The sequence below is a fragment of the Harpia harpyja genome, chromosome 10, assembly GCF_026419915.1.
Source record: "Harpia harpyja isolate bHarHar1 chromosome 10, bHarHar1 primary haplotype, whole genome shotgun sequence".
NCBI lineage: Eukaryota > Metazoa > Chordata > Aves > Accipitriformes > Accipitridae > Harpia > Harpia harpyja.
In genome coordinates, this window is record NC_068949.1 from 23,439,415 (window position 1) to 23,699,802 (window position 260,388).

At 45.3% G+C, this 260,388-nt stretch overlaps 6 protein-coding genes across 57 annotated transcripts; 4 read left to right on the forward strand and 2 right to left on the reverse strand.

Annotated features, from left to right (window-relative positions):
- The first annotated feature begins 12,709 nt into the window (after positions 1-12,709).
- SORBS1 (sorbin and SH3 domain containing 1) lies at positions 12,710-94,216 on the forward strand. 42 transcript variants are annotated; one of them, XM_052798295.1, is made up of 37 exons: positions 12,710-12,864; positions 21,652-21,707; positions 22,946-23,011; positions 25,168-25,263; positions 28,276-28,395; positions 29,946-29,972; positions 30,149-30,264; positions 32,667-33,476; positions 34,021-34,392; positions 37,288-37,435; positions 42,511-42,540; positions 46,307-46,482; positions 47,272-47,335; positions 48,398-48,472; positions 48,808-48,870; positions 52,907-52,954; positions 53,069-53,198; positions 55,212-55,326; positions 58,535-58,618; positions 62,649-62,663; positions 63,167-63,232; positions 63,803-63,904; positions 65,251-65,300; positions 68,242-68,417; positions 70,017-71,537; positions 72,266-72,351; positions 73,937-74,104; positions 75,508-75,554; positions 77,255-77,369; positions 77,477-77,602; positions 78,987-79,181; positions 81,106-81,834; positions 83,166-83,282; positions 89,140-89,199; positions 89,832-90,022; positions 91,326-91,438; positions 92,064-94,216. In XM_052798295.1, the coding sequence occupies exons 1-37, from the start codon at positions 12,833-12,835 to the stop codon at positions 92,129-92,131; spliced, it is 6,573 nt and encodes a 2,190-aa protein (XP_052654255.1). In that variant the 5' UTR covers positions 12,710-12,832; the 3' UTR covers positions 92,132-94,216. The 42 variants fall into 42 exon arrangements, with proteins under 42 accessions (XP_052654255.1, XP_052654260.1, XP_052654256.1 ...); XM_052798300.1 differs by lacking the exon at positions 34,021-34,392; XM_052798296.1 differs by lacking the exon at positions 29,946-29,972.
- A 2,176-nt stretch (positions 94,217-96,392) lies between these two features.
- Positions 96,393-141,201, forward strand: PDLIM1 (PDZ and LIM domain 1). Its single transcript, XM_052799254.1, has 7 exons — positions 96,393-96,556; positions 108,192-108,343; positions 118,380-118,464; positions 128,948-129,138; positions 135,694-135,848; positions 138,885-139,002; positions 140,678-141,201. Exons 1-7 carry the CDS (start codon positions 96,461-96,463, stop codon positions 140,862-140,864), a joined length of 984 nt encoding a protein of 327 aa, XP_052655214.1. The 5' UTR covers positions 96,393-96,460; the 3' UTR covers positions 140,865-141,201.
- A 5,551-nt stretch (positions 141,202-146,752) lies between these two features.
- On the reverse strand, positions 146,753-217,899 carry HELLS (helicase, lymphoid specific). 8 transcript variants are annotated; one of them, XM_052798587.1, is made up of 24 exons: positions 217,771-217,899; positions 212,994-213,247; positions 212,109-212,235; positions 198,427-198,521; positions 168,823-168,945; positions 167,406-167,465; positions 166,880-166,916; positions 166,723-166,787; positions 166,179-166,220; positions 165,131-165,355; positions 163,482-163,664; positions 163,079-163,222; positions 162,295-162,491; positions 161,492-161,588; positions 160,362-160,523; positions 159,709-159,851; positions 157,968-158,106; positions 156,453-156,536; positions 156,240-156,359; positions 154,349-154,465; positions 153,295-153,454; positions 149,979-150,075; positions 149,688-149,764; positions 146,753-148,056 (listed from the first exon to the last, which is right to left on the reverse strand). In XM_052798587.1, the coding sequence occupies exons 5-24, from the start codon at positions 168,910-168,912 to the stop codon at positions 147,959-147,961; spliced, it is 2,337 nt and encodes a 778-aa protein (XP_052654547.1). In that variant the 5' UTR covers positions 168,913-168,945; positions 198,427-198,521; positions 212,109-212,235; positions 212,994-213,247; positions 217,771-217,899; the 3' UTR covers positions 146,753-147,958. The 8 variants fall into 8 exon arrangements, with proteins under 8 accessions (XP_052654547.1, XP_052654546.1, XP_052654548.1 ...); XM_052798586.1 differs by lacking the exon at positions 217,771-217,899 and adding an exon at positions 214,277-214,454; XM_052798588.1 differs by lacking the exon at positions 212,994-213,247.
- LOC128146801 (uncharacterized) lies at positions 195,644-228,265 on the forward strand. 4 transcript variants are annotated; one of them, XM_052798592.1, is made up of 9 exons: positions 195,644-195,981; positions 206,010-206,863; positions 214,007-214,168; positions 216,739-216,925; positions 217,913-218,061; positions 219,301-219,327; positions 220,839-220,957; positions 225,474-225,593; positions 226,092-228,265. In XM_052798592.1, exons 1-8 carry the CDS (start codon positions 195,933-195,935, stop codon positions 225,568-225,570), a joined length of 1,644 nt encoding a protein of 547 aa, XP_052654552.1. In that variant the 5' UTR covers positions 195,644-195,932; the 3' UTR covers positions 225,571-225,593; positions 226,092-228,265. The 4 variants fall into 4 exon arrangements, with proteins under 4 accessions (XP_052654552.1, XP_052654553.1, XP_052654556.1 ...); XM_052798593.1 differs by having other exon boundaries at positions 195,645-195,981; positions 206,013-206,863; XM_052798596.1 differs by lacking the exon at positions 195,644-195,981 and adding an exon at positions 196,118-196,259 and having other exon boundaries at positions 206,013-206,863.
- A 3,116-nt stretch (positions 228,266-231,381) lies between these two features.
- Positions 231,382-237,028, reverse strand: LOC128147185 (zona pellucida sperm-binding protein 4-like). The gene is made up of 12 exons (XM_052799567.1): positions 236,830-237,028; positions 236,356-236,477; positions 236,175-236,277; positions 235,462-235,617; positions 234,898-235,085; positions 234,618-234,715; positions 234,150-234,280; positions 233,754-233,943; positions 233,533-233,680; positions 232,089-232,167; positions 231,637-231,753; positions 231,382-231,506 (listed from the first exon to the last, which is right to left on the reverse strand). Exons 1-12 carry the CDS (start codon positions 237,026-237,028, stop codon positions 231,382-231,384), a joined length of 1,656 nt encoding a protein of 551 aa, XP_052655527.1.
- Positions 237,029-241,778: 4,750 nt separating this feature from the next.
- On the forward strand, positions 241,779-248,055 carry LOC128147453 (cytochrome P450 2C9-like). Its single transcript, XM_052800020.1, has 9 exons — positions 241,779-241,963; positions 242,305-242,467; positions 242,959-243,108; positions 243,412-243,572; positions 243,966-244,142; positions 244,667-244,808; positions 245,237-245,424; positions 246,625-246,766; positions 247,458-248,055. Exons 1-9 carry the CDS (start codon positions 241,784-241,786, stop codon positions 247,637-247,639), a joined length of 1,485 nt encoding a protein of 494 aa, XP_052655980.1. The 5' UTR covers positions 241,779-241,783; the 3' UTR covers positions 247,640-248,055.
- The last annotated feature ends 12,333 nt before the right edge of the window (positions 248,056-260,388 follow it).

Sequence of the window (260,388 nt, forward strand, 5' to 3'; positions counted from 1 at the left end):
AGCCAGTCAAAAGCTCCAGTTCGTGAAAGAGGGTCAAGCTCCAAGTGCTATTTTTGTGGTGAATCATGGATGCATTAGATAAAACATAGTAGTCCCAGCAAGGTTTAAATTAACATTTACCACCATCAGATGTGTTCCTTGTTTATTACCTGCATTTGTGACATCCTTTTCTGGTTTTCTTTATGCTGATGCCAGTGTTTTGTGCCTCAGTCTAGGTCAGAAACACATGGAGGTAGTGGGATTTTGGAATGGGAGTGAGGGTTAGGTTTTAGGATAAGGACCAAAGTTTAGCAGTTGGCCTTGAATAGGCTACAGATCCAGATTTAGCACTGGTGCTTGCCTGCATAGCAACAGTGAGCTGGATTCATTGCATCATCTGTAAGAGGCCATTGGGTTAGGTTTGAGTGGGTGTTGGGATATGTGACTTGACTTGTGTAGGTCTAGAGCAGACAGGAGCTGTTGGACTGGGATCAGGGTTTGGGGGGAATTATGGAGTTGATGACATAAGGTCAGATCCCCAGGGGGGCTACTAGGCTAGATTTAGGGTAGCTGCAGGCATGACAGCTACAAATACTGATGAAGCTGACTTTTTTTTTTTTTCTTTGGAGGAGATGGTGTGGGCTCTTTTGTACAATTTAGTCTAAGATTAAGTCCTGGGTTGAAAGAGACTTGACAGTTCTGAGGTAAGCTTTGATATTCTTACTTGCCTAAGGCAAAAGCCCTCAGCCTTTGAGAACTCTGCATTGAAGCAGAAGTCTTAGACACGATAAAGGCTGAGGCTCACATGTCAAGCTCTTGAGACCATTTTTTCACCGTAGAATGACTCTGATATGGAGCCTGTTTGTGATCAGGAAGGCAAAGGTCAAAGCAGCAGTTGCATCCCAGAAATGGCAAATACAACTCTTCTGGGCTACTTCTTTGTTTCTAAAAAGGCTGAAAGAATCAGGGGAGCAGTCTCTCCTGCCTCTCCCCTTCCTCCCTTTCCTCTGCACGGATGCTCTAGTGGTCTCAAATTTCAGCTCCGTATGATCATCTCAACTCCCTTCCTATATAACACTGTACCTGATGTTTGTCTCCATGCCAGAGTCACATCTGTACTGACATCATGATTCTCAAGGACTGCTTGTATCTCTCTCTTGTTTGGTGATACAGAGCCCTTCCAGTAAGGCTGTATCAGTCTCTTGCATCCTGAACATGCAGAGGCTCTTGTCGGCCTGACTGCGCTCTGTCTTTTATGAACTAGTCCTCTCTAAGGAATAAAAGTCCAGGCTGTTGGAGAGGAAGCTGGAGAAGCTTTTGGGATGTATCAAGCCAAGTTTTATGTCATTTTCCTCCTGCTGCCTTACAAGTAAAGTCACATGGACCCAGCTGTTGCACTGGCACAATTACTTGCTGTCTTCTAGAGATGGGCCATTTTACACCACGCCTGAATATCATCCTGTGCGTTGGCTGCAAAAGGGAGGGGAGCTCCCTCCCCTCAGTTTGGCTGCTTTAGAGGGAAGGGAATGCAGTAATTGGTCCTCCCCCAGCCAGAAAGATGCAGTCAGGCATTGATCTGGAGAAAGAGCATCTCCATGAAACCTTGATTCTCAGAAACATGCCTGGGAGTCTCAGTGCTTGCTTTGTGCTTGCGCTGTGGCTGACCTATGTCATCAACCAAGTGATGACATCTCATTTCCTCCTTCTCTTATCCCTGATGACTGCTCAGTCCTACTGGCTGTCAAGTGACATCAAGGCATGGCACATCTGTGCTTCAGGGAGTGCGTGGCATTGAGTACCAGTGCCTGAATAGCCCATATAGGAGTTCAAAGGAGAATGGCTTGCTCTTTAGCCCCCATTCCAGGTTAGGTAGAGCTCTAAATGGCTCTTTTTACATTACCTTTTTATATGAGAGAAAATATTTGCTTTTCTGTAGTCTGATGACTCTTCCTTTAGTTGGAGGCTCATGGAGAATGTAGGGAAGTGCTTGTATACTATGCTATTTTGCATTTGTTGTTTTTTAAGATCTAATTAAGGCATTGTGTTGTTTTTTAATGTGACCTGCAATGCATGCTGCAGATCAACTATACCCTTCAGACCTTTAGTCCAGGCATGTGGCACTTAGCGGAGACAAAACAGTTCCAGGCCTGACAAGCTGGACCAAAGGCATGGGGGGGGGGAATATCTAGCCAGTGCACCAGGAAACAAAGTCAGTCTATGGAAACACAGTGGGGAAATCTTGACTATATCTTTTGCTGTCATAGGTGGGGGAGACAAAGTGTGGAAAACGCTACCAAGTAGGTCCAAGGTTCTGTAATTGTTTCTCCTGCAAAGGAGAAGAACCACCCTTAGTGCGTGCAGAGAACTGTTGCAGAGGTTGCTAAAGAGTTACTGTTATCATGAATGGCCAGGTTTCCCAGGGCCTGCTGGTCAATAGCTGCTGCCTTATTCAGTTCCCGAATTCATTGCTTCAAGTGAATGCTGAAAATTACTCAGAAAGGCTGCTGTAAGGTGCAATGAGTCCTCCTTTTGCTACTTTCCCTGGGGACAGAGCAGGATGTCTTCTAGAGGAAGGTGTTGCCCAGAATGTCATTTTGGCTCTAGCCAGCTGGTCATGCCAGCTCCACACCAGCTCTGCCCATCTTAGACTATAAAAGAGGTTTAAATGGTGCAGCACTATGCCAGAAACCAGAGCAGTAACGGTGGGAGTGAGTTTATAGAAAGCAGGAAGATGGAGTTTTCATTTTTTCTGTTGAACTTCTGGGAACAGATGGAGAGTCGATGAGGCAGAGATGCTGGAAAGGACAGTGTATTTCAGATGTCTTCCTTAATGTCTTCCCAATCTGCTCATAGATTCATAGCTCCTGCCTGTTCAGTACAGGGCAGTTAGTATAGGATGTGAAAACTTCAATGCCCCTGGGCCTCTGGAGGTGGATGTTCCCCAAGGCCTGCTGAGCTGTGTTTTTTGGCCTAGGAAACTTCTGACAGAAAGGGTCGTGAGAGCAGCTCATGGCCTGATAGGCAATGTCTTTGTTTACTTCATTCCAGGTCACCACAGTGAAGGATCTGGACTTTCTGGATAAAGACAATGACCCAGGAGCATCTTGACTGAGTCCCGTACTGACGCTAATAGGCCAGTCCTGCCTCTCTAAATGGCCAATGTTTTGGTTTTTTAGTTGTTTTGTTTTGTTTTTAATCTGGTTAGAAGCCAAGAAGAATCTAATCAGAGCCCAGCAGTGCACTGAGCAGCAGTCATTATCATTACTTAGTCATCCACTTGCTGTTTCTTTGCTCTGACAAGAAATGTTGGTGTGGTGGGAGGGGATGGGGGAAAGATCACCTTTTGTCTTCATCTCCTTGAAGAGGTTCAAGCATGTTTCCTCTCAATATACCTATAGCTAAGTGTTGCCCTTGGAGGACAGATTTAAAGTCAGGCCTTCAAAACTCTGTGGCAGCCACAGTTTGAGGGAGAGGAATCGATGAGAAGGGAGAACTTCAACCCTCATTAACTCCCAAAGGGAGGACTTTCAGCTGTGAACTGTGAGATATGATTACTCTCTCATTAGCTTTCATACTTACAAATGTAACTGGTTAATAATTCCAGCCAGCTGGCCAAGTTAGAGGCAAATCTAAATTTCTCCTGAGCCTGGTGTGTTGGGCTGAATCTCCACTTATTAATGACACACACAGCAAGCACCTTGGGCAGAACTGCTGGGACTTCATTTCCATGAATGCCCAGGCTTGTCTACTGGAAAACATGTTGCTTCTTTTGGCTCTGTAGTTCTGTTCCTGGAGAACAGAGGATCAGCTGTGGGTAGCCTGATTTGATATTCACTTGTCTTTAGCAATTAGGGTGCAGAGAAAAGCAATGCAGGAAAATACTGAGATGGAGAGAGAGCACAGTTTGAATTTTCTTTGCTGCTTCTGCTAGTTCCCTTCTTTACTGCACTCCTACTTCTCCTTTTTTACCCTTGTCAACCTACCAAATCACTGTCACTGGAAGAGGCAGTAAGCTCAGGTGCTGGCCCAGAGCTTATGCTAAATATCTGAGTATTTTGAGTCTGAAGAAAAATGAGAGAATTTTACAAAAATCAGCTCCCTTGTGTATCACATAGGAGATGATTTTGTCCTGACCGTACCTTAAGGTTAATTTAAGCTCTACAGTAAAAAGGTTAAGAGCACTGGTAAACAGCTAGCACCATTACAAAAGCTTTTAATATTGATTGGGTTGTATTCTGTTACCTTCACAGCCAGCAGTGCCTTTCATTGAATGAGGTGCTGGCTGGATCAGTAGGGATGGCTCTGGCCTAAACTAAACTTGTTATACAAAGTACCATTGATGGTCTTCTGTAGTGGAGGAACAGAGCCTGGGTTCTCCTGCTACACACAATCCAGTGATCACTGAGCATAATCTTTGTGTCCCATGGCCCAGTTTGGCACATATGCCACAAATCACAGCATGCAAGTTTTGCTTCCATTTTGCCTGAGTGTAAGTGGCAGTACAGGGTACAAAGGGCTGGAGATGCTTATGTGCAGGTGAGGATGCATGTTTTGTTGATTGCATGCTGTAACTGCCAGTAATTTTCTTAGGACTTGGGTAAGCATAGCTGAGCCCTAAGTTTTTCCCCTGCAGTGTTGTATTTAGCAGGTCCTGAATTCCACAAAATTGCTTGGACCAGGGTCAGCAATTGTTCAAGGTAGATGGGCAAGGTTATACTTTCTTTTATGCATGAGAGTTTAAATAGGTCAGCAGATCAGTGACAACTGGGAGCAGCTGCTACTTGGGTGACTGCTAAACAGCTGATCACTCCCAGCTTGTGTTGGTGAGGCAGTGCTTTCCAGCTCCTGCTGAGGTCTCCAGTCAGTAGAAGACAGCAGTGGGAGCTATGCCTCTCACAGAATTCTCCCTTAAGATGCTGTAGATCTCAAATCCTGGTAAACTGTGATCCTATCAGGTACTACTTTTTTCTGGTTTAAATGAGGGATCACCAGCCTACAGCATATCTCTTATCTCTAACAGCCAGACAGGACAGTTCTTCAGTCTCCAGCAAGGAAGCCAAATTATGCATTTGCTTTTCCTAGCCATTTGAGAAAATTTTCTAGCAGTTTGTCTTGTAGCCTGTGCTGTTCTCTGTGTACGCTTAGCAGGTTACGTGCTTTCACTGGATTAATACACACATTGTTGTTACAAGGGCCTCTTGCTAGCCCTTAACTTCTTCTGCCCTGCAGACTTGCTCCTACTGGCAGATTAAGTTCCTATCTAGAGCTCTTAAATGGCCTGTATACATCTTTACAAGTAGTCTTGCTCAGTCTCTGGTGACAGTCTGAACTCCTTCATGCCATACAGATTCAGCTGTACGTGCTTCCTGAGTCCTTATGCAGTTGCACTAAGCTGCCTGGCAGGTTGTAGGGGCTGCTGGCAGCAGTATTTCATTCTGTGGTGACACTGGTTCCTGTAGCTTTCAGCTGGGGAGGACTGAGCTGCAGAGTTCAGGCTCAGGTCTGAGGCATCCAAGGGGATCCAGGTGTTGGGAGTTTTGGGGCAAGCTAGGGCTCATCTCTGATAACAGGGAGGGTGCTGTAAAACTATCCTAACCAGAACCTGGGCAGCTGTTTTGTAACAAAGCAGAAGCTCAGCCCAGCAGGGTGAGGATGCTGGATGAATGAGTTTGTATTCATTCACAGTACTGGGTGGAACTCTAGCAGGAGCGTGTTATTTTGGCTGAGTTTTGTTTTGCAATTCAAACCCAGAACTCAGAGGGAACTCAGCTAAAAGCTCAAGCATGATATAGGTTTGCTTGCCTTCCTCCTCCATCTGCAGAATCAAGTAAGCTCAATCGCTTTTGCTTAGCATCTCCTAGATCTATGAAAAGTACCTCCTTTTCTAAACTGCATGTCACAGCACCTCTTCGACCTCTTCTTGTGGCTGGAAAGTCTAGCCCCATGGCATATTGGGGTGGCATAAAAGAACTAGTATGGCTGTGTGACATATATCAAAACACAAAAACCATACGGATTGTGCAGCAAACTTCACAGAGTAGCTTGTAACTGGAACAACCTACTCCCTCCAGTGAAAGAATTTTTTTATGACTTTGGTAGCAAAACAGACATGATGAGAGTAGGCTTGTCCAGTGGCTACTAGAACAGTGGTCCAGAATATCCTAGGACTGGCGTGTGCCTCTGTTATGCCAAAGACTTCCTTTGTTGTGCAAATTGTTTTGTCCCTTTTGCTATTTCCTTCAGCTGTTATGGTGATGTTGTCTTTCGTGAAGACGTGGGTATTATGGGAGAAAAATACACCAGTGATTGTGCAGAAGCAGTTGCCAGGAAAATTGCAATGCATAGTACACTATTACTGTGGGTTGATGGTAAACCAGCAACACTTCATAAAGCTATTTATCCTGCACTCAGGGTTGACTTTGGAAGCAACCAAGCTATGTGGCAGTGCAGCTGTGCAAAGCTTGCTGCCTAGCTCTTCCTTCACCTAAGCGGAATAGAAAATTCTGTGAAAATTCAGTTTACCATCCAAGTGGTTGTTTGTAGCAGAAACTCCTCCCTCCTTGCCAAGCTGTTTGAAGGTTGTCTAAGCTGGTTCCTGTGCAAAGACTAGAAGTGTTTCAGACCCAATCCTTGACCTGAACTTTCCTATCTAAGTTTGGACCTGAGCCAGCCCGCAGATCCTTCCCTACTTTGCCTTTCCCTAGGTGCCATTCTTTCATTCACTAGCTGTTATTTTTTACAGTATGGTTTCTACTCTCTCAACGTTTTAATCATGGTCATTTTTATTACCTGAAGACAAACTATCGGAGGCTTATTTATAAACACCTGCTACACTGCAGGCAGGGCTTCCAACTGACACACTCTCATATGGTCCAGGTTCCACAACAGAGTTGAAGGATATCAAGGAGGTTATCTCTGGGTGGTGAGGGAGGTCTCCTGTTGCGTCCTGTTGTATCAACAAGTATGTTTCAAGTAATTGGAGCTGGTGGTGACTGCACCGCTTACTTTGGACAATGTTGTTGGCTTTCCTGGTTTGTTTTTGAGAACAACATGGAGGGGGTTGTGTTTGGTTTTTTGGTTTTTGGTGGTTTGGTTTTTTGTTGGTTTTTTTTTTTTTTTTTCAGAGAGGACAGTAGGTTATGACCATTCAAAACATACTGCTTTCCATCATCCTTTCTTCTGACTGTTGATATGTCTGAAATAACCCTCTTCCTCTTCCACCCAAACCAAATACACGTGACTTTTAAAGTACCTGGAGTCTAAACCTAGATCCAGACCTGAATTTTGTAAATAGCCTCTGATATCTCCTGGGGTAAATGAAACCAAAACCTCAGGTACAAGCTCCCCAGCATTTGTCTTTTGGGACATGGTAGTAAATGTGGGCTCAGGGGACCCTTTGTTTACTCTAGAACTACCAGTGGCATGTTAACACTGAGGTATGGGATTGGGCTTAAATGAAGTAAGATAGAGCATCATTTTCGAACCTCTTCTGGCCCCTTAGCCAATATACCAAGTCAGAACTGTGCCTATATTGGCTAACAATGAAATGATTCATTTGGTGGGAGGTAAGTATTGGGATGCTAAAAGGTGTATTGGGAAGGAAAAGGGAAAGCTTGTGTTGCTGACAGAACCTCAGTCAGCATTTCACAGTGCATCAGTATGGGTTTGTGTGTGTAGGTATTTGGAGACCTTTGTTCTGTCTTTCACTAACATTTTACTGAAAGAATCTAAAGTTAGAGTAAGTGTTGACCCACACAGTGACCTTTGCTCTATGCCCTTCTGCAATCAGCAACTCTTGCCATCTCTGTTGCTTTCTAGGTCTTATTTGAATGCCGAGATGCTCGCCTTGCAGTAATTTTCAGTACCTTTTTTCAATCTGTGAATTTGGCAGCAGATCAATGCCTGTACATGCATATTTTAGGAATCAAAATCCAGAGACAGGCTGCAGACGGACACTCTAGAGTGTCAGTCACAGAAGCCAGCAGTGCTTGGTGCAGTCGTTGCTGTGGTCTGGTGACAAGGGACAGTACCAAGAGACTTGAGGGTCTCCTTCAGATTATTTCCACTATTAAGCTACCACTTGGTCTTGCATGAACCAACCTCCAAGGTCTGATTTCAGGAAGTCTTGGTCCTAGTTGTTTGTTCTGTAGACATTCACTATGGAAGGAAGAGTGAACTGACAAATGGTTATGGGACTGGTGCTACAGCCAGGGGTTTGGCTACTTAGACTGTGGGACTCGCTTTGAGAAACCTAGTCTACTGGGGGCTGACGGGGTCCATCTGTCAGAGAAGGGGAAGAGCATCTTTGGTCATAGGCTTGCCAAACTGGTGAAGAGGGCTTTAAACAAGTTGCCAAGGGAGGGGAACCTTAATCCATCCCACTCCTACCAGGTTGATGCCAGTGCCAGCAACGGATACCCAGAGCCTGGAGAAGAATCACAGGTCAGCAGGAGAGTACCTGAAGAAGAGCAGCACAAAGGAATTCCAGCCACTCCAGGCAGTAAGTCAGCTTCATCAGGGGCCCAACTTAAATGCCTCCATGCAAATGCACATACTGTGGGGAATAAACAAGAGGAGTTAGAGGTGTGTGCATGCTTGCAGGGCTATGATCTTATTGGCATCATGGAGATGTGGTGGGAAGGCTTCTATGACTGGAGTGTTGGGAGGATACAGGCTCTTTAGGAAGGGCAGGCAGGGAAGATGAGGAGGGGGTGTCACCCTCTGTCGTGGTTTAACCCCAGCCAGCAGCTAAGCACCATGCAGCTGCTCACTCCCCTCCCCCCCCAGTGGGATGGGGGAGAAAATCAGGAAAAGAAGTAAAACTCGTGGGTTGAGATACGAATGGTTTAATAGAACAGAAAAGAAGAAACTAATAACGATAATGATAATAAAATGACAACAGCAATAATGAAAGGATTGGAATGTACAAATGATGCGCAGTGCAATTGCTCACCACCCGCCAATCGACACCCAGCTAGTCCCTGAGTGTCGATCCCCCACCCCCACTCCCCCCAGTTTATACACTAGATGGGACGTCCCATGGTATGGAATACCCCGTTGGCCAGTTTGGGTCAGGTGCCCTGGCTGTGTCCTGTGCCAACTTCTTGTGCCCCTCCAGCTTTCTCACTGGCTGGGCATGAGAAGCTGAAAAATCCTTGACTTTAGACTAAACACTACTTAGGAACAACTGGAAACATCAGTGTTATCAACATTCTTTGCATACTGAACTCAAAACATAGCACTGTACCCGCTACTAGGAAGACAGTTAACTCTATCCCAGCTGAAACCAGGACACCCTCTTATGTCAGTGACCAGCTGGAGTGCATGGAGCTCCACCTGGGGATGGATGAGGAGCTGACTGACAGCCTGTGGGTCAGGATTAAAGCAAGGGCAGGGACAGGTGACATTATAGTTGGGGTCTGCTACAGGCCACCTGACCAGGAAGGCTGAGCAGATGAGGCCCTCTATAGACAGATAGGAGCAGCCTCACAAGCCCCTGTCCTCATGGAGGACTGCAACCACCTCGATACCTGTTGGAGGGGCAACACAGCAGGGCATAAGCAATCCAGGAGGTTCCTGGAATGTGTTGATGATAACTTCCTTCTCCAAGTGATAGAGGAGCCAATGAGGAGCGGTGCTATGCTGGACCCTGTTCTCACCAGCAAGAAGGGGCTGGTGGGTAATGTGAAGCTCAAGGGCAGCCTTGGCTGCAGTGACCATGAAATGGTGGAGTTCAAGATCCTTAGGGCAGCGACGAGGGCACACAGCAAGCTTGCTACCCTGGACTTCAGGAGAGCAGACTTTGGCCTCTTCAAGGATCTGCTTGGTATGGTACCAGGGGATACAGCTGTGGAGGGAAGAGGGGTCCAAGAAAGTTGGTTAATATTCAAGGATCACCTCCTCCAAGCTCAGGAGTGATGCATTCCAACAAAGAGGAAGCCAGGCAAAAATGCCAGGACTCCTACGTAGATGAAGTTGCTCCTGAACAAACTCAAAACACAAAAAGGAAGCCTACAGAGGGTGGAAGCAAGGACAGGTAGCCTGGGAGGAATACAGAGAAATTGTCTGAGCAGCCAGGGATCAGGTTAGGAAAGCTAAAGCCCTGCTAGAATTAAATCTGGCCAGGGATGTCGAGGGCAACAAGAAAAGCTTCTGTAGGTACATCGGTGATAAAAGGAAGACTAGGGAAAATGTGGGCCCTCTCTGGAAGGAAATGGGAGACCTGGTTACCTGGGACATGGAGAAGGCTGAGGTACTCCATGACTTTTCTGCCGCAGTCTTCACCGCCAAGCGCTCCAGCCACACTGCCCGAGTCGCAGAAGGCAAAGGCAGGGACTGGGAGAATGAAGAACTGCCCATTGTAGGAGATCATCAGGTTTGAGACCACCTAAGGAACCTGAAGATGCACAAGTCCATGGGACCTGATGAGATGCACCCGTGGGTCCTGAGGGAACTGGCAAATGAAGTTGCTAAGGCACTATCTGTCATATTTGAGAAGTCGTAGCAATCCGGGGAGGTTCCCACTGACTGGAAGAGGGGAACAACCCCCATTTTTAAAAAGGGAAAAAAGGAAGACCTGGGGAACTACAGGCCAGTCAGTCTCACCTCTGTGCCAGGCAAGATGATGGAGCGGATCCTCCTGGAAACGATGCTAAGGCACATGGAAAACAAGGAGGTAATTGGTGCCAGCCAACATGGCTTCACTAAGGGCAAATTGTGCCTGACAGATTTGGTGGCCTTTTACGATGGGCTTACAGCGTTGGTGGTTAAGGGAAGAGCAACTGACTTCATCTACCTGGACTTGTGCAAAGCATTTGACACTGTCCTGCATGACATCCTTATCTCTAAATTGGAGAGACATGGATTTGACAGATGGACCACTCAGATAAGGAATTGGCTGGATGGTTGCACTCAAAGAGTTGCAGTCAATGGCTCAGTGTCCAAGTGGAGACCAGTGACAAGTGGTGTTCCTCAGGGGTTGGTATTGGGACTGGTGCTGTTTAACATCTTTGTCGGTGACATGGACAGGGGGATTGAGTGCACCCTCAGCAAGTTTGCTGACAACACCAAGCTGCGTGGTGTGGTCAACATGCTGGAGGGGAGGGATGCCATCCAGAGGGACCTTGACAGGCTTGAGAGGTGGGCCCATGGGAACCTCAAGAAGTTCAACAAGGCCAAGTGCAGGGTCCTGCACATGGGTTGGGGCAATCCCAAGCACAAATAGAGCCTGGGTGATGGGTGGATTGAGAGCAGCTGTGCTGACAAGGACTTGGTAGTATTAGTGGATGACAAACTGAATATGAGCCAGCAATGTATGCTTGCAGCCCAGAAAGGCAGTCGCATCTTGGGCTGCGTCAAAAGAAGTGTGGCTAGCAGGTCAAGGGAGGTGCTTCTCCCCCTCTACTCTGCTCTCGTTGGGCCCCACCTGGAGTACTGTGTGTTCAGCTCTGGGGTCCCCAACATAAGAAGGATGGACATGGACCTGTTGGTGCGCACCCAGAGGAGGGCCACGAAGATAATCGGGGGCTGGAGCACCTCCCCTATGAGGACAGGCTGAGAGAGTTGGGGTTGTTCAGCCTGGAGAAGAGAAGGCTCTAAGGAGACCATATAGCGGCCTTCCAGTACTTAAAGGTGGCCTATAGGAAAGATGGGGAGGGACTCTTTATCAGGGAGTGTAGTGATAGGATGAGGGGTAATGGTTTTAAACTGAAAGAGGGTAGATTTAGATTAGACATTAGGAAAAAATTCTTTATTGTGAGGGTGGTGAGACACTAGAACAGGTTGCCCAGAGAAGTTGTGGATGCCCCATCCCTGGAAGTGTTTAAGGCGAGGTTGGATGGGGCTTTGAGCAACCTGGTCTAGTGGAAGGTGTCCCTGCCCATGGCAGGGGGTTGGAACTAGATGATCTTTAAGGTCCCTTCCAACCCAAACCATTCTGTGATCCTGTGCTGCTACTCACCTTCCTAACCAACAGGCTGCCCAGGCCTGGGGATGTGAGTGTACCCCCTCACTCTCCTAAAAGCTGGCACCATCTCCACTCCAGTGTGAGTCTTAGGCTGTCTAAAGGGGAGCCAGGCTGCACTGTGTTGGGGACACTCCACTTTAGGGACACCCTAGTACAGCTTGTGGCTTAGAAAGCTCCTTTGATGCCTGTTATGATGCCCATGGAGTGGGCATATAATTTGTAATAGCCATGCAAGCAGTTAGTTTCCCTTTGTGTCATGTCAGGTATTTATGCTACAAATCTCAGCTGCCAAGTGCAGAAACATTAGCTGCCTGTTCAGCTCCTACCCATTGAAATAGGATCTGCCATGTCCAGTGCTGATGAAAATATTCATTCCTTGACAAGCAGATGCTGCCTGGTTAAAAAAAAAAAAAACAAAAAAACAAAACAAAAAACAACCAACAAAAAAGGTGCTTTTTCAAGTACTTTCCCCATACTTTAATGTTTCTTCAAGGTCTGCCTGTCACTTCCCTTCTGAAGTGCATCCCATACCCGTGCTACCATGGAGTGTCACCTCCAAACTTTCTCTCTTTCCTTTCCCCAGCTCCAGAGTTGCAGGAGTCGTCAGTGTCTTTCGTGATGACAGTGGCAGGGGAGTGACAGACAGGCTGGGTGGGGGTGGCTGATGGTGAGCAAGCCTAGTGACAGCATGGGGTGACTAAGAACCAACTGGCTAATTAAAGCACAGCAGTAGGAGGAGCAAAGTATTTAAGGGTGCCAGAGAGAGACAGGGAGATGCCTCCATAAATTTCTTGTTACACCTCAGCAGCCAAGTGACTGGGCAGCACAGTGAAAGGTTTCCTTAACTCTTTCGTGCCTTTTATGGAGTGAAATCAAGGGACTCAGAAAATGGCACCATTAGCTGAAAAGTCTGAATCAAGGTAAGGACACTGGTATGTTTTTTTTAGTCACAGTTAGTCAAAGCTAGTCCTCCTAGAGCTGATGTGGGGTGAACTCCCAGGACTTTACATGGCACTGGCCTATGCACTGAGTGAGTAGGTCTGTTGGGGCAGTACACACTGATTTTTCAGATTGCTTCTTTCATTTGGATAGGTATTTCCAGTTGCTGCTTGAAAAGAGGGGAGGTATCAAGGTATTGATTACATGGGTTTGTGTTCTCATTAAGGGAAATGTGCAGATCCTTGCCTCCTTACCCTAGTGACTGGATCTTTCTCCTACCTATTTTTATGGGAAGGAAGGATTGAAAGCAGTTCCTGAATGCTGATTCTGAGGCAGTTGCTAAAATGAAAATGATGAGAACGGATGTGGAGTTTTCAGCAATATGTGAATTTGGTCACCTGAGGGTGGAGGAGTCAGAGGGAAGTGAAGATGAAGACTGGCTTCTGGAATGTAACTTTCTGCTACTTCTGGAGACACTTTGGATGTCAAACTGTTGCTTAACCCAGCAGTTTGGTTTTCTCAGAATGTTCTCAGTACTGAGTAGAGGAGCAGTCGCTGTGTTCATTCCAGGGTGTAGGTGACTTTATAGGCAGCGCAGTCCAATGAGGCTAGCAAGCTAGCACTCCAGCCTGAATTCCCTGGCAGGCGTGGGTTTGGCGTCTGGCCTTGGATGTGTGACAGTAACGAGCCTTCTAAGTTCTGCTGGGACCTTTTTGTGCCTGATATTCAGGTAGATGAATCAGTTCCCTGGCAATTTTTCTAGTGTAGCAATCCCTCCAGGTTGGCAAAGGCCAAGGAAAATGACCCTGTCTAATTTCAACTTGCATCCCTAGGCTTGTCAAAGGTGTGTTGGAAGTGTTGTATGCCTGGCTCCCCATATGTGTTGGCTAGACTTAGCTTTATGTGGTTCCCTGGAGGTTATTGCAGTTGTGTGGAAATGAGACCAAGTCTCAAAGTGGTTTTGCTTATTCTGAAACTATAAAAAGCAAACTGCAAGACTGATACATGCACCTTGTTACACTGTGCCAGCTCAGCTGATTTCAGATGTTGCATAGAATAAAGGCCTGAATCTTCCATCTCTGTGTAAAATAAGAATCACCTATATACCTTGAAAAGTGTTAGCTGTTGCTTAGTGAGTGTTTGTGCAGAGCTTCAAAACAGCTAGTGCTAGCAGAGGTCATAAAAATTGTTTGGTGTGGTTGCCACAGTGAGCACTCATTAATGCCTATGCAATTCCTCTGCCTTACACAACTAGGAATCTCAGGATGTGTCTGGGATGGTATGACGTGGTCTGTAGCATTAAAGTATCTGGTTTATATGTCAGAGGTGCATCAGAATCTTCTCTCTACCCTCATTTTTGTGAAATGTTTGTAATCTGGATTTGAACTTTGTGACACTAGTCAATCTCTAATTAGTATTTCTGCTTAATGCAACTTCCTCCTATTTACTACTTCACTGTTTGAGAGTGTGTGACAGAGGTGAAGACAGCCTTTGTAGTCTTTTGTTATACAAAATCATACAAGAGAAGCTGCTGGATGTTGTTTAGATGATCTAATTGATTGTATTTATAGAATGCCATTCACTCTAGTAAATGCAATGTAGTGTTTGTGTCCCTCAATCCTGCAGTCAGCTGAATGCATCCATTGTTATACATAATTAGGGCTTCTGGAATTTGGGTCTGTTTATTTACAGCAATTGTTCTCCAGAGGCACAAGTGGCCCCATATCAGAGGTTTACAGAGAGTTAAGTGCAGTACGCAGGGCACCCCAGCTGCCCAGCTCTTACAAGTAGTCTTACAACAGCTTGAACTCAATTAATCTCCTATTTCTTCCAGCTGAAGTATAAAACCACCATCCTCTTGGATAGGTGCAGTTGTTGCAGATGGTCTGAAAGATTTCCGTTTTTTCGAAAAGGTAAATCTGGTGTCATTGAATTAATTATCCCTTAACTGTAAATAAATCCCAATTTTAGTAGATGCGTGCTCCCTGCCCAAATTCCTGTACGAGTCTCAGTTGAGTTACGTGTCCTAAATGGTCTCGGGTTGTGGTATGCTGTTAAATCATTTACAGCTTTCCCTCTGGAGCTGGCAGCCTCAGAGCTGTGCCCAGTGAGCTCCCTTGTATAGGATGTACATCAGTTTGTTTGTGAAGTGCTTCTGTCTATGAGGTGTTAGCATACATATCACAGATAAATCTGAGCAGAGATCTCAGCTTCTGCTGCTCTCAAATGCTGTGCCTTGTGTCTCGTGCTAAGATGAATATGAGATTTTATTTTAAATGTCCTATAAATTTTTATTTTTCTTTCCAAAGTTTTAAGATGTTCATGTGAACTGCTTGGGTGTATGGGTATGGCACAAAGGCATTTGTTTCTTTAGCAGAAATGAATGATACATGGGCCACAGCTACTGTCACCATCATCTCAGCCATCAAATACAAGAAACAGAGGACAGTCATGTCAGACGCAGGAGGAAGTCAAAGCCCAGTTACAGTGTATTTAAAATCTATTGTCACGAGAAGAAATGCTTTTGACTGTATGGCTACTGCCATGAGCAGTTAACTTATCCAGAGGGAACCAGTGATGCACTGCATGCCAAGTTACTCTTCTGTCTGCTCTGTGCCAAACAACCCTCTGGTTGGCTGTTTTCTAAGCCATGTGTCTGTAGCGGAGCAGGAGGTTGATGGCTCAGGGAGGAACCCACCTTTCATCCCCACAACCCTGCAGGTATAAGTCATTGTCACTTAATGAAGGTTCAGTGGCTGATGTGAAATTATTGCAGTCTATTTCTTTGCAGGGAGGTCCCTGTAGACATCAAATCATTATTTGTACTAGCACTGACTGTAGAATTGGTTTTAGTAGACAGGCCAGAATTAGAACGGACAAAAAAGCTGATTTACCTTTTAAACCTTGCTTTTCAGCTGTTGGGTGTGTCAGCTGTAGGCTTTGCTCTCTGGTTCTGTGACATTAAGCAGAGTTTAGACTTTGGACTGCCAGTCTTTTACAATCTTCCGCTCTTTGCCAGAATTTAATGAGATGGGTGACAACATGCAGACCAATTGCTTTGGAAATGCTTGTTTACAGGCTAGCAAAATGAAGACCCAGAGGTGCAATCGCTTTCTAAAAATGCATGAATGGGGGTGAGCGCAAGGGGGAAGAGCTGCTTAAACAGAAAAATTGTGTTGGTGCAAAACAATTTAGCTGTAGCTCTTCATGAATTAAATTTAGGTTGCAAATCAGAAACAGCTTTCAAGCCATAAGAGGAATGAGTTCTGGAGCAGGCTTCCAGCAGTGGAGGCAGGAAACCTTACCAGTTTTAAGCTGGAACGTGAAATGTCCTTGCACAGGATTGTATGACACAGTTGCCTGCAATAGCATGGGAGTAGGCCTGATGACCCAGGAGATCCTTTTCTGCCCCCTGCTCTAAAAGTGGTGACCTTGAACTGAGTTAACTCAGGTTGCAGCTAAACTTTGTTTACTCTGAAGTTGATGACTGGAAGATGACTTGGTTCAAAAGCATCTCTGAGTTCTTAAAGCCACATCTCCTAATTTACATTTCCTATTTGACTTTTATTATTAAGAGGGTCACAATCCTCTTAAATTGCACAAAAACTGGCACACATGCCCCAGATAACTTAATTTTGCCCATTAGGAAGGAAACAAACGTGCACCATTAAAAAAAAAAAAAAAAAAAAAAAAGCAGTGATACTGCATATGAAATGTGCTATGTTCATTTATTCTAACAGCTGTAAGTTCAATTATTTATAAGAACACCTTATCCAAGCTTGTGTTCTATGCTGCCATTTGTTTCATTTAGTGAGCTTTCACTGCTCCCTCTCTGCTGTCTTAACACTCGCTGAAGAGCATGAGGAGGCTGTTGTCTTGTGCAGAATTGGTATGATTCTTCTGTGTGCGCTGCTTGGTTATTCATAGTCTTTTCATGACATTTATTCTTAGGAGCATAATGTCTTCTGAAGGAATGACAGGATGTTCTTTAACCCTTAAAATAAAAATGATGGGCAACATTTTTCTCAGTATTTCAGGATAAGAGAATAATGATAACTTGGAGAGAGAGCTGATTGCCTGGGTTAACCTGGAGCCGCTTCCTGTATTCTACTTATTTTTTTTCTTGCCACACTTTGTAATACAAGGTGCGAAGTACGGAGGAGATGTTCTTTCCATCAAGTTCCTTTGAGCAGAGGAACCACCTGGCAGGAGGCACAGGCTACAGCGCAGCTCTTTGCCCACTTCCCAGATTTGGGACTCCACGTTGCTGGCATGGCATGGCTGGTTGAGCAGAGCATCTGGGTCAGGGACATTGGTGGCAATGTGAGAAAGGGTCTGAGCCAGGGACTAAACAAATGAGTGCTGTCTGTGATGTGTGAGACCTGACCATGACCAGGTGAAAATAAGTTTTGTGATTGCTGATCGTCCATGGAATCTGAAAGCTTACCATTTTTTAAAAGCCTCAACCCCTAGATTATACTAATACAAATAAGAATTTGATTTTTCATTTTAGTCCAGCCAGAAAACACTTAAAGCTCTTGTATATGGAAAGACAACTTTGAAAATGTAATAAATTCAGACCTGAGAAGGTAAAGCAGGACTCCAAATCTCAGGAATATAAAGGACCTGCCCAATAAGTTTTGAATGCTCATCTCATGTTTAGCAATTGTTTTAAAATCCTGTGTGAGTCATCAGAGCTGTCAATAATAACAAGAGAAGAAACGAAAGGAAATTACTTTTCCCCACACGCACATTAGACCACCAAAAATAGCCACTGCCTGTGACTCTTAGCTGAGATACCAGTGACTTAAGAGCCTGTGTCCTTGCTTGGAACTATTAATGAGCTGTTTGTTACCCCCTGCTATTGTAGGGGGAGTACTCAAACGTTTAGAGCATGTGAGATAACCCAGAGACATGCTGTGCAGAAGTAGTTGCCACTTATCTGCATTCCTCCTAAATAGGCTTCTAAATGCACTGCTCTCTTTTCCACACCAAGTAGGGAAGGAGCTGCAGCCTTGGAAGAAATGTACTGGGGGTGAAGGGGAGGAAGGAAGCATTAAACATCCATCTAGAGGTATGGCCAAGCTGGCAAGGAGTTGGTGGATGTTATGTATGGACATTGGCATGTTCAGGGTTACAGCTGCTGGCTTATGCTCTGAGGAATTCATTACCTTTCATTGAATGTCTGCAGCTTTGAAGCTTTTGTTGCTATGTCTGTCACATTTCAGGAAAGGCATGAATTCCAGTCTGGCAAGGAGACACTGGCTAGCTGGCTAGAGCAGGGAGCTGTAAGGAGACACAGGAGGGGTCTGGAGTATTTTTTTATTTTATTTTATTTAAAATATGTTTTGTTTTGCCTGATCTGGCAGTACTGTTTTTTCTGTTTTTAATATTGACACGAGGGATCTTGGTTTTGGTTCCCTTTGAAAGGTTCCCTTCTGAAGTGCTGCTGTGAGTGCTTGCATGTGTGTCTACAGGAATGGCTTGGCCATGTCTACAGGAAGCTCTCGAGGGGAGCTGGGAGCAGCAAATGTTTCCAGATCCATCTGCTCCCACAGACAGCATGTCTGGCCAACGTGTTGGGGACTGCTCTAAGGATGTACCATCCAAACACTCAGCGGCACACTGACTTGCAACATGTACCTTCCCAAGTGTTACAGAGGGCAACACTTTGCTAGACTGGGGCTGTGGAGCCAGATGTGCTGTCTGGCTGGACCATGTATCTGATCCCAAGAGCAGCCTTAGGCCTAAGATAGGCCTAACAGGACTTCAGTGTGTGGTTTGGGTTAAGCATATGGGAGGCAGGTAGAATAACTCTCTAGCCCTGATGCAAAAAGGCACTGAAGCATGTTCTCAACTGCAAAAGTGCACCATAATTTCCTCAATCTAAACAGCAGTTATTTCTAGCGGCATGCAGCAAATCTGTGTGCAGATCCTCAACTAGTCAAAATCAACTTTTAAATGGAGTTTCTGGAGTTACACCAACCCAGGTGCTCAGGATTGGTTATGCTCTCCCCAAGCACACTGAATCCATTCTGTGTATGGGAACCTGCATTAAGTATGTGTTCGTTTCAGTGCTTGAATAATGTTGATTAGTTTCACATTAAGTGAATGCTGAATGCTTGTTATTTTAATTGAATTCCGTAATTGCTAGTAAGTGTGGGGATATGTGGAAAAGTCATTTTTCTAGATGTAGTTCTAATGAGTTTGTACACCTCCTCCATTTAATTTTAGCAAACTTACTTCTTTAATTATCACTTTATTTTTAACCTCAAATCACTTGATGTGAAAATTTGTTCTTCTAAGGCCAAATAATTGTGCTTTTTTTGGTGTGAATTCTTTCCTTAATGTTTTTCGCAATGCAATGAAGGCCAGTGCTTCACACTAAGCAATGTCAAGACTCTTGAATCAAAAAACCATCACTGAAATAGGAGTTCTATGGCAGTTGTGATGTCACTGTTTCTAAAGAGAGATGGGACAGTTTAAAAGGTATAAAGCATGGGGTCACAAGTTTAATTACTTGGATACTGCCGTTGTGGAAGGGGACCTGTGTTGCTCTGGGATTGCAGTAGCAGTGGACCCTGCCTTTGCCAAGGCACATGAGCTAGTATTTCCTCTTTCCTCTCCTGAAAAGGTTATACGCTAGATATTTTTTTTTTTTTTTCCTTCCCCAGCCTTTTTTATCTTGTATACCAGAGGAAAGCATGCAACCTTTTGGGGATGCTTGGAGTGGAAGAAATTTTCTGTTGACTTGCATGAAGCCTATGGAGAGGGCCAGTACTGAGTCAAAACTTCTGGGTACCAGCAACCTCCTCAGCTTCAGAATGGCTTTAATCCTAAAGCTGAATTAAGACTTACTGCAGTACTGCCCCTTCTTGTAGTTTTTCTCCCTGCCCTATGACAGGACTCATATTTATCCAGTGACTTTTACTCGTAACAGTTTTCTGTATGTAGAAGAGCGTGATACTGCTACAAACCTCCTTAGCCTGGATAGCCTATTATTTTAGCCTGTTTCTTTCTGCTTTGCTTGAACTAAGGCATCTTTCTGTAACTGAGATGTATGGAGATCAGAAAGACCATTATTATTAAGTACACTTGTCTAAATTTTCAGGCTGTGTCAACTGTTACTATTTCAGGGTAGTTACTGTTAATATGAAATGGTAGAAACAAAAAGCAGATACTGTACGGGCAGGCACAGTCAGGCAGCAGACCTTTAAGTTGGGCTCAGCTTTTGTTGTTGACTAGTTTTAGACTGCACCCTCCACACTGTGTTTTACTGGGATCAGTTTGGAGTTAGGCTGCATCCTGCTGAGCCTTCACCAACCCATGACGTATATCTTATGTGTGTATTTTAATGAAGAAAATATTTAAATACTTAAGTGTTGGCAGCTGTTGCTAGGGTGGCATGCTGGAGAGCCCAGATATTGGCTGGTTCTACAGACAGATCTGTTAGTATATTTGCTTGTTGAATTTTCTTTTCTTTCCTTTTGAGTATCTGTTGAACGTGCTTATTATATCCTGGCTGGCATGAAACAAATGCTAGTTAAGAATGGGGACACCTGAGGCAAGAGAGCAAATTCAATTCCCTGAAGGCAGTTTCCACCTCTTACAATGTCCCACTGCTGCCTCCAGTTCATGTAACAGGAAAACAAGTATTTCCAACTCTCTTGTTTAGGTTCTTGTTTCTCTGAGCAATTTTTCCCTATACTTCACAGATTAGGGTCTTTGTTTATGCATGATTTCACAGCTTCAGATACCTACTACTATTCATGTCATGGAAGCCATTAATTGGCTGGAGTTACACTTGATCTTGGTCTCTCTAGCACTAACTTTTGGTGGTGGTGGTAAGATTGGAACACAAAATTAAAGGGTTTGTAATTCAACCTAGGACCTTTAGAGAGCTGAGAGATCTTGGCAAACATGGACTTGTTACATAGCAATGTGGCTCTTTGACTATTCAAACAAACATCTGTGGTGTGACATTGAAACCTGTTCGTTTGCTGCAGATACCAAGTCCCCACAGGATTGGGCACTGGGTACGAATAGGCCCCACAGTTGTCCTCCCTAGACTGTCATGACCATGAAAATTGACTTTTTTCTCCTCTGGTCCCCATCTGGTAGTTTTTCTCTTGGGTTGGTAATGTCACTGTCTTTGGTCCCAGGAGGATTAAAGCCTCTAATTTTAAAGTTTCACTTACTGGAGTCTGATCCTGAAAAATACTAGTGGCACTGCAGCAAATGATTGGTGCAGAAGTTAATGTGCGTTTCGACAAGTATCTCTCTTCTGTATTGTAACATCTTTCAAAGGAGAGACCAGACTGGCTTTGATCTGAGCAACAGATCGCCTTGAAATCTGGCAGTGGTCTAAGTTGAGAGTTTTAGTTTAAAGCTTTTAGTCTCCCTGAGATTTCTTTATTTTTTCTTAATGGTGATGCACGTTTTATATATTAGAAGCTAGCCAGATTTGCACTTTGCCATATATAGACTCTTAGGCTTTAATCAGTATCTTGCAATTTAATGTTGAGGATTAGTCTTGAAGTCTGAAAGTAGTACCTATATTGGGTGGAAATGCTCTTTGATTTCTGATAATTATCAGCAAAAAATGTAACTGGTGGTTGACATAAATCCATTTGGGTTTTGAAACTAAATTTTTTGAAGAAACTGTGACTATTACCTTGACTTGTGTAATGGATGTTCAGCATCATGTCCAGTGTTGTCTGGGCAAACATGAAATGTAACGTAACCATTCTGCCTTTCACTTTAAACAGACATAAACAAAATCCAGAAGTGAAAAAGGCAAGTCCCTCCACCACAATGAGCTCTGGTAAGTCTGTGTTGATTTTCACTTGCCCTTGTTGGCATTCCTTTTTATTACTAGAACTATTCCTGTCTGTTTCTGATGCAATTAGTCTGTCTTTTTTTTGACTCTTCTTCTGTCTCCCAGAAAGAGTCAAAGCCCTTGAAAGCTCAGGGTGTCTGACTATTGAGATACAGTGGCACGGCTTCTTAGGAAAAAGTGTCCTGGTTTCGTGTTTGTTCTTTCAACTTGGCCCATAATGCTCAAAAAACAGATAGAAACATCTTAAGCTGGAGTAGGTCAGTTTAGCTTCTTTCACTTTGGAATACAAGAATTCAAAATTATTGATTACCTGAAAAAATTATCTAAAAGAATTTTATATGTTTTAGTAGGGCTGAATGCAAATTTGACATCTGGTTAGGAAAAAATCAGCTGCACAAAGAAAAATGAGGGACCAGGAAATGTGGTCTGGTTGGGAAGAGGAAAGCTTCTCGGCTTGGCTGGGTAGCAGGCTAAATCAGAGTGAAAAACAAAGCAGATGCCATACCTAAGTGCCATATGTAGGACCTGTGGAATAATATTCCAACTTGATTTTAGCACTTTATCAAGTCTCAGCTAGACTATCATGTCCAGTTTTTAGCACCACATTTTGAGAAAAATGTGAACCATTTGGAGAGAGTCCAAAGGAAGGCTAGGAGACTAATCAGGGTCTGAAAAACATGAGCTGGGAATTTGGCTTAAGCATTGATGAGCTTCCAGGTTGTGAAGCACTGGAACAGGTTGCTGGAAGTTTTTAAGAACTCGTTAGGCAAACACTTGTCAGCAGTGACAGAGGCAGATTTGTTTCTGCCATAGATCAGGAAGGAATATGGCTTTAGATGACCCTTGGAGGTCCTTTCTAGCACTATCTTCTGTGCTTCTCTGAATTCACAAGAGCCAGTTTTATTCGTGTCAGCTGAGGACATTGCAGACTTGAAAAATCTCTCTTGAAAAATCTCATCACTGAGCTGGATGCCATATGCATATACAGAGACAGTGCCTGTTTAAAAAATGCTGTGATCCAGGTAGGCAAAGGGAAGGGAGAAACAGGGGTGTCACCCAAGGGAAATTTGTGTCTTCAAGCAACATCTCCCGAGGTAGCAGGAATACTTCCTAGCTCATGAATCAAATAGAGCTGACCCATGGCATCCCCTCATAGTCAGAGGTTAAATTCAATTGCAGAGGTTTTAACCCAGAAGTAATCCGCTGCTTCATTTGTCTTACAGAACACGAAAAAATTGATGCTACAAAAACTGTTGTCAATGGGCTGAGCAGCAATGGACAAGAAAAAGGTGGGTTAAGAGCTTCAGAAACATCTCTTCAGCTCCCCCTGCATGTCAGCTGCGTGATGTGATTGATTTCCCCAGACATTCACTACAGCAGGCATTTCCAAATTTAGTTTGCTTGGCGACTGACACAAGAAAAGTCTTGTGCTGCACCATGCCAGCAGCAGCAGCATTTCTTAGCTCAACAAGTGTTCTTTGTCTCTTAAAGGTGGCAGGCTGGATTTGCCTCTTTGTATATTTTTAGTGCTGTTTTGAGGAAAGCTGTGCACTACTTGTAAGCACCTGTGAATCAATATCTTATTGTGTTTAGACAGCATGGGTTTGTGGGTACCTATGTCTGAATGCTGTTAACTTCAGTGGGAGGTGAAGGTTTGAGCTCAGGATTAAAGGGCAGGAACTAACCATTGAAGTAATTAAAAAAAAAAAAAAAAAAAAATCTGTCACTAGCAATGACGATTTAAAGCCCAAACTTCTCTAAACAAACCAGTCCCCGTGTTAACATCAGCACGTTTGCAGTGTGCTTTATAGAATTCAATTTTGTATAGTGATGGTGTGTGTTTTGGCAGGGTGAAAGTATGTGGTTGTACGAGTTGGTTTTCTGCTGGTTTCATTTCCTTTCTTTTCCTTTGATGCCTTTTTATAGTGGTTAGTATTTTGACTGCATTGTAGATGGATGAATTCAGTCTGTTACAGAGCAGAACAGAATTAGGGTTCTTTCCTAAGCCTCAAGCTATTTGGATTTGGGATCTACTGTATTCGCAGGGTCTCCAGTGCTCAGGGAGAAGCATGGAGAACAGGGTTTGATTTGGGTTCCTCTTTTATTATAAAAAAACAAACCAAAAAAACACCCCCCCCCCCCACAAACTTAGAACAATCACATCAAATTAAAAACTAATGATTTTATGACCTTTGAAAAAATTCTATCAAGCTCTTCCACCATCCTTTTGCTTGAGAGCCCTTTTCTAGGTTGGTGAAATCTGTGCTTTCCAGTTTTGCCAGGGACCAGAAAGATCTGCCACAAGAGGGGATGTACACACCACCCCGATGTCAGTGCTTCCCTCAAGCTGGCCCAGTGCTCAGTATTGGTGTGTAAAGTATTAGAAATATGGTTCCTCTTATTCCTGATTTTGCAGGCCCGAGAGAGATGGCATGGAATGTGAGGAGGCACCTAGTATTTTCCAGTTAATACGTGCAGAAAGCTAATAGGTTTTAAAGGAGAAAATCCTGGCTCTGCAGAAATCAAGAGCACAACTCAAGGTATTCTGGTGGAGCCATGATTTACAAGATGTTTATCTTGGCAGATACCGTTGAGCTTCACCTCTGAGTAGTTTTGCCTTTGCCTTTTTTACCACCCCACACCCTCTCTTTTTAAAAAAAAAAAAAAAAAAAAAAAAAAAAAGAGTTTCACATTAGCTGCAATACAGAGTCAGACAGAAGAAGTACCAGCTAGTTTGGACAGTTTTGTAACAATTGCTAGAATTGCACACAGTGCTACATACGGTTTTCCCCTATGTTACTACATCTAGTATAATTAGTGTGCTAGCTGATGGAGTCCAGTAGAAATCTCTCCAATTTACTGTTTAAATGGATGGATTTTTTTCTGAAATGGGTATTTTGATGCTACCCTCTGGCGTGAGACGATTTTCAAGATTATTTCATGTTTCATTTCCTTCTGTTGCTGAACTTGTAAAATATGTGCCATAAAATCCAGAATTCGTGTAATGTGGCTGGTTTAATGTTCCTCTCTCAACCTTTCAATCCCTTTTTTTCCCACTTTATTTTGTTTTAATGGAGCCATATTAATGTTAACTTAACATTTTTTATTTTTGCATGTGGTCTATCTCAGCTAAATGATTACACTAAAATTTTTTGATGGCTTCTAAAAACTAATGCTTCCAGATTCTTTTTTGCCTGCAGCATAGTGGCAGTCAGCAGTTAGTCAATTCAGTAAGCAGTTCTGTATGCTGCATAAATCAGACACGTCCTGAGTTAGGGCGAACGAAGGGATATTTTTAATGGTTGCATCGCTGCTCTCTGGACTGCTTTTGTATTTGAAATTTCCTGCTATTGTGTCTCCAAGTACATTAGAAAATTTTGTGGCATGCTTCCCAAACTCTGTTCTTCCCTTTTTGGATGTGCCATTTACACTTTTGTGTTTGCAGCTGTTGATGTCCCTTTATGTACACGTTCTATTTCTGCCGTTAAAATAATCCCTGTGAAGAAAGTGAAAAGTTCTCCTCACCTAGTGCTGCCTACAGGTATCTTCTTCCTTCCTTCCCCCGCCATGCATTAGTTGGCCATCATTCTCTCTCTCCCCTCGCCCTGCCTTTCCCCGCTTCACCCACGCGCTTTGGCTAGTTTTCAGCTTCATCCTCTTCTCACTGTTTCCAGAGCTGTAGATTTCATCAGTAGGTAATAAAGTTAGCTCTTGATGGCACAATACACTGTTCTCAATTATGGTGCTCCTCTGCAGACATAATTGTGTCTACTTGAGTCTGGGATCATTGTAAGCTCTTCTACTAATGCTTGATTATGAATAATATTGTTATTACAGCCTCATTTTGAACCAAACCCCTGATGAACCAAAGAATGTTTCCCACGAATCTTTAGTATTTATGAAAGTAAATGGATGTCAGAGATGGTATTTTACAGGTTCAAGCATAGTTTAGCATTGGTGGGATGGTTTTGTTTTTCTGTACATGCACTGACTTTACAGAATCTTTATATGGATAAATAAGGATGTTAGGCTGTCTGTCACCGCCTACCCAAGCACATGTTTTCCCACTAAAAGTACAAGATTATTTTTGTACTTTGCTGGATTTGGACAGTCAGACTAGTCTAGTTGATACTTCTTCTCTCTCCTAATCTGTCACACATGTGTTCTGTTGGACTAGTACAGTGCTAATGTCATGTTTATTACCATCTGCTGGATTTCTGTACTGAGAGATTCAGATTTTTGTTTTCTGTCATTTCACCTAAATTGTGAGGGAATTCAACATTTTAGGTACTTGTCTTCCTCTCCCACATTGAAATAGTCTGATAATATTTTATTTTCAGACCTTTTCAAAACACTTTAATTTTTTTGAATTCAGAACTTTTTTTTTCTGATTCTTATTCTTTTGATTCAGTATACAGGTTTAATATGTTGTATGAAAATAAAAAAAGTGCTTTGATTCCCAAATTTGATTCTCCTGCAATATGATGGAGACATTTATGGCACGTTGAACTCTGTTTCCATTTCTCTCCAGTGCCTGTGAAGGGAATCTAGGTGGAGGAGCATAGGAGAAGAGCTGCCCTGCACTCTTTGCAGATGTCTAAATTGAGCCTGGTAACTCCCAACAGTGTGTCCATGCCTCAGAATTACAGCAGTCTTGAAACTGGAGTCCCAGAGCTTAAACCTTTGTCCTCTGGTTTGAAAGTGGGTCTGTAGAGTCCTCAGGCTGCGTGTTGTGCTGTGTGGATGGGAATGATAGCCATAACTGGACTCCTCGGCAAAAGGAATCCTGACCCTATCTGTATCATGCAAAAATCAGGCAGAAAAATCACCTTATATTTCACCAGGCATGTGGGTGACCTTAAGGCATGATCAGTTGTGTGGTGTGAGTGCAAATGTGGTATATTTAAGGATTAGAGCAGCATTTGATATGTCTGTGTGGATAGTCTTTCCTCTCACAAAGGCTGCCTCAATGCTGCCTAAATTAGCTAAAGGCTGGACTGTAGGAAAGTATCCTCTGATTCCTTACTTATTCCATCCTTTCTCCAGTCCTAAATGTGGATCTGAAGCTATGCTTTTTGTGAAATCCCTAAAGCATTGGAAGCCCACATAAAAGCTTGAACACAAAGTGGTGATTCCAGCACAGAGGTCTTTCAATGTGAGCCAGGTGTTTGACATTCATTGAGTCTTTCCCCTTACTGCTGTTGTCCATCTAGCACTTTTGATGTTTCCCTATATCGCGGCCACCTTGGCTGTGGTTTGTGTGTTTTGCAACCCTAGCCGAGGCATTGTCGTGGTCTGTAGGCACTGTACTGGTGTGGATTTAATGGGCCATTACCTTACTGAAGTCAGCCAGGGAATATTGATCTGCACAAACACAGGTTGTTGTCTGGGCAATAAGCAGCAGCCTTTGCCCCCTCTGTCCAGTCTGAAGGCATAACTTGCATTGTAATAACAGTTCCTAGAGAGGAGCTGCATCCTTCTCTGTTCAGAGATAGCATGATCCTCACCCCATAAAACCAAAAATCATCATGTTGTCATTTGTGTAACACAGCACGTGCTCAGTACCTCCTCAGGCTCCCTGTGTGGTGTCATGGTAGGACTAACACCTCTGATTAGGTAGGTCAAACTGAAGTCTGATGGCAGCTGCAGGGTCAGTAATAGTGCATGAGAAAGGGAGGTGATGTGTTTTCCTGTGGAAGTAGCTTAGATAAGCAAGAGACTCTTTAGGCTTATTGTCTCTATAGGTATCTTAGAGGAAACAACTCTCCGGAAGGATTTTAAAGGTAGAAAGATAGCCTTGAAGTACTGGTTTGTTATTACTTAATAGGATGACAGGAGGAAAAAACCCAAATCCATGGACTGAAATGCGCAAAAGTAAGCCTGCACAGAAGCTGTGCTGAATCGGGCCTCAGCAGCGACGCTGGCATGATCTAGTGTCTGGCTCACAGGGTGATCTAGACAGGTATATGTTAAATCTCCTTCTAGTTTTTGGGAAAGGTGAAACACTGCCACAAAATGGGGGGAGATGGCAAGGAGGTAGCTTGCAGTGCCCTGCCTTTAGATCATATTGAGCATAGTTACAAGATTTTATCCTCCAGTAATCAGAAGACTTTTTTTTTTTCTTTCAGTCCTGCACAAAAGGCATTTTTAAGGCTTCAGCACACAAATTGTGTTGCTTTATACCACTGGGACATCCCTATAGAAGAGCCACAGAAGATGTAATGGTAGAATGTCCTTGCTAGTACAATATCTCCACATAAAGCACAAGGACCTGTGAAATTTGGTTCAAACACTCATCCTTTTTTCCTCCTTTCTTAGCTCTGTTACACTGACTCAGAACTTACTTCTACATTCATCAGTTACCTGAATATGAAACTGCTTTGATTTCTCAATGCTTTAAATCCAGAGCTAATCTTCATCTGCATAAACATTACTAGATTGATTCACCTGGAGGCAGCCATGCTAAAATTACTCCATAGAGCTCTGATGGCTCCTAGTAGCTTTGTATCATCTGTTTCCATGTGTCTCCTCTGTGCATGTGCATTTCCTGTAGAAACGGATCCCACTAAAGTCTGCAGCGGAAAAGGAGCTGTGACCCTCCGGGCATCTCCAGCCTATGAAGAGAATCAGAATATCACTTTGCCATGTCCTCAGGATGGTGAGCAACCTGAAAGTAAGTGGGTGGAATGTTAACTGGAATATGTTACTCACAATAACCTCAAGAGAAGTCAGTCCAGGGTCTTGGGATGACTTTTTTTTTTTTAGCTACAATTTAAAGCCCTAAATCCCATAGCATAGTTGGAAACCTCTTGCAAGAACCAGGTCAGTGGAAGGAGACCGACTCCTGTTCTCTCCTAGTGCAGGTTTCATGACCACTTACTCATTGGCTTAAGTTTGTTTACAGCTCCTTTTTGCTGTCAGGAGCACCAAAACCTCTCAATTTTTAAAATTTTTTTTAATTTTTTTTATTTTCCCTGGCAGGCCCATGTCAACTCCTTTTATTGCAGGCGTGAGGTGGAACAGAAAGAGACTGAGCAGTGCTGCTGCCACCATAGCATTCGCTTGTGTTGTCGAGGGAGCAGGGATAGTGTCCCAGGCAGTGTTGCCACAGAGCTCTACCATCTTTCAATAGCAGACATGTAATTACTTAATTGTAGGAGACAGACAAAGCATAACAAACTTGGCTAGAGTCGTGGGTCTGGCAGAGGGGATGAACTCCCAAAGGCAAGATGCCGTTAAGGGGGAAGGGGGGTCACACTTGCTCTTGAAAGCAAAGCATACATCGTTTCTGACTGTATTGTTGGACAAAGGGCAATTCCATTAATTCCAGCCCCAATGTGCTGCTTTCTGCTCTGTCTTCTCCTCCCATTCTGCTCCACCTGTGACCTACCCTCTTTTCATGCTTGCCATTCTCTGTTTCTTCACTCCTACCCCCCACCATTGCCTCTCTCCCTTCTGTTGATGGCTTCATAAATTTCCAGTGGCTTGAATGGCAGTGAGCCCATTACTATGGAAATCAGCTCATTAATACTTCCTTTGGTTACTCTCTCAATCGCTTTATGAAATGTACTTTGGAGCCGGAAGAGCTTTTTGCATGTAACTTAAACAGCAAAACGGGTAGAGGGGTGGGGAGGAGCACAGTGGGAGGTGGGTAAATAGGTGATGAGACCAATGCACTTAGCTGCAGGGACTGGGTCGTAAAGTAACATCATATTTTATAATTCCCTTCGTGCACACGCGCTTGCTCTGCAAAACCTGATCTGTTTGTTGGCAGTCCTTTATCTCAGTTAATCATACGTAGTGATGTTGATAAGGATAGACATATCTTCATAGCCTGCATCATGGCTGAATATGGGGTCCGTACATTTCCAGTGATTTGTGGTGTCTGGACATCAAGCTGCAGCTTTAGAAAGTAGCTAGCTGGGCTGCCTTTTTGCCTCTGAAATAAGAATGTCAATGAACAATTGTTTCTTCAGTGCTCTGAATGAATTGCCTTGTGTTTACAAAGGTCAGAAACAAGGAGGGCATCATGTTTAGGGCTGGTCTCTATGGTAATTAGGCAGCCCTGTCAGAAAGCATTTTATGTGTGAAATGAAGTAGCTCAACTCTTAATTTCAATTGGTACATGTTTTCTGTAAAAGTAACAGTTTATTTTTTTCCCCTTTCTTTTCCTCTCTGCCTATCCTCCACCTCTTCTGTTCCTCCTTTCCGTGAAATGCTTAGGTCTGGAGCCAGAAAACGCAGAAACAGGTACAAACATTGGCTGCTTATGTTGTTGCTTCTGTTGCTTTCTTGGAAGTATTTCTTGTTGCCTGGAAAAAAAAGAAAGAAAGGAAAAAAAAAAAAGGAAGAAAAAGTCCCTTCCTTTTGCCTGTCCTGTAGCTGGAGGGAATCCTCTGTGATCTGAGTTTTCCTTCCCCTCGTAGATGATTGGAGGTCGTCAGCTAACACTGATGCCAATGGGGATGCCCAACCATCTTCTCTGGCTGCCAAGGGTTATAGGAGTGTGCGTCCGAACCTTTCCTCAGACAGCAAGCCACAGGTAAGCCTTTCTTCTGTGACCCTGAGGGTGATCATCTGGGTTCAAGCACTGGATTCATGGTCAGGAGTCCTGGGTTGAACTCCAAACTTTGCCGCAGACTTGGGTAAGTTGCTGTGCCTCAGCTTTTCCTACCTTTAAAATGGGGGCAACACTGATGTCAGCAGAGTGCTGTGGAGCTTGTGTGTTCAGGCATGCCACAGTGTTTCCTTGGTGGATGAAGGAGGAGGACAATGCTATTCGTTTGCAAGAAAAAAGGTGACATAGTCATCTGCTACTGTTTTGTCTTTTATGTTGGTCTATTTCCTAGAGGTTGCTGCAGGCTGAAAGCAGAGTTACACCCAACATTAAGAATAAGATATTGGGGAAATGCCTTTCAGTTTTAACACTTTAACTGATACAAGCCAACAAGGGAAAGGTTATTTGTACCTGAAGGTAAATTCTTGGAAGTCAGTTGTTAAGAGACGTGTAACTTCATCCTTTTTCTTTTGGGTGGTCAGTCTGCATAGAAGCAGTCTGAAAGCTGATAAGGAAACCCTTCATTAGAAACCACTTTTTTCTGTGAGACAGAGTCCCTTTAAAGCCTTGTCTGCTATCAGGGTGACTGCTCCCGTTGTCAGGGACCTATAGCAATGCCACAGAACAGACACTGTTCCTGAAATTGTAAGTGAAAGCGGAAGAAGGCACAACTCAGATGAAGGCATGGGAAGGAGCGGCACCCTAAAGGAGAGACCCATTTACTGCCTGATACTTACAGCTGTCCTGTAGTCCGTTATTGATCTTCTTGAGGAAGAGAGCGCGCTAATGCACATAGCACTTCTTATAGAATTCAGTAAGGACTGCTGTCCAAACTAAGCTGAAATGGAAGAAAATGGAAAACAGCAATTGCAGGTGGTGAATTAGTATTTCCTGATAATACTACATAGTGGCAAAGTGAGGCTTCATCTAACCTAGCGAAATATTGTGGCTCTCTGAAGTCTCCAGACTGAAACTACTGTCCTTAAGGAATCAAAAGGAACGAGCCTGTTCCAGAAGCACAAGCCCTTCAGAAGGAGCCACTTACCAACCCGCTTCTCCACAACCTTACACATCAGGAAAGGGGTGGAAAGAGGGGCAGCATGAGGACAGTAGATTTCAGGACAGCAGCTGTAATTTTATGAAGCTATTCTAGGTCTACATCCATGTAACAAGAATGGATGCTGGCCACAACCTGTCATATGTGGATGAATTTTAAAGAAGGTATTTTTTCAGATTTGAATGTTGCAAGCTGTTAAGGCATCTTCATTCTCTGGTTTTGACCATTTTAGCACTGGTTTAGTCAGCCTTTGCCCATAAGGGTATGATAACAGGGTGTGTGTAAAACCTCCTTTCGTACTCTCCAGAGGGTTAATTTGCAAGAATGCAGGGAGCTACTGTTCACTAGGTGGGTGTTTTAATTCTCTCCCTTTCAGTGGTTTATAGTTTTCAACTACTGGTAACAAAGCAGTAAATAAAACAAAACCTCTCTATTGCGAAGTTATTTTACTTCAAAACAGTTTGGCTTTCAGAATAAATTCACTGTAATTGGAGTTGCAGTCTGTAGGCAGTTGTGCAGTTAGCAACCTATATGTTGCAAAGTACCAAAAACAGTAAGGCATTTTTTTATTATTTACTAGAAGCAGGATTTCTCTGTTGGTGATCTTGATTCTGGAGACAAATTCTTACGAACTCAGTTCCTCAAGAAACTTTAATTGTTCTCATCTTCCTGAAAGTGTTTTTAGGACTGAAAAATCCTGAAGAGAATTCAAGAGCTAGCTTTCAGAAGGAGGAAATGCTGACTTTTTACTTAGCCAGCTGTGGCAGGCTGTAGTATTCACATGATGTCTGCTTTCATTAGCACTGGTGAAAATTCACAACATTCACTTTTCAGCAGTGCACTTAATGTGCAGAGATGGCCTAGAGCTCTGAATTTGGCATTGAGATTCAAATGTCCCCAGTGCTGGGAAGTATTTAGTTACACAGGCATGAGCCTGGGTTTAGTTAGCTAGGATGTTAAATCTTGACTCAGGCTTTCCCAGGGGCATGGTGGGTGTTGCTGTGCAGGCCTCTCGAAACAATACAGCACTGAGATTTATTTAGTCCAGAGAGAGGGATGTGTAGGCAGGGACTTGAGAGCTGGGTAAAGTTTGCATGCTGCAGTGAGCAGTGCTAAGAGAGAATGTATGAGATGATGTATGTGAGTGTCTTCTGCACTGGCCTTCCAGATACTGTATTTGCTTTTTGTTCTTGCTGTATTAAAACCTGCTTAACCCAAGTCTAATGACTGAATTCGTTCTTTGAATTTATTAATTTTTTTCCTTCCTTTTTACTTTCATTTGGTGCTGCTTCCTCTCTCCTTCTTTTCCTTCTTGACTCTGCCTGGGCAGGCCCTTGCCCCTCCCCGTCCTCTTCTTCCCAAAGAGGCGAGCTTTGCATGGCGTCCTCGCACTGGCACTAAAGTGACCAACCTGTTGCCAGTGCCCATCATGGACTGCGTGTACCTGAATGCACCCAAGCCTTATACGCAACGTGCATCACCAAATGCCAGTGCACGGTGTTATTTCTCATCACCTACCCCCTATGGGGCCATCCCCAGTGGGAAGCAAGGCTTGCCAGCAGGGCATTCTCCCTCTTCAGGCCCCAAAGATGAGGTGCATGCTGGGCAGCCACTCTTGGAAAGTTGCTCCTTGTCAGACGCATCATCCATACAACGCAACCCTGACGGGGCAGATCCCAGTAGTAAGGCTGGAATGAATTCCAGTCATGAGACGAAGGCGGATAAAAAGGTCACCAAACTATATGTAGCTTGTTTATCTAACAGCACTTGCTCAGCCACGTCTGAAAATTCCACTGGCACCGCACATGACCCAGCAGCCAGCACCAGTTTGGGCGCTGAGCTCACTCAGGCACCAGCCACCAACATTGTTTCCTCTGTAACAGATACTGGAAAGTCTCTTCCTGCTCCTCCTCCTCCTCCTCCTGTTCCTCCCAGGCCATACTTTTACATTGTCCTCAGTAAAGACGCAGTTAGTTATGGTGCGGGCCAACCCTCCTGGACTCAGTCGTCACCTCCGCAAGCTGTGAGGGACAGAGTGCTAGAGCCCCAGAGCACAGCTGCCACAGAGGACAGGATGAGAAAAGAGCCTTACCTTACTCAGCAGCGACAGCCACCGTACAAGGCAATGGGACGCAGCATGGTACATGTTTTCTCCATAACCTTGTTTTCTTTCAGCTGTGCGGATGGTTCTTTAATTCATTACAATGTTCCCTTAATGCTTTATTCCCCTCCTACCTAATTTCTGAGCATTCGTTGTGCCACCAGAGTCTCATGGTCTTCTACTTGATAATACTTAACACCCTATGTGCGCCCCCCCAACGTTGATCTGTGTGTTTGTGTGTGTATGGTGTTTGTAGGGGTTGGGCTGGCGAGGATCTTTCTATTTTAGGGAGGTGTAAAAGCAGCAAACTCTGTAATGTGATGGTGAATGCAGAGCTGTTCTGTGGTTTGATTTAGCCTCACTGCACGGAACTGCAGTGGTGAGGGGAAGGAAGATTTTTGTGAAAAACCATGCGTGTTCATAGAGGCCAGGGCTACAAGACTGAAGAAGTAGTCTCCCTAAGGAAAGAAAATCTGCTGGGGCTTCTTATCATTTTGGGTGCATCCTTGCATGACACTATATGGCTGCGTTAGACTCAAGTACCAATCTCCCCCGTTGCATAACAACACCTTGTTTCCTACAGGATGCCACTGCCACCACCACAGCTCAGCCTGGGGTTATAGTAGTCCCACTCCTCCAGGTTAATCCAGACAGACAGCAAGAAGGCAGCTCCAGCACTCCACCACCACCTCTGGTTCCTTTTGGGCAAGGCTCCGTATTCCCTGAGACTGGTTCTTCTGGCTCACCCTTGACTTTTCCGACTCTAGACGATTTCATTCCCCCACATCTCCAGAGGGGTTCCCACCATAACCAAGCACCCTCCGCATCTGGCACATTACCCTCAGTTTACCCGAAACTGCCATTCTTCTCATCACCACCTTCACTTGTCCCTCCAGTCACGGGGGCTTTGCGCAGGGGCTTGAAGCCTGAAATCACTGGAGTCATCTCACATACAGTAAGCTTGCCAAGTACCCTCTTCGCCCTTTTCCTAAATTTGTATTCCCAGATTAAAATTACTTTCTCCTTGCAATACTAAACTTGAGAGAGGAGTGATGACTCACTCCCTGCCAGCAGCATGACAACTGAAACCTTGTTTACGTCCTGTGCTAGTGCATGCGTGTTGCCTGCCTTGTGCAGCTTTGAACTTTCTATTGACTTCTTGCAACAGCATTTGACTGTCTCCCTTTGTGCCCATTCTGCTAGGTGATGCACACCTTAAGAGTCTTCACAGGATTTGCTCAGAATAATGAATTCTGTATAAACAGAATAGCTGCAACTAACTGATCTCTTCAGGCTCTTTTAATAGCATCCTTAATGTGTGTTTGAATAACATTTAAAGCAGCAACAGCAGATCAGTTAAAGGTTAGGGCTGGCTTTCTGTTCCACTTGGAGCCACAAGACCGTATGGTCTCCACACGAATCCCTGCTGAAATCAGTGTAAGATTGCTGCCAGTATCCAATGACCTACAAGCAATAATATCAGTTACTGAGCTGAGAGTCTTCCAAGTGTGTAGGTGCTATGGGATGGATTAGGGGGAGAGTGTCTCTTCAGTTTGGAATTGCTTGTCTTTGAAAATTTTAAAGAATTCAATCTGCAACAGTTTTAACTTGGAATTTACTGTGTTGTTCTTGGAGTAGGTTTTGTTTCTCTCTATGCTTATCACCTGTTTTTAAAAAGTCGCGAGGGACAAGGAGGAAAAGTAGCTCTCAGTTAAAGTTGCAGAGGAGGCAAAAAGTGCCTGACCCTACTTGTACTGGAAGTCTTACAGCCACTGTTTGGTTTTTTTTTTTTTTTCATATGGTTGCTTGTAAGGACAAGAAGGGAAGTTCAGCAAAAACCCCCTCCTCTCATGATGATACTTTCTCTGCCCTCTGACTCTATAGGGATCTAGCAAATAGGCATATGGCAGGGAAAAAAGAAAAAAACAACCAAGGGTGATACTTTCAAAAGTTCTCAGTATTGGCCTTTCTGCTTCTCTTGAAATCAGTGGTTTTTTACTGCAGAGAGTAATGAAAGTTTGAGGGTTTTGTTTTTTAATGGAGCCTCTCTGCAAGCTCCAGAAAAATTCAGCAGGCATCCAAATCATAGAGGAGTAGTGGAAATTATGCTGTACCTGATTTTTCATGAGATGAGAGTTTTGAAACATTTTTGGGCATGCTCACTTCAGGCATGTAGTCACAGTCCTGTTTTCCACAATGATGTAAATGGTCTTCACCCACTTTGGGGACTTAGCTGGGGCTGCTGAACCTACCCTGATCTGACATCCCTCTTCTTTGAGGGTTCTTTATATTTTAGTTATCAAAGTGAAGCTCAAACCCAACTTTCTCATACTTCTCCCTGACTCCCACTCCTTTGCCCAAATTGCATTGTTTGGAATATTATCACAGCCAGCAAAGTGGGGCTGGGTCTCTCTCTTAGGGACATCTGTTTCTGAGGACCATTGATTCTCTTCTGTCCTCATGAAATGTCTATGGCCTGATCAGATGCTGCTTGGAGCAAGATCACCTCTATCCAGCAGAACAGGATTGTTCTTCCCTATTTCCCTTCTAGACTGGAGAGACTGTAGGTGCTTGTTCTGTTGGTGGCCAATTCTCACTATGATTTATCTCTGAGCTCTGATGCCAGGCCTCACTCTGGCCCCTGTTCAGCCCCCTGTCTGATACTGTAAGTTCTTGCCCCTGATGCTGGTGGGTATGAAGGGCACTGAGTTGTACTTGGCCAGAAAAGCCAGGAGTAGGGGTTCTTGTGGAGCAATAAGAATATTGCACAGAAGTGCATGTTCAGGTTTTTTTTAATAGTGATGAAAATCCCCCTGAATGCTCAGCTCCATTTTACAGATCAGCAGCCTGCAGCATTTCAGTCCGACAGTGGAATAGCAGGAGTGCAGAAATCTGGTACGCTGTTCCATACTCTCTTCGGATGCTCATTCCACATTAATGGTAATTGTGTGTCCAAATTCCTTAAGAAGCTTTGAAAAATCTCAGCCTAAACTGGCATACACAGCCTTAGTCATTGTCCCTGCTTTATCTTTTTCCCTTAGTACCAACAAAAGCCTGGTATGCCTGGACTGAGATTTTTCAAAGATTAACTAGTTTTTAAAGTCTCTCTGCTGACACAGCCTGTATTTCTACAAAACAACCGGAGCTGTGGTGATACCAAAGGTGGGTTTGAAACAAGCAAATGATGTAGCTGGATGCTTTAGGAGAACAAGAGCAGCTTGCTATCTGTGCTCCAGCTGCAAAGCCACATTGAGTATCTTCCTTGCTAGAGTCCTACCTTTTACCTGCTATCAGTTTTGGGGTTTTTTTCTATTTCATTATTTTAACCAGGTAGGTGTCACACTGTCTCCTGAGTGATGGTGCTAACCTTATTCCTCGGACCTTTCTTATGAGACCAGCTGCAGTAATAATGTTTCACTCCAGAATTGCATGAGTTTTGCACGTCTGACTTCTTGCTATGAAAGGAATAATTTTAAAATAAATGTTTATGTGTGTATGTACCAGAGGAAAAATGTCTGTGTCTTCGACCCCAACCTGATTTGCTCATTTCTGGCACCCTGTGTTTGCTCCACAGAGTCTGCCAGATGAATTTAGTGCCTCCTTTTGGGGTTGGAGTTGTGAAACCCAACACCAAATAGTTATAGTACTGCCTTAGCAAACTAATTGCATTAACAACGAGCAGGGTACGTACAAGGAGCAGGGTAACACTCATGCTTATGCCTTGTTGACTAAAATTTGCTGTGATTATGCTTCTCATTCAGCTTAAAATGTTGGGGTTTTTTTTTCCCCAGATTTTCCCAGTGTAGCAGCCTTCTGCATGCTGCTAATGATGTGTTGCTCTCCTTTTCAGGACCCAGGTTCTGTGCTAAATGACATGCTCCAGCCTGGCACTGGCACGGACTATCCAACCTCCTTCACTTCAATCAACAAGTCATCTTCTGCCTATCCTTCTACCACAATCGTCAATCCCACTATTGTCCTCTTGCAGCACAATCGAGGTAAGGAGACTTGTATGTAGGTGTTTGTGGCTCAAACTGAGCAACCTGTTACGCTTACAAGGAACTGGAGAATGTGTGTGCCATGGGCAGTTAAGTCCAGACTACTAAGAGCTAACAAAGCTGCCTCCAGAAAGTTGTAGTGACTGGAGCATACAACAGGCAAGTAAGAGGTTAGAGGTGTGGGACAATGCCTACTTTTTCTAATTAAAACCTGTGGATCAGAAGCTACTCTGAGGTTGAGGGAGAGGCTTATAACTGGGCTATGGACATATGAGTAAGTTATTGCAGGGTAACAGCTTATCCCCCATCAGGTGTCCTGTCATAGTGGAAAAGGGTGTATGTTCGCATCTATCTGTCAGTAGATGCAAGGTAGCTTGAGGTGGGTTCTCCCTCACTGGAAAAGGGGATATGTTACTTCTCAGCTACTGCAGCATGAAAGCAGCCATATTTTCAGTTACTACAGGAGAGATTTGACCTCTGGATTCCCAGCGGAATTTACCCAATAGTAAATAATCTGTTTGCCCATAAGTTTGGAGTTGGCAATTTGTTCCTCTATCCATAACTGGATTAACTCAGACTCATACTGCAGTAGTCCTTGAGCTCTGGGTTTGCATATGAACAAAACAACCTTGTTTGAGCACTCCCATGTTTACTAATCTGAGCCTTTGTCTGCCTCACAGCAGCTCCCTCTGAATGGACAGTTGCATCTCTTTACATGTGGCATTAGAGGGAAGCTTTGCTTCTCTTTTTTAGTTCTCCTGATGGCTGGCATTAGCCCAGCCTCCCAGCTCATTGTGCATCACTAAAGACTGTAGCTTATAAAGGGCCATGCAGATGCAGTCCAATTTGCCTTGGTTTCCAGTGGACTTGGGAAACTCCAGGACAAGCAGATTCTAATCTGCAATGCTGTGTCTTACATTTTGCAAAGAAAAAAATAATCAGAAAACATGGGCAAGGCCTGCAGTCCTCATATTGTAGTTACTCTAATTACAGGTGTGCATTGGTGTGCTCCTTTCCAGCCCCTCATGTATTTTTTTTTCAGTGCATTTTTAAAACAGACTTCAGTCTTTGATCCTGAAGGTAGTGTCCTCACTGTAGCGCAGCTGATTATAGGGGTAATGAGTGGGTTATCTCTTCCTTTTTGACAGCATCTGAAGCAGCTTTGCTTGTGTGCTTCTGAATGAGGGTGTCTGGATTCCTCAGCTGCTTCAAGAGGAGAAAATACTGTTTGAGGCAGCCTTTCTTTATCTCAAAGCCTTTTGTTGACTTTCTTGAGGTGGGATACTCTTTTGGTTGGTTTTCGCATTAAACCTGGAGCATTTCAGTGTGTACTACACAAGGATATTTTGTCTCTGTAGATTTTAAGAGCACAAGAGACAAATCTATATAATATGATGATACACACACAGAGGCTCTGAGACAACTGATGTCAAATTGTTCTGTTTATTAATTACCTTCACAGTTAACAATTTGTCCTGTCTGAATGTCTTGCCTCTGACCATTAGCACTCGTGATACTGTATCCTGATAGATTGAAGAGCCTTCTCTCATCACATTTTTGTTGATGTGATATAGATCATGGCCTGATAAGCAACTTAATCAAGTCTGAAGTATCTCGTTCTAATGCATGTTTTTCAGTCTTTAGTCAAACTTGTAATTTGCAAGAATTGTACTGAACTGGTTTGACAAGGCATGTTAGTCACGAATCTGTATTGACTGACGTTGCATGTGTCATACTATTTATTAGTAAAATCCCATATAAGTCATTATGGTGTTTTTTTTTTCTGGCATTATTGCCAACTTGACAGATGTCCCAGCCATCACACTGATGCTTTTCGAAGGTTGTCACAACATTTGCTTTATTCCTTGTCCTGTGGAGTTTCCTTTGTATTCCAAGACATACTGGGGATGAATGTTAATGGTCCAATGAGCTGCTTTCTCCATAACTGCTCTCTTTAGAGCAGAAAACTGCTCTAAAGCTCTTCAGTACAATTTATATGAACATGCTAATTTTTAAGCATCTGACCTCAGTTGTTGCCATTCAGCGTTGTCCTTAGTTACTGTTGAAGTGGAAAGTATTTCGACATCAGACTTCCCCCCCCCCCCAAATGCAGAATGGAAATTGTAATCAGATGTGTCATCTTTTCTGCCCTCTTATTAACAGTTCCCCTGTGCCTATTTCATAAAAGAACAAGATCATTGCTAGGTTTCTGTTTATTCTTCAGGTACCTCAAAACCTATTTTTGAGTCTCTGAGACTTTCTGTTAATTCTTTAGCTTCCGTTGTCATTTTCTTTCACTTCCCAGCATATGTTACCTACTCATAGGTATAAATTTTCTTAGTTTCCTATCTTTTTATGTGTTGAGGGTTTCTTAGAGTTCCTTATGCTTCCATTCCTATCTAGGCTTTATCCCAGCATAGCATTAAGATTTCTTTTTGCTAACTTAGTGTTTTTAAATGGTTCTCAGATCGTTTCCGTCCTGGCTGACGTGATTCATATTTGTTTCATCTTTATGGACCTTATCTGTTCATAACTGGTTTGGTCTCGTGGCCTATAACAAACTGTTACTAGGCTATGATCCACCTTCCCCTGAATGGTTAATTACGTTTTGTGCTGAAATCAATTCCTTCATGTCAAGATGAGGTTTAATATAAATTCCTCTTGAGTGCTATGAAATACCCTCTGAATTAGAAATTTCAAATTTTAATGCTGGCAGTCTGAGATCTTTAGTAGCTTAGTTAGTCTTCCAGATTGGTAATGTGGCTTTCTCCTTCCTCAGTGGATTATTGATTGCTTTTTAAGGAGCTGGTTACCTTATTCTCTGGAGTGACTGTTGTAGCAGACATCACCTACTGTCCTATTTTATGCTTTATCTGCTAGTTCATTGACTGTAATCATGTAAGATGCTTTGATTTGGAGCTGTCAGAGACTTAGAAACAGGTAATGGATTTGAAGCGCAGAAACTACACTATATCCTTTTTTTGTCTGCTTGATCTTACTCAGTAAGTCGTGATGAGAGATCTCAATTTTTTCTACTAGATTTCAGTAATACCAACTGAATAAGATTTATGCTTATAAAAAAGTAATTTCAGATCCTCTTGTTCATTCCTACCACCAAGGTAAGAATTTCTTCCCATCATATCTGCTGGTGTCTTGATTAATTTTCTTTTTGACACCTTTATTTTGCACTAAGCATGTACTCAACTACTTGTTTCCTCTTCCCCTTTTGTTACTGGTTTCAGGTCTTAGTCTCCTCCAGTGCTCCCTCATCTGGGAACTCTGAAGGCATCTGTAATCACTCCTTCACTGTTGCCAGCAGTTCTGTTCCTCTGCTCGACCCTTTCTCTGAGAAGCCTACAAGTTTTTGGCCTTTGCTTACAGTCCCAGAACACGAGATCAAGGGTGAAAGCCTCAGTTAGCTGGTGTGTGCCTGGGGCTGCAAGCTGGCTCTGGTCAGGCAGGAGAGTGAAATAGCGGATACCTCCTGCTCCTTCCACTTCTGTCCATCAGCTGCTCTCTTTTCTACTCAGACACGAAAGTGAAAAGGAAACCTCCTCTTCATGTAAAAAGTACATTTTTTTTTTTCACGAAAAGTCTATTCATCTGTGATATTCTCTCCCCTGTCAAAGAAGGGATAGGAAAGAGCTCTCAAGCATCGACTCTTTAAACCACATGTTTTTGTCAGGAGGCCTTAGTGACTGAACACAATTCTCCTCAGTGAAGGCGATGGCTGAAGCTGAGACCATCCTCACTCACATCTTTTCTCCTTTCTCATAATACAGCAGCCTACTCCTGATGGCCCACTTAGAAGAATGCTGCAGCAGGTGGTTCACCATCTACTTTTCAGGTTCAGATTGCTAACCCTTCCTTTTAGCCATTGCACATAGGGGCTTGTTTCATATGTTGGCAGCTATCACGTGAGCATAATGCACACGAGCAGCTTGCCATCAGTGAAGTGCTGGGGTTAAAGAATAAAGTTAATAGGTATTGGTGAGGGAGCTGCACTTAATGAGGAGAAATATCAGTCTCCCTGGCAGAGATGATCCACTTAGTATAAGTATCTAGTGCAGATGGGTTCTGCTAGCAAACAGTATGCACCTGGAGGATTGTTACCTACTGCAGACTTGCTTGGTAAGTGTCCCACAACATCCCAAAGCGCAGTTATTGCCTGGGCAGGCATTGCATGGCATGGTTTATTATGAATATATAACAGGTGTGATTAATGTATTAAAGTTTTGAAATCTTTGCATTAACAATATGAGCTTTCAAGAATGTTTGTATTTTGTATGTCAGTAAAATAGTTTATTCTTTTCAAATGGCTTTCATGCTTTAAATGAAAGGATTAATTGCTAGGGCATAGAAAGAGCAGAGAACAGAGAGCTAAGAATTCATGGTTTATTCCCAGCCATGACGTGGGCAAGTCATTTGGGCATCCCTTTAGAAAGCAGCTATGAGCATCAGCTCGAGGGTGCTCAAACGCACTGGAAAATACCACAAATGTCCCAGTCTGGGTGCTCAGTAATGAAAGGCCCTAAACCAAGGGGACCATTCTGAGAATGAAAGCCTTAACCAAGCTGTGTCTATGCACAAATCACTGAATCTGTGGCTGGCTAGTATGTGATGAGACTCAGCAAGCACCAACGACTTGATCCTTTCCTATATCCCTTTGAAATGCTACAGCATTATTGTCTCAAAATGTACTTCATGCTAATGGTAACAGTTAGTTGTCAAGTTGTTTGACTCTGTGAGTCTTTACTGTTTTTCAAATTGTCTCCTGTCCAACTTTTTTCATTCTCTGATGTTAAGAAAAAAAAAAAATTAACAAAATGCTCTTTGCAAATGTATCGGTCACTGCATCATGAGATTTATATTATTCCACAAGGCTGCTGTGTGGAGAAGGGACTGTGGGCCGTCACTTTGGCAGGGTATTTGAAAACAGATTCTCTCCAGCAGCTGCTGCCGTTCTGTCTACAGTGTATTTCTTGCCTGTCAGAAATGCAGCACCAGAGCACTTGCTGTTTATGTCTCACCCATTTGTTCTGTATTTCTTGTTTTGTTTTTTTCCTTTACCACAGAACAGCAAAAAAGGCTTAGTAGCCTGGCAGGTATGATGTGAAAGGTCTGCTACCCCCCCAGCTACTGCCTCTGGAGCAAAGCTGCTGCTTTGTTAGCTTGAGGAGTACCTTTAGCAAACACACTTCCCAGGACTGGCAAAGGAATTAGTATAAATATTTGTCCTGGCTTAGTCCAGGTCACTAAATGTTTGATTTCAGTCTTTTCTCCAAATGCTACCTGTGTGGCCACATATTAATATACCGAAACCCTAAATTACTCATCTGTTCCTCCTAAGTCGTAAGATTTACATATATTTGATTGTTCTAACTCACTTTGGGGCTGCCTTTTGAGCCTTTAGGTTTACTCCCTTTGGGCATATTCTCAAGTTTCTCTACACAGCCATTAGAGTTAGTCTTGCTTGGGGCGAGGGGAGAGGAAAGAGAAGGAGAAATCAGTATTCACATGACTCTAAGAGCAGAAGTATTTGTGCCAGATGTCAAGAAATAGATGATAAAATTGTAGCATGCAAGTATGCTCATGTGCTGCCACCCTTCTGTCCCTGGGCAGCTCTCTGCTCTTGCAAAGGGTGTGAGAGTCTCTCCTTGAAAGAAGAGCAAGTTGTTTTCCTGGTCATCTTTCGCTCCCCAAATAGAAGTAGCTCAGTCTGCAGTGGGTGTTCTAGGAACAGTGCACTATGCACCGCTTACCCATATTATTATTCTTTGGTTATGGCCATGGTGGGGTAAATGGAAAGGTGGGAGAAGAGAGTCACAGAGAGTGCCTAAGCACTTTAAATAGCATAGAAACACAGGGAAGCCAATACTGTGTGCTCTTGCTCTGCTGCGTGGGCCTGGGGCTAGCAGAGTGTGTCCAATGAGGACAGCATCTGCCAGTGAGGCTGCTGCTGACCTGGTCGGACTTCATCCACCAGGTTCCTTCTGCTGTGATACCAGCCTGTCCCTCCTCTCTGCTGCCACCCTGCTGAGGTGACAGGCTGCATAACAGCAGGTCCTTCCCTTAGCGTAGGTGTTGTCTCATTGGACACCACTCAGCTGTGAGTTTAATGCTTGCCTGCAAGTCTGGACAGAGGTTTCCTGTTGGGTTTTTTCCCTTTTGCAAGGTGTTTCCCTGCATTATCAGGAACTCCTTTGTTTTCTGAACTAGAGATAGCCACAGAGCAGTTTCTGACAGCCTGAGTGATCCTAGGTCTGGGAGAATGAAGTGTGTTGTGGCACAGCTGGGTCTGTACCTGCTCTCAGTGTACCAAAATGACCATACAAAGCTGCTAGCTGCCACCTCTCCCCCGCTTTTTATGTCCTATTGGTCATAACAGTAAAGCTGTCTTGCTGTGCAACCCCATATGTTGCTTCTGCTCTTGCAAAAGGATGGCTCAGGTGCCATGGAGTGTGCTGACTGGTGCAGTCTGGTTATTTGGGTGATTAGGCACCAGATTTGGCCCTCTGATTTTTAAATACCTCAAAGCCTGGTATATACCTCCATAAACTCTTTTGAAATCATTGGAGCTGCATGGCAAATAAGTCAGTGTGAAGTTTAGCCATTATTCTCCAAGTTGTAGGGTATTGTTGGAAATCTGTGGTGAAAGATGTGGGCTTGAGTTCCTCCCTCTGCAAAGACACCTGTGCAGCAGGTGTCTGTGTTTGCAGCATCAGCTGAGCAGCCAAACTGGAGCAGCAGCTAAGCTGGTCCTCTTGGTTGAGTCTGTGACATAGGAAGGACTTATCTGGCAGGGTGCAGAGGGAGGGCTTGCCCTAATACAACTCATGCTGTCAGACAGGCCTTTCCTGTCTCCAGGGTTGTTAGTCCAGCACCTTCAACCAGTTCTAAGTGCACTCCAAGAAATATTTTTGAAGACTCCTTCAAAATATGTTTAACTGGCTGGTAGATTTCCCCCCTGGCTATGCCATGCTAGATAGCTCCCAAACCTTCATGTTATAGTATTAACATGTGAATTCATGGTTGGGAGATGGCTGGCACAGGCCAGATGGTGGGTTTTATTTTTGCTAAATTATCAAAATAAAAATTTTGCTTAGATCATGGCTGTGGCACTGGGAAATCAGATTGTGATACATTTACCCTGTTGTTTATGTCTATATTGGGTATTTTTAATATTATCGTCATTGTTTCAGATGGGGTCTACCTGGCAAACAGCCAACCACTTTTGTAGTGCAGGGAGCTAGGGAATCAAAGAGAAATAATATATATTTACCAGTCCTGTTAGAGAAGGACTTTGTAACCTTCTCTGGCATTGAATTCTCTAGCCTGCAGAAAATAATGACTTTTCTAGACCAGAAGCTCAGGACTTGTAACATCAGCAGTGACAATGATAAGTAATGGAGGAAAGTGGTGACCTTTCCTAAAATTTGCATCCTGTCCACATTCCCATCTACATCCAAAACCCCACTTCCTTTTGGACTTCAAGGTCATGGAAGAATGGTCTAGTTTCAGTTGCTCTTTCTGTGCTCTGTTCCTAGAGGTATAGTAAGGCGTTTAGTAATAGAAATGGACCAAGTACTTCCTACAAAATGGAGAGCCCTGTACACCAGGGACATGGAAGGACCAAAAGATAGTGCACACACATTCACAGGGAGGGGAAATAGGATGAAAATGCTAAACAAGGATTTAATAGATGCTTTGCCCCATCTTGCACATTTATAAACATTATTTCATTTTTTCTTAAAGAGGAGGAAGACTTAAAGTTTGATGGTAATTTCAAACCAACCACTCAAACACAAATCCTTCACGTACTGAGTTTAGCAGGGCAGAATTGTGTTTGCTCAAGGTACCAACAGACCAATGCTTTGTTATGCACGAGCCTTTCCTCTGCTAATTGCCCCTTTCAGATTTCTGCACATTTAATGGCTTTGGGCAGTATGGTGATGTGCATGTGAATAAACATCTCTCTATCTCTCTCTTTTCAATGCATGCAGTGATGTAAAAGGGATAGGACTTGGCAAAGTCTTGATGAGGCAGACTGTAAAATCACAGATATTTCTACTCCAGAAAATCCACATAGAAAAAGTCCTCGGCAGAGCCTAAGGGTTGCTGTGCTGCAGCTTTCCAGAGCACAGTAGAGCTTCAGAGCAACCTGAGCAACCTTGGTTCCTTGGCCAGTGGTGGTGGTCATTCCTGCTGCTACGTGTGGGTGTCAGTTGGGCAGTGTCAAGGAATTCCAGGTGGAAGTGAGGCATTCTGGAGCAATTAGTTGTTTCCCCCCAGTCTTTATGCAGACTCATGTGCAAGAGGAATCATATGTATGGTTAAACAACAGTGGAATTTGTTGCTTACAAACTCTGGTTAGGGCACAGAGGTGAATTGGAAGCATCATATACTGACTGTAAGGAATGGGTTTGTCTGACAGGTGAGTGCAAGCTGTTAAAAAGTAGTGCCCCACTACCACGTAGGATACTCCATTAGATTGAAATCACTAGCAGAAAAAGATGTCTAGGAGACTGTATCACTGATGCTTTTTGATGAAGAATGAGATTGCAGAGTCACTAATTAGTCAAAAAGACACAAAACCCCATCCCCCAAACAGTCCTCGAAACCAAAATTTTCCGTTGTCTTATGTGACAACTGAAACTGTCATGAGATGTGTGAAGGTAGCTACCTGAGAGGTGCTAGCCTGCTTCAAATATTTTCCTTGTAGATTTCCTTCAGTCCAGATGCTAACCACAGCTAGCAGTGACACAGTCTGTCTCATCAACTACTTGCTAGGATTTTTGCCTTAAGAGAGTGGAATACGGTGATGTGGTGAAATGCTGGGATGAGATAAGAATACCCCATTGTCATTTCCAGATTCAGTGCCAGACAGACTAGTTTCTGATAAAGTTGATTCAGCACCCATACGGGACAAGCCGGTTCAGGAGACAGTGCCAAGTGAGAAGAGGGCAATGGAGGAGAAGAGAAGCATTGTCAAGAGCCCTCAGCACATGGCTGATACCTCCGTCGATGATATTGGCATTCCGCTGAGGGTAAGACAACACTGAGCATGTGGTCAGTGCACAAAACCTGGGCCAGATTCTGCCTACCTTAGGGCTCAGGGAATTCACTAAAGCTCCAGAAACTGCAGAGATTTAAGGGAAGATAGAATTTTAGTTCCAATGTGTTTTATTATGAACACTTCCATTTGCTATCAATGACCTGTTTCAGCCGCCTCGGGGGAAAAAAATTAAAATTCATGTATCTTTTCATCATATTTGAAAATACTGTTTTCTGCTCTTCTGTTTCATTCACAGCTAGCAGCTAAGTGAGAGTTTTGTCTCACTTTAGCCATCTTAAAGGCAGATATCTCTTTTAGACAGCATGTTTGATTTCATTTGGTGTTCAGGGGAAATTATCATGAAACGAATTATTAACCTATTCTTACAACTAGCGTCTGGAGTGACTTGAACATTAAGTGTTTCTAACTGTCTATTGAATACTTAGGAAATTGGTATGTATGACTAAAAATAGGTAAGGTTTCTACTTTTAGATGTCAAATCACATTAACGTGCAAAACCTTTCACACAATCTACAGTTCTACACATATTACAACCTACCCCTGCAAAGCTTGTACGTTATTAGTAACTTGAGTGAAGCCTGTAGCTTTCTTACATAGGAGATTATATATCTGAGTGAAATCACTCATATCTCAAAGTATTAATTCCATATAGCAGAGTGTAAACCCTTTTCGGTATTGCTGGAAGATTCATGAGAACTTTGGAAGGCTGGTAGAATTTATGGCTGTGATTATTATATGTGTGTATTTATTTTTCCAACAGAATACAGACAGATCAAAGGACTGGTACAAGACGATGTTCAAACAGATCCACAAGCTAAATAGAGGTACTGTAACACAGATGGTTTTTATTTACTTTAAACAACCACCTTGATAACATTTTGTTTCATTAATATGAAGAGTTGTACTGCTTGTTATATAGGAGTGGTTTATGTTAACTAGTGTTTGCTGTGCACCGTAGAACTCAAAGTATTTGAAATGTCTGAAGTTAAAGGTAAGAACAGTGAAGTCCAAAGAAAAGTCTGTTTGAGATCAGAAAGCCGTTAATAATTCCATACTTAGAGAATAGATCCCTGAACTCCAGTTTTAGCAGCTAACCCCACCCCATACACACTTTCAAAGGATAGTAGGTTATCACTAAAACTGCTCTGTGTGCAAGAGAAAACTTTACGCTGTAAAGCTTTAGTACCTGTGTAACAAAGCTTGATTTGAAGCTCACTGAAACCAATGGAAAGGTCCAGAATCTAAACTCTGCTTTTTTCAAAACCTCAAATTTTCTCTTTTCAAAACCTAAAATTCTGGTGAGCACTTGCAAACTTTGTAGTGATGCACTCTTAGGGGATCCCCTACTCTGGGGCACGTCTGTGCCTGGCTGCTGATACATTCACGTTCTTTCTTCTGTGTGAGAAATGGCTGCAATAACATTTGCAAACTGAACACTCTGAACAGCCTGATGTGCAGGCAGGTGTGATTCAGAACTGTGCTTACATAATAAAACATAGAGCATGCAAAACTGGAGCTGTATTTGCTGCTGCAGGTGCTGTCATGATGAGCTTTATGCATAGATAGATGCTGTGTTGTATTGGATGGAATGAGTTGAACTGTTTCCTAATCCCAGTGCTCCTAACAGAGGTTCTTCAGCCTGGCCAGAGCCCATGCTTCAGAAGGAAGAGAATTAGTTCAGTCCCCTCGGTTTCCAGGATCTTTTGTAGGGCCCAGACATGCGAGGCAGCAATGAGCAGAGACGCCTCTAGGTTGTGTCGTGCTAGATCATCAGCATGAGAGGGACTGTTCTGCAGTCAACTTGTATGGATTCTTGTCTCGCCCTTCTTCCCCTTTAAATCTGTCCTCTCTGTTCTTTTTTTTGCAAATCATGTTCCTCTCCTTAGACACTCCTGAAGAAAACCCTTATTGCCCTACCTACATATTTCCTGAACTTCCTGAAATCCAGCAAAAAACTGAAGGTACCAGAAGTTTAGTCAGAGTATCTGTTGTCTTGTGCTTTGAGTTAACTGTACTATAGCACCCTAATAGTAACTAGATTCAGGTTCTAGATTTTCATTACCCATGTGTTACACTGGCTGGAAATTCAGTTATGCCCAGTATACCTTCTTGTGTGATGCATAAAATAACTAAATCTTTGCTAATCCATTAATCTTTTTTTAAAGTATGATGCCATTTACTCTAGTATTATTAAAGTAGGCAATAAAATCATATGGTGATAGGAAATTGGGGGATGAAGCAGAACCTCCACTTCACTGTGGATAGTCTCAAAATCCACTGCTTTTCTCTGCTGCAGAAGACAATCCTTATTCTCCTACATACCAGTTTCCTGCGTCTACTCCTAGTCCTATCTCTGAAGGTAATAATAAAGGACTATATGTATTTTTCTGCACAAATGCTACCTTATCCATTTATTTTCTTCCTGGAGTTTTTTCTAGTTGCTGAGCATTATGCTGCCTCATAATGATTTGCTGCACTCTAAGTATTGCCTTGACTGTATGATGCCTTTTTGGCTTTGCAGTGCTCCTCTGGCTTTGTAACTAGTATTTGACTAATGCTACGGACTTGGGGTTTGCTTGGTTTTATGCGCTTATCAGTTGTATTTAGCCATGTGCACGCAGTGATTATTTAACATGCCTAGAATGCTGACTTACATGTAAAGATGTGGTTTAACTGAGATTTCTCCTACCCCCCTTTCAGATCAATACATTCCTTTAATTATTTACTTCTGGTTTTGAATATTAACACAGTATTAGGGCCAGACCCAAAATGCCACTGAAGTCTATTGGTAAAAAGGCTGCTTGTTTCAGTGGGTTTTGGATCAGTCCCTCAATGTAGTCTTTTAAAATAAATATAACCTGGTAACATAGGTTCAGGGCTGGCCTTAGGTGCACATGGCATATCTAGGCAAGGACAGAGTTTGACAGTCTCATCAGCACATCTTGCAACTTGAAATAACACTGTCTTTACCTTATCCTCTCCATGTGCTCAGCAGATTCCTTTAAACTTCATGTACAAACCAGAATCCTTTGCAGTCATGTTTCAGGGATGGTGAAAGAGCATCTATTGCAGTGATAATCACGTAACTGTGTGCATATGCATGAAAACACTTATGTACGAGAAACACCGGAATCTGCTGCACATGCTGGACATACAGACACTTCCTGACTGGGAAGCTGTTGTTGGTGATAAGCCTTGTTGACTTGGTGCTTTGGTGTCACTTCAGATCCTGCAATTTAGGAACTTGCCTACTTAGCCTGTGCCTCAAGCCAACCCTAGTGAGACTATTAATTAACCATTTCATTCAATGTTTATATTAAACGTCTGGTAGGTACTGTGTAAGAAGAAAGCATACAATATGGGTTGTAGCTGAGATGCTCAAAGACGACTAGAAGATGTAAGGTGCATTTCACTGTTAAAATGAATGTGGACTAGTGTCATACAGGTATCTAAGATACTTGCTCATTTCTTGGTGAAACCTGTAGGTGAAGAGTCCTGTCTTGCAAATCATAATGCAGTGTAAATTATTTTCTATTGGCAGAATGGTATGTGGGTATGGATGAGGGAGAAACAGTGTCTCGGTAACTAATTGATAAAGGAGTTTTACAGAGATTCAATTTTCTTGTTCGTAATTAAGTTTGAAAATCCATTTTGCTCTTGTCTGAACTAACATAGTTTGCAAGACCAATGATTATAATGTAGTAAGAGTCTGGTTTCCCATAAATGTCCCCTATGTGCTTAGAAATGTGCATATGAAAGTAATTTGCTGGTTTAGGTAGTTGAAATTTTATTGGACCAAACAACTTGCTTTTTATTCTCAGTATATTGGGAAATGTTTCTCTAATATTTGCTTGGATTCTTTCCTTGATATTGGATGATGTAGATGGGTTGGAGTGCATGTTTCATGTTTAGAAAACATTTTGAAGTTACATACTCAATGGCAAAGTGTTTGTACAGAGATGGTTTGAAGCCTCGATTTCATACAATCAATGTCAGAGTTTTTTGCTTTGGATTGATGCATAGGATCTCCTAGAAACATGAAGATTTGGGCTCCCCTCTAAAATACCTTTAGAGTCTCTAGAAACATAGAGAATATGGGCAACCCATGAAAAAAAACCCTGCAGATTCTCTAGGAACTACAGGGGAACAGCATCTTCTTGCTAAAGGAATCAGATTTTGAAATTACAAACTGGTAATACCCTGCTCCACTAAGGAGGGTCCCACAGATAGAATGCAGCTCTGAGAGCCAGGAGATCTTGTTTTAATGCTCATCTCTAATTTACTCTTTAATTGTTATCAAGTCATTCCAGATTTCTGTGTTTCAGTATTCCTTGCTGTAAAAACGGAAGAAAGGTAGACACCCTTCTTCATAAGATACTCGGAGACAAAACATACTTGTTCTCCTTATTATTGTAGATACTAGAATATTAGCCATTGGAAGAGAACACCTATCTGAAGTGAATTTTTTATTGTATAGTTTTCCTGTCTGAATGATGAGCTATAATGAATATTGCTATTTCTCTTCAAGTAAGTAAATTTTTTCATTGATCACCAGCACTAAATAAGGCTGAGAGGTGAATGGCTGTGAAGATAGTTTTAGACATTTGTTTTGACGTCTGTATTTGTAGGGACCAACAGTTTTGTGATTTACCAAGTATTTTGCTGTCTGAATAAACCCAACTTTTATATAGGAATACCAGTCAATTTTGTCACCAATTCAGTGTAATAACATCAAATAAATAAATATTTGGTTTCTGTCGTTTAGGTTTACAATATGGGAATTTGCCTGAAAATTTATGGGAATCAGCCTGAAAATTGACCTTTGCTATTTTTTAATCTGAAGGCTAGGATAAGCACACCAGAGTCAATAACCATCTGTTTGGAACTTAAACCTTCTAATTCATTCACCAAGAGAACTCAGCAGAGAGGCTAAAAGTTAAGAGTTCTTTGGGTCTTCCTTAAAGGATTGATTAAGGCTTGAGTGCAATTTCAGGTCAGCTGTGTTAGCCAGATTGTTTTTTCCAGCAGATGAGATTGGCTGTAGCAGCTGATTGATGTCCTCCTTGAGAGGAGATCTGGAAATTGTTTCAATCTGTTGATCGGCATCACTAAATTCATGTAACACTTTTTTTGTATGTTCTTTTCTTATCTAGCTTATTCTAGCTTCATCTATTTTGGTTTTGTGTCTTTTTGTCTCTGTCACTTTTAGTGATTTCTTTGCAGAGGTATTAGTAATACCTTTGCTCACAGTTCTCTTTGCAGTCACTTCATTGTACTTTCCTGCATTTTGGCTTGAAAGTCCTGTAGATGTTTCATAGATACATCCCTGCAAGTTTGAACCCTCAGCAGCAGAGAAAGGTGATGGGCCTGTGAGTCCAGTTTCCAGGTCTGATCCCAACTCCCCCTACTACTACCTGCAATTCATTGAGGATTCTTTCCAAAGCCTGTTGAAGATGGTGGAAAGATACTGCTAGGTTTTTGATCAAGTCAGTCTCTCTGGCCGTCACCTGTAGAGTGGGGGGTGGTAATGCTGCCATCCTCGCACCTTCTTTTTGGGCACATCTGCCTTGCGCACTACAATACTGTGTTATCTTTGAATAAGGCAGTATATGGTTTCACAGCCCAAGGCAGCATCTGTGTCCTGGGAACAACATTGCTGTGCTGATGCAGTGTAACACTTTCAGTGTCAGAGAGAGAAGGTTCAGCTTGGGGGCCAGACCACATCACTCAGTTACACTGATGCCATTGCTAGCTCTTTTAGAGCTGCTTGAATATCTCTATTGCATTCTATAGACATGTCTTTCCTATTTAAAGAGTAAGCTCATGAGAACAAGGACAGTCTCTTGGTGTAAGGATACATATGTGTCTTGTGCCAGGAATGTTATCTGTGCTTAAAAGATGATCTGAGTCAGTGAACATACTTCAGTTTGGTGTGCAAGTTAATACAAGGATGTCCCAGCAGTTATCATATGTGATTGGGAGCAGGACTCCTCAGCTCTATTACTGTATCTAGCACCTAATGAGTTATTTTAGGCATATACTACAGCTTTTAGATCCTCTATTTATCTTTCAGCTTTTGATAAAATGGATCTAATAACCCTTACTGTAGAGGAGTTTTGTGACAAAAAGTGATTGTTTTCTGAAGTGCTTTGAGAGCCTGGAGAAAGGTATTAGTGTAAGTAGTACATTAATATTTATATCTAATCTGGGAATTATATTTAAATGCAATTTAAACCTCATTAGGATTTTCTTCTCCAGGATCCTCTCCCTGTGGTAAGTATTGGGCATATCACTCAAATTATGGCCAATATAATAGTAGAAGAAATGAAAAGAGTCTCTGGTGCTTCTTCTTTGGGGCTTTTTCAGCTCACTTGCAAAATGCTTTTGTCTTTCAGATGAAGATTCTGATTCATACTCTCCTCGTTATTCCTATTCTGAGGACAGTGAGTAATTCACATTTCTTGTGTAATCTGTCAAACAGAAAGGGCATGTAAAGCATGTATTTATTTGCCTCCTATCCAGTTCACTAGTATTCCTGTATTTGACTTATCCTACAGGCAGAACCCAGCTTTCAGTTCCCCGCTCCAAGAGTGAGATGGACAATATTGATTCAGAGAAGGTTGTTAAGAGGTCTGCCACTTTGCCACTGCCAAACCGTACTTCATCGCTGAAATCAAGCCCAGAAAGGTGACCTGAACTAAGACATATTTGGATCAGTACTGGAAGAATCTCTGAAAGCTGTGAATGGGAAGGGAACAAAGGTGGAAGCTTTAGGTCCACAACTCCAGTTAAACTTTTTGGGGGAAGTGGACATGTAGTTTTGACTCTGACTCTTCTACTAGGCAGCAGTGAACTCCTTTACTGTCACAGCCCAGTCCCCCATTTTGTCTGTCTTTTTTTTACCAGTCATCACACAGTCTGTTGCATAGTTTCCTGCCTGAGTGAGGAGTGTTTCCCTGGGTGTCATGCCTATACAGTGCCCGCCACAGAGGCACAGTGGAAACTCTTGGCTCAGTGTGACACTCCCAAAGGCACCTCAGAATACAAGCAAGTAGCAATAATTGTGGAGAAGCAAAACCTGGATTTGTGTTGAGCCTTGGTAAAAGTTGTTTTACATTTTCCATTTCTGAGCAGTTCCACCCATATTAATTTTATTTGAAAGTAGGCTTTAGTTAGCAGTGTCACTTCTGATTGTTCAAGATTACTTCTCCTCTGTTTTTTTGCTTTGTTTATTACCATGTATTTTAAACCTCTTTGTAACAGTAATGAATGCGTTTCCCAAATGAAGGGAAAGCAGAATGAGCAATGAATATTTTATGTCCTGCTGAATTCTCCCAGCTCTTGAACTGCTCCTCCCTCCCTCACCAAATTCCACATGCTCTTAATGTTTTTCGCTTGCTGCCTCAAATGAGCAATGCCATAATTTGAGATTTCTAATTCAGTGAGCATCTCAGGCCACCAGATCAGGAGACAAAGTTTGCTGATAGAACATCTCTTCCTTATGCAGGAATTGAAGGCATAGTACATCGGCCCTCTGAGAAGACTCTTGCAAGTGAAAGGGTTACAATAATTAATGCTTCCTGTTATCTAGTGACAGTGTTTCACCAGGGAGAAGTTTCTCTGGGGCTGGAATCTTAAGCAATCAAGTTTATTCTAGACAGCAGAGATCAACCTTGTTGAAATTTGTACGCTGTTTGTAGGCCAGTCGTTTTGGCTGTCATCTTGCCTTACTTTAAAAAAAAATAAAAATAAATTTAAATTGGTTGCCTCTGTCTCTCCTGAGCCAGTGGAGAGAGTTTGGGCAACTCAGTGGGTTGTTCCTATCCTAAACCAGGTCAGTAGGGTAAGTGCAGTGCAAGGAAACCTGGAGCAGCAGTTCTGGTCGGATGCCTCATGTTTGTTTGGTGAATGCTAGGTGAGATGAATCCACATACAACATTGCCCATCAAAGGGAACATATCAAGAGCAAGATCAGAATTAGTTTACCAGTTTAAATGGCCTGATTTCTGGGCTTTTTCAGGGGCATTGGTTATTCTGCATGAGGTGTTTGAATATGTTACTTTTTGGAGGAGCTGGGCATTGTAGGATATGCACTCAGAATGCTTTGTGACTACTGTTATCTGAACTGTCCCAGTGTGGACACTGCACAAAATTATCGTGGTTTGGATAGTCAATGGACTGTTCTTAGCCATCTTTAGATACACCAGTCTGAGATAGTTTGTTCATGTGTCTAGAAAAGACCCCATCTTGGATCCCAGAGTGCCCCCAGAATCCGGAGTAGTAGTAGTCAGGTAATTGGTGATGTGGCTAAAATGAAGGAGTTTAGCAAAAGAGATTTAGTCTGAGTTCTGCTCAAAGCTTGGACATGTTTGTATTTGTGAGCTTAGTTGAAGCCCATCACTAAGCTATTTCCAATCAGGAAAGACATGGAAGTCTGGAAGTTTATTTAAAGTACTTCGAAGAAACCTCCTCTACTCCGATGGTTTCAGCAGCTGAGCTGTATCAACCTCTGCCTGCTATAGATAAACAAATATATGCCTGGAGTCCTATCTGAACTGTTCCTCTTGCAGGCTCCTTTCCTAGATTAAAAAAAGTACCCTGATTAAACCACGATTAACAGGGAAAGGTGCCTGTCAAAAGGAAGTGCTTGTCTCCATGGAAACCACAATGTTTTGGGTTAATTGATCTTTCTTTACTCAGGACTGACTGGGAGCCTCCAGACAAGAAGGTGGACACCAGAAAATACCGAGCAGAGCCCAGGAGCATTTATGACTATCAGCCAGGAAAGTCCTCAGTTCTGAACAATGAAAAAATGGTAATGTTTGTTTTATCCTAGTTTGGCTTTATCCTGTGATTGTAAAATACTCCCCAAGTGCTTGTCAGTTCCATTTGGATAGGATTTCTTATGCTTACATTGCAGTGCTTGTGTGATGTATTTCCTGTATATTTTGTTTTGAAAACTGTTTTGCATAACTTCCTAACACTTTTGTTCTCTGTAAAGTAAGATCCAGGGGGACTGAGAGGCTTCTTTCCTTTTGGACATGTTGTTTTCTGTGTTACGTATGGATCACTAACCCTAGTTTTTAATCCATGTTTGACACTGTGACCTGTTCAGCAGCTGTTTTACCAGCTGTACTTTTTCTAGGGCATAGCATTAGCTGATGCAGGAGGGTTGAAGGCATTATGCAACAAAGCAGGCTGGTTCAGTTTCTATGTTCCTCTGATGCTTTAAACACAGAATGACTAAGTTTTAGACTGCCTGTAATGTGCGTCAGGGGATGCCTCTGAGGTACATTAGGACATGGCCATCTATCCTGGGCTGCTTTCTTCCTCAGCTGGATCTCACCACTTCTGCAGCAGGGGTGGCAGAATGGAATGTGAGCTGGCTCCCCAGCTACACCAGTGTGTAACCTGGATTATTAAGTGAGCTGTTACTAAGTTCAGTTTGAATTAGTAAATAGTGCTGTGAATCGTGACAGCTAGGGGATATACAAAAGTCTCATTCTGCAGGCTTGGCTGAGAACACTTGGCAATGGGCAGGGCAGAGAGGTGGTGCTAACCCTGTCAGCCAGTCCTGCATAAATCACCACAGCTCACTTAAGGTGTCCTTCAGTGTGTGACACTGTAAGTGCTAGAAAATACTGAATGAGGTTACTAGTGAATAGCCAGTTTGGTACATAAAGATATAATTGTTCTATATAGGGATTAATTTGAAGGATTCAACTAGAAGTGCTAATTGCATGTGAGATTCCAAATGTAAACTGGACTTTGTGCCTTAACAGCTCAGGCATTGATCCCTGTGTGGAGTAGGTAAAGGAATGCTCCTGAAAAACCTGCCAAGGATTTTACACAAGAGTGAACAGCAATTTAAATCAATAGAAATGTAAGAATCAAGTCTGATCTGGGACCTAATATTTCTCCTTAGTATTTTGGTGGGTTTTCTCTTTTTCCTTCCAAGTGCAATCAAGGTCCATCACTTTTTGAAGATCCTGCAACCAACTTCTTTTCACACCTGTGTCCCTTCATTGACTTCAACAAAGTCGCTCCTGATAGGAGTGTGATCCTAGTGCCTATTGAAATGGTCGGTGGATGACTCTCTCTTGATCCTACTGGGCTCAGCCCATTAGAGGACTGCCAGTGAGAAGTGGTTTGAACACTGTATGACAACTCCATTCCTGCAGTCCATCCTGGAGCAAGATTTCTGCTCACATAAGTGGCAATTTTGTCTCACTGTAAACAGCCAAGATTAAACCTTGCGGCAAAAGGCCTCCTTCATCTGTGTACCTAAGCCTTTGCAAAAGGTCTGTCATCACCAGTGGCAATGTTTACATGTTCAGACTTCATCAGGTACTTAATTGAGCTCTTGAATCAGAGACTAAAAGACACAAGCAGGACTATCATCAGCATAATTGAGAGAAATTGTGCAGAGCTCATCAAAGACAAGAAGAATGTGATAGCCGTGTTACTTCCAATGTTTGAGCTTTAATTTCAAGCCATAGATCACAGAAGAAAGAAGGTTTTGAAATAGTGACTTCATGGTCTCCATCAGTCTCATTAAATACAACAGTAATGCAGCGGTTAGCAACTAGATCTTTCAAGGAGGTTACAGGAGATTTGTGGATATCTCCTGGTAATCACACCCAGAGCTGTGACTATCAGAATCCCAATCCAAAACCATTTCAGAGCAATGAAGAGCCTCCTGTTGATGTCAGTGGGCACTTTTTTGATGTTAAGGCAGTTATATAACAAGATGAGTACTTATAGTTGGAGTAAACTAAAAAAATGGAGGCACTGCTTCTATTGTGCCTTTAAGAAATAGCCAAATCTTCCTCCAGGCCATCAGAGATCAAACATGATGTAACCACTTATCTTTCAGATTGAAGCATTGCCCCTTTTTCAGCATCAATCCTGTGCACTTGTCCTAGAGCTTTTTTTGTGATGCCTGAGGACTCTGGCAGAGTCTGGGACATCTAGCAAAGCCCAGCGCTGTTGGGAACTCCCCTCTGTCTCAGTAACCGCATCGCAGGACAATTTGCATCAGGACACTTTGGGTTGGCCCTCTGTGCATGTGTGTGGCTCATCACTTGTTGTGATGGAGCACTTGGGATCACACTGGCATATCAGACATAATATATTTATATTTCTAATGCACTGAGATCCATTATGTCTAAGACTAGGTACACTGAAATGCAAGAGTTAGCTAGTTAGGGGAGTGGCACCTCATAACCCTCAGCAATGGACTTTATTCTCTTATCTCACCAGTAGTGTTTTTAAACAGCTACAACTACTACAACGTTTTTTGTTGCATTAAAACAGATTGTATGAACAAAAGGGAATTTCCTTTTCAACTGTACTGTTTTCTGTCCTGTCTGATTTTTCCTTCATTGTAGTTTTGTCTGATTCTCTAGCATTTATTTGTGAAGAAACAAGTAATATTGTCTCTCTGTCCATCCCTTCAGAGACCTCTCAGGGATGCGCTCTCTCTGACTTGTGTCTCCTTTGATTTAGAAAACCACCTTTCACTCTGTTTGCAGTGTATAGAACAGGGTTTCTCACATATTCATGTGCTGTTAAAGATGCAGTATTTGATTCAGGTCTCACTGAATCTCCCTTTTTTAACCAAATGAAGATTAAAAAAAAAACTTAAAGTACATGCAGCTTTGGACTCGATGGAAGTGTCTGATAGTAGGACCAAAGGACTGGTTGACTCCCAGCTCTTCCATTGAGTCTCCCTATGACTCTGGGCAAGCAGCATAATCTCTCTCTGTGGGGGTCTCCTGTAAAATGCAATTCATTCATATTCATGTTGCTCACAATGATGCCATTAGGCTTAACTGATGTTTGTAAAGCAATTCATGGCCTTTGTGAGAGAGGTGCTATAGAAATTCCAAATTACAAGGATAAATATCTACATTTTAGCATGGAAACCATGGGATCTGCATCTCTAACAGTCCCTTTCCGTGTATTCTTTGCATAATGTTGTCCTTCTCTTTCTTCCATTCCCCTATCACCAACTCCTTTAGACTCGGGATATAAGCCCAGAAGAGATAGATTTAAAGAATGAACCTTGGTATAAATTCTTTTCGGAATTGGAGTTTGGGAAACCGGTAAGTTTGATAGTTGCGATGACCAATGAAGTCAACCTACTTTTTTTTTTTTTTTTTTTTTAATGATTGTCACATATCTTTGCTAGGCCCTAAACCTGGAACAGCTGCCTTCCTCATTTAAAAATATGATTGTTCATAATGTCAATCTGGTACTGACGTAAAGCAGCTGTTCTGTGACCACTTTAAGTATTTTGAAGCCGTTTACAAATGTTCCCTGCCTTCCAGCCATAGGTATCAACAAGGCAATATTTTTCACCGTAGTTCAAACTGCATTTTTGTTGTTAATGTTAGAAGTAATGCCCTGTTCTCATTATTGAAAGTCCTTATTCAAAGCCCTCATTCTCCCTCTGCCTAAGAAGATCTAGGATGGCTGATAGGTAGCTTTAAGTCAAGGAGAATCACTCATTTATTCCTGGCCTTGGCTTGTAAACTGTAGGTCAGTAATTTCCAGCTATCCATAAACAGATCATGACCCTGTTTCCTGCTCATTTCCTTATGCATGTAGCTGCCTATTGCCTAAATGGGGTGCATCCGTCTGTGTTGAATAGCCCTTGCCATTCCCTGAAACCAAAGGAGTCTGAGAACAGTGTGCTTTCTTTTCAGATGGAGTTGTGTTGCTGGGGGGGGGGGGGGGGGGGGGCAGGGCAATAAGAAAGCCTTGGTTCCCACTCTGGAAAAAGATGAAGCAAAGCTTAATTATTCAGTAGGACAAAGGACATTTTGATGGAGGGAGCACATCAGTGGTCATGGCTACTGGAAAAAATGTGACTTTAAAGCATTTTATGGCCTGGTTCTTACCGATTAAACACTATTAACTTCATTATTAAATACTGTTTAATAAGCTGCTCTTACTGCACCAGAGGGTCAGTATCAGCCTCTCACATCTATTCAAGTGTAGTGGTTGTTTCTCCTTTCTCCTTGAGTTCAGTTGTCAAATGCCCATGCATACCATTTTTGAGTGCTGCTGAGATTTCCCTGCATGTACAACAAAACAGAAATACATTTTAAGGCTCAGTACTGGCTTCAAAGGCAAATGCATATGGACACCAGAGAGCAGGTTTTCTTTAAATCTAGTCTTTGTTCTTACAGAAGTGACAAAATTCCTCTGCACAGAAGGTAGCTGCCTGAGGTTGGGTGCCTAGTCTGATCACGTCATAGAAATAGTGTGATTTTTGCTGAAAAACGAACATGTACAGTGGCTGGGTAGTCCATTCTGTCACAGAAAACTATGTTTTATAGCTATGGACCTTCCATCCTAAGCTAAAGAAGGAGCTTCAACAGCGTTTGAGATGAGACCCCCTAACTTTTAGGCAGTAGAAGTCAGGTAAATCGCACCTCACTGAGGCTTTTAAATGATGTCAGTATAAGGATTTAACCCTTCACAAGTTGTCATGGTTTAAGATTTCCACAAAGTGAGAAGAAACCTGCTTCTCTTTGCTGCTGTGTAATTAATAGCCATATGCTCTTGCAATGAATGAAGGTTTGTCATCTCTATGACCCTTTGAGTTAGTATAAGTTAATGGAAAACATGTCAGAGAAAGGAGAACATTTATGCCCTTGGGCTGTTCCAGAAGTGAGGGTATATCTGTTCCTAAGAAGCGTGCATTTGTACTTTTAGTCATGCAGCATTGGCCTTAGTTCAGAAGAGGGCATCGTAGGCTACACCAGCAATCCATCTCTTGTTCAGCAGAGTGTCTGTTCTGGTAGCAAGTTCCCCACCTTGCTCGGGGCACTGTTGTTCAGGGCTGCTTTCTTACAGCTTGCCTTGAAATGATATCCCTTGTCAACTTGCTTTAGTTCCAAAGCCATGCAGCCATGCTCCCTGATCAGCTATGCCAACCCCTGAATGTAGTACTCTGTACAGAGTGCTCCAGCATCAGGCACTTGAATGAGGATGCCATCTCAGACTTTTATAGACAGCTACTCTGGAACCTGACAGAAATTCAGCAAAGCTCCCTCTGAGCTTCATTACCACAGCCAAAAGAGTATGCTTTTTGTAGCTGTGCTCACTCTGGTCATGAGAAGACCAGATTTTTGTGACCAGCTAGTGGCTAAGCCTCATGTCTAACCAGAGGGTTTCAACTGATGTTTGCTGGCACCTGGTATTTTCAAAGATCCTCTGTTTCTCCCAGCTTTTTTTCCAGTGCTGGAGATAATGTGTACTTCTACAGACATGATTTCCCCTGGCTTTCTGACTTTATTTGCAGCTATATGACATGGGCAGGAAACACCTTTGGTAAAAGGGAGCACAGGATTCTTGTGAGCCTGTGGGTGTTGTTCTTCTGAGACACCAGAATGGCTAGGATGGGGCTTTCCCCATTTCTGTATCAGAAACAGTGTGGCCAGCAGGAACAGGGAGGTGGTTGTTCCCCTGTACTCGGCACTGGTGAGGCCGCACCTCGAGTCCTGTGTTCAGTTTTGGGCCCCTCGCTACAGGAAAGACATTGAGTTGCTGGAGCGTGTTCAGAGGAGGGCAACCAAGTTGGTGAGGGGCCTGGAGCACAAGTCTTATGAGGAGCGGCTGAGGCAGCTGGGGCTGTTCAGTCCAGAAAAGAGGAGGCTGAGGGGAGACCTTATCGCTCTCTACAACTACCTGAAAGGGGGTTGTAGTGAGGTGGGTGCTGGTCTTTTCTGTCAGGTGGCTGGAGATAGGACAAGAGGAAATGGCCTCAAGTTGAGGCAAGGGAGATTTAGGTTAGATATTAGGAAAAATTTTTTTACTGAGAGGGTTGTCAAACATTGGAATGGGCTGCCTAGGGAAGTGGTTGAGTCACCATCCCTGGAGATATTCAAAAAGCGAGTGGACAGGGTACTTCAGAACATGGTTTAGGGGGCATGGTTAATGGTTGGACTCAATGATCTTGAAGGTCTTTTCCAACCAAAATGATTCTATGATTCTATGATTCCCCATTGAGGAAAGCACATGCGCTTCCTAGGGCTGCTGAAGCGACACTTTGCTGGACCAGCATCCCAGATGCATTTCTGGCCAGCTCTGTGGACAGGTGCATGCCCTGCAGACAGGTAGATCCAGTCTCTGCAGCATGGATGCGAAATCAGTGTGCTGCTGAGACTGAATCTCCCCATGCGCCTTCCTTCTTTCCTCCTGACCTGTGGCTCCACAGCTCCATGGAGCCCATCCACAATACTTGACTTTTGGTCAGTCTAGAGGTTGGTTGTCTTCCGCTGTGATTGCGGGATCACACACATGGGCACTTTCTCCCAGACCTTCCTGAGGCAGCACTGAGTAAGCTCTTTGCTATAAATGGAGAAGCAGGGGACTGGAAAAAAGGGGTGCATGTCCTGCCTTCTCACCTCCTTCCCTCCAGTTCCTCCCTCCAAATCTCAAACCTAAATCTTTGCAACACCATCTACCCCCATGCAGTTGCTGATCTGATGGATAAGAAATAGGTATTTAGTGTTTGCATTCACACAGTGGCTGTCCAAATGTAAGGTGGGGCAGGTTCAAACTACAGATCCAGGCAGTCTAGAAAGGAATTTGGACCAAGACCCAAGTGTTGTAGCTCAGTCTCACCTTTGATAGACTGACACTGGGAGATTCCCTGTCAGTGACTCGGAGGTACTTTAGTAATCTAGTCACAGAAGTCAGTATGGACACAAAGGATGATGCTAAGCTTGCCAGCCAACAGAGGTTATTTTTGTTTGGAAACGGAGCAAATGTATTCTGATTTCACAAAGTAAGAACAAAGTCTCTCTGAGCGTATCAGTGAGAAGTGCGTACCTGGTGAAATGAGGATATTAGCGTGGCATTATTTGGATAGGAGTGTCAGGACAAAGGTCTTTCACTTTTAGTAATCCTCCCTGGTATTTACACGTGCATCCAAACAGGAAAATCCTATTTTGAAATCTGTGCCTTCACCTATAGGATGAATTTTAAATAACTAGTTCCCAAACTTCCATGTCTCCCACTCTCTCCACCAAAACCCCTCACAAACAAACCTCCAAACCAGTGAAATAAAAAATAACAACTCTGCATTCTCATTGCCCCGCAATGCCATCACTGGAAATTCAGCCATTTGTTCACATGGTATGTATTCATAGTCTGGTGGGGGTGGGAAAGATTCTCCCTTTTATTTATCAAAGGCCCTTGTTTTACCCTTTCCTTTTGAAAAGAAGAATGAGCAAAACAAACGCTTTTTATAACTGTGTGGTTTTTTCCCCATTTTGTTCTGTTTTGGTTTTGTGTTAAGAATGCTTTAACTACCAGCTGTGGGCTCCCTCTAGAGAGTCCAAAATCCCTTAGGGCACCTTGCAAAAATAAGAATTTCCTCAAACACTACTGATAACAGCCCCTCCCAGACTGCATGTATGCTCCCTTTTGCCTCCCACGATCTCTTGATATTTGTGCTATAGCAGATTTATCCCTCTATCTCTCTCTCTTTCTCTGTTGTGGTTTTTTTTTAAATTTCTTTTCAGTGTTGATGCAAATCCCCTATTGTATTCCCCCTCTGTTCTAATCCAATTTCCATATTGTCTGTGATGTCTTTCCTTATCTTCATTTCCTCATTTCCTTCCTCTGCTTTCCATCAGCCTCCAAAAAAGATTTGGGATTATACTCCTGGAGATTGCTCTATCCTTACTAGAGAGGATAGAAAGGTAATTGTGTCTCACGTATGTTGTACTACAGCATCTAGCGCGTATGTATGTGTGTATGTGATTTTCTTTTTTTTTTTTTTTTTGTAGTATTGCTTGGGTTTTGTGTGCTTGTGAGTGATCTTTTTAAATTGGGCTTCAGCTAATTAGTCTAACAATTAAGTAGCTAGTAAATTGATTTAATAAACAATTCTTAAAGCATAATGAGACATAATTTAGAGTGGTGGTTTTGCTATCTTGACTTGCAACGATAATTATACTAACAGCATATTGCATATTGTTACAGTATCTTTTTTTTTTTTTTTAGGTGGGTTTTATAACTTTATGGTTTGTAGAATTAGATTCTAGTAGGCCTGTGCATCTCTTAGTTTTAGGCATTTAACATTCAAAATTATTTCCTCTGTAATGATTGAAACATGATTAATTGCTAGTGAATTTCTGTGTATTGTCCATACCATCTTTGTCTTTTTTCAATTAAAAAGGCTCACTTTTTTTTTTTCAAAATTAACATTCTTTTGGTTTCCCCTAACCCTAAGCATTATTTTCCCATTCTTCTTCTCCTTCTTTAACCAGACTGATCTAGAAAAAGACCTCTACCTCTACCAGACTGAGTTAGAGGCAGATTTAGAAAAAATGGAGAAGCTTTATAAAGCGCCACATAAAAAGACACAGAAGGTATTTCCTATTCTTTTCATGCTGCCAATCCCTGTTTCCAAACTCTCTGCTCTAATCTATTCACTGCTGGATGATTATTAAATGAGGTTGGGATAAATAATGGTTCTGACCGTTCTGACTGCATGGCTTGCTGTGTCGCTGTCAGAAATAATAGAACGTGATGCTGAGAATCCGGCTTGAAATCCATTTCAGATCCAGTGATTTCCTCTCACCCCCGTTCCCTTTCAGCTGCCCCCCACCCCTGCCCCCCTTTAGGGTTTTGAGTTCAGTGTCTGCAGAAAAACCCTCTCTATTTTTCACATGAATAGGCAGCAGCAATCAGCTTAAAATTCTTGGTTGGCGTCACGTCATCATCTCGTGCCTTTCAAGCGTGTTGCCATCTACCCTCCCTTCATACAAGCCCTGCTCTCTGCTAGAGCTCACGCGTACCCAAGATTTGGATATTCCCAAGAGATTTTACACAATTTTCCTTATGCTGTACCTTGCCATGGCCTTCTAGGGCAGGTCAGCTGCTGCTGCTGTTTCGAGGGTCTGCAGGACCCGAACCATGAAATGATAGATTAATTTGGTAACACGCCATTTTTTCTATTTTTTTCTATTGTTCATTTTTTTTGAAGCTGCGGCATTTCACCAGGACTTGAAAAAGCTGCTTTTTCAAACCCAAGATTTCCTTTTTCTTCCTACGTAGGAATCCTCAGATAGATGAGGGGACACTAAATAGAGCATTTCTTCTAAAATTGCCTTCAATTTTTTAAATAATGTGCCTAGGAAGTGTTAGATGGATTTAAAGCAAGCGGATAAGAACTGGCTTTTGCTATTGAACCTGTGCAGCTGGCATTGCTTCTCTTAAGTAAGGAAACTGAACTGAAACATTGCTTTTCTTGTTAGTGCTTTGATTTTTTTTTTTTTTTTGAATGCTGAGGAATGTATTGTGCTGCAGAACTGTAATATACCTTTAAAGCAAAGGCGGGCAGTGACTGGTTGGGGAAAAAGCTTGGCGAAATAATTATGAGCATGTGTCTCCTGGTCATGGCCCAGCTGGTTATCTCTTCTTGCTTTTGGCTTTATTCACAATGACTCATTTGCAGACAAAAGAATAGGCGCTGGGAAAAGGCATCGGCTGTGCTAAAAACCTGTCACTGCCCTGAAGGAACTCAGGAAAATTGTCGCTTTTCTGCAAAGACATTGACAGCTTAAATTGTATTTAGACTTAAACCTCAATGTCTCCTAACAGAAAGACATTGCTAATATTCAAGTAATAGATGGAAAAATTACTTAAGCAAGCCTTTTTCTTTCTCCTCACATGTAAGTGTGTATCAATGACTCCTTTGTTTGGACTTTTGCAGAATACAGCAGGTGTTACTCCTCTGGAAACTTCCACAGACCATTCTGCCTAGTAAGTTTTCCAATTGCTTTTTCATGTCTCTTTTACAATCTGAGGGCATGTAGGACAGGGTTTTGGGCATTGGAAATGGGTTGGCATTATTTTTTGATGATGGATATAGACAAATGCGTGTAACATGAGAATTATACACGTGCTTTAAGATGAGTCCAGGTACAATATCTGCTCTTTGATCTTCAATGAATTTTGCAGCAATTACATGAGCGATTGCATTGTCCAGATAAGAATTGCTGATTGTACTAGGCAGTGACTAAAAAAAAAAAACAAAACAGACAGACCTTGAACTCCATCTTGATGAAGTTTGCAAATTGACTGTAACTTCATGCAAGTAGCTTTATTGCGTGGAATAAACAAAGTTTCTTTCTGTTACACATGTATGATAGATTGGCTCCTGTTAAATATTCCCAGTTATGCGCACCAGATTAAAAGGATGCTGTTGATGGAAGGTAATAATTTTCCAGCTTCCAGGAAGGGAACAGTGGTAGCAGTAATGATATTTCTCAAAGATCTAATGTGGCAGTGCTTTGCTAGAGGAGTATGTAATAAAGAGTATACTCTGTCTAAATGCGTTGTACATGGAGCTGGTTTGTTTTAAAAGAAGAACACAAAAAGAAAAAAATATTCAGAGCAAGATGCTGAGCTGTGCTGAGTTACTCAAGCCGTGGAGCCAGCTCCTACTGCGAACCTGCTGCTCCTTGTAATTGGAATGAGTGCTTAATGTTGTCTGTAGGCACAGTGATCCCCTCTGCATGGATGGTTTGTTAGGAAAAGCATGTTCTTCTCCAGACGTCCATTAATATCACACATGTTCACTGCCCCTCTGGGGCTGCCTTAGAGGTCTTCTATACTTCTTTCAACTCAGTTCCCTTCTGTCTGTGTTCATTCTGCTGGGAAGCTCGCACACTGCTGCGCTTTGTTGGTTGCTCCTATGACTGTTTAGTTTTGTTTTGGTAGGGAGAGAGCAACAACAAAAAATGGAAATCTCGGCGATTAGCATAAATAGCTTATATTTGCCAAAGACTGGTAAGGTTTCTGCCCATGTTTGTGCCCTTTCTGATGCCACCCAAAGCATGCAAGAGTGCCAGCATCTGAGCCAGTGGAGGGGAAGCAACCTGGGTAGGCTGGGAATGGGACACAACAGTGAGACCCAGTGGAGTCACACATTCTTCCCTGCCCTGCCTTTAGAGAGCAGAGAGAAAAGATACCTGGAGTTTATTGTCTTTTCCTCCATTCACCTGATTCTGATCTTGCAGACTGCTTTGGCCCTAATACAGTACTGCTTGCTGGCCCTGATAAGGGAGCAACTAGTAAAGGGACTCTGCCAAATGCCTTCCCTCTCTCCTCCAGGTGTATTCCCAAAGTAGGATCATTTTAACCCTTTGGTTTTTAACAACTAGGCTAAAATGGTTTTACCTCCCAGGTGAGGAACCTCAAGGCAGTCATTATTCCCTGCAGCAACTGGCAGGGCTTCCTCGGCAACCTGACAAAGAGAGGCACTGGGATAACCCCCATAAGACATAACAGCTTTGTAGCTATGGGTCTGTTTGAGCATTGCTGAAGTTGAAAAAGTGACAGTATTTCCTTTCTTTTTCATGGTTCTTTTCACAAGTTTTTACTCCAGAAAGTAATTTATGGGACTGCATATGACATGGTTTTCCTTGTCCGGAAACTAAAATCTTCTTTGTGATCCAGACATTGTGTAATTCCACCTCCATAGCCAGTCCTCTGATGTGTTTGAAAGCTTTCTCTTTACCCCATAAGTACAGCATCTATCCAAAATAAACAGATGCATGTACAAATTTATCCACAACAAGCAGGCGTAACCATGAGCATTTCCACACTCACATAACTTTGAATCACTCCTGGACATCACGATGTAAACCAGCTTTCAAAATGTTTCCGTGAATTGGCAAATGCCCCATTTTTTTTATTTTTTCAAACTTTCCAGCAGTCATGCTTTGGCCCCAGAATAGCTTTGTGTGAGACTCCATCTTATTCTGAAGAGCCTGGTTGAGTACAAGAACTGGTATCGCATGAGCTTAGCTTTTAGGAAAACATTGTCTGCCTGATTGCTCAGTAAGTCTTTTGTATGTGGAAAGGCCATTTATACCATGGCATTGTCGGTTATTTTTTTAGAGAGAAAAGAGTGAAATTTAGAAATCAGATGTGGGGGCATGCTTGTGCTTAGATTCATGACTGAGGAAAGGGATTTGTAATAAATGTCCAGTCTTTTAAAAGCCTAAGAAATTAAAATTGTACTTATTTTAACAGCATTTTGTTTATATATCTGCATGGTAGACCTAGAGTCTGGGATTTTTCATTCCCTGTAGTGGAAGCCTGAGGCAAAGCTGAGCAGAACTGTGCACGTCTGGGAATTTCTGGGCATTTAAAACAGTAGTCTCTATAGCCTTGTATTGTTGCTTCTCTGCATGGTCCCTCACTTGATGGGCTTGAGAAATTGCTCTGGGAGTCTTGAACTGTGGTGTTAACTTGGAGGCTGAACTGGTTGAGATGAACTCCTGAGCAGCTGTGCTTTGTAAGCAGGGGACAGGCATGGCTAGTGTTTAAGGAGAGATGGCTGGGAGCTGGAAGATGTTTGTGCTACTTCCAGCTAGCCAATGAATTGCATTGTGTCTGCAAAGAAATGCATCTGCTCTATGACTCTGTTGTCTCATTTGTAAAATAAAGGAGGAGTGCTTTCCTGCTGCCTGTTTTCTGGGGGACTGAGCTGGGAGAGTTCTATCACGTGGAGAATGCTATGGTAGCGCCAAACCTAGAACATTATCGCGGTGTATTCATAACCTCTTCATTCAGCACCAGTTCTTGATACACAGTCTCTTCTGGGTTCACAAGCGTGGTTTTCTCTTATTTTGCATGAAGCTCTCAGCAAACAAGTGACCCGCTGGTGACCCTCCCCCTTTTTTGTGTTTTCCAGCTCCACATATTCACCCAACTACCATGCAGTGAAGAGGGAGTCAGAACCAGCACTGGGGGACCCTGCTGGCTTGGAGAATGAAAGACAGATTTACAAGAGTGTGCTGGAAGGTGGAGATATCCCGTTCCAGGGGCTGAGTGGTCTCAAGCGACCTTCTAGCTCTGCTTCCACAAAAGGTAGGTGGTCAGGGTACTAACCTCTTCTCCATTCTGCAGAGAGTGTCAAAAGCCAGGTGATATGGGGCAAACTGCTGCAGGGTTTAGAGTCCTATTCAAGTCAGTTGAGGTTTCCTCTGTCCTTCCTCTTTGCCATCCCCAGTTTTCCCTCCTTTTTTCTCTCAGACCACACTGGCCAATATTTTTCATGACCCCTTTATCTGATCCAGGTTCCTCTTCCCAACAGGGACCAGCTCCCTCCATCCAGCACCTTAGCCACACCCCACACCCTCATGTTCTTCCTTGAGGCTGCTCAGGCTGGCCTTGCTATCCATCCGCTCCCACCGCCTTGCCATGCTAGAGCCCTTCCCTGCCTTTTCTGCTATTCCTGCTGCGGTATCTCAGCAGGTCGCACCATGTCTGCTGGCCTGGCTACCCTGGTGTAGCTGGCACCATGTGCTCCACAACCTCCTGCCTGCAAGGGGTGTGCAGAGAATGCATGGGACACTGTGAATCAGCAATGCCCTGCAGACTCTGAGACAGCGAGGCAGCAGAGGCCGCTGTATCTCCTCCCCTTTCCTCTCCCTATCATGGACTCTCTAGAAGATTAGGACAAGGAAAAGCCTAACTCCCATCAGGGAGTTGTATTGGGGAATGTATCTCTGAGCCAAGGTCAACCTAAAAATGGCTTGAGATGGGGAGAGGACTGAGGGAGGAATGCGTTCGGTTTCTGAACTGCTCTCCCTAAAAATAGTACATCACACCAAAAAGGTCTCTCTCTGTTTCCATCTTGTAGCTGTTTTTCAACATAATGTCAGGCCTGCAGGGCAGGGAGTCAAACTGGATCTGAACAAGAAAAATCTGTTCAAACAGTTATTGGTCCCCAACCTGCAATTGAACCTGAATGGTTATTTTGACATTTGAGTTTGAACTCAAATTGGAAACAGACCTAAAAACTGCAGTCTCAGCTGAACCCAGACTGGATCTAACTTTTAAAAAAGATAATGTCCTGATCTGACTCCTTGATTTTTAAAGCAAACATGGCCAACCACATTGTCTGGAGGACACTCAGCTTATTCCTAGTATGGGGAATCTCTACGTAGGCAGCTCTTGGGCAAGGCCAGCTGATGTGGCCTACTTGTGCTAGCAGAGTCAGCCACCGATTGTCTTCTCCCTCCCAGGAATAAACTGTTTGGCAAGCACTGTGGTGAGACTATAGTAGGTGTGATTAGAGGCTTGGTATTAAGCCATTTTTGCAATGTTAGTGCCTCTGCATTCTTGCTGACACCCTGATCCTGCCTAGAGTTCAGCTGCCCTTTTCCATGGTGCGGGAGCTTCCCTGGAAGCTGATGATGCTTAGCACTTTTTAGGAGGGTACCTTCAAAGTGCTCCAAATCTGCTTCTGGCCAAGCCTCTCATTCTAGAGATGTTAGCAACACTTCACCTACTCCTGTAAGCACAGCTTGTTGTGCAGTTTCCTCCTGCTTGTCTTTATGTTTTGGAACTTTGTTTCTTTAAAGTGCATTTTATGAAATCCAAGCATGTTCTTTCTCCTTTCTCAATAGCTTTCTAGCATTTAAGCTAACAGGTTGTGTTTATTTTATTCTGCATGCTTACCAGTGGATCGTAAAGGTGGGAATGCTCATATGACTGCACCCTCTTCAGTTAATAGCCGAACCTTTAACGCTAGTCATGCCGGTATGTTAGGTCACGCATGTAAACATAAGAAGCCCTTATCAGCTGCAAAAGCCTGCATTACTGAAATCCTCCCTTCCAAATTCAAACCCAAACTAGCAGCTCCAGCTGCTCTTGTGCAGGACAAGAAGGGTATCTTGCTGTCTCATGAGAAAGCTCAAAGCTGCGAAAACCTTCGTAGCTCCATTGCCTTGTTCGATAATAAAAAAGCTTTCATGGTAGACATAGGGGAAAGCATAGAAAACATGTTGATGAAGTCAAAGCAGGAGTATGCCATCAAATCCGGCAGCACCATGAGCCTGCAGGAGTATGGCACCAACTCTAGGAAAGGCTACCTGTTCCCTGCCTCCAGGAAGAGTGGGATGGAGTTTACAATGCTGTATAAAGACATGCACCAGATCAACCGGTCCAGGATCCATTTGGGCACAGTCTCCTCATGCAGCGTGAGGGATATTGCATCTCAGTTTGAGAATGAAGCAAAGGACAGAATGGAGTACAGCCTTAGTCGAGAGGATTCAGAGCAGATCCCCAAACACACCGTTTCCTCCCGTATCAGTGCCTTTGAGCAGCTGATCCAGAGATCCCGATCAATGCCCTCGCTTGACTTTTCCACTGGACAAAACAAATTCACCGCTTCTCTCCAGTCTAAAGCTTGTCTGAGTTCTGCCTACTCTGCAGAGTTTCTTCTGGATTTGCCAAAAGCACACCAAGAAGAGAAGGATGCTGCCAGCTTGGCAGATAAATCCTCCCACTCCTGCAGCAACGTGGAGGACACGGCTTCAGATGTCAGTGATGCCATCCCTATGGACACACTTTCAGCTTGCACAGATGAGATAGATCTCCTCTCAAATGCATCCAATGACAGCGGCAGCAGCAGCAGCAACCTCAATGGGCCTCAGAAGCATAAAATCAACAGATGCAAAGGCGCATGCCCAGCTTCCTACACCAGGTTTACTACCATCCGAAGGCATGAGCAGCAGCAGGCCTGCAGGAGCCCTGATTCCAAAGGGGATGTCTATGGGGACAGACACATGCTCCCCAGAAATGTCTACCTAATGAGCCCGCTCCCCTTCCGATTGAAAAAGCCCTTCCAAAACAAATCCTGCAGGAGTCCACCCCCAGACTGCCTGGGAAGCCCGGCAGTGCCCAGCCCTGAGAACCCAGACGACCCCATACAGCTGCAGGGGAGCATAGGAGGCAAGAGTCATCACTCCCAGCACCAACTGTGCTCCAGAAGCAGGCCTCTAGCCCCCAGGCGCCTGTCTTCCTTTGACATTGTGGAGAGGCTTAGCTACTTCCCCACCATGGGATCTGGCCGAGATAGCTTCATGGGCCGGGCTGACACTCCTGACTCCTTAAACAATGGGAACCCTGTTCCATATGCCCTCTGTCACAGCCTGGACACAAACAACAACCCGCAAAGTGAACTTGGGACGTACCTAGGAGGTGGCTTTTTGTGTTCTTTACCAGTACCCCTTCATCTGTCGTCTTGCTTCCTTTCTCCTCCCCTTTTCTTCTACAACCCTTGCATTTTTACTCCCCGCCTTTGCATCCCATGACTCTCTCTGTTTTTTCCCCTAGTTTGTCTAACGTCCTTTGCGTGTCTTGCTGAGCATTTTTGTTCAGGACTTGTTAACAGCTGCTCTTCTGAGAAATGATTTCCGCTGCCTTTCTAATCACATCGGGTTCAGTTTGTCTCTCAAGCAGCTCCGGGGATGCAAGAATCTCAACATGAGATATTTCTAGTCCTATATCATTCGCACACATGGGAACATAAACCAAACCCACATGATTTGCTTTAAGGAGCAGTTTCTCAAGGTCTAGTTGTGTGTGTGCGCGCGCGCGCGTGTTAAATTTTTCTCAACAGTAAAATGCTAAATCATACTGTGATGGCAGCAAATCTTTTCTTCACAAAGTCCTTCTATGTCTTTACACTTTCCTGTACTGTTATTTTCTCCCTGTTTTTGGATTTTTGTTCTCAAATACAGCCCAAAAGGGAAAAAAATGAAAATGGATAAATTACTGATATCTGATTGGCAATTTGGTCAACAGCAACTGAAAATCCTTACTGTCATAATGGAAACCAATTGTTTAAAAATACCTATTTTTTTCCTTTCTGGTTATGCTAGATAAATCCATCTGTATTTTAACTTCCTTATGTTGTTTCGAAGTAGATTCAGAATCACCAAGGCATTTTGCACCAGTTGATTACATGGAAACTCCAGAAGAAATTATACGCAGACGGCATGACGATAAAGAGGTAATGCCCTCCTTTATGGCCTAATAACAGTTGTAGCAGCTCCACATACAAGAAATACAGCATTCAGCCTTATATAAGGACAGCTTGTATGTCCATGGCTACGTACATTGGAAGTTAGAGCAACAAGCTGGAACTAGTATGTTTTAATGCTACCTCTGCCACTGATTTAATGTACGATGTGTAGTCCAGTTTAGCTTTTGTTTAAAATGAACCTGATGGTTCTTATCAATTGCACAAAATGATATATGGGGGCTTTGAAGAATGTAAAAAGGTTGGAGATGTATGTGAGATGTGGTACAACACCCCAGTAATCACAGATAAAAATGAAATGGTTATTCTGTGAGTTAAGTTTTTATTGTTCTCCAAGCAAGCCACTTGAGTCAGTATTAATTGAACTGGTGAGAACAGTATTTTTCTTGTGGGGGTCTTCAGGTTTTGAAGAGAGAATGTACGATATTTTAAGCTATCAGAAAGCGTGAAGTTTCCCCCTAGTGCAAATTATAATTCTTTATGGTGTCTCAAGCTGTTGATGACAGAATGTAGCAGTCCTTTTTGGAATGGCTGGGCAACACTGGGACAAACCGAAATAATAGGAAAGCCACGTAGACTTTTCAGCACCAATGTATTCAAGCTGAGTTAAAGACGTTATAAAGTGATTGCTTTCCAGGAAGCTGGAATTAATTTTCACTGCCTGGGGAAAAAAAAAAAAAAAGTTTTTCTTTTTAGTGTTAACTTTCTGAGTTCAAATAATGTTTGTGTGCTTTGAAATATGGTAAAACCTGCTCTTAATTCCTATGTGAAAAATATATTTTTGCTGTCTTCTCCCGTGAAACAGTTAGTAACCCCTCCACTTCCAAAATCCAGCACTAAAACTTGTGTAAGAGCAAAACTCTGAATTCACTAAGACCTGCTGGCTTCAAATGAGTTAGCACAGGGCTGAACTCTTCAGCCTACAGTCAGCCCCAAAAGGTGGAAGAATCCTTCTGCCCAGGTAGTCAAGAATGCACATTTCCATTAGTGTGCCAGAGACTTCAGAAGCCCAAAATAATTCTTTGGGGTTTATTTATTTTATTTTACAAAGTGTATTACATGACCCCAAAGGAAGTATGGGAGAACCTGATACCTGAGGGTGGTTAGGCACTCTCCCAAGCTCCTTGCAAAGCTCAGGGGAGTCTGGTGCCTCAGAACTTAACTGTGGGGCTGATTCGGGTCTCTTGGAAGTCAATGAGAGAAACTCCTTATTGGTTGAAGGGGGTTTGGATCAGCCCTCTGCATTATCAGCAATCTTCTTAGAAGCTCCCAGGACCTGGCCAAAACTTAGAAAAACTCCTCGTTGACTTCCATCAGCTGTGGATCAGATCCTTTGTATGAGCTGGGTTCAGTTATGCCGTAATGGTGATGTACCTTCTGTGCTTGCAGAACAAAAGGGTATTGTGTAGTTAGTAGAAGCAGTATTTTATGTTGAACTGTAAAATCCCAGCTATTTGCTGGGACCTCAGAAATTTTATTTAAGTCACATTTATGGCAGCTTTTGAATGCCTTTAACTAGATGATTTACTGCCCATTTTATGCAATTTTATGGCAGAAACTTTTAGAGGACCAGAGACGACTTAAACGTGAGCAAGAAGAAGCTGATATTGCAGCTAGAAGGCACACAGGGGTTATTCCAACGCACCATCAGTTTATCACTAATGAGCGATTTGGGGACCTCCTAAATGTAGACGATACAGCAAAGAGGAAATCTGGGTCAGAGGTCTGTTTTAGTTACCTCAGTCTGCTGCTTGACCCAAAGCAATATTTGCCTCTCACAGTGTTGTGCTTTAGGCCGACATTAGCTCTTCAGAGAATGTTGTTTGTTTTTTTTCCACCTTCCCCTTTCCCATTCTGGCTTCATTTAGATCTGCTTTGACTCTTGTGCCTGGTAAATTAATTGATATCTCTACCAAGCTGCATACGTTAAAGCATGCCTGCTGAGAATTGCTGGTGCACACCTGTGATGCATGCCTTTAAATATCAGCTACTTTTAGTGAATCAAAGGCATTCTACATCTTTTGCATCATATTGCTACATTGTCTTCTTGTCTGTGCCTTATGCTAAGAAACTTTGTCTTGTTGATCCTGGCCATGTGACTGTCTCATTGTTTCTTTTAGAAGTAGATTGTTTCTTCTCTTGAAAGATGCTTAATGTCCTTTAGAAACAACTGGAAAAAGTCTCGGCATGTTTCACTGCGTATGACCTGGTCGGTCTTTCTGAAAGAGACAAAGGAGGAGGTAGATGGTTTTCCCATGAGCCCAAGGGCTGGATGCTAGTCCAGGTGTCCTGACCAAATGCCTTTTTCTGCCTTAAGGATTACTGCTGGGGCTCTTGACAGCAGCTCTGCTTCCCCAGAGGTGCTGCACTGTGGTGGTGGGTGAGGTGGTCACTGTGTGGATGGAGTACACTTGTCTGCCCTTTATGTAGTTTCAAATGCTCTGATGTTGCATGAATGAGACTACTTCTTATTTTATGCTCTATTACCAAAATGACTTTAAAATTGTCTGAATATTTTGTGGCCATTAGAAAATCAACCAAGTAAATCAAGCTTTAAAGCCTAGGTGTGCTGTCAATGTCCTCTTTGGCTTTATAGCCACTGAAGACTTTTTTTTTTTTTTTTTTTTAGATACATGCTTAATTTATTCGTATTTCCTCCTCACCTTTGTCTCTTTCCTGCCAATTTATACAGAGTACATGGGTCACATTGCAGGATTCAGCAGGGCCAGAAATAATCAATAAGAGCCACATCAAATAAAATTCTACTGTTTTTTTTCCCAGCTGGTAAATTTTGCTTTTACATTCACATCAAGGGCAATTTGCTCCTGGAGCCCCAGTAACAGTAGTTACTGGAGCAGCTTTCATTCAACAGGGTTTGTCACATTTAAAAGTTTACTGCTGTTAAATCCATTTCCTGTAGAGCTCTTACTTGCTGTTATACCAGAAGTTAGCACTTTTTGCCCTGGTGGGAGAGACCCATCCAGCATATTTGGACTGTAGTACCAGTTGCACACAAGATGTAGCCAAATATCTGCATTCAATTTCTTCCCCAGACTAATGTTGGCTGTAGAAGAGGGTTGAAAAACCTAATTATTATTTTAATGTGTTGATTTTTTTGCTCTCTAGATGAGACCTGCTAGAGCCAAGTTTGACTTTAAAGCACAGACGCTAAAGTGAGTACTGCTTGTTACTACTGCCCTGAGTGTTCTTCCTCTGCTTTTTGCCCTAGGATGCACCATTTATGAAGTGTCAGGCAATTGGATTCATGTTTTGGGAGTGTCTTTCCAGCAGCTCAAAGCAAAGGTGTCCATAGTAAGGCAGGGAAAAGTAGTATGAATCCTGCAGGTTGTAGCCTCTAAAGGACCTGTAGGAAAACGTCTTCTTTCTCTGGGCATCTGTATCCCATGTGATTTTTAGGGCAAACCTGCCTACTTTACTGGAACAAGTGTGTGCTGTGCTCTGAGGGTGGGTGGAGCCATGGCTCTCTGGGTGATGTTCTTCCTTGCACCTTGTAAGCAGGGTGGCTGGGTGAGACCTTTCGGCAGCAGCTCTGTCACTGCTCTTGTGCAGAAGACAGAAGTGATTCCCCTGCATGACATTGCTGGTTGTGCTCTGATTTAGGAGCTGGAAGAACTGTGTTAGTAGCTCACTGTGTAAATCTGCCATACAGGTGGTCAGAAGAACATAGATATGCAGAACAGCAGCATCCTTTTCACTGTGCTAAGCATAGCCCAAAGTCAGCAAGGGACTTAGATGCCTAGCTTTAAGCATGTAAATGGGCTCTTGACTGAGGATTTTCCTGATTCAGGACCTATAAGGGTACAGAGTGGTCACTGTTCCCCTGGCATCTGTGGATACAACAGTGGATGTTTCTGGTGGCACTGTTGTAGCTCCGAGCCCTGTTGTGGTCCCTTGGGTGAATCACACAGCACTATTCATTCTTTTTGGGGAACACTGCTGTGAAGAGAAGGCCTGGAAGGCCTTTCCCTCTGCGTGAGCCTGGAGAAGCTCTCATTTTAACATTGCTAGGGAGGGAAGGAAGAAGAAGAGAATTCAGTGAAGGACCTGCTGTTTTTCTTCTCAGATGCTAATGTCCTGGGAATATTTTGTTATATGTTCTATAGGTGATGATTTGTAATGATTTACAGAGCATCTCCCAGCACCTGTAATAAAACTGAGGCAGATGTAAGGTATAACTGTGATGTCCCTTGAGCAGAACGTAGCAGGGTGCCAGACAAAAGTAAAGGAGGGCTTGTGAAAATCATGTTAGGAAAGGCTGGGTTGTTTGTTCTCCTGTGGGGACCCAAGTAGTAGGTTTATGAGCCTAGTACAAGCTGCCCACAGTGGGAGTTCCTCAAGCTGCAGACATTCATAATTTTAGCACTGAAGACTATAGATTGAAATCCCAATCATTAGCCCAGGTGAAGTCAGTGGACCAGAAGTGTAATCATTGCAGGATCAACATTGGCATGTGGGGGGGGTTCATCTAACCAGCAAACTAGCTTCCATTAAAATCATGTGTCTCTTTGGAAGGCACTTGTGACATGACCTGTTTCAAAACAGGAATTGAGCACTGCTCCCCATATCCAACATAGAAGGCAGCCAGTGGCATCTTTTGCTTGAGCTTGATCCCATTGCCGCTGGAGGGTGTGTGGTTAGTAGGGCCCTCATAGACCAGCTTTTTTGACAAGATGCCCAAAGAGCAAGAGAGTCCCTGGACATCATGTTCTTAACATGTAGCTTTCACTTTGGGTGGAGCATGATTTGTATCAACAGGGCTGATGCAGACCTTGGTACCTAGGGATTGCTGGACAGGGAGAGAACATGTCTGTTCTCCAGTGAAGTTCTGATGGAGTGCTTGTGTTGTTAACAGGGAACTTCCTCTGCAGAAAGGAGATATTGTTTACATTTACAAGCAGATTGACCAGAACTGGTATGAAGGTGAACACCATGGCAGAGTTGGCATCTTCCCACGATCATACATAGAGGTAGCTGCTTTCCTTGCAGGTGTTCTCTTTGCCCACTCCCTTTCTGCCAGTGACCAGTTTGTGGGCTTTTTGTATGTGACTCATTTGATTCTGTTTGTGCATTCTAGCTCCTCCCACCAGCTGAGAAAGCTCAGCCCAAAAAGCCATCACCATTGCAAGTATTGGAATATGGAGATGCTATTGCTAAGTTCAACTTCAATGGGGATACCCAAGTGGAAATGTCCTTCAGAAAGGTAGGACTTTTGTTGTGATGATGAATTGAATCCAGACAAATGCTGAAGTTTTTTAACACTAGTAACTTGCAGTTTCCACATGAAAGCTCCAATAAGATGAACTCTGTATTCAGGAAGGATTCCTTCTCATCACCCATGTTTTTACTCCATAGTCATTATGTAGTGCATTGCAGTGAGAGTGTTGCAGGTAGGCTGAATCAAGAAATGCTAATTGCTTCCTTAGGGCTAGCTGAGAAGGTACTTCGAGGACAAGTGCTGGAAGCCTGGCTCTGCAAGGCAAATTTAGATATTTGGTGACATGTCTCTAGTCTGATCCTCTCCAGTGGAGATGCACACAGTCACATGAGAATGGCAATATAGAAAAGAAGGAAACAGGGTTCATGTTCCTTTGTAGTACAAGTCAAATCATTGAGCACAGGCAAGCAAGGCTCAGTGGTATTGAAGTGACTGGCTAGTGACTGCAGAGTGAAGGCATAGGAATGGGTTGTGTAATGGCTGTTCAGAGCAAAGTCACCCATATTTAGATTAAGTAGCAGTGTTTCTCCATCTTAACCAGCTTTCTGTTTTGATGCTCAGATTAGATCTTGTCTTTCGTCTCTCTTAATTATACATGAAGGTGGGGCTTGCAGTTTATATTAAGGATTTGGAAGTCACTTCATTTGTCAGCAAAACAGGAGACAGCACAGAGAGACCTAGTTTAAACTGCAGACCTTTGCATACTCCCTATACACCTCATAGCCCTGAGAGTCTCATGGTCATCCTGAAACTGCTGGTTTCCACTTTTTTAACTAGCTTTAGCAAGTAGGGTCTTGAAAATGTGAGCATAACTGAGTCTGCAGACAGCCCAAGGCAGCACCAGAATATCTATCTACCTGACTGAAGGGGGTTTGTAGTGAGGTGGGTGCTGGTCTTTTCTGTCAGGTGGCTGGAGATAGGACGAGAGGAAATGGCCTCAAGTTGAGGCAAGGGAGACTTAGGTTAGATATTAGGAAAAATTTTTTTACTGAGAGGCTTGTCAGACATTGGAATAGGCTGCCCAGGGAAGTGGTTGAGTCACCATCCCTGGAGGTATTCAAAAAGCAAGTAGATGGGGTACTTCAGGACATGTTTTAGTGGGTATGGTTGATGGTTGGACTCAATGATCTTGAAGGTCTTTTCCAACCTAAATGATTCTATGATTCTATGGTCTGCATTTCCTCCTTCTCTGAACTGAAAAATATTGTTCCCACCCAGAGGTTAGGGTTAGGACCACATAACTGGGAAATAGGGGAGGCTGAGAGCCTCTGATTGTTTTAAGTCAGCTGCAGCAAGATTAAAAATGTAATCTGCTTTGGAATGATGAGATACGTTGAAGTCTGGACTACATTACTGTTCCTTCCCATAGGGTGAAAGGATCACGTTGATTCGACGAGTGGATGAGAATTGGTATGAAGGAAAAATCTCTGGCACCAATCGCCAAGGCATCTTCCCTGTCACTTACGTGGAGGTGCTCAAACGGCCAGTGGTCAAGAATGCTGTTGACTATCCTGACCCACCAATGTCCCTCTCCCCTAACCGCAGCATGACAGCTTCACCACAGGTATTTGGACTAGGTGCAGCCAGTTACAGCACCTTGCAGAACAGAGGGATGTTGCCGTTGCTGTGCAAGAAGCAACAGCTGAAAAAAGCTGTAGCTAAGACTAATGTTTTGTGCAGTAAAAGCTATGTGCTCCCTGCAGTATGCTGCAACTGCAGGAAAAGGTGATGTTTCATTTACCAGAAAGGTTAATGAATGGGTCATTTGGGGATTTGGAGACTCAGCTTTTCATCTCTGATCTGTAGCTTGAATTCAGGCCAGGTTGAAAGGGCTGCAGTTCACAGCCATTTGAATAAATTTCACTGCCAGAGATGGAATGAATTGGTGATCCAGCTCCTCCTGAGTGTGTGTTTACACTTTACAGACCTCCACTGTGATGAGTGAATTTTTTATTATGACTATTAAAAGTGTGTCACAGGCTGTTACAGTCTGTAGCAGTCATTATGTTGATCCCAGTCAGCTTGAATCAAGCTGTATACTTCTAAATGTTCCAGCATACAACCAAGGTTTTGGGAGACAAGGTCAGGAGAGCAGCCTGTATTATTTGAAATTGGTGCTTAAATGAACTCAGGTCTTGAGAGCAGGCCAGTCTGGGATCTTCCATGAATATTAGATTCCCTATAAACCATACTGCAGTTCCAACCAGAAATCAAAATGGCAGCAGGTAATTGTATAGGGATCCCAGAATGTTTGCCATGGAAAACATATCAGGGAGGCAGTGAGTCTCTAAATCCCTTTGTTTTGTTCTCATCCTGCAAATACTCATGCTTTCGAAGGTCAGCATACGTGTTTGGGTCTCGGCCATGAGGTTCTGGTGCATCCCCCCTCTCACCCACAGGACCAAAGCAAGGTCATTCTGAGGTCAAGACTGCAAGGAACAAAAGTGGAGAATTAGGACTGGGAGGAAGGGATATATGATACAGGACGGATGGGAAAAGCTGCCATGGCTCATGCCTGGTGTCTGTCTGGATCTTCCCTAAAAGGAGTGTTTTTATTCTTAGCCACTGTGTAAAGAGGAAAGACTTGTTGCTTGTTTGGGGTTCCCTGTCAAAGTGGACCTCAGCTGAGCATTTCTGTTTGAGCTTGGCAGTCTCTCCATAACCGTGGCCTGTCTGCCACCAGCTCTCTGCAAGCTTGTCCCTTTGATGGAAGGGATCGTATCCACCCCTTTTTGGTTTCCTTTGCTATTGTTTTGATTCCTTCCCTAGTAAATCAATTATCTCCCTTACTTTTTGCCTAACTTGGCAGAGGACTGAGAAACACAGTGATCAGTGCTAATGTAGCTGATCTCATTGATGTCACTGGTGGTAATAGCTAAGGGCAGAACTCAGTTGTGTTCTGCCTTTATAAACATAGGACCTGCTTTAATCACCTAAAGACTAAATAGCCACAGCCAGCATTTTTGATCCCTTTCTCCTCCACAGCTTCAGCAATACAGGTTTCTTCAGGAGCAGGCATTGCTCATGCTAGAGTTGGATAAAGTCAAAATTCATTGCAGCAGTGAATTCTGACTGGGTCCACAGTGTGAGTTGCTGGAGCCCCAGGTATTACTGCCAGGCCAATCAAATGCTGCATGCTGCCATCATGCATGGTGGCTGCAACTGCTCCCACAGGGACTTAGGGCATATGGTATGAAGTCTAAGATCTTCCACAAGACTTTTTGTGTCTGGCATCCTGGTAGAGGCTGGAGAAGGGTATTAGCAGCACAGATACAGACTGGAGTCCGTGATTGGAGTAGCTGTGGACAGCACGTTCTCCAACATGGTGCAGCTGTCTGTGGAAAACTTATGCACCATGCTTGGTCACAGATCTGCTCCTCTCCACACTTGCTCTCTCTCCTTTTACTTTTGCTCGGTCGTTTTGTATTTTCCTTTATTATTTTTTGTTCATTTCTTTCTTTTTCTCTCCTGCTTTTGTCTCCTTCAAGTCTCCCAGCTCTGAGCTGCTCCATACACCAACTCCTCCGCCTTTGCCTTTCGCGCGCCGCGCCTTATCTCCAGAGGTGCAGGCGGTCACATCCGAGTGGATTGCTCTGACCGTGGGAGTGTCTCCTAGCACCACTCCTGCCATAACTCCTCCATTGCCTTCTCCGCCTGAAGCCTCTCTCTCTCACGCTGACTATCTCTCGCCTTCTGCTGCAGCCAGCCCTTCCCCCACGGTCAGCCTCCACCATTCTCATCTCTCTGGCTCCTCGACTCCCAGGTCCATTAAATCCCCCTTGCCCTCTTACTCATCCAGACCTCAGTCCTCCGCTCGCAGTTTCTATCAGGTCACTCCGCAAAGCGAAGAAAAGTTTGTTGGCTCCCTTTCTCCCAGCGTGAGCTACTCTAACTCCCCTCGCTGGGCAGTGGAGAGCCCCGAAAGCGTCCTTGCAGAGCAGCATCACATCACTGGCAGCCAAGCCTGGCTCCAAAAGACTAGAGAGAGCAGCAGCAACCCCGAGCAGGGTGCTCATGCTGTTTCCAAGATCTCTGTTGAGCGCTGCCTGAAACCATCCCAACTAGACATGCGTGTGAGCCCAGAAAAGAGACCTGTGAGTTCCTCTGAGGACAACCAGTTGTGTCAGGAGCTAATGGCTATTGTGCAGGGAGGTAAAACAGAGAAAAGAGGCATGAGGAAAGGTGATCTGGGAAAGTTTCAAAGCGGGGAAAAGAAGGTACTTCTCCTGCATGTGTGTGTGCTGCTCTGAATTGCTGATTTTAACTGGTGTGTTGAGGTTTGTGCTGCTCTGCTGGCCAGGCAGAGCCCATGGCTGCCATGTGTCATTTTGATGATCCTAAGACCTTCTTCCAGGGGTCACCAGTGGCATTCACTGGATAGCAGATCAAAAAGTTGTAGAAAAGGGCTCAGGAGCAGTGTAGTGAAAATTATTTTAGAATAGATAATAAGACAGGACTTCACTCAACTGGTCACGTCTAATGAGATGATTGTCCCAGATAGCGGCTATTACCAGATGTATCAGATGAAAGTATCACACAGGCCTCATGCCCATATACCTCACTGTGTAGAATACAGGCAATTCCTTGCTATTCAGAGATTTTCCAGTGTGCAATGGATCATCTTTGGTTATAAGATTTATTTGTTCCTCCTAAAGCCAAGGACTGAAAAGCCTTGTAAACATCAGCTTGGGTCCCAGAATCACACAAGCTGTCCCCTGTTGATCCTGGAGCCTGTGGTTTAGTGAACCTTAGCCTGGGATGTGCATGACTAAGTCAGGGAGACTTGACTGTTATCTATGGATGGAGTGGAATTTATTACCTTTGCATTTCCAAAATTATGTGAAAGGGTCTAGCCACAAATGAGAATTAGACCTAGTGATGCTTTTCCCCAAGAGTTTTTAGTTATATGTAGCTGTATGTTACAATGAGAGGGAACATGGGGAACCCTGCAGTAGCTTCTGCAATGTATCTTCTGCCCCCAGTCTTGGTATAGGAGATCTGCCTTACTTTGCAGCTCTCAGTTGACTTGGGGTCCATTGCAGGCTACAGCCAGCCCAAGTACATTACAGCACCCCCATGCTACCTTGTATAAGAGTGGAGGTTTGGGGAGCTCAAAATCATAGCCTTATAAATACTGTCTTGGATGCACTGCGATAGCCTCCATGATATACTCCATCTTAGCCAAGGTTAAATAATGAGGAACTAGGGTTTCTAAGATGACACATTTCGCACTGGGAAATCTTATGACAAATTGTTTGATTTCTGCTGGAATCATAACTAGATGTATATTGAAAGCTGTATGAAGACTGTGCTGTTTACCATCTGGATATATTTTTAGTAGCATTTTTTACAGGCATAACCTGCATGTTTAAAACAGAATGAGGTGGTCAGCTCCGACAAACCGACTGGAAACTGCACTTGCCCTTGCATGGAGTTACGTTTGCTGTGTGTGCATCAAATTTACTGGAGAGTAGATGCTCTTATCACTAGCAGTGATTGTGATAAGAGAGTGTGTGCCAATCTGACCAACTTTTCTTTTCTTCAAAAGACTGCAGACTCAAAAGCATTCTCTTCATCTGCTCCTCTCTCTTCCTCTGCCCTCTCTTCCTCTACTGTCACAACACAACCACCTCCCAGACTTACACGCAGAGTCAATAAGCCACAGGTAATCATCTTTGCTGATTACTCTTCCATTACTTAGAGTTGTTTCCATGCCATGCCATTGTTTTGTCAGACGCTTGTTTAGCCATTCATTGATTCCACAGGTGAGATATTTCTCCTGTCATTGAATTCAGAATTTTTATTTTTTTTTTAAATAATTTAAAATTACTTCCAGGCTGTGCAGAAGGGCAGGTATTGGCAAAATCTTCAGCTGGTGCAAATCCACATAGCTCAAGTCTGGGTTTCTGCCAGTTTGTACCAGCTGGGGATCTGATTTTCTGTTCCTCCAAAGGATTAACCCAGGGCTTATTTAGTTCTGACCTTAAGTTCCTGCAGCTTGATTGCGTTATAAGGCAGTATCAGTGGCCTTGTTAGCAGGAATGGTGTAGTGTGAGATACTCCGGTTCAGGTTTTGTTTAACCACCCGAGATCAGGATTCAGGGTTTGAGCGTCTCAGAGCTGGGGATAAGGCATATACAACTTGGTATCCACAATGTCAGGGACCTGTTCCAGCCTTCTCAGGTAGCATTCAGAGGTGCCCAGCTCTGTTGCTGAGAGCTACAAACGTCTTTAAGGAGGGATGCAGTAGGGTCTGTGCAGCATAACCAACTCAGCCTCAGCACTGTGTGGCTGGGATGTGCAGGGTCCGGGAATGAGCAGTGCTCCTAGCTGCTGGTGTCTCGTCAGTCCTTCCAGGCAGCTTCCACAAGATGGCAATATTTGAAACAGAAAGCTCACAGTTGGCAAAAACTGGACTGAGTTTGTAGGGATGGGTATTGGGGAAGCAATCTTCGGCTTGATCAGTGAACCAGGCAGACTGCTCAGGCAGGATGAGCGTGGGAAGTAGTTGCCAATGTTACTTATTTTCTTGATCAGTTTATGAGAGCGAGCTACAGCTTTAACCCTGAAATTTTCCTGTTACCTTTACTCACCTCATTTCCCTCTGATCGTGAGCTTGCACAACTTTTCACTGAACAACCACCTCCTGCTTCCCTTTCAGTTTCCATATCAGAGTCTAATAGGATACATATTCTGCTTTATGTTAAAAATCCATATATGTCTTCTGTGTTGGCCTTTCTCCTGACCTCTGATCTATTGGTCCTGCTGGTGCTTGTACTGGATGTATGTGACTCAAAAGAGCAGGAGTAGAGCCACCTTTAGGGAAAGATGTTTCTCCCGAGCGCTGACTAGCACACAGTTCTATTTTAGGTGTTGCACCTGATTGTAATAGGACCCTGTGGCCTTTCTTTGGAGGCAGAGTCAAGCCAAAATTTATGTTTTATATGCCTTGACAACCAGAGCATTGTCAGTGTCAAGTTAAAACTGGGCGTGACATTATCGGTAGTCTTGACCTCCTTTCTAGCTCTGGGTCTACAGTTGTTTAGGGAGCAGGAGTGGTATTTATATGTGCAAATGACTTCTCATTATCTGCATGACCCGTACAGAGGCCGATGGCTTCAGCAGAACTGCAGGTAATATCCTGGAGGCCTTTTCAAAAAATTTGTCATCTTTTAATTGATTTTAATCAAATGAGACAAGCACTTAGTAGACATGGGAAGTTTGCTGGTTTTTTCCATTATTGCCCATCCCTGCTGTTTGAGGTATTTTACCATTTTGAATTTTAGTTTTCTTTCTCATTATAGAGAACCTCCCCAGTTAAGAAATTCTGACCCAGGGTTTTTGCAGGTTTAAGACCTCTTTGGTGCAGGACTGGTGTAAGGACCGTGTTCTTGCCTGTTCCATTAAGTAACAATATAAAGTGCAACGGCTCTTTTAGCTATTCTGAAGTTATTCCCTTTTGTTTAGTTTCACAGTCCAAACTAAAAAGAAAAAAAGAACGACCCCACAGCATGTGGAAGGTATTTCAAGTATAACTTACAGATAATTTGTTTCAATATTCCAGTAGAACATGATATTAAGCAGTAATGTAATCTAGCAAATTAATTTATCTCAAGGGACCCTTGGGAATTTTCTAGTTTAATACGTGTTTTACTCTGAGGTCCTGTTAGCACAGTGTAACAGTCAGCAGCGGTGCTAGCAAGTGTGTGAGTAGTGCAGCAGCTTTGGCCGCAGGGCCAGACCGCGACTGTGGGCTGGGGAAGGCAGGAGTGGCTGGACGAGGGTCCCTGTATCGCCCGGCAGAGTGAGGGATGTCAGTGGGGGGCTCTCTGCTCCTTTCCACTTCTGCAAAACTACTCAGGCAGAGTGGTGAGTAATTTCACCCAGTTGTGCTGGTAGAGAGGGAGTGAGTATGAGGAGGATGCTCAGAGCCCATGTTCCCCAGCACAGACCAGCTACGCTGACTTAGCATGGTCATTACTTCACACCATCTCCCAAGGTAAGCTGTTATCCCCCCACAGTGGTTTTCTGCTGCCCCACAGGTTCAGCACGATGGCGTTTCTGCCCAGCGTGTTTACGTGTTTATTGTCCAAGCCGGAGCTGCACAGCCTGCGGCAGGTGTTGGTACCTGCTCCCCACGGGAGATGCGTTTTTTCTGCTGTAGACACAGCCTTCAAGTTTCTGATCCAGGGGCCAAGGAGTCTTTCCATTGACTTTGACGGCCTTTAGGTCAGGCCACTCCGCACTGCAGCCTTTTCAATGTCCTTTGTGAGATCTCTTTGGCCAGCTTTCCCCTTGCTTTCACCAGAGCTGGGGCTGGGTGTATGCAGAGGTTTTCCTTTTTTCTTTCGGCTAGGCTGGGGAGTCCTCCCTGCTCGTGGTTCTTCATTCATGTGTGGGAGCATCACTGCTGATGTGTGCCCTTCTCTGAGGGGATACCAATTTGTCTGTCTTGTCTGTCTATTAGTCTGTTCTGCTTAGCTTTCTCTTTGCTTATGTAGTCCTTTAACTCCCACCAGACAGGAATGGAAGAAGACATGTAAACAAGAGCTGCAATGGATAGACACACTGATGACACCTGACTTCGCTAAGAGCAGGGAGAGCACTATTGAGTAGCCCCAGCATCTTGCTTCCCAACAGTTAAAACCTTTTTCTGGTATTCTTACAAACCTGTGGTGCTCTTTAGATCCATCCTCAAACTCTGTATGAGGTGGAAACAGTGGCCAGCTGTGCTTCAGGACTGACTGTACTGTGTATTTGTAGAGTCTGTAGACATGGAGACATAGATACTTTAAGCACCTGCTTAAGTTTATTCACTTAGTCTTAACAAAGCATGTAGTGTGACTGAGAGGGTAGAAGTTAGGTTGTCTCCGTGGGTTGTGAATACTTGTTCACTTTTAGGGCCCTCAGTTTACCTCCAGTAGCAGCAGGGCTGGCTCAGTGTTTTGGGGGAACCTCTGTGTTTTATACTTTGGAGCTGTGCCTCACACTTGGTGATTCCTCAGCCACCTCTGGCACATGGAACCACCACTGTAGGTAGTACCTGGGCTTTCCGAACCCATCTTTGAAGAGCATTTGGACCTATAGCACCCTTTTTTTTTTTTTTTTTCCCTTTATTCTCTTCTCTCCCTGTAAGAATAATGTAGGGGGTTTTTTTGTTTGTTTGTTTTTTAAAAAAGCCATCTAGGCTGTGCTATCAAGGTCACCTGTTTGAAGCAGTGGTGTGGTACATTTACAGCCTACAATTATAGGATCTGATCTGGTCAGTTTTTCATCCTGTTTGGCTAATGCTGCATAGTTGCTGACTTTGGGGTGTTTCATCACTTCACTGTAGGGCTCTGCTGTAGCCCTGGGAGTTAGTGCAGAGACACCCACAGCTTTGGTAGGAGCTGCCTGGATCTCTGGAGCAGAGGCCAGAAGGGATCTGCTTGGTCGTGTGTCTTGTCAGGAACTGGGGGCTGCTGGGAGGACAGGGGGACTGCTTGGCCTCTGCCCCTGCCCAGCTGCCTCATGGAAGTCCCCGTGAGGATCCTGCCAGGAAAGGGAACGTGGCCAAGTTTCTGATGCTGGTAGGCTGCACCTCCTGGTATTACACATACATGTCTGCACTATGGAGCATTCAGAGGTAGTGTCAATTTTTTAGCTTTCAAATAACTAATTTAATTCATAGTTATTGATGCTTTTTGAAGGAAAAGCTGGTCAGGGAGGTCACAAGTAATCAATGAGAGATGGACCATGCGGTCTTAGGAGCTCATGGAGCAATTCCAGCAGTCGATTTATTAGTATGGAGCAGAGAAGCAATTTCGTGAATTAAAAAAAAAAAAAAAAAAATCATTCTTACAGCTGCCTCTCATCTCAGCCTGGAAATTGGTTTTCCCAGCTACTTGACCACCTGAGTTAGCTCTGATCTCATCAGATTTGATACACTACATCCAGTTGGTCTGCACAATATTAATTTTAAATTTCTAATTATTCTATTTGCCTTTCAGGGCTAATGATATACAGGCAGGAATGACTTCCAGAAATCCTGTGATGATTTCAAGCCCCACAGTAAATGCTTTGAATGTGAATTCCACTGCAATTAGCCTATCCAACTTACATTTAATTTTCTCTCTGTAGAAATATACATGGTAACAGAGCATTGTTTCTTAGGGCAGTGATCCCAGATTCCAGCCCCAGACAGTAGAGCTGACTACAAAGGGCTTGCTGTGGGGTTGGGTTGGCCCAGAGTGGGTCACAGTCCTCAAAAGAGACAGTTTGCTTTAATACAATGATAGGCACAGCTCCAGAGGTCCAAGATGTGGTTCAGAGAAGCTTTGAGAATGGGAATTAAACAGGGATGAGCTCATCACCCTGCACTTCTCCAAACTCTTTGAGCATGCTTGGGCTGAAGGTGTCACAAACCTCTTTATCCTCTGCTTCTGCTTTGTCTCGGGGTGCCATGAGAAAGCAAGCCTTTTACTGAAGGGAATTGTTGAAGTGAATAAAGAGGAGGAGGGAAAGCATAAAAATAGACGCCTTTGGAATTTGGGTTGAAAATTGTGTTGAATGATCACAGAGGATGACAATGCTCTGTATCTTATCCAATCCACTTTGCCAAGCAGTCCTGCAGGTAGTACAAATAACCCTACACTAGTTCAGACATCCCATTTGCTCACAGCATGCCCCTTGCTCTCAGTAGGTGTTTGATTATGCAAAAAGCGTGCAAAACCAGGCTCTGGATACCTGTGCGACTTTCTCAGTGACCTTCCCCTTCCCCATAAACCTCCAACCCCAAACACGCTGATTTTCCTTGCTGTGCCCTGGGACACGCGAGTCCCTGTGAAGAGTTGTGACTGAGGAGAGAGGCAGGGCAGAGTCCAGAAACTTCACAGGTGGTGGTGTTTGGACCTGGGTTTTCCAGTCAGGGCCTCCTCTGACCTGAAGCTCTGCCTTGTTGTGGGAATTAACAGAGCAGCTCAGATCCTCGCTTGGTACAAGCTAGAGTGATTTTGATGGGGCTACACAGCAGTGTGCCTTCCGAGGACCTGAGCTGGTCTTTTTTTAAGAAGCAAGTGGGTTACTGTTCTCTCCTGTGTCAAAGTCGTTGAGGACTTTTCTAAAAACAGCAGCAGATTCCTCTCAGCATGCTTTTGGCCTTTCAAGTTTGATGCTCTCAAGTATGTGCTTCTGTCCTTGGTTCCCCCCCCCGCAGGAATGCAGTATGACACTATATACCATTTCTGGTTGTAGCGGTGTCCATAACCCTCCTCTCTGATTCCCTGGTCTGAGCTTCTGTTTCTTTGTCACCTTTCTCTTTGCAGCATTATTCTGTGTGCTGCAGTGCAGTTGCATTACTGTACCCTTAATGTCTCTTGTGTAAATGAAAGACCTTGCTGTCCAAGAAACGTGGTGTTGGGGTGGGGAGGGGAAGAGTTGTTAATTTTCTTTTGTTGTCTGCACTCCATTTAAATTTTTTTAATTCTGCCCAGTGTAACATCTGCTAAAATATCTTCCTTATCATTTGCTTGGTGATCACACAGCCTTCCCACCATTCATTGAGAGCTGGACCAGATCTCACAGAGTCTGAAAAGAGCTATGTGGTAAGGCCACTGTTTAAATCAGATGTGTAGTCCTAGACTGTCTTCAGCCAGACAGTAACACCTCAGTAGAGATAAAATGCCAGCACTATTTTTAGCTGCAAAGTAGGTACATATTTATTGATTTGCATATATTGTTTTGTTTGCAACAGAAAAAGGGAATTTAGCCATTAGAAAAACTGTCATAGCCAATGCGAAGCTGGGCTAATTGTGCTGCCAGTCCCTGGGTATAAGTTAAACGAAGCAAAATGCATGAATGGAGCGGCCCGCCTTGCATTCTTGAACTGACTTCATAGCATTTGTAATGGTGCCACTGCATAACTAATTGCAATCTCTTATGCTGCTGCTGTTTTTAAAAATATATGTATATGTATTTGTTACAAATCTTCAAACTAAATGCCAAATTCTTCTGTATCTTGCCTGTTTTTCCATGCTTACACCTGGATCCCTTCTGCACTTCACTACCTGGATATTTACCTGGACCTACAACTCTCTTTTTTTTTTTTTTTTTTTTTTACTGGACTTTTGTGCTGCATCTGGAATGTCCCATCTCTTCTTGTCTATATTTTTCCCTCCCTCTCCCCTGTTGACTGTCCTTTGGGTATTCTTGGATGTCAATGCTGCCTACTACGCAGGAAGCTGTTTGCAATGAGATCATAAACATTGCAGAAAAGTCTGTTCATTACTGCAGTACTATTTCTCAGCCTCTTGACTCTCACCACAAGGTGACCTCTAATGACCATAAACCATCTCTCATCATTTCTCAGCAACCTCAAGCACAGCAGCAAGGAGCCAGCCCTGACAGAAGTCAAACACCACGAGACATGTAAGTCCTTTTGGCTCCCATCTCTTCCAGGGGCCTTGTCTCTGACTGGTGTTGAAGACGGGGAGGCGTGAAAGCTTCAGCGTTTCAGGAGTTAAATTAGAATTACAGGAAAATGTCAGCCACTTATCATCATGAGTAGTTTAAAACTGGGATCTTTGTGTCTGTATAGCACCTGAAACAATGATCTCATGATCCAGGACTGGGTCTCCTTTGGACCCTTGATTCATGCTGGTTATGGAGACTATCTCAATGTCTTGAAACCGGAGACAAATTAATATCCACTGGCTACACCTCACTCATATGGTGTGGGTCAATGTGTTCACCCCTGTTCTTAGCTTCTCACAGTACAGTGAGCAGTCCCAACACCGATGCCACTTGGTGTGTTGTTGGCCAGTTCCACAGGTGAATTGGTGGCTGAATGATCTGAGAAATGAAGGCTGAGATTTTCAAACCTGTCTGGTGGGTTTAAACCTGGAGCTGCCATTAAGCTTGGTGGGGCCTTTCACTGTTGGTTTTGAGAAGTAGCCCGCACTGCATGCTGGGGACTGAAGTTCCTTGGCAGTTGGCTCCTGAAAGGAGCCTTTGCTTTCCCCCTGCTCCTCCATGCAGAACGGAAAGTCTCACATCAGCTCTGTCTTCAGTCCCCACAGGCAGGGGATCCAAGCCTGCCCAAATTTGCCCAAAGATTGTTTCGATGCCGTAAGGTTCCTTTCTGATAAATACAGAGTGCCTCTGGTGTAAGTGGTATCTCAGGGCAGGATTCAACCTTAGATTTTGTTTGCGCTGTTGCTCCTCAGCTATGATTTATCCAGCAACCTTAGTGTGGTAGAGTAGGCACTCTCTTTTTCCTCCTGCCTTTTCCAAATGGCAGAGTCCTTCACTCTGCCATTTGGTCATTCATGGCCCTGCCTATGTGCCCGGACAAGGGAACAGATGTCTCATTTAGCCCAGCAATGAGTGTATCCAGGTTTTGGCTTGCATTCATTGGGACGTCTGCGCTCGTACACTCTCTAGGTGCTACACGTTAGGAAGACTCCAGTTGTTACAGTCTATGGAGACAACTACATGGCAAAAAGGAGACGGAAGCTCTCCGCATATCCCCTACACTGCAGGCGTGACGCTTTTTACTGCCGTGGCCTTGTGACAACAGCCAATTTAATGCCGTTGGCTTCCACCTCTCAAATGGAAAACACAGGTCCAGACTGCATTGAACAAAATATAATAGGAATTAGAAAGGGGAAGGGACACATCTCCTTCTGAATGGATGTCCAATGGCTAATGTGCAGTATCTTTCTGGTTTTAGAGTTAGCTACCAAGCCCTCTACAGCTATACTCCTCAGAACGATGATGAGCTGGAACTGAGGGACGGTGACATTGTCGATGTCATGGAGAAATGTGACGACGGCTGGTTTGTGGGTGAGTGTGACACTTGCCTTTCCTTTTTTCTCTTCTTAATTTCCTTGTTCCACTCTTCATCTTGATCTTTCTTGCTCACACGGATGGCAGAGCAACAGGGGGAACCAAGGAAAACTGGCTTTCTGTAGCTTTTCCAAAGCTGAGGGAGCCGTGGCAAGTAGGGGACAAAGGGAACACATGGATGGGAGTTGCAGTCCCTGAAAATCCAGCCTCATCTGTAGCTGTATGTTTAGCAAAATCTAGCTAAACTTTTGAAGCTTTACCTTCAAAGAATGCAAGTCTGAACAGTGTTCTCCACCTCAACACTGCAAATCTAGGCTTGTTATCTCTTCTTAAGGGAGATTAGCTCATTTACACCAATAGGAGTTTGGCTGCTAGCCTATAGGCCCAGGAGCTTTCACCAGCATCTTATTAATTGTTAAAAGGGAAGACCAAAGATGATTAGTAGCAGAACTAGTTGTGATGTCATCTATACCAAAAGGCTCTTTGACCAGGACTCCTGTTTAGTTTTAGAAAGCAATGCCTGCAAGCAGAAGAGGCTGCCACCTCTACCTTTTTAAACCCCTAAGCCTTCCTTGCATGGGTCCATCTTACTCTGGCTTCCTTGTGTTTTATTTTGCAACAGGTACGTCCAGGAGAACAAGGCAGTTCGGCACCTTCCCAGGCAACTATGTGAAGCTTCTGTACCTGTAAAATAACAGTGATTCCACTGTGACAGCGATGGGGTTGTTTTCCAGATGGTGTTTTTAAACAGTGAAGAAACAGACAATTTATGAATGTAATAGACAAGAGACAAGACGTGTTAGGAGGATGTGGTTATGTGGTACAGTACTGAGTTGAATGTGTAGCCCTGCTTCCACGGATTCAGGGTGTGATTTGTTTGCTGAAGAAGAGACAGTTTCTGGTTTACAGTGCTGCCTTTGTGTATTCCTCTCCCCTCCCCAGCAAGACTTCTGGTGATAATCTTAATTTGTATGGAGTACTTACCTCTGAGAAGGCTTCAGGGAAGCACACGGTATAGGTTTCGTTTGTGTGTTGAGGTAGGATAGTGCTTTGGGGCAGTGTGCAGTCTGCAGCTGCTCCCTTTCACTGGCGAGGTTCAGGGAGGCCAGGTTTTCTGCCTGGTTTCTGCCTCGCTGAAGACTCACTTTGCTCTGCCTTCCACTTCCATAGAAAATCCTTCCTTCATGTCATGCACCTTAAGACCCAGTAGAGGAAGAGGACAGCTGATACGCTTACACTGCAGAGCTCTGTGTGGAAAAGGAATTTGGGACTGGTGGTTTAATCCAGAGAGGTCAGCGAAAGCATAATGCAAATACACAAAAATCCCAAACCCTTTAACAACATATTACCTATCTCTGCAGGGTTTTTTTTTCTTTTGTGCAGGGGGTGTGTGTGTGTGTGTGAGTGTATTGTGTGCATCAAAACAAACCGAGTCCTCTTTTTTTTAAAGAGAAATCAGCCTGGCTTTGACATTTATCTGCACAAAGAATAGAACCAATAAACAGAACATCCGTGAGAGCAAATCCTGTTTATGAGTCCTACAGCCGTTCACTTTCTCTGCTTCTTCTGCCCTGTTGCTGGCTCTAAAGGATCACACACTGTTTGAAGCATACTCTTTGGGATGAAGACTTTGCTCCTTTCCCAGCATTAAATATTAGTGGCTCTGATAAATCTGAGCAACGTATCAATGTATCACTGAGGGTGCCTTTTTTTTTTTGGTTACAGCGTTCATAGGAGGTCTCAAATAAATACATGCATTTTGGCTGCCTCTTAGTCATACAAAAAAGTCTAATCAATTTGGAAAGCTGTTCCCAGCAGTTATTACCAGTTACATAGATTCGTATTTCCTCGAGGAACAAAAACATGGCTTGCCTGTATGCTTGCCTGTAAATCCACTACGAATACTCTTTTGATAGACATTTTGTTATTAAGAAAAAGCATAAACAAAACCGGTTCTATCAGACTCTGCTTCCTACAGTTACCATACAAATAGCAAAGGGTTAGATTGCTATTTTGTCATAAGCCGTATTTAATAATATAAAATGCCTATTTTTATGCTGATGCTTTTATACAGATTTACTAAGAATAACTTCAACTAACTGTTAGCACGACTTGCAACGTTTTGATAAACTAGCCATGCTCCTGGGTTTGAAATCAAGTAGGCTTGTCTTCCGCCTAGGTTAGCGGAAGAGAAGGCTCAGTGTCTCAGAAGTTTGACTGTAAATATGTATATTTAACTTTGTACAGACAATGTACTTACCTTGTATAGAAAAATAATTTAAACACATTGAGTGAAGGGAGGAAAAAAAAGGCAGTTGTGAAAGGTTGGGATTTTTTTCCACTTTTATTTAAATGATGGAATTCCATGTATGGTCACATAAAGAGTTTTAGCACAAAATATCCATTATGAAAGGGTTTCAGATATGACACAAAGCACCACTGTTTCTTTTCTGCAGGAGGTACCTTTAATCCTTCATGTTATTTATGGGTTTGTTTTTCTGCTTTGGGTTTGCCCTCCAGTTATTTGCAGCAATACTTAGGCCTGTTGCTAAGATTGGATAACACCAAATTAATCTATCCAGCAAAGTAACACGATCATACTGACTGTATATAACATACTCATTTGAAGGTTTATTTTTTGTTCTTGCTCTTGCCATTTTAAGTTACACACACACACAAACACATACACACCACAACTTATTTTTGTGTTGATTTTTTGTTTCTTATTGCAGTGGGTTACTATTTGACAATTAATAAATGGAATTATTGAATTACTATTGTGTTCCTTGTACAAATTATTAAATAAAGTCTATTCCCGCTGTTCTGTAGCAGTGCACTTTTGTAGTAGTGCCCCTCTGTGGCTGTCTCTGGCTGTGTCCATACTGAGCAGTAGCTGTCTGCCATGGGCTTCCCAAGTGTCCTGCACCTCAGGATCCTGCTTGTGACTTGGCCTGAGCTCACCGGTTCTCCCTCCTGAGCCATAGGCAGGCTGTGACTTTTTCTCGAAGAAACCAAGGTGTAGAAGCAGAGAAAAAGCTTGTTTACACCCAGATCTCACTGTAACATGGGGTCAGGGTGCAGCTGCTGTGGCATGCAAGCAGACCTGGGAGCTCAGGAGCACGCCCAAGTCCGCTGGTTTACAAAGGGTCTTTGTGACTCTCTCTCAGATGAAATGACCAAACAGGTTAGGTAGGACAAGAAACCCCAAATGCCAACCTCTGTGGGAAGGGACGTCAGCTGATGTTGGGTTTACATGTGCATTTTTAACCCTGACTTGGGTCAAAAGCTGTAAGACGCTGACTTCTGCCATAGCAGCACTCTGACTCAGCCGAAGTTGGGCAACACATTCAAGCTCTGTGGTGATGCGACTGGATAGCCAGGCAGAGAGACCCATGTGGTGGCTGTATTTGCCATGATTTTAGGAAGTCAAACTATAAACAAGCCTCAAGGCAAAAGCCTCAAGCTGTTTTATAGGTCCTTAGAAAGCACACAGACACAAGCCCATTTTTCTGTTTCACAGATTACCTTACATAAAAGTAAAAAGGCAGCCTGACCTCTGCTTTGCTGCAGTCACTAGTATTGCTAGCCCTTGCTTTACAGTGCTGTGGCCAAGGAGGGCAAAAAGACTCATCAACAGCTACTGAACCTCAATATTTACTGGTGTCACTCTCTGTCCTAGTATGTTTGGTAAGCAACAAGCTAGAGATGCTTTTGTGACTGCAGAAGCTGGGCATGCAGAGTGGGGAAGAGGACCCAGCAGTGTGTCACAGCCCTCCAGAAATGCCTCACACCTGGGGGGAAAGGAGCTCTCGGTGTCAGGTTCTTCACTGCCAGGAGACGTGTAATGATGCAGCGGTAGAACTACTGCTCTCTGATAGAGATGAGATTAATAGTACAGATGCATGTACCCTGGAAGGAAATAACCTACGAAAAGACCAGTTAATGCAGGAAAAAGGAGGAAGCCAAGAAAGGGGATTGCAGAGGCAAAGGGTGTGCCTTGTGATGGGATCGTTCATGGCCATGTCTTGTAGGGCTGGTATCTGAGTGACCCGCCTCATCCCCACTTGCTGACTGCTCCGCGCTCTCCGGCCATGGCCAAATCCCAGCTTCAGCAGCAGCCTTGTGCTGTGGCTCACTGATGAGCTGTATTCATTTACTACATCAGCAGCAACGCTTGCACTCAAGTTGTAAATGGCAGCACTGTTGTTACAACCAACCTCTCCCACCTGTCCACTGTCAGATCCGTGGGGGCTTAACATGCAACTGGAACAACTGTTTTTCCTGAATCACAGCTAAGGAGGTTGGCTGAAAAACCCGTATAGAAAAATTCCTTCTTTTGTTGGTGGTACCACCCCCTAAGGGGCTAGAGATAAACAAAACTGCCTAAAGCAGTGACAAATCAGAGCTAAATTAGGGGAAAGATAGTATTCTTCCCAGGCTCTGCCCTCACTCGTCAGGCCCCAGCTGAGAAACAGCACGCAACACCACTTATTGCCATTGCCTCCATTAGGTTTCAGAGTTAACGTGGGACCAGGCTGGAGCAGGCCGAGTCATATTTGCCTGGGAGATGCCGCACCGGGGCAGTCTCGTGTGGGGTTGCCCGCCACTGTCTTGCTCTGCAGCCGGTCATGCCTTCTGGTCGTGGTCATCTGCCCGGAGCGGGTAGGTAAGTCGGGGCGTGGGACGCTCTGAGTTTCCGAAGACTGAAATTCTCGCCGTCCGGCAGCGGCTCGGCCCCGCGACCCCCGCCCCGCCCCGGGAGGGCTTCCCCCGAGAGCGCCGGCGGGCCGGCTTTCTACTCGAGAAGGCGGCGGTGGCCCGGCCGTGCCCGGAGACCTCTGCCCGCCCCCCCCCGCCCCGGGGCGGGACAGCCACCCGGCGCCGGCGGCGGCACGGCCCGGGAGCCCCGGGGAGGGGCTGGCGGCGACGGGGCGGGCCGGGGGCGGGCCGGGGGCGGGCCGGGCCGGACTGGTGCAGGCGGCGGGGTTGCCGGGCGTCCCGCGAGGTGCAGCCGCGCACATGGGGACACACCGCATCGTGCTGTCGGGCCCCGGGCCCTGGGGCTTCCGCCTGGTGGGCGGCCGGGACTTCGAGCAGCCCCTCACCATCTCCCGGGTAGGGCGCGGCGGCGGCGGCGGCTCGGGGGGGGGGGGCGGGTCCGGCCGGGACGGGGTTGGGGCGGCGGCGGGTCCGGGGAGGCTGGGGCTGGCAGGTGGCTGGTGGTACAAAGGCAGGGTTGGTGACACAGTCGTGGTGGGGGGTTCTTTTCTTTTTCTTCCCTGTTTTTTGTTGTTTGGGGTTTTTTTAATGTTTGTGGAGAAATCCGTGGTGGCCTACGCAGCTCTTTCACCTGGCTTTGACCGGGGTCTTTGCGTCTTACCGACCCTCCCTCCTTAGTTTGTCCGTAGCAAACCCCTTACCGCAGGCAGAGGGAATCCCCTCTGCTCCCGCCAGCCCGTAATTTGGCTTTTGCAGCCCATCCTATGGGTAGCAGTCGCACTCAGGTGATGTTGAATGCTCGCCTGCTTTTGCTTGCCATGTATAGTTAGAAGAAAAGCCTTTGTTCACAGAAGCCACATTAACCTATGTTAAGTGCCTCTGCCTGTTTCTGTTGTAAGTCCTTCTTAACCCCACTTAAAGAAAAATTAGTTAGGAAATGACAGTTAAAGTTTTGCATCCAGTTTTAGTGGTGTAACTTAATTTGCCCTCCTCCGCTCCAGCGTTTGCCTGCAAAACATCGGGGTTCTGCTCAGACTACCTCGCTTCTCTGTCCATGTACCCACCTGCACCCAAGTGTCCCTGCATGCAGGTGCTCGTGCCCCGCTGCTGTCCGCGGCCTGCCCGGCTGCCCCTTGCGGGGAGCTGGGCCCTGCCCCGAGCTGCTTGCTGCAGACCAACAAAAAGCAAGGGCGCACGTGCCCGTCTCTTCCTGCGTGGGGGCAATAAACCCCAAACTCCCTGTCCCTTCGTGGCTTTGTGTGGGGTGTGCTGCTCGGCATCTTGTCGAGGCTGGCCGCTGGCCTCCCCCCGGGGGAGAAGGAATTGCTCAGATTTCCAGCAACCCCTCTGCAAACCAGAGGCATCCGATGAGCTGCTGGCAGCCCTGGGCTCTGGCCTTTTCGACATCTCTGCGCAGCTTTGAAGTCCCCGTGGGCCCCAGGTGAGGAAGGGCCGTGGGAAGTGGGACGTACAAGAACCTGAACTTCTGTGAACTGCACTTAAAGAAGACCAGGATGGTGAAACTTGTCAATTTTTCTAAATATGTCCTGCCCTGTGGTCTCCTGCCAAGGGGTCCTGCTGCCTGAAGGACCCCAGGTGCCAGAAGGGAGGCTGCCATCTCTGGGACCAGCAGAGCTGGCAAGTGCTGGCAAACCCACAGAGGGGGGGAAATTTATTAATTTTCTGTGTAATGTCTTTCAATTACAGTAATAACGCCTCATTCTTCTAAAGCATTTTTTGGACACGAAAGCAGCTTTAGCGTAGGGGAAGTGATATTTACTTCATTGTTGTTGTAATTGTTGCCATTTCCTTCCAGCGAAAGGCTCTCGGGCAGAAGTACGTCTGAAGTCCTACCTCGCTGCTTTTACCTCTTCTCCTTGGTCATGTTTGTCAGTACTTATGGGCACATACCAAGGGATGTAGATCAGCAGAGCAGCAAAAATAACCACCTCATGAGAAATTGTGACCCTGGAAACTAAAATGTAATAAAATAGCCTCTCTGGTGGTGGTGACGTAAATGCTGACAATTGGCAGCTCTTATCACTGCTTTCTCTTGTGGCCCCTCTGACATTTTTAATTTCCCCTCCAAGACTTCAAGCAATTAATCTTTCCTGTGGTTTGCTCCTAAGGCTCCTGGGCTCGTCCCCTTGGCTCAGGAACAAAGCTCTCGGCAAGTCCCCCCTTCACCATGTAAAAAAAGATCTGGTCCCGTTTTGCCCTGTTTTAAAGAGTCTGATCCTTGTGTGATGACTTTATGGGGCTATAACTTCATTTTTCTTCTTGTTTATTGCATTTGGTACCTGTGCTCTGACCAGAGAGCTTTCTGGGCATGATGGAGCCTTCCTCTCCTCACAGGATGGGGCAAGCTCTGTCACTGAGCTCTGGCTGTAGGACCGGCATCTGCCAAGGGTTTTGAAGGCCTTGGTACCACCAAGGTGTGTGATGGGGGGGGGGGGGCCGCTACCTGAGAGGAATGAGAGGGTGGGGAGGCCATAGCTGTGATGAGAGCATCGCACTGGGAGCAGGGGAGGACACAGCCATCTCTCCCCAGCATGGTTATGTGTTTGCTTTGTGCTGCAGCGTGTAGGTTGTAGGTCCGTGGCACAAATGTGCTCATGGGGAGTGCTGTTAGCAGTGGTGCACAGGGCTGGGCTGCCTGCCCCAAGCCAGGCATGCATCCTTGATTGCACCGGGGAGCAGCATCATCCTGCCGCTGCCAGCGTGGCAATTTGGGTGTGCTGTGTGGGGGACAGGTCCCTTCCCATGTGGCCAGTGGAGCTTGGCTCTGCCTCATCCAGGGATGCCTGTCCCATTGATGCACTAATGGGGTCACCATGCTGCTCCAGGTGTGTGCTGTCATGGTAGGATGCCGGGAGAGAGACATCCTTCCAGTCATGGGCCTGAACTGGGTGTCTTGCAGCTCTCTTTGAATGAAGGTGCCTAAATTCAGCCTGCACTGCCTGCCAGGAGCTCAGATTTGGCTTCTGGCAGTGTTGTCCTCATGGTGGGCTCTTGAGCTTGTCTTGGTATTTATGGCCCTCATCACCATTGTACCTCAGATCCTTACTAGTGGCTTTTGGCTTCTTGAGCCCCTCTCTGACACAGGGAGGATTTATCCTGGTCGTGCTGGTGGGAGGCAGCACCATTTGAGTTGCCAAGGCAGCTCATTCCCCAATGGGAGTCATTGGAGTTTGGCACTGCAGTCCCGGGTCCAAGAAGGATGAGGAGCACTGGTGCTGTAAGCATGGGAGCCAGCTCTGGCTGGCTGCAGCTGTATGGCACCAATGGCCAGTTGTGCCTTACGAGAGCAGCAGATGAAAGATTATGGTATTTCCCTAGCTGCTCTTATCTTGTCTTTTCTCGCTGCCCTACCCCCCTTTCCACTTGAACTGTGTGTTCAAAACTCCTTCAGGCTCAAACACATCATGAGCATCTTCTTGTGTGAACGCTTCTGGTTTCTTGGTTATGTTGGACCAGTCGTCCCAGTGAGAGCTGAGCGTGGGGATTTCGCAAGCGCTGCGCGTGAGGCTTTATTGTGGAGCCTCCTGTCTCTTTTAGAGGGTTGCTTCACAGATGTTTCTGGTTTATGTTTCTTTTTAAAACTGTAGGGTTATGGTGGACACTTTATTACAGTCTTTGTTCAGAAAAAAACTTGTGTTGATCCGTGTAATGAACCCTAGACCAAAGCCTGCTGGATTGCCTTACAGGAGTAGGAAAGACCCTTGTCTTTATCGCTCTTTGGATGATACCATGCAGTGAGTCAATGGGGTAGAATTTGAGAAAAGCTCTTTCTGAGCTGTGGATGGACATGCTGCGGGATAATAGTGTCCGTAGAGCTGGCCTGTGCACAGGGTAGTTCCTGGTTAGGTCCCAGTGGGATTGGTGGAGGAAGCAAGCAACATGTTGCATGAGGAGAGATGCCAATGAAGTGGAGCTGGCTATAAAGCAGCACAGTTGATGGGCCCCATCCTTCTCCATCCCTCAGGTAAGGTGAGCCGTTTCCTGTTTGGTTGCATTTGATTTTGATAAACATTGGCGATTTCTGTTTCCAGTTGAATATATAGATGGAACTGTGATAAACCTTGTTCTTGAGATGATTTTTGTGGTTTGTGGTAGTGACATGTTGATCTTGAACATCTGATCCAAAATATGGGCAGAGGGGAGTTTTGCTCTATGTTTTGTCACATCAAAAACCTCCCAGCCCTGTTAAGGAGGGATGTCTGTCAGAGTCTGTGAAACTGGACATTTTGTTATGAAAATGAGCGTTTTCCCAATGAAAAAGCAGTTTCAAGACAGCCCAGTTCTGCAAATATATTGAAAAGATGAAATCTCAACATTATGCTTGTTGCTGATTTCAACCACAGTAACATGAATTCATCCCTGTTTAGTCTGTTTTATCTATTCATAGTATTTTAAAAGCTCAGGATTTATAGTAAGTACAGAATTGGAAGGTAATTGGGTATTTCTTGGGTGTTTGGGTTTTTTGTAAGCATGGCTCTTTGAACCAGCTCTATAAACTTAAAACTTGATTTAGTGATAAAACTGGAGTTGATGATCTGAAATCAAGCATGGGACTGAATCCCATGGTGTGAAAAGACATCAGGTTTGACTTTGATACTGGCTGACATCCTCACCCCACTCTCAGCCGGTCGCCCTGTTAGGAAGCAGCTGAGCAAAGGCATCCCAGAGCCACGAGTGAAAGAAAGCCACAGTGGTACGGGACGCCCTGCTAACGGGCATCTCTTGCAGGGGCTGAGGGGCTCATCAGGATGACCATGTCAGCAGATGGGTCAAGACTGCCCTCCCTCTGGAGCATGCCAGGGCTCAGCTGTGTGGCACAAGTGTCTGCCTCGGGAGGTGGGCTGCAGCCTCTTCCCCAGGTGGAAAGAAAGAAAAATAACCTGCGGCCATGGTCTGAGACGTGGGGAGAGCCAGGGCTGGGCGAGGAGTCCTCCGCACCCAGAAGGGAGCTGGAATGCTTCCCCCTCTGCCAAAGGAAACATGGGGTGCGGTGGTTGTGATAGGATTTAGGGTTGGGCTGGCTTTCCTCCTCGGCCCAGGGAGCCTCAGCTGGTCCCCGCTGCGCACACCTATGGCTGCAGTTCCTCTGCTGCCCAGCCCAGCTTTTGTGCCCATAACTGCAAATACCGGCGTTACTCTTGGCTCTTGTTCTGATGCTGGCTGGGCAGAGGGAGCCAGCTGGGGAAAGCTGCTGGGGTTTATAGGAAGGTGAACGTGGCTTTACGTTTCCTGCACTGATGTTTTCTCTTGCACTGCCGCTCCTGACTGCTGGGCTGGATGGGAGCTGCGGCAGCACCAGCTGTGCTGTGCCGCCCAGGGTGCCTGGCAGAGCTGCTCCCTAACTAGACAGCTGATGAGCACCTGTGGGACACTGGTCATTAGGGTCACCTGCCAAGAGCTTCTGGCCCTCCAGAAGTAGCTGGAGTTGATGTTTAGGGGATGGCATGATGCCGTGTGCCTTTGCTGCTGGAGGGAGTCCTGTCTGGTCTGTCTGAGCGTGTGGGGTATGGAGAGCAGAGGTTCACATCCCTAGTAATGCCCCTACAGACTTTGAAGTCAGCATGAACCCTGGCAGCTTCCTGGGCAGCTGCTGGGGCTGGACAAGCCTGTGCTTCAAAGATACAAATGGCTGCGGAGGAAAGGAAAGGACTCTGCTGATCTCCCTGACTGCTGGGGTTTGGATGAGAAGAAATCATCCTTATATGTAGCAAGTGGAAAGCAGCAGAATTTTTTCGCAGTGAAGACAGAACGCTTTGGGGCACAGGACAGGCTTGATCTTTTCTAGCCCTGTTTCCTGGGTCTGGGGGACAGTTTTATCTTTAGAAAAACATTTAAAAGAATTAGGATACTAATCAAACACCTTCTGCCAGAGTTACATGCAGGAGCACTACCATTGCCTCTCCTAGGAGCCAGAGTTGTACTTTCTGCAGTTCACCTTTTCAGACTAGTTTGCCATGGGTTATGCAGCAGCTTTATATCGCCAAACTTTGGAGTACCCTTTTCTCTGTACCTCTTCTTCGAGTCCAGCATCATTTCCTTTGGCAACCTGACCCACCTTGCTCTTGATGAGTTCTCCAGAGGACCTAAAGAGACAACTCCATGTTGGGAGGGTATGTACCAGCCCTAATCTTATGTGAGACCTTTAAGCCCCAGAACTTAAGTTGACAAAGGTAAATGTTGGACTTCTTGGAAGAGAGTGAGTCCTTTTTGTTCCCTGATCTGCTTGTTCCCAGATGTCAAGTTATGTATGGTTGCAAGCTTCTTGGTACCTTTCACCCTCAAACATCACTTTGTCCATCAAGAGATGTATTTGGCTTGTAAAATGCTTTGGGTTTGAAGGGTGCAACATCAAAATAACAGCATCAAATGGATTGGGGTTTTTTTTCAGTGTGAACAGGGAAATTAAAGGAGGCCTTAACTGCATAAACAATTGATGTTGTTCTGGACAGTGACACAGTATCTTAGATGGTTGCTGATTACTGGACATGTTTTATTTAGAGGATGAGATAAACCATGAGGAAAGCCTCAGCTGATAAGCAGCTCTATGTAATGTCTTTGAGGTCTTGTAAGACGTGGGCATGTCCACCTTCCCCTTCTCTCCCAGTGATGGTGTGGTCTGGGCCAGCACAGAGCAGCCAGTGAGCTTTGGGCTGCAGCAGTGTTGGACTGTAATGGTGCAGAGAAAGGGAGCAGCTTGGGAGGAAAATCTCCCGGAGCCGGTTGTAAGGAACTGGCCTGTTGTTCCCCCTCCCCTAAAGAGAAGGGGTGGGGAGCGTGCTTGCCTGAATTTTCTCATAGCCTCTGATCTCTGCTGACCCAGCTGCGTGCTTTTGCTGGGAGAAACTGTGGCTGCTTAGCATAATACACCAGTGCCGAGGACATTACTCATGGTAAAAGAGCAGTTTGTGTGGGTGGGGAGGATTAAACTGAATGTCAGAGATGTCTAGTTGTTGCTGGTGGCCTTAGAAGTATGTTGCTGCATGTCTGTTCTGTCCAGCAAAGACACAGCTGGGTTTTCCTCTCAAGCTCAGATAGGTACTGTTTATCCAGATCTTTTTCTTGGCTGATGTTAATTTTCTTGTTTCTTATCTCTTCATCACTTCTTGCGATGTGTGTCTAGGTGTGGAGCGATGGGTGGTGCCGGAGGCTGTAGGGTCTGTGAGAAACTGTGGAGGGCTGATGGAGCGAGCAAGTAGTGTGCCTGAATGGATAGGGGGAGAAGGCCAGAAAGAATTGAATGAATTTGAGACCCACCCATCTATCCTGACTCACATGGAGCTGCTTTATGCTGCTTTTCACAGAAATGCTTCCCACCCTTCCTCCTTCTCATTTGCTGTGGGCAGCAGCTTCCCTTAATATACCCACTGCTGCCTCTTGGATCCTTGCCTGCAGAAGGAAAAAAGGCACCATATATCCCTGTCCAGGGACTGCAAAGCTTGTTAAGTAGTGTGTGTGGAGGTAATTGCATCAAATTTAAAATGTGGCTATGTTTGGCTAGCTCTGGGACAGACAGAAGTCTTATAAAGAGGGCCTGGGAGCTGGGTAAGCAGCCAAATATGCCTCATTCCCTCTGCTAAATAGAAGTGTTTTCTTTTCTGTTGTAAATGCACTTGCCCAAAGACTAGCTAAAGACTTGACATGTCATGGCTGAGTCCTTCATTTGTTGCCCAGCCACCGGTGCAAGGGGACGGCAGCAGGCAAACCACCTGGGAGAGAGAAATCTGAACTTTGCAAAGTCCTGGTGGTGTTGGCAAGGTGGAGCCCAAAGTGTGCGTGCAGGGAAGGTGAGGGAGGCAGATAATTTTTCTACCCTCTTCATGATTGCAGAGCTTTATAGATATGTGTGTGCACACACATGCATATGTACATGAAGTTTCACTTTGTAGTATAAGAAAATAATGTATGTTTTTCTTCTCTCCATACCAACCCTGAATCTGTGGGACCTCTTTAAAAAGAGGGGTCTGAGCCTGTAACTGGTCTAAACCGTTATCTACTACACTGAGCTTTGCATGAGTAAAGAGTACACGATCAAGCCCATGTATTATGGGGATTATTTGTTTCTTCCATATGCTGGCAAATGTCTCTGAGCTGGTATCAGGGACCTAGTTTGATGTGTCTGGTTATAAGTACCTAGATTATTTCTGTAGTAGCCCAGATTTCTTAACAGAGATGCCGGCCAAACAGAGCATCACCATAGGCACACTCTGGTGAGCTTTGGGACCTATTTCGGGTATGGTATGAAGCAGTGCTGCTCAGCCTACCTCATCATTGTCTGTTCAACAGTGAAATGACCTAAGGGCAAAGTGTTACACGATTGCCTGGGAGCAATCACCACAAGGTAGGGCATGGCTCTTTTCCAAAGGAAGCCCTTGGGCATGATGTTACAGGGTGTGCAGAACTTTATTAGCCTGACAATAGTGTCCCTGGAGTTGGGGGGCTCCTGGGGCCCTGTGATGCTGCCTATGTCCCCTCTGCCAGAGGCTGCTTGACCCCAGTGGGGGAAGTCCAAGCCAGTCAGGGAGCTCTTTTGAAGGAGAAAAGAGGCTATGCCTTTGCACGAGATGTAACTTGTGCAAAGTTGCGTTTGTAGGTTTTGTTTCTTGCAGTGTCTTTCAGCCCTCTTCACCCTCCCATGCAGAAGTGCAGCTCTATCTGGGGGTCACCAGCCTGTGCAAGGTGTGCAAGGCAGTGCCTGCCATCCCCTTGGTTCCTGCAGATGTCTGCTCCATGCAAAGCTTTAAGACATCTGAGAGGAGAGCAGGAGCAAAGCAGTTTCAGGCAGTGCAACATTTACAAGATGCCTGTGAGCCTGAAAGCTTTTGTGCACTTTTGGTGTCCTTTTGGTTGGGTTGTGTAAGCTGGCTGGCAGCTGTCTGTGCTCTGAGCGCCTCTGCCTGCCCCCCTCCCCAGCCATATGCTGCCCTTGCTGCTCCCCATGGACCAGGGAGGGATGTGATAAAAATAAAAGCAGGAAAAGGTCTTCCCAGTGGCAGCTCTCTGCTCCTCACTTAACAGAAACGCTTTTGCTTTCCTGACTTAACTGGTAGATGAGCAAATCTCAAAAGCAGCGTTGACAGCACTGAGATAAACCCAGACTTTACTGTGAGGGGGGAAGGGAATGTTATTAGAAGCTATTAATCATCCTAAAAGGATGGGGGATGGGTTCCCTGCAGTACCATGCCCTTGTGCAGACATGTTTGCTATGAGCAATCCTGGGAGGGAGTATGAGATGGATGTTGTAGGGGAGCAGTTTGTGGAAGGTTGCATTTCAGGGCAAGTTATTTCCAGAACTGAAGAAACTGGATTTTAAAACATGTTTCCCTCTGGCAAATTCACTTATCTTTTTTATTACTGTGCATCATTGTAGCTTCCCCTTAGGGGAGAGGTTTGTATGGTACCTGAGTGGATGTAATAGCCCTTGTGCTACCAGTGGCTCTTATCTGATGGAGAAGAGCACTCACATTTCAAATTCCTCTGAAGTGGACACAGAAGGGGAACATGACACCACAAGCGCTGACAAAGCATTGAGATGTTACTGTGAATACCACTCACTCATCCCGGTGGCTCTTGGGGTTTCTTCAGGAGGCTTCAGTACTTCAGTGTCCCTGGCTACTCTGGCTCAGCTGCTCCTTGTGGTACAGGATCATTTCTAGCAGCCTGCCACATGTAGTGTAGATTATCAGTCTTTAAATGCAAGCTGTACGGCTGAGCCTCTGGCAGCGTTCCAGCGGCAGTGTTAATCCACTGTTATTCTTGACCCCTTGGCAGTCTTGTCTGATCGAAAATGAATCACGGTAATAGTGTGCTGAACTCGGCGCTCCTCACAGGGCAGAGGAAATAAAGGCACCGAGAAACCAAGAGACTTGGTTAAGGCTTAGTGACCAGGGGCAGACCTGCAACGTATGCCCTGCACGCTCCCTCCGGTGTAACGATGTCTTTAGGGATCTGTCTCATGGTTTCTAAAATGACAGCTCCCATATCTGGTAGGACTATGGGTGACTTTCAGTGCTCAAGATTTCTTTGTGGCTGCTAGGTGACCTTGTCATAAGGTTTACATGAAGGTACGCTCAAGGCAGTGGATCCAGTGAAGCGGCAGCAGGCTGCACTCAGTGGTCTTAGTAGGCCACCAGTCAGCTGCAGGCTGCAGCTTGGGAGGCAATGATCTTCACATTTAAAGCAGATCTTCTATATCCATCTGGTGGCTTGTCTGGTCTTTTCATTAGCACTTCCTCTGTCAGTTTGTAGTCTGCTTGCAGCATTAAAAGTGGTGAGCAGGTAGACAGGCACTATTTGGTTGACCCATCTGAAGGTCTTTGGCTTAATGTTGAGCACCTTGGCCAACCTTGGACATCTGTGATACACATCTGTGTCCTTCCCTTTTCCATGAAATGCTATCCTAGTGGAGGGGTGAAAAAAGAAAAGCATCTTGTGATCTTCCTTCTGATTAGGGAAAATACCATGCTACATCTGTGAGGAGGTGTGCTGAACAGCCTTGTTTTTGGCCCAGGGAAAGCAGTGATTGTAGCTAATGTGTGACACCTCTAGGAGGTGAATGTTTCTCTAGGGGGAATGATTTGCCATCCAATTCTACATTAGGAGGACTCGCTAAATCTTGTGAACAGTGTTTGTTTATGTCTGACAGCTCTGCTCAGTTTGCTCAGCTGCTTTCCAGCATGCTGAAACCTAGCATGAATGTGTAGAATGAATACCAGTTGCAACGGACTCATAAACGAGGTATGTCTTAGCTGCAAGGCATGTTTTAATCTGTACTCATGTCTGGGAGCAGTCCACCCTTCTCATTTCCTCTGCCTATTAAATAATTGATGAAAGCGCACAGTAATCATTATGCTCCTTCTACAAAGTCATTAAACTGCACAAAATCTTATGTAGTGTTTGCAAAGCCACAAACAAATGTGACATTCTTCACCCTCCACTGAGGCAATAATTTTGGCCCAGAGACATCTCGGTTGATAAGAGGATAGGGATCCCTCGTTAGCAGGGAAAAATGAATGAGCCAGTTAGTTGATTTGCTTGAAAATGCCAAGTTTTAGCTGGAACCTTCTTTTTCATGAGGAGTATTGTACTGATGGCGTTGCTGCATAGTGTCTTCTGTCTGTCTGGGATCTCAGTGAGATTACCCTGAGCTCCTTCCCATCAGTCATTTCTCAGGCAGCGCACAGCACCTCTTTAGCAGCGCTGTGGTATATCTGGGAAGCAAAGCACCACACGTGGAGAGGAAAGGGAGATTGTAATATGGCAGAATGCATCAAGGTGAGCTGTGGTCATGCTGGCAGGCTGGGGATGATGCTTCTACTTTTTCAGAAAGTATTGTCAGATTGTGGTTTAAAGATGAAGTTTCTGATGTCTTTCTCCTTTCCAATCTGCTTGTTCGATCAAGCACTGCTTTGGGATTGGTCTTGCTGAAGTCAGTGAGTGTCTGTTGCAGCTGTTCCCGGGCAAAACCAGTTTACTACAACTAAAGAAGCAATCCAAAATCTTGACCCCAAACATTCCTTCCAAGGAAGGAAGCAAATGAGATCGTGATGCAGATGAAGGTGTTTATGATTGGTGTTGACTGTGTTGCAATGACTCTGATACTCTTCTGTCACCTCCATTCTTAGAGGTCTGGACTTCCTGGCTGTCCTTAGCACCTTCTGTTTTGGAGAGCACTTCTCTGTCCAGCGAAGAACAGAGTTGCTTTCTGTGTGTTCTTGCTCTCTAGCACAAAGCCAATTGCCTTGAGTGAAAATACAATTTTTATTATTTACCGGCTGTCCCCTCCCTGAATTTCTATCTGTGGGTCCCAAAATAGAATTCAGCCCCTAACTAATACTGAGGAGCATCTAAGAGACCCAGATAGATTTCTGCTGAGAATTTACTTTCATTAGTTTTCACCTCTTTGCTTCCAGGTACCAGTGAGAGAAGCCCTGAGTGCTCTAACTGTTTTTCAAACGTTGCTGTGGAAACCTCCTCCCTAGAAAGTCCATTCACTCTTTTTGTTTTCCCTTAGGTGACTCCAGGTAGCAAAGCTGCAATAGCCAACTTGTGTATAGGAGACCAGATCATAGCTATTGATGGAGTAAACACAGATAACATGACGCACCTTGAGGCGCAGAACAAAATCAAGGGTTGCACAGATGAATTAACTCTGACGGTCAGCAGGTACGTTGCTGAGTGAGACTGGGGATGGGGAGAGGGAGGGATGTGGGGTGGGCAGTAGCTATGTTTTGGTTTGACAGCAGACCTCTCTGGCTGGTTTGTTTAATTTGACCTCTTAGTGCTTTGGCCAGGCGCTGGATAGCAAGAGGGAACTGCATTTCAGCCTTTAATCCTAATGCTGCTTGCATTTGCTGCACTTTGACCTTATGAAAACAATTTTCCCAGTGAGAAATTGGCTGATAATTTGTGGCAGAGTCTGTCAGCCTATTCTGTGGCTCCTGACAGCAAGAAATCAAAGACAGGTCTCATGAAAACTTCACTCATGGCAGAGGAGGTACAACCAGAGAAGACCTTTCTTCCTGTTGCACTAATTTAGCAGTTAAAATATATGGTTGTGTGTTGTCCAAGCTGTTAATTGCCTAGTTTTTGCCATGCACAGACTCGGAAAGGTTGCACATTTTGGAGCCTCTTGGTCAAACACCACCGACAGTGCTAAACAGTAATGACCCAGGGTGCATCAAGGTACCTGTCAGGCATCAGTCTCTCCAAATCCTGAAAAACTAAAGGAAGGTGACAGCTGAGCCACGGTCTTTGTCACCAGTGTAGAGCACAGGCTAGCTTCAGCCTTCCTACTGTCTTGAGCTGCAGAGCAATGGACAGCTTCATTCCCTTCCCCAGCCGTGCTTTGTTCTTGGGCCATCTTTGTACGGAGAAGAAATGGAGACTGGGAAGGCAGAGGTCTGCTTTGCATTGACCCATTGCTTCTTAAAAGAACTGAAGCCTGTTTTTTTTTCAAGGGTGCTGGGGATTTATCCTTCCTCTTGGTTTGAATTGCAGCCATGGGTACCAGCACTTCTCGAAGTCAGATGGCAGATGCAGTGTGGCATTTCTAGTCTCTGGAGTGAGCTTTTCCTGTGGCTGTCTTCCCACAAAGCAATTGTCCATCAGCTTCATGGCAGATGCAGGGGAAGTGCTTTTAGAAGGAGTGCAAAAGCATGCCTTAAATGACACAGTAGTTCAGTTGTTCAGGGCTTTTCTGTGATAAACAGAAATCTTTTACCATAGCTTGGACAATGCCAGGAGTTCAGCAGGCATTTCCCAGTTCAGGAAGAAGCGATGGGTCTTGGCCAAAAAAAGCCTGACAATTCATTGAGGGAGTTCACAGAGGGAAGAACGGAGCACAGTGCAGGCAGTGTGAATGGGTGGTGAGCATTGCAGCAGCCTGTTAGCCTCAGAGTTTCTCATACTGGCCTCTAACTTGGCAGCCTGTAATCTTCCTGCAAAGGAGTGCTCCTTTTCCTCTCTGAAATACGCGGTTGCTTGACTTAGCAAACCAGTGCCATGTGGTTCTGGCTGGGAGAGAGGAGGGGAGGCAAGGGCTCTTTCAGCCTGCAGGCAAGCTCACTCTTACAGATCATTGAGTCTGTAAAATGTGTTTCCTAATGTTAATTACAAAGTTGTTAACTTTATAGCTACCCCATGCATGTTTCATCGGCCTTGGGTGTGGAAGCTGCCCAGGGAGAGATTTCTAGCTGGATGTGCAGCTGTGTAAAACCATGCAGGGGCTTTGAGTTAGCACAGCCCAACTCTTTTTCAAGACCCCCTTTCAGTGAGGTAGCATGAATGTGTGCTGGACGCTTCTGCTGCTGTAGTGATTGAGGAGTACTGCTGACAAAATGGCCAAGGAGAGTGTCAAGACCACAAGGACATGAAAGCAGTGATCTCACTACTTATCCACTTTAGGATTTGATATTACTACCCAATACTCTATGTAAAATCCATTTTAGATGATTCTAGGGAACTTCACGTCTTTGGTCCTCCTTCTTCTTTGGGAGTAAAGTTCTGCTTAGGGAGGAATTGCTTACTTGTTTGGAGACTTGATAGCCACTAGAGATGTGTTTGTATTGGGGAATACGATATTGCAGGAGGCTTTCTCAGAGAAGAAAGCTCTTTAATGCCAAAAGACAAGTAGTGTGCATCATGTGGTCGTTCCTGGTTGTACTCTATTGAGACTATTTTACCCCTATCACCCAGCTGTCTCCTTCTGGGCCCCTGTAACTGTGTTGTCCCAAATGCAGCTGGACTCAGTGGTCAGAAATGCGATGTAGTCTTGGTTGCTGAGGTTAGAGCTCTTCTTTACTTTGCAGTCTAAGGCCAAGACCTTAAAATGGAAGATCTTGAGAGGAGGACTAGAGGGGTGACAGAGAAGGCATTTTAAAGCAGTTGGAGCCCATACTTCATCTTCCTGTTCAACTTAGGGTAGAGGAAATGGGTGAGGAAAGCAGACTATGGGTCAGTGGTCAGCCCTCCTCTATAAAGAGGGGAAGACCATCACTACAGAGGTGGAGAGGGTGGAAGGCACTTGGGAAAATGAGTGCCACCTGGCCAACTGGTATGGCTTGGGCTTCCTGAACCTTGGCCAAACTCTGACAGTAAGACTTGACCATATAGTGAGGAAGGCTGACAATACAATCAGGTCAGAGCTGGAAGTTTTTTCTCTGTTGAAGTAGCTCTGTAAGTAGTTGGCTGAGTATGACAAGGAAAGCATATCATTTGCACTTCAACACCACCAACTCTTGGGTCTGGTCTCCATGCTCTGCAGTTGTAGCTCATTAGCTGAATCAGTTGTACCAAGTAGCCATGATGGCAAAGACCACTGGTCGGACAGGGCAGCAGCTCCATGGGCTGGAGCATCACACACAGCTGGTGCTGAGAATGTGCCCAGCTGTGCCAGGTTTTCCAGAGTGAGAAGTCTTCCAGTCCTTTTCTGCTCACTATTGTAGAGGTGTCGTGCGAAAGCATAAATCCTTAGTGATTTTTAATTTCATATCTGATGAATTTTAAACGATTGCTCATTTAAATGATTACCTGTGCAAAATGCTTTCTGACCTGCATTCAGGGTGGCAGCAAGGTCGTGCCAGCAGGGATTTTGGACATGGGTCTGAGCTCACATCAGGTGTTTCGGTTCCACCAGCGGGTCAACACTGTCGTGCTAGTGGAGACTTCATTTGTGACTGTGCTGTGAATTCTGAAAGTGCACGTGAGTTCAAAAGGAGACTGGGTGAATTAATGGAAGGCAAAACTATAAAGGATATTATATACCCTGGCAGTATCTCTGCTGCAGAAAGCCCTTAAGCTGCAAGTAGCTGGAGGCTGGGAGAGTGTTGTGCTATGCTTGTTGTCATCTTGTGCTCTTCTGTGGACCGAAACAAAATTTGTATGTGTATGTTCTGCAAATATGCAACCCTCTTCTATTTTAATGGTAGCCAAACGGTTAAGATGTCTTCATGTTTGGCTGTACTAATGGTTATTTAAGAGAAATGTAAATGTAGAGAATTGAAAGCACTTAAACCCTTCTGGTAAAGGAAATGCTGTTTGCACTGTGTACTTGATTGTGAATATCAACAGCATTCCAATGTTTCCTGTTTCAGTATTTTCCTTAATGATGGTAACAGTCCAAAAATACTTCAGATCAGATTGTAAGCAGGAAATCTAGTCTAACACATGTCACCATTAAAAATGGATCAAATTACTAGCTGAAGAAAACATGCCTGGTCTGCTTTTTCACCAAAAGGTGCAAATCTGTTAATTTCCTAGGATTTAAAACCCAGCCACACACTGCTTTCTCTGAATATGCTTTTCTAAGCAGCCCTGCCAGGTGCTTTGCTGTTTGCTGTGTGAACAGAGTTGGAAAGGTCTATTTTCTGCCTTGAATGTGAGTGTTCAACAATGTTGGCGCATACACCAAATTCCTGCTGAACTTAGTGTGTCTAGCAGCTCCCTGCTCTTTTCCGAGCCTGTGTTGTTCATTCATTTTGCTTTTTGTTTCAGGCTAGAGAGGGGTTTTAGAAATGTAGTTCCCAAGAAACCAAGTAAAGGTTCCATTATTGTCTTCAGCGGTGTAAAATCAAGCTCAGCACTGTGGTTTTGTATGGTGCATGCAGAAAGACTGAGCTACATCAGTGTGCTTCAGTCAACTCAAAACCACCCAGTTGCTAAATGGAAAAATTTCATGGACAGATTTTTGAGCCTCTCCCATTTGTAGGAAAAAATGAAGTTTTGGATCTTGAGTCTTTGAGAAGAGCTGCTCCTTTTTTTTTTTTCTTTTGTTTTTTTTTTTTTCTATTAGGGTGCATACATTGTTGCACTGACATTTTGGTGTCTAGCAAAGCCTCCCCTCAGGCTGCACCCCGTCCAAGCACACCTCTGATTTTCCTTTAACGGGGGTAAGCAGCAAGACATGTCCAACAGACTGGAGAAAGCTATCAACTTCCTTTGGAAACTCAGTGTATTTTGGGAAAGATGGTTGCCCTGACAAAGAGCACTCAAAGAAGGGAAGGCTCAGGAGGAACTAATTCTCATGATGACTTTGACACACAGCTCCGTGTAGCTGTAGCTGCAGATCTACAAAAGCAGACAAATGTTCATTGCAGCACAGGTGAAAATTTATTTCTAAAACAAATGGCTCTTTGCCTGTGGCTTTAGTCACCAAATGGGTGGTGGAACTGTGTTCGTATGCAGCTCTGAGCAACTGAAAGATAAAGTGTGTATTTATATGCTTTTTTTTCAACAAAAAAGAAGTGTTCCCACAGTGAGTCTGCCCTTCCCTCTATGTCCAGAGGCAGGTTGGGGGTGGTAATGAGAGAAGAATATTTGTGAAAAGGGTTTGCAAACATGTAGTCTCTTGTTCTGCTCCTACTGTCCTTCAAATTTCAAGCTGCTTTTCTGCAGCTCTGCTGCCAGCATATAATATATTAATGCACCTTTTTTGTTTGCAAAACAGTCTGTTTGCTGAAAGTGATGCCAAGGAATGAAGCTATGTATTTGTTCTTTGAAAAGTGCTAGGATCAGGGAAGTCAGATCTGCTACCAGCGCATTCATTGCGTTGTCAGAAAGGATCATGTGTAGATGCTTATGAAAAAGAGAGAATGTGTGTGATGTTATCTGCATTTTATTCGGTAGGTTCAGTTGCACTCTTGCTTGCTCCATGTGTTCCCAGGTCTCAGCTGTGAGGACTAGTTGCACAAAGCCACAATAGGCTCGAATTTGTGTTCTAGGAAGTCAGTGGAATCCGTTGACTCATTTAGGTTTGCTTCTTGCTTCCCTGCCAAGAAGAGTTTTCCAGCTCTGTCATCTTACTAATAATTCTTTTGGCTCTGGGAAAAGCCTGATGCTCTTCATGCAGCTATATAAGGGCATGCAGATTGCCTGACCCTCCGTGGCAGCTCACAACCTCTCCATGGCTGGTGTGGTGCTCCCAGCACTCCTGGGTGATTGCCCACAGTTTTTACTAATGATTGGCATGTTCAAAGTCATTTTGGCAAGTCAAGCTTGGCATTTGTTGTATTTCTACAGCTTCTTTGGTGAGGCAAAAGTAGTTAACTCTGTAGCTGGCTGGTGGAAGAACAGTGTAAGTCTGAGCAGTCAGGCATGTTTTATCCTTCATAACTGTAATGAAACCGCTTGTGATAAACTTTTGTTGCTTCTTCTGCACAGCTGGAGTTGCCCTTTTGTATTCTATGGTTGCATGAAGAGACACCTGAAATGCCAGGAGCAGAGGGCCATGCGTGAAGAAATTCATCTGGGGCCTTTTGTCTCTAGCAAGTTGTGCCTAGCGTTGCTGTTTGAATTGGCAGTAGGCTGCATGCAGCCGAAGTACAGTTTTGCTTGCCAAAGTGAATATGTCCACTAACGGATGGTTGCTAAAAGTGACTGCTTGTGTTTAAATCCAAAGGCATGTACTTTGCAGCTGTTGTAGCTAAAAGGCTGATTAAAAGACACCTTCCTGGTAGCCTGAAAGCTCTTGTAGTTAGTCTCTAAACATTATTAAAATGCCTGTCTAAAACTCTTGGGGAGGGTTGAAAGAGGAATTCTTTAGATCTTTCCTCATTTTTCAGCTAGCAAACTGTGTTGCACAAGGACCTTCTCTATCTTTATGGGTTTAGTTGCTACTTTGGTTATCTTAGTTGTTTCCATCCTGGTGATTGAAAAGGGAGTGTAAATGTGCCTCACACCTTTACACAAGTTATTTACGCAGTTCCTGGCGCACAGAATTAGAGCCTCGTTTTCCAGCTCTGAATTTTCCCTTGAAGCTATGGCCCAGCTCTGCACGCAAAGCATTGATAGCAAAATCTAGGCTCTTGCAATGTTTATATTATACCATGTTCAAGCCAAGCTTCTTGAAAAATGTTGTATTTTGTAAATAACTCTCCAGATTCTTGCCTTGACTCGCATGCGGTTTCCTTCCTCCCCTTCTTACCAGTTCCTCCCCATCCAAACTAGTATCAGAGAAGTTTCTTGGTTTCTGCCTGGATGAAACGGCATATGCATGGCTCATTCCCTGGCCCTGTCTTCATTGTGTTCTCTCCTGTAGTAAGGAAACAGTGTGGAAATGTAAACTGCAAACATGACGAAGCTTGTCTATCCACGTGCATGCAATTAATTTGACTGGCACTTGTTCCCAGGCTTGTTTGAGTATCATGGGTTTGTCTTCTCTTTCTGCACTATTTGAGCGTTGCGCTCATCTGGAATCTCTTTTGAAAGAATATGCATTAGAAACCATGTTCTAAAATAACTATTCATCAATTTAAGCAGGAGTCTGTGAGATCCTATGGGCATGCTGAAGCCTGCTGGCTTTCCCTGAAGACAGGGTGTGATTCCTCAGCAGGTTGTTGGACATCCAGCCCCACCACTGGTGGGGAGGCAGCCCTGCTAGAGTGGCCACGCTCTGTGGCAGGGGTACTGCCTCATCAGGGGGAGTGTGGAGGCAGTTTTGTGGCTGAGGGGTCCTCCTCTCCAGATCTGAAGAAAATCTTCCAGAAAGCCACTACAGTCCTACTAGTAATAGCCTGCTGTGAACTCAGGGCACTGCACTGAGGCTGGGTTTGAACTGTCTGCTCTGACGCCTGTTCCCTTCTTCGTAGAAATAAGATGTGAACACATATAGATAAGATACAAACATGATGAGTCTAACCAATCCACCCTATCATCTGTGCCTTGTGTCCACACTTCCCAGCCTTTCAGAAAATAAGTCCTGGGCCAGCAGTGGGACATAAGGTGAACTTTTAGGTGCTGTTTTTCTTTCTCCTGCCACACTTGAGTAAAAGTGCAGGCAGTGACACCAGGAGCAGAGCCAGGAAACCCTTGCTGAAAGCTGGGACCATAGCAGTCCCACTGATGACCTGCAGACTGTGGGCTCTGGTGTGGTGGGATGGGGCACTCACCTTGAAAGCCCCACTAGGCAAAGCCAGTGAGAGGAAAGCTGTCTCCTCTTTGCAGCTTTGCTGGGGCCATAAATGGGCTGTTGAGAGTGGCTGAAGGGCTCTGCTGCAGCTGTTGTGAAGACAAAGGCAAGCTTTATCCTCCCAGCCTTAGAGGAACAACCATGCGGGCTATTTAACCTTTCTGTTTGGATAACTTTTAAACTGGATTGAAAGTGAAGCCTGGAGTGACCTTGCTGCTTCCATTTATATCCAGTGACAGATCAGAATGGCAGCAGGCTGGGAAACAAACTTGTGCTTTTTGCCTTGCTAATAAATAAGGGAGGAGAAAACCCACTGGCTGCAGTAGTTGGCCATAGCTGCCTCCCCTATGCTGGAGACAAAGGTGCTGTGTCACCTCAAATGCATTGAGTGAAGGGCAGTGGGAGGAAAGCAAGTGTCCTGGTTCCTGAGGGGAGGTTTCTGTTCTGTATTTGTATATTGGTCTGCTCCAAGCTTAAATTTTCAGCCTGAATAAGGCCTTTTGGTGCTTCTGGAATCTGATAATATTAAGCTGCTACAAAATAAAATGCTACCTCAAAAGTACTTAGATCACTGTGAGTGAGAACTGGCACAGGGATGCCTCATGCTAGAAATCAGCTGAAGTGTTTAATGCTCTCTGATCTGCTCTTTCATCTCCAGCCAATGTCCACTTGCTTACAGCCTGACTTGCAGGGTATTTGATTCCCATATACTTTGCTGTGGCCCCTGTTGTTCCAGAGGAGGTGAAACTTGGTTGCACGTGATCTCCAAACAGTTTCAAGGAATAATGCTTTGCATTGGTCAGTGGGCTGCTCCCCTCTGCAAACACAGTCTTCAAGTGCAAAATACAGCCATCCTATAGATGGCTGTGACTTTGTCAGGCTTGATAGCCATAATCTGGTTAAAATCTCTGGTTCCTCAGGCACCTTAAAGCACTTGTTGCCAGAAGCAAGGAGGGAATGGCTGTTTTATACTCACCTGGGGTATGTTTGCATCCAGTAATGGCAGCTGTTGAGACAAGATAATGATCAGATTGGCATGGATCTGATCCCATGCAGCTGTTACATTCATATTTGTTAGTCTGTGTGTGCCCCAGCGTGCCAGATGCCAGGATTTGGGGGATGTAGGTTGTTGGGTATCAGCACTGCAGTTGAGCCTGCAGGGTGCGATAGTCTGGAGTCAAAGGTTTGCTGTGCCTGAATGCTTGTAAAGGATGATATCTGGTGTGACCTGTGTCTTTGTACTTGCCTGTGAAAGGAGGTACAGCACAGCAGATTTCATTCAGGCTTCTTCCGTGTAAAGTCTAGAGTGCAGTAGATGCAATAGCAGGTCAATAAAACTTCTCCTCTTCCCTGAGTGAGAATGCTGCCTCCTGTCTCCTCCCACTGAGCTACCTTTTGGATGTCAGTATTAAAATACTATTTATGCAGCAAGTGTCTGGGGTATGCATGTACATCACAGTTAAGTTTGGGCTGTTTAAAAAAATGTCCTGACATTGGAGGGCTTTTAGAGGAATAGTGTAGACCAGATTGAATTTATCGTGGGTAGCTCTATACCCTGTTTCTCCATCCTTGTCAGTTTTATAAGCCTTTTCTGTTTAAAGTCTCTTTCCAGTTATCTAGTGAATTCTCAGTAGAAGCATTCCTGGTTTACTAACTAAGTACTTAAATCGTAACTGGCCCTGGACCCACAAATATCTGGGAAGTACATCTATCTGCACTTGCAGATTCTATAAAGGGCTCCTGTCAAAACAGGACATGGTTTTCAAAACTCATCCTAAGAGTTTATCAGCCATCTGGTTGCCACATGATGCAATGTTTAGCATTGAACAGTGGTTTTCATTCAGCAATACTGCAGCTACTCGTTCCCTACTATTAAAAAGTTGGGGGAAAATGGCACTGTTTAGTCCATCTGAGATGCTAACTGCTGTCTGTACTTCTGAGAAAAGTAGGTAGCATATGTTTCCCACAAAGTATCTCAAGCAAATCTAAGCACTCTGCTTCTTCCTCACCACTTGTTTGTCTGTTGTTCTTTGGGACATAGCAAAACTCCAGAATGATGATGGTAAAAGCAGTTGGTTTTGGTCACAGCTCTTGACTTGTGTTTCAGGCTGCTGTGAGTAATAGGGTCAGACCACAGACCAGTAAAGGTTATGTAGACTCTCTCTGACACATTATGTCACCTCACTGCTTAGTCCCATTGCGGACTTGGACCCATTTTCTTTTTTATAATTCCCAAAAGCCTCTGTTTGTGCAGCATGGGTACCACTGTATAAATAAGAAGAAAATTCCTGAGGCCCAAATCAAAAAATATTTTTAGCTTATCCGAGGCAGCCCAACTTCAAGAACGAAATGTTCTCTGTATAGTCAATACAGGCAAGAATAATTCCTCTTTGCGGCTACCTATAAAAGCTGAAACACACTGTAATATGAATTGTCCCACTTAATTAAAGGATCTGCATCTAAGGGATATCTCCAGCTTCTGCTGTTGGGTGACTCCCAACTCTACTGCCTGGGTTGGAGCCTGAGCTGGATGTGTTGCCAGTGGAGTCCCAAAGGATAAGCCAGGATAGTCAATGCTGAGATCCTGTCTTTCTCTAAGGACCTCATACAACATAGCTAATTCATCCAAGTTATGTGCCTAAAATGAGGCTGTCCAGATTCCTCCTGATGTGGATAGTGCTGTATACAAAAGACTGGGGAAATGTTTGGGAAATTGATGAACTTCAAGTCTTTTAATAACAGTAATGATGATCAATGATGAAAACAGATTAACTATTAAAAATTTGTGTGTTGCAGAACGGAGTCAAAAGTCTGGTCACCACTTGTAAATGAGGAGGGAAAGACGCATCCTTATAAGATGAATCTGGCCTCTCAGCCGCAGGTAAGTAATGGAGTATCTGCATGCTCTTGTACCTGTTTACTCCTGTCTGACTTCGGAGCAGTTTCTGGCCTGATCCTCCAAGGAGCTGAGTGTGTGTCACTCCGTTGGTCACATTGGGGATAGTGCTGTGCCCCATAGCTCCTAGAAATTACATGACCCTTGGAAACCTTCAGAGATGGACTCCCTCCATTGTGGTCAGAAGCCTGCTGCTGTGGAGAGCTAGTTGGATACCTTGCCAAGGGTAAGCTGCTTGGATCAGAGGCATTGTCTCCTGCCATCTGTGTTCTCACACCTACCATAGGGCACAGAAGGCACTGTAGAGGTGTGGCTCAATAAATCATTGCTACTGTTGCTAGGCCTGTTGATTTTCATAGATAAGAAAGGTCTTGAGAGAGGAGGAAAATTATTCACTCTTAGTGTTTTCTGTTGGGGTTTTTTTGTTGTTTTGTTTTTTCCTCTTACTACTGGGTTCTTACTAGCAGTCTAGCAGTGAATAAAGTGGAAGAGAAACGCCGGCCTTTTATATTTTTATCTGTGGAGCAGATCTTGCGATCTGTCTAGGAAGTCGGTTTTGTAACCTTTTGGTAGCCTTGCTTCACCAGTCTGCTGCCTCTGTCAAGTAAAGGTAGTTTAACAGTGACCTGTGCAAGGGCATTGCCTGGGCTAGGTTTAGAGGATTTCACTGCATAGATCTACAATAACTGCACTAAAATCAACAGCATTTCTCTGGATTTTCACCAGGGCCGTGATGTGGATTCTGGCCCTAGCACGCATCCCGTGTGAGTCTTTCTAGCAAAATAAGTAGAGATAAAACTAGCTTGCCTCTGCAATTAATTAAGTACTAATATGTCTGTTTGGGTTGGAAAGGACCTGAACCTAAGTAGCACATGTGCAGCAACACTGTGCCCAGACCTTGGCCTGGGATCTGTCCGTGCTCCCTCTAATGCCAAGCTGCCGTGTGTTTCTTGGCTCAAGAGCGTGGTGTGGCATTTTTCAGGTATTCATAACTCAGCCAAGGCACAGTGTGAGGCTGAGCCTTGTGGACTTAGGTTGGGCTGGGGCTGTGCAGTGACACCTGCCTGTGACACTGAGCTGAGATCCGGTCTGTGTCTTCTGCTGCCCAAGCTCTGGAGATTTTCTGCTGCGAACCTTGAGACTTAGGGGCTAGGAGTGGGGCAGAGTCTGCACTGAGGCTTTGCTGCAAGGCTGCAGAGGGCTATTGTTTAATTCAGCAGGAGACCCAATCCTGGAGACCAAGTCCCTAACCCAGCCATTAACCAGAATTTAACTAAATGCCCCAGAATTAAACATAGGGCACTACACCTGCCAGGCAGGAGTTTAACATAGCTCACTAAGCTTAAACTGCAGCAAGAAACCTGCTGCTGCAGCCCCCTGTCACTAGCTGCACCACCACCACACTTTCTCCTCCAGTCCAGCCTGGGTCACTGGATAGACATCCACTGCTGGTCAAGTACTAAACACAGGCTCTTTTAATTAACTGATGCCACCTCTTACTTAAACTCATTTGCTATGGCAGTTTTAACCCTAATCAATGGCTCTCCTTTAGTCAGCTGCCCTCTGGGTGGAGTGTTTGTATGTGAGTCAGCCCTGGACTGTTTCAGGGAGCCTACTGCAACTCGGGAAGAAACATGGGTGAGAGGGACTAACCTTAATTCTAGCCTTTAACTTACAAGTCATGCCCTGCTTTCTAAAATGCAAGTAAAGGGCATCACGAAGGTCAGACTGTGCAGGACTTGGCAATAATCCTGGTGGTGGAGCACATCCCTTCCTAAACCCTAACCTTAGTCCTAATCCTGGTTCTGACTTCGGCCATTATATTGATACCCCGATGCTGTCAGTTCATAAGTGTGGCACAACTGAATTTATTGATACCAATCTGTAACTGACCTCAGCAGGAGAATTTGGTGAGAAACTGACTGCAGAAAGATTCCTGTTACAAACCTTATCTCTGAGCAGTGACCCTTGTCTTAATCTTGGACTGGGAACCAACTGTTGCCTGAAGATTAGGCTTTGACCCTTGTGATGGCTGATACTAGAAGAATTTTATTTCCTGGTGTAGAAGGAACATTCGAGCTCTTGCAGAAGTCTTGCCTTCCTTCTTCCCTTCCTTAAAATGAAGCCAGTTAAGTCATTTGGAGTGGCCTACGTGAGTGGTGCTTGCTGTTTTTCAGAGCATGGGGCTTTCTTTTAAAGGGCTTTGCCTGCTGCATATTCAGGCAGAGGAAATTTAGCAGTGTGAGGGAAGAGGTATGTCTCGTGTTTCCAAACCACAAGGTCCCATTTACCCTTCCTGCTTAACAGTGCCTCAACATCCTAGTCCACTGTGCCAAGGAAAAGTATCATGAACACCATCAAGTTTTAAGGGGTTTTTGTTTAGGGTTTGTTTTTTTTTTTTTTTTTAATACACACCTGTTTCCTTTTTCAGTAGCTGACTGCAGCAAGTGAGGCTTGTGGTGAGGTCGGTGTGCTTGGAGTGTGATGTCAGCAGAGCATGCCGACTCCTACCAGAGCTGTGGCAAGCATTGGCCGAGTCACTCTGGGGCTGTGTCTTTGCAGCATCACCAGAGGTTTTGGCCAGGCCTGCTGCAAATCATCATCAGCAGAGTGCAGAAGATGCTGTGCATACATATATTAGTATTGCAAACCACTATGAATTTTACCACAAAGATGCTGATCTCATTTTTCCAACAGGATTGGTAGAAGTCGTGAGTAGAGCCCAATCTTCGAAGGCAGCGCTGAGCTGTTCAGGTTTTTTTAACTTGCTCGCCAGTGAAAACAATATATTTGCTTTCCTTGGCAGCAGTCTCGTGCAGAACACTTATTAATTCACTTACCAAAGAAAACAGGACATACTGAGTCCAAGTGGTTCATTTAAGTCCTTATCCAGGGTCTTCTGAAGATGTTTCTCACTAGTTTTGTGCACAGCTTTTTGAATGCAGAAATATAATTGTACATGTGAATAGACTTACGTCAGGCTCAAGAAAAAAAAAGCTTTAAAACCTTTGCTGTAGAAATTGGACTGCAATTATTCAAATCAGTTTCTACCTTTCTTAAAATTAGGCAGTTTGATGTTGCCTCTGCTACCTTCAGTATCTTAACTGAAATTTCTCACAACACTTGTCCACCTTCTTTTCCTCTTCCTATTTTATTGGTGCGGTTAAATAACTAGATCTTTGCAAAAGATCTTGCAAGAGAAATTAATTTTCAGTTTGTCTCAAGAACTCTATGACTGGCTGCATATTTTAAGATCACTGCTTACACATTTTTTACCCCATTTGAAATAGACTTTTTGTTTCCTTCTGTAATCCTTTTGGAGGCTGATACTCGGTGAAATGCTGCATCGTCCTGTGGAAGTATTTTCCCTTACTTGGAATGCAAGTTCAAGATATTTGGAAAATAAAAAGGCATTCCACAACCTCCCATGCATTCCCTGAAGTCTTGAATCTCAAGACCGACGTCACTGTCTAAGCTGACTTTTGCCCATGAAAGAGCCACAACCTTATTATTTCATTACCATTATCTTTATCCTTCTAAATTAATTTAAACTGAGGCAAGAGTGATGATAAAATCACATTTCATCAAAAGGTGCAGCAGCTTGTCAGTGGTGATGTCTCAGTGGCTGAGCTAGCTTTGTTTTGGGTGTGACCATGGCAACATCAGGGGAAGGAAATGACAGTCGTCTTAGTGTATTTACTCAATTATTTCACTTGCACTTCTCACCCGCATCCTAAGGGCAATTGCTCAGTGTCATTTTCCCATCAAGAGCTTTTCCTCACCGCAGTGGGAAAGATTAAAATAACATGTCTGCCTCTCCCTTCTGCTTAATAAGAGAGAACGAGTTACTTGGCGACTACGGTAATTTTAATGCTGATGACACTCACCAGAGACCTGCATAACTTTCAGACTTTGCCATGCTCTCTGGTGACCCTGGGCCAGGCATTAAGCTCTGGACCCATGTGCTGGTGTGTGTGGCTGTATTGCCACTTGGTAAAATGAACAATAAAACTCTTTATCCCTCAGACTGTGCCATGTCTTGTCAGACCTGGGCTCTGTGAGAGAAGGTTTGTCTTTTTTTTTTCCCCTCCGTTTGTAGGACACTGGGGTCAGTGGGGCCTAGGTCTCTGTTTGAGGTGACTGAGCTCATGTAGGGAACGAGCTGAGAGACCAGCTTTGAGGGCGGTCAACACCAGGACTGTCTCCAAAAAAGCTTGTCCAGCTCCCTGAAGGCCACATACCCCATTTGCGGTCAGGCACAAGTATTAATGTCACCCCTCAAGAATGTCAATGAAAACTCTTGGTTTGAGACAGATAGATCAGCTCTTCTTAACCACAGAAGATACGGGCTTTCAAATGTGAGGATGTTTTGGGTTCTCTTAAATGAGAAATAACCTCCAGACATGCAGCCCTGGAGGGTGTTTGTGGGATGAGAGAGACAGACAGTCACTTCTGTCTTTCCAAGGCTTCTTGAGAGTGCCTGTCCTGTCCTCATCCTGTCATCCTTGTCCTTGCAGTGTGATGTCATTGTTTCTGTCTTGTGTATTTTATCTCCTTGGTTACGGAGAAGGCAGGGGCTATAGAAACGGGGTGTGTGGTTGGCTTGGCCTTTGATAAGGCCGTGCATGTGTGGGCAATGCATGAAGCAATAGGTATATAAAGTAACAACCTTGCGTTTCAGATGAGGGAACTGTACTGGCATATCGTGACCTGCTGTTTTTGGTTAAAAGGCGTTACTGCATGGATGTGGAATGTGTCGAGGATGTGGGAAGCCAGCCTTGTTGTTTTACCCCCCTGCAATAACAAAACCCCAAACCCTTCCTAATTTCTAATCGGATTTCAAAGCATTGCAAAAGATCTTTCCATAGCTGAAAAACCCCAAACAATAACAGAAGGAGAGGTGAAAGTAAAGGCACTTCTTAATAGTTGTGATTGCAGCTGATGAAACATAGCGTGGGGCAGAGTTTGCCACAAAGACGTCCTCTTCTGAGCTCTTGCTGCACGTTTGGCCCAAGCAGCCTCCCCCCCCCCAGCATGCCGGCTGGGCACGAGCACAGCCTTTGCTCCCCAGGGTGGCTTCGCAAGGGCAAGGATGAGGCCGGGGGGTTTGGCTGCTGGCCTTTGCTCTCCTTCCCCGCCTGCGGGACCAGAGTGCTCTCGTTTGCTGAGGTTTGGTCAGGGGCCAGTTTTCTTAGAGCTGAGTAAACGTTTATACTGAGAAATGTTTAATCTTGTTTCCTCTTGGCATGGCTCTCGAGGTGTGCAATCCAGGATCACCCACCCCAAGCCTTCGGGCTCTGACTTGGGACGCGAAAACATCCCACGTTTCTGGGGCCCAATGGGGCAGCAGGTTTTGCTTGCTCACTCAGATGCTTCAGGGGCCTGTGGGGCCGTGGGGGCTTTCACTTCTCCCTGCAACTGCAGAGCCTGGGTGCTAATTTTTTTTTAATTTGTAATGTGAGGTCAGAGTGAATCCCCTGACTCCGAGAGCTGGAGCTTCAGGAAATAACTGCGCTAGCCACTCTCTAAATCGTGACTCCACCCCTGAAGCTAGTTTTTGGTGGCTTCAAGCATCCCCCGGCTCTGTACTCAACCTGTCTTTCCTCCAGGGGCTGTGGGGAGGTGGCCTGGGAAGGGGCAGGGGAGCGGGGCTGCTGTGGGTGCAGTGGCAGTGGGGCAGTAGCCAGCACTTCTGAGGCCCCAGCCCTGCCAGCTGCCTTCAGGCCACGCTGTGGGGAGAGGAGAACCCCGCTTAAGGGAGAGGCTGCCCGACGCCTCATATTGCGGTTTAGTTTATTTAGTGAGTACAAAAAGCCTCTGGGTTTTTCCTGTTTCTGGTGGTCAGTGCAGCCAGGATGGCCTCGGCCACGTCACCGCATGGCGGATGGGACCCAAGAGCCCACCTTCACCCCAGACTGCCCCCAACCTGCCAGAGGGCACATGGGGCCATGGAGGTGTCCAGGTGGCTTTATGCCCCTGCTTCATGGGATGTGCCCCGGCTGAGCTGGTGGAGGTGGCTCATCCTGGGCTGTCTGTCCATCTGTCTGCCTCGCTGACAGCTAGGAATTTCCCCGGAGTCCCATGCCCCGATTCCCGAGATGAGCGGCTCCCATGGTGGTAGCCATGTCCATCTCTGGTGCGTGGTGAGGAGGAAGCAGCTGCCCATGCTGAGAGCCGCTGGCTGGCCCCGTGCATGGAGGTGACGGCTGATGTAGCAGTGGGGATTTCACAGGCTGGGTGTCAGCATCACTGAGCATAGCCTGGCGTGAGCAGGACGAGAGGGAGGAAGGGGCCATTGTTTTCCCAGATAATTCCCCATGACGCAGCCTGCAGCCAGTGCAGTAGGAAATGTTGATCTGCTTCCTGCCCCGGCGCAGGGACATTTTCCCTGTCCCCGCAGCCTGGCACCACGTCTGGTGGCTCCCTGCCGTGCCGGGAGGGCGGGGGTGGCAGGGGAAGCCCCTTGGCACCCAGCTGGAAGAGCCACGGTGCAGCGCCTGACAGTGTCCCCATCTGCTCCCGAAGGGGGCTGCTGCCTCTAACAGCCAGGACCCAGAAGACTCATCTGGCAGGAGACCTGCGTATTTGACCTGAAGCTGCGGTCCTACAAACCTTGTTTGTCCTTGGGATTGGGAAATAGCTTTTCCTCTGGGATGGAGGAATTTGTACTGGTGTCTGAAGGACTTGGGAGCACATGGGATTGTGCTCCAAAGCCACTTGGAGCTTGTTCATATAGCAGAGGTAGTTTCAGGTAGGGAGGGGGCTGTTGGAGGAATGGCTTCATTTTGAAAGTAAAGCAAGATGAGACCTCTCTGAGTTCAGAAGCAGCACCCTGGCAGAGAAGTTTGTGCAGTTGCTAATCCATTTTAGCTTGGGCTAGCCACTCTGCCAGCCCCTCTGGAGACATATGTCTGCAAAGGAAGGAGGGAAGCAAAGCTGGTATCTGTGCAGACAAAGCGATTTAACTATCACGGGATCAGTTTATAGTGGTAAAATATTGCTCTTGAATATCCTACCTGGAGGCTTGGGAGCTTCCATACCCTGGCTTCAGACCAAAATAACTGCTGCTGGTACCCCTGCTCGCTGCTGACTGCAGCCCACTGCAGACAGGGCTGGCGTTGGGGGACTGAGGCAGCACCATGGCTTGCAGGAAGGGTGAGGCAAGTGGTTCCAGATCTGCCTGCAGATGCCAGCCGAAGATGTCTCTGTAAAGATCTAATATTAGTCACACTCCTCTGTACTACTGACAAGGAAAGAGCGAGTCATGCTCTGACTGGGTAAGAGCATGTCCTTGTGTCTGACCGACCGCTGGTTCTTCCTTTGCAAACAGCCCACTGCTTGCTGCTCTTGCTGTCTGTGCCCCAGCCAGAAGGCTGTTTAATGCTGCTTGCCCCCTTTTCCTTGTGTTGGTCCTGGGAACACCACATCCTTAGAGATGCTGCAAACCCCAGGCATATCAACTGCATAAACCAGGTGCTGCCCCCACACATGTACACAGTATAGCGGTGTTTTTCTACTAACATTTCTCATGTGGCTGCTGGTGGACAGGTTTTGGGGAGTGTCATATTTCTGATTTTTTTTTTCCAGTGTTAAGTCAGAGACTCTCACATAAGCACATGATTCCAGGAGCTGGGGCTTTAACAAAACTGCTGCATAGCACAGGGCCTGTTTGGGAGTTCTGGCAAATCCCTAGGTAAATACATTTGACAGTGAGAACATGTTATCTTTTGATCTTGGGTTCATGAAAGCACTTGTTCTTTGCAAATTCCTTCCACAGCTCGAGCAGAAAGAGCAGCATGGCGTGACAGGAAGTGCTGGAGAATTTGGATTATCCAAATGCCCTTTATAATGTTACTGCTCTTGTAATACTTGTCTGTAGCCTGTCGGGTTATACACCTTCTATGCTGTTCTCCAGATGGGATTTTGCTAATCTAATCTTCAGACACCACCTTCTCCACTGATATCTCTATTTAACCTGTTATAAACTCCCTTATAGTCTGTGGACTTTATCCACATGAGAGCTACTACAGATGACCTGACACTTTTGAAAGCTTCATTTATGGTCTTGGATGTTATTACACACCAGAAAACCTACCTGGTGGCCAAAAGTAGGCCAAAATCTCCTGTGTGGATTCTGGGCCTGAGCACGTGTTGCAGTTCTTCTTGGAGTCAAGGCATTAATGTGATTTCAGTCTCTCCTCCATCTGGCTGTCTATTTTCTCAACACTTGTAGAAACTTAAATATCCTTGAGGCTTCCATCACTGTCAAAGTGACTTGGACTTGGCTAACAGATTCAAAGGTCCTTGGTGAGGGTGGGAACGTGCCCATGTGCATGTGGAGTATGTAATTGAGATGCCTTACTTCCTTAGGAAGCCAGAATTAAAAAAAAAAATACTCTAAATTACTTCCCTTTCTCTAATTATTGGTTAATACTTAAACGTTTCCACAATACAGGTTGTGACATGATTTCAACTTTGAGCCTATTTGACCTAAGAGTATAACCCCTTTAGCCTAAAACTTCTGCCTCTCTCTCTCATTAAATCAACTATTTATGTGCACATCTGAAACCCTCTCCTACTTGTAGCCTCCAAATGGTGGGCTAGCATGTGTATTTAATGCCAATATAAGATCACTGATACTTTTCCCCACGGTGTGATATACAGGCTGAAGTAATATTTTTTTTTTGCTAAAATCCACAGTTTCTGCCATGGGAAAGACTATTTTTATAAGCGCTATTATGTGCTTTGAATGAGATTGCAACAAAGGGAGATTAGCTAATTACTCCAGGGTCTTTCTTCCTTTGGTGTGTGGGAAAGCTTCATGGCTGACGTCCATGCACATCGGCCAGAAAGTCGTGGGAGAGCAGTCCCGCCACCCCACACCTGAACATCTTGAGCTACCCCACTGATTTCAAATGACTTGTAACTCATGAGTGCATTTGGATCCATGCCGTTCTTCTCTGAGAGAACCTATGCTGTGCTTGATGCCATAAATAGCATTTGAGTGCCATGAAGTGAGAGGACTCCCATCTGTCAGTCTGGGAGTGCTAGCCAGCTGCCTAAGGAAATCTGGGGACATAAAAGTGATTTAAAGAAAAATCTGTAGGGGAGTTTAGTCATACTTGCTTCTAGTGAGTGATTATCCTGTAACTATAGCTCTATCAAACACATGCCGTGAGATGTTCAAAGGGCGGTGAAGGCTCACTTCATTGCTGTAGAAGTCAGCGCCTGTATGGAGTGGGAGAGGGAACTGGTTCTGTTAATTAGAGCTGGGAACCATGGGCCCAGCATGTTAAGAAGGGCCCTGTTTCATCCTGTGCCATTGGTCATTAGCCCTGCATTGAAGCCATGCCCAATCTCTACAGCTGGCTGAAACATTTCAAAATGCACGTTTTGGTGCCATCTTTTAGCCCTGAATATTTCAGCCGCCTCTGTGAATGTTAGTCCTTTCTTATGCCTGCTCTAGTGAGGCCCTATTGTACTTTCTCCTTGCTTTGGTCAAGCATCTTCTCTGGGGAGAAATAAGCCCCGGATGTTGTTATCTCTACCCCAAGGCTGCTAATTCCCAGCCTGCTGAACTGATGGGGCTTAGAAATCTCCCCATTTTTGTTAGCGCTGCCTGTGATTCAGAAGAGTCTTACCTCATGTCTTATTTAACCTGGATTTGGCCCCTTTCTTACTAAATTGTAACCAGTGTTTCTAAGCATCCACTAATACCGCTGGAAGCCTCCAGTTTGCAGCAAACCCAGAACATCTGGGTGATATCTCATACTTGTGACACTGAAGAAGTTTCTGGCAGTTAGCTGTCACTGCCTCTGGACAGTCTTTTGTATTAACAATGGTCATCTTCCCGCCTTTATTGTGGGAATTTCTTGTCCAGAAAGTCCAAAGTTGTTCATCAGAGACAGCTGCGAACCCCAGTCTCAGCTGAAGGAGCAGACATGCTCCAGAGCTCTTGTAGTAATGACAAATGCCTTCTTTTTGGGTTGCCGTTATCTAAGGAAAGCCAGACTTTCAGATATCATTGAAGAGTGCTCCTCTTTCTGCTCTTCATCTTCACTTTCCCATAGAAATCAGCCCTGCTTTCAGGAATTGCAAGGAATGCTTAAAATCTGTAGTCTTGCATGAGAAGGTAGGTCCTGTGGCTTACCATAGGCTTGCAGGAGCTCCCAGGTGAGTGGCACCTTGAGCTAATAGCTCTGGCAGTGTTTCTGAGCTCTCGTGTTCCTGGCATGTCAACTCTGAAATGTCCTGAAGGTCAGCCTGAAGCCATCCAGGATGGTGCCAGGGATCCTCGTGATGTGTGGGAGGACGCTCACCTGCTTTGGTGGTCGTGGTCGTGTGCTCCTCAGCTGACACCACACGCAAAGGCCACCTTTGCAGTGGCTACTCGCTCCGGGCTGCCCCGTCACACCCCACCTGCATGCCTGAGCACCTCTGATTTTTGCCTCTGCTCCTTTGCATGCAGGAAATAAGGCACATAGGAAGTGCACACAACCGGAGCGCGGTGCCCTTCACTGCTGCCACAGCTTCTGCCCCCAGAGTGATCACTGCTCAGTACAACAGCCCAGCAGGCCTCTACTCCTCAGAGAACATCCAGACCTTCAACAGTGCTGTGGAGTCAAAGACATCACCTGGGGCCCTGGAGCCTACCAAGCCGTAAGTATCTTCCTTGCCTCCCCTTCGTGCCCAGGCCCCCAGGGGAAGGCTCCAGAAGATGTGAGTTCGCTGTGAGGGTACCAATTTCTTCATCCAGAAAAGCTCTCTTTCAGGACAAGGGAAGGAGCAGAGGCACAAGCATGGATGTCGTTCCTGGGGCGGGGCTCGGAGGAGCGGGGAACATTTCACGAGATGCAGAAATTAAATTAATGCTGTTGTGTTTCTTTGTTTAGCAGAGACCGATGCAGTTTCCACGTGCGTTCAGCATGACATACCAGCCTGCTGGTCTGAACAGGTGCCTGATAGCTTGTTACAAGCACTTTGTAAAGTTAGCGTTTTGTGCTGGCTGTGGGGGCAATGCTGGGCAGGAAGGGTACCAGCTAGCACAGGAAGCACACACGTCCCCGTTCCTGGCTGGCCTGGGATTCCTAGACAGGCTCTGCCAAAGTTTGGATCTCTCTATTTTTTTATTATTGAACTTTGTTTTTCACAGGAGTGTTAAAAGTAGATGAAACATTCATACCTGTGTGAGCAATTTTATATATGGGATTGGAAAGGGTCCCAACCTATAAGGGCCTATTGATTTTTGCGGCTGCATCTGAGCTTCACCAAAGACATTACATTATCCCAGGAGTCCAAAGTTCCTCTTTTTTCATTGGGAGCAATTACCAAGGAGCTATCTGAAATCTTTCTGGATGCGTTGGTCAGGTTGCTTAACTGCCCTAAGTCTCTGCATAGCAGTACCAAACTGCCTGGAAGACTTTGGCCACTTTTACAACAAAAGCTGCAAGACCAGTGCTTTAGGTGATACTCGACTAAGTTCCTGACTTGTGAATGGGCAGACAAAAGTAACGTCAGCCTCTGCTTTTGCAGGGCACAAAGACCTGAGATTGTGGCTTAACACAAGCCTGAAAACTTGCCCCTGACTGAAACAGGCTTCTTGCACTGGCAGCCCTGTCTGCAGCATGGGCCCTTCTAGGCAGAGTTATGGTGCTGCAGCTGGCAGACGAGGTGACAGATGTTTGTTCCTCATTTGTTTCTGGTAGACTGCAGCAGCCTCATTCAGGGGCTGAGCAAAGGCAGAGCAAGGACAAAGGAAATCTGACTTTGCGTTAATGTGATGGGACCATTTGGCAGTCAAATACCACCTCTGGTCTAGTCTGGAGTCCCCTCCAGGTGAGAGCAGTCTCTGGAAGCCAGGTATATTTTGCTGGAAACTTGTGGGTGATCCCTTTTTCTTGCAGGGATCAGCAAAGAGGTGGGTTTCTTCAAATGCTGTGGCTCACTGTGCTCTTCCTAGCACAATGGAAGGTCCATTGCCAGCCCTCCTGCGTGTGGGGTACATGACATCTCTTTCATCTTTCCCTTGCTGAAACACAGCAAATTGCAGAGGAATGCTGGGGCGACTGTGGATGAGACCTTTGATGCTAATACACTTCTGTTTACAGAGTCATCAAAAGCAAATGAATTGCTGCTGGTTTTCAGTGAGAGCCAGGGGCCTCACCCTGCCATTAGAAACCCACTGTGGTCTCCCTAGTGCACAAGCGCAGGATATGTAGGTTCTCCCTTCGCACAGCGTTCCATCTGGCTTTAAATTCCTGCCCGTCTGTTTTGTAGAGTTGTTTGTACATGGCCAACCTTGCTCTGGGTTTACCTGGCATTTATCTGCTTCCCCATCCTGCACCCAGCAGACACACAGCCTATCTGAACCTGGCAGCCTGATCCTGCCACTGCACATGGTGAAGTGACACGGGAACCTGGTCCATGGTCCATCCTTAGAGGGTGTGTGATATAAATGTAGGACTGTTGTACAGACAGAAACAGCAGCAAACATCTCCGCTGGATTTGGTGTCGCAAAACAGGTGGGGAAGGCAGGGAGAAGCCCCCCTGCTGAGCACATCTGTTTTGGGATCGGAGGTGAGATTGCCCCTTGGTAGGGCGCCCAGGCTAGCTTTGGGAAGGGCAGCAGTGAAGGTGGCATTCCTTGGCTGGACAGGGGGACCATGAGTGTGTGCTCAGGTAGCTGGTTCATAGTGAAACCCCCGCTGCCATGTCTTCATTGCTTTTACAACCCTTGCATTTGCTCATCAGTAGAGTGAATGCATTTTAGTTTTTGTGTGGACACACCTGGAGTGCGAGACCATAGCCACAGCATTAGCCAGAACCCTTAATATGAAGTCATGTATTCAGTGGTGTGTCCCTCAGACAGTATTCTGCAACTGCTTGTATTGCTTGGAGTATTTGGTTTAGTCCTTCATTAATTTCTTCCTTCTTTCCTTTCTTCCTCCTCTGCATTTTTCCCTCAATTCCACAATGTAAAACCCAAATGAACCCCCAAACAAACACAACTCAAACTGCCTGGTGTGAACACGTGGGGCTATAGCCACCCATCGCCGATGAGCGCAATGCAGGCTCCCTTCGCCTCTGTCTATAACCCCCTGCAGGCGCAGACCTCCGAGCCACCGCAGCGGAGGCACAGCACCTCCTCCATCCCCAGCCAAGTCCGAGTGGGGCCCGAGCAGCTGAAACGCGTGGCCCAGGTCTGCCCCAACAGCCCCGTGGAAGTGGAAGTGCCAGGACTCAAAGTGCTGCATGTGCAGTTCAATTCTCCCCTGCAGCTCTATTCGCAGAGCAACATCATGGATTCCCTGCAGGGGCAGATCTCTTCTGTTAGCCCCGACTTCCCCAGGTAACCTGCCTGCTGCCTCTGCGGCCAGCTCGGCGCATCCGTTCATCTGCATCTCGATGTCCACGAGTGCCTCGTCCCTGTCTGTGGCTCACAGCGTTGGCCGGTCACAAGAAAACGTCATTTACATTTCACCTTCCTGACATTAGCGCATGACTCTTCACAGGAGCTTTCTCTGCATTGTGTCTATGTCCAACACCGCAGGAAGCACCAAAACATGATTTCAGCCTGTCAGTGTGTCCATTGCCCCCTGCCCACCCATACAGCAGGGCCTCAACAGCAGCTGGTGGCTTTCCTGGAGGAGCCACCGGCAACGGATGGATTTGCTGGAGGCAGGAGAGTGCTTTATCCTGAAAGCTGGTGTTTCTCCTTCACTGAAACGACTGTTGTTGTTTGCAACTGCCGCACCTGTCCTGCTTTTATTTTGCTGGCTGTGGTCTGGGCCATGGGTGTGCGCTGGGCATGTTTCATTTCATTTCAGGCTGAAGCAGGTCCCTATGGGTCTTCATCTTTGGCTGATAACACTCATGAGTTTGGAGCAGCCCGGGCAGGCACCAGGCACATGGAGGTCCCAGTCTGTCCCCCCACCCCTGCCTGCTTGTTTGCACAGGTTGCTGCTCTTAGGGCTGCCTCTGCCCGTAGGAGTGGAGGATGATCAACATGCTCTGAGGTCTGCAGGACCTGTGGAGAGCCTCAGCATCCAAGGCCTGGGTGCTCTTTGGTGTTTGCTTTGTGGCAGTTGGGAACCAGCTGGCCTGTGCCTCTAAATGACAGCCCACAGGGTTTTATAGGGAGGACTTTGGTATTGAGACGGGTGAAGCAGAAAGCACATTTAGCCATCTCGCAGGAGGACTCCAATCTAGGCTGAATTGTTTCAGAAGATGTGAACCTTCAGCAGAGTTATCCCGCTATGTGACCAAGCAGCTTGTAGCTGTGTAACATGTGGTCCAGGGAGGTGGTCAGTCCCATAGCCTCTGTGGGACAGAGCAAAAGGGCACAGCCAGATCCATAGTTCCTCGGCTGCTCACAGTACCCCCCTGGGCTGAGCACCACATGCTTCAAAGTAGAAAAGCTGGCACACTCACCCATGAACCCACATGGCCGAGCTTTGCCATGTGGCAGCAGCCAAGAGATAATAGGAGGCTGTGGATTTACTCCTGCCTTGTTACTCAGTCCAGTTACTTGCTGTAAGTCACTGCTCTGGCTTGTAGTTGATACCACACATGCCAGGAGCGGTCACACTCTGCTGGCTGGCTGTGCTGGTCTGGACAGCTGATAACACTCACAAAGGAGCCCCAAGTATCAGCAATTGTTTCATTGCAAAAGCGAGTGCTCCAAGTACTGGGCCTTCCTGTAGCCCAGCTTTGAGATCCTTGTAAAGTTTACAAAATGTGCTAGCATAAAATAGTAAAATGGCATTAGTAAAGAATAAGCTGTGCTTTTCTGAAGATGCTGTGCAACACTGTGTCTTTATGGTTTTTATTACCATCTTCTTGCCAATTTTCAAAGCTCAGTGATCCAGTGTTATTCAATCAGCATTGCAGGTTGTCCATGGTAGAAGCAGTGAGATCCAGTAACAGTTGCGTGAGTCTGAAATCCAGTAAAGGTTGTTGGGGTTGTCCTCTACAAAGTTTCTGTGTCAGGGAACTCCTGCACATGGAAAAGGACACCACTTGCTGGTGATTGCTGTAGGTAAAGTACCTATGTAACAGGAGGTGCCATAAATCAGCTGACATACAGAGACTCATTATCCTGCAGGCACAATTCATGTGCCTGTGGCCTTGCCCATTCAAAAGATGCATGTGCTCTTTGGTGGTTTTTTTTTTTTCCTTTAAGCAGCATAGCCTTCTGCCCTGACAGGTTGAGGTATTTCACTCTGCTGGTACAAATTCTAGGATTTGGGGTTTTTTTATAGTTTTTCAGAAGTCTTATATATGCAAGTATATCTATATGGTGCATACCTGGGAGAGCTGATCTGTATGTTTTGCACACTGTCACAATGCATGGTTGAAGTGTGATGGCTTTGGTTGACTCTAGTGCTCTTGAAGATGATTTAGTCTTTGCTTTTTGAATGCATGTTAGTGAAACATTCTTAGTATGCAAACTGCAATGAAAGGCTTCTTGCCTAATGTTTTTATGAGTGGATAGAGTGGTGGGAGTATATGAGTTTACATAAGATGAATGTAATGTAGAGTATGGATTCATTTGGGATAGCCTAGGACATTTTCTGTGTAATAGAAGGTACATCATTATTTTATTTTGGGTGACAGGCTTCGGTAAATCAGATGCAGGCTTCAAGGGTTCAACTGCTTGCAAGTCTAATGTGCTTCCCACTCCACTGAAAATTACTAAGGATGGAAACATCTTATGAAATTCTTTTTATGGAAGTAGCATTTTATAACATGTGCGATGATTTTACCTCTGATGCTTGAACAGTTTATTATGTAGAGTAAATCCCAGATGACTCAGTTGCACATTGGCATGGAAAGTATGCAGTTGCCTCCTCAAGAAAAAGATTTCCCTTTGCAATTTAGTCTGAACTTCAGGATGTTTATGTACTTTTCAAGCAATCACAGGGTGCAGGAGTGGTGAAACCTAATAGACCATTTACATTTATAAGGCTGCATTATGTAATTGAGCTTTCAGAGGAGACTTGTCAGTTGTCTCAGTTTTCCAGAGGCACTTGAGCCACAAAATGTAAGGCAGACAGGTACTTCCCGTGTCCTTTAGTCCATCCCCTAGCCCAGCGTTTGGTCAATTTAAACCATTGATTTAAATCATTCCCAGCAGCTATTTGTCCAGACTCTTAAAATCCTTTAGTATGGAGGTTGCTCACCTGTCCATGGCAATCTCCTCTGGTATTTCAGTATCTGTCTGTTGGAAAGCTTTTCCCAAGGGGTATTCTGAATATCCTCCTGCAGTTTTAAGCCTGTAGTTTATCCCGTATCCACTGGATGTGGAGAACATCCTAGCTACTGCCTCCAGCCTCTTTTCTTTTTTTCCCCTAAAGATCCTTCCAGTGGCACAACGACCACGCTTTCAGCCACCCTGCACTGTGAAAGGCTGCCCCTGAAGCACCTTGGGCTCTAGGCTGAGGGTGCAAGTCCCTCGTGACATGAGTGGCAGCAGCAGCACCTCAGGAGACAGCTGAAAGGAGGAGAGCTTAGTCTTAGCAGGCATAAATCTCCTCTGCCCTTGACCTCCTTGTTAACCTTATTTAAATGCTGTAAATGGGCTGTGGCTCAGAGTCTCCACCTATAAAATGGAAATAATAACACTCACTTGAAAACCAAATTAAATTATTGCTAATGGGGATCTTTTAGTTAGATCCTACAGCTGTTACTTTGTGAAGGTGGCCTTTAGGACCGATTCATAGTGTACTTGCAAAGATTTCTTTTTAATGTAATAAATTTAATTTGAGATTCACAGTGGTGTAAGGTAGCAGGCTAAGGTGGTTTATGCATGCAAGGAACATGCATAGATGGCACAGCTACCACGTGCGATTCCCATCCCAGCACATGAATTCTTTATTTTCCTGTTAACAGAGCAGTGATTTCCTGGGCAGAAAGTTTTCATTTCTGGAGTATATAGTAATTGCAAAGCAGGGAGGACACTTGAGGAATGGCTGTGGGCGGTCGGCGAGAATCCGTTTACAGTAGTGTATGCGGATAGCCCAGCGTGCCGATCCCACCCGGGCTGCAGCTGTCTTGTGCGAGCACATCCAGCACTTCCATGTTTTATGGCATCCTGTTGTGCGTTTGTTTTGCACGTTCATTCTTCAGTCATATGATGCATTGTGAAAATTTTGCTAGAGGGACTGGCTTTAGTTTTCAGCTGTTTAACAAGGGTGTTCTCTGTTCCTTCCTCAGTTTAGATCAGCATAACCAGCCCCCAGGCGGCATTGTCATAGACAGAGAATCTGAGGTTTACAAGATGCTCCAGGAGAATCAAGAGTCAAATGAGCCACCCAGACAGTCTGCTTCGTTCCTTGTGTTGCAAGAGATCTTGGAGTCAGAAGAGAAAGGTGAGCACTTACTGCACACCTCATCTGAGTGTGCTCTTCCCTTTTGCCATTCCTTGGGCTGTGTACAGTGTTTAAAGGTAACATCTAAAACTTTATTTTCCTTTCTTAGCTGTTGATTGTTCAAGGTAGTGTGTGTAGGTGGTTTCTACAGAAACCTACAGACCCTTTCGCTAACTTTACTCCTAAATGTTCTCTCATTGATCAGTTTCAGTGTCTATGGGCCCATACTCATTGAGTGCTCAAGAAATAAACCCCTACAACATTTAGTTATCAAGAAGGAAACTAAAAAGTTGCAAAAACCTCTTCTATACTTTCTAAAGTTCCCCTTTAAGATAATATTCAATGATTAAAGACCATCTTGGATTCAAGACTTTGAAAAGTACCACAAGATAGTGCTCTTCAGTGAGTTCTAAAGCTTCTGATCTCCATTCAGCTACACAAGAAAAATGATCCACTTCTGCAGCTGAATGTAAAAATATGGAAGCTAGGTTACAGCAAGCAGTTCATAGCTTTCAACCTCTGAAACTGCTCTGCTTGGCGTTCTTGATCTGACATCTGGACTTGTGCAGTTCAGGGCTATAGACTTTAAGATAAAAAAGCCCGTTAACTTAGGTGGGGGCCAAATTGTACCCTCTTCTCCCCTTAAATAAAATAAAATAAACAAATAAATAGGAAAAGAATTCCAAGAATGACTTCTTTTTCCTTAGGCCAGTTGAGACTGTCTTTTGTGTTACTAGCTTGGCAGTGGTACACTCAATTTCATCCAACAAAAGCCTGGTGCTGAGATATTTGCCACAAAGGGAAACAGATCAGCCAAGTGTGGTAGGTCTGAGGGATCTGTAAGGAAACAGCAAACCAAAGGAGATAAGGAAACAATAGCAAGAAAGAAACCAGGATCTTGGAGTCTTTAATATGTTGCTGAAATACCTACCTGAAAGCATCTTTTAAATATTGAGTGTTTGCAACTTGCCCTCAGGGTTCAGCTCCTGCATGGAAGGGACTGGAGTAGCCAAGACTTCTCAGGCAGCCATGGTCCTCTCCCATGTTTAGTAGCCTTGAAGAAGATAAGAAGCAAAAGCCTTTCTGTTTTATCTTTCTTTGAAGATTTGCAGCATTATTGGGATTCTCTGGCACAAGGTTTGCCTGCCCCATCATGGGCTAGGATAGGCTTTGGCATTACTCCCGTGAGCTGATAATCACCCATGCGAAGTGGGGCTGGGGGGTTACGAAGCCTCAGAGGAATGTGTGTCCCTGAGGAGGCAGTGCCCCTGCCTGCCAGCCGCTCAGCCAGGCTGAAACACTGCTGCTGCTGAGTCAGATCATGTCTGCGGCGATAAATAGCACATCGGTTGGCTGCTTCTCCCAGCCTGTCTTGTGAGTAGTAGCAGGGAGTTATCTCCCCAGCTGGGACAAGTCCCTTGGGGCATCACTGACTGTATGGGCTGCACTGACTTACACCAGCTGAGAGCCTGGCCCCGGACGTGGGGGCTGTGTGTGGGCACTGGTGTGTGGAAGCACCACAGCTGGTCTGTGTTTAGACCTGACCCTGCACTCATAGGTGGAGGGCGTTTCACAGGGCGGAACAAGTTATGTTTCCTGTGGGTATTTGATTAAGTTGATCTTTTAGAGAGCTTTAAAAACGTGCTGTCAATGTTGTTGATATTAGCAAACTGCTGTTTGAGGCAGAGGGAGTGAGCAGAGGTGATAGGGAAAAGCCTGAGATTGTGGTTGCTGCTGCTTCCTTCCCAGCAAGGGTCACTGGCAGTAACTCTGTCACAGGCCAGGTGCTTCCTGCTGTGTTTGCAGGGTACATGGGCTGTAGCCCCCATTAGGGAGCTTGCACCTCTGGACCAGCATCTCTGCATGGAGGTGGGTGCAAACCTCTGAGCTGAAGGCTGCCCCAGAGGCAAAGCAGCGCAGCATCACCTGCCCCATGGGTGAGCAGTGGTGACAGGGAGGTGTGGTGGGCATTTCCCCCCTTTTTCCTTCAGCTGTTCTGTCAGTGACGCTGCCTTGGGCTGTGACATGTCCCTGACCTTGCTGGTCTCCAGGGTGTGCCTTTGGAAGGTTTTTCCTCCCCTTACACCAGGAACAACCATTGCAGTGTGCTCTTGGTTTGACACTAGTCAGAAGGGTTTTATCAGTGTCCGTCCCAGAGGTGCCCATCGACCTCTCTGTTTCTGGTGAGACATCGTGGGAGTCTCTGCAGCCCTCCTTCCCTTGTTGCTTGGTGTTCAACCTCTTGCAGAAGTCATATAGATAAGACAAGACTAGTCACATCAGTGGTGTCATTTTGTAAGAGGCTCCTTTTTCACTGCAGATATTTAAAGGCTTGCCTCGTATCCTTAATCTAGGCATTGTAGGCATCCAGGTCAGCAGATGTCTCCTGCGAAGGACCTGCAGGACATCCCTGCCCCAGAGAGGTTGCACTAGGGAGATACCTGGAGCATGCTCCAGAGCAGCAGGAGAGCGTGAGGTTATCCCCAGTGTCCCAGGGCCCTGCAAGAACAAGGAGTTTGTTAACCAAATTTTCAGGAGTCCTGGGGGAGCCAGCCCCACCATACACCAGTCAGCAGACTGGAAAAGGACTTTGACAGTCCTCCCTAGTCTGCCAGCATACCCACCTTCTCTTTCTGAGCCCAAATCTGGCAATCAGCTTGACCCTGTGTTTGTGATCAAGACACAGCAGGCAGACTCCGGTGCTGCCAAGGCTGGGGCTGGGGCTGAGGCTTCGCTTTGCTTTGTGCATGTGAGACACATCAGCTGAAGTCTGATGGGCTTTTAAGATGAGAAGAGACTCTCCTCTGACTGCCCACAATCTCAGGCCTTCGAATTTCCAGGGCCAGGTTCAGCTGTGTCCCTTTTCTCCCTCCTCCCCACACACCTCTAAATCCCTGCCTGCTTTCTGTGCATGAATCCCTGCCTCAGAGCTGGGGTTAAAGAACATCACTTGTCCCTAGCAGAGCATCTGCTTGGGAGGAATAGCCTAGAGCCACACATCTCACATGCTCTGAAGCACTCTCCTTCCACCCCCAGGAGACCCTACCAAACCATCTGGATTTAGGAGCGTCAAAGCCCCCACCACAAAGGTGGCCTCATCGATTGGGAATGCCCAGAAGCTGCCCATGTGCGAGAAGTGTGGATCTGGCATTGTGTAAGTAAGCCTGTCCCTGGGGTTGCAGGCTGAGCATCCCATGCCTGTGTGAGGGGCTGAGGTGCTGCACCCGAAACACTTGACCTATCCACATCCAGTGCATCCAGGAGCTGGCTCAAGGCACATTTATTCTTACCAGCTTTGATAGCGCTAACTTTGCAGTTCCCCGCAGTGAGGCACGAGTTGGGTTTCCCTCTACAGATCCACATCAATGGAAACCAAAGCAAGTCCCTATGAGACAAATCTCAAGACAGTTGTTGCTGCAGTGTTTTGCTTCCTACCTGAAATCTGTTTACAGCACCCAGAAACAAAATGACCTTTCCATTCAGGGCCTATGTATTTAATGCTTTTCATGTCGTGGCGCTCCCAGCCATGGAGTGGTGACTTGCCTTGGTGGTCAGAGGCAATGTGGACCAGGAGAGCTGCATTCTGCTCCCTGCTGTGCTGTAGGACTGCACACCTCCTCTGTGTCTACGCAGACATTTTTGTTGTCTGTATGTGGGTATGTCCAACTTCCAGCACAGCAGGGGCATGGGTTCAATACAGAGCTGCTGTACCATAACTGTGACAACACGGAGGACCCAACCCGTGTGTTCAATTCGCCATTCAGTTTCTTAACCACAAATTCTTCCCTACAACACCCTTAGCTTAACAGTTGACTCCAGCAGTCGAGTGCTGGTAGACCACCTGCATTGTCATGCAATAATTCACATTTCGCCCATGCTGCCCACCACAAGGTATCAGATTGTTGCTGAGGCCCACTACACTGTGATTGCATGGTCCTGGCATGCCTGGAGCACCAAGGACTGGCAGAGTCATTACAGAGGCAATCTATAGCCTGTAAAATATGAATTGTAGACAAACCCTACAATTATTCTACCAGCTGGGTAGATCTGGGGAGAAAGCACAAGACTATGAATAGCACTAAAAACTAATGAATTATGGAAAATATAGATGGCTGCTGGAATGAAATTGTACTCCTGGCAAATTGTTGTGTTGCTGCTGGTGGTAGTTAACGAGTTGCTATGTAGTTTTCCTCATCATCTGCTGGGTTAAGCTGTGAAGTTTTCCATTAAGAGCTGGCCCACATTTGGCTGGGGCCATTCACTGCAGCTCCTGAGCAGCAGTGTGTGAGATCAGAGCCAGGATCTGGTCTCTGTGCTTCTCCTGTATATACCTGGCATGTCCATCACTAGCAAAAGGGCAGCAGCTGGCTGTGCAGCCTTCATCCCCCTTGGTTGGCGGTGGCAGTCATTTCTGGATTTGTTCTGCAATCTGGTTGGTTTGGAGTCCCCCAGCTGGTCAAGCTGATGCCTGTCATTTGATCCTGGGCATTTGAAGGCTGTTGCGCTGTCTCCAGCCATCAGCTAAAGATGCCATCACAGTGATTCTTGCCACCACAGGTGATAGGACTGTCCCTGTGAAACTTAGGCAGGCCGGTGCTAGGAAACACTTTCCAGAGGAAGGCTCCCATGCTGGCACATGTTGGGCTCTAAAAGTGCTGTTAACATCTGCCTGACTAGCGGTAGGGCCTATACTTCAACTTGTCGGAAGCAGGAGGAGATTGTCCACCTTCAGCACTGGTGTGGGTCTGGGCTGGGTGGGAGGTGGCTGGGAAGGAGGGAGGCGGTGGTGGGCGCCTGGCACTGAGAGGTGCTGGTGGTTCCTTCCCCAGAGGGGTGTTTGTGAAGATCCGGGACAAGCAGCGTCACCCCGAGTGCTACGTGTGCAGTGACTGCGGCACCAACCTCAAGCAGAAAGGACACTTCTTCGTGGAAGACCAAATCTACTGTGAGAAGCATGCCCGGGAGCGGGTGATTCCCCCAGAGGGCTACGAGGTGGTCACAGTCTTCCCAAAGTAAACCGTGCTGCTCACAAAGCCAGTGTGGATGGTTTCTCTGCTGCTTTTCCTTGGAAAGCATCGTCCCTGCCCCCCTGCCAAATCTTGTTTGCAATAAGGAATGCTAGGCATGGCTTTGAATTTCCTTGCCATTATTAATCCTCCATCTGTTCACATGAGATGTCACTACGTTCTTTTTGTCTCCTCTTTCACTGTTTGTTTGGGTTTTTTTAATACACAGAATTTTTTTTTTTCCTCCTTTGTGCTGTCAATCGCACAGGAAGATCAGAGGCCAAAGTCTCTCTGTGTTCCAGTTATTTGCCTTCTGTTTGCATTCAATAAACAGGGTGAATCCACAAGGCAGATGTGTCTGCTTTCTCCTGGTATCCCTCTGCACTGGACCGGGGTTCCTGGGGCAGCAGAAGTGGTGCCCAGTGCATGGCTGTGTTTACCCTGGAGAACAGTGGGAGGGAATTACAAAGTTGAGTCACACTGGTCTCATGCGCTGCCCAGCTGCTGTTAGCAGCTGCCTGCTGGCACCCAGCAAGGGCCAGGTGGGCACAGCCAAGCCACAGACCATAGCTGGCACTGGTGGCCTGTCCCCAGTGCAAGGCAGCCGAGAGCTACCACCTCTGCGTCCAGCATCGCTTCATGATGATGGGACTGGGCACGTCAATGCTTCCTGTTACCGTATCACCCAGGTGCCCTTCTGTTCTCCACGGTCACAAACTGAGCTCTATGGAAAAAAATGTCCACTTGATGTTTGCTGGAAACCAGGGAGTCCTGGAACAAAGAGGGGAAAGTTTGAGTGGCCGTAGTCCCTGTCCCTGTTCCGTCTGGCGCTGTCCATTCTGTGCCAGCTCCCCCCTCCCCCGCCATCGCAGGCTCAGGACTGGGCGCAGGCTGGTGAGGGTGGGTCTTGCCACCACACATCCCCTTGTCCAACCCAGGACAGACCCCATGGCTGTGGTTGTTTCTGTCTGCAGACATGTGAGACAGTCCCCTCTGCAAGGCCCTGTGTGGCTGTCAAGAGGCATCGCTGCCAGCCATGCATGGCTACTGGAGGGTGCCTTGGGGCTGATGGGGGCATGGGGGGGCACATGCCCCATGTGCACTGGATGAGGGCTGATGGTGTCTGAGCAGCAGTGCCACCACCCATGTATAGCAAAGAGACAGTCTGCGGTGAAGTTATTTCTCGGCTCCTACCTCTGAATGAGCTGCTGGCTGTTCTTTCGGTGTAAAAATAAATGGTTTCTAAGACATAGTGTCATCTTTGCTTTAAAAAAAATTGCCAGAGGTTGAAAACAGAAGGGTTTGTAGCTGCATACAGGCCCTCTCTGGCAGGCAGAGGGCCACCTCCAGCCCTGGGGTTAGTGGGTGCATCTGCAACAGCTACGGACAGGGTCATGTGCCTGTACTGGAAAGTCCTGACCGGCTTCAGCAATGCTTTACTGCTGTGCCCTGTATTTCCTCTCCTTCATGATGAATCACATCACAGCACAGCTGCCTTGCAAAAAAAACCCACCCCAAACCAAAGCACAATCCTTATCTGAGGTAAGGCTTATCTGTCACCAAGATTATAAGCCTCCCACCGTCCAGAACTGTACAGCTTTTTGGCAGGTTGGGGAGGCAACTAATTCACCAACCCAGCTAAATTTAGCTCATCCCCTCAGGCTCCTTCTATGGGCAGCAGCAAGCAAGGCAGAATGGCATAGCTCAGCCAGCAAACTCCTCGGCCACCTCATCCCTGGGAAAAGCCTGGCTTCTCCATGCCACCGGCACATGCCTACATACACCTGCACAAACCCCAGATAGTAACAGAAGCAGCTTTATTTTTCAAAGTGAGAGTGGGGGTTATTTTGGCCTGCTGAGGTGACATTGCCCTTCCCTGCTGCTAACGGGGGTTCTTTCCTCTCTGCAGCGCATTTCCCCAGGGAGAGGCTCTCAGTGCAGCACTGGCAGGTGCAGGCAGGCTGGACTGGACAAAAAGCCAGTGCAGCAGAGACCACAGACCTGCCAGGCTGAAGGAGTAAACCTATAGGAACAAATTGCTCTGGCTGCATCTCAGATCAGTGCGCAGGCCCTGCCGTGGCATGGGACTGTGGCTGCTCCCAGCACTGCACACCTTTGCTGCCAACTTCCTCGGCAGGCTGGGGGCTTCTGGCTGCCCGCCACGCATGGCTGTGTTCTTGCCTTGCAGGAGGAAAATTCTGGCCATCGGTGCCTTCTGGTGTGCTGTATCCCAATGCCAGCGCATGGGCTGAGCCCTCCAGCGTGTGCAAAGGTCACTAAATGTTTTCATACTGTACAAATGTCCATCAGCAAAACAGAGCTCGTTCCAGATATAACCTCATAAGCTTGCTCTTGCATCAGGGGGTCAGGATGGAAGAGCCTGAACCATGCCTGGCATTTCCCCTGCCCTCCCCACCCCAGCCCTGGGCTGCAAACGGACAACAAGCCCCGCTTTGTCTAGGGCCGCCTGCTTTATCACCCCAGCCGAGCTCCTGCAGCGAAGGCTGGCAGCGCTGCTGGGAAAACACTGATTGTGCAGGGCTTGACGCAGGAGTCGGGAACTACAAAAGGCTTGTGGGGTAGCTCTGGAGGTGTAGGTTTCTAATGCAGCTACCAGTCTTGATCCAATTTATTACCATGGGAACAGGCTAGCCAAGGCAACTCATGTTCATTACTTGGGGGGGACTTTGATCACTCTCTGCTGTAGCTCGCTGAGAAGAGGAATGTATTTATTTTTTATGATGCAGGACAAAATATTTGGCAACTCCAGTGTTCACTGTAGTCTGACTTTTTCCAAATTCCTCTGGACTTTTAACAGTTGGCATCTGGAATTTGTCAACAATAACAATAGGTTAAATTGGGTCATGCCTGCAACCACGCTGAGCCACCTGCTCCAGAAGTTAACAATAATGTAAGAAATACATAAAAGGTTCATATCTGGAGTGTCAGGCAGTTTATAAATGAGCTAGCGTCCTGCCACAGAGGGGCTCCAGACCTATGTGAGACAGCACAGCACAAAGCACAATCTGTCATTTTTAACACAGATTATTTGGGTTCTGCTTGCGGCCTCTCCCTGCCTCCTGCTGCATCTCCCATTTCTCCTTATGCAGCAGACAGCAGTTGTGCGCTGCTGCTCCCCGTTGGCTTGCAGGAGGCCCCCCTCCACATGGCACAGGGTGCCAAGCTCAGGCGCAGCATGGAAAGCCGCAAGCACAGCATGAGCTGTGGGCCGTGGCGGGCTGGAGAAGAGAGCTTGCTTGGGACGATGTAGCACATCTCTCTTCCAAGCTGAGAACTCAAATCACTTTTCTTTTTTAAAATTGTTTACACAGTTAAAAAGATCCCGCTGCTGGTCCCCAGGATAAAGCAGATGATAGATAGAAAAGGATTAAAAAACAAAACCAAAAAACCCCTAACAGCATAATCAGACCTCTCATTGTCTCCTCCTCACACCCCACACCATCAGCACCACCCTCCACCCAGCAAAACAGCGCTGAGCAGCATGGCGGTTGCTCCAGCTTGTACGTTTAAGTTTCATTCACTAAGGGTAACTCTCTGAGCTCAGATTGTCAAGGTAGGGTCTTAGCAGCTCAAACATCATCTTTGCTAGGCAGGTAAGTAAAAATACCCAAATGATGGTATGTGCAGAGTGCATTTGAGTGCTGGTGAAATGCCATTAAACAGATTCTAATGTATGAGATAAGTTAACCACACATTTTCTTGTCATGACCTGGAAAAACCATCAGCAGCCTCTCCCCACCCAAGAATATGACCTACTCACCAGATTAAAAAAAAAAAAAAAAAAAAAAAAAAGACAAACCTGCTAACAGACACACCGTAGCAACACAAGAGCAAGCTGAGACGCCATCTTTCTGTTCATGTATTTGGTCTCAACAACTCAAACATCCACAGACATCCCCAACAGGAGCAACAAAAGCTGAGTATATCAGGGTGCATTTGTCTTGTATCAGCTGAAATATTTTTTCCCTCTAATGGACAATCAAGGGGAGATTATTTCACTGTGAGAGACTGAAGGAGTTAATGTCTCAAAACATTGTAGTGGGGCAAGTTCTGCTTAACGACTAACTCTGCATAACAAGCAACCATGCCTAGCAAGGAACCCCAGGTGAAAAGAAGCCCATCAGCAAGAGAAGGGGGAGGGCATGCTGGAGGGTGCACAGCTCCCTGTCCTGGTGTGCTGAGCAGGGCAGCTCACCATGGATGGCGAAAGATCACGTCTGCAGGGAAGGGGAAGCTACTCCCCAAACGGCCCCCCCAAGCCCACGGCCCAAAGGCTATCTAATTAGCCTAATGAGTTCGAGTGCCTGCCCGAAGGAGGGGCAAGGATGATAAAAGGGCACAAACTGAAGCCCCATGTGCACAAGCCCCCCGGAACCGGACCCCTCGGCTGACTGAACCAACACTGGACCCAGGACTGGTGAAATCTTTCTCTTCTCTTCCTCTCTGTCTTGTTTCTCTTTTTCCTCTTCTGTAATCCCTACACCTCATCCCTTTAGACATAAACCGTTGACCAAGTCTGGGACTAGGGGCAGATCCAGCCGCCCCTGGGCTCCTCGCTGAGGATTCTAGAAAGCAAGGGGGTCTGCTCTGAACCTCCTGACTCAACGGGAGGGCTCCCCTGATTCCCAGATCAGCAAGGCCTGTAGAATATGTTTGGTGATGTACAGTTAGCACGTTACACAGTTTACTGACATAGTTTCATGCCAATTTTCGTTGTAAGCATACCAGTTTTGGTGGTGAGCATGCCAATTCTTGTTGTGAGCAAATAAAAATTTGAGTTTTGTGAGTTAAAGGATCCCTGGTGGTGTTTCACCTTAATCCTGACCTGGGAATCAGCAAACCTGAGTCATCGTCCTGAGAAATTGGGACATGACATTCACCCAGAACAATTTAAAACTGTTAGCACCAGTCACATCCCCCCCAACCCAGGCATCCTCACTTTGTCATAACTGCATTTACTTGTGGATCTCCCCCCACTGGTACAAAGGAAATCTGCTTTCTTAAACACCAGCAGCCCTCATTGCATGGCCCAGACTTTGCCTGTAGGCATTAAGTACACAAATGCTGGACTGCCCTTTCATAGCTTGGGTGGATAGCAAGTGTGAACATTACTCTTGACTGTAGGAATAAGAAAGGGAAGGTCATGCCAAGAAGGCACTGTGCTTGCTTTGATCAATGCCATTCACAGTACTTTGGGAGCCAAAAAAAAGGGGACAGAGAGATTGGCTCCTCTATAGCAGCAAGCAAAAAATATGCATTGCTTTCGCTTTTTGAAGGTGGGCTAGAAAAGCAGCCACAGCTCTGCAGAGTAAGTCTCTCCAAATAACATCAAGCTCCACACATGGCTAAACAGTGACTACATTTCACTAATGCTACCACTAGCATTAACACTTGTTTATGCGTTTTTAGGAAGGCAGCAATTATTATTAAATCCTAGCTGTGCTAGCTATTGGATAGAAACTCTTGTTCATTTTTGTTTTCCACCATATTGGCCTGCAGTGACATTCAGGTAGCTGTGCAGGTTGAGCAGGGTAAATCAGTCTTAAAAAGTGAGGTAAGCCTGTGTGGAAGCAGTTATGTCAGTTATTATTAAAACTTTTACAATTATTCCATTAGATACTATTGTAGATACATACTATGTTATCTATCATACATAGATACAAACCGTTAAATCTTGTAGTAGGTCTTCACTAGCATAAAACAATGCATAAAGGAGACTAGCAAAGTAGCTCAGCAAATGTAAGTAACAGAGACAGCACATGTTGGACTTAGCCTGAATAATGCAAATAAGTAACTGAACAGTAAACTCGGAAACTTTTGTCTGTAACAATTAGAAACAAGACACAGCTTTCAATAGGTCAAAGGTCAAAGCCAGCCTACTCATTAACTTAACATTTATTTGTTCCCTTACAGAAGTAAGGATAAACATCTCTCACTAATATAAAGTAACTTTCTCTAAATCAGGCTAACAGATGGAGAGTAAGAACAATCAAAGTGACTGGAAACTAGTTTCTGAAGTCTGATAGGTTAGGTAGGATTTTATTTTATTCCATGTTACCTATGCCTTGGCATGACTAGCACAACTGCAACTCTGACAGCTCCAGATGCAATTCCATGACTGCAGCTTCTAACTACACCTAGATGACATTTTCACAAACCAGAATTAAAAGTTTGAAAGCCACCTGATGCCCAAGTTGAAAACCATTGCTTACAGCTGGCTCTTAGAGGCTACATATGCAAGTAATATCCTTCACCTGTCTTTTCTGCCCCACTGTAGTCTCAAACCCTCCCTTCCCAGAAAGTACTCCTCAGTCATGCACACACCCCCAGAGTCATTCTGCACTCTCCCCTTCCAGTACCCTTAGCTCCCTCCACATGCTTCAAACAGGCACCTTAGGTGTGCAGGCTGATGCGCCAGTCAATACAGAAATAATGCTCGCACCAGAAAAATTTAGGGTTTTTTTGACTCATCTTTTGTTGTGGGTTTTTTTGGTTGGTTTTCATTTTGTTTTTTTTTAAATGTGTGAGATTGGCTAATGTGCTAAATGAGTAGGGAAAGAGTGAATTAATGGACACAACATAAATAAGCAAAGCTTAAGAAGCTATGCTAAAACCCCTACACCTTTAGGACAAACAAGATGTTTATTTAATCAAAATAATTTGCAGAAGTTAAAAACAGAAGCTACACAATTGGTTGTAACAAAGGTACATGTTCTCTCACTTCCAAATAAAACCATAATTGACACCATATAAAAAAACAAACCTGTTTTAGGACTTCCACAGGAAGATTTTTTTTTTTTTTAAACACAAATCTGCCAGTTTTTACCACTGATCACAAGACCTAGCTGCTAATGTGAAACATGCTTATTTTCTTAATTTTTTATGACAGCCTACCAAAGCTACAACGTGAAACTATCACCTGCATTATACTGTAGAACATGTTAAAATTCAGTGAAAGAACACAGGGGATTTGAACAAGGAAAGAAAGTCAGCATAAAGGATCAGTATGTCTAAGTGATGTCTCTGGAAGATCTGATGTCAGTCATATGTTTGTCCTGTAAGACTACAGGCCACATTTGCACATTAAAACACACACTCTGCATTGGAATCTGATGATTCTTCTAGGACCTTGAAGACACCCATTTTTTCCTTTTTCATTTTTTCAGAGGTCTTCATTTGATCTAGGATTAAAACAAAACAAAGATCAACAATAATAGGTGAAGTGGGTGCAACCATACTATTGCAGACATAGAAGTTGTATGTATTTTTGTTTGGATTTGGAAAGCAAGTTGATAAAATAATTTTGCTCCTTCATCAACAGTTTGCTACTAAAAGTTTGTGCTTGAAAATATTTTTCAGTTGTGTACTTTAAGAAAAAAAAAATTCCAACACCTCTGGCTAAATATGAATGGAGATAAGCAGTTTTAAAATCTGCCTGGACTAGTCTTGTTTTCCTGAGAAGAAAACGGAATGCAGTAAACCTATTTAGTGAAGTTACTAGGAGAAACACAGAAAGTTACAGCTTTGCTAAACAATATTCTTTTCTAAAGTTCAAAGACCTACATCTTGTTTTCCTAGCACTTGCAATCACTAAGTTGCCCTTCCAGTGAATATAAAGCTAATGAAAGAGTATTGTCTTTGTATCAAATTCAGTAATTATGGCTTACAGGGGTTGGAGGTGGCAGTTCAGTTTCTAAAGCATTAATTGCAGTTAGCTGTAGTAAATATTCAGTACATAATGCTAGACTAATATCTTTGTATAAACATTTTTCTGACAAATTTAATATACTAATTTTGCTTAGTATAGCCAACAAAAAACCCAAAGAATAAGCAACCATTATAAATATGCACACTAATAACACAAAATAAATGGCACCTTCTCCAACTTGAAAGGAGAAATCAGATTGTTTCACAGCCTGAACTTGTAAAGATATAGACATATTATCAGCATATCATGAATAATTTTCTATATTAGCAGGCAGTTAAGTGAAATAAGCAGTTTTATAAAACAATTTCTTTAGATAATCTAGGGAAAAAATTTAAGTATAGCCAACAGTTCTCCTAAGGCAAAGTTATTTTACTCAGACTATACATATCACACTTATTTAAGGCTAGCTATCATTTTTACTTCTAAATTCTGTAATGACTGCTTTTTTCTGTATCTATGCTTTGAGGCTTATCTCTCCTAAAGATGCTGAAGGTAACAAAGCATACTGAATCTACTGTTTAGACAAATTCAACAATAATTTTTTCCTTTCTCAGAAAAGTTAAGGTTCTTTTATAATATCTTGGCTGATCAAGCGCTAGAATTTGCAGACAACCTCACAAATTTTATTTTTTAAAACATTTGATCCTCTGACAAGCCATGGTAACTCTGAAAAGCTCGATCCCCCCTCCCCAATGTTAGACTACATTTTGAATCGTGATAGTATCAAAATAGGTTTTTAAACAAGTTTGCCAAAATAAGTATTTTCTGAGAATAATTTCTATTTTGATCAATTACAGCAACTTACAGGGAAAGTTGCTTTGCAGAACACCTCCTAATCTATGCTTTTTGTTCACAGTATGCTCAGGGCACACTATGCGTGAATGTGGTTTTCTAGAATACTTTTGTTTAAATTCTGTTATTTCTTCTTTGGCAAATCCTGTTGGAAATGTCAGCAAAGAGACCAAAAGGTCCTTCTTCAGAGGTACAACACAGCTGTAGGAAAGTGAAGCTATGGCAGCTTTCTACATGTAAAGACTCATACAAAACATGAATTTACTGTTGAAGAGAAAAAAAAAACAAACCCCAGATAAAACTCTGACTTACCAATAAGATCACTTCTGTCCAAGAGTAACTCTAGATCTTTATCACTGATTACTTTTTCTTTAGATCCTTTAACCTCCCTGTTGAGGAAGAAATAATCTCTCAATACAGATAAAAGCACGTTACAGTTAGTATTGCATAGAAGTCAGTTTTCCCACACAGCAGAATCCCTAGGACATTCTTTCCACTATGAAGATCCACATACCACTTCATAAGACAAGAGAGCTACCGACAGCTGCTTGCAAGCTGCAAGTTACAAACTCACGGCCCAAGAAAAATATGAAACCTGCATACCTCTCATAGTCTCTGGATTTCAGTAATTCTATTAATTCCTGAGGGTCCAGGCAGCTCTTTGACTGTGCTAGACCAGATTTGCCACCTTTAAACTGATCTGTAGAAAGGAGAAGTTTTAAGAAAGTACACAGAGACAGGAACAATTTCTGCAAATTGTTAAATCAATGCTGGATGCACATATCAAACAAATTACTCTTGCATATCAAAACTAATGGCTATGTTTCATTGTCTTAGCCCTCAGGTAAACACACCTTATGCTAATAGCCTAACTGGTGAAAAAAGTCAGAGGTACATTAAGAGTTTACATGCAGGCCTTTCACCTTCTAGCTGTAGTATGCAGAAGAACTGATTGAAACACCAATTCAACATGCACACACGCACACACAGAGCAGAAAAGCCATTAGTTCTACTTACAGTAAAAACATTGTAAATAAAGTTAGATGGTGGATGCTGAAGTTTGTTCCCTTTGTATTGTAAGCTGGTTGAAACAAAGTAAGCAGTATTAACCACAAGATAGGAAATACAGGAAAGATGTGTCGTTTGCAGAGAGAACATCTCCCAGTTTAAGGGACTAGGCAGACATGACAAAAGTAATATATCTGACACAGGTTGGTTTCTTGAAAAGACTATGCTAACGCCTATCTACACACAAATCTGGATGTCAGCCCAAATATCCAAAAAAACCTCTACAGGATTATTACTTAACTAAAGCCGAGGATGGATGAAGTCAAGCTCAGCCTTGCACGTTTCAATGAGACAGCCAAGGCTTACTGCTCTGTGCCAAGTTTCTTCAGTTTTTATCAACACATGTACCCATTTTATTAATGAGTCTTCATTGATCCCTTTCATCACACTCACTGCTGTTCTTTCCTACATCTTGGTTTCAGAAATCCTCCCCACACCTTTTCCCATCTCCCTCCAATGACTGGCTGTTCATCTGTGAACTGCAAATCAGATGCAAGTTCCAGAGGAGTTTGAGCTATAGGATTCTTCCCCTCCGCCCCCCTCCGTTAACATCTCCTGCTGTAGACACACAGGATCCAGGTCCTGTCGTGCATTATTAGTGATGCAGTCTCTCCATTTTAGTTTTCAGTTTCACAAACTATATGGCATTGAATTAGTGCTATACAGGTCTTGGGTTGCAATAATAGTGACACAGAGAAAAATACAGAAGACCCTATCAAGCACTAAACATTTTAAATAGAAGTTTATGTCTATCACTTCCTCTTAGTCTGACATCTACCAATTTAACTAAAATCATGCTGGTTCTCATAGAGTTTCCTAGGCAACTTTCTTCAATAAAACAGAAGCACAAGATGGAAAGAGTAACCTGGTGCTGAGGCCAAAAAAGCATTCTGTTTTGCAACAAATTTCAGTTCTTAAGCTCCAGTACTTGTACTGTACACGCCCTACATGGTTAGACACCTGAAAGGCCTGACTTAAGTAAGCTTTGTGATATCCCTTCCTCATTTACTCCTCCAAAGTTCCAACACTTTTTAGATATTAAAAATAACAGGATCTGTTACATCACTTTTACATTTACACAGTGGATCCAAAGGCTCCTGGAGGGGATACCCCTACCTAAGCTGCAAAGATTTTGATATGATTCACCAATAGTTACCAAGATGAATACTCAACTTATTGCATGACCCAACGTGACACTTAGCTTCCTTCCAGTATAACTAGTCCCAGTTCCCATTGCTACTTTAGTATATGGCAGTCATCCACTATTAGAGCCCATTCTGTTTTGTGCGCTTATTTTGCCACTTTGGTTTTAACTTCAGGTTGGACCACAATCAAATCATTAAAAAACAAATTTTTCTTACTTAAATTGGTCACTAACATGCCTACAAAGAGTCAGACAGCAGTCACACCAAGACAGTGGTTGCAATCAAATTACAAAGAAAAGGCCTAAAGCTAGGATAAAGGAAGCATCTAACAAAGATTAGCTAAGATCATCCAAAACCAGAGGCATACCACAGCTTAGGCTTGACAAGCAGTGCACTGTGCAATAGACAGTTACAGGTATGGTCTTTCTGCTCCTTTATGCCTTCAGGAAAATGTTTTGGGTTCCCTCCCCGCCCCCCCTTAATATACTATGAGAAGTTCCCAACCTCCTTTAAAGTTTAATATAAGGCTAATTATTGTCAGAAGCCCATATGAAGTTACAAGAATTGTATTTTTCAAGTGAGCTTAGTGTTTGGAAAATGCAATAGGGAGCTACTGTCCAAATATCACAAACAGAATAAGCTACAGAAGCAAACCAGGATTCCCATAGGACCCAAACAAGAAAAATTTACCCCCAAAAGAGACACTTCAGCCCAGTCACTTTCTAAAGACTTTTGAGTATGACCAGCTATATAATCAAGAACACAACAAGAATCACCACTGTTCTGCACATAAAAATCAAAGACTATTGTTCCATTCAGCACTGGTTAATTGTTCAAACAGGACTATTCTACTATGGTTATAACATACTGTTCTTAAATTCAGAAGGACAGATGCAAACAGGATGCTGAAATTTTTTACAGTGATATTACAGCTGTAGGATTTGCAATCTCAACCAAGTTTAGTAGGAATCCCACAGAAACCAACTTTCTGTGGTCTCTACCCATTTTACCAATTTTAATAGGAATGCTCCCTACTCAAGCAAGTTTGCCACTGCAACTGGAAAAAAAAAAAATCTATTGCTAAACCTCACATCATATAACACTGCTCTAGATGTCATTAAGTAGGCATATTGTTCCAAATCATTATAAATTAATTATCAAGAATTGTTATAAATTAAACTGCAACCAGTAAGAATTTTTTTAATCTGCTTTTCCATTTATATTCTGGTTCATTTAATTTGATTTTAAAAAGATAATCAACTCAGACTTGTCATCTACCCCCAGCATTTTCAATGCTAAAAGTTCAAAAACATTTGGGTCAGACAAACTATAATCTTGCTGACAAGCTGCCAACAAGCCCAGAGCTCTACTCCCTTATTGCCTGGTTTTACCTGTATTTCTTCCATATACACTCAGTGTCCCATCACCTGTCTTTTTTTCCTTACCTACTAGTAAAGCAGTCGTCATAACATGGTGATTCCAGAAATACTAGAAGCGCTTTCCTTTAATTTGCTGCAGAAGTTATCTACAATGTGTCTAACAATACATTTTGAAAAGTAATACTATATAGGCACTTGTTGAGAGGATGAAGCTTTTTGCATTTAAGAAAAAATACTAAGCAGTCACAAAATAGAGCAGTAAGAGTTCTCTTGAGATTTAAAGAAGTAACACATGCTTACAGGAAGTCATAAGAGAAAGATACTAACTTTTGTGGATAATCAGCTTCTCCAGCTTCCTCTTGGCAGCAGCTCTCTCCACAATCTTCTGGTCAATAGTATTTGCTGTCACAAGACGATAAACAACCACCGGCTTTGTCTGGCCAATTCTGTGACACCTGTCTTGGGCCTGCAAGTCCGACTGGGGGTTCTGAGCAGAAAAAGAAACAAGTTGGCTACACCATTAACCATTTTTTAAGACACACACCACAGGCAGCGTTTTCAATAGTGAGCTCTGAGAGTCAGAGTGGCAGCAGTAAGCAAGGCACCCATGGTATAATAGAACTCTACATCTCTTGCCAGAGCAACCCAACTAGCTCAGACTGCTTCTGCACTGTGTGCTGCAGTTTTCAACAGATGGACATGTTTTGTATCACAAATTTATCTGAGGGTGTTGGTTGTAGGTTTGTGGGTTTTTTTTGTTGGAAGATAAGAAAAAGGATTAACAAAGTTTTCAGCCATTTCTGAAGCTGCTTTAGCTCTCCTGAAGCTGAATAGTCATGCAAACACCAGAGGTGTCCCTTAAAATAAAGTGAAGATGCAGAGGTCTTCAGTCATTTCCTTCCATACCTCTCTTCTTCCCAGCCTCCAGATTCACAGGAGCAGCGGAATCCTAGCTAGCTAAAACACATATGGCAAGTCACAGGAGATTCAAGGGGCTGGTACTAACATGGCAGCTGTTGGAAACAGGGAACCTGTAGAAGGTCTGGCTACATCAAAGTTAAATAATAAACTGGGAGAAGGAAATGTATCTTCAACAGGAACAGAAAAACCCTGCTGCTTTTGGTGTAACTCAGGGGCAAATAGGCTAGTTTTGGAAATCAACTTTAATGTTGTATTCAATAAGCTAGGACTTTTCAAATGAGGCTGCATACTTCATATATAACATGTTTGCATACACTGCTTGATATTATCTTCATGTAACACCCCATTAAAGTTACAGAAACTGTCTATACCATAATGGGTTAGTAAGTTATTAATCACAGCAGCAATAGAGAAAGCATTTTAGGACACATATCACTAGGTTAACAGTCTGTCAACATACCCAGTCACTATCGTATATGATAACTGTGTCTGCCGCAGTTAAGTTAATGCCCAAGCCACCAGCTCTTGTACTCACTAAGAACAGGAAGACTTCAGGGTCAGTATTGAATTGATGCATCTGGAAAAGAATTCATCTATTAAAAAACAGCAGATGGATCAAACACAACGTAGCTAATGTTTTATTTTGACAGACCTGTATTTAAAAAGATGAACACAGAAAATACACCACATGCTGTCAGAGGCCAAACTAAGGCTTTAAGAAACACTGCATGCATTTGGGACAGGACAAGACCAAGAAGTGAAGCAACTGTATTTTCTTATCTGATGATTCCAGTCAATGAATTGCCTAACACACAAAGTGGAGGCGACTATAGTGAGGTATGGTCCAAATCACATTCACCTCCACATAACCTACCATCCAGTGATGAACAAGGTGAGCACAGTCCAAGCTGGCAGAGCCTAAAAACATACCTACTTCTTGACACAAGCAACAATCTAAAATATTGATGCCAACTTGACTGTAACTTCCAGCCACCCTGTATATCTCCTCCTCTTGCTTCAAAATTAAGAGTAACTTTCTGGCCTCCTACTCAGCATCTAGCCCATTTTCACTGCAAAATGTTTCCAAGTGTCAGCACAGCTCCTACTAGGTCTGCAACACCGGTCAAAACCTAGTCTACTTAGTCTGACCACCCACATGCTGGTAGAAAACTGGAAGTGTAACTTTCAGGACTTTGATCACAGCAAAGAAAAACAAACCATCACCCCACTGCCAGGTGGAAGCAGCTAACCAAGCTCTCTAAAAGCCCCATATCCTCTGGGGTCTCCTGGACATCAGCATCTGCAGCACCTGCAGCAAATCATGGAGCTGGGAAGAGCCTTGCTGGACTTAGACTGGTGACCTGGAAGATTTCTCTTATCTGCACCCATACCACACTGTAGTAGGCACACAATCAACTCTTTAAAATCCCCACAAGCCAGCAGTACAAAATTTTACCAGCTTAATAAAAGTCACTATAGCTTGCTGACATATTGCTAATTAGCCTTTCCTCTTTAAGAATCAGCTCTAACAGTAGCAACCTAAGTGTTCAGGGGTTTGGTTTTCCTCAGCCACACTGTGGCACAGGAAAAAAAATGGGGCAAAGGGAAGTGCAGTTTGAGCTCGATGATCTGTCATCTGCCACTGTTTTTCTGTATCTTCATAAACACCAGTGCATACTTTGGAGACCAGATGGCAATTGCAGCATACCCCCTAGATACATCCTGTGTGTACTTCTTCCATATATGCATTGCTCTTGTTCATCCCTGCAAACCCTCAGAGGTGGTTTTCCAGAACCACCCTGCATGGCTGCGCTTAATGATAAATACGTGCCTCAGTAGTAAGGCATTCTGTGGTTATTTGAAACCACTACAAGTATGCAAGAACAAAGGATTGCACTGGAACAAATCCACGTGCAATTTCAGGCTGTAGTTACAGGTGTCCCACTAGGTACAAAACCTCATTTCCTGGAAATCTACTTTATTTGGCATTAGACTTGCAGCAGGCTCCCATAGATGCTGGCATCACATCCTGGATGCTAGGAAACAATATGTGCAGGGGTAAAACTGAGATTAGCATCTGCCACAATATAGATATGTTACATACTTCACATTTGGGCAACAAAGTACATAAACACCCATTCCAGGCATACCCCAAGATAATGGTTAGTAACACATTTCATTGCTTCAGTATTTCCGAGCTGCAGATATTAAAAGCAGCAGCAAGGATGTCAGTTTTCAACATAGATGTCTTTTCCCTATTAAAGGCTAAATGCTGTGTGAAATCATATTCCAGTGTCACAGGAACAAGAAGAATTTGCTAACAGGCTCAAAGGGCATGTACATCTACTTACATTTTCTTCTCTGTCTGAGTAGGACATAGAGCCATCCAATCGACTAAATTTGAAGTCTCTCAGATAGCAGTAATCCATCAAAATGTCAAGCATCATAGTCATTTGCGAGAACAACAAGACCTACAAAACGAGGAAGATTCCTTAATACCATTTTTTGGTCATAAGGAGACAACTATGCGCCCCCACCCCCCACCCCCAAATCTTTAGCTTTACCTTATGCCCTCTCTTTTTCAGTTCCGGAAGCATTCTGTCCAAGAGTAGAAACTTGCCTGAATTCTTTACTAGATCTTCATCAACCTTGGAAGAGGGGAAAGGGGATCATACATTAGGAGGGAAGGATACCAAAGGTTTCCCTGATTCAGAAGCACCAACAAAAGCTGTCTGAAAGCTTCTCACAGAAACAAGCTTGCACCATCTTTTTAACTAAAAGCTATAAGATTGGAAGCAACGCGAATTTTAGCAAACTACACTGAACCAGCTAAATCACGATTAAACTAAATCAAACCCCACGATTTCATATGCCCAAATAATTTTTACAAAAACTAATTAGTTTTCATCCCATTTCTGGAAGGAGAAACCCTGATGATTTTAATTTTTCCACATGGAAAAGCACTGTTGTTTCTTTCCCAGCTTGTAATTAATGCACAAGGCTTCCACCTACTGGATATAAGGAAGCACTGCTGAACATGTTACTACACATCAGCCAAGTGACAAAGGTTCACAGAACAAGTTTTCACACTGCTACCTTAGACCCCTGTTTTGCTCAAGAGAGTTTGTTAGATCTAATTCTTGCTATGGGCTAAGAGCAGGGATATAGAAGCTTCTCAGGTCTGAGCCATACAGCAGCCACCTTGATAATTTCTAATCTATTTTCCTGAGCAGGTACTAGCTCCTGCAAGTGGTGTCAACTGTCAGTCTGCATTTTCTACACATTAACTAATTTTCCCTCATCACCCAGACTGGGCTATCTGCTTTTTATGCACTGACCTTACATTGATAAACTTCAACAGCTTGCTCCTGACTGCAGCTGAATCTGTTATCACTCATTGAACAGGAAACATGACTACACATGCCCTCAAACCTACATTTAGAATGTGCAAGCAACTTCCAGTTGTTCAAGATTCTTTCAATTCAAATTACTTCATACTGTCCTATATTGCCCACTGCTTTGTGTAGATTAAACTACCAGCTGGCCTTTGTGATATAATTTGGATTTTTTTCCCTTTTGAGGAGGAGAAATGATGCTATGTGCTCTAAGCAGACTCTGTTGTACTTGGTTCAGCCCTTCAACACCTCACACTTAAGTTACCACCGCAACCTCCTGCAGCGTGTACAATTTATGTCATGAACGGTTTACAAGGTCAGCATTTTTTGTTTTAAAAATTAACCTTTGTGAGGAGAGCTTGAGGCAGATCTAAAACACCCTGAGTCAACGGAACCCAGCTACTGTTTGAATTCGGTAACTTTGCTCCCAGCAGATGAGCGCTGCCGTAATGAACACTATGGCATCACTATGCAAAGGCTAAATGAGCACAGAGGGCTGAACTGGTCTCCACAACTGCTGCTGTGGGAAGCTTCAAAGAATGATTCAGTACACTACTGGAATTCAATGGCAAGGCATACGTCAAATACACTGAAAAGGTCATTCTTTACTGCCGTTAGCTCACAGTCTATTGCTTTTTAATGCCTGGAATAATTTTTCTCATAATCCTTTAAAATATTCAGTACCTTGAATTGTTGTGTAGCAGGGTCCAATGGATATTCAATAAGATAGGGGTGATTACAACATTTCCTCAGTAACATCATAATATTCTGCAGTTTAAGGTTCACCTCTGAATCCATGGGAATGCTCACTTCTACCACTGGCCTTGAAAAAATACGTCACCTTATTAGTATAGAAAGTGTCACCTTATTACATTACAGATACTGAAGAGAAAAAAAATAAAACCAAAATCAAGCAATGGATTCACATGCTGTGTCAAATGTCCTCAAAATCCCTCATAGTTAGTAAAACTATCACAAGATGAAGCTTCTTTTAGTACCACACTTGGCACCAAAGGCACAAGGGTTTGCCATTATTCATTTAATACACAAAAGGACAGTCAGGAGTAATCAGAAGCAGAAAAAACAACTTGTGCAAGTCACCCAGCAGAAAAGGGAACAGAAGCAAGCCCTGTCTAGAACAAATGGTCATATCTCCTGCAGAACAATACATAAGCTATTCCAAAATCAGCTCTCTGCCTATCCCATTTCAGCCACACATGCACATTGCAGGATTCACAACAAATACATCTATTTAGCTCTTCCACATCTAAGTACTGCCTCCAACAGAAGAGATCTGTGCATACCACAAAACTAATACAAACATATATTTAAGTGTCTGTTCTTGCAAAGTACACTGAACTACAATAAAAATCTAGCAAAATAAATACATTTCAACCCTGAAGATTAACCTGGTTTTCCTTATGCCGAAGGGACTTCCAACCCATTTAGAGCCACCAACAGACCTTGCCAAACCCAGGAATGAACATGATTCCTCAGCTCCCTCAGTCCCGAATCTCAACTCTGATCTTATTCACCAGAAAGTGACCAATACCTGTCACCAAAACAGCAATAACCATGCTGGCCATTTGGATTCCAGGCCTCAGCTTAAGCCTACATATTTTACAAAATTTAGCAAGAAAACTACTCCTCCCTTTTCTCCAGTCTTGAGCCTAAACTTTGCTTCCAAGTGTTCCCGAGTAATTCCACAAAAACCTAGGAGTTAACTGTAGTTAGCACACCAGCATTATCCCTTGTCCTGTCTTTGAGCCAATGGAAGATATACCTTTGAAGGTAACTGGACACTGAAGACAAAAGGTTTACCTGAACCTTGCAAAACCTAGCAATAAGCCAAGCTCTTTGTCCTCATTGCTAGCTGTAGCCAGGACCTAAGCTATTACAATGAAATTCAACTACCAAATAACTAAGATGAAGCAGTTCTTCCATGGCTGGCACCCAACACCATCTTAGACCTTGAGGCTTTGGTGGAACCACAGCTCTTCACTACCAAAATGTTTTAACAGCCCAAAGGAATTACATTTCACACTAGGACATTTTAGCTCTTTATGGATTATCAATAGCACTATCATCACAAGAGCTACCTAAGATTGTGACTAATGAAAACAGGGACTCAAAAAGCAATTTTATTGCTAGATCCTGCAAAGGCCACAGGTCTAGGAGTAATTGTCTTGTAGTTAACTATAACTCCAATGAGTCAGTGAGTGACAGTACAACCTAATCATTGCTATCACGGCCCAGCAAATATTAGGTAAAAGCAAAGAAACAAATCATAAAGCTACAAGGATAGTGAATTACGAAATGCCATTCTTCTTGATCAATCTGAATAAGCAAAGCTCTGGAAGCAAACCAAGACGGAGATATTCAGTATAATAAAAAAAAAAAAGAGAGAATCTTTTAGGGCAGGGACCTCTCTTTTTCTACTTCCTCTTGCATTTTGCTGATCAATTTTTCCAAGTCATCAGGTGAACCATTACGTTCTTCACAATAATCAACCAGTTTTCGGCTACGGCGTTTTGGTCGGCCTGTAGGACTCAATTCAACTACTTCTTCCTGTGGGAAATGATAACGTTGCCATCAACAGCAGATAGCTTCAGATTCAAAGGCCTATGTTGACCCAAGAATTCTCAATACTGAAAAGCGGTCTCAGTGATATTCATCATGCAATATTTACTTAGACTCAGCAGCTGTAAGTTTTGCTAAGTAGAAAATGCAGCCCAAATTTTAAAGGTCTACAATTGTAGATTTTGAAAGCTTCTGCTTGATTTTTAAAAGCTGCATTAGTACCTTACTGATTTTACAGCAGAAACTGTTAACTCTATGAAAATCGTCATCTTTTTCCCCCAAGCTACAAGTAATCAAGAACATATTTACACTCGTATTAGTTCTGTGCCCACTGAGGTCACTCACAGTAACTGCCGTTGAAATAGATAACAAAAGGATCCAACTAAAATGTAAGCAAAAAGTGGGTTTAGTTACAATGGTAATGAAGCAATACCAATGTGTTTTTCCCTACAAACCATTAATAGCAAGCACATTTCTAACATTCACATCAGTAGATACCTCATTATTTCCAAGCAGTTTCCTAATGGTGCGATTTACAATGGCAGTATAGAAAGTTTCTTGCTTCTTTGCCAGTGGTGCATATACCACAACTTCTCGTTTAGGAGGAACCTCAAGAGCAACATCAGATTTCAGTCTTCTCAGTAGAAAAGGCGTCAGAATCTGAAATGTTGAGCAGATGTGTTACAATTACTCAAAGCTCTCAACATGGCTAGTTTAAAAAAATAACACAAAAAACCCGACCAACATCCCCCCCCCAACCAGTCTACTGATATAATGCTATTTTGACAATTTAAAGCAAAAGAGTTAATTTTCAGAGTTCCATATTTCATTTTTTAATATGGATGCCTACCCAAAACTTCTACACACATGCTGGTAATACATGTGTTCAAATAACACATCCATTGACATTTGAAATATTTTAAAGTGTTTAATAAGGGTGCAGTAGTAACTACATTACAGACCTTTCAAATAATTTTCATTAACTGAAAGTATTTTTATTATGAAACAGCTGATTTTAATTGTTAAATTTCTTAAATCAAGTCATTCTGGGAAAGCCCCAAACCTTTCACTGAAATAAATAATAAAATGTCATCGACAATTATATCTAGAAGATAAAATTTTTATCTCTCACCATCAGCTTATGATGGGAAAATGATAGTTCTGTAAGCATTTATTTCCACACCCCCCCCCCTTAAAAAAAAAAAGTTTTGAGTGTTAGTTTGGTTTTGAAGACAGGTACATTATACGACTAGTTTGTCAAAAGGTATTCTGTTCAACACCTAAAAGTTACATGAATTCCCTCAAAGTTCTCTTTCAACAAAATAAACATACCAATTAAATCTTTTGGCAAACAGAAGCAAGCAACTGCAATTAAGTTTGACTAAACTCAATTGAGTTCCAAGAACAAAAATGAGTCATTATCAAAGAGGTATATTGTTCCTTTCCAGCATTTATAAATACTGTAAAGATTGAAAAAACCCCACAAGTCTAAGGAAGTCCAGAAGTGCCATAATAAAAGCCTCAGGCCCAGAATTCAGCTCCACAAACAAGATTTTGACACATTTCATAACAATGGTCAATGTTAGAAATAAACCATGAAAAAAACAACACAAAGAATAAGTGAAAACCTGATGCAGCATATGCAAGATGTTTTGCTCCCTTTCTTTAGCAATAATATCTTCAGCAGTTTCTGTAATGCTGGTAATATCAAACCAGGATTCAAAGCTATAAAAACAAAGCAAAAAAAAAAAAAGTAATAGCTTACTTCATAGCTATTATTCTTCATTATTTAAGTATACTATTCTTCTCCTATACTGTGATTTAAGAAAAACAAAGCACTAATATCCATCATGAATAGAGGGTGAACAGGAGGTATTTCTGAAATATACCTGTCAATTCAGATGCTTGAGGTTTTAAGTGATTGGTAAAAATACTTGTACTAGTTGGAATATTCACTATGATCTATTATATTCACTCTTGCCTATGTCTTTTTCCAATATTAGTCTAACATTTTGGCAATGTTCTTCCACCTAACCTCCTACTGCTTCAGAAAAGGATCTGTCTCCCAAGGGTCCCATGTCTGCCAGCCTCAAACTGCCTTCTCCAGCACCTCAGAGAATCTCAAGCAGCACCAGGCACTTATGATTAGACAAACATCTCTTCCCCCCAGATGCTCATGTCTTAGCTCAGAGTTGAGCTTCCACTATCCACAGAGCTAATAATTAGCTAACAATTACTTCCTTCATTTCTGAAACAAGTAAGCGTGAAGGCAAGACACATTTCAAAGCCTTTGCCACCAAATAATCATACCAAATTACAACCATACCACAAAATAGCTCTTTGCATGCTGATACAAGTTTAATAATTAAAGTCACAATAATGCCCAAACAGAACAAAGGGGAGTAGTTTTCACCATCAGATCACAACCTACCTTTTCAAATCATCAAACACATCTGGCAAAAGGAAGTTAAGCAATGACCAAAGCTCTGCCAAATTGTTTTGCAGGGGAGTACCAGTCAACAGGAGTTTATTGTCTGCATTAAATCGCTTCAATTCTCTGATAAGGCGGCAGTTCATGTTTTTAATCCTGTGACCTTCATCTACTATCAGGTATTTCCAGAAGCAGTGCTGCAAAAAGAAAGGCTATTTCAGTAAATCTTAGCTTTACTCCATCAAAACATGTGCCAGATGAGCTAAGCAGCACCAATAAGGCTGTGTGATACGGCCTGTTATAAAGATTCTATTTACTGTTGTTTCTCACTTTGCCAGACTAGAAGAGCCGAGTCCAGTTAATGCCACACACATGCTTCATGGTGACTGCATTTAGAAAGCTTAGGTGATTACAATAAAACTTCTACAAGAAACTCATCTCGCTTAAACAACCATTCTGATGTTAACCATGATATTTATACACTAAGTATAGCTTTTACTCCAAGCCTCCCTCACTATCACCTACATAGAGGTAATGAAGAGAGCAGATATGCTGTAACTATCTGCTTACTTCACTTTTTGGATAGTGTTCTGTTTGAAGAACTTCTTAAGCGTAAGATTCCAGAGCCACTGCTCCCAAGGAAACAGAAGTGAATGCCAATATAAATGCTACAGTATGACATTAGTACAGGCAGCATGCAGGGTTTTTTTACTGTATTCAAAAGCATTGTTGTTAGTGATAAGGCATTTCACCCGTCCTAGGGCTTTCAGGAGAACTTAGGTACCTGCAGGGCATTTCTGTCTCGCATTGCTATTTCAAAGGAAGTAATGACCACAGGATGGATTTGCAATGATCCTTGCCGCGCGTGAATTTTACGAACCAGTTTACGACGTTCCTGCTGAGCTCCGTGATAGAGCATTAGTGGAATCTGAAAGAGAGAGGTTTAGAAGCCAGGTGAACTAAGCTCATTTAAACTTAAACAGAAGATAGTAGAGATAATTAGCTCTGTTACAAGAAGGCTGTAAATACATAGCAAGACATGGCACAGTGTGTAGTAACCACATAAACAACTACAATTAAACTGATGTTCTATATAGAGAAAGTTTCAAGGCAAAGAATTAAGAGTAAGAATTAAATAATTTGTTCTTTTAAACCTAAGGAAGAACAAGAAAAATCTTCACTTTTACCTCTGGAGTAAACCTCTTGAATTCAGACATCCAGTTTGGAAGAGTAGACAAAGGACCACATACTAAGAATGGACCTGGGACTCCTCGCTCTACCATCAGTGCTATTGTTGCAATACACTGGATCGTCTTCCCCAACCCCATTTCATCAGCTAAAATGCCATTGATACCATTTTCCCAAAGCATCTACATACAGAAAAAGAAATGTCAATGCAAAATAACCAACACACCTTAGGAATAACAGACATCTTTAGGAATGTAACACGTGTGGAAACTCTACTAGGCACATTTTATATTACAGATGAGAATATTTTCATCATGGAGAAAATCAAATACAAGCGTCTTGTAAGCCCCAGACATTCATATGTAGGTGTATGTGTTTCTACCAATTAAGTGCCTGACTAGGGCCCAAAAACCCAGAACAGTATCAAAGGAAAGGATGTAAATTAGTGTTGTATCAAAAGGCACTTCAACTGCGAGTACAGCTCACACTATCCAAATTTTTACTCATCCCAGCTCCAAAGAATTCCCTTAGCTTCTCCCTCTAAAAGATCAAGTTATTGTGCTGATGTTTCAGTTTTATCTATTCAAGTAGCTTCTGTAGGCATAGCTACTTCACCATAGGAAAAAGGTGCAATTCCTGACCAACACAGCCACCTGCTCCAGCCAAAGTTCTTTGTGCAGACATTGCCTGTTCTGACAAGCGACAGAGCAACCTCTCATAAAAGAGCAGAAAGGAAGACACAGAAGTGCTCTTTGGCTACTCTATTCACTATTCATAAAGTTTCATAAAAAAAGGTTATTATAACTGAGGGCCTAATTAGGGAAGCTGTTCCCTCCCCGCAGAAGAGGCCTGCCTTCCCTAGGCACTTCCCAGTGACAGAAGAGAGTGAGCAAGTTTAGCGGCACTCACTTGTGAGATCAGTCTAAGCCTGTCAAAACAGGATACATATGCTTGTGGGGAAGGAAAGAAAAAGAAAAAACCTAAGGGAAATACAAGATCAGCAGCAGAATGAAAATTAGTTCTGTCTGGCGCTGATAATTAAGAAGAAAAGTTGTTCTAACTTGGCTTGCAAGGAAAAAATGGGTAGAAGTTGAGTATGCATGTGGTCAATTTTTATAGCAAGTTTCTTTAGTTTTTGATTTCACAGGCTGAAGACAAACATTTTTAAAACACTGTGTTAATGTTACTAGTTAGACTCAAAGATGCAGAGAATGCAACACTCAGCTGTGTCAGGTCTGCAAGGTAGTGGGTCTTTAAATACCTATGGGCTAGGTATTCAAGCCCTTGAGAGAAAAATAGTAAGACTTTCCCTTAGTAGTGTGCATAGTCCTCCTGCTTTCACAAAGTATTTGTAAGGAGAGGCTGAAAAGAAAGTCGAGTTGAACAAGAAAATAGGTGGAGAAAGGGAAGATGGAGAACACCAACCAGAAAGTCTAAGGAAACTTTTACAAACACAAATACCCTCCCCACACTGAAACATTTTATCTGCTGCTTGACAACTTTTTTGTAACACCAGATTCTTGTATCATGAGAAATCTTTAAAGAACTGTCTCTCTCCTTCACCTTCCCTGTACCAACTATGATCAGAGACTTCTAGTGTCTCTTTCCCCTCCATTTCTGTTTCCAATCATCAACAATTGCTCCATACCCTTAGCCACTCCATGCCTTCCACTTGGTACCACCTCATTACACCACCAGTAAAAATCTTTGGCTGCTGAAAAGGCACTGGTTGTCCATTAAATCTCCGTACTGGATCAAGGAATTGCTTGGCACTGTGTCGTACAGCTTGACATAATCTATCCTTAATGACACTATTTGAGTCTCCGTTTTTCTGCAGGTCTTCTGGACACAGGTTGTCAGAAGAGCTTTCATCCTATAGAGGGAAGTTCAAGGAACACATGACAAGTGGAATGCACATCAAAGCCCAGCTAAGACATACTTTTGCCCAATTTACACCAGTCTTAATGTTCAGTGAAGTAAGCCAGCACCTGACACAAAGTCTTATTTTGAGTAACTGTTAACTCAGGAGTAGAATTATTTTTAGGATTAATAGTACTACATAGGTAGACATCAACATGCAAAATTTCAAAGCCTTATATGCATTCTTTACTCCTTATATGCATTCTTTACTCCTTTAGACCTGAAAACCAGTGATAGCTACTGAAGCTATCGGGCTTACAATTTTCTACCCAGAAAAGCAAGCAGACTTAAAACCTTCCTCACAGTGGTTGCAATTAATGAAGCTATTTCCCTTCTGTAAGCAGATTCTAGAGAATGTTGGAAAGAAAGTCATACTGTGCACATAGCTCTTAAACTACAGCTGAAGCAGAAGAGACCACACCTGTTATCTCCATGCTTGAATGCTTAAAAATGACTTAAGGTCTTATATACCAGCACAAATATTTCTTAGTAAATTCCTATTTCCTTATTTTCGAAACTACAGGCGTTCTATAAAGTATAAATACGTTGAAATTCAGTGTTTAAGAAAAAATAAGTTAGAAGTTTTCACCTTGGATTTCTGAAAATAAGTATTTAAGTGCATTCACTTGCACCACTTTTTTAAACTTCTAATTCAGGACTTTAGTATCTAGCAGAGATGTTCATTTACAGGAAAAGCTTAAAGATATAAAGTATAAAAAGCCCGCCCTCCCTTTGGGCTTCACACACTTAAACTGCAATAACATGTGCCAACATACCTGATTTTCCACTTTACTTTTTTTTGCCACTGATAATATTTCCTGGAAACAAAGAAAAAAACCTATGCTTATGCGCTTTTCAACCTTAAAGGCTACTACAATTTGTATTTCATGAGATCTTTTAAGTGAAGAATCTGGACAGATCTTTAAAAAGCTTTCCATACAACATCATTAATCATACAAGTGACTCTAAACAAGGGCACACACCAGAGAACACATTCCAATTACAAAGGGTAACTGAGAATTCAACTGGCAATGTAGTCTCTTCACAGCTTGCCTCCCTCAAAGACTTTAAAAAAAAAAAAAAAAAAAAAAAAAAGAAAAAAGCATCTGAATTCCACAGGTCTGACAACACTGCTTGTTACACAGATCTTTGCTGGAAGAAAGTTGTACGTTACAGACAGACTACTGTTGGCTGATAATCTCTGATGGCAATGTACGAGAATGTATTGCTCTAAAATACAGATGTCACACAGCAATTGCCTCACCAGTTAAAATTTGTGCTATAAAAATCCAGACAAGCCTATTTATAGTTATGGCCTACCTCTTTGGACATAATTTCTGAGATGTTGTATGTCCCATCTTCTCTCCCTCTCTTCTTTTTTGCACCTATAAGGTAACATTTGAGTTTATACAACACATCGAACATTAAAGAAACTAAAAATACCAGTACTTACAGAAGGCAGAGCCTAATACATTACCTGATTTCTCCTCTTTGCCATCAAGTGGATTTTGACCCTAGAAAATAAACATAGGATGAGGTTCATCATCTTATGCATCTCTATCGTGACACAGATAAAAAGATGTAATCAACCTCAAACCATTGCCTTTGAAAGCTTCTTGAAATACTATTAAGCAGTTTTTAAAAATACAGCAAAAAAAAGTTCCTGCTTATATTTTTTATTACTTATTCAGCATCTTGGCTGAATAAACAATCATTGCTAAAAGAAAAAACCTCCTCAAGACAAATTCAAACCATTTGCTTTAGTATAAATTAGTCAGAAACATCTCCTTAAGATGACTGTCATGGTATACAATTTTTAAGCACTTTTAAACAGTCTTATTATGGTTAAAATAAATATGGTATACTAGATAGATCCTGCAAGTCAAATACTAGCTAATCTAACTTAATCTAAACTAACTGTTTACCTACCTTGATCAAAATTGACATCATAAATTGTCAGACTTTTATTCAGAAAGTTGCATAAAATAGCTAGTTAATCTTACCTTGGCAGATTTTAACATCATCTCTCTCTTTTTTTCTAACTTCTCTTTCCTCCTCTGTTCCTAAAGAAAAAAAAAGAACAACACCCCCCCACACACACATTTCTTATCTTTCAGTAACACCCACAAGAGAACTATCCATTATAGAAGTGATAACAGGCATAGATTACATTGGTAATGTAGAGTTCTGTGTACACTAAAGACTTTGTTTTTGCAATCGCACTAAAAGCCTCTATTCTGACATAGTTTAAAATGATAAAGCAAAGCTTGGACAAGAAAGTGCAACTGCTCTGAATTCCTTGTCAGTGAATATAGTTATTTAGAAAGACTCCAACAAAGATATTCCCAATTGTAAACTCCTTAAGATCACATCTAGTGCAGTAAGTTTTCCATGTATCCAGCTCCCCTTTAACTGCTACATATTACCACTTGTGTTCATTGCGAAACAGAAAACAATGTAAGCAGCCTACAATGCCTTTAAGGAAGAAGTGCTTTCATGTCTTGAAGAATTTAAGATTTTCATTCCATCTACTATTTCTGCTTGCTGAAAGTAAAAGGACCCTGGAAAAATAGGTAAGAAACCTTGGTATTGATCAGATGGAGCAAGACTTAGTACTGAAAGATGCATTCTATCAACGCAGTAACCATGAATTCAGGCTGACAGTTAAACTAGAGAAGTATTTTAGAAAGGAGGTTCCTGCAGTCTGTCAGCATCACTTTTCTGAGAACGTTGTTGCCCTGAATCTTTTCCTAAGATTCTTCCTCTCTCTCAAGCGTACACTCGTACAAGCTTGTCCATAAAGGTACAGTAAGAAAGTTAAGATAAAGCTAGATATGAACTCAGCAACCCATGGATTTAAAAAAAAAAACAAAACCACATCAAATCATTTTATGGAAGCTCTTGTTTGGGAACAGCATGACCTCAGATCACTGTAATTTACAAATTTGTTTGACGGAGGCCTACATTAGCACCCTGAAGACACGCCTTGGTCTCCAGCAATTAACACAAATAGGCTGCACAACTTCCTATTTGTCAATTCTCTGCATCTTCTATCCTCCCTCCAGGTTTTCTAGCTCCCTTAAACTTTGTTTCTTATCTGAAATATTTATTTTCTCTTCCTAGCACTCAGGCCAACAAAAGAACTGTAAAGATATCGGTGCCACCCTTACACTGTGATTTTAAATTGTAATTCATGCTCTTCCCAGTCTGATTTATCTATGGATTTATAGAACAAATTCTGAATATTACATAAAGCACCACTTCATTCCTGGGCAGTAGTTCCAGTAGATTTTCACGTTATTATTGCAATCCTAAGAGCATTTTTACTTCAGTTCAAACAGCTGGATAGCAAAAAAACCCCCAACCAAACAGATGGCAGCCCATCTTAAGAATCCCCACTGCAGACAAGAATACACCTACCTCTAGTTGCTGCTGTTCCATTTTGGTTAGCAAGAATTTGGAATAGATGTTGCTTTTTTCAAGCAAATGTTGAAGCCTCTTATAGCGCATTTCACTTGACTCCCTGTCCCAAGAAGCACGAGCCTGGGCAACACAAAGAGACGTCAAGTCTTTACAGATGCTTCAGTTAATGCTTTTAATATAATGAAGGGTTCTTCTGCAGGGTAACTACAACTGTCTCTCACACACACAACCTTTCCCTTCAAGTTGTTATACATCTACGTACATTATACATCTATGATTCACGAGTGTATGGACTCACATATACCTATGAAGTGCTTTAAGATGAAAATAACGTGAGGGTTGCATTCACTTGTATATGTAAACAGAGCTCTACAACACACACACTTGCAGTGCAGTAACACAAGGTATTCAAGGCCTCAAAGGTGTCTCAACTCCAATTTATAGATTTAGAGCAAAGTGAAATTTATTTGCAGCCTGCAAAATTTGGGAGGAAAAAAAACCCCAACCCTACCTGGCAAAATTCAGCACAGTTTCCCAAGTGTTAGTTGGGACTCCTCCACATGCCATTTGCACAAAGGTACAGTTTTTCATTATGAACAGGATAGTCAGACAGCTACAAAACCATCATGCCTAATTCACAGAGGTCAAGTCAATTCCCAATGTGAAAACAGTAACTTCTTGCTTTGCTTACAAAACCCACACATGCTTTTAGAAGTAACTTCTGTTGAATTAGTCAAGTCTGTGCATTTAGAAGTCTGCAAATTACTCTTTAAAACTCAGATCAAGACTCCCCCCAAAAGAGAAAAAGCATTCACCTCTGCATTCACCTAACATTGCCTGTTAGATTGAGATATCAAACAAGTGAAAAGGTATAAATTAGCATCTCCAAGAGAAACCCCAGCAAGGCAAGATGCAGAGCTTTACAAGATGCTTATCTATGCCATTGCTTTCAGAAGAAACACTGGGAGAAGGGCACACTAAGACAGAAAGGCAAGGGAATCTTCTGAAACTAGATAGGCTAACAGGCAGGGAGGGAAAAAGGATATTAGCTGAATCATGGGACAAACTGTGTGACATAGAAAAGGGGGAGCCTGTTTCTCTCCCCCAGAAATCAGACCTTTATTTTCCACAAACAGTACTCCATGTCATTCTTATCAGGTAGCTATCATCGTATTCTTTTATGAGAGGAAGATCTATCTCGACAAGTTCTTTGGGGGAAGAGATTGCCTTCTTGTGATTCTCCATACAGTTTTTATTTGCTTCTGCTCTCCCTAATCCATGTTTTTTCCTTCAGATGAAAAGTACCTGAGCTCAGAAAGATCAACCCTTTATGGCAATGCCAAGACAGAATATCATTAACACTAAGCTACTTCATTCAGCAAATTGCTATTGCTCACTTTACTGGAGTGAACACAGTATCATTCCATTAATTGGTCAATCTGAAGGACTGTTCCCTTGACCAACTGCAAAAATTTCAAGGGAAAACCAAACCTCAGAGATGATGAACAGCATTGAACTTATGATTTCTCCACTTTGTCTTTTGACTCAATTTTCAAGCCAACAGAGTGAGGGGTTTTTTCCCCTTTTTGACTGAAAAGGTCAAAAATTTGCCACTCTTTCATCACTTTACATTCTTATATATTTGCATAATGGTATTTTGCCTTCAGCTCACAGAAGGAACAAATGACTCTTTTGTTGAACTGCTGTACAAATCACCTGGCAGGGAGTTTGCCGAAGTGACAAGGACCAAAGTGACAAGCATAAAAACCCCAGAAGCTTCAAGAACATCAACTGCCCCCAGATGCCAGTAAACCTGGGTTTAACAACACAGGTAATTTCCCTTAGTCTGACTGGTCCCAGACTGCACAGAGAAAGCATGATAGAAACACACAGGACAATGGAGTGATACCCTTGTTAAAGGTAAGCTCTGTGAATTCTCAAGAAATGGAGAGAACGCAAAAAAACCCAGACCTATCACATTATAGCATTGTTACAGAAGTTGTTAGTTGTGAAAGAAATTAAATCCTAAGTCCTTTTCTCAATACTTCCAGTACAATAAGATAATTTTCTCTACAGGGGTTTCCTCCTTACCCTCCAAAAGCATTGCCTCCAAATTTTTAGTTCTAAGTCTGATCAAGGAATACCTGAAGAGAAGTTCAGACAGGCTCTATCATGACTTATTGCTTGCAAGAAAGAAGATTATGAGACTTCGGGGAAAATAAAGTATTATTTTCTAACTACAGTATCAGAAAATGCAGCAGCCTAAAAACATACCTTTATAAATCACAACTTTTTTTGGTGAAAAGATAAAGAGTAACTAAAATTAGTTCCAGGCCTTAGAAACTGTATTTTTCATGCCCTTAGAATAATGCTTCAGTTTTTAAGACATCAGTCTCGGGTGGGCCAAATACAAAGCTATGTAATTAACAGAAAAGGGGAAAATGAGAGCACTCTGAAAGACAGGAAAAAAATCCAACCCAAACACACTGATTTCTCCAGTATTTTGAGTAATAGCATTAGTTCTTTAGAATACAATTCCCAGAAGAGCATTTAAGAGAAGAGTTCTTTCAAGCTTGTATTTCCTTATGCCTGAAATACAATACCTACATAGCATTCTGATACCTTGATAATTTGTATCGGCACAGGTCTAGAAGCATCATGTTTTCATGTTCTCTCTCCAGAACAGATTGGTTAATATCAACCAATGCTTAATATCAACATTTGAAAACATTCACAGCAAGAGAGAAATTAAATGTAGTAACGATTATGTCATTTGTGTTAGGCATGTATCATTTCCTTGAAGCAGTCTACATTTCCTGCAACATAAGCAAACAGAAGTACACAAACCAAACATTAACTCTCAGGATGATTACATATACGTTTCTCCTGGCAGCAACGGCAGCTCAAGCAGCTCCTGCTCCCCTCTACTTCAGGGTGCCTGAACAACTGCATGCGGGAAAGAGCAGGAGAGCAGACCAGGAAAGTGACTGGCATAAACCCAATCCTTTTTGGCTAGGCTTTTTAAGCTAGGCTACTTACTTGATGCAGTTCAGTTGCGGCCTTCAAACACCGCTGCAAAGAGAATGAGCTGCCAGTGACAGCAGCTGCCTAAACTACACCTGCTACCAAAAGAAACTCATAACCGGCCTTATTTCTGGAAAAGATAAATGGTATTTATAGAATTGTCCTGCAGAGGTCTAATCAGGTCGTTTGTTTGGTGGGTTTTTTTAATAAAATGAGGAGAAAAAAAGAGGAAAAGAAGTGTCATGTACACATACAGAAAACGAAAACAAAAAAATCTTGCCTTTAATATTTCAGACAGAAATTCAGAAGAATGTGAACTTACTATCCTTCCTGAAATCAGCTTACTTTAAAGGCACGATACCTTAGATTTTTAGGCTCAGAACGACAAAAGTAAAGAGGTAATCTTCTCATTGCAAACTTAAATGCGTATAAAATGCAGCAGGCTTCTTGCTGACTGCAAGAGTCCACCGTTAACCTTCAAAAACAAACAACAAAAAAAAAAAAAAAAAAAAGAGAAGCCTCCCGTGGATGATCAAAGGCGCTTGTGAATCACAGCCACCGCCCGGAACTTTAACAACCCCTCACGTTTGTTTGTTTTGAAATCAAAGGCGCTGCACGACACCCGGCCGCGGCCCACAGCCCCCGCGTGGACTAACGGCGCGGGGGCACGGCGCTCAGACCCAGACCCAACGGCTCGCCCCCCGCGGGGCAGCCCCACCTCGCCGCCCCCTCACCCTCTCCAGCATCTGCCGCTCCTTCTCCAGCCCCGCCGCCTCCAGCTGCTCCTCCTCCTTCAGCATGGCCGGCGTGATCACCGCCGCCTCCGCCTGCTCCCCCATCTCCGCTCCCAGCGGTTCTGCAACGAGCGCATGGGTGGTTGGTTACCCGCGGGTGGCTGGTTACCCGCGGGGGCCCCCCCCGCCCGCCGCCCCGAGCTCTCACCGCCGCTGCTCGCCGTGTTCTGGGCCGGCATGGCGGCGCACCGGGGCCGTTGGGCGCGAGGTGGTGCGGCACGCGCAGCCACCACCGTCCGGCGCACCCCGCCGAACTCCCGCGCTGCCCACCTCGCCGCGCGCCGCCCGCCCGCCTCGCGAGACCAAAAACCGCGCGCTGCCCCAGCCGCGCGAGAGGCGGCGCCGCTCTCGCGAGGCCGCTCGCTCCGCCCCCTCCCGGGACCGCCCGGAGGCCATCTTGACTGCTGGCAGGCGACGCGGCCGCCCGGGCGTCGTTGCAGCTCAGCTTCGCCCCGCCCCGCTCCGCTCCCCGCCGCGGCGCCGGTTCCGCGGGCAGCTCCTCGGGCCCGCCCCTGGTCGCCGGTGCTCCGCCTCGGGCCTCAGTGCTGAAGCGCTCTTGGGCCTGCCTGTCCAGCGTGGGGCCTCCACACGCTGCGGTGAGCCCGGGGCCTGCGGGGCCTCGGCCGCGCTGACGGTCGTTGTTTCGGTGAACGCGCGCTTCTGGCCCTGCGGTGTACAGCCCGCCCTCAAAGAGCCGGCGCAGGCCGGTGCCGTCAGCAGCTGTCGGCCAGGCACAGCGTGATGAAACTGCCTGGGCTTCATCGTCCTGCTTCCCTCTGGCAGCGGGAGCGGCACCGGTACACGTCTCTGGATCTCCGCCCAGAGAGTATGGACATAGCAGGGGCCGATTGTCTGTCTCCGTTAGTGCAAGGACCGACTTACTTGAACACTTCTGATTTGTGCCACGAGAGGGCAGAGGAGCGCTTAAAACCCGAGTGAGAGCTGTGCTCCCCTCAACCGATGGAAACCCCTCTTCCCAAGGCATAGGCTACGTCAAAGTAAATGTTTCTAGTGTTCAGAACAAAAACACTTTAGCTTCAGCTAAATAACACAAGCTGTCCAAATAACTTTGGGCTTATCACCTCAGATCCATTAAAAAATGCTGTGCTAGTAATGTCTTGCACCTGACTCTCAAAGGGATCACTCTTTTAAACTCGCTCCACACACATGGGGACCAGAGCTCCTGGTTCTAAAAAAAGACCTAGAAGGGGAGAGAGGGGGAGGAAAGGAGAAGCAGAAGAACAAACAAGTCTAGTAATAACTGAGGTGGATGGCATTCTTGTCATTCCCAAAGCCTTAGAGGCTGATTCTGGATGGTGTAATGTGGTTTATGGAAAAGTGATTCTGTTTTGCAAGGCATAGTTTGGAGGCTAAGTCGAGACAGTTCTGCATTGATGTGAGGGAACGTTAGCAAGGAGGAATGTTACTACCCCCCCAATAAAGTTATTTTATTGGCATTGTGGCAATTGAATGCAGCCTTTTCCAAGCTTCTGTTTCACTTGCAACTATTCTCAAGACACCACAGTGAATAAAGAAAGAAAACCTTTTATTTTCTAAGGCACCTTTCATTCTGTGGGACCTAAAGTGCTTTCCAAACCATACTGTTAGAGTAGAATAATCACCTAGATGACAACTGAAGTGAATCCAAGCTGGAATATGATGGTGGTTTAAGTGCCTCCCAACACCAGTTGTGGGCAGGAAGCAGGGATGAAGGTGTAACTAGAACTTCAGGAGCACTCAGGAAAATGAAATTGCAAAGATTTCGGCTGGGATATAAATGTTAACACCTCTACTTCTTTTAAAAAACACCATAAGATCTGTCCTGCCCAGAAATTCTAAGCAGCACAATTTATATCTTTTATCCAAAGAAAATAAACCTCTCAGTAAAACACGTAATAGAATACAAATGTTCCATCTCACTCCTGTATCCATACACGTTATTTTGTAATATCATTAAAACCATTTTTGGAATTGTGAGACAGTGAGACATATACCACCTTACCTCAGATTATCACTTAAATCAGACAATTTTGTTTCAGCCACTTCCTGCTCTGCCCAGCACTGTGTCTGTAAGCTGTTTGGGGCAGGAAGGGGTTTGCTGGTGGGTAGTGGAGTTGTGGCTCCCTGTGGACAGCTCAGCATCACGACTGCCATTCGTTTTTGCAGGGAGAGACTGTGCTGTTGTGTAGCAACCCTCACCCTCCCTCCCACGACCACCGCTGTGGCTGCATCCACTCCTGGCCCAGAACCCCCTGCTATGGCCTGCAACAGGAGAGTGGCTCTGTCAGCTTCTAGGGGAGTATTTGCCTTTGTGCGCAGGGTGTTTCTGTGTTCACCTAGTCATAATTTAGGGCTGGAATATTATTTTCCCTGTTTATTGGTAAAAGTAATCAGAAATAAATGACAGAATGGTAATTAATTAGCCATCTCTTTGGTGACATTCAGATATCCAATACCCACAAAACTTGATGCAGCAAAAGACTTTGTAGAACATGCCTTTTAAAAAAATATTCCAGGTAAATGCTAGCAGATCAGTCAGTAGTGGCTGGAGCCTGTTGCACACATACCATGGTCTGGTTTTAACATCCCACAGACAGACAGACACTTAGAAGGGGAGTGTGCAAAAGATTCATGTCCAGTCTTGCAGACAAGGGCACTTACTTACCCTGGCTTAGCACACGTGGATAAGGTGAGGCCAACAAACATGCTCCTCCAGATCCAGCTATCCCTGTGGAATGAGTAAGTGCTGCTTGTCACTGCTCCTCTCCAACTGCTCTCGAGACTGAGACTTCAGTATTTGATATTAATGGTCTGAGGTAACAAGGAGAATGATCAGATCATCATACAGATGATTGTGTAAATTGTTCATGGGGTAGATTCTTAGGGGTTGGGAGCAGGGCTATTTCCACTAGCAAAGGATGTTAAATGGGCAGAGCTGGTAGCACCTTCCGTAAGTGTAGCAGGATCCAGAAAACAATGTGTCTGCATGGCATAAATCTCCACTCGCTGCTTAGCCCAAGCAAAGAGGTTGTAACATGTAGTTTCTATCCAGAAGCAATTTCTTTTACCTCAGTAGTCAGCGACTTGTTACTGCAGTGCAGAAAGTCACCAGTCCATCACCTTTTGTTTCAGAAGATGAAAGTCCCTCATAACGCACCTGGACACTTATACAGTATAATGCAAGGTGCGGAGAAAGATGAACCCAGTGGCACAGAGGGGACTGGGGGAAATTACAGTGCAAGAAAGCAGATAAGAGTTAGAAAAATGCAGTTTGTAAACAAAGACAGTTCTGTTCTCAGGTTGGCCAAGTGGCTGCTGCTAGGTCTCAGTAACCCTGGGTTGTCACCTTTGAGATTTACTTGTCACTCTGGTATGCAATACAAGAATGCGTGTCATTTCATCATGTTCCTTGCCTGTCCAGGTTGCCTAACTAATTTACTACAAACTGTAAAAGTAGTTCCTTGTACTAATTGCCCTGTGTGCTGAATGACAGGAAGAGGAAGCTGGGACTTTGAAGTAAGATGGTTTTCCCTAGATAAGTGAGACGTACAGATTCAGCCTATTTTGCCCCTGTTTTACTCTTTCACAATATATCTAAAAGTCTTTCCTCTTCCTGAACAAATGAGAAAGTCTCCAAAGCACTGTGGCAGACAGCAGTGGCATCCCTGAAGTCTGCTCACTGATCTTCAAATTTAAATTTATTTTTAATCCCCCCCGCCCCCCTTTTTTTCTTAAAAATCAATGACTGCTAAAATGCAGAAGTAGCAGCCACAGACACCCTGCTCTTCCTGATAGTAACAACCCATACTTGCTATGGCTAAAAGAGGTATTGTAGCAGGATCCTCTTCTCCATCCACAAGCACAACCTTGAGGTGGTCAGAAATTTCAGAGATTATCAAGATCAGTGGATTGGCAAGTTTAACTAAATCTCCTGTAACTTAGAGTTAAACTTCCAGCTGGGAGATGTGTAGGAAAAAAGCACTGAAGGATCTGGGGTCTCAGCAGGTAACAAGCATGCTATATATACAATAACGCTAGATGGCTGCACAGTCTCCAAGAAACTGCTGTTGCCTTCAAGTTTAATTATGTAGCTTGTGGGCCTGAAATCTATAAGGTAAGATGTGTTGATCAGTGAAGTAGAAGCATGTTTGTGTGCCAGCCCCTCTGTGTTGGTAAGCAATCAAGTTCTTTGAGATGGCAGTCAGAGCGGCAAGGTACTAGGAATGGCATTTGCTGATGGCTGAACTGAAACATTCCACCAAATAATGAGAATATCATACTACAGCGATGCAGCCTTCCTCCAGATTTGCTGTATCTTTGTCAGCAGGAGCTGAACCAAATGCAAAGCAGCTCCTGAGATGCCCATTTCCAACCTGGCCTTTTGAGAAACCTGAAATCCCTGTAAATGCCAAGAAAAGGGTACGGTGTGCAGAGGGAGGCAGAAACCTCTATGGCCATCCAGCTTTAATCAGCTGTATTTGTTTGTTCATAAAGACATCTAAATAACACCACCCACCATTCTGTACATCAACATCCCAAGGTTTTTTGCCATACAGCTCTCAGTTTTCTAGCTCCTGCTGCAGCATGCAGCCCAGACAAGACCAAGCAGGATTAGAGTTGTCAGGGAAAAGGATTGATGGCATGATGTTATGCTTCAGCAGGTAAGCAGTTCTCTTGGGGGCCAGCATCCTTCCTTAAAAAGCTGCTGCAAAAATGACAAAAAAATCACCACATTAGTCTGACAGTTACAATGAGCTCTTAGCCTAGTGTTTGAATACACAGCTTTTATTCATGCATTGCTTAAAAGATTGCTTGTGTTTTTTCACTATGATTAGGTCTGGATGTTACAGCACTTCTGCTTGTACCTGAGCATATGACATCTGCTAAGAAATGACAGTTTTATCCAGCTCATCACCTGGTCCAAATCTTTCAAGTGTAAGTTCTGTCAGAAATGTGTTTCCTGGCTTACAGTTGGGTAACTGTAACAAAATCCTCTCCTAGTTTCTCTGCCTGTAACTGTTTGACTCTTTGCAATGATTTGTGGCTGTGCATTCACACAGGCACCAACTTCATGCACGATGAGAAACAGCACTCATCCTGATAACCTTCTGCTCCAGAACTACAGGCTGCTCTCACTTGATGTGAATACATACTAGGATCAGAGCTTATGGCTTCCTTCCCAGGTACCCCAGGTAAGCAAGGTGGCTCCAAACCCTGGAAGGCATGGGACAAAGGTTGGGGAGCCAAACCCAATGCCATGGGACAAAGCTCCTGGTCCCTAAACCACACCTTTGCTTGTGGCTGCAAGAAATGAAAATGTTACAGGTAATGCAGAGAGGGAGAGCACAGAAATCCTGCTGTGCTGCAGCTTGCTACCTGCCCAGCACTCTTGCCAATCTGCCAGTGACGCCTGGGGGTCACAGCATGACTGACTGCAGCCTGTGACCCTCTGGATACTGGGAGTTCACAGTCTGTTTCTAAGGGATCTGGAAAAGCTGATCACAGGGTGCAGCTTTGCATGTGCTGCTCAGCAACCCACAGAGGTGTGGGCTCAGAGACAGTCCTTGCCTACGTTTGAACATGCCAACTCCCTGCTTCTCCTCATGGTCAGAGTCAACTCCAACCAGAAATGATTACATTTTTGAGTGTCACATGAGACAATGACCTCTAAGTCATGCTAAAGGAAAACTCTTGTGAAATTTTTGCTGGCAGGCAAAGGGGGAACACAAACATCTGTGAGCTCAATGTACCAAACATGCATATTGAGATCTTACTACAGGTTGGGAGTACAGAGTGGGGAGACATGTATGTACAGGCAAACCCCAGCACTGATGACGTGAGAGTGGTCCAAGCACCACGATATTCACAAACCTCTGTCCATGGGTAGTAAATCAGCTCCTTCTTTTGTGGCTTTTGATCACTGTGATTCAGCCACATTGCATGACAGCTGGTTTGCATGAGATGATCATCTTGTGTTTTTGTAAATCCTTCAGAACTGGGCTAGCTACAAGCTTTATCATCAGGCAAATGTTCTTTACCCATTTAATTGTCATTACAAATATCAGGAAATGCTGTGTCATCAGCAAGACCATGGTTTAATGCCAGCAGTAAGGAGCACCAGATTCCTGTTCACATCACCTTCTTGAAGGCCTCTTGAACTACAGCCATGGTGGAAAGGGACCTGTCAGTGCCATTAAGAACCTTTTCCCAGGGCTTAGTCAACACCTCCTTTACTAGGCTTAGATTGTCTTCAGGGGAATCTACTTTGTACATGGTTTGTCTGCAATTGTACTTACTAATGCGATTTATTTGTTTTGTAATACAGGACCCAAAATTCACTTAGTCCATGGCATGCAGACAGTAAAGGGAAGTTACTATCTCATTTGAAATCCCGTTCCTTCTGATTCCTCCATACTCAGTTTTTTGATGACTCAGAAGGGACTTCCACCCTGCAAGAGCATATTGATCTCCAACAACAGGCAGCAATATACACAGACCCAGAGTCTCCAGCCTGATAAGTCCAGCATGTGCCAGAGCTGTGGGATCAGGCAGCCACAAATGGCTCCCTGCAACCTGGGTGGGGTGGAGAGCCCAGCCTGTAATACATGCTTTTAGCATATCTGCTGAGAAGTGAAACTCCCTTCCCTCACGCTCACCATAGCACAAAGGTATTTTGGATCCTACAAAAGGCATGCCAAAAATCAAATTTCTTTCCAGCAATAAAGAGAATGAGGAATGTGTGTAGCTGGTCTGTTGGGCGCAAAGGGGGAGATGATTAATCACCGGTGAGGGAGGATGACTGTAGATGGCAAGTCAGCATCTCTGGGTGTTTTGTTTTTCCTCCCCTCATCCCTTTCTCCTTTTAAAATGAATTTTAAGAGATTGTTTACAGTAGAGTCCCCTCTGCATGCTTTGGCATCTTGTCTGAACTCAGCAAGTCCCATCCTTTCTGCCAGCATTCAGGAAACACTGGTCTAGAAGACAGAGCCTTCCTTGAAGACAAACCAAGGGGTGCAGTGGTTCCGAAGCAGCTGTAGGTGAGGCCTTGGAGAGGGGCTGAGATGGCCAGCAAAACATCCAGGGGTAACTGGAGGGAATCCCAGCCTCAGTGAACCCACTAAGTATTTTGCCATGTCAGCACATATCCTCTTCTCATCAAATTTCTGTCAAAATTCCCAGGATTTCACCTGAGATTTTCTGCACCTCTAGAATCTGCTGTTCATGAAGCTTCTGCTGTGATCCAGTCAGACTGCACAGTCCAAGAATGAATGAGTCAACATAAGGGATGAGCAGAAGACAAGCCATGATAAGTGGTAGCCTAGTGATGCTCTTCTTTTTTAACTCCCAAGTCACAGAAAGCATTACAGTACAGACTACATGTGGAAACAACACAGGGTAAGCTACAGGTCCTATGCTGGTCGAGATCTTGCACTTGGATTTAAATGTAAAACTAGAGTTTTCATGCAACTACAGTCATTAAGGGTCATGTAGTATTCACTGAATAATAGAGATGCTAATATTTGCTCCTGGATTAAATTCTCAGATCAGTTTCTGCCCTATGGTTTCAGCTGGATACACAGTTTTCCACTTTGTCTCAAACTCTTGACTGGGAGTGAGGCATTTCCTTTAATGCTGTTACACTGAGACCAAGATCTATCTCATTTATAAAGTACTCCAGATTCACAGAGAATGGGAAGTGCTATAAAGGGGTGAAAGTGCAGATTTTCCCTCTTTCTTTTAGGTAAGAGAAGAGGAAAACCCCACCAAGCTTCTCTCAGAAGATTTTATGCTGTGGTCTTGATCCTGAAAAGGCAGAAATACTAACAAAGCCAGTGGTTTTCATCCAAAGAAAGGTTTTTAGGTAGCTTTGATAAAAAGTGTATCTACAGCTGTCTTTCTGGTATGAACCCACTCTTTAACCTTAGTGCTGGGTACATAAGTAGAGCTCCCACATGGACCTATAGATGCATCTAATTAATACAGGCCTCGCAGGAGAGAGTGGTGCTAGGTAGGAGATGGTCCACTACAGATCAAGTGACCTCACCCTCTGTGGGGCAAGCCTGTAGCATCCTAGGGTGTTGTGCAATGTAACACAGGTACTGTGGGGCTAGCACTGACCTTTCTCTTTTCCTGAAACACTAAACGTTGGCCCTAGGACCTAAGCAGGAATCACCAGGAACTGTGAAAAATTGGGATGCTACTGTGCAAGTCATACGAGTGCAGCTCATCGGTCATTACAGTACTCTGCTCACGTGGAAACAACCCAGGATCAGTAAATTGGGCTTACAGCAAAAAGCCAAAGAAATCTGAGCATTGTGGACTGACATAATTAGGTGCCAGACAGGAGGGCTCAGGACATATTGTACAGACTATTTGTAAAGACACGTTCCTGGCGTTCTGAGTCCATAAATAATGTTTGCGAAAAGGTATTAGGTGCCTTCCCCAAGGGCTGCCAGAAAAAAGGAATAAGCAGACCAGAAGGAGCTTAGGCACATTCCAGTTTGGGGAGGAGAAAGAGGCTGCAAAGACATCTCTAGCAGACTTATTACAGTACCTTTATGATATGTTTGCCTTTTCTTACCCAGAGGGCAGGGGTGGGGGAAATATGATTCCTCGCTCTGACAACAGTGGAGATCGAATGCTGTATCTGTATGGACAGCAGTCTCTTCTGTTGGAGCCACTCCCGCAAAGGTGTCTTGAGCCAGACTGACAGCAGCCAGAGGGGGTTCTGGCAACTGCTCATATCCCAGGGAAGTGGCAAGTATATGAACCGATCACATCAAACTTGGGAGAAAGTGGGGGGAATGAGGAAAGTGTTTGGATCTGTGTAAACAAATCTTCTCTTGCTCCTTTCTTATTTACAAGGTTGATCCAGGGCAAAGCGTCACCTCTTCAACCCAAACAAAGCAGCACCATGCAGGGAGCACCACAAGTCTGCCAATGTCCTCGCTGTGATCCTGCAGGGGCCTTGAAGAACTCACAGTTAAAAGAAATGGATCGCAATGATAAAAGAGAGTTATCTTCGCTTTATCATCATGTGCTCAGTAAACTCCCATGAAAACTTAGCAAATTCCCCCTGCTGCTTCCCCAAATGCCTGTGCCTCAGGCCCAAACTCAGTTACCCCTTTAATCCTGTGCAGGAGATCTAAGATCAAAGTTGGTGGGACTTTGTTTCATCGCAGCTATTCCCAGCGCCATCCCTGGAATTCAGACAGCTGCTGGTTTTCATTCCTCAGCCATGGGGTAGCCAGATCTGACACTTCAGTGTTAACCCCTGGGTTTGGCACGAATTATGAACTGGAGTCTGTCTCCTGAAAACTCCCCTGCTCTGTGGAAGATAACTCACCTTCACTATGGTACCCTGTGGGGATAAATTGTTCACTGGTGTTTGCCCCATGGGTACCAACATTTCAGTGGCAAAGGAAGTGATCCCTATGCATTCTGGGATCTTCTGAGATGGAAGGTGATCTATAACTGTCTATTATATTATCCCCAGGAGAGGGGGAAGAGAATTGAAAACATCAAACATTTACTGGAAAAAATAAGACCAGCCCTGTATTTAATCAAAACATTTTTTTTTGTTCCATTTGTAATTATTTCCATCCAATGGACAAATATTTTAGCAATGAAAATGACAGTTCCCTTCCATGGGCAAACAAAATAAGAAGTTATGTCAGTTCCCGTACAATGCCACAGCGAAGGTGACATATTTTTAATGCTGTGTTGAAATTTTCTTTACTTGTATTCCAGTAATACTGAAAGCATCAATTTAGGTTTGACGATCTATTGTGTTCAGTGCTGGAGGGTTTTGTTAGGGTGGTGATGGGAAAACCAAAGATTTGCGGGGAAAGAAGCTGAAGTGACACTTAATTTCCCCTGAAACCCGTGAGAACATGAATATGAACATTGAATATGTTCACAAGACTGACTGAGGCAGAGGCTCCTAGCAGATGAAGGCCAACCTGAGAGCCCAGGGAGCTGTGGCCATTGCCAGCTATGCTGGTACCTTGCATTTCTTATTGGAAACTCTAGTTTTCACCTGCTGGAAAGAGGTAAATGGGGGAAAAAAAAAATCCCCATTCCTGTACAGGACTTGCTCTTACACTCAAACGACCGTCACAAAATTGAGGCAATGAATTGCAGGTAGCTTGGTTTTAGTTTATTGAGACCTCATGCCAGCCAAAGGCTTTCTGTATGTTTGCTTTAATTACCATGGATCCCTAAAGAGGGTAACAGTTTATGCAGATTTCCTACAATGCCTGACTCCTCTCCTTTCACCGTGCCTCAGGTACCTGAACTTTGTATTCCCCACAGGAAAGTGGAAACAACCATAGAGACTTCTGCTGCAAAACTCATTGAGATCTACTGGTAAAACACCAGTAGAAACACATTGCCACTTCCATATGCTGGGATTTTTTTTCCCACAGCTCTCAGACAGTCACCAGCAACCACAGTTGCACTTGCCTGCCTGGAACAGGCCAACCATTTTCTCTTTAATACCGGCTGGCTTCAGTGCCCAAGTGAAAAGGGTGAAAAGGGAGATCTAATTCATGGACATCACTACTTACTTTTAAGCGATTTTTCACCCAAGAACATCACGCTGGTTTCTGCACTGTCTTGGTGTAAATCCTGCTTCCTGGGACTATCGTTGCACCTCGCCCATCCAACTCAACAGGTATATTTTCATGCCCTCTAGCAACAGATACTCTGTGGAGGAGACAGCGTCTGCCAAGTGCGGTTTAATACTAATTAATGCAGGCTCCTCACCATTTTCTCCTCCAACTCAAAACAACAGCACACCAATCACACATCTTTTTCACCGGCACATCGTCTGACTGCAAGATCAAAATATCCCACTGAGATCTAGCAGCATGGCCCTTTGCTGCAGCACAAACAGAATTCAGCTGCTTGCCTCTCAGACAGGTGCAACATCTGGGGACCCACCTGACATTGACTTAAACCCTTGTTAGTGCATTTTGCAGCAGAGAGCATGGCTAGTGTGTGTGACAGTGGGAAAGCAGCACCTGGTTTGGGGAAAAGGAGGACAGTTTTGAAGAGGTAGAGGTTGCCCAAGATGTGCCCACTCAATATAGGGAAAGCCACTTGGGAAGAAACACTGGAAAGATCAGGAGGCCTGTCTGCTGGCTTGCTGGTGGGATGGAGTGAGAACAGGGATGTAACGCTCCCCCTTGCAGGAGGCCAGCACCCCAATAGCAAGGGAGGGAAGACTACTCCTTTTTTTGTGAGGGGAAAGCAGGGTGGCCACAGCACACGTGGTAGGCCAGATCTTCACCAAAATGCCAGGATGAAATCACAACTTTTATCTGAGATATTTAGACCTGCTGGTACCAAACCTCACATTACTCATCGAGAGCTCCACCTCGTCCTCCCTTTGGGTACTGCTGACATTGTGAAATCTTTTCCTCACCACAATTCTTTCCACATAGTATTTTCTGTGCCAGCAGTGAAGTCTGGTCTGCTCTGGGTGGCCAGGAAATCTGCAGAGCACCATCCTTCTAGTGCTTTCAGCTAAACGTATGATGGCTTGCAAGAAACTGAGAGTTAAAACTGATCAATGATCCAAAGAGTTTAGGATCTATGCCAAAGAATCCCCTAAAAAAAAAATCACAGTTGGGTGCTAACTAGAGCTGTCTAGCCTGTCTAGCTTTTTCTATCTTATATCCCACTGTCTTCACCCACCCACAGCTTTAAAGATTGCCTCTGTTTCTCCTAGAGCTTTCTCAAAGTGTTTGTGAGCTACCCAATCCAAATTTGGGTTAAATTTCTGTAAAGGTGTTCAGATATAGGGCTTGGGTTATGTTCATACCTCAAAACTGCCAGATAATTAGCTCGCGTGTGTGGGGTTAGCAAGTGAGTTACAGACTCACTTGTACATTTGCATCACGATGGATTTTCTCTAATTGTCTCTTTTTCTGAATTCTAACAGTTGTGAGCCATTGCAGGCATGAATTTATATAGCCAGAAAGGTTAAATATAAATATATCAATCTATTGGCCACCAAGAGAGACTAGCATATGAAGAGAGAGGCCAGGGAGGTTCAGAGTTAAGTAATATTTCTATTTCAAGTGGACAAACACGTAATGCTACCTACAAGGCTTGCTGATAAGAATGTGCAGACACTTGGGTTAGCGCTGGAGCCAGAAACGTTACACCAGATCTGACGGGGAGTGGCGGTGCACTGCTGCGGCTGCTCTACCTTCAGCATCGAGCAGCACTGCGGCTGCACAGCGCAGCTCAGCAGCTTCCCAGGGCTGGCAGTGTAACCACTTGCCATCCCCCGAGCTTTTTTCTGTGTTGTAGAACACACTGGTCCACCTTTTCAAAAAGAGCTCCCTGTTAAAAAAAAATCTCTAAGGTGTGACCCTGCAGACCTGTACTGTCTTCACAGGAACATCCACAGCAACTTACGGATTTCCACTGACTTTCATCTTTGCTTGGGCCAAGTCATCTACAAACACGATGACAATGACAACAAAGGCTTGCTATTTCTGAGGTTGCTGGTGGCCAGGATGAGTGGCTGCTGGCAGCACGCTGTCCCCTGTGCCTGCTGTCGAGGTTGGCTGAAGGGACACTGGTCAGGGTATCTGCTTCAGCCATGAGAGGAACGGGGACACCCCTCAGTACAGCAGTTCCCTGGTGTTTCAGCCGAGGCACCCAAACCTCCCTCCAGCATAGGGAAACTGGGAGACAGTAGAAAGGGGTACTCCTGACATCCCCACACCCCTTCCTTTCCCCTGCTCGTTCCTTCCCTCACCGAATCCTCCCCCGGCCTTATCACATTCCCTCCATTCCTCTCATCGCCCTCTGAGCTTGCCTCTGAAACACTGAGCCTGCGCTGCTGCACCCCACCGGCTTCCAGATCCCCTTGCTCATACCTGTGGCATGGGGTTCCTGGCTGCTGCAATGACAGGGGTGGGGAAGCCCTGGCCTCCTACTTGTCTTCATCTCCCACAGCTCTGAAAAATATATATACATTCTCTATCCACCTCCGCTATGCACAGCACCACATAAAACCCCCTTCTTCTTGATGCTATCTATTTACCATAACTCAGTTTCCATAAACCCTCCTCCATTTATTCCTCACTGGAGCACTCTTATCTTATCTTGCAAACTTGAGTTGACATCAGGCAGTTTGGTGTTTATATGAAAAAAGGGTTTGGCTTTTAAAACAGTTCAGCAGCCACAAACAGAGCTAGATCTTCAGAACAGCTTAGCCTGCATTTTTGGGCACTAAAATGAGCAGCCAGCTCTTCCCAGAGGGCTTTCTGTAATGGTGTGCTTTGAAAACATGACTTTAAATATCCCTGAAACAATTAGATGTGGAGCCTTTGCTGAAAAATCAGACTTTAGCTCGGTGCCTCCCTGGCAGCCAAGCTTACCTGAAATCTGCTCTGCAGCCCTTTGCAGCCCTTCCCTTGTTTCCTGCTGCCTTCTCAGCCTGCATGAACACAGGTTATCGGGGCAAGGGTAAATCTGGCCCCCACCTACTGCTGATTTTGACAGGCTGGAACTTGACTGATTCAATTTGCAAACTTGAGACAATATTTATTTGTGTCTTTGCCTGTTCCTTCACATTAAAACTAACTCGGGAGCAAGCAAATTGTACTGTTGGACTGCAAATCACCACGATTCAAAGCTGGGTCATCTGGAGGTCAGTATTTGCTCTTACTCTCTTTTTTTTTTTGGTTAAGAACACTGGCAGGAACTCTGTGGAAGGCACCAAAGGAAGCTCTCCTTACACAAATCCACTAAAAATACATATGCCCATTATTTTTACCTGGCATGGAAATCTGTATGTCAGTTCAATCATATTGGCTTTCAATGAAGGATCATTGTGCAGTGACTGTTTTGGTGTACAACAGTTTGGTGACATCTGTCCTCCATCCTGTGAGTCGCAGAGCACCGCAGAGTCATGAAGTGATATATCACAAGCCTCCTGTTATTTCAGGATACGGAAATATCTCTCAAGTGCTGCATATAGACTACGGATTCATCATGAGCCAACCTGGAAATTTCAGTCTGAACAGCAGTCTTAAATTAGTAAGTGCAGGGAAGTCTGCGGTAAAACAGCAGACTGTCTCCATTCATCCCACACTAAACAAGCATACAAAGAGAAGCAGAGTTTTATAGATAAAAGCACAAGTAGCACTGCTAAGATAAAAGTCACAAAGGTCCTGGTCCCAACCCCTGAAAGTCCTTGGCAGTATTTCATTTTCTTTGGTGGGCTTAGATCACACCTGAACAGAGGGGATATGAACATATCACTGGCATTTCCTATCTGGACCTGGAAGAGCCCTGCTTTGGGGTTAGTTTGGAGGGGAAAAAATGTCTCCTGATGATGAACTTGCTTTTGTTACTTTGGACAGCCATGGTCACTTATTGTTCATAGAAACACACGTTTTAATACAGACTCACAACTTTAATGCCCAGGCAGCTTTACAAAGGAGAATGGTTTTACCTCCTTTTTTCAGGTAGAGGGATGAAAAGCACAGAGCACTGAACTGACGTGTTGAGGAAGCAGAGCCCCTCAATGCTGGTGTCAAATCTGAGCTCCTGTGCCCTTTCCAGTGCGTGAAGGGGGTGCCAGATGTGGGGCCAAGCAGCAGCATGCACCTGCTGCTGCACACAGTCATGTACGCAGACCATGGCGTAAGGTCCACAGTCACGTTACCAACTTCAGTTCACAAACAGTGGAGCCAGATATATCCTCCGGGATGTCCAGAGGAAATACACACCCAAAGAACTGGGTTGTACACAAATGAAAGAGCATTGATTTGGCTTCAGCAAGAGATTTTTTTAAATAGCAGGTTTGCAGAAACAGATGCTATTTGTAAAGTATGTCCTGGGGTTATCCAGACAGGTCCTTGACTACTGAACACTGTCTGTTCATCAAGAACAGTTGTTTTCAACATTTTTCAGCCTCGGAAGCCCCTGTATACTTTTCCAGTGGAGGTTAGGTCTCGTGCAGCGTATTTAAAGCTACTCACAGTCGGCCTGCTTTCCTCAGTTAATTCTCCCGAATACCAGAGCAGCCAGATCCACAGGAACTGGCAACCACTGCTCTAGGATAATCTTACAGTATCTTCCTTAGTGAGAGTCCATGTGGCAACTCTCAGTGGTCCTGTTGCATCCAGGGACAAGGCAGCTCCATCATTTCACTGGATGGGGCAAATCACCTCATTCCTGAACCCAGGCTCACGTACTGCATGCCAACAGTCCTTGGTTCCCAGTTTTTTTGTAGGAGGTGTACAACAATGTATACCCCCTCCAAGCGGAAAACAGTAAATTCTGTAATCAAACTGTGAAAGCATAATTATGAGTACGATTAAGGTGAAATATAGGTCTATTGAAGTTGGTGGGAGTTTTATTATTAACTAAAGTTTCACCTCTGTGTTTCGGGTGGATAGCTACCCTGTTCAAGCAAAGAAGCCATTATTTAATCAAAATGACATTTATAATGCAATGACACCATCATATTCAAACCTTCAAGACATGTTTACTTTAATCAGTTCTAATTAAACTGCTACACAAGAAAAATATTTAGTTCTACTGATGTGTGCACATATATTCAGGAGAAAGCAATGCAAATTGCGCAGGATGTCATCTAACCTTTCTGTTGCACTCCACCGAAACACATTTCTCTAAACTGAGAGCAAGCATTTCCAAACTAAAGCAATTGCAGCATTTACAACAATGCAGCATTTACAACAATGCAGCATTTGCAACAAGGTAAATGAGGCAGACATTGCCAAACCCTCGGCTCTGTTAATTGCAAGGTTTAAGCAGCACTTTCACAGCCTCTGGGATTCTCCAGGGATAAAAAGCAAAGAAACAAATAGGCTGCGGGATGCCCTGGATGCTCTCGCTCCCCAGCTCTGGCCCAGGACACGGTGTTGGCGTGTGCCCGGCAGATCCTACCCAGCCTGTCTGCCTCCCGGCAGCAGACCGAACGAGGGTGGAGGGTACCCGTTGTTCTGCACTGGGCTGAGTCGTGATGGGGATAGAGAAACAGGCCAAGCCCAGGCATGGCTGGAGATTTGCAGGGCTGCAAACACCTCAGAGGGTGGAAAGGGAGACCTGGGTCAACACCACCACTCTTCTGAGTTCCTCCTCTTCACCTTTTCACCTGATTTCAGGGTAGGAAACTCCCCAACCCTTCCCTCACGCCCTCTGATCTTTACTGTCATGGCCCCCTGGATTCCCAATCTCCTCGTGACAAAGCAGAGCATGAAAATATGCAGCACTTCCAGCATGCTCGGCCAGGGCTTTGCGGAGGGGAAGAGCTCCTGCTGCCATGCACCCAGCCCTGCTGCGCTATGCTGCCGTGCTGTGACCCTCGCCTTACCCTGCCCCATGGCTTTATTTTCAGGCCAGCGCATGCACACACAGATGTGAGGCTGGACACAGTGCCACTCACTCAGTGCCACTCACTCCTGTGGGATGGTCTTTGTGAAAGGACCTATGGGAGCAGGGACAAAGCTTGGCCGAGGTCTGGGGGTTGCTGTGAGCTGGACGGATAGCAGAGCCCAGGCTCACTGCTGGGCACAGGCTCACAGCCCCCAGGGAGGCCAGGAGCTGGCAGCAGGCACAGCTCCTCAAGGCAGAGACCTTCACACGTCTTCTGCTCCTGGGGCCGTGATGCCCTAAAACTCCCCATCCATCTGTTCTGGCGTTACCTGTGAGGCAGTGAGAGGAGGACAAGGCTGGCACTGAGGCAGCTCCCACAACAGCAGGGCTCTGGTAAGGGGTGCTGCCCACTGCTTGGCACGAAGCGGGGAGATGCCGGTAGATGAACTGGGACAGGAGAGTGCCCCAGTGCTCCTCACAATAACCCCATGGCACCTATCAGGACTGTCCCACAGAAAGACTGAGCTGAGGGCTGCTGAGCTGGAGGAGATGCTGCCCTCCATCACGAAGACAAATTAAAGGATCATAGAAAAAAAGGCAGCGCAGCAAAAGTGGGCTCTGCCCCCCACCCCTGGAGGAGGGCGATGGCCCCCGGCAGAGCCCCGGAGCAGAGTGCCCCTGGCCGTGACTTGGCCTTTATTGGGGCCACTGAAGCAGCCCCCTGGCATCCCCAGGACACCGAGGTCCCAACAGAAAAACAAGGCGCCTCTCTCTCTGACCCAGCTCAGCCTCCGCCCATCCTTCCTTCCTTCCTTCCCAAGGGGTTGCTGCTGCTCCTCAAGCACCTCTGCCACTTCTCCTGCCCCTCACCAGCTCCCCGTTATCACTCGCCTCCACTCCTCCACTTGCACCAGGCTGCCCCACCAGTGTGTGTGGCCCCAAGGTGCCCACCATTGCTCTGCTGCCCATCCCATCCCAAGCCAGGCACCCTTCTCTCCTGGCTGAGCCTCAGCGCCTGCCAACTCAGACACCCAACCCAAAACCACTGGCAGAGAGGGTGCAGGTGCGCTGGGGGGACGAAGAGCTGATGGGGACCCCTCTGTGCCCACATGCCAGCGGCCAGCCTGCAGCATCACAGGAGGAAAACAGAGGGTTTGGGTTGTGCCATGAGCCAGAAAGCAGCCAGCACAGCGCAGGGCAGCTCAGCCTGCCTTTGGAGGGTGTTGACGAGGTATGCCAGCTTGTCCCTTGGCTGGGAAAGGTACAGGAAAGCAGAGGGGGACTGTGCTGGCTCCAGAGAGTTAGAGAGCAGCGACCTGAGTTTAAGCACTTGTTGCAACAGCTTTTGAAGTCAAAGGTCCCTTCAGCCCAACTCAGTGAGCACAAAGGTGTTTCCATCGTGCACACAAGGAAGTGATGTGCATGGCAAGCCACTGGCCCTGGCTCCCTGGGGCAGAGTGCTGGGCAGCTGCTTCCCACCTGGCTCACCAGGGCTCCTTTCACAGCAGGAAGGAGCGGGGACCACGTACCTGCTCCCAGATCCAAAACACACCTGGCATTTGAGCCTTCTCTGCTCTGGAAAGGCTGGTGGACATACCAGCAAGCAGAACTGGGGCAGTAGGTGCTGAGCTGGGTGGCAGCTTTCTCCCTGCTCTGTGGTTAGGGAATCGCTCGGGACAGTGGCATCCATGAGAGAGGCAGAGAAGATGCAGAGTGGCTTTGCTTGTACAGACAGGCTTTGCTCCTTTTGAGTACTTAGTGCATTTATCAGATTCCCTGAGGAAGGAGCAAAAAGTGCAATGTATCTAGACTAAGACAAGTGTCTGGAGCAAACCACAAGATTCTCAGGGGTTAACACATTACTGCTAACAGACTCGAGAGCTGCTTGCTACCCCAGCAAGCTATTTTTTGCACTGTAAGGGCATTGCAGTAAAACAACTTCCTCTTCTGTGACCCCAAACCTTCACCTGGACAAGCTGTACACGTGCAGGCCACTGCCAAGTTAGCAGGAGAACCGTTTCATAGGAAACTGAAGTCTTCTGGAAGCTTCCATTTATAGGAACACAAATATCATGCATTTCCTCTTTGAACGGCCCCCCTCTTTTTTTTTTTTTTTGCCCTCGACCTGAGTTTTGTGTGAGGGGCTGCTGGCTGAGGCAGCACGGGCTCCCTCCTTGCCATGCATGCAGTCGCACTGCCCGGCACAGGGCTCTGCAAGGCACCAGCCCTGTGGCACCAGGGTACCCCCGGGGCAGCACTGCACACCCTCGTACAGGAGGTGCTGCCAGTTCTCGTGTAAATGAGATCAATACAGCACCGCTGGCATGGCTGATCGGGCAAAGGTAGCTAACACCTAAGACAAAGAGCAACCCCTTACAGTCACCCACTGGGGACAGGTCCAAGCCAGCCCTGATGGCTGCTGCACAGACCATCCTCTCCCTGTCCTTTCTCTGCTGATGGGGAGCCCCCCTGTAGCATGACATTATATCCTCCCTTTTTCCCAGGCTGTCACACAGATCCAATGTCCCTCTACCAGCTACGTCCCCAAACCTTGCTTGTACCAGAATGAAGGAAAACGCATTTGAGACATGGAGGTGATTGAATTGCACAGGGTCCTTTTGTGCCACACTGCAGGTGTACAAACCAAACCAGGAGGTAGCTGAGCAATCTGTCCAGATCCAGCTTTAACTGAGGAGTCAGGGAACAGGATGGAAAATAAGGTCTAATATATACATACGATGAAAGGTTGACAGTTATTTCATTGTGTGCTTCAGTGTGAAAACCACAGTGACAATGATACTGGAATGTGTTTTTCATCACCATGAATACTTCACACCAGGTGGAGGAACCTTTTACATGCATGAGAAATCCTGTGATCTGGGGGCTGCACAACATAAAGAAGATGGGTCCTGAAACTACTTAGAAAAATCCTGTTCTGCCAGACAAGCTGTGGCAGAAAAAGATGAAGTTATTTGCACAGGGGACTTGCCTAAAGCCAAACAACAGAGAAACACCTGTCCCAGCCAGGAGAGCTCACCCATGCAGAGCTGCACATGCCCAGGGCTCTGTCCTGCTACTGCATAATTTGGCTCTTGGGGAGTTTTTTGAAGCAAGGCTCACATTTGACAGGCATCCTCCTTTGCAGCTGCGGAGCACCTCAATGGACGCTGCAGCAATCACTTTTATGGAAGATTTGGGGGTGATTTCAACCCCTGTAGTGCACAGTAGTAACTGGGGCATGGAGGAACAGCACAATGGCCCGCATAGTTTTAGGAGTAACCACTAAACGTACCTCCCTTGCTTTCCAGGTGCCTAACTTGGGAAATGCACTATAAACAGACCTTGCCACACACCCTCACCCACCCTCCTTGGTGCAAAGGCTGAGCAGCTCCCTGCAAGCTCGTGCCTGGCTTCTCTGCAGTAGGGAAGTGCCCTTTGCTCTGAAGTTGCTTCCCACCAGCCCCAAGTCTCACAAAGGTGACAAGAAAGATAGGATGCAGCTGTATGCCCGGGGGATCCAGAGTCATAACAGCTTTCCACACTCAAGGACTTCTTTGGGTGGAGAGTTTTCTTATAGTTGAGGAAATTGATGCATCCATCAGAAATGAAGCTGATGCTGACTAAGAGGTTTTTCCTCTTCCTGTTACATCCTCTGCAGCTCAAGAGGGAATTTCCTGCCTGGTTGCAATTCAGAGAATCCATTCCACACTCTCAGTACACGGGTGAATGGGAAGGAGCCCTGGTACAAAGACTGGCAGCCACAGGGAAAGGGCAGATGTAGCATGTGCCAAAAACCACAGCATCCTTATGGGGCACCTGGTAACGTGGCCCCAGTCCTCAGACCAGGCTGTCCCCATGGCTGACGCAGGTCCATTTCCCTGCCCAGCTGGTTCCTCCCCATCCTTGTGCTCTGCCCCCAGCACAGCAACGTACAGCTCGGCCCCGGCACCACACACTCCCCTCACTAACAGGCTGGACTTTAAAGAAAAGGAGCCAGACTGTCTCAAAACTCCCAATTAAATGGTGAGACCTGGCAATACTCTTGCTGCCAGACAAGAGACGAAGCTGCAGGAGAGAAGCATCCTTCCTTTATCACTTGGACTACAGCAACAACTGGGCTCAATGCATTTCTGTACAGAGGGGATATGACCTTTCCCATGCTGGGGGTGTTCACAAGGTTTAGACAAAAGCACATTAATAATCAGTTGCCCTTTTCTGCACTTTCTTCAAGTTTGGACACCAAAACCAGGTACCACTTTGGTTTCTTGTGGGCTGTTTCTGATGACGGCTGGAATCAGTGGTGTCCACCCTTTGGAAGGTTTCACTGCTGTTAATAATACAACCACAAAATGGTAAAATCTCCCTTCAGGTAGATGCATTTATACTGGAATAAAAGTCCTAAGCATGCTATAGCTTTTTCCTGATCCAGTGCTAACCTATTCTTGTGTAAAACATTTTGATGCTAATATAGCCAACAAACCTGAGTTGAAAAAATAAATAAACCACAGTCATGCTACTAAAACTTTTCAAGTGTAGACAAAAATAACCACATACAATGCCTAACGACAGCTTCGTGGGGCCCTCTAGACTCCAAACACTGTCACATATTGTGTTAACACAGGGCACTTCCAATATTAATTATCAGTTTCATACACACAAACACACCCTCTTGTGAGAGTACCTAGAGCATTAAATTCTTGCACTCATTGCCAGCCGTTTTCATTCCATGTTTGCCCTAGCCCAGGGCTGGAGCACTTGGCTTGTGCACATTCCAAGGGATGTTTTATTCTTGTTCAAAAAGCTTACTGTCACTGGGTTCTTTTATTTATTATATTTTGGTAAAACAGTCATTTCTGTTGGCCCCAAGCATTTGTTGAACACAAGGGGGTAAACTGCGCTTGGAAACGGCCAGCTTGAGACTCTCCTTAGGAACCTAGTTTTCTGACAGCACCCAATCTTTTGCTGACTACAAATTAGATGAAATTCAGAGCACTTTGAGTTGCAGCTATATATAACCATCAGCACAGTAGCTTTTTTTTCCTTCTGCAAACTAGTTATTTAAAAAAAATAAGCCTCAGGGTAGTATAGGAGTGTGTTCAGCAGTGTACAAAACAATGGAGCTTAATGGCAGAAAGAAAGGAGCGTGCAATGGTGTATGTGCAGCAGAGCTGGAGGTGAGAGGGTAATACTTTGTCCCCAGAATTCCTCTGGCTGCTACCAGTGCTACTGAATTCATGCTAAGGCAACTGTAAATTACCCTTCTGCTGCTCTAATAATTTAAGTCTGCCCACCGCAGCTGGGAGCTGAGACGGTGAGCCCATGCTGGTGGCATGGGTAGAGCATGGCAGCACGTTGCGCACCAAGCACACAGCAATAACCACAGCGGTGCACACCCCGCCAGCCTGAGACTGTCTCAGTGCAAGAAATACGGACCTCCTTCCCTGAGGGAATTTATGGCTTTCCTTCTCACCAGCCCTGGGCACAACCCTCTTCGGCTTTCCCAGAAAAACAGGAGCAGGCACTGGGTGCATGACGAGTGCTGCAAGGAAATTGGGTGCAGCCCACAAACACTCTATCCCACTGCAGTGGGAAGCAAGGGGGGAGCGGTGTAACGAATCTCCCAGCCTGGGGAGGAGGGATGCCTTCTGTTGCATGACATGAGTTTGGGAGCAATAAAATAATAACTAAATACAAAAGCAATGTGGTGGGGAAAAGGGGCCAGTTAAACACCCTGTCTTTAAATTGCGACTGATGCCAATTGGCAAACTCCAGTGACTGCTACAGCAAAAAGTCAATTCACTTCTGTTGATGTCTGGCCCGTGGCGTTTGTTGCAGAGCCACAGGAGGACTGGCACCTGGGGGAGCAGAGCGAGGGGGCAGCTGGACTGGATCTCCCCTGACAGCTCCCCTCCCTCCTGGCTTTCTCACAGCACTTGTAGCGGGGCTGCAGCACCCACTGGGTCTCTGTCGTCTCCTCCGGGCCGCTGATCTTGTGGACAGCTGAAGTCCATAGAATTAGGCTGGTTTAACCGGTGGAGCAGCACATTCTCTCCTGACAGTGCTCGAGTCAGCAGAAGTCTGGATAGGAGAGTAATGCAGGGACTGGTGCTCTCTTAGCAAGCAGAGATCCCATACAGGTTATGGGGCTGTTGGTTACAGGGAGCTTGTGTCACTTAAACTTAGCCTAGGAGTCATTTCCCACGCGTTTCCCAAGGTGGCACTCCAGTGAGCACAGCCATGCCCAGGGCATGCCAGAGGTCTTCGTGCCTGGCCTGTGTGTTTGGGGTTCACTCCAGTGGGGTGACACCACAAACCTGCCCACGGGAGCTTGCATTTGGGACTGTCCTGCCACTTCCCCCCTCACCGGTGCCTCTTACGCATAGCCTGCAGCCCCAGCTACAACCAAGGCAGAGCTTTCCACTACGAACACATAACATGCGATTTAAATAGAGGAAGAAAAAAGCTGAAAAGAAAAAACCCCACCAAACCCACTCTACTCTCTCTCCTCCCAGCCCAAAACATTCCGGCCTTTCCTTTCCTGCCACTTGAGAGGGGGGTTTATTGACATTATGCAAGCGCTGAAACGTTTTTCTTTTTCTTCTCTCCCGTCCCTTTTTTCCTCTCTCCCCCTCCCTCCTCCGGGGGTTGCAAAGGTAGTTCAAACCCCTCCAGTCATCTCGGCTTATCAGCCAAAGGAGATGCATTCCTCTGGGCTGCTCCCTTTATAAGTCACTGCTGGCCGGGCGCCCGCTCGCCGCTCCGCAGCCTCCGCGCCGGCAGCGCTGCCCGCTGCCCCCGCCGCCCCGCCATGCCCTAGCCCGGGCGCCGCTCGCCCGCCGGGGGACGCGCAGCAGCCCGGGGAGGGCCGGCGGCGATGGCACCCCCGTCCCCCGCCCGCCCCTGAGGGCGGCTGCCGCCGGGATGTTCAGCTGGCACCGGAGCGTCACGCTGGGAGCGCCCTGGAGGAGAGGTGAGTCCGCCGCCGCCGCCCCCCCCGGGGCTGCCCCGGCCCGCCCGGAGCCAGCCGGCAGCTGCCGGCACACCTCCCCAGACCCGCTCCTCCGCCACCCCCTTCCTTCCCGTCCGCGGCCGCGCAGACGGTACTTAGGACAAGCCCAGCGCGGCCTGCCCCGCTCCCGGGTCCCGCCGGACGGGCTGCCCGCACCGCACCGCACGGCTGCCGCCCTGGTCCCGGCCCCAGCCCCATGCTGCGCTCCCTGCTCTCCGGCTGCCTCTGCCCCCACGCAGGTAAGGCTGCAGTGAGCCCCTCCTCGCTTAAGCCTCCGGCCGGTCAGCTCCTGCCCCGGGGCCGGCGGCGGGAAGGATCGCGTTCTAGGAACCGATTTGTTTTCCTTTTACAACGGATTTATTTTGCATTTGTAAGCGTGGAAAGGCTCGGGAGAGGACAGCAGGAGAGGCGAGAGTGCTGGCTCCGGGCGGTCTGTGCGTGAAGGAGGGCGAGCTGCCCAGGGTGGGAGCAGGAAGGGGGAACCCGGGGGACCGGCATCCGAGCGGCTGTGCGCACGTGTCCCGCCGGTATCGCTCGGGTTTTGCGCTAACGTGAGGCGGATCAGGTCTGCCCTCAGCCTGTCACTGCACCGGCAATGGGTATCGGATCGCTTTCTAGGCTGGTACAGCCCCATCCAACAGGCATTATCCCGAGTTTGAGAGGTTTTATCTGCTCCCTCCTGTTCTGTGCGGGGAAGGCAGCTATGGTCCTGCAGCAGATCACTTGTAACTTCGTAAGTCTGTTGTCAAAACAAATGATGTGGTCTCAGACCGCCTTTTTCAGGCGCAATGGCTCTGGTATGTTTTATTCCTTAGCCAGTACTGCAGGCTTTGAGATCGCAAGCCCCGGGTGGCAGAATACCCTTAGCATCCCTGTTTACCCGTCAGCTTGGCTTGTGCCAGCTGTAAATCAGATCTGCAGTTCCTGTCTCCGTTAACATCGCTGCACTGAGTTGGTTTGCTTGGCATGGAGGTGGCTACAGACAGGGCTTGCCAGAGTCTAAGCGTAGCGTGCTGTGCGACAGCAGGGTGGTAAAGATGTTGCAAAACACTGTGTTGGAGTGGTTATGTCTCCTCGGGTCCTGACTTCCCACCTGTATGCTCAACTCCTGCCTCCTTGGACTGCTGTAGTGCAGGCAGCTCCTGCAGAGTCACCAGAGCTGCCACATTCATGGGCATCTGCTCAGGCACTCACTGCCGGGCTTGTGCTTCCCAGCTCTTCTGCTCTGGGGCAGCTACTCAGAGCTCAGTGCGAGCTGGAGCCTCTCTGAGGTGTCCTAGCAGGTAACTGCCAGGCACTGCACTAGCAAGGGCTGCTGAAGCACATTTCTCTGCCTGGGTTTGGTCTGGAGACTGCATTTCACCCAAAGACACGAAGGCCCCTACAGCAGTGCTGCTGCAAGAGCACTCCAGCATCACCACAAGATGTGGAGAGTGTTTGAAGAGATGCCATTTTACTCTATGGTGGAAACCGCTCTTTTTTTTTCCCCTGGATGCAATTTGACCATGAACTTGTTTCCCCCAAGCTATATAGTGGAAGCCTGATGGCAGGGTTAGGAGAGGAAAGGAAGCTTGCTCTTCCACATGGAAGTGTCCCTCATCACCCCAGACACTGCAGTACTGTTGTAGGGGTAGGTGGAAGATTTGGTGGGGGAACAGACATCACACAGAGCACTGAGGGATCAAAAAGACATTCAGCTAGAATTTCTCCAAATAAGAAACGGGGACACCACTCCCTAGTCACCTTGGCTGGAAAAGGGCACCAAATATTATGTGTCCTGGTTTGGACCCAACCTCTACTCAGAGCCAAGAATATGCGGTTTCTTGTGAGCTTTGTGGCAGGGACTTTAAAGTTGCATCTCTGAATGCAGCTTAAGATACAGAATATAAACTAAACAAGACTTTTAAATTTGTTTTAGAGTGTCAGCTCAATAACAGGGGTGTAGGCTGGATCTTCCCCCCCTCCTTGGGGGGGCTGTTAAAGCAGAAGCATCAGGGTTGCAGGACCTCCTACATCAGCAAGTTCAGTTTACTGCAGCTACAGAGCCCTGCATCACCACCTCCTCATCATCTCACCAAGGTCCTTGGGTGGCCCCATGAAGAGCAACAAACCAAAAAATTGTCACCACTCTCTTTGCAACCATAAAAGATTTCAGACATACCGAAGAGTAAGATTACACCTGCTCACTGCTCCCTCGTTTGAGCAGAAGCAGTTCTCTGGGGTTTTGCCTAGGGACAGCAATGACTGCACATGAAGAATAGGTTAACAGTGACCTTTCTGATACATTTATGAGTTCCTTTGGCTTCAGTTGAAGCACCGGGGTCTTAATGGCTTTGGTCTGTGGGGCTATTGAACAGTTGTTTATCCAAGCTTATTATAGGCAATAAAACCTGAATTACTACATACCTGTCATCCCTGGGGGGCAAGTTCCATCCTTGCAGAGGGCCTCCTGTCTCCTAGTTCATTTCTGGCTGAACACTCCTTTGCAATATGAGGCAGGCCTGCAAATCAGATGTGCAAGGAAAGATCTAAATTAGATGGGTTTTGCTAAGGTGTGGTATATTTGTTTCCATTGTTTTCATTTTCTGCTTAGACATATTAGCGAGCTGTGTGCCAAATAATCTTTTGCTATTATACAGGGCTGCTCATGAAAGCACCATTTCCTTTATTTAAGGTTTTGAACCTTTCTCCTGAAGGAGCACATGGGAATTTCCAAGGAGAAGGATTTGCAGGTCTTTAGTAAGAGCTGCCATGTCCCTGAAAAAGTCACACAAATAAGCACCATAGGTGACTGCAGGAGCTGAGCCTCCCCCTGACGCCAGGAGTTGTTAGGTTGCATATGTTGCAGAGTAGGGAGGACCTGGGCACAGATCCTTGTGCACCAAAATTATCCTTGGCCTGGTTTTCCCACTGGGCTATATATAAAAAAAAGTAAGTTGCAGCGTAAATACAGTCATGAGTGGGAGAGGCTCTTTAGCTGGTGTTATGTGCATGGTCAGGTGTTGGTCTAAAAATTGGTGACTGCCAGCCTACACGAGTAACTCTGATAAACCAGGTGGTCTGCAGGGACCTGCTGTGCCCTGGGTCTTTCTGCCAGAGGTCACTAATCTATCAGACCTGTCACTCTGTTTCAAAAACTTCACAGGTCACTTGGAATGAATAGAAGCAAGCTGTAAAAATGTCAAGTGGCCTCTCTACTTGGAAATCCATTTCCTCTTTAGTTCACCCAACTATATCCATCAGTAAACAATCAATCTCCCTCTCATTCCTCCTCAAATGCCTGAAGAGCTATAATTATCTCCTCCTTTTTCTAAAACATATATTAAAGCAATAAATGCCTCTTCAGAGTCCTTGAACCCGGTTATCTTTCTCTCAGCATCTGTTTTATATAGATTTATCATTCCCAGCTGCAGCTATGGTGGATCTATAACATTTCTGGTCACATTATATTACCAAACTATCATCTGGAGGAACTTCACACACTTAACTAACAGCAAGACTGGAGAGCACCTTGGAGCCAAACAATCCAGGAACTTTGTGCTTTTCGTTCAAGGACTGTCCAAGATCTCAGCTTTGGCATGATTATTCCTTTGCATTCAACATTTCAAGCAAATCGAATTGTATATATACTCCCATGATATCCACATGCATTTCAGTTCCCCACTTGGATAAATTGAAATTTTGAGAATGGGGTCTATCACACAAATATTCAGTTAACACATGGGAGCGTGTTCTTCTGTGAGTGTGAATTTTTCAGTCACAATTCCAATTAAAAAAAAAAAAGTTTCTAAGACAGTGATTTTCAAGCCTTCACAAGTCTTTGCCATTGTGGATAGAGGTTGTAACTGGTGCACTGAAGACACAAGACCTTTCCAATAGGTACCCTTAGAAATTCTTAGGCTCACGATTGTCCTAATTGTTTAGGAGAAGCTCTTGCTCCGATTGGGCAGCCCAAGATACAGCAGCATGCTCACAGAGTAGCTTTGCTTGAAAGGCATTGGGAAGGCAGATTGTCTGCAGAAACTTGGTGCCAAACAGCACCCCTGCCATCGCCAGGACTGGGATCAGGTCTTCAACAGGCCTGTAAAGCACCAGGAAGCAGGGAGATCCTCACCCCATGGAAGGCCATGGCAAAGCTGGACTGTGGAGATAGATTTCCCTCCCAGAGGGTCAATTGGTGGTGGTTGCTGGGGGTTTTTTCTGGGTGGGGGTTGCTTGTTGGGTTTTTTTGGTTTGGGTTTTTTGGCAGCATAAGAGTAATCCAGTTCTTGTAAGTATTGGGGTCCTGTCCATGCAATGACTCCCTGTGCCCACGGGGCTATGCAAGGGGCAGCCACTGCCCAGCTGGGAAAGTAACAGCTCCTGCATGCTCTGCGTGGGGGCCAGCTGGTGGGCTCCTGCTGAGAAGGGGGTGTCAGCACAGCCCCACCACCCAGCCCAACCCCTCAGCACATATGGGGGAAGAGTCAGCAGCAAAAAATGCCTATTGTTTCAGAAAGGAAGTGACCCCTTTTCTCTTAAATGCTGGGAAATGGAGACCTCATCATTGGTGAGAAAAAAATGTCCCCTCTTTGCAGTGAAAGGGAAATGCCACCTGAGCTGTACTGCCAGCAGTGTTAGAGAATGTGTCACAGTGACAGGACTAAAGGGACACTTTTTTGTAAAGGAAGGAAGGACAAGGGAATGCAAGGACTGAATGGGAGAGGCAGCCTTTCATTTCTAGGTCAGGAGTCTGACTCCAGCTGACTAGTCACTGCTGCCTAATGATTCTTCAAAAGCTGCTGATCATCTCTTAGTTTGTTACTTGGAGGCCACAGCCCCATCACAGAACCTGTCCTACATGGAACAGGATTTAATCCTTGGCACAGCTGGAGCTAGAGAGGAGTTACTAGGCAGGCTGTGCAGGTCCTCTATGTGATACAGAAAAGCCTTTTCTGGGACTTCGCATATGCATCTTGTTCCTGTGCTCAGGGCTGAGCAGACTGGTAGGAATGATGGGGTTTGACTTTGGTCTTCCTTTGCAGGGCAGCTGTGCAAAATCCCTGCTACTCCAGCAACCCAAGTCATTGGTGATGCCATTTATTTCTGGTGTTCTGTTCCTGTGGCACACTACAGCTGGAAAGTACCAGCCTTATGGACTTAAATCTAGAGGGTGTTATGTGTCTTGTGGTAGAGGGGAATGGGGAGAGGAGTAGCCACTCTGAGCATTTCTGGACTGCTCACCTGCTGCCTCTCCCTGGGACTGCCACCATGCATAACCCTGCCAGCACCACCCACTGTGGATGGGTTCGCTGTGCACTTGAACTTTGCCTGGGGACAAGCAGAGGGCTGCCATGGCTCTTATGCTGCTATCCTTTGTAACACAATGGCAGATGGAGACAAGCAAAGCTTTGGCTCCAATTGTGCCAGTCATTGTGCACACGTTTAACAGAGATTCTCCCCATGCCAAGTAGCCTACAAATCAGGATGAACATTTTGAGAAGATGGGTGGGCACAGACCAGAAGGGATAAGGGCAGCACTGTACAGTATAACTCTGTACTGCCACTAGCAGCACTCATCCCACTGCCAGTCTGGCCTCTTCCCACCACCAGTACTCCCATTAGCCAGATGCATCAGATGCTATGATACTTGAGTCAGTGCATCAGAAGCCAAGGACCCCTCCCAGGGACATAGCAGAGCTTAACAGGGCTTGCACTGAAAGAATTGCCAGTGCAATGCTTTGGAGCATGGGGATTTGAATACAGACTTTGGCTTGGTTTACTAGAAAGGTGGGAGCTTTTGCAGGAATTGGGCCTGGACAGGACTGGGAATGCCTGGGAGTTTTGCCTGGGCAGTTGTTCAAATGCATCTCTTGCATGCAGCTTACCGGGATAAAGAAACTGCTTGAAAGCAATTTCACGTTTAGATATCCGCCCTCCTTCCTCAGGTCAGAAATCTCTATATTAATGCACTAGTCTGTGCCCTGGCAGCTACTAGTTATTGTGCAACAGGAAAAATACACTTGGACTTAAAACTCCAAGGAAGGAAAAGCCTTGGGGCAGGAGCTGATGGGAGGGTATTCACCTCTGAAGGATTTAAGTTTCTCAGCTAGGCTTTGCTAACTGCCAACAGAGAAGTATCCTAGAAAGCAATTTGGAAACAAAGCAAAGTTCTAGAGGCTTAGCTGGGACATATCAATTCCTTTCACTCCCTACTAATTACCTTCAGATATCACCTCCCCATGAGATTGGAAGCAGTCTTATTCTCCAACTGTACAGGCACAGGAAATCAGCAACTTGCACGCAGTTACGCATAATTAGTCACCATCAGTTACAGGCTGATATTACAACAGAGGGAACCCTGTTTATCTCTAGTGTGATTACAAAGCCATATAACCCTTTAAGAGGGCTACTAGTTAACCGGAGACAATGTTTGGCCTGGGCACACACTGCTGAAGATGCTGCAGGAAGCTATACTGATTCCTAAGCGTGCACACACAACTCCATTCCCTCCAGTGCTGCCATACCAGTGTCCCAGCCAGCTGCCTGAAAACAGCATCCTTCGGTACCTTACCCCACCCCAGAAGGGGTGTGGAAAAACAGTGCAGGGGAAAAGAAACAAAAAACAACAACAAAAATCTTGGCTGATTTCCCAGGAGCAGCAGTGTCAAACCTGGCTGGCCTCCAGCAGGAGTAAATACATCTTACCAACCTTAATGCCACTGTTCAGCTCTCTGAAGTTCTTCACACCTCCTTTCAGAAGCCTCCGCACAGCATTGTAACTGTACCCCTGTGGCACACTCCTTCCAGCACCAGGCAGGAGTCCATCATCCCTGCTTTGCTCCAGGCCCCTGGTATTGTTGTACAAAGCACTTACAGGCCAAGTCCTCAGCCAAAATTAGCTGACACAATTCTGTTAGGGGCCCTGGTAATGAGCTAATTTATAGGAGCTGAGGGTCTGGCGCACTTTTTGTTTTGTTTTGTTTTTTTTTTTGGTAATTGCACAGATGAGCTTTAATTGCACCATTCTGGTGTTTGTTGGCAATATGCTTGAAAGAGCTGAGCATTTTTTTATGCTCTTTCAAGATCTGTAGCACAAACAATCTGCTTGTTGGAAGCCCCATGGTTTACATTCCCTAACCCAGTTAACAGAGAGGAAGAAGAGATTGTTCCGTCAGTGAGGTGCAGCAAGAAAAACTTGAGTTTCAGGTGACTGCCTTAATCATGGGAGATCTCTCCACTGTAGCACAGATGACCTCATTGACCATGGGAAAGTATCATTGAATGAATGAGGATGAGGTGCCTAAGTGTGTTGCAAAATCCTGCCATCCTTTGCATCTATTCTGAACTTGTGGTAGGGGGATGATAACATTTTGCATCATTGCAAGGGGTTGGGAGGATAAATCAGAAGTGCTCAAACACTGTGGTTACCAGGACCTGCCAGTGCCAAGATCATGAAGCCTGGAACAGACAAACAAGAAATTGTGAAACCATGCAATGTTGCTAGTGACCACAGGATGGGGAGAGCAAAGGACTGTGCTATCCAGAGCACAGACCTTTCTCAGCACTGGAGTTGTTGACATCGAGGGGACCCTCACGCAGAGGGCCAGAGATTTCATCTCATTTTTTTTCTACCCCAGCCAAACTTTCTGGTACACTTTGTAGCTTTCATAGTCATAAAAGATACAAATTAAAGCATCTGGCAAGACCTCATTTTAATACGCTGCTTCCTGATTTCAGACAAAGAAATATTTGTGTAGGCCAAGGTGAAACCGGTTAAGCAAGAAAAAAAAGGGGCAGATTGAAAGACAATAAGAGAATCTCCAAAGGAAAGCATGGCATGGTTAATAAGTGAAGGCGATCAGAGTCTGTGGGAAGGAACTACCATTGCATATAGTAATTCCTGGTAAGAGTGACAGCTGTATGATTTGTTCTTAAAAAGAAAGTGCAGCAATGCAACTGCTCTCCTCTTGATTCCCAGTGGCTTTGTTGTGCCATCTGGGGCGGTGATGCCATCAGAAGAGCCTGTTAGCCTTTCATTCTTCATGCAGATACACTTTGCCTCTCACTGCCAAGAGGTGTTTGCAGCTGATCAGGTAGATCCTCTTCACTCCAAATCAGTAACGACTCAGCTCCAGCTCCTCCTTCCAAAACCTGGCACCAAGCTCCCTTTTACAAGTGGCATTTTGCTGTGCCTGAAGCTGCAAACCAGGGTCCCTCCTTGTCCTCAGTTCAGGGTCCATCATGCTCATCCCAAGAGTGGAAGGGCTGTTAACCCAGCCCAGCACAGGCAGCTCCTGGTGAGCTTTCCTGTGGTATTTGTGTGGGCAATGTCTTTCTCTTGTCCCCCACCACAGCAGTGTACTGGTGTTGCATTGCTGACAGTCTGCCACTGACTGTCCCAAATGTGGCTCTTTACAGTGGAGGGGTACCTGTGAATCCTGCCAAGGGAGGTGGGTGCAATTCTCTATATGATAAACAAGATCTTCTGTAAGGGTTATAAGCACTATGTGCCCAAGTGCCACAAAAAGCCCATCAGATGGGATTATTTAGCACTGACAGCCCTTTATGAAAATCCAGTGTAAAATATTAAATCTATGGCTGCCTATGAACAGTAAAGGGCATGTTTCAGTGGTATCCCAAGACATTCTGAAGATAAAATAGAAGGAATTTAAATAAAGTAGAAAATGATCCATGTAATAGCTAGCTTGGCCTTAATGAGTAAAAGTCTCCCTTGTCTGTGGACATTGCAGAAAGCAACGTGGAGGAGGGAAGGCTGGAAAATGGGTTATTTCTGAAACAGGGAGTTTCCTGGGTTACCGTGAAGGAGGGCTGCACAGCAGCTCTACCACTGGTGTGGGGTCCCAGGCTTCCCTCCTTACTTAGGGATAATTGTGTTACCAGGAGTGAGTTTGTGAAGCAGCTGCTGGTTTGATGTCAGGCAAAAAGGAAGGAAGTAGGAGAGGGGAATGAAAGGAAATGAAGTAGGAAGTAAGATATCCTGAAAAGTCTATGTATTATAGCCCTCTGAGGTGCTCTGGGTCAGGCACTAATAAGGGAAAAACTGAAGTTTTGTACTGCAGCAATTCCTGGTCCTAAATCCACGAACAGATGGATTTGGAGCTGACATTTGCAGTTTACTAAAGGGTGGATGCAGAGCTTTCACACTGGCTCTCATGCCAGTGTGAACCAGAAGTCTGCCCTGTGAAATATTAGATTCAGAAAAACAGTAAGAAAACCTGGGGGCAGATCTTCAACTCCTGTAGATCAGCCTTTCATCCAGAGAGGTTCTACCACATTACCGTGTGAAATAACTGTGATGTGAAAACAAGTCTTCTTTGTCCATGTGCAAAAAGCTCATGAACAAAGCTGCCCCCATCTCCTTTCTCTTTACAAAGAAAGTAAGAGTTCATTTAAAGAAATTACTTCATACCTAAAACCATACAGGGAGCGAAAAAGATCTACAGTGCCTCATTTGCTTTTCCTATCAGTACTTGCTTTTCATCACCTGTATGTGTGCAGAGAATACTGCAGAGAATACAAAACAGTTTGCAAATTGCTTGTTGCAACCCAAAATTTACTTAAGCCTGCAGAAAGACGGATTTCATTTTACCCTTTTTTCTGCTGGTTCAGAATACATTTAATCAGAGGAAATATTTTAGCCTTAAATTAATGTCTATCACGCTGAAGGAACATGTACTTCTCTGCATCTGTACGCAGGTAATCACTAAAAAGTCATCTGGCTACATGTGTTTTCTACCTATCTACTAAATCAGAGCTCTGTGTGTATTTAAGACTCCACCTGAAGGACTCTGGGGCTATGAAAGACAACACTTCTGTTGCAGCAAAGCCTGCAAGAAAGCTTCATACAGCTCAACAAAAACAAATTAGGGCTGTCCCCCTCTACCACCTTACTATAGACAGTTTTACATCTAACATTCCTCAGGAGATGCACTAGACACTGAGTTTTGTAGCCTCTTGTGACCTTCTTCTACTTGTTTTCTTTTAAGCAGGTAAGAAGAGCCCACCTGCTGAGGACAAAGTTGTGTTAACACATATGAAGATACTGAGCAATGAAGGAATTCAAAACCCAGGGTTAAACCCAGAGGCTCCAGCTGACACAGCCTGCACAGAAGAGTCCCGTCTCCCTGGTGCCAGCCTCCCACCGGACTGCCAGGGAAATCCGAATGCAGCAGCCGCACCAGCAGATCCAGACTATGCAGATGCCCCGGCAAGCACAGACTATGTAGCCACGCTGCCTGACCTCAGTGCCTTTGAGTCCAAGTGCCGACTTCATAGATTCTCCAAATTTGAATCTGAGGACTCGGGGGTTGAATTGCCAAGTGGGGCTAATTCTCCATCAACACCAACGGGTTCAGAGAAGAGCTTTGTGCTTCACAGCAGAGACTCATTTTGTGACTCAGGTGTGCTTAGCACCTCTTCTTCTCCAGAAATTGACCATCTGATAATGAGAACATGTAAAGAGCATGCCAGAAAAGTCAGCCACCAAGATCCAGAGGGTGAAAAACAAGCTGAGTACTACAGCCAGGAGGCAGATGCTATGCAGGGTCCTACAGCTTCCCTTGAAGACTTCAGTATCCCTCCAGGAGAAAGTCCTGATGAACATTTTGACCAAAGCAAAAGGCAATCTCTGGAAAAAGAACCTACCCCAGAGACAGACCTTCCCAGGGAAAGCACTCTTCCCACCCCAGCTCCGATAGAAGAGCCAAAGATAATTGCTGACAATTTCTCAGAGAACTTTGGCAGCATGCAAGACCTTCAGATCCATGGACATCAGCTGAAGAAGTACCCCACAAGCGACAGTCTGAATGAATACATGGATGAATGCTGTAGACTGAGTGAGGTAAGAAACACCTCAACTGAATCTTACAGCTAGGCCGGTCCAATACCTCAGTCAGGGTTCAAGTCCTATCCTCTGTCACGAACTAGGACACATCTGAGTGAGTTAGAAAATCTCCCCTGAAACTGTTGTAAGCAGCAAATCTTGGGAATTGATTTTTAAGGGCTTTTTTCATAGTCGTGAAATTCTGAAGTAATTCACATATATTGGGTCTGGGTAAGGATGACTAACAGCTCATGGAGATCTGATGTTTCAAAAAGCCCTAGATTAGAGCATGGACTTTATTCTGGTTTTAAAATGAAGATTATGAGGTTAGTCATCGTCCTCTGATACATGGGACGGGGATCAGAACATAGTTTCTTTTTCAATGTCAGGTTATTCCTGTTCCTGGGAACAGCTAGACTGCTGTCGGGGCACCGAAGTTTGGAAAGAACTTGTCTAAGGGGTAGTTCATTCCTGTCCAGGCCTGTCCTGTCCTCTTGAGCCAGCTCTCTCGAATAATGAGTGAGCAGGGAACTAATGCACAAATTCAAATCTTTGCTGGGATAGAGATGGAGATCCCCTTTTAACCCTCCAGCACAGCTGTGATGGAAACAGTTCTGAGACTGACCAAACTGCAAAGACATATTTTCAGCACCTTGTTCTACTCTTTCCCCCTTGCTGGGTACTCCCTGCAACTGATAGAATAAAAAGCCCTTCTGTGCATTTTCTCCCATAGTGGATGCTGGCAAGCACTCACTCCAGTGCTCTTACTGAAGCCCCATGCTGCTGACACGCAGACAGATCACTGCGGTGGCTTCCATGAACCAGTAATGGAAAGATCTAACTGGGGAGCTGATTCTTGATAGAGAGACAGACCAAAAAGCCCCATGAGCAAAAGGAAAGGAGGGGGCAGGCTAGATGAAGAGGGTCATACAGACACACCAAAAATATCAAACAGTGCATAACGGGGATTTCTTTTTGGGGTGTTCATTGCAGTAACAGTGATGAATGGGAGATGGGTGGGAGGAAGCCAAATGACAAGTGCTGTGTGCTGTGCATATACTTTCACCATGACTTCTCTGCCCGGGCCCTGAACCATCAGGTGATGGCCTTCCTCTCCAGCAAGCCAAACCCTCCCAAGCAGTGAGGAAGGTCAGAGATGGCCCACCTCTGGTAACATTGCATATCAAGGCAGCAGAAGCAACACACAATCCAATGGAGCACCTTCTTCCTCCCCAGACCTGTCTCACACACGGCAGAAGACAGATGTCTGTTTTGCACGGTTCCCAAACAGACAGTGACCTGGCCTTTTGGCAGAGAGTTCAAAAAAGGACCAGAGCAGGAGAGTCTGAATCTAAGGAGACTTTATAAAAAGCTACCCAAATTCTCTGTTGTACTCCAGAGGGTTTGCAGCCAGCTTGGTCTTGTCTGACAGCTCTGGCTGCCCATGAAATTCCTTTAAATCCTTTGTGAAATGGAGCCTCAGTTTCCCAAAGCAGAGCATTTAAATAAACAAGAGAATAAATTAGAAAGAAACTGAAGAGGAAATGAAGCCCTTGGTGGCTTATCTCCCCTCCTTTTTAATATCCTCACTGGCTGAGTGCTAAAGCTCTGTGCCCCAGAGCGCTTTTCTTTGTTTGTTTTTTGAGCTGTATAAATACAGCTGTGACCTAGGTGCTGGGGAAGTTTGTCCCTCTTCACAGAGCACCTCCAGGCTGCTGTATCTCAAAAGCAGTGCTCTTCAAACTGCTGGGATGCCAGGTAGCACCCAAGCTGACTGGGGCAAGAAATGCCCACTGCTGCTGCGCAGCCCTGTGGCTGCTGCTGCGCTGTGTGCCTCAGAGCACAGGGACAGCCCTCCCGCAGCTGCAGAGCCTTCTGCCCTCGCCAAACCTGCACAATGTTGACCTGTTCTCACTGTCATACAACAGAGGCAGGACAGAGTGAGACCCCCTCAGAAATGATGTCCTGATGATCGTCTGCCCACACAGCTGATGGATGCCTCTTGGTTCACCCCAGCTGAGGCTCTGCTCCAGGCTTATACTCTGTGGCTTTCACATTTGCCTGTAACCTGTTCAAGATACAACATGGTACTTAGGAGCCAGTCTCTTGTCTGGCCTGATGTCATCTCAGAGACTCAGATACCCCTAGAAATGCAATCAATGTTGTCTGAAAGACAGCAGGCCAGTACAAGGTATTCCCACTCTGCTTGGCAAAGAACATGGCAAACCAAATTGTTCCATCAAATCAATTCCTCCTGCATTAAATTCATGTTGACAGAGATGCAAGAGTGCTTATAGGGGCTTATATTTAATGCCAGGTGAGAGTATTATTTAATTATAGGTGACACCAGTTTCCTCAGTTCTGTTGCTGGTTTGGGGAATACAACTTCCAAGTAACAGGAGAGCAGCTGAGGTTCCCCAGCCCAGGTGGCTGTGGCAATGCCATCAGCACTCTCCTTGCCAGCACACCACAGCCGAGCAAGGATTCAGTCTCTGGATGAAGATGTCCCTTGATGTCCTCCCAGCCTCCCTCACTGCTGAGGCCACTTCCAAGAGAACAGGAAGGAAAATGCTGAAAAAGAGAGACTGGAAATGACCAAATATTTTGACCATTTAGATTCATTTGGTGAATGGCTTTGGCTGAAAATATACATCAAATCATTTCAGTCTGGCATTTCTTAAACAAAGGTTTCTGATCTTTTGTTTTGAACCATTGTTATTTTGAAATTTGCCTACGTTTAGAAAGATGAAAGAAAGTGGAAGCTGTCAAACAACAAGTGAAAGAACTTTGAAGCCTAAATAAAAGCATTTCCTTTTAAGCCAAATTAAATGTTTGGGGTCAGTTTGAAGATACATAGCTTTTGATGCTTTTGCTTTGCAAAAATTCCTCACGCTCCATAAAGTTTACATTTAAAGTCAGCCCATACCCCTGGAAGAAGAGGGAGGGTGGGAGCATTGTCGTCATTAAATGAAAAAAACCCATTATTCACACAGTGCTAATTATCCTGGGCCAAAGCAGTCAAAATACTTCTCTGCAGAGAACGGTATGGTTCAGTGGAAGGATAGGGCAACCTGTGATTGTCAGCCCCATAGCCTGTGCGTGCTGCTCAGAGGAAACTAGAAGCTATCAGTAAGTGCAGCCCCTCCTGGACAGCAGGGTGGAGCCGCCAGAAATATACAGCAGGATCACTCTCTTTCCTGTTATTCACAAGCCTTTTGGTGCTGTCAGCTTCCAGTGACAAATGCTTCCCGCTCAGCCTGTGACGTCACTAATCAGTTGCTCCAAGCCCATGATGGGAGGTGTGTAATTTCATTCCTTGGCTGTTGGCACAGTGACGGTACTGCCTCTGTACTGGCCATGCTAATGTGGTGGGAGTGGGCAGTGAGGGATTTATGGGAGAATGGAGCATGGTATAACTCAAAACTATCCACAAGAGTAAGTGAAGAGCATTGCAAGAAGTGCAGAAAGCTAAGTCACTGCAAGAAACATCAGCGAGCTCCCGTCTGAAGGAAGAAGAGCTTCACCTCCAAGCTAGTCTTGCCTGCCAGCTTTGGCTCCTGCTGCCAGGTCCAGCCCAGGACAGTTTTCCATTGAGCCTGATAGAAGAAAAGCTCCCAGCTCTGTGACTCTGGTGGCTTCAGAGGAAAAAATGTGATTTTACACCAGTAAAAATATTGACTGGAGGGCTCTAGATAAGCCAAAGTTCCCAGTGCAGGTGTTGATCCTGTATTTTTAGGCTTCCTAAGAAATCTGTGGGCCAGCACAACTACGATGGTTTATTGCCAGCTGAGCAGTGATACATGTACTGAAAACCTGTCCCCAAAACTTAGGTGAACACTCACAAGAGCAGAGATCTCTTTTTAGTTACACAGGTGTAAAGTCTGTGTAGTGCAACTTAACTCCGCAGGGTCAAAACTGTAATGGGAGTAACTCAGCACAGTATAGCTGAGAGCCTTGGATTCCTTTTCTTCCAGCTGAGGGTCTGGTTCAGTCTGATGTACCTGAAAGCAAAGTCTGGCACCTATTTATACATTATGTTGTTACTTTCCTCATCTGATTCATAAATTACGCCTGTCTGATCCTCTGCATCCTCACCTTCAAAAAAGTAGGTGAGATGTTTTTCCTTCTTCATAGGTTTCATCAGCTCAAAAATGGGCACGTGGTTTTTGATCCAATACTATTTGACAATCCCCATGTGGGGAATGGGAAAAATTTCAGTCTTGTTAGGTGGATGTTTTGGGAAGCTTCAACTGGGGGGACAGAGACTGGAAGAGACTCATCCTGGAAAATGTCTGCAGTTTTCCTATGCTCACCCTCCACTGCTAGCATAAAACTCTCTCACTGGTGCTGAGAGGAAAATATTTAGACCAGAATATGACAGAGCAGGTTCTATGCTGCACTTGGCATGACCAGAAGATAGCGAGGGCTGTTTAGGTATTTCCAGTCTATGGAAAAGAAAGTCCTGGAAGGATCCCTAGAGAGGCCCTCTCTGAGCAATCGTTTTGGAGGCAACCAGCTAAATTACACAAATTTTCTGTATTGAATGCCTGCCATATCTGAGCAATCCTGATGCTAACAGGCATTGTAGCAGGGCAAGCAAGGTGAAGCATCCCCCTTAAAGGCTTCTACCCTTGCATGCTGACCACGGAGGTGGCTGGCCCTGCAGCGATGGGCAGGCACTGGAGGCTCTGCCTGATTTGCCTTTTGCTCATTTGTGCTTGCTGGGATCACTTCAATAAAATGCAAATTAATTTACTATTAAATAGACCAAATTGACTGCCCTGAGCAGCCTCTGAAGGATGACTGTGAAACAGGGGCCTCCAGCATGTTGAGTCCAAGCTTCAGTCTGGTTTAGTTCCTCTAAAGGAGTAAATCCACCTTGCCCCAAGACCTGGAGCAACTGCTCTATGCCTTTTCCCTCTCATTTTCTGGGGACCTGTATTTATTCTCAGGAGTTGGAAGTTCTCCCTACCTTTTGCTAAAAGCCAGATTTTTCTCCCTGCTTGTCCTAAACACCCCTTTGCTTTCAAGTGCCTTGAGCCCTAGACACAGAGCACTGGAAATCAGGGCCACCTCCTCTTCTTCTCCCCCTGCCCGTTTTGCCCTATAAACCTAGCAGCTGCAAACATGAAGCAGGACCTTACAATATTAAGCACAGGACAAGTATGGAACAAAAAGAGGGTCTCTAACTGAAAGAGGTCACAGTCAAATGCTTCATGCTTTCTTCCCAGTCCTGAGGTTACAGCCAAAGGTTTTACTTTACTGTCTTTTCCAAGAGCTCCTCTGTCCCTTGTAGTCTTCCCTTGTGTTTCTACAGCTGTAACAGGCTGGATTTGCTCACTGTCTCCTTAGGGCAATACAGACATGCCATCAGTCACTGCAACAGAAAACTGGCAGAAAGGGAAGTTGTTAAATGTGCAAAGAGAGGGTACAGAGTGGTGGAAAGCCTACGTTTTCAAGAATAATGAGGAACTTCTGACTACCCATTTTGGGACAGCTCAAAACTGCCAGATTTTCAGAAGCTGATACTCACATACTTTCTGAAAATCATGCTTCTGAAGCTGGGCACCCCCAAATCCCTAGTTGCTTTCAGATATGTTGGTTATAGTGCTTTTGACTCAAGCTTTTCCCAGCAGACACCATGTAGGCTTTGTTCTCCCTGTGGGTCCTGGGGCTGCACTCCTTCCCACTGGACAGACACGCTAAGGACTCAGTTTTATGGCTGAGTAACCTTTGTCTTGCCACCACTTCTGCAGGCTCTGCCCGAGAGGAAAATAAAAATCATGAATGTGAATGACTGGTCAGCTTGGAGTCATCACAGTTTTTCATGTGATTTCATGTGACCTCTGTCCCAGCCTCAGACACAAAAGCATCTGGACATAATAATACCTGTTTATAAATAACATTGTATCATCATTTGTTTAAAAAGAAGTAAATCCTAATGTTGATTATTTTTGAACACACCATGAGCTTTCTGACATAATGAAAAGACAGGAAGAGTCCCAAGGCTGGCATTTCCCCAAAAATGTAGATTGTTGTGGGAAAGGAGACAGAGTAAGCTTCCTGCTTTTGTAGCGGGAACTTATTTTTTGAAGTAAGATAAACTTAGAGTGCTGCTTTTGTAAAGTTCGAGGCTTATTTTACTTACTGATATCACACGCATATCAGCAGGCAGCGCCAAGGTGGAAGTGAGCCTCTGCACGTGTTTGTTAGCAGCACATTCGGCAGAGTCCACTCGTGGCACAGGAGAGGACACTTGCCGTGCATGGGGAAGTCCTGGGGCCAGAAACGGCGAAGCGCAGAGCAGGAGGCTGGGAAGCACCGTTGCCTTTCCTCTGCCACAGGATTACTGTCTGTCTCTGGCACTGCCCTTGGCTGAGTAGCAGTGAGACTCTGCAGGTCCTAGGTGTGGAGAGACCAGTGGTACAGAATATCCTGCGATAGCCAGACGGCAAACTCGATCCTGCAGATTTTCTTCAGGCATCTCTTACTGACTGAGAAAGTAACAGCAGGGATGTAAGCTGGGATCTGCTAAAGACCAGTGGAAAGATGTTCTTTCAGTTTGGCAGCTTGGTTCAGACCCATGTCCCTCTCACTGACCCACCAGTGATGAGGGTCTGAGTTCAGCTGTGCCATAATGGTTGCAGATTGCCAAAGGCAGACAAAATGCACCCCCAAGTTGGTCACAAAGCAGCAAATCACTGTAACCTGCATATATGTGCCTTTGGGTAGGAGCCAAGCTCAGCCTCAGTAGATGTAAGGGTGACTTGCACTGAGGGCTGTGGGCTAAGAGCCATACTAACCCCAGCCATCTGTACCATACAGTAGAACTATATTTGTTTGCAAGGGTCCTGTGGCCAGTAAAAGACAACATTTAGCCTGGGAGGTGGAACTAGAAACAGGCTGTCACGAGGTTTTCCTCTGCGTCAGCCTGTGATCAGTCAGAAGAGTCCCTCTAATGGCGCATCTTGCTGAGTAATCCAGAAAAGAGCTGTGAGCAAGCAACACTGTACCTTAGATCCGGCTATAACCAAAGCCGCTTGCAAGAGGAAGCCCGAGTGTCTTTATCACAGCCTGCTGTAAGGAGTGTGCTGGGCTCCCAACTGCTAGTAAGGATTGCTCTGCTGTTACTCCATGGTCCAAGATGCATTGTCATTGCAGGTGAACCAAGGTAACAGCAAAGCCCTGGGATCTGGTTTGGGATACCTGGAACACATCTGCCAACTGATTGAGAAGATTGGTCAGCTGCAGGAGCACAACCTGCGTCTCCAAAAGCAAGTGTGCAGCTTGCAGAAAGAGCAGAAGATGAGCCAGATAAAAGAGGTAAGCAGACACCATAGTATCTTCTATTAAATGATATACTTAAGGCCCAGATGGAAAGTTCCAAGTCTGTGTGAGGGAAGATGCTGATTTACTTGACCCCACACCCACCTGGGCAGGCTGCTCTGGTCTTCAGGGAGCCCTTGCCCACCACAGTGGGCTCAGCTTCCCTTGGGCTTGGGTTTCTGTTCTTGTTCAGGTTTGTTTCCCAGCTGTGCTTGCTTCTGTTGAGTTAAAATGCGTCCTTCTCACCTCATGTGATGGACAGCTCGAAGTCAGTAGCCTTAACTTCTCTACAGCTGAAAACTCCCAAGAACAATCCCTCCATCAATGCTATCAAAACAAAACATTTCCATGGACCTCCTTAGCGATTGTGTTTTGAATTAAAAGCTCGCTCTTTTCTTTCTGGTTTCAAACTGTCAAAATCCCAGAATTTCCCTCAAAACAGACACAATGGGAAAGAGAAGCAGTGGTACCACTACCCAAATCCATGTTCTCTTTCCCTTCCTGCACTTCTGAGCTGCCAAATGAAGAATCTCTGACATGAAACATCTCAGTGTTCCCATTTGTCTTTTTTTATCAGCCAGAGGTAGCTGGGAAATTTGACTGAAATTTGCAAATCATTTCAGCATCCTCCTAAACAGCACTTTTTAGCCCCTGCATATTTTGTTCGGCTCTACCCCACCTCTGCTTCTCAGTGCTTTTTCTTTGGCCATCACACCAGGTTTCCAGCTTTTTTCCTCCCCTTCCGTTCTATTTATTTTATCACTCCCCAAAGACAACAGAAGGGGTTTGTCATACTCAGCTATTTCTTCCCAGCCATGCTGTGCGAGTCTTTTATTCTCCTGACAGTGTCATTCCTCCCCCCGTACTGCTTTCCCACCTGCTGGGACTGGATCTGCAGTAGGTGACTGACGACTCCTCAGAGCCAAAGGCAAGTTGTGAGTCAGGTTGCAGAGCAGAGTAGCCTGTCATTTCCATGTACCCATCTCTCATGCCTAGAGGAATGCAGCCTCCTACATAGAGCCTGGGAATTGTTAACACATTTCCTGAAGCTTTACAACTGTGAGTCATTGCTCAAAGTAACTCTTCCAAGCTGCAACTTCAGGGTCAAATCCTCATCTGGTGTATGTGCCCCCTCCTCCCCAGCTCCCACTGAAATGAAAGGCACCATGCTTTCATTTAAATATTTGAAACTTTGATCTTTTTGGTATTTTCCAAGATCTCTCAGCGGTGCCTTCTCAGCTGCATTTGTCCCACACTGTTCAGTGGGGAATTGGACCCCCAGATGTAACATGCAGCACTTGCAATGTGCTCTGCAAAACTGGGTGCTCTCTCTCGGGTATCTCTGGGGTGCCTGCATCTCCTGTATCTGAGCAGCTCTCTGTCATTTTCCTCTTCAGAGTTACAGCCCCTCTGCGTAGAAGAGGAACACTACTACCCCCATGTGCCATGAGACTCAGAGATTGCTGTCCATACCGTGTCTTGGAGGGAGTCCTAAGCTACTTTCCAAACCATGTTCACTCTCCATGCAGACTATGAGCATGGAAAGGTTTCCATACCCCAGACATAGCTAGGGAAAACACAACCCCCAGAGCAGAGATGGGTTAGTGTGGTATTAAGAGCTGGTCGTGAGGATCGTAGGTAGCCAGTGCTCCTGATGGTGTTCTTGAGAGCTGTACAGACACCACCACAGAGACTGATGACATTTTGATCCTGTGACACAAAAGGAACACGGTTACTCCACAGCCGTTGCTTTACAAGGAAATCTTTAATGCTGTGGGCCAAAAGCAGCATCTTTCATCATATTTTCAAAGCAGCTTCCAAAGGTATAGGTAATGCAAAGTGCCATGCTGCTGTGGCAACTTATCCAAATAAGATGTTACATTAAAACTGTCAGTCGCCTGGGGGTCTCCAGAGGTGCTAAACTGGCATTGGCCTGTCCTGGTCCCAACACCAATAAACAGTTTGGTTCCCTTTCCACTTCAACTGGGTAAAGCTCGCCTTGCTTTCTACCCTACTAAACTCTTGTGCAACATGGTTGTGCAAGGTAGAAAATCTCCCCTTCCCACCATACCAGCTACAGCAGAAGTACACCAGCTGAAGTACCACGTACAGTGAATCTGACTGGTAACATGCAAGCAAACTATGGTAACCCATCAATAAAAATACAAGATATTGTTGTCTGTGCACATGCCAAAACAAATAACATTATCTTAAAATGCAAGTCACTGTTACAACAGATCTGTTTATTTATACAAATGCCTTAGCTGAGCAGCTCTGTGTTTAGAAACTTGTATTCAATTCCTTCTGGGAAACAAACCCCCAAAATGCTGAATATTAGGCAATTTAAGTTAAATACCAATGAACCCATGAAAAATCTATATTACCAACTTCAGGCTGCTTACCCTTTTACAGAATTAAATAATTTGTCTGGGTTCTGATGGGTCTCAGGACAAGGCTGGGCATCCCTGGGCTGGAATGATTGCAATTTGTCTGTACCATCGTACCACCTGGTTACATTGGGCTGTGGCAACCTAAGAGTCTGCATGCTTTCTTTTTGTCTGGTGTAGGAATACCTTCTGCAGCATTGCTCCTGTGGAGCTGCCAGTGTCTTCCTCAACTCATACCAAGACATGAAGACATTTTTTGCTGGGAGGAGCAGACCTCACAGCCTCTTGGTTCAGACTGGAAACCCTTCTGATCTTTCCATCATCCCAGAAATAGGAGTGAACACTGAAAAGCTAAGCAGCTGCAATGGTGAGTTCAAATAACTCTAACCTGCCCTACTGCTTGCCACCAGTTGGTGAAGTAAGCTGACCAGCAACTTCCTTTTCCCTAGGAAAGACAGATGGGAACAGCGCAAGGTGTTAGTGGAACTATACCTTAGCTGGAATTCTAAGAGATGCGTTTTAAAATGCTTTGTCTACACCTACAATTTTAACACTTGCTGCTTCACATCTGTGAAGCAGGACTTTTTACTTTGCAGCTGTGGCTACAAAGATTAGGACAAACGTGTTAGAAAATGGGTCTCTCTTTTGGAAACTTTGCATGCCTGAATGGGTCCATTAGTGGAGCCCCTCCACGTGGCTTTAAAATCCCCCCAACCAAGGTAGGATTTGATCTAAGATGGAAAGCCTTATGCCTGTTGTTAGTCTCCTACTCTCTCAAGCAGGCACAGAACACATTCCTGGAGGATGACTTATGCTATAGACCGAGTGGAAATAAGCCCCAGCTGCAAAGCTTGGATCCAGAGACCAACTTTTCCAGGAGGCTGAGAAAGACTGGGCTCAGCCTACTGATGATAAAGCCAGCTGAAAAGTCTGGATCCAATGTTAGATGTGAACCAGCCCACTAAGCGAGGCTGATTAGTTTATTTCAAACCTTGGACTTCAGCCTGCCTCTAATACCTGGTGCAATGCAGAACACCAACACACCTCCTAGTGAGATTGAGTCAGAGTGTAAATGGCCTTTGGGATCTCTAGTGCTGAGGCTCAGACATGCTCTTTCCTGGCAGTTTCAGAGCAGGCCTGGAAGGGAAATAAGACCATGAGGAAGCCATTAGAAAGTGCTGCCGTGGTCAGACACTTTACTGGAGCATTTACCTTCTTTCCACTATAGTGGCATGAAGACACATGGGGGCTCATCCCATCATTAAGTCCTTAGGGTTCTCATCCCATCTGGAGTTGCAGCTTGCTGGCAGCACTGCCTAGAGGCCATCTTAGCAGTCCTTGTGTTTCTTTGCAGGAAGAGGGAGATACCCAGAATCAGGAAACAGCCAGCCGGGGCTCAGGAAGTCATCAAACAATAGGAACAACAAGGAGAATGAGTTCAGAGAAGCTGGTAATATGGCTGAGAGACAGGCTTTTCCGTCAAAGGACCCTGCAGTAAGAAAGGTGAGTGGTAAGCTTGGAGCCAGACTCCGAGTGGGACCTGTGGGAGAAGCAGGGAAAAGTTCTACTCAGGTAGAGCAGAGTGGGGTGCCGGGAGAACAAGCCTGTCTGCTACTGAATAGGGCTGGGACAGTGAGGGCCAGGGTGCTCTGTGCCTCTCTGCTCCCAGCCTTATACGAAGACAGTGGCTATGTCTTTATGTCAAGAAAGGCACAGAGTACTGCTGCAGGGGAGAGGAGCACTACAGACAGCAGCATGGGCTTTAGCCCTCACTAACTCCAGATAACTCAACATGTGAACTCTGTCATAAGTATCTTCACTACTGCTGCTAGCGAGATTAAACCAAGCACACATTCATTACCACATATAAAAATTTTAGTGGGTCAGTTCTTAGCTGGCAACACTTATTACCACACTGGCAGCATATCAGTGTAATTAGCTCCAGTCCCCAAAGCATGTTTCAGGGAGACCGTGTTGCTGAAATCCAAGGGAGCCAGGACGAATGCTTCTCCTCTCCCTTTCTTTCCCATTGTTTGTGGCTGCCTCAGCACTTTCAGGTTCCGGCGGGGATCAGAAGTGCTGAAATGTCAGGGCAGAGGCTCTAATCAGGAGTATTCCCAGCCTGACAGGAAAGAGGAAGGAGTAGGTCTCTCACAGGAAAGACCTTCTTATGCAATTTCCACCCCAAAGTTGCAAATAGGTTGCAAATACTTCGATGAACTTCAGAAACCAAATCAAGGCTGAATCCTGAAAGGTGCTCTGTGCTCTGGCTTGTGTCCAGCCATCTTCTGCAGTATGAGCATTATTTTAAGCACATGGGAAGCCCTGATGACTTCACAGGACTGCAGAATCAAGATCCACACACCTTAAACTGAATCCTCATGCTCTCTTGTTACACCACACCTTAATATTGTCACTTAGTATTGCATTTTGTACCCTGAGCATGAAACGCCCCGTTTACTTCTACAGGGCAGCTACTATATGGGAATCCTGCTACACTAGTCCCCAGGCTACTAGGTGCTATACACATGAGCTGGCAGTGTAAACACAAAAGAGAGGCAGAGGAGGAAAGAAGGGATTATCACACACAGGAGAGACTGAATCCTAAAGAGATAAAGGACTTGACCAAGGTTATGGGTGGACTCCAGGGCAGAGCTGAGAACAGAGCCCAGTCTGTTCCCAGCACTGTGAAATGGTCTCACTGTCTTGTTATTTATCAGTGTATTTGCCTTTTGTTTTTAGGGTCTGGATGTCAGCAAGATCATCTCGGTATGTACTGCCTTTGCACAATATATTTAACTTGTACCTGCATTATCATGGACCAAGCCCCTGTAGTGCACAGCATTATACATGAACAAAAGAGGTTCACTGACCCCCGAAGTTTACTATCAAAGAAACAGACAGACATGTATTATGACTTACTGCGTGCGGTCCGTTGTCCTCCCAGCCCCGCTGCAGGCTACAGCTATCTAGCCTTCACGAACAGGCAACTGCTCAGGCTTTCTGTGATATTAGCACTGATTGCTTTTCTGGGACAACACCAGCACAATGAGGGACTAACTGCTGAGGCCTCCAAAACCCTTCCATAGCATACGTTAATCCTAGCAGCAAACACAAAGGTTTGATATTTCCATGAGTAAACAGTCTCACTTACGGGCAATTAACTCAATAGCACAGAAACCGGTGTTGCAGTTTTCAGCGGAGCCCATGACCTCATCTGAAGTTTTAAATGGAAAATTTAGCAGAGCCCCAAGAAGAATTACTGCAATTGGCTCTGCCTGGGCTGGTGTGTGGGGCTGGGCAGTCGCCAGGTTGTGCTCCCAAGGTGGCCACAACTCATGGAGTAATGGCTCTGCTGGTGGCACAGTGGGAAGGCACCTCGGGACGGGGCAGAACAATGCCCCGAACGTGACAATGGTTTGAGAACTTCACGGGAATCGTTTCTCCCCATTATGCTAGTCCTGAGGCATGATCTTTTTTGTTCTGTTCCCAAGGTTTTCCAGCCATTACTTTAGGAAATTTAAAACAATGTAGCAAAAAATAATGAGATTTTTTTGATGTGTGGCTCCTTTTCAGTTCATGAGTCCAGATGAGCTCAGCCCAGAGAGAACAAACATGAGGGAGGGCCTCATAAGACTCCCTGACCTCCTGATAATCTCTATTAGCATTTCAAATGTATGTGCCCAGTAGCTGTGGCTTGCAGACAGGGAAACAAAGGCTTGATCTCTTCTAATTCATGGTCCACAAAAGTCACCACCTTGAAAAGGGCTGATACCAATGCACCTGGCCTAATAGAAAGAAGGGAGTCAAGGGCTTTTTGGGGTTGTTTTTCTTGTAAAGGCCCCCCTGGGTGCATGTGAGTAGGTAGGAAACCAAACCGGTCTTTTCCTTTAGTACAGTATAACAATAAGGTGAAACGTGCCTTTAAGCAGCTACTCAGCACTCACCAGTGAAGTGCCCTCACTCTCTGAAACTTTAAGTCAGAACAGCAGGGTCCTAGATACAGAAATGTTACTAAATAAAATACAAAAAGGATGGTATTACTGACAGTTGATCTAGCTTGTCTCATTGTGTCCTATACAGGTACAACCTGGCCACTAGGCATCATTGCAGGGTGTTAAAAATTCTTTTGTGGGCCCTGACTCTTATCTGTCCAAAATGAAGCAGCTCCCCTCTTCCTACCACCCTGGAGTGCCCCAAAGCATCATATGTTGGCCAGATGAGGTCTGCCAGCAGCTAGCCTCTGGTCCTTCAAGTTGTGGTTTCTTTTTGCTCCCTAGGGTGAGAGCCATGCTTGGGGGAGAATGAGGGATCTTATGAGGAAGACACGGCTGAGAAACCAGAACAAGCTGGGGCTGTCCTCCGCTGCTCTGAAGAGGTCCTGCCCACAGTTGTACAGGTAAGGCAGAGCTGTGGGAGATTTTCACTTAGTGTTGAGAGGAGGTGGTGGGAGATTTACCCTGGTTGTTGCTGGCCAGAGAAGACCTCTCCTTACCTTCTCTCCATTGCACGTGGTGGTCATGGCCAGCACAGCCATTTGCTTCCTTAGTGCCCAGGTGCTCTGAGATCCCAACTGGATAATGTTACCTGTGTGAGAATAGTGGAAACATTAGGGTCCCTAAAAGAAGGTGCTTATCCCCAACAGGGCAAGGGGATGTTGACAATTAGCCAGAGCCATTCTATAACCTAATTATTTTTCTTTCTGCTCCCTCCTAAGCATTACAGTCGAGGTTAATGCTCTCCTCTATCCACCAAGGTGTGAAACCTTTCATCCAGTGGAACAGTAACCCATATTGCATCTGATATGTGATGGGATGGGACAGTCAGGATCAGCTGGAAGGTTTCCTGTCAGAGGAAGGGGAGATGAAGTTTGCTGAGTGTGTGCTCATGGCTGGGACCTGCTTGTTGCTGTAGCTGAACATTTGGGTCAAGCATGAGATCTCATTTCTGTTAAGAGATCTGTGCGGGTCCCTTGGGCAAGTTTGTCTACCAGGCTAGTTACAGCCTGGCCTCTGAGCTATACTCTGTGGTGCATGTCTATCTGAGGTGATGACATGCTGCCAGCTAGCTACCCCTTGCACAGATATTCCCTGTGCACTTGCCAAGTCCTCCCAGCTGGTCTGGTGAATTTGGGGTGTTTGCTTATATAATCAGGTAACAGGAAGAGCCTGGGTATCTTACTCACCAAAGCAGGAGCATTACATGGAGCTGTGCACCTCCCAGTGTTTTTTCAGCTGAGGTCTCGGTAACCTTGAGCGGAACAGCTCAAATGTGCTTAAGCCCTCCTCAGGTTTTAGAGGGTGTGATGGTAGGGAAACAGCAGTTGTTAAAGCACTCAGGAATGTCCCATTGTTCCCCTTAGACAGCCTGTACCTACCTTACAAAATGCATATGGGAACTGGGAATCTTGTAATAACAGCTGGAAAAAAAACCCCTCTGTAGTTCATGGAGTGATTTTTCCAGCTGGGAAAAGCTTGGTTGGGGCCCAAGCACACGTAACACGCAAACTTCCTCCTATTGTTTGGGAAACTGAAAGAAACACAAAGCAGAAAGGGATCAAACAGTTCCATCTAAAATAGACAGTGAACCAGCTGGGAAAAAATACAAACTCTTTTGAACCTTCCCTCTAAACCTGAATAGAACCAGGACTTTATTTGGGCTTCAGAAAAGTCCTGTCTCTGCAACCTCCCGCTTGGCCCTTTCTCTGCAGCACTGAGGACACTGCCGGTGCTCCCGGTGTGAGAATTGCAGGCTAGGTCCTCAGCTGACTACATCGATGTACCTCCAATAAAGGGCCAGCCCAATAGCTCCTAACAGAAATAGCTTTTGCTACTTTCACACATATACTGGACAACTACTACTGTCATGGAAATGCTGTACTGCGAGATGCCAAATGGACGATTTTTTACCTGGCTGTAACTGGGCAGCCCCAGAGATCTTGTACACTGATTTTTCCAGGCTGCTTTCTGTAGCTGGTGAAGAATGGCCTTCTCTTTTTTTTCACTAACTTTCTTCTCCCATATAGCTACATAAAACCCTTGCTTCTACTCATGCCCCTTATCTCCTTCCAGTTCCTCTTCTCCTGCTTCCTAGCTCTTATCCCCAGCCCTAGCTGTATTTGCTCTTGCTCTTTTTACTCCACACCCTGCAATAGCAATGCACTGACACTGGGCTTTTCACTGGTGCCTGGAAAAGCTGGTCACCTTGCTCCTATGGCATTTTGGATACATAGTTGCCCTCAGGTTCCTTTGAAATAAAAAGTTAGGTTTAGTGGATCAATGACAGCCCTGCAAATGCTGCTGGACAGGAGGCCAGGCCTTCCTACAGCAGTACCAGAATGGTAAAGCAAGAAAGTCTCACTTGTCTGCAGCTCTTGGCAAAGCAAATGTGGAAGCCCTGATACTCTCAGCATTTAAAGCCACTGTCTTTGTTATAATTTATGAAACATGTTTGTCCTGGCTCCTGGTCCTGTTTGTACATGCAGGCATATGAAGTTGGCTGGCTTTTGCTTACCCGGGCTTCCTTGGCTCAGAGACATCTCCCAAGGTCTTGAACTGGAACAGGTTGGAGCCTGGTGCCCTGTATTAACATACAGCTCTGAAGGAAGCAGAGATTTGTTGCTTTTGACAGCCAGTCCCACTTGAGTCATTTGGGCAATTAGAGAAAGTCTCTCTGTTTTTGTTTTTGTAACTAGGTCAAAGCAAATTCCCTTTCATGCTCCCAGTCTGCTTATGATGAATGATCTGCTCCAGGGCGGTTGTTTTGTTTTTCTTTTCTGTCTTTTTTTCTTTTTTTTAACATCCACAAAGGAATTCTCATAGTAGAGAGAGAGAACTTGGTTCTTCCAGCGGGAGAGGGGGCGGCCTGCCAAGGTAAACATACTAGCACAAGACTCAGTGGTTTGTCATACATTGTTCTAAACAGGCTCAGGTTTTCATTTCATTTTCTTTTTCCTGCTAGTACGTTTACTCCCGCAAAGCAACATCTATTTTGTGCAAAGGGCCAGAACAGGCTGATGAATGACTTGATCATGATATTATGAACTTAAGCAGCACATGGACCTGGATCTGACCTATGGCAGGAAAAGTGGATTTATTCCCCAAACCGTTGCAGAATGATCCCTCCACAAAGAGCAAGGAACTCACTTCCAGCTCAAATGACCCCCAAGACAAGAACTTTTTGTCTTTCCATTCTGACTGGTTTAGTGACAGAAAACTGTTCTCAAATGATAGTGGAGCATCATACAGTCAAATACTTGCCCTAGTTAAACAATTACAGTCTGATGCTGCTTTGAACAGTGAGGAGAGAATCTAAGCCTGGCCTGTGAAAGCTGTTCTGCAAATTCTGCAGGAGCCTACCTTGATCAATTTATTGCCTGTACGTTGCCACTCCATCTGACATTATAAAATGTGTGAAGTTGTCTCTGGCTAGAATGGTGTTACAAACGATCCCCAAAAATCCAGGGTCAAGTTGTGCATTAGCACCTTCGTATCATTCTTCCTGACTTTCCCTAGCTCCCTTTGAGGACAAACAGACAAGCATGCAGTCTCCCGCTACTTGCCATGACTGCTGCCCAGAAGCAGACTGGCCCAGCAGTTGTTCCAGTCCTGGCAGAGGTACAGAGCCAGCCATCTCAGTGAAAGCAATTGTATTCAGGAGTTTTTCTGATGCTATCCCCAACCCCTTTCCAGGGCAGGATCTAATTTTGGAAGGTTTGGGCAATGCCAGCCTGGCATTCCTGTGCAGACACACCCACCTGCGTATCTATGGGAGCTGCAGCTTTAATGCAGCTGTGTGGGAATGAGCTAACCTCAAATTACAGTATCTTTCATGGTAAGGATGCTAGTTTCAGTCTGACAGCCACCAAAAGCTTGCTGCTGTATGATGACTACTTTGTGGTTAGGGTGAAGTAAGTTAGGAAGGACAGTGCAGTTCTAACGTTACAAAAACCCCATCTTCAGTATTGTATGGCAAAGGCTGAAAAGGGCCCTAGAGCCTCAGACCCAGGTCTGAACGCTGCTCTTGACATGGGAAATTACTACCAAGGGAGATCTCTGTGCTCAGGGTTGAGAAGCAGCCAAAGACTTAAAGAATAACATCAAGGCAGAAGTTTGACCATTCCATTGTAAAAGAATTAAGAGCTGAACAAAACAAAAATTGTACATTTAGATTAAAAAGAAAACAAATTAGTAGCCGGCAAAATAAAGAGTCTGCACCACATCAGTCAGGACTTTGAGTTGAAAACTTCTTCAAATCAAAGATTTGAAGTAAACAACTATTATTATTATTTGAAATAAATAGCTATTTACTTTCTGTAAATAGCTTTGAAATATTGCATTAAAAATCCCAAACCTACAGCTTTTCTTTCTTAAACAGCAGCTGTTTTTAAAAAGTGTTCCAAAAGGTTTGTCTTTCATGAGGCCTGAGCTAACTAAGCCATTACAACCAAACAGGATGCATTACACTTATTTCAATTGTATGTAATAAATAACCAACAAAAAGTTAAGTTGGAGACAGTCCACAGCAGCTAGCTTAGTGTTGTTCTTCAAAACGTCTCATTTCCTACTTAGTACTTCAGGCCAGAATTTTTAACTTCCCTGTGACATTCACCCACCAGTCTCTCCCCCTCGCTTCCAGCTAGGCAGAAAATACTGGTTGCTCTCAACAAAATGATGTTTGTGTCCATCCATTACATTATGACTCCATGCCAAGTGCTGCATTTTGTAGCTGTCTTTTCTTGGATGTTGCCACAAATATTTGGACAGCATCTGTTTTGGAATTTCAAACTGGAGAGGGGGAAGCTGCTTTGGGTGCAGCTTGGATGTTGGGTACATATGCATAGCATATTAATGCTAAAAACACAGCCATGCGTTCTGACCACTGTCAGATTTAATTGTATTTTTCCATTTGTTAAGGCCAGATATTATGTCTTCGGAGCTGAAGAAAACTGAGAGGAACTCCATGATCGTTCTGGGGCAAAATACAAAGAATGAAAACATATGGCCTTTCTGATAACCCCAGTCAAATGGAACAAGGTAAAATAAGTAAAGCAGCATATGTTTCTTTGTGGGTTGGGGTTTTTTTTGCCTCTTCTCAGCACAAAAATGAGACAGTCCTGTTCCTTCATCCAGACATGATCCAACATGCAAAGACAGGAACAGGTCAGAATTTTGTATGGATTTATGCCAGCTGAGGACTAGCCCATACACCTTCATTTTAACAGTCCCCCTGCTTTTTCTTTAAAAAAAAAACAAAAAACCCACCACAATTTAAACGCCTTTGTAGTCATATAGGCTACATCATGCAGCCTTTTTACAAAAAGTACAGCAGCAAATTCATTTTTCTGCCATCAGTCAAAAGACTCCCAAATAATAAGCCAGCTAGATGTCTTGGGAAAGAGACAATCTGCCCATAATCAAGACTAAAAGAGAACCAGGCTCAGCCTCATCTTCCACCTTCCCAACTCAGCCCATGGGTTAAACGCGGAGAAACCCTTTCTAATCTCTCACATTCACTGCGTGTTTCTGTTTCAGGAAGGCAAAGTGGCAACACCAATGGACACAAAACCAAGAACCCCCGGATTACTTCGTGCAACTGGCATCCTACAGTTGTCAACAGAGCAACTCCGATTTGAGCATTGGAAGGGAAAGTGGGAAGGGGGAGGTTGAGAAGGGTCTGCGGACTGATACATGCTCAGCTATGTACTGTTTCGCTCCTGAATCTGAAGTATACGTACAAAAGTCAAGCTACAGATGAAAATTGCTGTTGGCATCTTGGCAACATAACCAAGAGACTTTTAAATAAGATTTGGAAATTATTCCTCCTCTTTGGGTTACGAACAGAATTGCCCGAAACATTGAAGCTTTTAAGTTATCATTGCTTTCTGGGGACCTTCTCCAGCTGAAATAAACTTAAGCTTTATAGCACACAGCAGCATCTAGAAGAGTGCCAGGAACTCCTTGCCCAGTGACAGAAGTGGCTGTTGGAAGGACAGCCTCCTCCCTCCCTCCCTCCGGGGGGGGGGTTGAGTTGCAGTCTCTGCTTGTCCCCAACACAGCTCCTCCCTTCAGAGCAGCATTGGGCCAGCTGTGCCATTTTACTGGAATCCAATGGGAAAACCAAGTCTGCAGAGCCAAGACTTCCTATGAGGCCATTCCTGACTCCACCATGAGTTTCTAATCCTGTAGGCCTGCTCCTTGTGCGGAGGCCCCTCGATTCCAGCGCTACCCTACACAGAAGTTGGCATCGTGCAGGCTCACTGCAGAGACCAGAGTGAGGGGCACTGCAGGAATCAGCCTTTCAAGCGACTAGAAGGTGCATCGAAGGCAACACCTCAGCTTCACCAGGCAGCCCAGCTCTTATACTATCACTCAGGGGCAAAGGGCAGAACCAGGCTTGAATTCCTACTTTTAAGTTGCAGGTTAAGTCCTTTGACTGTGCAGGTGGGGGCCTGAGACTGTAGGTGGGGTAGTCATGCTGCTGTATGGCTCAGCCTGTACTCTGCTGGGAAAAGGCAAGAGGGAGAACAGAGCTGCAAGGAAGAGTTATTCAAATACATACATCCTTTATAAGCTGCCGCTCTTTTGGGCCACATTAACAACCATGTAACACTATGGCCATGTTTGGTGGCTGCCTTATTGCCACGTGTCTGCTGATTCCAGACTCAAGGGACAGGCAGCACATGCTTCTGAAGATCCATGGTTGCAGTGGTCTCTGCACACCAGCTCTTATATTGGTACTAGCACAATAATTAATGCACATGGAGTAAAGATTTATTTAAACCAACATTGCCTCTTGTTTAAAAGATTATTCTACCCCCTAAATTACAATATAATCGCAAGTCAAGTAATTGCTGTTTAAAAGTCCCTCCCTAAACCTAACTTGCCTGGGAAACAAGATTTGAGAAACTGGCAGGAATGGATCAACTTCAGCAGGTTTAGCCTTCGGTAACAGATGCTTCCCCCTTGCTCACCCAGATCTGCTAGAGCCCTTGGAGTCCTCAAAAGGAGAGCAGGATCTCTTCTGAGATTCCAAGCACCCCAGCCAAGCTCTCCCAGGGCAGCTGTAGTTTGCAGGGGTGAGTGAAAGCAGCAGCCCAGGCCTGGTTCTCCAAGTACTCAGAAGGGTTGTTACTTAGCATCTCCAAAAAAACCCAACAGCCAAACCCCAATAAAAAAAGAAAAAAAAAGTCTGTGCTGACTCAAAGTTAGCACCATAAAGTAGGTGTTGTGTTTAATGTTTCAGTTGTAGCTGCTGCTGCAGGAGTTGGTTATTCACTGTATATCTTGCTAGCTTCATCCAAAGCTAGAAAGATTTATAACTTGATTATTCTGTGAATAGTCTGTATAATTTCCATAAATACAGGGGACTAAAATCCTGCATTAACTTACACCCTCCATTATTCTTCCAGCTTTACAGAGACTGTAAGGAATGTGAATCAGTGCAAACTGAATTTAAAGTGTTTTAAGACATAGATAGCATCATGAACTGGTATGCCCCACCACCTCCATTCACAGTATTGGTTGTGGTTGTTTTTGTTTTGTTTTTTAAATGAACTAGCACTCTTTTTTTATTACAGCATTATATGAAATATATTCATGTATTTTCAGAAATATTTATAACATGTAAGATACTGTATAGTTCTCCACTCCAGGATACATTGTAATACTAGCATAAGAAATTTAATAAAAGCATCACTATTATGATACTTGTTTTCAGGTACTTTATTAATGAACACCTTTATTAACTACACCTTGTAGTATAGCAAGGTTTCAGGTGAGCATAGCTGGTCAAGAAAGGAATTGTTACCTGCAAGCTTTTAAAGAACTTCTTTAGCTCTGGCAAAGAAGGAGGTTTGTTCTTTTGAGGCTGGTGGTGTTCTGAAAGATCCAGAGAGCAAAGAGAGCCTTTGGAAAGTTCAGATACAGCCAAGCATGGATGTTCATTTTGAGCAGTCCTATATTAGGTGCTGTTGCTGGACTTTGCTTCTAAAACCACAGAGTGGGCAGACATGGCAGGGCACACACACCACTTCCACAGGAAAGAGTGAAGGCACCAGGGACGAAACATGCTGATGTTCAGCATTCAGGTTTCTTTCTGAGTATCTGGGTTCATTAGCAGCACCACACAGCAGCCTCCACTGATAGGTGCTGGCTGTCCTCAGGGCTGCTTTTCCTCAACTTCTTCGTTCATAGCCCACGGCACCCTCCTGGGCAAAGCAGCTTTCCTTCATCTGCAGGAGTCTAAGCCAATGCCTACAGCAACCCACAACACCTTTAGTTCAGCTTGTATAACCAGGCAGTATGGAGTGAAGCTAAAGAGGTTGCTGACACAAGAAGTCACATGCAGTTACTCAGAAGAAAGTAAAGGAGAAAAGTCAATGAGACCCAACTAAAGAAAGTACAGGCCTAGGGGGGGGGGAAAAAAAAAAGCCAGAAATTCACCTGTGAAGGTAGAAGGGAAAGAATACACTTTTGCAGAAGAGAAAATTGCAAAACAAAGCAGCAATGAAAGCCACTAACACCCCAGTGGAAGAGGAAAACAGGCTAGGAAGAGGGGTACAGCACACCAGAGGACGAAACCTCTGTGTTGCCTAGCTTTCACGCTGTGCTTCCCACTGCTGCTGCCCTTCCCCTCCTGCTAGGGACCGAATAGCAAGCCTCAAGCACAGAACACTTCCCACAGAGTGGATAAGGGAAGTAAGTTCACTTCTCTGCCCACCCACCTCCACTTACCACTGCATGTGCCCTACACTAAGCAGCAGATCCATGACAGCATGATCCAGCTCTGCACCAGAAGGGACTGTCCCTGCAGGAGAATCTACCCGATCCCCAGAGACTACATGCCCAGAGCTCCCTGCCACTTTGGGATGGTTCAGCAACCCCATGGAGGGCAGCAGGGAGCAACTGGGCAGGGACTCTCCTCCCCAGTCCCTTCAGCCTCCACACAGACATCTACGCTCTCTACACAAATATCTTTGTCTGCCTTAATGAGGCATGGGAAGACTCCAGCAGCAGCCAGGAAGGTGTTTAGATCTTGGCTGGCACACACAGTTAAGAGCAGTGCCAGAGCACCCTGCCTAGTGTACTGAAAAGGTGTGGTCTATATTACTCCTCTAATTGCCCAGTTAATTAACATTACAGACAGGTGCTAAAGACTTGTTATAAGGCACACTGAGTTTACACTCTGCTTTCCCAGACAGGGCTCCACCTGCAACAAGGACATATAGTTGCCAGAGGCACTCCCTGAAGGAGGAGGCTGTTCGACTTATCTCCAGCTGATGATTTCTCCAGCCTGTGATCTCCTTCACTCTCCCACCATACAGCTTGGAAGAGTCTTATCTTCTCTTCTTCCGATTAGATTTTAAAAGCAGGCAAGACTAAGAGCACTGGATATCCTGGAAGTGGCAGTTCTGCTAGAAAAGTAAAAACATTCTAAGATGATCCCTGAAATTTCTTGTTGGAGTAAGAAAGGAATTAAAAAGAAGTTCCCAGCAACTGTTAACACCTTCAAATCACACAGTATGGACAGAAGCCAATTAAATAGAACAATATCTGCTACCTCAAGTGAGATACTGTTCAGTTCTTTGCTTCCATGCATATAAAAGCTGCTCTTCCCCTTTAAAGGCTCCTAAGCAGTATGATTAAGACTACTCCCCTGTTAGGGGGAAATTTCTAATCAAGTCAGGGGGGAGAGAAAAAGATATTTTTACTTCCCCTCAAGCATACTTGCTCAAGGACTACCCCATCAGCAATAAGGGGATCTCCATGTGAGTGCAAGCACCAGAGCTCCCCCAGCCTGGGCAGGAAGAGGGGGTGGAGCCCCTTTCCCCCTCCACCATCAGGAGTGGTTTGCTGGACTGTTTTTGCCCAGGACCTCAGGAAGCTGAGAATGATCCTGCTCAGCTGCTGTGACTGACCACACCACACTGAGCTGCTGCTGCTGCTCAGAACAGCAAGTTTTATTTCTCATCTCAAAAAAGCACATCCGTAGCAGTGTTATGCCAACAGTCATATCAAATTAGCTTTAATCCAAGAGCTTTGAAGACTCCTGTCTACTCTTACATGAAGGTTTAAGATTAATCTTTAAATCAAGTTTGATTTTTTTCTTGAAGTTCAAACCACATAGGCCCTTTGATTTTTTTCAGTTGGAATGAAGTTTCTTCCCCTGTTCTCATCCTCCAGAAAAAAAATTCCACCTGCCCTTTTTTGTTTCCAGAGCAAGAGAGGTAGGTTCATGTACAGCATCATTAAGGCGGCCCATTTGTGTAGTGCTTTGCCATACCTGCCTCTTAGTCCTGCCACATAAGGACAGCCCTGACTTACCTAGTGAGCTCAGGGGCAAGTGGGCAATTCCCAGCTCCCCTGCACAGTCAAATACCAGCTCTGCAGCCCTAAAGGAGAAGTGGCTGCAGGATTTGCTTTTAATTAGTTTTACTGCACTTCTACTCAGTGTTTGAGGAGCCAAGGTAAGTACTTTTGAAGGCCACCTTAGCCACTGACAGAAATGCAGACACCACCCAGCATCCCTCCTGTCTCAGTGTGCAGCTTCCCAGCAGCCCAGGCCATGACAAGGGCTCCCTCTTGACAGCAGCAGACAGTTAACACTAATACCAGAGCACAGTGACAGCCAGAAAGTGAGATGGATTCAGAGAAACAGCATTTGGAAAGCGCTCTCACAGCCATCAGGATAATTTTTGCCTTGCAACAAAGGCTCACAGCCAGGGTGCCCAAGACATACCTGTTCAACCCTATGTGCTCTAGGCCAGCAAGGAGTCCCACAGACCAAGTGGGTTTGACAGCCACTTTATTGTAATACATTGATTTAATGCGTTACAGGCACCTTCATTTGCTGCAGCACAGCAGCCACAAGCACCATGCAGAGAGCTGCTCCAGTTGCCACAGCAGCAAACCCCAGAGCCCAGGGGGCTACAGCATGCACAGCTGCTCCTGTGAGGGAAGAGATGCCCCAGTTAACACTCCCCCAGTAAGGCACAGGGATGCCTTAGGGGCTCAGTCGTTCTGCAGGAAAGACTTAGACCAGCCCCCTTCCCCAGCCTGGCTGTGCTGGCACACTTACCACGGCCATCTTTGGCTGTGTCCCATCTTAGCTCATCCTGGAGGAAAATCACAGGGCCTTTGCTGGAGACATGAGAGGCACTGTCCTGAAGAGGATGCTCAGCACTCCTTTTACCCCCTACAGAGCAATATGAAGGTTTTAGGTGAGAAGGTATATAGCCATGAAGGTCAGCAAGCTTTGTCCAAGTCAGCTTCTCAACACATGAGAAGCTGTGAAGACCAAGCCTTTCCTGTGAGTCAACACAGAATTAAGAGCCTATGAAGACCTCTGCCTTTTTGGCATAAGGGCAAGGGCCCTTCCTCAGTGGAAAGGAAGACTTGTCAGTGCCTTGTCAAGCTGTCCATGGCTCAAGGGAACTAGTCCATAGACTACATATCCCCCTACATCCCAGCTTGGAGGCTAGACCCCTGTTGCACCTTTGGATGGGGAAGCAGGGAGGCTAGGACACTTACTGGCTCTAGCAGGACAAGTGGTGGTGCAGGACACCTGTACAGACCGGTGGCACACTGAAGCACTGCAGTGCAGGAACACCTAGAAAGAATGGGACACAGCCTGGAATCACTCAGGCAGTATCTGTAGACAGGTGATATCCCAGCATGGTGCATTGACCCTGGCCAGCAGCTAAGCACCCGTACAGCCACTTCCTCACTCCACTGACCCTGGCCCAGCAGGTTGGGGAAAGAAAAGAAAGAGCAAAAGCAAGAAAACCTGTGGCTGGAGAGATAAAGGCAGTTTGATAAGTGAACAAGAGGGATGAAGGGAAGAACAAAACCAAAGCATAAATGATGCAAAGGCAATTCACCCACCCCACTCCCACAAGCAGACTGATGCCCAGCCAGTCTGAGCATCAGCTACATTGGAAGACAAAATCCTCCAGTACTTATTGCTGAGCATGACATCATACAGCATGGAATATGTCTTTGGCCAATTTGGGTCAGCTGTCCCATCTGTGCTGCCTCCCAGCTTCTAGCCTACCCCATGCCTACTCACTTGGTGTTGAGAAACAGCAGAGTGAGGAGAAAAAGCCTTGATGCTGTGCAAGCACTATTCAGCAAATGGCTAGAACATTGGTGTGTTACCAACACTGTTTTAGCCATAAATCCAAAACCACAGCACCATATGGGCTGCTGTGAGGAAAGCCAACTTCATCCCAGCCAGATGCACCTGGTCACAGAAGGGAGAAGGCAGAAAGATTGCTTTGCCTTGCTTCGCATACAGGCTGCAGCCTTGTAGCCCCCACTGCAAGGCAGCTTTGATACCTTTACGATACACCTTCAAACGTGGTCAGATTTGGCATTATAGCACTTCTCCCTGACACCTGGGACACAGCTGTCCAAGCACCACTATACTGTGACCACTGCTAGGTACAGCTGGGACCAGTTCTCAGTATTAATTGATCCCAGGAGCACTGAGCAAACAGTACAAGGCATGGTGAACTTCATGAGCTTCTGAGCAGTTAAGTCACATGAGTTTCAGAGCCCAGATGCTTCCCAAGTACCAAAAGCTATTTCCAAGTAATTTTGGCCAAGAAATTTAGTTTAGAGAATATTGATTAGCATAGTTAGAGCACACACCCTAAGCTAGTTCAAGAGAACAGCTTAGGCAGCAAGCTAGTACTTGCTTAAGTAGATCTACCCTTTCAGTAGTCTCACTTTCTGTCACACCCCTCCAGTGATGCATCTTACCTGTACCACATTTGTCTCGGGGAGGCGGGGTGAGAGAAGTGTTTCTTGCATCAGCCTCTCCCCTTCTGTTCCAGGAGGGGATTTTGCTAGTCTTTGGGCCCCCTCCCCTCCACAAGGCAGCCAAGAGTCTCATAGTTATGAAGTGGTTCTTATTGCTCATACACGTAACTTGTCCTCAATAGGAAGCTAGGCAACCAGGACAGGATCTTACCAGCCCAGAGAGCATCTCTTGGGAAATGGAGTCCACAAAGGTGAATGTGTAGAGGGTAAAACGCTGGTAATGAGAGGGGAACAGTAGTCCTGAGGCAAGACTCAGAGGCACCAGCTGTGTCTGATAGTTGTCCCCTGCATAAGGGCACCTGAGAAGGAGAGGTCAGCAGTGAAAAAAGTGCAAGTCTTGCCCTGACCCAAAGCTATTTACGAGTCACTCACCCATCCACCAAAACAGGCCACTGCAGCTGTTGCTGGGGATTGATACTTGGTGTGGCCCAGCAGTGGTGCAGGACCAAAACTAGGTCTGGGTCTGTTCTCTGAAGGATCTTGACTTCTGCATAAACAGGGTCTCTCAGAGTCTTCACAACAGGATAGTCGCTGTCAGTATAGTAGGAAGTATAGCTTCCATCTGGGACAGAAGAAACCCAAGAGCCATTTTAGAGCAGGAACAAAACAGAAGGGGGCAACCTGAGAGCATCCTTTATAGCCATGTAAGTTCCCACCGTGGCGGGGAAGCAGCAGTGCCAGGTTCACCCATCAATACTCCCTTACTACTCAGCAGAGACCAGAGCCCTGCACCAAGAGGCTTGAGCAAGTCCTGCAAACCTCTCATACCTGAGGCAATACGCAGCTCCAAGGACAGAGGACCTGGCTGGGACACAGGAGGGAGCGGTGGCAATGTGAAGACCTGAACGCTCAAGGGAATGAAGCTCCCAGTGATGGAGTAACTACAGCGGACATGTAACCTGGTGGGACAGGAAAACCCCAAATCAAACAGATAAGAAAGGAGATGGAGTGACCTTTCTCCAAGATGGCAATGTAATATCTGCTTTAATTAGTCATATCCCCAATCTTTCCTCCAACACTTCCTTTTAACAAATACTTGGAATTCTCTTCAGAGTTCAGATCTGAGTCTGCAGAGTGTCACTGGTCAGCACCAGCTTTATTCCCACTAACTAGAGAAATATCAGTCCCTAGCATACTCCAGTGCCCTGTAGGGAATTCAGAGCTTGTGACAAGCAGGAATTTCTCTAGTGACGTTGAACACAGTGGCACCCAGCAATACCAGCCCCAGGGTATTACCTGAAAGTGCTATCCCTAGTGACAGAGCCAAGGCTCCCAGTCTTCACATCCCTGGATGCCACCAACTCATTCTCATATATGGCCTGGTCTCCAGTCACCTGGAATGACAGACCAGGCACTGTTGCTGCAGTAAAGTCAAGCTGGATTAATGCCATGCTGGAGAACAGCATTTGGCCTCTGGAAGTCTGTAGGGTGCCCATTAAGTAGTCAAAGCCATGTCAGGTTGTTCCAGGTCTGCAAGCTCCTGCTAGTCCAGCCTAGTGACAGCTGCAGATCTTACCTGAAAAGTGGTGCCACAGGCAGAGAGTGGGAACTGGTACACAACAAAGGCATTGTTTTTCATGACAGGGACGCAGCCAGTACTGTGTCCACTGGCCAGTTGCACAGAGTCCAGGATAATGGGTGGCAGGGTCACATCCCGAGAGACAGCAATAGAAAACTGGCCATCTGGTCTGCAATGAGCTGTCACTAGAGGAAAAGATATAATCAGTCTTGAGCTCAGGGAGAAAAGAGATGGAAAGGAGGCTTGAACATCACAGCAAAGACAAGGCCAGCAAGTCCTGCAAGTTCTCCTGCCTGTACCCCGCAAAGCAAGTGCCAAGCACAGCAAGACAAGTGCAACCAGCTCTAACAACAACACTGATTCTAGCCATAAACCCAGGTCTGTTGCAATATACATGAATGGGCTGGACACTTCAATGGGACAGAGTATTCATAACAGCCAAAAACATAGCCATAAGCCACCTGCAGAACTGGTACACACCAAAACTGCTCTGCCAGGGAAGTGAGGAATCCCAGTTTGCAGCTCCTCCAGGAGGAGGGGAGGACAGTTGCTCACACTTACCTGTGTTACCAAAGTAACAAGGCTTCACCCTGTCCCTAGGGTCATAGCAGCAGCCTCGCACTTCACAGTCTCCCTGGCTGATAGGCAAGGAAGCACACAGCAGCCGGTCTTGGCTGAGGACAGCAGAACAGACACTACTGCTTGGAGCATCCAGGGCTGGAAGAAACAGCAGGAGTTTGCAGCTAAAGCACAAGAGCAGGGGGACAAAGATGGAGGACATTGGTGGAAGGTGTCCTGGTGACTCTGCATACAAATTAAGGGAAGTTAAACTCAGATGACAGTCCCTGGAGCTGGCATGGAAGCCTGCTCAGAGGAGACCTGCATTTCCCTGGAACAGAGACACCCCCTGAAGCCATGTACAGGAGACTGGACTGCATGGGATCTGTCAAGATAAAGGGTTCTGGTTCAACTGTGGTAGTGAGGAAAATCATTGTACCTAGTTTCTGGCTCAATCCCTGAACTTGCAGGGACTCATGCAGTCAGAATATGTCTAGGAGACACAAGAACATTCACCTGCTGACCCTACAAAGGAGCCACAAGTCCCCAGCAAGTTGGTGGCTCCTGTGTCCAAACCCTTCTCCAGGGAGTCTTCTGCACAGCAGTAAGTCCCCCTTCCCAGCCCCCAGACTGATTAGGAACAGCCATCCTAAAGGAAGGGCACTCATCACCACAAGATACAAGCAGTGTTTCCCAAGGAGCTGTCAGAGTCTTACCAGGAAGGTCCACAGGGCACCTGAGCAGCTTTTCTTCATGAAGAGCCTTTTGTCCAGCAGCATCTGTTCCTTCAAGCCCAACCAGCATGAAGTAATTGCCATCCTGGGGGAGAGCCACACCAGTCAGGGCAGCCAGAGCAGCAGCAGCCACACTCCCAGCAGAACCCCTAAGGTCACTCACCCATTCAAAGATGTAACAGCCAGTATAGGAGACTGATACTTTCCTGGAGTCATCTGGAGTCCCAGATACGAAAAGCCCACAGTCAGAGTCATTCTGCAGAGTATGGGCTTTCCCCTCAGTATCTAGGGAAAGAGGAGACAGCAGCAGGAGCTTCAATATCCCACATTGAAGATGGGGTCCACTACAATCCTACCTTTCTGTAGGAAACAAGGCCCTAGCCAGTATTAGGGTCTGGGCCAGCAGGGGTGTGGGAGGGAACCCAACAGCCAAGACCATCTAGATCCAGGCACAGCACTCCACCAAAACCCTTGACTGTTGGGTGATATAAACAGCCCCCTGGTTATGCAAGATGCTGTGAAGCTGTTAGACAACACTTCACATCAAAACCTGCCCCTTTCTCCTCATTCCAGGCATACCTCTGCACTGTGCAAAGATACAGCAGTAAGAAAGCCTCTTGACACCACCCTCACTTACCCCAAGTAGTCAGCACAAAGGAAGCATTCCCTTCCCAGCCTGGAGGTAAGGTGAGCTGCAGGCTTTCCTGGCCACAAGCCAGCAGGGTGGGATCAGAAAAAACACTTCCCTGAGCCCCCACAACAAAAGCAAGGGGACCAAGAAACCCCCAGAAGAGCATAGCTCCAAATGTAGCCCTAGGCTGTCCTACGACACCCATCCCACTATCTTACTAAGGACCATAAAGCAGCTGTTCTTAGCCTAGCCCTTTTAAATTGTGGAGCCAGCTGGATCAGAAATTCCTGAAGTGTCTAGGTGGACCCAGCCCAGCAGTTTAACACCTTCTATTGCCCTCACCTGGCCCTGAACCCATCACAGTCTGCTTGCACCCTTTGAAGAAAACCACACGGCAGGAGCTGCGCTTATTTCAAGATATAGGCCTGTATTCATATCCCTAAGCTGAGAGGAGCTCATCTGTGCAATTTACTATAGAGCCCCAAGAGTGTCTTCAAACCCTTTTTTCTCACCCTGAGTTCTTTCCACTGCTGGCCCATCCAGGACATCCTCCTGCTTTTCCCCATGTACCCTACTGCTGCTCTAATTGCTCATTACACGTCATAAGTACAAGAAGCTGAGTGACAATGCTCTTTTGCTCTTTTAAAGGTGCCACTACTTCAAATGCCAGACACAGGGTGCCAACATATAAGCACAGGAATAGCCCTCCACATGAAATCTGTGGAAAACTGTAGAGCTCAGAAGGCTTTGCACACCTAAAAGGAGATGATTCCCCTCAAACACTCCTGGCTGTGGACTACAGCCCCGTTTGCAGTGTGGTTGTGTGGGGACAGCTGCAGGACTGTTCCAGGCCTGGCTGCCAGGTGGCAGGACCATATGCTCTGTGGGACTCCCAACCCCAAAAGCTGACAGGTGGGCCCCTAAGATGGGCCTGAAACACAGGGAAGGGGAGCCTCTGTGATCCCAGAGAAAGCTCTGCCTGCCAGCACCCATTGCCTGCCTGTAACTGCAACGTGTCTCATGTAGAGCCTTCTCCCTAGCCACACATCAGGCTACAGCACCCACACTGAGTAAAAGCCTTATTGTCCATCTTTCCACAAAGATGTTTCTGCATTCATGCAAGGGAGGTGTGAATGTCTTTACACTGTTGCAGAGGTGATGCACACGTAGTTTGTGCATGCCTTTTTGTGCTCTACTTTTTGCAGCGGGAGCACTGGCGTAGCCTGTGCCATCGTGTTCTTTTGTAATCTGCTTATTTCTTTGGGATTAGATCATCACACATATCCCAGCATGATGTGTGGGTTAGATGAGTAGGATTTCTAATCTTGACCCTTAATAATGCACTTCCATCGGTGACCACCCACACTTCTGCTCTCAGCAGACCCTCTAGCTCCCAAACGTCTGCACAGCACCATGCAGCAAGCAGCGTGCTCACCAGCCAGCCCTCATCAACAGGCATGGGTAGTAGCTGAGTCCAAGGGAGGCGTTTTGCTGCTCTTCCACCTTAGCCCACAGCCCATCTTTCCTCTTGCTGTGATCCCAGCCAGCCAGATGGGTGAAGAACGTCACCACGCCTACCCTGCACGCTGCTTATTTCATGTACCAGCCAGGAGGGCTGTTCCACAAAGTACAAGACCTTTCCAGCTGCTCTGCACAGCAGGGACTGAAGCAAATGGACCTTGAAAGGCTGCCTGCGTGGCTGCTGTTTGAGCAGTGCTCATGAACGAAATCTGCTCGTCCCAGTGCCTGCCAGGGCACTGGGCAGCCACATTGGAGAGGCATCTGGGGAAAACATTTGGACTTTGGCAGGGAGGGAAGCCTCATCTCTGTAGAAGCTGAGTGTTGTGCCAAGACAGCTTGCCCCAAATTCACAGCCACTGTGTGACTGCTGAATGCTTCATTTGACTGTGTTACCTGCTGATAATTGGGTAAACAATAACAAATTTTAAAAGTACTTTGGAGCTACAGAGAGATAGTTTTCATTACACTTTAACTCACCAATACTTTGTTTATGCTGACAGGAAAAATGTCTACACATACTTGAAGAATAACTCTATGTGAAACAACACTGGGAGTGCTGTAGATCCTCCAAGCAATACCAGTGCTGAGAATGGTTTCAGGTCCTAACTTCTACACACACGCTTGACAGCCATGTTGAATGATGTAGAGATGGGAGGCAAGTGAAATGAGCCTGAAATTCATGGAAATGAAATGCTTGGTTGGAAGAAGTTGTTATAGGCAGTGGAAAGCAGCCTGGCTGAGAAGAAACAGGCAGGTCTCTCTTGCTCACAAATCTGGAAAATCCTCGCCTCCTAACAATTTTGAGCCTGCGACACTGGGGCAGACGTAGTGGCAGTGTAGGAGTTGCCCTGGCTGTAGAAAGCTCTCGAGACCTGTGGGAAGAAAAGGAGGTATTAAACACCACCACCAAGAAGTGCTGGGAAGAGGAGTACAAAATGCCCGGCACATTGTGGGACTGCCTCCAACGAGATAGATGTGTGTCTGGTCTGTACCCTGCACCATACATGGTACAAAATGGCAGTGCATGGAGGAGTGACTCAGTGAAAACATGCCTCCACAGAAGCTGAACGGCATTTTCAGACAGCAGGGATATCTGCACCAAGCATCCCAGGGATGAGGAGTGCTGGCTGCACAGTGGGCAGGAGTGGCATTTAGCAGTGCCATCTTGTGAACCGAGGTCCAAAAAGAGAAGGCGCAGGCAGCAAGCCTGCAGGAGATTCTACACAATGATGACAGATTTTCTTCAAGCTTGTGCTTTATTTTAGAAAAAAAGAGGCAAAGCTACAACACTAGTAGCCTTTTCTTTGAATATCCCTAATACATGCCTCCAATGAACTTAAAACCAAAGTTCCTGGGGAAGATGGAGAGGAGGGGATTTCAGCCTGGCCTTCCTGGACTTCCACATGGATGAAGAGGACAGACCAGCCCTGCCTCCTCGTAGCATCTGCAAACAGAAGTGAGTACTCAGAAAACCCTTGGACATTACTGTGACATGAAAAGGCCCATGGTTTCCCACAGGGAAAGGTCTGAGTGACTAGTCTTATAGGTTTTCCTCCCTTGTAAATCCCCAGTGTGTCTGCCAGGGTGGTGGGAATATTTGGAATATAATGATTTTATCCTGATACAAATTAGAAGTCTTGAAAGTATTCCTAGTTCCAGGGCTTTTGCCCAAAGTATGTTGCAAACTGTGAAGTAGAGCTGAGAAGTGAGCCCTTGTTCCCAGGAAGAGAGAACTTTACAGGGAAGGTGGTAAGGTCATGAATGCTGGCAGCAGAGAGGCCTCATGTAGCAGTGCAAACTCCCATGAACTCCAGTTTTATCAGGTGAAAGTCTCTAGAGCTACATGAACTTCCATGAACTGTCCTGGCAACATCTGAGCTGATGCAGGAGTTTAGGCCAGCAGATCAGCAACTAGCCCAGACTGGCAACTCAGTTTTTCCACCAAAGTATCAAGTACGGGTCTTTAAGATATGAAATGAGATTTAAAAAGAACAACTAGCAAATTATTGCACCTATGCAAGAGAGTGAGGATGACTTAAGAACTCATAGAGGAGATACAGAAACTTTTGCAAGGGACGGAGGCCTTCACTAGCACCTCTGAGCAAAGGGGAAACTCCCATTAAGACACTGCTGCACAGCAAACCCAGCACACTCGAACGAAGCACCCAGTTCACCCAGGCCCCTCGCTAATTCCCACCAAGTCCTACATCCCCCTATCATCACAACATCTTCTGCTCAGTTGGATGAGATCTGTCTGCCTGCAGAAGTGTCACAGCTCAGGAGAGACAGAGGCATATGGCCAGACTGAGCAAACTTAGCACAGGCAGTGCCACAGCCCTGACAGTTCTCTCTACCTGCCTTTGCCACTGCTGTTGGGACCTCGCAGGTATGCAGCCCCAGAATAATCTTGGGCTGGAAGCTTCCAGCTCTTTTTGAAGTCCTCGCAACACACCAGACATGCTCTGCAGCCTCCCAGAGCACCTCTGGCCCTCCCAGGGGAGCAGTTCCTCATATCAGAGTCAGACATCAACAAAACAGGACTTGTGCGTGCCAGCTTCCAGCAGTAGGTTAGGTGGGCTGCTTTGGTCATTGCATGTGCAAGGACTAGTTGCCAGGTTGCACTAACCTATACCCAGCCCCTCACAAGTGCAGCTCTGTCTCAGCTTGGGAAGCCATTCCCCAGATATCCTCTCAAGTTCTTGATTTCTCTCTTCTCTACCTGCTTCTTTCACTCTTTCTCTCCTCTAGGAGACCTTGAAGAGGTCAGAGTCCCGAGGTCCAGGCCTCTTTTCTTATGTCTTTATCTTCTGTTTCCCAGCAAGTCCTTTCTTGTCTATTGTGATGTCTGGAGACATTTCTGCCCTTTCTAGATGAGTATTTTATACTTTCCTCTCTTGTGAGGCCAGAGACCCCTAGGGAGAGAGACTGAGGCAATTGCTGTGCACTGAGGAGAATATGTCAGTATGTTCTTTGGCATATTCCACGCAGCGTGAACTCCACTGATAATATCAGGAAGACTTCAGGAAAAAGGAAGAACGGCTCACCCCACTGAGAGCTTGTACAATCAATACCAAAGAACAGAAAATCCAAATGGCACTGAAGTACTTGGAAGATGATCTCGTGACAGTGAATTTCTGGGAGCGCCTCAGTAGAAGAGTGTGCCTCTAGTGTGATCTCTTTAACAATGAACTTTAGGTGAAACAAAACAAGTTTTATGACCACATTATAAATTTCTTAACCTCTGTTGGCCTCTGCAGTTGTTTGAGATAAGGCGTGTCTTCAATGGCCAATTAACACCAAGAGAAGTCCTAGTTTCATAACACAGGGCAGTCTAACAAGTGATTGACCCTTTTGTTGAGCTAACATAGCTAACATAGCCCTTCAGTATATAAACTCGGGCTCCGGCAGCCAGTCACACCCTCCTGAGCCACAGAAGCAAATGGACTTCCTGGGAGCAGCCACTGTTGTCCTCCTGGTTTGCATTGCTTGCCTGCTATCCTTCACAGCATGGAGAGGGAGGTCTGGAAAGGGGAAGATGCCTCCAGGACCGGCTCCCCTTCCCATCCTAGGTAATGTGCTGCAAGTGAAACCAAAGAACTTGGCCAAAACCCTCCAGAAGGTAAGGCTACTTTCTTCTTCTTACTTTCTTCTGCAGGCAAGAAATGTGTGGGACCTGTGCATTGGGACAACCTGTGGCCATAGCTTGATGAGTGGCAATCCCAGAGAGGCAGAAAAGTAATGGGGGTCTCAGCTGCTCCCCTTCACTGCTGTTGCCATTGTTGTCCAGGGCCTGATAGCTGGGAACCCTCTCCACAACCACATTTATCATGAGAGGACCAAATCTTGACGTTGCTGGTCTGTGAGGCTGCACTGCCCACAGTGGGATGCAGCAGCAAGGCCACTTTTCAACTCCTCCTCCCTATCTGCTCCATGGCCATGTTCTCTCTTGCATTTTGACAGCTCAGTGAAGAGTATGGACCAGTGTTCACAGTGCACTTGGGCTCTGACCCAGTGGTGGTGCTGCACGGACATGATGCGGTGAAAGAAGCCTTGGTTGATCACACGGACGAGTTTGCTGCCAGAGGACACATGCCAATAGGAGACAGGGCTAACAATGGATTAGGTATGTTTGCTAATCAAGCTCCTTCTGAGGAGAAGGGAAGGGCTGAGGGTGCGTTCGGCAGATTAGAGCTGGAGTGTACCGTGCACGAGGGAAGACTGCGGGGAGTGGGTGGGTCCCACCTGGAGAAGGGAAGGCAGAGTGGGCTGTAATTGCTGGCTTCCACCACTCAAAGAGGGTAGCAGAGAAATGGAGCCGGATTCATCTCAGCGATGGGCAGTGAAAGGGCAAGCGGCAACAGTCACCAGCTGCAGCAAGGGAAATTATGTGCGGATATGAGTAATGAATTGTTCACAGGGAGGTTGGGTATGTGGTGGAGAAGGCCAAAAGCAGGCAGTTGGACTGCAGGACCTCTAGAGATTGCCTCCAAACCACAGCACTCTATGACACTACCATATCAGTGCTCTCCCAGGGACAGGATTCACTGTCACCGTGAGCCTCAGTTCATCTCACACCCAGCACATCCAAGCCAGGTCTTCCCTCTTCCTCTGCAGGGATTGTTTTTAGCAACAACAAGGAGTGGTTACAAGTCCGGCGGTTTGCTCTCAGTACTCTGCGCAACTTTGGAATGGGGAAAAGGAGCATTGAAGAGAGGATCCAGGAGGAAACTGAGTACTTGCTGGAAGAGATCAACAAAACAAAGGGTACGGTTCACTTTTAATACAGCTTATGTTTGCAAAAAAAGGACTATATTAAGGAAGCCCATGTCTTTAGCATAGAATTGAAGTTCCCCTGTGTTTGGTCCATGCACCAGTTACCCCTCATTACAAAGCAGTAAATAATTCTGTGATCACATACTATTCTTTTTGGAGGACCTTTCTGTGTTACTCAGAGACTGTGATCTGATATTTCCACTAACAACCAGAGCTCAGGTTACCCACAGCAGCCATAAGTAGCCATAGTTTGGGGTTTTTTTTTTATGGTTTGTAACTTTTCTGAAATCACAGGAACACCTTTTGACCCAACCTTCATGCTGAGCTGTGCTGTCTCCAATGTCGTATGCTCCATCATCTTTGGGAAACGATTTGACTACAAAGACAAGAAGTTCCTGGCCCTGATGAGCAACATGAACAACACCTTCGAGATGATGAACTCCCCATGGGGACAGGTACATTCAGTGGCCATATTGCAGTGGCAACATTCCCCCAGGGGAGCAGGAGGCCTCCCTCCCAATGAAGTCCCATTTCAGTCTTCTAACTAGGACCCCATCAATGCTTTGCTGCACAGGAGGGAATTCATTCAAGAGCAAGAAGCACCCTCACCAATGGAGTTGGCTTTGCCAGCTAAGTGCAGCTTCCCCTTAGTCCTGAACACCCTTCTTCCCCACCTCTAAGGTTTCTACTACTACTAAGCAAGCTCCAACCACCCTGTCAGACTGCCCAGCCTCGTAGCCCTTCTGCTTGGCTCACTTGAGAGTGTTGTGGCCTTCCTAGGCTTTTTGCTAATATCAAAGGATGGGGCAATGGTCATGCTAGGGACCTTCCTGTTTCTTTCCTTCCAGCTCTACCAGATGTTCTCAAAGATCCTGGATTACTTGCCTGGCCCACACAACAAAATATTCACAGAATTTGATGCTCTAAAAGCCTTTGTGTCAGAGGAGGTGAAGATGCACCAAGCCTCCCTAGATCCCAGCTCCCCCCAGGATTTCATTGACTGCTTCCTCAGAAAAATGCAGGAGGTAAGGAGACAGCATGCAGCCCCAGCGCATCCGCAAACATATCTACACTGAGCCCCTTCCCTCTCCTAAGTAAGAGAGACATTGGGATGACCCCTTCCCAGGCGGCTGGCCTGTGCAGTGGGAAGACACCAACGATACCCCAGATATTGCCTGTGCTAGAGCTTATAGCTCTGTGTCTGCATATTCAGCAGCCACTACCTGCAGCTGCTTGGACAGCCAGACCTTCATCTGCTCTCACCAAAACACAGGGACATTTGCAGTCTGGTCTTGCAGTTCTTTCACCAGAAAGCAGTTGGCACAGCAAGGGCAAACAGGCAGCTATGTACCATTCGGTGCACAGCTTGAAAGAAGGTTGCTCTGGGGTTCAGCTTACTGCACAAAGATAGCATTGCAATGTCCCAGATAGCTGCTGCACCTTAGCAGAGAAATGCAACAGCTCTAGGCAAAGCGGAAGGCCTGGGATGACACAAGAAAGGGCCACTTTTCTTAGCTCAGCCAGAGAAACAGCCCAGCCTTTTCCCTAGGAGAAAGAGCATCCCAATTCCAGTTTCCACATGAAGAACCTGATAACCAGCACCTTCGACTTGTTCATTACCGGAACTGAGACAATTAGCACCACTGTAAGATATGGGCTTCTGCTTCTTCTCAAATACCCGAAGATGCAAGGTACCAGTCTGTGACCTCTTCCTCTCTAGCTATTCCCCTGGGCTGGGCGTGTGTCTAATACCACATCCTTCTCCCAACTTTTCTCCTCTGTCTCTCATATTTTACCCAAAAGGGCAAGGTCCTTGCACCATCATTCCCCAGGGTGGCTGTTAGAGATCCCTCAGCTTCACTGGCATCTTCAACAGCTGCTCTCCCCTCACAGCCAGGGACGCGACTGTGTCCACATCTTTATCTCCCAGTTATACGCACATTAGCCAAGTCACCAGGAGGACATTCTTTGCATGGGCCGCAGTGGAGCTATGTTCTAGTCAACACCAAAACCAACATCAATGCTCCTGTAATCTGTCATCTGTGGACAGCTTAGGGAAACCTGTTTAGGTACGTTTGATTTTATTTACCCACTTTATGGTTTGTGCCTTTCATGACAGAGAAAGTTCAAGAAGAGATTGATCAGGTAGTGGGACGATCACGAAGACCTTGTGTGGCTCATCAGACCCAGATGCCCTACACAGATGCAGTGGTCCATGAAATCCAGCGCTTCATCTCCCTCATCCCCCTGGGTCTCCCTCACACTGTGACCAAAGACACCAGCTTCAGAGAGTACGTCATTCCCAAGGTTAGTGGGCAAGCTTCCTCAAGTTCAACAACAAGGTGGCAGCATGTTTGCTCTTAGGCTGTCAGTTACAAGCCAGAAGCTACAAATGCTGTGGCCTGCCCTCGTTGTCACCCAGCCCTTCATGAAGGTTTTATCCTCAGGCTCCTGTAGCTCACTTGCAATCCCTTGTTGCCATTCCATGGGCTGACTGGAACAGTAGCTCTGCCCAACACCTTTGCTCACTTGCTCTGCAGCTTTACCTATCTGCAGAAATACAGTGCGTTAACAAAAAAAACCAGATCAGTGACTCCTCACACAAAAGGCAGCGAAGCCGTGGAACTGCTCACCACCATCCAGGAGAGCCTGTACACGTGCTTGAATGCAAAGTCAGTTGGTGGTTATTGAGCACAGAAAGCCCCTGAGCCACAAAGTGCTCGAGGCTATGTTTGCATTCAAGGGAACAAGCAAAACCTGTTTGCTCTGTTCTCACACACTTCTTGAGGCAGTCACTGCTGACCACTGCCAGAGGCAGGCTGATGGGCTAGAGCAACCCACGGCCTGGCCTGGCCCATGGCAGCGATGCTCATGTTACATGCTGTCTTCTGGGTGACCGTGTACAGCAGGGGAAGAGCAGCACACAGGCTGTTGGCGTTTTGATTTTCAGCTGCCTCTGTAAAATCAAAAGGCAGGACCCAGAGAACTGCTCAGCTTCCAGCAGAGGGCTCTTGTGTCATCATTGCTGGATTATTTATCCCACCCCCACATCAATGGCTGGTCAGGAAGAGGGAAGGAAGAGGATCGTGGCAGGAGAAATTTGTCAGGAGAGGGGAAGAGAGCTTCATTTCCACAACTTTGTGTGCTTTCACTTTTTGGGGCTCACAGAAAAGAAGGAAAGTAGTGCATCTACAAGTTCATTATTGTGAAACACTAAGAATAAGGAAGAATTAGGTGGGGTGTCCCCAGATAACCAGAGCAAGGTGAGGATAAATGGTCTGAAAGTGAGAGGGAGCATTCAGGAAAAGCAGCCAACGACTGTCCCTGCTGTGACATCTGGCAGGGTCTCCCTAAAGCTGCCTCCCCCGCGGAAGGGTCACCAAAGGCAAACAAAAGGCACTGGTAGGGCTGTACTGGGAAGCTCAGTCTTAACCTGGCAGGCAGTCGGATTAAGTGATCTAACTTGTCTCCCCTTCATGTTGTGCTCTTCTTCTTGTGTTACCTCAGGGCACCACAGTCTTTCCCATCCTCAGTTCTGTCCTCCATGACAGTAAAGAGTTTCCAAACCCAAATGAGTTCAACCCTGGACATTTCTTGAATGACAATGGCACCTTTAGGAAAAGTGAGTTCTTCATGCCCTTCTCAGCAGGTAAGGCACAGGCTTTCTCTCTGTCGACGTCCGCCTCTGGTGACCACCCTGCCCTTCCCTATAACACACTCTCCCTCTTCCCAGCATGGTCCCCCTGGTGCTTCCTTGGGACTCACCGCTCTCTGGATAACTCCTCCCTGCTGCTCCCTTCCCCAGCTGCATCTCCCATCTTGTTCAGGCCTGGTGGCTTCTCAGACCTCCTACTAGGAGTTGCCAATGTAACGACATGAATGGAACCCACTGACACTTTCTAAAATACCTGTCACCTTCCTATACAACCACCAGAGTCATCCTTAACCAACCTGTCCTTCTGTGGTAGCTTCACTTTTCCCCAGCACCTCTTAAGTACCTCTCAGGCTGCATGCAACCACTCACCTACCAATAGCTCCAACCCTCCGCTTTCTCACCCGTGCTTTATGTCACCTTGCTCTCTCTCTCATCTTGCCTCCTGTGATGCCCCCTCCATGATTAAGACTTCTACTCCTGTTCTTCCTTTGCACACCCAACCAAACTGCTAAGGGTCTCTTTCTCCAACAAACTCTTCTCTTGCAAACGTCCTTAGTAATCCTGACAGTCATCTCACTGCTGCAGCTGTATCCCATAAATAAAGCTGTGCAACACATCTGCTTAGTACAAACTCTAGTCTACTCAGCAACACCTGTTGAGTGCTATTTGCTGTTTTCACTTCCAGGGAAGCGAATATGCCCTGGAGAGGGCCTGGCACGCATGGAGATATTCTTACTCATAACCACCATCCTGCAGAACTTTACCTTGAAGCCTGTTGTCGACCCCCAGGAACTCAACATAACCCCAACACTGAGTGGGACAGGCAACGTACCTCCTGCCTACCAGCTCTGTGCTCTCCCCCGCTGAAAAGCACAAAACCTCTCTCCACGGTATCCTGAGCCTGGCTACTCCTTTACATCTCCCTTACTAAAACCAACAGCAGAAGCATTGGCTCACCTTTGCAAGGCCTCCAGGAAGGCAACCCAAACACAGAGTAGATACATGCACAGAGTAGACACCTTCAAAGCCTCCCAGAACTGCTCCACTACATTGCAAGGAGGCCCTGGGTGACATTGCAGCCTGTGCACTGACGCTCTGTCCACAGGTTCATTGAGCGCAGTGACTGCATCAAACAGCTGATTTTCTCATAAACATGGCTCACATGGCTGCCTGTGACCTGCTTCTCCCACAGCACACGTCCCACCAACGGCAGCACGCTTTGCAGATGGATAGCGCTGCTTATGTGTATGTTAATGACCCAGTAAAGAAAAATCTGTTTATGAGGATTTGAGCCGTTATTTTCTTTGGGTTGGGGCAGTGCCCACATCTGCTGTTCCACTGCAGAGTAGGTCCGCAGTGCCTGTGGCCAGCGCCCTGTGGGAAGGGCCCCCACTGCTGCTGGGCCCATGGCCGGCTGCAGTACACTACCAGTGAGGAATCTCATGGTGTGGGATGGGAAGGGGGTCCTGCAGCCTGGGGGCTATCAGCAGCTCTATCTGCCGTTCTTGGGGCTGCCAGTCCTGCTGCCCACAGCCAGCCGAAGTATAGCTGCAGCATCCCTCGTAGAGGAGAACACTCCCCCCACCCAGTTCAGAGGCTGAAGCTCCAGCTGCCTTCATCCCCTCAATGGGACTTTTGGCTGCTCCTGGGGGCTCCTCTCATTTCTCAGGCACGCTATGCCCCAGCCTTTCCACAAGCTGGGAGCACCCTCCCTATGGCTCCTCTCTGTCCTCCTCCCACCATCTCCCCCAGGCCTACTGCTCTCCCGGAGTAATTTGGAGCACAACCCCGCCTGTCACTGTGGCCTCTCCCACACACGAATCAAGATGGGGCTGCTGAGGAGATTGTTTCTCTGGATGGCGCCTCCTGCCTGAATCACACTCCCAGCCCACCTCCCAGCTGAAATGCCAAGGTACAGAGGAGAGAACAGCGTGAGAGAGAGGCCATTGTGGGTAAGGAACAGCTGAGAACGAAGGGAAGTTGCCATCACAGGGGCTAAGTTCTGTAGCTGGAGTTGCATTCTCCTTCCAGTGTTCTTGGGCATATCACTTCATCTCACTTACAGTCTGGACTCCTTCTGCCAAATGAAAAGAGGAGTGCATGCCTGTCTTTGCAGGCTGTTGCAAGAAGTACACTCAGGCACCTGAGTGATGAGGACTCCAGCCAACTCTCTGGCTGCTCTTATCTACCATCAGTATCACTGCAAGGATTTAGATGTTATTTATTAAAATGACAGATGTTATTTATTAAAATCTATTAGGAGGACAGCAAAACCATGTCTCCCAGAGAGCTTGGGTACTCCAGGAGAATCTCATTTTGCTTCCATATCTCAGAGGCATCATTGCAAAAGTCCTTTCCCCATCCAAAGTCTCTGTCCTGTCCTCCATAGAATTTCATGTATGCAGAAAGAGAAAACTCTCTTGATCATAAACTGCAATCGTGTGACCCCTGGTGTCCAGGAAAAGGATTGAGTCTGTTATTTCTGGTCCCAGCCACTATTTGGTGCTTTTCTTTCAGTGACAGGGTGGATGGTTTTCATAAATGGATTCTACCAAAGGTGGCTCTCTTCTGGGCTTCTTTGTCTTTGTGGGCTTTGCTTGTGTTTGGATGTCTGGTTTGCAGTGGTTGTCTTGATCTTCATTTACATAGATATTTGTTCTGCCCTGCATCATGGCCATAAACAAGTCCTAGAGGCAAAATACAATCTCTGTGATGGTTGTCACAAGGTACATAGAGACCTTGTGAGTACTGCAGAGAATACAGTATGCAAGAATTCATGCCTCTCTCTTTGGAAATGTTTGGCAGTATTTTGAAGAAAATGTCATATTTGCTCACATCTCAGGTTCATCCCTCCTTCTCCCTCCATTTTTGCCCATGCAGGATGCAGCTCTAATGCCTGTGTAATCTAAAGCAATGGCAAACCATTGCTGGCCTCTCATCTGGGATTGCATCAAATGGACAAACATGCAACCAGAAACAGCAATCATGTAGGAGTCCCAGGCAATCATAGGAAGAGAGCTTACCATGAACTCTCTATTAGTCTAGGGCTACCCTTAAAGTCAGTACTGCATTTAGTAACTCACTCAGCAGCATGTGTGCTCTGTTGAGAATCAGTTAATAGATGACTTACGTCTGGAGGTCTGGGAGGGGATGATTCATATTCATGTTCTTCCTGCTCATCAGGATGTTGATTTGTCTGAAGCAATGAATAAAACAGTGACAAACATCTACCTACAATTCACAAACAACTACATAAGCAGCACAGGGCAGTGAGAAAATGTTCCGTTACTAAAGAGCTCCAGAACTCAGGACATACTCAGGGGATAAATAACCACACAGGGGATAATATTGGGGAAAGTATCCAACATACCCTAAGCTGGATGCCAAAACACTCTTTCATTTGGAACAATCACAGGCTCCACTTGATGGCTGCCCATGAGAATGACCTTGCAGAGGGGAAACCTCAATGCCTGAGTGTTGCCTTTACAAGAACATGCAAAATCTGTCTGGTCTTTTAACACAGGGGAAAACCCTCACTTTCACATTTACACCCAGGAAAAAAAAAAAAAAGATAAAAAAAAGATTATGTTAACCAACAACAACAACTATGGGGAAATCATCTCCCTCAGTACTGTTACATCCTTCTTTCTGAAGTAAGGAAACATAAAGATCCATGCAAGAACTAGAGCTGGTTAAAAACATCTGTAAAGTGGCAGGGGAAGGAAAGGGCCCTTTTAGGTAGAACTGTCAATGTTGGGCTGCCAGTGTGCTTCATGGCTTTCTTCCTCCATGGGCAGGTGGACTATCTCCTTGGTGATGTGGGTGCTTTTTTCACCCCAGAGGAAAGAAGCATGGTGCTACAGAAACCCCTGACTCTACTCCAGCAGTGAGGAAGTAGGCAAGGTGCAAAGACTCACCCACCCCATGGGCTGGAACACAGAAAAAAAGGTGAACAAGCTATACATACTATGAAACACCTTGGAGCATTTCAGAAGCTAAGTAACACCATTTTGGAGTGAGAGGATCCCTACATGAATGATTCCCTGTAGGAAATGACAGGGAAATCCCCTGAAGAACAGTGGTGACAGATTTTTTTTTTTTTTTTAATTCCCTGCTAGTTAACAGATCATTTGGAGGTGCCCCTTCAGTATTTCCATATGAACTTGCAACTCCTAAGCTGAGGTCCAGCCTTTGAGAGACAGAGCAGAGACAGTCTGAGTGCCTAGGGATGTGGTCCTGAACTTCCCAAGAACTTCAGAGGGTGTTGAATCAGGTTTCTGATGTGGAGGCCTAGGCTTGGAAGTAGCGAGGCACCCAGGGGATGGAAGGTAGTCACCTGATTCCAGCTGTAGTTCTTCCACTGGAGAATACAGACCACCGCCAAGACAACTGCAAGGACCAAGGCCAGGAAGCTGGGAATCCCTGCGGCTACTCCAACCACCCAGGGCTCATACTAACTCACAAAGAAAGACAGTCAGGTCAAATGCAGTGTGATCCTTTAACTCTGTGCTTAGTAGCTGAGTGAGTGGCTACCATACAACAGCGAGAAAAGCCAATCTGAGGAACAAAACTGCAGCCCTGGATCAAAACAGTAGCATCCAGCCCAGCCGTACTGCACACTGAGATGGACAGGGGAAGCAGAGATTTGATTTCAGAGGGAAAACGTTCCACATAATCAAATGGATTAAGTAATGAAGCAAACTCTTACCCCAGAAGAACAATCTGGCTGGATAGTTGTGCTTCCAGATGTATGTGCAGAAGTCTAGAAATAAGATGGTTATAGAACACTTGCAAAAACATGTTTCATACAAAACAAGCAAGGAGAGAGGCTAAGTGAGCAGTTGCAAGACTTCAACAACAGCATATGGTCGGTAACACATGGAGCACCGAGCTGCACTCTGAGGTCATGGCCTGCACCTGCCAGTCATAAGCAAGAAAGTAAACTCTGGTCCTTCCAACAATGGCTCTGACTGAATGGAAGGAATATATGTTTTTCCCCAAAAAGGGGCTTGAGGCTGGAAAAAAGCGTACACAAGAGATAAGCACATATATATGCCAGAGAAAGCTGGATTCAGAAGGAAAAGGAGCACAAAGGGGAGCAGGAAGCCCCAAGAAAAGACGTGCTTTTGCAACAGTCTGTTCTCTGTCCTTGCCATGATGCTGGAGGCAGCTGCCTGTGCAGCCTTACCTGGAGAATCAGTTGGTGCCTTGACTCACAGATGCAAGGCATGCAGCGCAGGACACCAGCACACCTGGTGTACCCCAAACCAAAACCATCTGGCTTTTTCTAGCCATTGCAAATGTCACACCCAGCTCCAAATAACAAGGCAGCTCCAGCAAGGAGAAAGTCCATCACACAGGCAATGATGATGGCAGGCACCTTACTTGTTATCCCCTCTGCCAGGCTGACTGACTATCTCAAACTAACACTGCTCCAGTGGAGAGCCACAGGACCCAGCATCCATCCTCAACAGCCATGGGGAGCAGCCTCTGGGTACAGGCCAGAGCTCAAGAGCTCTACACACCTCCTCAAAGGCCACGGGTCAGCCAGGTCTCCTCTGGCTCCCACAGCTAACAGATGCTCTGTTTAGTCAAGAACAACCATGATCAATACCCGCATCTACATTCACCTTTCAGTAGCTCAGTAGCCAGAAAAATTGCCCTTCCCCATTCTATGGCTGGTTGTGGCTGGACTGATTGTCCTCAATGCCTGTAACTCAGCAGTCAAATGCTGTTGAACCCTGGCTGGGAAGATGCGAAACCAGAAAGGGTCTGTGCATCAGAACAGAGATTACATTTCATGCATAGCAAGCAGCAAGGTAGGATTAGAAAGCCCAGATCTTTGCACGCCCACAACTTTTTGTGGGAAGAGAGAGGAACCCCATGTCTTTTAGCAAAGAATTAGCAGTAGCGTGTATCTTAATTTTGTGCCAGGACATGGAAAGGACCCCGTGGTAACTGCTGCGATGGCTAATGGCCTACTCCCCTTGTCACCCCCTCTCTCACTGGGAGAGAACAGAAATGAAATCTGAAATGACATTCATGTTCCCTTTGGTGAAAGGAGCAGGAAGAAAGTTTAGCTGCATTACAGGCTTAGCCAACTCACCTCTTGCTGGATTTGCTCATTGCTAAATAAACAGGAAAACAGGCACAAGTGTGGGAATCTGGGTACTTTAGACATCTCACCTGTCCTTACTGCTACAATATAATGTCATCGGCATTAGGACAGTCTGTCAAAGATCCCCATCAGCACCCACCCATAAAAGCAGCAATTTCTTTTCCAGAGCCACCCCCCAACAGCTCCTATGGGTAAAATGATGGTGAGTATTCAGTTGATCTTCATCCTATGCAGTGTACTTACTGAATTTACAGTTGTGTTGTAAAATGCCGAGAAAGACGTTGTCTCCTGCAGAGAAATTAAAAAAAAAATTAAGAAAACCAGAACTGAGTATTAGCAATTGGTAGATGCCCCTGGCCAGGTGTGGAAGCAGGGAGGGGTGCTTCTGAAGTGACTGGAAATGATGACATGAGAACATAGTCATTTGAGCTGAACAGGGAAAGCATGCTAGTTACTCCAGAGAGAACAAAACCCATGCCATGCTATTGAAGAACATGGTATGAGGAAACATGAAATGGTTCGCCTGAACTGTTGATACCATGCAGGGCCTCTGAGCAGTCAGGGCCTTATCATTTAATGCATTCACCCTGACAGCTTCCCAGTGAGAAAGGGTAATGCTGTTTAACCCCACTATGGCTTGGGAGATGAAGTACAGTGGTAGCTTGTCTTGTAAAACAGCAAGGACTTGCACCTGCAGCCTTTGAGCCCCAAGCTAATCACATGTGCCTGCTCCCGTTGATTCAAGGACAGCTGAAAATGATAGAAACACATTAACTCCTTCCTGACTAAATTGTTTCCACACATAGAAAGGGAGGTATTCAGAACAGTCTCTGCTGATGTGCTGTCTGTCAGCTGGGATATAGAGACTCTGCCATCCAGGAGGAATGCAGAAGGAGGCTTGGAGACAGTTGAAAGTTGCTCTTAAACTCTTTTGCTGGTGCGGCTCTACTGCTGGAAGCAATACTGGGTCCATTACATAGTGAGCTCTGTGGGCAGCTGGGGCTGCCTGTAGGGATTGGTGTTAGTGACAGTGTTGGGAATGGTACTATGGAGAAGCTTGGCTTCAGAGGTGGGTTATCAGGACAAGCAGTGCAGGAAACTCTCCTCTCCTATAATCCAGGGGCAAGTAGTATGTACATCTGTATGAATCTAACTGTCTTGAAAGAGCTGCTTCAGTGTTACTCCTGAACCCCCACCCGTCCCAGAAACATATAAGAATTAAATAAACTGGAGTGAAAGAGCAAAGCTGCTGAGGTCTCCCTTGGAACTGAAACTCTGGTGCTCTGGAAGGTGACAGGAAAAGGCTGAAAGAGCTTCGCTTTGCATCACAAAAAGCCAGTAGAGAGGGAGCTGGTTGCAAGTTGCCCTTTTTCTGACTGCAGGAAGTTCTGCTGCCATGCACTGAGGAGGGCCTGGTTACTTCAGAACAAGGAGGTCAATGCAGTGAAAGCTTGCCCATAAAAGTCTGGATACTGCAGGTTATGGAGAAGGAAGGTTCAAAATGCAAGCAAGCTATGAGAGATTTGGCTCAGTCTAAGTCCTGCAGTCTAGGAGTGGGGCACATCACTGCGTGTTGAGGACCATAATCCACAGCAAAGTCAAAGAGGGGATGAGATTATTGAAAGATCCAGAATTCATCCTCCCATTACAGACACCAGCCAGAGGCTTGTTTAGAAGCATGGCCTTTATACGCAAGCTGTGGACATTGTACTGGAAGTATAACCTCTGAACAGCTTAGCCTATGAGACCGCGGATGTCGGGAAATGCCTCTGAGCATGCAGACACAGCTAGCAATCGGTCACCAAGTGAAAAGGATCTCTTTCAAACTTCTTAGAGGTGCATGTATTGCTGCACCCAGGCTGTCAGCTGGGAATGAAGTATAGCAGAGACATTTCTCACCCAAATTTTCTACTGTGTCTTCCTTGAACTTACTCACTGAAACACACCTTTGTGAACAGCTGACCTGTTAATGCTTCAGCTTGGATTTTCATACCTGCCTCTTCACTGAACCTGCACATTTATTTTATTTCCTTCTTCTTGGTTAAAGACAGTGCACTTAATGGACACCATTATTATTTCTAGGACTGTGCATACAGGCTAAATGAAAGATTGAATAGAAGGAGCCACATAAATAACATATTTAAATACGGTCACCTTTCTCTGCTCAAGTTATTTGTGAAACTATGTTTGTGTGTGCAGCTGACTATTTACAAATTTAAGTTGCCAGCTAGGAACAGGTCTGTTACTCACAATAACCTGATTGGCACCCTTGATTTGAGTAGAAATGTTTTTCCTAGGTTATTCAATCACAGTTCCAGACCAGGGTTAAATACTTGGTTTCTTAAGGTGGGACACTAGCAGACAGACTATGTAGGTTAAGGTGGGACACTAGCAGACAGACCATATAGGTAAGTCCTTATTTAAAGGAAAAGCCTGTTTCTGCACTGAAATCTCTAACGGGTGACTTGCAGGGCACTGGGCATTTGTGCTCTCCTCTGACTGCCTTTAATTACAAAATGCAGGATTTGGGATATCCTAAGACCGTCATATTTGGAAACTGAAGTGTCTAACCTGCTAGCAAGCAAATACAGAAAGCCATAGCAAGACACTGAGAAACAGGCTGTTTCTCTCAATTGTACAATGGTTTAAACCCATTGTGTCAAGTGACTTGCAAAAATGGATCAGTATGCAAGTTTGTATGCTAGCCATGTCAGGAGAGACAAGGATGTCCTTTACATGAAAATTACTGTTGACTTCCAATTTATTTACTTCAAAAAAGGAAGAAGAGGACACTTCTAATCTTCCTGATTAAAACTCCTGACCATTGCTCTGAAATTTCAAAACATAAAGTGAAAGTAATTCAATATTGTGATATCTTTCTACGCCTGCAGTGCTCCTGCTTTTGCTAATAGATTGCCCTGACTACTCCAAAGTAATGTTTACAGGGCTCTGAGTATCAGTGACCCTGATGGGAGTCAGGTAGGTTTCCTGGCAGCACTAACTACAGCTTCTACTGTCTACCAAGAGCATCTCTTGGGTGAGAGAAAGCCTTATACTGCAGCTGAGGCAAAAGATAAACATTGCAACCTTTCCCTCTCCCTTTTTGCCACTCAGTAACTCATAGCATCCTGCTGACCTGGAAACAGAAGGAAAGACCACAAGGAGACAGGCCTCTTCCCCAACCAAAACCAGCATCATTAGGCCCCTGCAGCTCCATACAGAGAGCTTTTCACTGAAGGCAACAGAGGGGAGATGGATGACTGCAGTTAACACACACATCCAGCGATCAGATGCTCTGGATTTACTTCTCAGATTTACCACAGATGCTTCCACCTCTCAGCATCAACTCTCCAACACATAGCTAATACTCCCTTTCCGCTAGCTGTTCTCACACTTGCTCAAACTGTGATTGCTCGTGGGCAGCGACCATCTCCTCTTCTGTGCCTACACAGCTCTGGGGGTAACACCTGGCCAACTCTTGGATGGGGCCAGCACCAGCTATGTGCCATTCACCAGGTAAGGCTGTGGAAGAGAGAGAAAGGGAAATCCCAAGGGGACCAATATGGGGAAGTGAAAGAAGATCAACAGAGGTTAGAGAGACCAAAGCCACTAATCTATTATTTCTGTTTGTATGCCGTTAACAAATAACTTTGTGCTGCACTCCCCTAGCTCTGCTGTCGATCCAAGATCCTTTGAGAGCATGTTTTCAGTGAATGCTCATGGAATTAATTCATTATTACATTTCAGAGGAGAACATTGCTTTAGCCTCAGAGCCAGCTAGCTGCTGGGAGGAAGGAAGTTTCGTGCTCAGCCACTCTCACCTGGCCATTTCTAAAGAGACAGGGTGCATTTCAGCAGGTCCCATCTCGCAGGACAGGAAATCTCCTCAAGAAGTGTCCACTGCATAATCCAGGGCACAATCCAGGACAGAAAAACTGGGGCAGATGCTAAAATCCAAGCAGATGTCTGAAACTGTTGGTTGCACCGTAAGAAAATGCAGAGCTAATGAAGGGGCCAGCTTGATTGATCTGCTTGGGGCAGAGAATGGGAGGGTTAAACACTCCCAGGGAGCTTTTCATCCAACAGCTAAGCACTCCTGTGGCCTCACCTCTCCTGCACTCTGACCACCCTCACTGCTTCCATCCAAACAAGACCCAACTGACTTGACAGGATGACACCGACTCGACAGAATGACTCCCACTCACCATTTCGCTCTTCTCCCTGAGAAATCCCTGCACGCTTTAACAGCAGACTGCCCGATGCCAGGGTTAGCGCTCCTTTTAAGATGAGTTTCTCTTCCTGCTAAAAACTGAACTGCAAACCTGCAAAAAGGAAGAGACGATGGCATTTCTCTCGGGCTGACTCAGACAACCTGGCTGGGTCCCAGCACACCTGATAGAGCCAGGTCCCTGCCAGGGGCAGGGTCTGGCACGTGCCTGGGAAGCTGGGCTTCAGGGTGCTGAAGAGACTCCGCCTGTTCTCTGCCTGCCCCATGGCAAATAAAACCACTCCTGGCTCTGAGAGCATGCTTAATATGTACCACAAGTCAGCCTGAGGGGAATCCTGCTTTTGCTTTCTAAGGCTCGCACCTCACCTGCCAGAGCACGTTTGCTGGAAACACCAGGACAAAGTGGAAGATTTCTGCTGGTTTAATGCTGAGACCAATGTGTCTGTCTGGTCTGAGGCATCGTTCTTTGTCTGAAGTGCACTGTACCACTGGGTACTCATGTTTTTAAAAGATGAAGAATCTCCTGGCAAACAATGGATATTCCCTTCAGCTTCTCACACATGGTGACTGGACGGTCCTTGGACACTTTCTGGAAAATGAAGTCCTGTTTCTAGAAATCAGCAGAGAAAATGAGGACTGGCCATGTCACATAGCACTGGTGGCAGGCAGTCAGTGTGGAAAGAGACATCAAGGGAACATGGTAGTTGAAGAGCAGGGAAGATAGAAGCCTGCAAAAGATCTTTACACATACAACAGATAGACCGTGCACACAGTAAGGACCTATCTCACTGTAATTGCAAACGTCTGTGTGTTTCTCTAACAGCTGTGACTTCATATTCCACCTTCTATTTTACCTCCTATTTCCCACCAGCTTCACTTGGGCTGCATAATTTCTAATATTTCCACATTGCTTTGGACTGTAACTCCCTGTGTGACTGAAGGCTTCTGGCCCTGTTCTTGGAAATGATGTCCACCTGGTGACTTGACTGTCAGCCTCCAGGCTCATTCCAGGGTTATACTGTGCCATGATACTCTGGGTACAGGAGGACCTACATGGGGATGCTTATTCCTTAGTTCATCTCCATTGCTGCTTTGCCTTTGGGAACAGCTGGGAGGAAATTCAGTCACCACAAAGGTTTGAGTGGCTGTGATACACACACAGGGTGTGGGACAAGTACAAACTGGGTATATGTTGGGGAAAGAACACAGACATGATCCTTAGCAAGCAGCATAGACATCAAGCAGTGGACAGAAAGAGGAAGAAAAGCATTTTAGGTGCTGCCTAGCTACTGTTCATTTTGCTGCCACAGTAAGAATGTGGACCACGACTCTGCAGTAAGGAACATCTGCCTCAGGCTCATCCTGCTGTCCTTTGCACAGGAGTTTCATGTCCCAGGGTCTTTGGGACCTGCTGCTGAAGGCTGTACCCTGTAGTGTAGTAAATGAGCCTCCTCTTTTGAAGTCTACTTAGGGACTAATTTCCAGATCCCTAATGTTTACCGCCGCAGATCTGCATCTCAGCCCACTAAAGCATGAGTGCAGAACATGAAACACAGTGATGTAGCCCTTTGGCTGACCAACTTGTTCCTCTGCCTGCTTCCTAAATGCCCTCTTGATTGTAAAAGCCAAGACAAAGCTAAAGGCTCAAGGGAAATTTGCTTCCCGCAGAGAGTAAATCCCACCCGGTATTAGCTGTAGACACAAACAACAGTTGGCAGAACAAGGGATGTATTAAGAAATTTCCTCCCCTTGAGGAAGTGGTACATGCATGCATACAACAGAATGTGCAACTGAATCCACAGTCTTTAATGAATGCACAGACTTGTTCTGGGCACAGATACATTTGTGATTGCCCCCACACCCTCCTCTCCTCCTCCTCTTAAAAAATTATTTTAGTTAGCAAAATGTAAAACCACACAAAGACCAGAATACATATACACACCTTAGAGGGTCTGACATTTTTTGCCTTTTCTTAAGAAATTTTCATACATTTAGAATTATTGACTGTTAAGCCCAGTCAGTACAGCAGAAATATTCTACATAGATCATTGGTTGAAATGCACAGTACAACAGTTGTGAGCACACTGTCACAAGAGACACCTGCATGAATGCTAACAAGTGTAGTAGATCCGTCAAACCACATTGCAAGCATCTGCAATGAACAAGTCTGGGTAAGATGGGAAATTACCAGAACATGGAACAAAGATGTTAAAGTACATAGGAAGCTCCTACAGTCACTTCTCTCCAGAGTCATTGCTCCCATTAGAAAGCCAGGAAACCTGAACTGCTGCTTGCCACCTGAAACTTTCCTTCCATTTCACAGAGATCAGTGTCACACTTATTTCCAGACCTGAGTCACTGTGATTTTGCTTGAATGGGGGCAAGGAAGAGAAGGACAAACACAGACCCCATCTAGCAGAGCTCACTTCCCCAGACCTGCATGGTCAAACAGCTTGAGATCAGCGGTCTTGCCTATAAAAAGGCCACACAATTTGAAAAGAGGAACAAAGCAGAGCTAAAAAACCAAAACAGAAATAACATGGTTTTATACAGCCTGCAATAAAGCTATCGTCAATGGTACAGTATTGTTCACATGACACTTATTAAGGCTTTGACTACTGGTCTTCTACATGCACAGTTTATATACATATAATCTTGTGTGTGTGTGTGTATAAATTACTTTATTTTTCTTGTTCTAAGCAAGAAAATATTTTCATGCATTTGCTTCTCCTAGTATTCACAATATTTGGACCATATTCTGTTCAAGGACTTCTGGAGAGGGCTGGATCTTTTTCTTATCCGCCTGGAAATGCCCTCATCTCCAGGAATGCCATTTGTGCCTGACAGTGGCACTGGCCCCACACTTCTCCACAGTCATACACCAGAGAGGAGGTGTCACCCCGGAGCCTGACAGTACATTGGTTATGTAAACATAGTAATCCTTGGATTACAAATACTTTATTAAAGCTAACATACCTCAGCTTTTAGCTCATAATTGCCCATGAGTGCCTTAATGAAATATTATTCAGAATAAAGTCTTTTTTTTTCTTATCTTTTTTTTTCTTCCCGTATCAACAGCTCAATTACAGTGGTTCCCCTAAAAGCACAGTTTTCCCTAATTTTTCCCAAAGAAGTGCCAAGCTACTTGTTAATTCTGCAAGTCCATGGCTCGGTAGCTTCCATGTACATAAATAACTGCAACACAGAGCATGTCTAAGCATTATAGCTCAAAGTGCTTAAGTCACCATCTTGCTTGCACCCTGCCATGAA

Excerpts from the sequence above, each read along its gene's own strand:
- SORBS1 (XM_052798295.1), top strand. The coding sequence starts at position 12,833 with ATGGCACCATTAGCTGAAAAGTCTGAATCAAG. Across the intron at positions 28,396-29,945 it reads GGATGGTGAGCAACCTGAAA|GTCTGGAGCCAGAAAACGCA; the intron begins GTAAGTGGGTGG and ends TGAAATGCTTAG. Across the intron at positions 37,436-42,510 it reads CCTCTTGCAGCACAATCGAG|AACAGCAAAAAAGGCTTAGT; the intron begins GTAAGGAGACTT and ends CCTTTACCACAG.
- PDLIM1 (XM_052799254.1), top strand. The coding sequence starts at position 96,461 with ATGGGGACACACCGCATCGTGCTGTCGGGCCCCGGGCCCTGGGGCTTC. Across the intron at positions 118,465-128,947 it reads ATCTGGCCTCTCAGCCGCAG|GAAATAAGGCACATAGGAAG; the intron begins GTAAGTAATGGA and ends CTTTGCATGCAG. Across the intron at positions 139,003-140,677 it reads AAGTGTGGATCTGGCATTGT|AGGGGTGTTTGTGAAGATCC; the intron begins GTAAGTAAGCCT and ends TTCCTTCCCCAG.
- HELLS (XM_052798583.1), bottom strand. The coding sequence starts at position 172,822 with ATGCCGGCCCAGAACACGGCGAGCAGCGGCG. Across the intron at positions 167,466-168,822 it reads TGGAACAGCAGCAACTAGAG|GAACAGAGGAGGAAAGAGAA; the intron begins GTAGGTGTATTC and ends TTTTTTCTTTAG. Across the intron at positions 150,076-153,294 it reads GAAGCTGATTATCCACAAAA|ATCAGTTTAAAGGTGGCAAA; the intron begins GTTAGTATCTTT and ends TCCTTTCTACAG.
- LOC128146801 (XM_052798592.1), top strand. The coding sequence starts at position 195,933 with ATGTTCAGCTGGCACCGGAGCGTCACGCTGGGAGCGCCCTGGAGGAGA. Across the intron at positions 214,169-216,738 it reads AGATGAGCCAGATAAAAGAG|GAATACCTTCTGCAGCATTG; the intron begins GTAAGCAGACAC and ends TGTCTGGTGTAG. Across the intron at positions 218,062-219,300 it reads AGGACCCTGCAGTAAGAAAG|GGTCTGGATGTCAGCAAGAT; the intron begins GTGAGTGGTAAG and ends TTTTGTTTTTAG.
- LOC128147185 (XM_052799567.1), bottom strand. The coding sequence starts at position 237,028 with ATGGGTGTCGTAGGACAGCCTAGGGCTACATTTGGAGCTATGCTCTTC. Across the intron at positions 234,281-234,617 it reads ACTAGGGATAGCACTTTCAG|GTTACATGTCCGCTGTAGTT; the intron begins GTAATACCCTGG and ends CTGTCCCACCAG. Across the intron at positions 232,168-233,532 it reads AAGAGATGCTCTCTGGGCTG|GTGTTCCTGCACTGCAGTGC; the intron begins GTAAGATCCTGT and ends CATTCTTTCTAG.
- LOC128147453 (XM_052800020.1), top strand. The coding sequence starts at position 241,784 with ATGGACTTCCTGGGAGCAGCCACTGTTGTCCTCCTGGTTTGCATTGCT. Across the intron at positions 241,964-242,304 it reads TGGCCAAAACCCTCCAGAAG|CTCAGTGAAGAGTATGGACC; the intron begins GTAAGGCTACTT and ends GCATTTTGACAG. Across the intron at positions 246,767-247,457 it reads CTTCATGCCCTTCTCAGCAG|GGAAGCGAATATGCCCTGGA; the intron begins GTAAGGCACAGG and ends TTTCACTTCCAG.